Genomic DNA, 288,358 nt, shown 5'->3' with positions numbered 1-288,358 from the left:
GTTGTAATGAACATGTAATTTCTATTTTATTCAAACCAGCTGTGATAATCTACCAACTGAAATACAAGCTGCAGTTAAATGTTACAAATATTTTTATACCTACTCAGAGTAACTATGATTAAGCTGAAGTAGTATTTAAAAAAAAAACTTTGGCAACGTAGTATATGATTTTTTCTTTGCTGCAAGTCATTAAAGAGATTTTAGAAATGTTTGAGCTTTTGCAGAAGTACTTTGTAAATCAGCCCAACAGCTTTCTGATGATACCAAACTTTTTTTTTTTAGATTTTGGTTAAAAATCCATACATTTTGGTTAAAAATCATTTGGAAATATTTAATCAAAGTACTCAGTGGATGGAGCACTAAAATAAAACATCATATTTTAAAACTTTTAGCGCATTGCAAGGATTGAAAACAAAGCTTGCAAGAAGAAATGGAGACTTATCCCCCAAAAAGCAAGAAAGGAACTGGACAAATTCAAGGGTGAGAACATCCATAGTATAATCCACTATTGTGCTTTAGCAAATCATAACTTGAAAAGGTGCTCAACATCATTGATCATTAGAGAAATGCCAATCAAAACTACAATGAAGTATCATCTCACCCCAGTTAAAATGGCTTCTATCCAAAAGACAGGCAATAACAAATGCTGGTGAGGATGCAGAGAAAAGGGAACCCTCGTACACTGTTGGTGGGAATGTAAATTAGTGCAACCACTGTGGAGAGCAGTTTGGAGTTTCCTCAAAAAACTAAAAATAGAGCTACCATATAATCCAGCAACCCCACTGCTGTGTAGGTACCCAAAATAAAGGAAATCAGAATATTGAAGAGATATTTGCATTTCCATGTTTTTTCCCAGCACTATTTACAATAGCCAAGATTTGGAAGCAACCTAGGTGTCCATCAACAGATAAATGGAAAAAGAAAATGTGGAACGTATATTCAAGGGAGTATTATTCAGCCATGAAAAAGAATGAGATCTTGTCATTTGCAACAACATGAATGGAAGTGGAGATCATTATGTTAAGTGAAATAAGCCAAGCACAGAAAGACAAACATCACATCATGTTCCCACTTATATGTGGGATCTAAAAATCAAAACAATTAAACTCATGGAGATAGGGAGTGGAAGGATATAACTGAGGCTGAGAAGTGTAGTGGGGGAAGGGGGTGGGAAGAAGGTGGGGATGGTTAATGGGTACAAAAAAATAGAATGAATAAGACCTAGTATTTGATAGCACAATAGGACAACTATAGTCAATAAAAATTTATACGTGTTAAAATAACAAAAGAGCTGGCCAGGCATGGTGGCTCATGCCTGTAATCCCAGCACTTTGGGAAGCCCAGTTTTGTACCCATTTACTTGAGGTTAGGAGTTCATCTGAGGTTAGGAGTTCAGGACCAGCCTAGCCAACATGGTGAAACCCCATCTCTACCACAAATACAAAAATTAGCTGTGTGTGCCTGTAATCCTAGCTACCTGGGAGGCTGAGGCAGAGAATTGCTGGAACCCAGGAGGCGGAGGCTGCAGTGAGCCGAGATCGCACCACTGCACTCAAGCCTGGGTGACAGGGGGAGACTCTGTCTCAATAAATAAATAAATAAAGAGCATAATTGGATTGTCTGTAACACAGACATTCTCCATTATGTGATTATTACACATTGCATGCCTGTATCAAAACATCTCATGTACCCCATAAATATATATACCTCCTATGTACCCGTAGAAATTAAAAATGAAAAAAACACAAAATTGTAGATGTCAAATTAATAAAGGCAGAATAAGAAGTTTTTTAAAAAAGAAAATCTTAACTTGAGGGGAGAGGGGAGAATCTTTTAATAGAGCTTCTTCTTCTTCTTTTTTTTTTTTTTTTTTTTTTGAGACAGGATCTCACTGTCTCACCCAGGCTGGAGTGCAGTGGCACCATCTCAGCTCACTGCAGCTTCCACCTCCTGTGTTCAAACAATTCTCATGCCTCAGCCTCCTGAGTAGCTGGGATTATAGGTGTGTGCCACCATGCCCAGCCAATTTTTAGTAGAGACAGGGTTTCACCATGTTGGCCAGGCTGGTCTCAAACTCCTGGCCTCTAGCAATCCACCCACGTTGGCCTCCCAAAGTGCTGGGATTATAGGCATGAGCCTCTGCACCTGGCCAGAGCTTCTATTTTTAGTTGTATAAATTTATATTATGTACCAGAATGGAATAAAATTAAGAAAGGCCTACAATTTAAATTCGGCAAAACATTAAAATACTCATGAACAGAAATCTCTTATTTGATGCTTTTTAATCTTGTAACAATGTTTATCAAAGAAAGGTATTCTGAAAGAATGCAAAAAGACACTGAAAATATTTGGGCTGAAATACATATACATTTCAATATGAGATAAATAAGAAATGAGAATATCTTTCATTTAGCAGAATTTCCTTTAAGCTCACCAGGCACCTCAGCACCAGTAAATAATATTTTTTCTCAATTAAAAATATCGCAGGCCAGCTGTGGTGGCTCTCGCCTGTAATCCTAGCACTTTGGGAGGCTGAGGTGGGTGGATCATCTGAGGTCAGGAGTCCAAGACCAGCCTGGCCAACATGGTGAAACCCCATCTCTACTAAAAATAAAAAAATTAGCTTGGTGTGGTGGTGCACACCTGTAATCCCAGCTTCTCAGGAGGCTGAGGCAAGAGAATCACTTGAACCCAGGAGATGGAGGTTGTGGTGAGCCAAGACTGCACCACTGCACTCCACCCTGGGTGAACAAAGCGAGACTCCGTTGTCCAGGCTGGTCTTGAACTCCTGACCTCAAGTGATCCACCTGCCTTAGCCTCCCAAAGTGCTGAGGTTACAGGCATGACCACTGCACCTGGACCGAATTTTATTTTACTTTTTTTTGAGATGGAGTCTCGCTCTGTCACCCATGCTGGAGTGCAGTGGCACAATCTCAGCTCACTGCAACCTCCACCTCCTGGGTTCCAGTGATTCTCCTGCCTAAGCCTCCCAAGTAGCTGGGGAAAGGCGTGCACCACCATGCCTGGCTAATTTTTGTATTTTTAGTAGAGATGGGGTTTCACCATGTTGGCCAGGTTGGTCTCGAACTCCTGACCTCAAGTGATCTGGCTGCCTTGGCCTCCCAAAGTGCTGAGATTGTAGATGTGAGCCACCACGCCCAGCTGCATTTTATTTTCAAATACAGTTTTTTAATAGAATGATTTCATAGGTCCATTAATGTGATAAAACCAATTTGTCTCTAAATATTTCTATGTAATTTCAGTTATGTTTAGGGTCCCCTACTCCCATGGCAGAGCGATAAGTCTGTAGAGTTTTAAATCCTGCTCAAGAAGGCTATTTGGAGAGGCCATGGGATGTCCCGGAGACTGTGTGAAGTCCATGGGCAGCAGGAAAAAGGGGAAAATGCACTGCCCACCTCAAGATGTTTGCAACTGCAGGGCCGCAGTGGGAGTTGCCAAAGAACACGAGGCCGACGTTGGGGAAAGGTTGTCAAATTCCATCAGACTCAGAGAGCTTAGAGCCACTTTCCTACCGTACCAATCAAGTGGCAAATTTTCTTCCTCTTTCTCCCTGCTTTCCTTCCTCATACTCCATCCCAGAGGGGCCAGAAACCAGAAACAGAAGTGAGCAAACTAGAGAGGAGAAAGGAGGGAGAGAAGGACACTGTCTGCTGTCCCCGAGGGGGGTGGTCTTCCTGTAGCTGGCCGTGGCAAGAGCAGGGGCAGAAGGCTCATCTGTGAGTCAAGACTTAAGTGTGGATTGGACTGGAGATTCGATTTTCTGAATGGAGACCATGTTTGCAAACAAAGCTACCTTAAGGTGAGGTGCAGTGGCTCACACCCATATTCCCAGCACTTTGGGAGACTGAGGTGGGCAGATAACCTGAGGTCAGGATTTCGAGACCAGCCTGGCCAACATGGCAAAACCCTATGTCTACTGAAAATACAAAAATTACCCCAGCATGGTGGTGGGTGCCTGTAATCGCAGCTACTCGGGAGGCTGAGACAGGAGAATCACTTGAACCTGGGAGGTGGAGGTTGCAGTGAGCCTAGATTGCACCACTGCACTCCAGCCTGGGTGACAGAGGGAGACTCTGTCTCAAAAAAAAAAAAAAAAAAAAAAAAGGAAAGTTACTCTAGGACTTTTTAAAACCAAAGAGTAAACCAAAATCAAAGGGCTAATTAACAGGAATGAAGTTCTGATCCATGCTACAATGTGGATGGACCCTAATAATAATATTATCCTAAGTGAAAGAGGCCAGACACAAGGCCACATAGTGTATGGGTTCATTGATATGAAACATCGGAAGAAGTTAATTCATAGGGACAGAAAGCAGACTCATGGTTGCCAGGCCCTGGGGTACGGGGTAATGGGGACCACTAATGGGTACATAGTTTCCTTCCAGGATGATGTAAATGTCTTGGAACTAGACAGAGCTGGTGGTTGTATATCACTGGGAATGTCCTAACTGTCCCTGCATTGTATCCTTGCAATCGTCAATGTTTAATTTTATGTCATGTAAATTTTTTCCGAATTAAAAAAAGCAAAACCAAAGGCTGCCCCACATGTTCATCCAAGTACAGGAGAAGATGCTCCCTATAAGCAAGATTAAAGGACAGTGCCAGACAAAACGTTTGTAAGGAGAGTTCCCCATCCACTCTGCATCTAACACACATTACTACATAGAGCTACATGCATAAAACCACATAAACTGTACTCTCTGGAGATTTAAAGAATTTCCAAGGGCAAATCTGGACTCTGCTGGAATTTCATCTAATATGCTGACTTCAGAAAAGTAACTTTATATCCTCCGAGCAGCAGCGAGGCATTAGGCAGGCGGTGGCAAGACAGAAACTCCGAGAGTGTGTCTCCCTGTGAGCTTGATCTCATTAGTAGGAGAGTTCCAGACTGGGGTGAAGTTCTGCAAAACTGTTGCTGCGGACCCTGGGCCACTTTGGACCCAGAAGCAGCCAGCCCTCCCTGAAGTTCCTCCTGAGACCCAGCTCTTTGCTTTGTACTGAGTTCTCCTTCCTGTGAATCCTGGCCATAAATCTCCAAATTCCTACAGCGGTTCTGTGCCTAGCAACCAAAGTGGCTGGATGGCATAGTCTAAGAAGCCTGCTGATTTGGAAGAAAGCCCTTGCTCCAGAAGAGAAGTGACTGGCAGCTGGCAGGCATCCTGGGTATCTGCACTGGCTGTTGTATGCCCAAGAGAAGATATGCAGACTGTTTTAAAAACTGGCAGGCAGATGCTAAGTTTTAAGCTTACAAATGTGCATCAAAATAAGAAAGGATTAAACCAGAGAAGCAGGGAAATAATTAGGATCCAAACTCCACTACTAACTCAGGTGAAGAAATCACCTCTTCATGTCTCAGTTTTCCCTTCTGTAAAGTGGGAATCCTTTTGATTTCACCACATGGTTAGTGATGTAACATGTATAAAATGTGTAAAATGATCTATCATGTATCATGTATAAAATGATACACATACATATGGAATGGCACTGAAAAGTACAAAGTGTAAATATAAAATGCAAGAGTTTTACCCAGGTAGATTTATGCAGGAGCTTATTCAGAAATACACCTACCTTGGTCAGGCACAGTGGCTCATGCCTGTAATTCCAGCACTCTGGGAGGCTTAATCGGGTGGATCACCTGAAGTCAGGAGTTCAAGACCAGCCCGGCCAACATGGTGAAAATCCCATTTCTACTAAAAATACAAAAATTAGCTGGGGATGGTGGCGCATGCCTGTAATCCCAGCTACTCAGTTGGCTGAGGCTGGAGAGTTGCTTGAACCCGGGAGGCGGAGGTTGCAGTGAGCCAAGATTGTGCACTGCACTCCAGCCTGGGTGACAGAGCAAGACTCCATGTCAAAAAAAAACCCACAAAACAACAACAACAACAACAACAACAACAAGAAGCCTACCTGGTGGCAAGACAGGGCTCTCAGTGTTTTGGTACAAGGGGGCCAGCGGATGGAGCTGTAGTCAGTCTTGATTAATTCACACAGGGCTTGCACATCTGTCTGGGATGCATACAGATCCCATGTTCTGAATTTGTCAAGACCAAATTAGCTAGAATGGTAAGCCTAAATGAGAAAAATTATTATCAACCCCTCATTATGGTTGCTTTTGCTTTTCAGGATTAATAAACACTAGGATTACAAATAATACAACATATGCAATTTTTAAGTTGGGTATTAATTAGTGCAAAGAACAAGTTTGGGGGAATTTCTTCTTTCTTTATCAAGCTAGGAAGGTGAAGGATTTCTATGGCAGTTTGCTGATTTCGAATTGAGAGTTTGACCTTTATGTTCCATTCTGTATCACTCAAGATGACATTTAATTCAACTCAGTAGTGTTAAAGCAAACTAAATACGGCCTGAGAATGACTCAGTACTTCTATATTTGTGAATGAACTGCAACCTAGCTTAATAAGTCATACATAATTGAGAACCTAACTTAATAGTATGCATCTGTAACAATAGCCAAGTGTTAGCCAATCCCAGCGGCCATACTTCAACCACTCATAGACTGCTGAGTGTTCAAACTCCCTTCATATAAGGCAAATGCTGAGCTGTAACCAGTCTCGCTGTTTCTGTACCTCACTTCCGATTCTTGTAGGTCACTTTACCTTTTTTGTCTATAAATTTGTTCTGACCCCAAGGCAACCCTGGAGTCTCTGTGAATCTGCTGTGATTCTGGGGGATGCCCGATTCATGAATGATTCATTGCTCAATTACACTCCTTTAAATTTAATTCAGCTATCAGTAGATAGTGAGTTTCTATTTTGCACCAAGCCCTGGGGATCCCACACTGGGAACAGCGAGGTGAATGAGACCGTTTACCTGAACTTCAGGTTGCATGCAGGCTCTTGGAGATCATCCCAGACTTAGCCCTGGAGTTTGAAGAAGGTGGATAATCCAAACCTGCAACAGACATACTTACCATGCTCCACCACGTATTCCGGCCAAGGATTTCCATGGAATTAGCACCAACAGAGGTAGACACCCAAGCTGGAAACTGTTCCTTTGAGTAGCTACAGAACTCCTTGGGTCCCTTAAGGATATCCCAAATCGAGAGTCTGGTATTTAAACTGACAGCCACTCATCTCATTGAAGGGCAGACAACTGAAATTAGAATGCAGAAAGATCAGGAAAGCAGAAGATGACATTTTGCATGCTTTCAGGAGTCCAGGTGGTGTGTTTTAAGTCACTACACTCATCTGCATGATAGTTAAAGGAGTTTTGTTTGTTTTTTAAACAACCACCCAAACCCCAAACCAATTTTCAGCCTGAGTACTCCCCATGAGTTTGCACCAAATACTGAACAGATGGGCTCTGAGTTGAGTTTTCCTGAAGCTATGCCTTGTCCAGCTCAGAAATACAATAAGCAAGACTCACCCAAAAGTCTAAGAACATTGATTAAAAAAAATTTCCCCCAAGGACCACAAAATACCTGCCCTGATCTGCCTGCAAATTGCGGTGTTCTTCAGGCGCTTCCAGTTTCCTCTGGGCTAAATAAGAGACCAGCCAAACCACAGATTTTCAGGTGTTTGTTTCCCAAACAGTTTTGGTCAGCACAGGCTGAAAAAGGCTGAGGATTCAATTTTGCTATTTGGTGAAGGAAACGAGGGAATATCCTCTTATGTTGTGTTAAGTACTAAGAGGCATCAAATTTTAGAGCTGGATGACACCTTAGATGCGGTCCAATGACCCCTCTTTATTTTTTATTGCGGTAAAATATACATAACATACAATTTAGCATTTTAGCCATTTTAACTGCACAGTTCAGTGGCATTAAGTACATTCACATTGTTGCGTAACCATCACCACCATCCATCTCCAGAACTCTCTTCATCTTCCCAAACTAAAACTCTGTACCCATTAAACACTCACTCCCAACTCCCTCTGCCAGCCCCTAGTAACCACCTTTCTTTCCTTCCTTCTTTTTCTCTTTCGTCTTTCTTTCCTTCCTTCTTTCTTTCTTTTTCTTTCTTTCTTTTTTCTTTCTTTCTTTCCTTTCTCTTTCTCTTTCTTTCTTTCTCTTTCTTTGTCTCTTTCTTTTCTTTCTTTCTTTCATTCTTTCTGTTTCTTTCTTTCCTTCTCTTTCTTTCCTCTTTTCCTCTCTTTCTTTCCCTCCCTACTTCCTTCCTTTCTTCCTTCCTTCCTTTCTTTCTCTCTCTCTCTCTTTCCTTCTTTCTTTCTTCAGAAAGGGTCTCATTCTGTTGCCCAGTCTGGAGTGCACTGGCACAATCATGGCTCACTGTAGTCTTGACCTCCTGGGCTAAAGCGACTCTCACACCTCAGCCTCCTGAGTAGCTGGGACTACAGGTGTGCACTACCATGCCCAGCTAATTTTTACAGTTTTTGTAGACACGAAGTCTTGCTATGTTGCCCAGGCTGGTCTCAAACTACTGGGCTCAGGTGAACCTCTTGCCTCAGCCCCTCAAAGTGCTGGTATTGTAGGCATGAGCCACCATGCCTGGCCTATTCTACTTTCTGTCTCTATGAATTAGACTACTACTCACTTATATAGGTACCTTATATAAGTGAAATCATACAGTATTTCTCCTTTTGCGACTGGCTTATTTCAGTCAGCAAAATGTCCTCAAGATTCATTCGTGTTGTTGCATGTGTTAGAATTTCCTTCTTTTTTTTTTCTGACAGAATCTTACTCTGTCACCCAGGCTGGAGTACAATGGCACGATCTTGGCTCACTGCAAACTCTACCTCCTCGTTTCAAGAAATTCTTCTGTCTCAGCCTCCTGGGTAGATTACAGGCACACACCACCATGCCTAGCTAATTTTTGTATTTTTAGTAGATATGGGGTTTCACTGTATTGGTCAGGCTGGTCTCGACTCCTGACCTCAGGTGATCCACCCACTTCGGCACCCCAAAGTGTTGAGATTACAGCTGTGAGCCACTGAGCCCAACCAAATTTCCTTCCTTTTCTTTTTTTATTATACTTCAAGTTCCAGGGTACACGTGCACAACATGCAGGTTTGTTACATATGTATACATGTGCCATGTTGAGTGTGCTGCACCCATTAACTCGTCATTTACATTAGGTATATCTCCTAATGTTATCCCTCCCCCATCCCCCCACCCCACAACAGGCCCCGGTGTGTGATGTTCCCCACCCTGTGTCCAAGTGCTCTCATTGTTCAGTTCCCACCTATCAGTGAGAACATGCAGTGTTTGGTTTTCTGTCCTTGTGAAAGTTTGCTGAGAATGATGTTTCCAGCTTCATCCATGTCCCTACAAAGGACATGAACTCATCCTTTTTTATGGCTGCATAGTATTCCATGGTATATATGTGCCACATTTTCTTAATCCAGTCTATCATTGATGGACATTTGGGTTGGTTCCAAGTCTTTGCTATTGTGAATACTGCCATAATAAACATACGTGTGCATGTGTCTTTATAGCAGCGTGATTTATAATCCTTTGGGTACATACCCAGCAATGGGATGGCTGGGTCAAATGGTATTTCTAGTTCTAGATCCTTGAGGAATTGCCACACTGTCTTCCACAATGGTTGAACTAGTTTACAGTCCCACCAACAGTGTAAAAGTGTTTCTATTTCTCCACATCCTCTCCAGCACCATTGTTTCCTGACTTTTTAATGATCGCCATTCTAACTGGTGTGAGATGGTATCTCATTGTGGTTTTGATTTGCATTTCTCTGATGGCCAGTGATGATGAGCATTTCTTCATGTGTTTTTTGGCTGCATAAATGTCTTCTTTTGAGAAGTGTCTGTTCATATCCTTCGCCCACTTTTTGATGGGGTTGTTTGATTTTTTCTTGTAAATTTGTTTAAGTTCTTTGTAGATTCTGGATATTAGCCCTTTGTCAGATGGGTAGATCGTAAAAATTTTCTCCCATTCTGTAGCTTGCCTGTTCACTCTAATGGTAGTTTCTTTTGCTGTGCAGAAGCTCTTTAGTTTAATTAGATCCCATTTGTCAATTTTGGCTTTTGTTGCCATTGCTTTTGGTGTTTTAGTTATGAAGTCCTTGCCCATGCCTATGTCCTGGATGGTGTTGCCTACGTTTTCTTCTAGGGTTTTTATGGTTTTAGGTCTAACATTTAAGTCTTTAATCCATCTTGAATTAATTTTTGTATAAGGTATAAGGAAAGGATCCAGTTTCAGCTTTCTACATATGGCTAGCCAGTTTTCCCAGCACCATTTATTAAATAGGGAATCCTTTCCCCATTTTTTTGTTTTTGTCAGGTTTGTCAAAGATCAGATGGTTGTAGATATGCGGCATTATTTCTGGGGGCTCTGTTCTGTTCCATTGGTCTATATCTCTGTTTTGGTACCAGTACCATGCTGTTTTGGTTACTGTAGCCTTGTAGTATAGTTCGAAGTCAGGTAGCGTGATGCCTCTAGCTTTGTCCTTTTTGCTTAGGATTGTCTTGGCAATGCGGGCTCTTTTTTGGTTCCATATGAACTTTAAAGTAGTTTTTTTCCAATTCTGTGAAGAAAGTCATTGGTAGCTTGATGGGGATGGCATTGAATCTATAAATTACCTTGGGCAGTATGGCCATTTTCACGATATTGATTCTTCCTATCCATGAGCATGGAATGTTCTTCCATTTGTTTGTGTCCTCTTTTATTTTGTTGAGCAGTGGTTTGTAGTTCTCCTTGAAGAGGTCCTTCACATCCCTTGTAAGTTGGATTCCTAGGTATTTTATTCTCTTTGAAGCAATTGTGAACGGGAGTTCACTCAAGATTTGGCTCTCTGTTTGTCTGTTATTGGTGTATAGGAATGCTTGTAATTTTTGCACATTGATTTTATATCCTTAGACTTTGCTGAAGTTGCTAATCAGGTTAAGGAGATTTTGGGCTGAGATGACGGGGTTTTCTAGATATACAATCATGTCATCTGCAAACAGGGACAACTTGGCTTCCTCTTTTCCTAATTGAATACCCTTTATTTCTTTCTCCTGCCTGATTGCCCTGGCCAGAACTTCCAACATTATGTTGAATAGGAGTGGTGAGAGAGCACATCCTTGTCTTGTGCTAGTTTTCAAAGGGAATGCTTCCAGTTTTTGCCCATTCATTATGATATTGGCTGTGGGTTTGTCATAAATAGCTCTTATTATTTTGAGATATTTCCCATCAATACCCAGTTTATTGAGAGTTTTTAGCATGAAGGGCTGTTGAATTTTGTCGAAGGCCTTTTCTGCATCTATTGAGGTAATCATGTGGTCTTTGTCTTTGGTTCTGTTTATATACTGGATTACGTTTATTGATTTGCATATGTTGAACCAGCCTTGCATCCCAGGGATGAAGCCAACTTGATCGTGGTGGATAAGATTTTTGATGTGCTGCTGGATTCAGTTTGCCAGTATTTTACTGAGGATTTTTGCATTGATGTTCATCAGGGATATTGGTCTAAAATTCTCTTTTTTTGTTGTGTGTCTGCCAGGCTTTGGTATCAGGATGATGCTGGCTTTACAAAAAGAGTTAGGGAGGATTCCCTCTTTTTCTATTGATTGGAATAGTTTCAGAAGCAAGGGTACTAGTTCCTGTTTGTACCTCTGGTAGAATTTGGCTGTGAATCTGTCTGGTCCTGGACTTTTTTTGTTGGTAGGCTATTAATTATTGCCTCAATTTCAGAGCCTGTTATTGGTCTATTCAGGGATTCAACTTCTTCCTGGTTTAGTCTTGGGTGGGTGTATGCGTCCAGGAATTTATCCATTTCTTCTAGATTTTCTAGTTTATTTGCATAGAGGTGTTTATAGTATTCTCCGATGGTCGTTTGTATCTCTGTGGGATCGGTGGTGATATCCGCTTTATCATTTTTTATTGCATCTATTTGATTCTTCTCTCTTTTCTTCTTTATTAGTCTTGCTTTCAATCTATCAATTTTGTTGATCTTTTCAAAAAGCCAGCTCCTGGATTCATTGATTTTTTGAAGGTTTTTTTGTGTCTCTATCTCCTGCAGTTCTGCTCTGATCTTAGTTATTTCTTGCCTTCTGCTAGCTTTTGAATGTGTTTGGTCTTGCTTCTCTAGTTCTTTTAATTGTGATGTTAGGGTGTCAATTTTAGATCTTTCCTGCTTTCTCTTGTGGGCATTTAGTGCTATAAACTTCCCTCTACACACTGCTTTAAATGTGTCCCAGAGATTCTGGTATGTTGTGTCTTTGTTCTCACTGGTTTCAAAGAACATCTTTATTTCTACCTTCATTTCGTTATGTACCCAGTAGTCATTCAGGAGCAGGTTGTTCAGTTTCCATGTAGTTGAGTGGTTTTGAGTGAGTTTCTTAATCCTGAGTTCTAGTTTGATTGCACTGTGGTCTGAGAGACAGTTTGTTATAATTTCTGTTCTTTTACATTTGCTGAGGAGTGCTTTACTTCCAACTATATGGTCAATTTTAGAATAAGTGTGATGTGGTGCTGAGAAGAATGTATATTCTGTTGATTTGGGGTGGAGAGTTCTGTAGATGTCTGTTACATCTGCTTGGTGCAGAGCTGAGTTTAATTCCTGGATATCCTTGTTAACTTTCTGTTTCGTTGATCTGTCTAATGTTGACAGTGGGGTGTTAAAGTCTCCCATTATTATTGTGTGGGAGTCTAAGTCTCTTTGTAGGTCTCTAAGGACTTGCTTTATGAATCTGGGTGCTCCTGTATTGGGTGTATATATATTTAGGATAGTTAGCTCTTCTTGTTGAATTGATCCCATTACCATTATGTAATGGCCTTCTTTGTCTCTTTTGATCTCTGTTGGTTTAAAGTCTGTTTTATCAGAGACTAGGATTGCAACCCTTGCCTTTTTTTGTTTTCCATTTGCTTGGTAGATCTTCCTCCATCCCTTTATTTTGAGCCTATGTGTGTCTCTGCACATGAGATGGGTATCCTGAATACGGCACACTGATGGGTCTAGACTCTTTATCCAATTTGCCAGTCTGTGTCTTTTAATTGGAGCATCTAGCCCATTTACATTTAAGGTTGATATTGTTATGTGTGAATTTGATCCTGTCATTATGATGTTAGCTGGTTATTTTGCTCGTTAGTTGATGCAGTTTCTTCCTAGCATTGATGGTCTTTACAATTTGGCATGTTTATGCAGTGGCTGGTACTGATTGTTCCTTTCCATGTTTAGTGCTTCCTTCAGGAGCTCTTGTAAGGCAGGCCTGGTGGTGACAAAATCTCTCAGCATTTGCTTGTCTGTAAAGGATTTTATTTCTCGTTCACTTACGAAGCTTGGTTTGGGTGGATATGAAATTCTGGGTTGAAAATTCTTTTCTTTAAGAGTGTTGAATATTGGCCTCCACTCTCTTCTGGCTTGTAGAATTTCTACCAAGAGATCCACTGTTAGTCTGATGGGCTTCCCTTTGTGGGTAACCCGACCTTTCTCTCCGGCTGCCCTTAACATTTTTTCCTTCATTTCAACTTTGGTGAATCTGACAATTATGTGTCTTGGAGTTGCTCTCTCAAGGATTATCTTTGTGGCGTTCTCTGTATTTTCTGAATTTGAATGTTGGCCTGCCTCGCTAGGTTGGGGAAGTTCTCTTGGATAATATCCTGAAGAGTGTTTTCCAACTTGGTTCCATTCTCCCTGTCACTTTCAGGTACACCAATCAGACGTAGATTTGGTCTTTTCACATAGTCCCATATTTCTTGGAGGCTTTGTTTGTTTCTTTTTTTTTTTTCTTTTCAGGTTTTATATATATATTCTTTTATTTTAATTTTTTAAATTTTTTAATTTTATTATTATACTTTAGGTTTTAGGGTACATGTGCACAATGTGCAGGTTTGTTACATATGTATCCATGTGCCATGTTGGTTTGCTGCACCCGTTAACTCGTCATTTAGCATTAGGTATATCTCCTAATGCTGTCCCTCCCCCCTCCCCCACCCCACAACAGTCCACGGAGTGTGATGTTCCCCTTCCTGTGTCCATGAGTTCTCATTGTTCAATTCCCACCTATGAGTGAGAACATGCGATGTTTGGTTTTTTGTCCTTGCGATAGTTTACTGAGAATGTTTTCCAGTTTCATCCATGTCCCTACAAAGGACATGAACTCATCATTTTTTATGGCTGCATAGTATTCCATGGTGTATATGTGCCACATTTTCTTTTACTCTTTTTTCTCTATACTTCCCTTCTTGCTTCATTTCATTCATTTAATCTTCAATCACTGATACGCTTTCTTCCACTTGATCAAATCGGCTACTGAAGCTTGTGTATGTGTCACGTAGTTCTTGTGCCATGGTTTTCAGCTCCATCAGGTCATTTAAGGTCTTCTCTACACTGTTTATTATAGTTATCCATTCATCTAATCTTTTATCAAGGTTTTTAGCTTCTTCACGATGGGTTCGAACATCCTCCTTTAGCTTGGAGAAGTTTGTTATTACTGATCGTCTGAAGCCTTCTTCTCTCAGCTCGTCAAAGTCATTCTCTGTCCAGCTTTATTCCATTGCTGGCGAGGAGCTGCGTTCCTTTGGAGGAGAAGAGGGGCTCTGATTTTTAGAATTTTCAGCTTTTCTGGTATGGTTTCTCCCCACCTTTGTGGTTTTATCTACCTTTGGTCTTTGTTGATGGTGATGTACAGATGGGGTTTTGGTGTGGATGTCCTTTGTGTTTGTTAGTTTTCCTCATAACAGTCAGGACCCTCAGCTGCAGGTCTGTTGGAGTTTGCTGGAGGTCCACTCCAGTCCCTGTTTGCCTGAGTATCACCAGTGGAGGCTGCAGAACAGCAAATATTGCAGAACGGCAAATGTTGTTGCCTGATCCTTCCTCTGGAAGCTTCATCTCAGAGGAGCACCTGGATGTATGAGGTGTCAGTCAGCCCCTAGTGGGAGGTGTCTCCCAGTTAGGCTACTCGGGGGTCAGGGACCCACTTGAGGAAGCAGTCTGTCTGTTCTCAAATCTCAAACTCCACACTGGGAGAAACACTACTCTCTTCAAAGCTGTCATATAGGGAAGTTTAAGTCTGCAGAAGTTTCTGCTGCCTTTTGTTCAGCTATGCTCTGCCCCTAGAGGTGGAGTCTACAGAGGCAGGCAGGCCTCCTTGAGCTGTGGTGGGCTCCATCCAGTTCGAGCTTCCTGGCTGCTTTGTTTACCTACTCAAGCCTCAGCAATGGCGGGTGCCTCTCCCCCAGCTTTGCTGCTGTCTTGCAGTTCGATCTCAGACTTCTGTGTTAGCTGTGAGCGAGGCTCTGTGGGTGTGGGACCCTCCAAGCTGGGCACGGGATATAATCTCCTGGTATGCCGTTTGCTAAGACTATTGGAAAAGCACAGTATTAGGGTGGGAGTGTCTCGATTTTCCAGGTACTGTCTGTCATGGCTTCCCTTGGTTAGGAAAGGGAATTCCCCGACCCCTTGTGCTTCCCGGGTGAGGTGATGTCCCGCCGTACTTCAGCTCACACTCCATGGGCTGCACCCACTGTCCAACAAGCCTCAGTGAGATGAACCCGGTACCTCAATTGGAAATGCAGAAATCACCCGTCTTCTGCATTGCTCATGCTGGGAGTTGTAGACTGGAGCTGTTCCTATTTGGCCATCTTGGAACCTCCTCCCAATTTCCCTCCTTTTTAAGGCTGAATAATATTCACTCTACATATATACTACATTTTTTTTACGCATTTATTCTCTAATGGACACTTGGGTTGCTTCCATCTTTTGTTTATTGTGAATGATGCTGCTGTAAACATGGGTGTATCATATCTGTTGGAGTTCCTGATTTCAATTCTTTGGGTATATTCCCAGAAGAAAAATTGCTGGATCATATGGTAATTCTATATTTAACTTTTTCAGGAACTGGCATACCATTTTTCACACTGGCTGCACCATTTTCCATTCCCACTAGCCATGCACAAAGCTTCCAATTTCTCCACATCCTCTCCAACAATTGTTGTTTTCTGTTTTTTGGTAATAGCCATCCTAATGAGTGTGAAGTGGTATCTTAATATGGTTTTGATTTGCATTTCCCTAACAATGAGTAATGTTGAGCATCTTTTCACGTGCCTGTTGGCCATTTGTATATCTTTGGAGAAATGTTTATATTCAAGTCATTTGCCCATTGTTTAGTTGGGTTCTTTGTTTTTGTTGTTGTTGTTGAGTTGGTACCTTGTTTTATGTAGGAGAAAGATGGGTCATAGAAAGGTTACACTCAATCAACAACACTTCGCTGGATATTGTCAGAGCCAGGGCCAGAATCTAGGGGCCCCAGCACCCCAACAGGGCTCTTTGTCACCCTTTGTTCATTACAGGGGAGGAAATAAGTCCAGAGGGTGAGGAGACTTAGGGCTGTAGCCTTTAGGGCACAATTCACCGCATAACAAACTCTGTTTGCTGTATTTTGCCAAGGATTGCAGCCTGGTTTCTCATCCCTAGTGTTATGGACTGAATTGTTTCTCCTCAAAATTCATTTGTCAAAGCCCTAACCCTCAACATTACTGTATTTGGAGATGGGGCCTTTAAGGAGGTAATTAAGGTTAAATGAGGTCATAAGGATGGGGCCCTAATCAAATCAGACTGGTGTCCTTATAAGAAGAGGAAGAAACACCAGGAGTGCGCATGCGCAGAGGAAAGGTCATGTGAGGACACAGCAAGAAGGCAGCCATCTGCAAGCCAGGAAGACAGGCCTCCCTGGAAACCAACCTGCTGGCACCTTGATCATGGACTTCCAGCCTCCACAATTGTGAGAAAATAAATTGTTGTTCAAGTCAAACTGTGATATTCTGTTATGGCAGCCCTAGCAAACTAAGATGCTTGGATTAGAAAATCTACAGATGGAGGAGAACTCAGAGATAAACGCCGGGGTGCATGGATGGTCGTTTTGGCCAAGAAGATCCCATATAGGCCAGGGCCACGTTAAATTTTTCTGGAAGCTTATAGTCTTCAATCTGATGTCCAAATAATCCTCTTCTGGCAGAACACAACTTCCTGATATTGAAAATAAAGAGCTTAACAAAGCCTACTAAAATAATTCCAAAGGCTTCCTGGATATCAAGTGGCCCTCACTGAAAAGCATTTTGATGATTTAAAAGTCCCAGACATGTGCATATTAGAGATTTCCCTCAAAGTGCAGATGGTTTTGCCACTGGTATTGAAATCTTCCTCTTCTGTTCCTCTTCTCCTCATTCTCCTCATACTCAATTTGGGTGGTTTATCTTGGCCATTTCTGATGTCTGTATGTCAATCTTTCCCTCCTTGTCCTCCAGATTAGCTGCTTTTCTTTCTTGCATTCCTCCTAAGATTGCTTATTTCTGTAAGATCTAGTTAGTCTTCAGATGGTCTGGGCTGTAGGCAAATGGAATCTAGCAAGCAAGGGTCAATGGAAGGAGGAAGCTAAGAGCTACTGCCAAGGGCACATGGGTGGGGCAAACTGGGCATTGGCTGGCTCTTAAGGATGGGCCTAGGGTGGGAGCTGGCATTCCCAGTGGGAGACTGAGGCAGAACCCTAATCAAGGAGTAGGAATGGGTTCAATACCATGGAGGTTGCCCAGCATGGTGCAGTAGCCCATGTCTGCAGACTCCATTTTCTAAGCCACTGACTTCATCCCTCACCCTTTGCTCTATTTTCCCAGGTTATAGCCCCTGGCCTTGCTGCCAGCCTTCCTGTTCACCTCACTCACCCATCCGTTTTCTTTGAGTTTCATGCTAGGTAGTCTTTCATCTCTTTCTTGGCTTTCTCTTCTCACTGGAGACTCTCAAGGCAATTTCACCATCCCAGGACTTCTCTCAGGGTTGAGAGTAGGATCCCAATAGGAGGCAGGGGATGGCAGAGACTCACCCGTCTAAGCTTCTGAGAGTACGCTCTGGCATATGCCACATGAGCTGGTGGTGATGTTCCACACCCCAGGGTCTCTGAAGGTTTTACCTGTGGAGTTAGTAACTGGGTGGGATGGGAAGACCTAAGGAGGTAGTAAACTTGGAACCTGTATTCAGGAATGAGGACTCCAGACTTAGGGCTCACTCTACTATAGCACCTCTCAACCCTTTAAGGTGCACCAGAATCTTCTTAACACACACATTCTGATGTAGTAGGTCTGGGAAGGGGTCCTGAACTCTGCATTTCTAACAAATCCCCAGGTCTTGCTGACAAATTTCCAGCTGCTAAGAACAGCTCAAAGGTAGTTCATGCACTTTCAGGCCCCACTGCATCATGTTAAGGGATGGGTACCCATGCTGGAATTTCAGGTACCATGAAAGACTGGAATATTTTTGAGTACTGTGGGCCTCTAGTCAGACCTGGTAGGTATCTGGTACTCCTTCCCTGTGTCTCATCAGGCTTGCATCTGTAGACAGAGGTTTGCAAGCTCCAGCTGCATTAGAATCTCCTGGAGGGCTTGTAAAACACAGCTGGCTGGATCCCCCTCCCAGACTTTCGAATTCAGTAGTTCTGGGGTGGGGCCCAAGATTTTGCATTTCTAATAGCTTTCTAACCACTGCTGTAGAATAACTGAACCAGGGCATCACGTGGGCCCTACAAGAGAGGACCCGATAGTGCTGAACTTGAATCTGCTTTGCCCTTTACGAACAGCATGATCTCGACCAAGTCACTCCCATTCTCTGAGAACCCATTTTCCATCTACACAAGGGTGATAATGCACCTCACTCTGCAGGGTTACTGAGCAGATGAGAGTTAATGTTTGTGAGGGCTTTCCCAAATGTTTGTCCCTAAGGCTGATTTCCCAGTCTACACTTAAGGGTCCAGCTGCCGCTGTCACACCAATTAAAAAGCTGCTTTCAGTCCATCAGTTGTTTTACTTGCTTGACTTACCCTGTTATGGGATCAAGTGGATTCACCAAATGATTTGAATTTTTTTTTCAAGACACTGTTTGGAAATGTGGGGTCTAGAAGACCTGCATCCTAGTCATCTGGGGCAGGTCTCAAACTTTAGTGTGCACACATTGCCTGGGGATCTTGTTTAAATGTAGATTTCTACACAGTATGTCTGGGATGGGGCTTGAGAATTTGCACTTCTATTGATTGATTGAAACAGGGTCTTGTTCTCTCTCCCAGTCTGAGGTGTAGTGGCACAATAACTCACTGCAACCTTGACCTGTGGGGGCTCAAGCGATCCTTCCACCTCAGCCTCCTGAGTAGCTGGGATTACAGACATGAGCCACTGTGTCTGGCCAAGAATGTACATTTCTAACACACTCCCAGGTGGTGCTGATGCCGCTGGTCCCAGGACCACACTTAGATTAGTAAGAATTCTAGGACAAAAACAACACAAAAATTTCCTTTCTTTCTTTTTGAGACAGAGTCTCTGTTGCCCAGGCTGGAGTGCAGTGGCATGATCTCAACTCACTGTAATCTCTGCCTCCCAGGTTCAAGGGTTTCTCCTGCCTCAGCATCCCAAGTAGCTGGGATTACAAGTGCATACCACCATGCCCAACTAATTTTTGTATTTTTAGTAGAGATGGAGTTTCACCATGTTGGCCAGGCTGGTCTCAAACTCCTGATTTCAAGTGGTCTGCCTGCCTCAGCCTCCCAAAGTGCTGGGATTACAGGCGTGAGCCACCACGCTTGGCCCAATATTAACACAAAAATTTATTGGCGCTGCCTGGACCTATCCTGTAATTTCCTCAGGTAATCCTTTGGTGAACTAAAGTAGGAAAGCCATTCTCTCAGTGGTCACCTTACTCTTTTGCTTTTTAAATTTAAGCTACAGCCCAAACAATGGGAGACTTCAACATCACACAGCAATTCTACACCATTTCAGGAAGCAGAGGTGGCTCCGAGTCTCACTTCTATCACGTACCAGCTGTGTGATGATGCTGGCAAATCATTTCACTTTCATTTAATTCTTCTGAAATAATCTGCTCCTCTGTAGAGTGGGAAAAATACCTGTCCTTATAATGGGTCATTGTGAGTCTGGATGACCCACTGTCCAAAAGTACTTTGGAAATTGTTAATTTGCAAATGCGAAGGATTATCTTAAAAAATGGAAAAACTTAGGCAAAACTTCCTGTCTCAGCTTATGAAAAACTCATTTTATGCGGGCCCTTTGCCTACAGTGAATGAATGCAGAGAACAATGAAAACAGTAAAACATTTGGGTGTTGGTCCTAACTTAATCCAGGCATAAAGTTACAAGACTTGAATTTTGACCACCTTTAAAAACAGACAGTTGGGTGTGAATATATCTCACTTAAAGGTTGTTTAAATCGTTAAATGTACATTACGTTAACACGTGCAACAGCTAGAGAGTAACTGGTAACAGCAGAGGTCTTCTCCAGCTTAAGAGTTAGTATGGTTTCAAAAGCAAGTCTCAAACCCCTGACCTAAAGTGATTCACCTGCCTCGGCCTCCAAAGTGCTGGGATTACAGGTGTGAGCCACCGTGTCCAACCCAAAAGCAAATGAGTTGTTTGAAGCTTCAGAACTAATTTCACAACACAATTAATGTTGTAAAAGTTGTTTGAATTCCTAAGCTAGCTCACAAGCCCATTTGCCTATTACCATAGCTAAATTCAGCAATAAGAAAGTAATATTAATAGTAACAATGTGTAAAGAGCATCATGGTTTACAAAGCATTAATTTTTTTTAAAGAGATGAGGTCTTGCTATGTTGCCAAGGCTGGTCTCAAACTCCTGGCCTCAAGCGATCCTCCTCCCACCTCAGCTTCCAGAGTAGCTGGGATTATAGGCATGGGTCACCATGCCTGGCTACAAAGTATTTCTATATCCAGTAACTTGAAACCCTTAGCTATATTCTCTGATAGGTTTTTACTTCCTTTCCATTTCAAAGATGAGAAAACTGAGGCATAGAGAGGCCAAGACCTTGTGCCTCACCTGCCGATTTCAAGATGTACATCTTTACCGTCTTCTAGAACTAGTCCCAATCAGCAGCGTTCTAAGTGTTCCACCCTGGATCCCCACGGGCACACTTGTGCCTGCATCTGCAGGACCTGGGGATTCCCCTTCACCTGCACAGTCTCTCACCTGGGTCAGTGGGGGATTCGGCAGCACAGGGCCAAGGGCAGAAGTATTAGGAGAGAGAGAGGCGACCGTAGTATTACAGTTTTTGAGGGATGCCTGTTGCCCCTTGGGCTCCTAGTTACACTTTCTTTAATTCCAAGGAAACGGACTCATCTGTAATTAGAAGCAAAGTTACTGATTCTAATTTAAGCAAAAGAATGGGTGTATTGCTTAGGATTCATTCTGGCTGCTAATGACTGAGACCTGTAATCATATTGGCCTATGTAAGATAGAAGACTTTTTTGTTTCCTCTCTCCTAAAGCCAGAAGGCAGGCGGTATAGGGCTGGTATGGTAGTTTCATAAACTCCTTAGGAAGCAGGCTCCATCTACCTTTCTCTCCACCATCTTCAGGGCTGGTTTCCATCCTCAGGTTCACTTTATGGCTACAATAAAATCACCGTAGATCCAACCGTCACATCAGTATTCCAGGTAGAAAAAAGGAGAGAGAATAGACAAAGTGCATCTCCCAGAGGAGTTAGTGTCTTTAAAGCTGGGGGTACATTTACACACACAGTAAACTCCATCTTTTTTTTCTAAGGAAATAGGGAGACTAGGTACTGGCATCTCTGCCTTGTTGGGATTCTGGTGTCTCCTGGAACCGAAGGATAGGACGAGGGCGAATCTGAACATCTCAGGAACCCACAGAATGTCTCTTTAGGGGGCTGCTGTGGGATAACTCTGCCTTCACTCCCTGAGAATATCCACTCAAGACTCAAATTCCCAGGAGGAGAGCCTAAATTTAAGTTTAGCCTAGCTGCCTATTGGATGATCAGGGAAATGAGGCTCCACAGTTGACACGCCTCCAATTATATGGACTGGGGCAGGATCCTTCCCCAAAGAAAGGGATTTGGGAAGGAAAAAGTCACAAGTGTCTTCTGGCTTCATCTGTTGTTCCATTTCATTCTCCCTGTTGCAGCCCCAGACTCTTCTGAGCAGAGAGAAGGCTTGTGGCGGTGTGGCGTGAAAAGAACAGGGCTCTTGAGGTCTACGTAGTGGGTTAATCACGGTTCGGCCACTGACCAGCTCTGTGATGTTCCCATCACTTTGCTGGGCCTTAGTTTCCTCAGCTATTAGGATGAGAATAATCCTAGCCACCGCGCAGTGGGTTGTGAGGATTAATGTAGGAGTCATGGCGTTTTCCCAGTCTCATTAGTCTTGAGTATGAACGGGTCACTTTGACAGTGGCAACCTAAGTCCTGCAGATTGTCAGTGACGTGTGATCCCTCCTTCCCCTGCTTCAAGGACTAATGAGGGCATCTGGGGCACCATTCCTAGCACACAAGGCTCAAAGAAATTAGTCAGCTCTTTCTCCTTCCTTTATATGTGTTGGGAGTCACCTCCTTCTACCTGTTAGGTCTGGGCTGTAACCTAGGGGCTGAGCTAGGGGGTAGAGAAAATTCTAGATAAGCAGCTATGAACTGATTTGAGCTGATTTGTTCCCTAAAAGTCACTTTCTACTTTTGCTTCCCTTTAGGATGCCGCTGGGCCAGATCCCAAGCTCATCAACACTTCCTGTGTAGCTGTGGGAGTGGGAGTCCCAAAGGAAGTTGATAAAGCCTCTATCCTCAGTGGTGCTTTGCCAAATGGGGACTAATAACACCAAATGATTTGTGTTGGGACTGGGAAAGTCCCAGGAACACCATGTCAGCTCGAACCATCGCTCCAACAATCCACTATGACCCTCTGAGGTCTGACTTGTCCCAAATAGCCCATAGGTTTCCTGGGTTACCTACCCTGGACCTCAGGACTCAGAGAAACTCTCCACTTCCATTCCCCACCCCCTGCTGACCTGAATCTAGGCAACTGCTGAAGCAGAGGTGCCTCGTTGCTATTAGGCTCGTGGGTGGTTAGAGTGACTTTTGTTGTTTCAATGTATTATTTTTTTAAAGCAGGAAATCAGATCTCAGCCAATTGTAGAAACTCAGCTTGTTAAATGAACTTGAACTAAGGAAAAGGGGAATAAAAAACCATCCCAAACAAATGGAATGAACGGGGCCAAGTCAACAGATGGCTTCCTTCCATGTCTCAGCTAAATGCAGGAAGTATGCTTCTCCCGGCCCTGGATCCTGAGACTGGGGAGTCGCCGTTCCCCCCACCCTAGTCCCCATCTCCCTCTCACTACTCACCCCAGGCCTGGCTGAGGAGTCTGGGCTTTATCTTCCACCAAAGTCACCTGAGGAATCTGGGGACCAGGCTCAATCAGGGGACCCCAGTGAGTGGCTATCCTGAGGCCCTGCAGCCCTCCTTCCTTCCTGGAGTCTTAAGAGTTAAGGCCTGGGAAGGTCTTTGCTTTGCAGAGACTCTCAGACAACAGAAGGGGAGGCTGACGTGTGGAGGTCCAGAGGAGGCTCAGGCAAGGGGTCTCAAACCAGTGTTCCTAGGGAAAATGCTCCTAGAAGCATTCTTTGTTTTTCCCTTCACAAGGTGCTGGCTTAACTGTGGGGTCCCTTCACCAGTTCCACTGAAATAGACATAGTTCCCCTTACTCTGTAAGCACAAGCCTCATTCCTCCAAGGAAACAAGATTTCCTGGCAGCCACCCAGCTGTATTTCCTAAAGCTGGCCCTGGAAAGCTTTATGGACTAAGTGTTAGAAAGTCTTGGAAAATTCTAACATGCTATCATATTCTGCGCTATGCATACACACTCTATAAACGTAAAAATTAGCTAGTACCTTGGGAGACAGTGCCTTGGGGTGTCTTGCACCGCAGCCCAAGAGAGCTCACAGGTTTTCTTCATTATACATAGGACTCATCAGGCAAGATTTGTTTTTACGGCATCTAACTCTCCATTTGAAAGGTTAATGCAAATACAGTGACAAATTAAAATATCTCTTTAAAACTGTGATGGTGAGAGGATCTTGAGAATTTCTAATAGGTAAGGGATGGTAAATGGCATATAAAGGTATTCTTTATTACCAATTTATAATATGCAAACTATCACTGTCAGTCTATTTAATTTGTGTATTAGTTATTTATTGCTGCATGACAAATTATCTCCAAACACAGTGGCTTAAAACAGCATTGATTAGCTCATAGTTTTTGTGGGCCAGAATTTAGGAGTGTCTGGCTCAGAGCTTCTGGCACAAGGTCTCTCATGAGTTGCAGTCAAGCCATCGTTTGGGGTTGCCATCTCAGATGAAAGCTCAACCAAGGTTGGGATCTGCTTTCAAGCTTACTCCCATGCTAACTGGAAGTCCTTGTTCCCTCACCATGTGAACCTCTCCATAGCTGCCTCACAAAATGACATTTGGCCTCCCCCAGATTAAGTAATCCAAGAGAGACAGAGGCCCAAAACAGAAGCCACAGTCTTTTAATAACCTAATCTTGAAAGAAATATCCCTATTAATTTCAGCATATTCTATTTGTTAAAAATGATCATTTGATCCAGGCGACACTCAAGGGAAGAAGAGGAAATAAGGACATTGTCTTTGTGTGTTTTGTAATGCTATAAAGGAATACTGGAGACTAGGTAATTTATAAAGAAAAGAGATTTATTTGGCTTAGGATTTTGCAGGCTGTACGAGAAACACCATGAGAGCATCTACTTCTGGTGAGGCTTCAGGCTGCATCCACTCATGGTGGAAGGTGAGGGGAGCCAGCATGTGCAGAGATCACATGGTGAGAGAGGAAGCAAGTGAGAGTGGAGGGAGACACCAGGCTGTTTTTAACAACCAGCTCTCATGGGAAAGAATAGAGTGAGAACTCACCCCAGCCCACCCAACCCCCGGAAGGGGATTAATCTATTCATGAGGGATCTGCCCCCATGACCCAAACGCCTCCCATTAGTCCCCACCTCCAACACCCAGGATCAAATTTCAACATGAGGTTTTGGGGACATCCAAACTATAGCATGCCACCCCTGGCCCCCAAAACTTATGTCCAGCTCACATTACAAAATACAATAATTCCTTCTCAATAGTCTCCCAAAATCTTAACTTATTTCAGCATTAACTAAAAAGTTCAAAGTCTCTCCTGAGACTCAAGGCAATTTCCTTCTAGCTATGAGCATATAAAATAAAAAAGTTATTTCCAGGATACAATGATTTTACCAGCATTGGGTAAATATTTCCGTTCCAAAAGGGAGAACTCTGCCAAAAGAAAGGGGTAAGAGGCCCCACACAAGTCCGAAACCCTATAAGGCAGACAAAATATCGTATAGCTCCAAAATCTCCTGTGTATCCCTGCCATGTTTCCTGACACACTGGTGTGAGGGATGGGTTCCTAAAGCCTTGGGAAGTCCTACCCCCATGGCTGCTCTCATGGGTTGGAGTCTGGTGCCTGTAGTTTTTCCAGGCTGAGGGTGCATGCTGCTAGTGGTTCTGTAATTCTGGGGTCCCCAAGGCAGCCCCATTCCCTGGGGCCTCAGGCTTTCTGATGCATTCTCTGAAATCAAGGTGGAAGCTGTCACACCTCCATGGTTCTTGCATTCAAGGTGCGCAGACTTATCATGTTAAAACTGCCAAGGCTTACCACTTGTGCCCCTTGGAGTGGCAGCCCAAGCAGTACTTGGGGTGGTTTGGACCTTGGCTAAAGGTGGAGTTGCCAGTATTGTGGAGCAGCCTCTTGAAGTGGTGCAGGGCAACAGTGTGTGCTGGGAAGTCCCACAGAACCATTCTGTCCTCCTAGGCCTCTGGGCCTGTGATGGGAGGGGTAGCCCCAAAGACCTCTGAAATGCCTTTGGGGTCTTCCCTCCATTGTCTTGGCTATTAGCATCTGGCTCTCTTTTATTCATGCTAATCTCTCTATGGTTGTTCCATAGTACTCTTGGATTCCTCTCCTGAAAATGCTCTTTCTTTCTATAACACAGGGTCAGGCTGCAAATTTTCCACAATTTTATTATTAATTCTTAATTATAAATTCCACCTTTAGGTTATTCCTTTGCTGCTGTATCTGATTGTAAAGTTTTAAAAGTAGCCACACCATTTCTTGAATGCTTTGCTGCTTAGAAATTTCTTCTGCCAGACCCTAGGTCATCACTTTTAAGCTCAGTCTTCCACAAAGCCCTAGGGCATGGATACAGTGTAGTCAAGTTATTTGCTACAGTGTAACAAGGGTGACCTTTGCTCCAGTTCCCAATAAATTCCTCATTTCCATCTGAGCCCTCATCCCCATGGCATTTACTGTCTATATTTCTATCAGCATTTTGGTCACAACCACCTGACTAATCTCTAAGAAGTTCCAAACTTTCCCTTATCTTCTACATTTTTTTTTTTTTTTTGAGACAGAGTTCACACTGTCACCCAGGTGGAGCGCAGTGGTGCAATCTTGGCTCATTGCAACCTCTGCCTCCCAAGTTCAAATAATTCTTATGCCTCAGCCTCCCAAGTAGTTGGATCACAGGCATGTGCCACCACACCTGGCTAATTTTTGTATTTTAGTAGAGACAGGGTTTCACCATGTTAGCCAGGCTGGTCTTGAACTCCCGGCCTCAGGTGTTCTGCCCACCTAGGCCTCCCAAAGTGCTAGGATTACAGGTGTGAGCCACTGTGGCTGGCCTTCATGTATCTATAGCAATGTCCCACTTCTCAGTACCAATTTTCTTATTCCATTCAGTATTGCTATAAAGGAATACCTGAAGCTGGGTGATTTATAAGGAAAAGAGGTTTATTTGGATTACATGTTTCCAGGCTCTGCAAGGAGCATGGCACCAGCATCTGCTTCTAATAAGGCCTCAGGCTGCTTCCACTCATGGCAGATGGTGATGGGAGCCAGTGTGTGCAGAGACCACATGGTGAAACAGGAAGCAAGACAGAGAGAGGAAGGAGGTACCAGACTCTCTTTAACAACCAATAGGGATTCATCTATTCATGAGGGATCCACCCTCACGACCCAAACACCCCTCAAGAGGCCACCCCACCACCACTGGAGATCAAATTTCAACATGAGATTTTGGGAGACAAATATCCAAACTACAGCAGGCATGCAAACCAGGAGGCAGGAATCACTGGGGGTCATCTCAGAAGCTGCCTTCCACCCTTCCACCATTTCTATCTTTTCTTTCCTTCTTTTTTTGTAAACATCTCAAATACAGGATTTCTTTGGCTTAATCATCACCTTGATGTGCCTACTGTTTTTCTGAGGTTCTCAGGAACCTAAGTCTTGAGGTTAGAGAGAGAACTCTGTCCTGCAGTTATAGGGTCTTTAAAATTCCCCTGCTTTTGGGATAAATGTTCCACAGGTTGAATTTTCCAGACAACTGAAGGTTTTTCCTTTTATGCATCCAAATTCTTCCCATACTGTACAGGAGACCCAGGTTATTCTGGAACATAATTCTCCAAACCATGGAGATTCCCCAAACCATGGAGATCTCGACCTCAGTTGAGCTTTCATCTGAGACAGCAACCCCAACCTACAGCTTGACTGCAACTCATGAGACACCTTGTGCCAGAGCTGTGATTATGGAAGGAAAGGTATGTACCTGTGACTCAGCAATTGTAATCCCACAGTGCCCCTGTTTCCTGTTAACATCCTCACACATTAAGCTAAATGTAAGTTTTGCTAACATAGTCTCTCTTACTTGATTAATATTTATGCTGGTTGGAACAATTGCTGAAAGAGCTTCAAGAATCCATTTTTCTTGTTTCTAAAGGACTTCGTTATGTTCTAGCTATGAGCCAACATTGAATTAAGCATTTGTTTCTTTAAATTCCTCCAAGCATTTATTTCCTGTGAAAGAACCATCAATTTCTTAGTCATCCTCACTTTGTGTTCACTTCTATGATAGCTTTAGAAGTCAGCTTTCTTGGTGCTTTCTTGGCTGGGTGTGGTAGCTCATGCATGTAATCTCAGCACTTTGGGAGGCCGAGGCAGGCAGATCACTTGAGGTCAGGAATTCGAGACGAGCCTGGCCAACGTGGTGAAACCCTGTCTTTACTAAAAATACAAAAATTAGCCTGGCCTGGTGGCGCATAGCTGTAATCCCAGCTACTTGCGAGGCTGAGGCAGGAGAATCGCTCAAACCTGGGAGGTGGAGGTTGCAGTGACCTGAGATCGCGCCATTGCACTCCGGCCTGGGTGGCAAAAAGTGAAACTCTGTCTCAAAAAGAAAAAAAAAAAAAAAGAAGGCAGCTTTCTTTGTGCACTTTTCCATTTCCTATGAGGCAGTACCGTGGTTATAAGGGGAGGTTCTGGAGATGCACAGTTTTGGCTCTGTCACTTGTTGTGTCACTGCAAGCAAGTCTCTTAACCTCTCTGGGTTCAGTTTCCTTATCTGTAGAATGGGGCTTGTTGTGGTTTCTACTCATAGGGCTGTTGTGAGGAATAAATGGAAGGATCCACATACCTGGAACACAGCAGATGCTCAAAAATGTTAGATGCCGTGATCAATAGTCATGGGAATAACAGAAATCAACAATACCACACTAAAGGGCAGACCTGGTCATTGACAGGTGTACTCAAGGGCATCCTGGCATCCAAATTATTGCCCCAACTAATGGGCAAATCACTGCATGCCCAATCTTCAGGGTTGCTCGTGAGTAGAGAAGACAGCAAGGATGGACTCTACTGGGTACTTCCTGCTGCAGAGGGAGAGCGCCAGGAGCCCCAAGGGACCTTTCTCTAATGACTCAGGGTCCTCCTCAGAAATCGCCCAGGTGCCACTGCCCAGGACTGGGATACAGTGGAGCCCTCGTAGGTCTCCAAGGCGCGTGTTCAGAATGGGTGGAGCACTCGCATGTGATGAGTTCCTGTGCTGGCTTTCACAGCTTTCTGCCTTCTCTGTCCCTGCCAGATGTTGCTTGTTACTGTTAGTGTGCCTGCTTCCAGCCGCTGGCTTCCATGGGCTGGCAGACTGGAGAGCGGAGCTGCTTAGTTTTCTGTAAAAGATAAGCCTTAGAGGGAGGGCCTGAGGGCTATGCCATGAGCAAAGCCTTGAGCTGTTTTAGGCTGTGTACTGGGATGCAGACTGCTGTGGGCAAGGAGTTGACCTGGTCTCAAATCATTATTTAAAAATATTTTAAATATTGACTGGATGCAGTGGCTCACGCCTGTAATCCCAGCACTTTGGGAGGCAGAGGGGAGTGGATCACTTGAGGCCAGGAGTTTGTGACCAATCTGGCCAACTTGGCAAAACCCCATCTCTTCTAAAAATACCAAAAATTAGCCAGGTGTGGTGGCACGTGCCTGTAGTCACAACTGCTTGGGAGGCTGAGGCATGAGAATAGTTTGAACCCAGGAGGCGGAGGTTGCAGTGAGCCAAGATCACACCACTGCACTCCAGCCTGGGTGACACAGCGAGACTCCGTCTCAAAGAAATTTTTCAAAAAAATATATTGTATAGTAAAAATTGGCTTTTTTTCTTCCTTTGGTGTACAGTTCTATAAATTTTAACACATGTATAAATTTGTGGAACTACCACCACAATTAGGATACAGAACAGTTCCATCACCCCAGAAGGTTCCCCTTACAGACACACTCTCCCTCCACCCATAAGGCCTGGCAGGCACTGAGCTGCTGTCACTACTACAGTTTTGTCTTTTCGAGGATGTTACATAAATGAAATCATATGTTATGTAAGTTTTTGAGATTGGCTTCTCTTCCTCGGCTTAAAGCCTTTGAGATTCATCCAAACTGTTAGGTATTAATAGCTCATTCCTTTTTACTACTGAGTTGTATCCCTTTCTATTGTTTAACCATTCACCAGGTGAAGAATATTTGCTTTTTTTTTTGAGCTATTATTTGATCACAAATAAAGGTGCTATCAACATTTGTGTGCAAGTTTTTGTGTGAACATAAGTGTTCATTTTTCTAGGGTAAATATCCGGGCAAAGTGGTTCATGCCTGTAATCCCAGCACTTTGGGAGGCTGAAGCTGGTGGATTGCTTGAGCTTAGGATTTCAAGACCAGCTGGGGCAACATGGTGAAACCCTGTCTGTACCAAAAATACAGAAAATTAGCCAGGCGTGGTGGTATGCACCTGTAGTCCCAGCTACTCCGGAGGCTGAGGCATGAGAATTGCTTGAGCCCAGGAGGCAAAGGCTGCAGTGAACTGAGATCATGCCACTGCACTCCAGTTTGGGTGACAGAGCAAGACCCTGTACCCTGTGCTGGGATTACAGGCATGAGCCACTTCGCCCAGCCCAAACATATTTTCTATAGGCTCAAACAATGCCACTCCCAGATATTTACCCTAGAAAAATGAACATTTATGTTCATACAAAAACTTGCACACAAATACTGATAGCAGCTTTATTTGTAATCAAATGATAGTTCAAGAAATCCAAATATTCTTCACCTGGTGAATGGTTAAACAACACGGAGGGATACAACTCAGTAGTTAAAAGGAATGAGCTATTAATACCTAAAAAAAAAGAAAAAGAAAAGAAAATGTACATTTACCTTCATAAGAAACTACCAAACCACTTTCCAGGCTTTACCATTTTGCATTCCCACCAGGAATGAGGGTTCTAGTTGCCCTGCATCCTTGGTCAGCACTTGGTTTTGTCTGTCTTTTAAATTATAACCATCACAGTGGGTTTGAATTGTTATTCCACTGTGGTTTTGATTTGCATTTCCCAAATGGCTAATGATGTTAGATACCTTATTTTGCCATTCTTATATCCTCTTTGATGAAGTATCTAAGTCCCTTGTATTTTAAAAAATTGAATTGTTGATTTTCTTATTGTTGAATTTTCAGAGCTCTATGTATTTTGGATACAAGTCCTTTGTTGGATATGAAATTCAGCAATGCTTAAGCAAATTAAGCACTTATGCCTCCTACCTTATTAAATGGGGGACAATGCTATTTTCCTTACCCGTCTTGCTATGTTGCTGTAAGGATCAAATGGTAAAAGGAATGTGAAATTAGAAATCGGCAAGCGATTGTCATTGCTGTTTGGATTACTCGGGAGTGGGATTACATTTCATTTGCTTATTCGTTCTTAGCTATGTTTTTGATATAGGTTCTTATGATGAACGGTCTGTGGCTAATGGTGTTTTTTAAATTTGCATAATATTATGCCCCTTCCAAGCAGGTACTTGACAGATTTAAAAGGTTCATGATAAAGGGGAATTGTACAGAGAAATGGCCTTGGCTGACAGTTGTGCTCTGGAGCACAATTTCCTCATAAAGAGCCCTTGAAGACTTGGCCAGAAGGTGGTAGAGGTCGGAGGGTTGAACAGTTGGCATGAGGTGCTCCTCTTCACGCGCTCGGCCCAGACTTTAGAAAGCAGCTCCTGGCTGGGCGCGGTGGCTCATGCCTGTAATCCCAGCACTTTGAGAGGCCGAGTTGGGTGGATCACCTGAGGTCAGGAGTTTGAGACCAGCCTGGCCAACATGTGAAACCCCGTCCCTACTAAAAATACAAAAATTAGTTAGGCATGGTGGCAGGCGCCTGTAATCCCAGCTACTCAGGAGGCTGAGGCAGCACAATCGCTTGAACTGGGAGGTGGAGGTTGCAGTGAGTCATGATCACGGCACTGCACTCCAGCCTGGGCAACAAGAGTGAAACTCCGTCTCAGAATAGAAAGAAAGGAAGGAAGGAAGGAAGGAGGAAAGGAAGGAAGGAAGGAAGGAAGGAAGGAAGGAAGGAAGGAAGGAAGGAAGGAAGGAAAGAAAGAGAAAGAAAGAAAGCAAGCTCCTGCCACTGCCCAGGGGCAGAGCCCAGTGCTCCTGCCCAGAGAGGCTCACCCGTCATCTGTGATAATTAAAGAGCCGTGTTAAAGAGTGGATTTGCTGCTTCCCCATGGGAAAGGAGGATCACTGGACTCCATCCTCTGAAACTCCCACTGCTTTGTGGGCTCCCTTGTGAGTAAGCCCAAGCTTGAGCCTGACTAGCTGGAGGCAAGCGTGGTAGACTATATGTGCTCGTGTGGTGAACTCAGAATGGTCTCTCCACTGCCCAGTCCACTCCTGGCACAGGGGACAGTAGGACTTTAGTTTGAACAATTAACTTCAGTTCAAGGAGTGCTTCAGTGCCTAGGAGAATAATCCCATCTTCCTTGCTACTGACTAGTTCTGGTAAGTTTATTTATTTTTTATTTATTTATTTTTTGAGATGGAGTCTCGCTCTGTCGCCCAGGCTGGAGTGCAGTGGCGCAATCTCGGCTCACTGCAAGCTCCGCCTCCCGGGTTCACGCCATTCTCCTGCCTCAGCCTCTCCGAGTAGCTGGGACTACAGGCGCCAGCCACCACGCCCGGCTAATTTTTTGTATTTTTAGTAAAGGCGGGGTTTCACCGTGGTCTCGATCCCCTGACCTCGTGATCCGCCCGCCTTGGCCTCCCAAAGTGCTGGGATTACAAGCGTGAGCCACTGCGCCCGGCGCTACTGACTGGTTCTGAAATGTGCATGTGTGATCTGATTCTGCCAATGAGATGCAGGAAGAGGTTTGCTGAAGGTCTCTGGGAAAATATTCTTCCTTTTGCGGAGGGATGAGAAGCCAGATCCCTTCTCTCTCTGGCTCTCCTTATCTCTCTGTTTCTGTCCCTCTCCCTCTGTCTCTGTTTCTGTCTCCTCCTTTGCTGGGATGCTAGTAGCGGTGCTCATAGGGGCCCATTCTTCTGCCATCAGTACTGAGAATGGAAGAACAGAGACCTGGAAAACAGCCAAGCCCTTAGTTACATCCTCCAACTGTGCAGTCCGCTAGCCCGAAGCCCCCGTCTGGATGTCCTTGTAAGCAGCCAACACTCTTCTTTCCCGGTTAGCTCATTTGAGTTGGGATCTTTATCGTTTGCACCCCAAAGTGTAATAATGGTCATAAGCTGTTCACCTCCCCAAATTCAGGAGCCCTCCTTCATTGAGCAGTTAGGCTTCAGAGATGCATCAGAGAAGTTACGGGGGTGGAGGACCAAGGCAGACAACAATGATCTTTTTTCTGTTCAATGTCCTGACATCAAGATAGTTTTACGGATCAAGTCTTAGCTTTTCTTTTCTATTTTAGCATGGAGGCATTAAAAAATCACCTAAACCCTATTAACTTGGGTTACATGGTGGGGAGATTCTGCAATACAGCACCTAGTCAAAAGAATGCAGTTTTCTTCTATTTTAAAGTGCACAGAAACTGGACCAACCCCGGGTGGTGGTCCTGCTGGGCCTGCTTTAGGAAAGACACAATTAACATATTGTTGCTATGCCAACACTAATAATTTCTTTGGGGATTTTTTCTTCACATATATAGGCACTGTGGCTGAGTCAGTGGTGTAAACGAGGTAGCAGTGGCGGTGGAGGGGCGTTTAACCTATTTCAGGGAACAGACTGTTTTCAAGGACTTAAGTGCTGGCCATTGGCAGAAGCCCATGGTGTTAATTACGCATTCATTAAAGCAGGCTCTGCAACGCCAGCCCTGGCACTGCCCAAATGTTCACAACTTTTACATCTGAGGAATCCTGACGAACAATGCTCCAAGGCATACGCACAGGAAGGCGGTGGTGCAGGCGGCTGGACTCATGTTCACTGGCGACTGCACAGCAACGCATATGAGATGCTTTGGAAGAAACTTGTCATGCCCGTGTATTAGCAGAGGATTTCTCATTTGACGGAGTGTGGCTGTGGCTGAATTTGGGCTTTTTTTGTAACCACTAGTTACCAAGGCTCTCTCTCTCTGTGTGTGTGTGTGTGTGTGTGTGTGTGTGTGTGTGTGTGTGTGAGAGAGAGAGAGAGAGAGAGAGAAAACAGAAGAAGGAGGGCAAGAGGTACAAAGAGTGAAGTGGAGGGGAAAAGGGAGTAGGAGAGAGACAGAGACAGAGAGAGAGAAAGAGAGAGGGAGAGAGAAGGCATGCTCATCAGCCAGCCAGCCAGCAAGAGCCTGCTGGGTTTGTGGGGTTTCTCCCAAGCCCCCAAGCCCCTGAAGGAGACTATAAGTCCTTGGTCCTCTACCCCACTCCAGTTTTCCTCGCTGACCTCTGAGATTGTTACCAGAAATCTTGAGGACAGGAGCAAATCAGGCTATTGTTTTCCTTAGTGGGAAAGACTCCCATTTTAAGAAAAGCAGCCACCTAATATTTAAGGTGCTGCATGGAGCGGGAGACGGGGTAGGTCCCTTTTAATAAATAGGAAATGACAGGCAGGAGGGGGGATCCCTCAGACCATGCCAGGTGATGGAAGCATTTCCCTGAGCTACCTGAGATCCAGGTTTCCTTCTTTCTTCCTCCATCAAGTATGTCTTGAGTACCTGCTATGTGTCAGGCACTGTGCAGTGTGGATGCAAATGAATGAAGCGCAGAACCTGCCCTTGCGTGTGTACCCTGAGGGACACACACACACACACACACAGCTCTAATGTGTGTTGAGATGCACTAGGAGTCAGGAGCACAGAGGAGGCGGAGGACTCAGGCTGGAATTTGAAGGTCAAGTAGGCGTTCCAAGCACAGCAGGGGAGAGCCAACAGTGTGGGCAAAGGCTTGGCAGTGTGTGCGTAGGCGGCTCATTTGGGGACCAGGACGGCCCTCACCTGGCCATGTGGTGTGGTGGTTCAGAGCATGGGCTCTGCGGGTGGATTGGCCAGGTTTGGAGACTGCAGGACCTTAGGCACTTTAACCTGTAAGTCTTTTCTGTAAAGCAGGCATAATGATCCTTCTGGCAGGGGGCCGTGATGATTAGGTAACATAATGCAGATGAAGTGCTCAGAGCGGTGCCTGGCAGGTAATGAGCGTGTCATTCATTCCTGGGTTTCATCTGCATCACTTTGCAGAGGACCCTGCCTGTGCTTTTGTACTTCCTGAAGCCGATACTACCCTTGATTCTTCCTCAAGGCACCTTGGTCCTGTTGGGGAACCAAAAGTCTTGATCATGGAAATGATAACCTATATATATTTTTAAAGTGAGGTTCAGTGAGGCATTATGCTGAATTGGAACTATTTATATAAATTCATAATCTCAAAAAGAAATGTTCCAGCTTTGTCACTACCAAGAGTAAGTCCCATTGCAGCCGGATTTTGATTTTTTTTTGAGATGGAGTCTTGCTCTTGATGCCCAGGCTGGAGTGCAGTGACGCGACCTTGGCCCACTACAACCTCCGCCTCCCGGGTTCAAGCGATTCTCCTGGCTCAGCCTCCCGAGTAGCTGGGATTACAGGCTCCCGCCACCATGCCCATCTAATTTTTGTATTTTTAGTAGAGACAGGGTTTCATCATGTTGGCCAGGCTTGTCTCGAACTCCTGACCTCAGGTGACCTGCCCATCTCGGCCTCCCAAAGTTCTGGGATTACAGGCGTGAGCCACCGGACCCAGCCCGGATTTTGATCTTTAACACTTGTTCTCTATTAATGGAATCAGGACTCCACAGATTTTTTGTGTTGAGGCAGGAGGAAATCAGGACAGAAAGTTCTGGATCATCTTTACAGTCGCCAGAAAGGAAGAATGCTTTCAAGGATGCCAGGGGCATCCTAAAGGTGTTCACACGACAAGTCTGACAATTTGACCATCTAATAATGTGACTCGTTAGAACAAATACATGAAAGACCCTGAGCTCACGACAATCTGCAAACGAGAAAAATGACTGTACCGTTGTACAAAAGGATCCTTTGAGGGGAATGACGAGGAGGATATGCTTTTTTAGTTTAACAAGTAAGGGAGCGTTCATAGGTATGAGAATGTGGTCCCTTCTGTAAAGCGCATGACGGTTCATAATGAGTGGGGATGTGCGTGAGCCTCAGCTTCACCCCTGGCCTTTTTCCTCCGCGGTTCTGGCTCCTACACGCTGCAGTTCTCAGGCCTCTGGCTGGGCGTGGCCAAGTGGGAGGGAGGCTGGAGGGGAAGGAAAGGAAAAGCCAGGCTGAGTCTCTCCATCTGCTGGCTCCATCCCCAGCGGAGTCCCGGGGAACTGGCTGCATTCTCTCCTGGCATCCGCTCCATAGCTACGGCTGCTGTCCTGTGGGAGCCACCACCGCACCAGCTTATTCTGGGGGACCCCGGCCCAGGGGCTGCAGCAGCACTCCTTCCAAGGGTGTTAGCGGCCTCCTGCTGTTGCTGAAATCGGGGCCGCTTCACCGTCCCCTGTTTCGTTTTTCCGCTATGTAACCAACTGCCTTCGATACATTCCCTCCCGTGTAAATTATTGAAATGACCTCTATCTTCCTGTTTAGTATCTGATAGAATATGTCATCGTTTCTTCCTGCATAAGCGGGAAAGAATAAACGCCAGGGACTGTGAGTAAACCAAATAATCCTAGAATAAATAAACACAATAGCAAGGGCAGGAAGGGTCAGTGAGCACGGGGTGGGGGGTGGGGTCCAACATAAAATCCAGGCAGAGAAGGACCTCAAGCTGAACCGCACAGGCAAGTACGCAAAAAACAAGTAGAAAGAGGCTTCCACAGGACCCTCCCAGCGACAAATCAGCCAAACGTCCTGAGGAGAGCTCGCTTTGCAGATTTGATCCTTCCTCCAGGGGGAGATGGCGTTTTTACGTGATCTTATATTAATTGTCATGAAATTCTAATAAAGAATATGGAAGTATTAAATAATATTGTTGGACCAGGCCAATCTATCATAATGATAGGATAATGGGCTCAGTGCTATCAGCCAAGAGGCATTAGCAGGCGGGCTCAGTTCTGGGAATGACGTGGAGAGCGGTGGCACTGTCATGTCCCGTCCATCTCTCCTTGGGCCACATCATCCCCCTAGTCTGTTGCTGGACAGCTTCTAGCTGCAAGTCCTGCAGCTCCACCTGCGGCTGTCGCTGGCCACTGGAGCTTGCTTGGCCCGTGTGGGGTAGGTGGGACGTGTATTAGTCCCGGAGCAGCCTTCACCCAATATCTCATGTAAATGGCAGATAATATTCCAACACCTTTGTCTCTCCTTGGGATAACTCGGAGATGTTATTTCCTATATTTCCAGGCAGGCCTGAGCGCCGGTTACCCACAGCGGTCATCTGCTTGCCAGTCCACCCTCTGGCGATTCCTCCCTTTCCTGTCTCACATCCCCACTCCCTGCCAGGTGACTCCTAGAGTCACCTCTCAAAGGAACGACTTCAACTCATATCCTCGTCTCAGTGTCAGCCTCTGGGGGAGTCCAGCCTAAGAAACCATTGAAAAAAATAAACTCAATTTGGAATAATTTTAGATTTATAGAAAAGTTGCGAAGATAACAGCGTTCTAGTACACCCCTCTCCCAGTTTCTTCTACTGTTGACTTCTTACATTACCTTGGTATATCTGTCAAAACTGAGAGATTAACCTTCTCTTATGTTAACTATGAATTAAACTCCAGATGTTATTCAGGTTTTATCAGCTTTATCTATGAACGTCTTTTTCCTCTTCCAGAATCCTATCCCGCATACCACGTTGTATTTAATCAGTATGCCTCCTTAGTGTCTTCCGGTCTGTGACGGTTTCTCAGTCTTCCCTTGCTTTGCATGACTTTGACGACTTGGAGGAGGACTGCTCGGATACTCTGTAGAACGTCCCTCAGTGTGGATCTGTCTGATGTTTTCCTTAGACTAGAGGGATGAATTTGGGGGAAGAAGACCTTGCGGCAAAGTGCCCTTCTCTTTACATCATATCGGGAAAGACACAGAATTCTAAAACTTAAAAAAAATTTCACACAAAAAGACGGATGCTTAAAATTCCCAAGCCATCACAAGAAAAACTTTTATAAGGAGCGACCCAGCCTGGAGACCCAGGACTCGTGTTTGAATCACCTAACATTTTTTTAAATTTAGATTTAGGGGTACATGTACAGGTTTGTTACATGGGTATATCATGCGATGACGAGGCTTGGGCCGCTGATGATCTCATTGCCCAGGTAGTGAACATTGTACCCCATAGGTAGTTTTTCAGCTCTTGGTCCCCCCACTGCCACCCTTCCTCCCCATTTTGGAGCCCCCAGTATTTATTGTTTCCATCTTTGTGTCCATTTATACCCAATGTGTAGCTTCCGCTTATAAGTGAGAACATGTGGCATTTGGTTTTCTGTTCTGTGTTAATTTGCTTAGGATAATGGCCTCCAGCTGTATCCACACAGCTTCAGAGGACGTGATTTCATTCTTTTTTTAATGGGTGCATAGTATTCCATGGTGTATATGTACCATATTTAAAAAGATCCAATCCACTGTTGATCGGCACCTGAGTTATGAATCACCTTACGTTTTGCATCCAGGCCCCGTGCCCTAGTCAAGAATAAATTAGCCAATAACCCAATTCTAGGTCCTCAGCTTGTCTGAGAAAGTGTCCTCTGTCTTTGGGTCTGGTAAGACTAATGACCCTCTCCAGCCCCCTCACCCTGGAAGGACTAAAAGTGTTACTGAAACCCTAGGATGATATAAAAATAATGTAATAAATAATAATGTAATAAACAATGTATATTATTTCTTACATTGTCTCAGTGTTTGCCTCTGGGGGAGCCCAGCAGTCCTCCTCCAAGCTGTCAAGGTCATGCAAAGCAAGGAAAAGACTGAGAATTTAATAAATAATTATAATAAATAATAAGTGTAGCAGGAATCCTGGGAAGGCAATATATCAAGTGCAGAATAATGCACTTGATACTATGGCTATGATGTGGATGCTTTAGAGTGAGCATAAGCATGAGTTTATGTGTAGCTATGATGTTTCTGAGTGTTTTGTCTGCTGTTTGAGGTATGGAAGTATTCAAAAAAATCAAATGCACTATCTGTAATTGCATTTTAAATTGTTTAGCATATTTAGGCCAGGCATTGTGGCTCATGCCTGTAATCCCAGCACTTTAGGAGGCCGAAGAGGGCAGATCCCTTGAGCCCAAAAGTTTGAGACCAGCCTGGACAACTAGGAAGACCCTGTCTCTACTAAAAATACAAAAAATTAGCCAGGCGTGGTGGCACTTGCCTGCAGTCCCACACTCAGGAGACAGAGGTGGGAGAATCACCTGAGCCTGGGAGGTTGAGGCTGCAGTGAGCCGTGATCATGCCACTGCACTCCAGCCTGAGTGACAGGAGTGAGACTGTGTCTCACACATACACACAAGATAACATTTAATTCATCAAATTTATAATTGAGAAAAATTAGTTTTCTGGGTTGTTAGATACAAGTATAACAAATTAAGCAATAAGGAAAGTTCAGGCCAGGTGCAGTGGCTCACGCCTGTAATCTCAGCACTTTGGGAGGCTGAGGAGGGTGGATCACCTGAGATCAGGAGTTCGAGACTAGCATGGCCAACGTGGTGAAACCCTGTCTCTACTAAAAATACAAAAAAATTAGCCGGGTGTGGTGGCACATGCTTGTAATCCCAGCTACTTGGGAGGTTGAGGCATGAGAATCGCTTGAACCCAGAAGGCAGAGGTTGCAGTGAGCCAAGATCGCCCCACTACACTCCAGCCTGGGTGACAGAGTGAAACTCTGTCTCAAAACAAAACCAAAAAAAAAAAAAAGAAAAAAAAAAAGGAAAGTTCACATAACTGTGGGAGCTTCTTTCCCCAGTAGGAAAGCCTCTTGAGTGTTGAGTTGAGTCATCATCTATCAGTGGGTTACAATGGGACTGATGGCCTCCCCACAACACTTCCTCATCCTTAAAGCTGTCAGTTTTCAGGCTGCTGCAGTAATAAGGCACTGTCATGGATGCTTTAGCATCTGCAAATCTTTCATCTCATTTTATCCACACAAGATCCTGGTGATATTATCCTCACTGAACAAATGAGAAAGCTAAATATAATTTAGAATGCATTTGGCTGCAAGAAAGAGAATAATGAACCCAGAGTGACTTAAACAGCAAGGAATTGATCTCCTTGAAAAGTAGTCCTGCTGCTGCAGGGCTGGTTAACTCAGGAGCTCCATCACACCCAGCCCCAGCTCCTCATGATCATAAGGTGGCTGCAGCAGTTCTGGGCATCCAAGTGTCTTCTTGGAAGGCAGGTTCTTCTCCTGTGAGGCTGTGGTATCAAGGGAAGAAAACCTTTCTCAGCATCACAGTGATGTCTTCCCTTCATTGGCCAGGATTGAGTCCTGTACTCAGGTCTCAGCCAATCGCTGACAGAGGGGCAGAGTTACCATGGCAGACTTGGACTAGTCCTTCTCCATCCCCTGGGGCTGGGAAGGTGAACCTCCAGCCATATCAGCAAGGAGGACAGGCACAGCAGCACGGCCAATGAGGAGGTGGCCCAAGTGTCTGCAGAGAGAGGCCCAGAGAGGGACAGGGTTTGCCTAAGCTCACCCTGCCAAGCCTGGACTGGAATATTAGGTTCTGCCTCCCTCTTGATGTTTTCCAAAGACCCCCGCTGAGTCCTTAGAATGGAGTCATGCCTTCATATGGCCGTCAACTTGGAAGGAGCCTCCAGGGACTTCTGAGCCAGCCTCCCTCTGACTGGGAGGTGAAGTGGGTTGAAATTGCTCCCTACAAAGAATTGCCTTGCTTCTTCCTGAAGACTGTCACAGCTCCCAATGCCCTGAGGTCCAACTAGTCCATTCCTTTTATTGCACAGATGGGAATACTGGGGTGGGGCAGGAGCAAGGGCTCAAGGTCTCAAAACGAAGTGACAATAAATTGCCCTCGCTGCTATTCCTGGTTGTTTTGTGGGTGGACACAAACAAAAGTTGGTATAAATGGGAGGCACTTTAGCATTTGAAAGCGTCAAGTATAGAGCTGGACTCGGGGCTCAGCCACCCACCAGGTAGGTGACCTTGGGCAAGTTACATAACTTTTCTGTTCCTCAGTTTTGTCATCTGAAAAATGGGCGTGACAGTAGGACTGCTTCCTTGGCATGTTGTAAAGAATAAGCGTGTCCATGTAAACGGCTTGGCACACGTAGTGAGCGCTATAATTACTGCGCTCCTACTGGGCACCCAGCATCACGTTGGGTGTCCTGCAATCCATCTAATCTCTATGCCTTCTCTGTTATTAGCAGGCTTGTTTTACAGATGAAAAAATGAAACCACAGAAATGTCAAGTGACTTACATGAGTCCCTTGGCTGAGGCCACATTGAGTTTCAAACCCACACCTGGCTGCCTCCAGAAGCCCAAGCTCTTAACTGCCTTGCCATTCTGTCCCCACCACATGGCGTTCTGCTTCTTGGTTCCTCTGTGGCAAACAAAGAGACCTAGGCCCAGGGAGGTCAACCCATTGTTCACAGTCACCCAGCTAGTAAATGAAACAGGAATTAGGAGGCACGAGTCCTTCCATGACCCCACACTTCCTCTACAGGGACAGAAGCTCTGTAGCATCCTGCAGCAAGATTGGTCTCAGCCACCCTATCAGGCAGTTCCTCTTTGTGTCAAACCAAGGTCTGTCCTGCTTTAGTTTATGCTTATTTTCTTTTGCTGCATTCTCAAAAGAGGCCTTTCTCTGGTCTATTTGAATCTTTAGCTTGTGACCTACCTGCCTACTGCCCAGCTCTGACCTGTCTGTCCCCACATATCCACTTTGGCACCTCTCCTTGAGATGAGGCTAAGGCTTCATGAGCCACCTTCAGGGACAAGTGGACCAGGGGTCTCTAGGGAGTGTCACTCCTCCAGCAGTCTCTCCTGAGCCTCAGTGGGATCTAGTTTTTTTCTTAGGCCTGGCAGTGAAGTGCCTCCTTCCTGATGTCTTTTGTCCATACTTCTCTGGACTGCCACCTTCCTACCTTGCTGGAGATTCGTGTGCTCTTTCTGATATGTGATCTGGGGGTGGGAGAGAGTGTCCTCTAGACCTGCTCTGTCCAGTGAGGTAGCCACTAGTCATGTGTGGCTATTTAAATTTAAATTAATCAAAAGTAAATAAAATTTGAAATTCAGTTCTGTAGCCATACTAGCCACACTCAAGTGCTTGGCAGGTCTCTGAGACCAGGGGGCTATGGTATTGGACCTGGCAGATGCACAAAATTTCCATCGTTGCAGAAAGCTCTAGAGGACAGCCCTACCAGTGCTTCTCAAACTCAAAATCATTGAGTTTGCCCAAGGTCACCTACCGGTGGGTGGCTGAGCCCTGATTCTAGCTCCATAGTTAGTGCTTTCAAACTCTAAAGTGCCTCGCATACATACTAACTTTCGTTTGGATCCACTTACAAAACCTCCAGGAATGGCAGAGAGAAGACTTGTTAAAACACCTCATGCTGTGGGCCTCACCCTAGAGTTTGCGTCTCAGTAGGTCTTGGCAGAATTGGAGGATTATTTCTAACAATTTCCTAGGTGAGGCTGCAGCGGCCGGGCCAGGGACCCTGCTTTGAGAACAGCTGCTGTTCACCCAGCACTGGGGGAGTCTGCTGAAAAGGCTCCGTGTGCTGATCTTGATCTGAGGGTGGTGAAGAGTCACTGGGGACACAACTTTTTCAGCTGAGGTTAGAAAAGGAGCCTGAGACTAGCTTTCCAAAAAGCGAGCATTGGCTGGACAGTGGGGCACTTGGATGTGCCGGAAAAACCCCAGAACCCAAACAAACCCAAAAGAATAATCCTGGACCCCCAGGGATTGTCTGGGCTTCGTTTCCACTCGTCTGTAATTTCTGAGAGAAAATGACTTCAGTGTCAACCCTGATCACTGTCCTTCTCCAGTGACAAATACCAAGCGAGGACCACACCCCAGTGTCATCTCGGACATTAGTCCTTGGTTCCAGTTTTCCTTCCACCTTGAACTTTCTCAGAGCTGCTGATACCCAGCACCTTCTTTCTTGGAGAGATTGTGTTGGGGACAGGAGGCAGAGCACTGGATTTGGAGTTATAAGATTTGAATTCAAGTCACTGTGCGAGCTTTGGCATTACCCCTCTGAATTTCATTTCTATAGAGGCAATAATCTTATTTACTTTATAAAACCACATTATGTTATGCTCACATGATATCATATGTGAATTCTTGTTTGTAAACCACAGAGTACTTTCTAAACCTCAGATCCCATAGGTTGGTGTGTAACTTTTATAGCACAGGCTAAACACAGACAGACAGACACACACACACACACACACACATACACACATATTTTTGAGACGAAGTCTTGCTCCTTTGCCCAAGCTGGAATGCAGTGGTTCAATCATAGCTCACAGCAGCCTCAACCTCCCAAGCTCAAGTGATCCTCTTACCTTACCCCTTACCCTCCTGACTAGCTGGGACTACAGACACATGTCACCATACCCAGCTAGTTGTTTTTGATATTTTTATTTTTGTAGAGATGGGGTCTCACTATGTTGCCCAGGCTGGTCTTGAACTCCTGAGCTCAAGCAATCCTCCCACCTTGACCTCCCAAAGTGAACACAGGTTATATTAGATCAGAATTATTTGTTTCTATGCACATCTCTCGACAGCCTGGGAGCTCCTTGAGGCAGGGCTCTATTAATCTTTTTTTTTTTTCTTTTTTTTTTGAGATGGAGTCTCGCTCTGTTGCTCAGGCTGGAGTGCAGTGGTGTGATCTCAGCTCACTGCAAGCTCTGCCTCCTGGGTTCATGCCATTCTCCTGCCTCAGCCTCCTGAGTAGCTGGGACTACAGGCACCCACCACCAAGCCCAGCTAATCTTTTTGTGTTTTTAGTAGAGATGGGGTTTCACCGTGTTAGCCAGGATGGTTTTGATCTCCTGACCACATGATCCACCTGCCTCGGCCTCCCAAAGTGCTGGGATTACAGGTGTGAACCACCGCGCCCGGCTGGGTCTATTAATCATTGAACCCCTGAGTGCTTGATTTCAGGCCCAAGAAATATTTATAAAAATAATGATTATCATACTAAAACATCCTGCATTTATTGTATATCCATCACTGTTCTAATGTATTGATTCATTTAATTCTTACACCACCCCCAGAACATATTGCTATTGTTAAATTACATATAATAGGGTGCCCAGTAGACATCTATAAAATAGTGGAGGGCAGCACTTCTCCAACTTCAACATGCACAGGAACTATCTGGGAATCTTGATCTTGTTAAAATACACATCCTGGCTGGCAGCGGAGGTTCATGCCTATAATCCTAGCACTTTGGGAGACTGAGGCAGGAGGATTGCCTGAGCCCAGGAGTTGGAAACCAACCTGGGTAACATAGTGAGACCCTGTCTCTACAGAAAGGATGGTTAATTTTAAACTTTTTGTAAAGACAGGATCTCACTGTGTTACCCAGGCTGATCTATTAGCTAGATGTGGTGGCACGCATCTGTAGTCCCAGCTACTCTGGAAGCTTAGGTGGGAGGACTGCCTGAGTCTAGGAGGTAGAGGCTGCAGTGAGCTGTGATTGCACCACTGCACTCCAGCCTGGGTGACAGAGCAAGACCCTGTCTCCAAAAAAACCCCAAGGCCCCCAAAACAACACACCATGACAATGCAGGCCCTGAGTGGAGTCCTGTATTTTCAACAAGCTCTCAGGTGATGCTGTGGTCAGCAGACACTATCAAAGATCTAGATCATTTAACATTTTCTCAAATAGAAAAACCTCCAGTCCCCTGTGGGACAGAGGCAGGGGTGGGAAGCACACTGGGAAAAATAACTCACCTCTTACTTTGGAAGTGAGAGGATTACAGACCCTCAGGACTGACATTCTTTGAGGGGACAGGGAAGTCAGTCCACCAAAGGCAGCTTTTCAAGTCTCGTTGGAACAGCCTGTTCTCGCAGTCTGCAGGAAAGAAACAGGGCAAACATTTTCCAACATTACGAACAGAGCTTCGGACTGGGGCCACGTGCCTGGGCTTAACACGGTGCCTGGCAACAGCTGCCAAATCGCCTGGGGTCTCCCATCCAGCGGGGGCTAGGAGCCCTTCCTAAGGCAGCACCGGCACAGGTGGAACTGAGGCCAGCTCCCCTAGAGGGTGGATGGCTGCCCAAGGGCAGTGGAAGGGGGTGTGCAGATGAAACGTGGCCTTCGAGTCAGACAGAGCTGGCTTCAAATGCAGCTTTGCCACTTACTAGCGGTATAACCAGAGGCTAGTTACTTCTCCTTGCAGTTTTGTTTTCTCATTGCAGCCCGGAAATAATACCAACCACACGGGTTTGGCTAGGGAATGGAAACCCCTGGAGAACTTCAAACAGAGCTACTTTAATACAGGGAATTGGTTACACGAGTGAGGGCAGAGCTTGGAGGCCAAGTGGGGGAGGGCGAGGCAATCCAGAGACCAGCAGGAACACAACTGTGAGCTGGGGGGCTGCAGGGAGGAGGTGGTGTTACTGAAGCCCAGGGGTCAGGTCATCAGGTGGGGGCTCGACCCACAGGGGGCTGGTCCAGTGGCCACACACAGCTCTTGCCGGGCTGCTATCTGAGGCAGAGAGGGAGGAGGAGAAATAGCTCAGCTTCTCCCTGTCTCTCACCCTCCAGTCTCCCACCACTGCCTCCATTGGCCGGACCCACCCAGCAGGAAGCTGGGAAACGCGAGTGGCAGGGGAAGTGACTGACGGCCAGTAGGCTCAGGACCTGCACATGGCTCAAGGCCGCAGTGGGAAGGCTTGTGTAAGGCGTCTGTAGCACATTGCTGGGCTCATCGACAAAGCAGGTGCCCTTTCCTGTGCCCTGGAAACAGCCAGCCTCCCTGGGTTAACCGTGTCTTCTGTGATGACGTTTTGGCCATCAGTGGTTTCTCTCTCGACATCCCTGTGTGTTGGGAACTCCAGGCTCTGTAACTCAACTGACTTCTTTTCCTCTGGCCTTTTGGGATCCTGGGACGTGTAGGGGAGGGTTCTTCCAACCAAAAGACCACCAGGGGCCAGGGGAAGTGGCTGAGGCTGAATGCAGGGACACCGGCAAAGGGTGAGGGCCTGGACAGGCCAGACTGTGTTGTCTGTTCCTTGGTTTGTTTGTTCGTTCATTCGTTCGTTCATTCATTCATTCATTCATCTCTTAACAATCAGCTATTGATCAAGAACCACACTAGATGCTAGGACTGCAGATGGTGTCCCAGTCTGGTGGGTAAGACATGCTTGTAAATTTCAGTCAGGGCTATTTTGGTTGTAATAAATAGAAACCCATTCAAAAAATGCAAGTGAGAAGGAGTTTTCTTGAAAGGGATTAGGGAATCTGATGGAGTTAATTGAGGAAGTGCACGTAGGCCTCACGCGAACTGTCCTCGTCTTCTCTGCCTCTCTGAGCTCCACCCACCTCTGCAAACCAGATCACATGTTGTTTCTGCTCCCCTAATTTCTGCGTGACTTTTGACTGCACAGGTTGTCAACTGGGTCAGACCACGACTCCTTGAGACCATGTAAGTCCAGTGCATTCTTACCAATTCACTAAAATTGGTGGCCCTTTAGGTTAAATTATTGAGAGAACTTAACCCGATCAGCTCACTTGAGTCAGACTTCCTGTCCTATCAGGGTGGCCGGAACAGGCCAGGTAGTGGGGACAGGGGAAGGGTCTTACAGCTTGCCCTTTGGAGAAGCAGGATCTGAGAAGAGAGTTATGGGCAGGGCAGGCAATGAAACATGTTTCCTGCTGGAAATAATTGCAAATCTGGCCTAAGGGGAAAATTGTTTCAAAAAAGCATTTAAAATAATAATAGTGACCATTTATCAAGACTTTATGTGTCAGACACTGGAAAGTGCTTTTTATATATTTACCTCTTTTAGCCCTCAGAAGTCATTATTATTATTATCCCCATTTGCCGATTTTACAGATGAGGAAGCTGAGATGTAGAAGGTTAGATAAGGTTGCCTCGAGTCAGATGGTGGAGGTAGCAGCAGCGGCACAAAACTGTCACTTTGGCAATTTTGTTCCAAACTTGGAACAATACAGAGAAGCTTAGCATGGCCCTGTGCAAACATGACACACAAATTTGCGAAGCATTCCATATATTTTAAAAATTTTCTTAAAAAAATTTCTTGGCTGGGCGTGGTGGTTTATGCCTGTAAGCCCAGCACTTTGGGAGGCCAAGGCAGGTGAATCACGAGGTCAGGAGTTCAAGACCAGCCTGGCCAACACGATGAAATCCCATCTCTACAAAAAATACAAAATTTAGCCAGGCGTGGGCGCGCCTGTAATCCCAGCTACTCCGGAGGCTGAGGCAGGAGGAGAGTTGCTTGAATCCAGGAGGCCAAGGTTGCAGTGAGCCAAGATCATACCACTGCACTCCAGCTTGGGTGACAGAGCAAGACTCCCATCTCGAAAAAAAAAAAAAAAAAAATCTCGTCTCTGAGCCATGTGCCCTAGTCCTGTGCTTGGCAGCGTCCACGGAGAGCAGAAGTCGGCTTTCAGGCCGTTTTCTCCCCCACGACCTCCAGAAACGCTCTCCAGACAGACATTTTCCTTTCCTGTGGCTGCAGAGATCACCAGCCGCCTTTGGCAGGACCTCTCTCTCCCTTTCCCTCCTTTTGTTAAAGGATTTCAGGCGCACGGACTTGGGGGGCTGATGTCCCCCATTTGATGGCTCGCTGTCACCACCCATCTGGACTCGAATCCTCTTTTGAGATTATCGTGGTTGTGTCTTTCTCCTTTCTCCAGGTCTAATCCTAGTCCCCTCCCCCATAGGCATCCGCTCCAGGGTAAACAACACAGGTTCTTCCAATTTCCTTTGTGTGTTGCTCATTCGTATATGTCATGTTTGGAAAGTGTATGTGTTAGGGGTTTTTCAGGGGGGATGTTATTTTTAATTTTTTTAAGGTCATAAATAACTCTTTCTTTTCTTTTTTTTTTTTACTTTTAAATAAACTTTGTATTTTAGGATAGAATTGGAATTACAGAGATGTTGTAAAGATACTGCAGGGAGTTCCTAGATGCCTCGTTCTCACTGCTGCCTATTAACATGTCATAGGGTACATTTGTCAAAATTGATGAACCAATATTGATATATTATTAGTAACTCATCTATACTTTTTCAGATTTCCTTAGTTTTTTGTTGTTGTTGTCGTTGTTTTCTGAGACAGGGTCTCACTCCGTCACCCAGGCTGGAGTGCAGTGGCACAGTCATGGCTCACTGCAGCCTCCACCTCCCCGGACTCAGGTGATCCCCACCACCTCAGCCTCCCGAGTAGATGGGACTGCAGGTTTGAGCCACCACAAATGGCTATTTTTTTTTTTTTTTTTTTGGTAGAGATGGGGTTTTGCCATGTTGCCCAGGCTAGCCTGGAACTCCTGGGCTCAGGAGATCCCCCGCCTGCCTCGGCCTCCCACAGTGCTGGGATTACAGGTGTTGAGCCAGCACACCTGGCCTTATTTTCTTCGTTTTTACCTGGCGTCCTTGTTCTGTTCTAGGATCTCATCTAGGAGACATTACGTTTACTCCTGATGCGCCTCTGCTGGGACAGTTCTCAGGCTTTCCTTGTTTTTTGATGATCTTGACAGTTTTGCGGAGTACTGGTCAGGTGTTTTGTAGAATGTTTCTCAGCTGGGATTGGTCTGGTGATTCTTTCACGGTTAGACTGGGATTATGGGTTTGTGAACGGGAGACCACAGAGGTGCAGCACTATTTTCATTACATCATGTTGAGGCCCCCCTTGGCTGGCAGTTACATCACTCCTGTCTCTGCCTCTGTGGTCACACCCCTCCTCCTCTTCTCTCTGTCAAATCACCCTGTATCTCTCTTCTAAGGATACTTGCATTGGATTTACGGCCTACTCAGGTAATTCAGGATGATCTCATCTCAAGGTCTATTTTTTTTTTTTTTTTTAGTTTCTAAAAATTTTTATTAATACATAATGTTTGTACTTATTTATTGTATACATGTGATATTTTGATACATGCATAGAATGTGTAATGGTAAAATCAGGGTATTTAGGATATCTATTGCTTTGAAAATTTATCATTTCTTTGTACTGGGGACATTTCAAATCTTCTAGCTTTGTTTTTTTTTATTTTTTTTTTATTATACTTTAACTCAATCTTCTACAAAGACCCCTTTTTCCAAATAAGATCACATTGACAGAATCCAGGAATTTGGATGTGGATTTCCTTCTTTTTTGAGACAATGTCTCACTCTGTTGCCCATGCTGGAGTGCAGTGGTGCCATCTCTGCTTACTGTAGCCTCTGCCTCTGGGTTCAAATGATTCTTATGCTTCAGCCTCTGGAATAGCTGGGATTACAGGTGTGTGCCACTACGCCTGGCTAATTTTTGTATTTTTAGTAGAGACAGGGTTCTGCCATGTTGGCCTGGATGGTCTCAAACCCCTGGCCTCTAGCGATCTGCCCGCCTTGGCCTCCCAAAGTGCTGAGATTACAGGCATGAGCCACTGCCCCTGGCCTTGATTTACCTTTTTGAGGGCCACCATTCAACCCGCTATACCCACATGTCAATTTTGTCTTTCATGAATTGTGCTTTTGGTGTATCTTAAAACTCATCGCTAAACCTAAGGTCATGCATATTTTCTCCTAGGTTTTCGTCTAAAAGTTTCATAGTTTTGCATTTTACATTTAGATTTGTGATTCATTTTGAGTACATTTTGTGTAAGGTGTAAGGTCTGTGGCTAGGTTCATTTTTTTTTCATATGAATATCTCTTTGATCCAGCCCTTTTTGTTGGAAAGACAATTATCTCTTCATTGAATTGCCTTTGTGCCTTTGTAAAAAATCAGTTGAATACAGTTGTCTATTATCTGTGTTCTCTTCTGTTCCATGGATCTATGTTTCTATTCTTTCACCAATTTCAGCAATCTCGATTGTTGTAGTCTTATAGTAAGTCTTAAATTGGGTAATGTGAGTTCTTTGTTGTTCTTCAGTATTGTGTTGGCTATTCTAGGTTCTTTGCCTTTCTATATAGATTTGAGTCAGTTTGTTGATACCTACAAAATAGCTTGCTGAGCTTTTGATTGGGAATCTGTATCAAGTTGGGAAGAACTGACATTTTACCAATATTGAGTCATTCAATCTATGAACATTCCAATCCAATCTTCATTTATTTTTTATTTTTATTTTTTGAGACAGAGTCCCACTCTGTCACCCAGGCCAGAACGCAGTGGCATTATCTCACTGCAACCTCTGACTCCCAGGTTCAAACGATTCTCCTGCCTCAGCCACCGTGCCTGGCTGCTTTTACTTTCTTTACGTAAATCTAAGTTTCTGACTGATATCATCTTCCTTCTGCCTGAATAATTTCTTCTTTTTTTTTTTTTTTTTTGAGATGAAGTCTCACTCTATCATCCAGGCTGGAGTACAGTGGCACAATCTTGACTCACTGCAACTTTCGCTTCCCAGATTCAAGCGATTTTCCTGCCTCAGCCTCCCAAGTAGCTGGGACTACAGGTGCACGCTACCATGCCTGGCTAATTTTTGTATTTTTAGTAGAGACGGGGTTTCCCCATGTTGGCCAGGCTGGTCTGGAACTCCTGGCCTCAGGTGATCTGCCTGCCTCAGCCTCCCAAAGTGCTGGGATTACAGGTGTGAGCCACCATGCCTGGCTAATAATGTCTTTTAACATTTCTTGCAGGACAGATTGTGGGCAACAGAGTCTGACAATTTTTGTTTGAGAAAAATCTTTATTTCACCTTAACTTTTAAGGATAAATCTGCTGGATATATATAGAATTCTAGGTGGGTGGGTTTTGTTTTCAATCTCGCACCTTCAACTTTCGTGACACTGCTGGCATTCATTCACTTTAAATGTCTCTCTTCCTCTTTGCATAGTTTCATGTCAAAAAGTCAGCTGTAACTCTTAACTTTGTTTTTCTATGAGTTTGGTATTTCCTTAGTCCATCCTTCTCCAGCTTCTTTTAAGAATTTTTCTTTGTCTTTGGTTTTCTGTAGTTTATTTATTTATTTTTTGAGGGGCATGGCTTGGAGAGAGACAAGTAGCAGTTCCTTTTTACAGATTTTTATTTTATTTCAGTAGTTTTTGGGGAACAGGCGGTTTTTGGTTACATGGACAAGTAACCAAAATCTCAATTCAAATCTCTACCCAATGTGTAGTCTTTTATCCCTTACCCCCTCCCACCCTTCCCCTGAGTCCCCAAAGTTCATTATATCATTCTTATGCCTTTGCATCTTCATAGCTTAGCTTAACTTATGAGTGAGAACATAATGATGTTCGGTTTCCCACTCCTAAGTTACTTCACTTAGAATAATGGTCTCCAATGCCATCCAGGTTACTGTGAATGCCATTATTTTGTCCTTTTTTATGGCTGAGTAGTATTCCATCACACACACACACACACACACACACACACACACACACACACACACGTATCTCCCATGGAATATATGGAATATATATCCTACCCAGTAATGGGATTTCTGAATCAAACGGTAGTTCTACTTTCAGTTTTTTCTGTAGTTTAAATATGATGTACCTAGGTATTTTTTGTTTTGTGTTTGTTTTTTTGTGTACTTATTCTGCTCGGTGTTTTCTAAGCTTCCTGGATCTGCAATTTGGAAAACAGTAGCCACTATTAGCTCAAATACTTCTGCTCCATTTTCTCTTTCTTGTCCTGCATTTCAGTTATGCATATACTACACTTTTTGATATTGTCTCACAATTCTCAGATTCTCTGTTCTGTTTTTGTCATTCTTTTTCTTTCTCTTTGCATTTCAGTTTAGGAAGCTTCTACTGACTGATGCTCAAGGTCCTTGTTTCTTTCTTTGACCGTGTTTACTCTGTTGATGACCCCATCAGAGGCATTCTTCATTTCTGTTATAGTGTTCTTAACTTCTAGAATTTCTTTTTGATACTTAGAATTTCAACTCTGCTGACATTATCCATGTGTTCTTGTGTATTGCCTACTTTATTCACTAGGGATATTGCATTTTACTCATAATTATTTTAAATTATCTGTCTGATATCCAACACTTGTGTCATATCTGAGTCTGGTTCTGATGATTGATTTGCCTCTTCAGACTGTATTGTTTTTCTTACCTTTTGGCATGCCTTGTAATTTTCTGTTGAAAGCTGGATGTATTGTATTGGGTAATAGGAACTGAGGTAAAGAGGTTTTTAGTGTGGAGATTTGTGTTAATTCGTCTAGGAGTTGGGTTGTGTTTAATCTTTAATCTAGTTGTGTGATCCAGAGTCTTTAAATTCCTCTAGTGTCCTTGTTTTCATCTCCTCTTGACATTGGGCCTTCCTAAGTACTCCTCCTCAGAAAAAGTCTGTGCCTTGCAGCTCTTTCTGTTGTTATATTGGACTCTTCATGTGGTGGCTTTGCTATTCGTTAGCTTTGTGACTTTGAGCATGTTTCTTAAGTAAGTCTCTTTCCTCGCGTGTAAAATAAGAACAACATTCTCTTACAGAACTGTGCTGAGGATTAAGTGGAATACTAAATTAAAACACTGAGCACTGTGCCTGATATAGACTAGATTCTTGATTGAATCAATGGGCCTGTTTGGCTCAAAGTCACTAATTGCTACTTGTTTCATTGGCTAGTGACACAGAGTATTGCTTATCCCCCCTCAATCATGTAGTTAGAATTAGAACTCATTTCTCCTCATCCCAGTGGCTCAGCAGTATGGATGTTGCAATAGGCAAGTTGTTAATAATAAGTGAACGGTGCCTCCCAGGTACCCCAGATGCTTTAAGCAGCACCTAATGACATATTTAAGTGTAGGACTTGCCGAAACCATCTCCCTCTCTTGAGAAAATAGTGACCTCTCTAATTGCACACTGACCCAAGATACATTCTCCCAAGTAAATAATACACTGTTCAGAAGCATCCTAATTAGGTATTTACTGCAGAGATGGCAATGGCTTCATCTTGCTCCCCAGGGAAGTATTAAGCATCATATCAGGGCTGATAGAACTGAAAAACAAACTGGCCTCAAGAAAAACTGTGTCAATGATTTTCCATGAGAAGGTAGAGAGCTGGGGCTCCAGGAAGGAGAAACAATTGGCCAACGCTAGGGTTAGGCGGCCTCTCTACATGGATGGAGGCAGCTTCTCTCAAAGACAGCCACGAGTCAGACGGACAGGCAGGCCCCCTTGCTCCACCCTCCTAAATTAGGAGTTGAGGCTGTGTAGCGGATGCCTATTGCCCAGGCTCAGATTGCTGAAACAACAGCTGGCCTAGGAGGTGGGGCTCTAACCATTAGGAATCACTTGGTTGCTGGAGGTGGTGGTGGGGTGAAGGGTTCTCTCTGTGTTCTTCTTCCAGTTCTCACTGTCCCTTGGTCACCAGCAGCTCCTAGAGGGAAAGGGAGCTTCAGACAGCCTTGGCTGAAGAAGAGAAGGTGACCTGGTGGCCTCCTCCTCTTTCTTTCTTCTCTCCCTCCGTCTCTTCTCTTTTGCTTCTCACCGCCCCATTTCCCATTCTTCCTTCCTCTTCCCTTCTCTCACTTATCTCTTTCCTCTCCCACCTCAGTTCTCACCTCTCTTCTTCTGTCTTTCCCTGTGTCCTCCTTCTGCCTCTCTTCCTCCTCCAGAGGAAGACGGAGAATCCACTCCATCTTCTCACTAGAAGCTTGCAGGAGAGCTCAGTCCTGGAGCTTTGCTCTTTCACATTTGGGCATCATCCACTGAGCCTCAGGGTGGAAGTCATAGAGCCCTCCTGGTCGAAGACCTCTGTGGATACACTGTGAAGTACATGGGCTGCCCTTGGGATCTTCTTGCAGATTACACACTCAGATGGGGAGGACTCTTCTCAGTACAGAGGGGCAGCAGCAGATACAGTCAATGAAGCAGGCTGAGGAGCACCTGGATCTCCTTCTCATCTTTGCTAGTTCTGCGATGGCCCAAAGAATATGCCCTTTTATCTTCATCCACAAAGCCCTTCTTGTCTAGCACAGAAAGGTGCTATCTGCATGGACAGAGTCAAAGGGACCTCAAAGGTTGCCTAGTCCTGGAATTTTTGACGTGGGTTATATGGATTGAGGAGTTGTATTAGTCTATTGGGGCTGCCATCACAAAACCCCACAAGCTGGGGGACTTAAACAACAGAAATGTATTTTCTCACGGTTCTGAGGACTAGAAGTCCAAGATCAAGGTGTCAGCAGGATTGGTTCCTTCTGAGGCCTCTCTCTTCGGCTTGCAGGTGGCTGCCTTTTCTCTGTGTCTTCACATGGTCTTCCCTCTGTGCCTGTGTCCTAATCTCCTTTTCTTATAAGGATACCAGTTGTATTGGATTAGGGCCCATTAATGCCTCATTTTACCTGAATCATCTCTTTGAAGGCCCTAACTCCAAATACAGTCACATTCAGAGGTACTGAGGGTTAGAGCTTCAACACGTGAATTTTGGGGAGGACATAGTTCATGGATAAAATTGGGGGGTAATAGGCCAGGCACAGTGGCTCACACCTGTAATCCCAGGGCTTTGGGAGGCCAGAGAGGGCAGATCACTTGAAATCAGGAGTTCGAGACCAGCCTGACCAATGTGGTGAAACCCTGTCTCTACTAAAAATACAAAATTAGCCGGGCATGGTGGTGCACACCTGTAATCCCAGCTACTTGGGAGGCTGAGGCAGGAGAACTGCTTGAACCCAGGAGGCAGAGGTTGCAGTGAGCTGAGATTGTGCTATTGCATTCCAGCCTGGGTGACAAGAGGAAAACTCTGTCTCAAAAAAAAAAACAAAAAAACCAACCAACCAACCAAAGAAACAAAAAACACAAGAAAAGAAATCGAGGGGAAATGGAAAGGGAACAATTATATTTTTATTTTCACTAACTTCCAGCTGAAGTGTAGCATTTCCTTCCTACATTACGAATGTAGCCAGCAAGCCCTAGCAGCGTCAGGAGCTCTTGTGACATTGCTGTTAATAGAAACCACAAACATTTGACATCAGTTATGGTTGTCACAGACATCTTGAAATACTGTGTACTCTCACAAATACTTTAAAATTACAGTTATTATACCGATCACTCAGGCTTGTTTTTAATTGCATTTATTGAGGAGTACATATATTGCCACATAACAAATTTGTTTTTACATTATGTTTATAATTGTATTATAATTGGTTTCCCTTGTAAATCCTATTTCATCTCATGCATTTCAAAACACTGTTGGGAGAAGAAATCCGTAAGCCTCATCAAACTGTCAAAGGGATCCAACAGCACACAAAAGAACGCTAGACCTAGTTTCAACTGTCTTTTTTTTTTTTTTTTTTTTAAACAATGGAGGAGAATGGGGTCTAGAGAGGGCAACTTACTTATCTGTGGTCACACAGCTAGTTATGAAAGGTTTGGGACTAGAGTTTAGGTCTTAGGATTCCTTGTTCACAGCTTGGCCCACTGTATCACATTTGCTAGTTGTTCTTCTACAACGAAGACTGATATATAAAACTATTAGCTATGATATGAATTTTCTAAATACCTTCAGATTCCTAGATACGCTTATGTTCCCCAAAAGTCCACCCTTCTGGGTTAGCCTTCCATTTAACAGCCAACTAGCCCAGTCCTCCTGAGAGATGGAAGGAAGGCCAGCCTTTACCTCCACTCTCGACCTACCAGTGGCTATCTCGGAGGAAGGCTTACAGGGCCCAAAAGTGGGTCCTGGCTTTCCTTCATCAGCCCATCCAGTGCAGCGACCAACTCACCCTGGTTTGCCTGGAACTCTCCCCAGTGTTGGCCCTGAAAGTCCCATGTCCTGGGAAACCCCTCAGTTCTGGGCACACGGGTTGCTGGCCCCCTCCCGCTCGGCCTCGTGCTGACAGCTGCTCTGCGCAGGGGTACCCCTCACCATCTCATCCTGGCCTGGCTGGGCTGCTCCCTCCTGGCCCACCCTGTGGGGTTCTCACAGCCCGGCTGAAACCAGGCTGCCTCTTGCTTCGTAATCTCTCTGAAGACTTGGGAATTAGATTGTGAGAAACAGAACAAGGTCATGTCTGAGAGTGGATGTCCAGGCTCCTGGCTGCCTGGGACCATCATCCACAGGCTGGCTCTCTCTCCTCAGCTCCCACCTGCTACTTTTGGGTGTGGGTCAACCTCTGGGGTGGGGCCTGGCAATCTGTGCACTAACAAGCCCCCCATAGGGGTTTCAGAGGGGCAGTCAGTGTCCCTCCCCAGTGCCCTTTACAGATCACTGCAAGCACCCCCAGCCGCTGCAAGTGCCAGCTGTTTATCCCCCACAGCTACCCACTTCTGTGGAGAATCTCCCTGTCCCAGGAACCTGGCTCACCTGGGAGAGTATCTCCTACCAGCACCTCCATAGCTCTTGGCCAATGGCTGGCATTGATACAAAGAGTCCCCCGCTTTGCCCCGGGCACGGGGCTGGCTCTGGGACACAGTGCAGGAGCCCGAGCTCCTGGGGGCTTAGCCTGACACTCATCTCCAGCTGAGTCCATGCTCTCACTTAGCCTGTCCCTCCCCTCTCCTGCCCGCCTCACCTTCCTTCTCCTGAGACCGCCCCCGTAAACTGCTTGAACAAGAAACTCTGTTTCTGGCTCTGCTTCTAGGCACCAAAGTCAGAGGCCTTTCCGAGGAAAGAAAGCTTGAACGGGACTGCTGCGATTTCCTCCTAAATGGTCTCCCTGCCTCCTCTCTCTCTCCACTCCCCACTGTCCAGAGTAATTTGTACAAAATGAAAATCGGATCATGCTCCATCCTACCTTCATCTCTACGAGGCATCCCACTCAACCCTGCCCATGGCATACAAGACCCCTTTTATGGCTTGTAAAGTTTTTGGGCTCTGACCCCACCAGATTTTCCAGTCCCAGCTCCCCACACTTTCCCCAGGAACCTCACATCCCAGATGTACAAGACCACCAGTGTCCAACCTGACCGTGCTGGCACACACCCCCATGCCTGTACACATTTGATTTCCTCTGCCTTTTCTGACTGTGGGCTTGTATTGATCCCTATACCCAACTGTAGCAGGTGGGGGCTGAGGAGAGAGAGCCAGCCCGTGGATCAGGGCTCCAGCCTGGGCAACAGAGCGAGACTCCTCCGTTTCAAAAAAAAAAAAAAAAAAAAAGATTGTAGTCATCTGAAGGCTTTATTGCGGCTGGGAAAAATGCTTCTGAGTTGCTCAGCTCACATAGGTGGCAAAATGGGGCCCATTATTGGTGAAAGGACTTAGTTCTTCTCCACAGGGATTACTCTACATAGCTAATGGAGTGTCCTCATGATATGGTGACAGGCTTCACCTTTAACAAGTATTTCAAGAGAGAAAGCTAGAAACCATAGTGGTTTTTGCTTGTTTGTTTGTTTGTTTTTTGAGACAGGGTCTCTCTCTTGCACTCCACTTCAGGCTGGAGTGCAGTGGTGCGATCACAGTTCACTGTAGTCTCGATCCCCTTGGCTCAAGTGATCCTCTCACCTCAGCCTCCAGAGTAGCTGGGACTACAGGTGTGTGCCACCATACCCAGCTAATTTTTAAAATCTTTGTTTTTAGCGAGAAGAGGTCTTGCTATGTTGCCCATGCTGGTCTCGAACTCCTGAGCTTCTGCCTTGGCCTCCCAAAGTGCTAGGATTACAGGTGTGAACCACAGCACCCGGCCTAGTATCTTAAAGTTTTATCCTAGAGATGAGTGCCTGACCCTGGGCACCCAGCAGCCTGGACATCCACTGTCAGACATGACCTTGTTCTCTTTCCTACAATCTAACTCCCAAGTCTTCAGAGAGATTGTGAAGCAAGAGACAGGCTGGTTTCAGCCGGGCTCTGAGAACCCCGCAGGGTGGGCCAGGAGGGAGCAGTCCGGACCGGCCAGGGTGAGGAAAGGCAGAGGAAATCCCCCTGGGTGTGTTATCAGTGACTGGAGTCACTTTTCAGTGGCATGTGGAGTGAGATGTGGGGACACTAAACTGGCTGAGGAGTGAATGAAGGTGGAGGTGCTGTAGAAGGGAACATAGAAGCGATTCCACGAAGCTGGGCTATGGAAGACAGCCAGGCACTCCTCTGGTCCCCCACCCCACCACTCAAGGTCCTCATTGGGACCAGGAGCATGTCGTTGTCAGGCAGGACATCTGGCCACAGCTGGCTCCAGGCTGGTGCATCAACTGAAGCAGAACTACCTGGACCTAGGGAGACTCTAACAGTCACCTCCACCTCACGTGCCCCCAGCTTTAACCGCCTGAGCTACCTGTCAGCACAGATGGTGACGACACAGACACAGATGCGTGGATGAAACACATTCCTAACATTCTCAGCCTCACGCCTCGGTGGAGTATCAGCAGATCAATTTTTATACATACCTGGACAGAGGGTGATCATTTAATATGGCTGACATTGTTTGAACATGCATTTTTCACTTGCGGAGAGGCAAGTATGCTCTCTGAGGCAGTTTTTTGCAACACTCTAAAGAGATGGCCCAATCAATCACTTCTGATTCCTTGGCTGTTTATTGGAGCCATCAATCACGATGAACACTCTCGGCGTTAATGGGAATGTCACCAGCACTTCTGTAGGATTCTCCCTGCTACTCAGCTTTAAATAACAAGATTATTATTTTTGACATGTTATTCAAGCTGGGATTGTTTTCCCCTCTAATTGCTTCATATCTGGGAGACCCTCGCCTTGAAAGCACTTGTCCTTCTGGTCCAAGACAGGAGGGACAGTCGGCCTCAGATTTGGGAGGTGGAACTAGGCCAAGATGACTACCCAGACTAATTAGGGGTTGGGCTTAATTACAGGGGTTCTAAAATTTTTGCAGAGGCTGCAGAACACCTCTCCTGATGTGGAATAATGATCTTCTTCCCCAGGCCAGGGGTAGCTGTGGGCTTGGGCTTCCCTGGGGTTCTGACAAGTTGCGGGGTCTTCCGAGGAACAATATATGGGTGTAGTACTGGTAATCTTTGTGATCTGTAAACTGGGCCTTTTTAAATAATAAAAAGGATGTAAAAATATCACCGGGCATTTAGGACGTTTACTTCCCAGAGGTTATTCTCTTTGATCAGGAAAATCTATGAATCAAAAGAGCAAGTGTACGTGTCCCAGCCCAATCCCTGAATGGGCGTTCCAACGGAAAGGGCAGGAATGGATGAGTCGATGGCTGAGGGGTGGGTGGCTTTAGGAGTGGGTTGGCACGGGGAGCACGGAACAGGAGAGCACATGGGACCCTGGGCTGGGGTGTGGGACAGGGACCCTCAGCATGGCAGAGTCTGGTTTCAGTTTCCAGCATCATAATTTTGTCAAGTCAGCCTTGACTTTGACCTTTTGTTGAAGAACTCTTCCAAGGCAGCCATCCCTGTCAGCCCTCCGCCATTGCAGGCCTGTCTGGCCAGTTCCAGGATTCCTGCATCGCTGTTATGTTTCTCCTTTGGCTCACTCCCCTGGGAACCACTGGGTTAAGTGCATCTGTGCTGTGGGGAGGGCAGTGGGGCAAGGAGAATGATGGCCAGGATTCCGGCTGACGTCTTGTGGTCTCAGCTGCAAGATCCAGAGAGGGTGGGAGCCATGGTGTTGACGGTGTGGTTGGGATGACAGCATCTGCTGGGTCTTCCTCATTTGCGCCATCTCCCATCCTCATTGCCACTTCCAGGGAAGCCTTCTGGAACCACCTTCTCTAGCCCCTTGGTTCCTGACGCCCTTCGTTTATACCTGCAGCAGCACCGCCTCCATGAAGCCTTCCTGCTCCCCTGACTGTGTCCTCTGGCCTCCTCCCCCATTTTGTCTGGGCCTCTCTTTAGCCCAAATCACAGTGAGCAGAATTTCTCAAAACAAGGTCCACGGACAGCAACAGAACCACCTGAGTTGGTTGCTGGAAATGCAGATTACCAGGACCCAGCTCATACCTATCTAAATCTCAGGGGTGGGGCTCAGGGATCACCCAAGACAGGCGATTCTTATCTTTCTTAGGCTTACTCAAGTGTGCGAATTGCAGTACCAGGCTTAAGGCTACAATCAACTGTAGGCATAACCGTCTCTTGCCCCAATTTCCCCCACCCCTGGAACAAATCAATCTAACAACTGTCTCTCCAGTGCCCACTGTGTGCCAGGAGCTGTGGTAGATTCTGGAAGACAGTCTGGTGGCAGCGAGACCAGGATCGACTTGGGAAACCAGAAGCAGATGAGAGGTGAGGAGGCTGGGGAGGGTGGGGTCGGATCTGGAAGTGCTTGGATTTGAGGTCAAAGCCAAGCATGGCCCCCAAAGTGTCTGGGGAAGGGCTCCACAGAGCCTGGGGGTGGGGAGGGGCAGGGCAAAGGGCTGTTTCTTGGCTGGCAGCCCCAATGTGCAACAGCACTTCCCTCTCTCAAGCGTCTGGGCTCCTCCACTCCAGGGCCAGAGAACATTAGTGCGGGGCTAGGAAAGGGTGGTGGCCTGACCGGAGGAGGTGGTCAGGGACCCCCACCCCAAGCCCGGTCAGGTCAAGAAGGCTGGTCTCCAGCCTGGCAAAGGGAGGGGACAGGACAGGAGAGTTCAGATTCCTGAGAGCTGTCACAGGAGAGAACGTCCACCTTTCATCCACAAAGCAACACATTTTAGATTGTTATTCCAGGTTACAAGGGAGACAGCCTTCCATTCTGTCTAAGAATTAATTTAAAAATTTTTTTTTTATTTTTTAGATGGAGTCTTGCTCTGTTGCCCAGGCTGGAGTGCAGTGGCATGATCTCGGCTCACTGCAACCTCCGCCTCCTGGGTTCAAGTGATTCTCTTGCCTTAGCCGCCTGAGTAGATGGGATTACAGGCACCCACCACCATGCCTGGCTAATTTTTGTATTTTTAGTAGAGATGGGGTTTCACTATGTTGGCCAGGCTGGTCTCAAACTCCTGGCCTCAGGTGATCCACCTGCCTCAGCCTCCCGAAGTGTTGGGATTACAGGCGTGAGCCACTGCGTTCAGCCAAGAAATAATTTTTAAATAAGAGTTACGTAAAGATGGAACCAGAAATGTGGAATAGTTGTATGTTTTTGCATTTTATCCAACAAACATATAACACTTAGTCTGTGGTTGGCACTATTCCAAGCACTTTACAAATATTTATTCATTTAAGCCTCATAAAAACCCTGTGAGGTAGGAACTCTTGTTATCCCCACAGCATAGAGGAAACGTTTGAATCCTGAAGGCCTTTGATGAACAGATTCATTCATCCCCTCACTTGTTCTCTCACATATGGTTTATTCATTCATTCACATAAATTCCACACAGTCACTGGGATGTAAGGAGCATCGTTAAGGTAGTTGGGTAGAGCCTGCAGTTCAGGGCATGATGATCACATGATGGGGACATTTGAGAGGGGAGTGGGGAGGTGTTGGACTGGAAGATGCATGGGGTGGCGTCTGAACCTGAGGTTGTGCTCCTGAGAATCTGAGGTGCATGGTAGGACACCGCAGGGTACAGAGAGGGCTTGAGGAGAGCCTGGACCCTCTGCAGAGCAAGTTCCTGGTGTGGTGGGTGACAAGCTCTTCTTTTTCCCACGGCCCACCACTGACACCACCTGCCTCTTCCATGATGGCTAAAACCAGGGTTCAGGCCTGGCTCCTGGAGCAAAGCACTCTGAGTAAAGCCTAGGGTTGGCTGGCACCTTTTAAACCAAAAGCGTAAGAAGACGACATAGCTAACTTGTTGTGTGCGTTTTGGCATGCACTTTGCCTTCTCTAACTCCAGTTACCTCATCTGAAAATAAGGAGAGTAGACCAGAAGTCCCTTCAGCTCTAACAGTCGGGGCTGTGTGGAACTGCAGGCTGCTAAGGGTTTGCGGGGCCACACTGGGATCACCCAGGTGAGGGGTCTGGGGTCATAGGCTTACTCTAGGCTCTCCCCAGAGTCTCCTTCTTCTCCTTCCTGCTGTCTGATGGCAGATCAATGCTCCTATAGGGTGGACTCCCTCCCATCCCAAATTCTCTGCTAGTCCTGAGGTCATCCATGGCTCTATTAACTTGCCTACACATTTGTGGGCCACCTGCTGTGGTCCCCTTTGTTCTCTGTCTGTATTAGTCAGGGTTCTCCAGAGAAACAGAACCAATTGGATATATGTACATACAGAAGAGGAGATTTATGTGGAATTGGTTTACGTGATTATGGAGGCCAAGAAGTCTCACGATCTGCAGTTGGCAAGCTGAGAAACCAGGAAAGTAAACGATATCATTCAGCTCAAGTCCAAAGGCCTGAGAACTTGGGGCTATAACTTGATGGTGTAACTTCCAGCTTGAGGCTGTAGGCGTAAGAAATGGAGTGCAGGGAGGACCACTTTGGGACTTTATCAGTCCCAAAGTCCAAAGTCCCAAGAATGAGATGCTCTAATGCCTAGGACCAGAGAAGATAGATATCCCATCCCAAGGAGAGAGAGTGAATTCATCCTTCCTGCACCTTTTTGTTCTACTTAGGCCCTCAATGGATTCGATGATGCCTCCCACATTGGTGAGGGAGAATCTTCTTTACTCAGTCTACTGATTCAAATAATAATCTCTTCTGGAAACATCCTCACAGATACGCCCAGAAAGAACGTTTTACCAGCTATCTGGGCATCCCTTAGACCAGTCAGGTTGACACATGAAATTAACCATCACACAGTCCCAGGCCTGGTATACAGCAGGTGTTCAATGAGTGTTGGTTGAGTGAGTGAGTAAATGAATGAATGAATGAACATAGTCTAACTACTTATTGCTTATTTTCCCTGTTTGACCTTCATTCTTCTCTCTGGCTTGGAATGGCCTCCACCTGCCCTGTTTTCCAGTCCCTACTTCACCATCTTTTGAGATTCAACTCAAATGTTGCCGTATGTGTCTCTTTTCTGAACTTTCCGAGAGCCAAGCCTGACCCTGTCACTGTTTTAAAACCTTTAAATGCCCTTCCGTGGTTACCAGCCCATTCAACAAGTACTTACAGAGCTCCTTCTTGTGCAAAGGCTGTAGTGTGTCTCCCAGTGTCTGGGACTGATCCTGACACGGAGCTTACATTCTAGTGGGGGAGAGAGGCACTGCCCCAATCAAAGTAAAGCAGAACATTTCAGATGGTAGCCCTTGGAGCACATGGTCTTGGATTGGCCAAGAGAGGGCCCACAGCAAGTGTTTCTTCTAGACTGTAAATTCTCATCCCACCCACCTCTGCTGCCTCTGTTTCTTTCTGTGAACCTCTTTCTCTCCCTTTGACGTACACGGCTGTAGTTTTCTCAGAAGGTCACAGGAAGCTAGAAGCAGCATCCGAGTCAGTAGTTTACACCAACATGAGGAGAGCTCCCAAGGGCATGAGAGAGGTGCTGGTTTTGTGGTTAGTAAAGGCCTTGATCCAGTGTTCTTAGGTAGGCAATGCTTGACCAGGGCCTGATAGAGAAAGGCAACTGGGCTCCTGGGGCCCCTCTCAAGGGCCGCCTGCCCTGCTCTCCAGCCTCTGTCTTTTCTATTTCTTTCAGATCAGGGTGTGTGGTGAGCCCTAGGGGAATATTTTTTTTTAAGTCCTAGGATCCAGGAGAGCTGGGTTCTAGTCCTATCCCTGCCCAGGCGGACTCAGGAAAACCTCTTTGTGGGCTCCAGTTTCCTCATCCCTGAGATGAGGGTTATGTGAGATGACCTCTGAGGCCCCTTCCAGCTCCAAGATTCCACCAGGCATCTAAATGTCCCTGAAGTTTGGGGAGTCATTGTTCTTCAGCATCTCCTCAGGGGCAGCCTTGGCTGAACAATAGTTTTGTGACTTGAAAAATATTGGGAGTGGAGGTTATTCATTCAATCAAGACTTTTAGATCTGTTGTATCTTGCAACACCTGCCCTCTTGATCCATTTTCTGCTACTGATCATCAAGAGGAGGGTGGAATTCCTAGACAAGAAGAAGAAAGGCAGAACAAAGCTGCAGGTACCTACTGTGGTGGTCATTGGTGTGGATGCCAGATACATCCAACTCTCTGCCTTCTGTGTAGGTGGTAGTGTTGCATTTTTGGATCCCTATGTGTTTGGATTGGGCTGTGTTAATTGACAGTGGAAATTCTTCAGAGCTCTTGACAATGTTTGAGAAGGACTCTGCTCTGTCAGTCTGGGTCAGTGAGTAACCATATTAAGCAGAGCATCCAACTGACCCTAGACAGACATGCAACATGAGAGAAATGCCCTTTGTTTATTTGGGGTCACTAAGTTTAGGGGCTCTTTGTTATTGCAACATACCCTAGCATGTCCTGACTATTACACAAACCTAGATTCTGACTAGATCAGTGGAGAACGAGGTTACTTTTCACCGAGCAACTTTTCATTAATCCTTCATTGGCAAGAGCAGTAAACAAAAGATGGCTACTAGAAAGCCTAAATGGGTGTTTCCTTCCCATCTTCTAGCATGCGTGCCGAGGATAAAGAGGCCTGGGAAGTACACACCGAATGTGCAGACCTTTGCAAATTCCTACCGCACAGTTCAGACTCTTTAAGATGTAGGCCCTGTGTGTACTCCATCTCACCTCCCTCCAGCCTACTCCACACCTAGCACAAGGAGCTTCCTTCCCCTAGTAAGATTTTTCTGAGACAGATGGATGAAAAAGCAGTCAAAAAAAGAAAAATAAGACTGCTTGAATTTTCAGGGTTGAATTTGAAGGCTTTCCCTCCACTTATTATTCCACCTGTCAGAAAAAAAAAGAAAATATTCATTAGAAAAGTATCTTTAAGAGCTCTGCTGTTGTTTGAATGGTAAGTGTAATGGTATTAGGTATTAGTGTAATGGTAAAGGCCCCTAAAAGGTGGGGCCTTTAAGAAGTGATTAGGCCATTAAGGCTTCACCAGAGTGGGTGTAATTCTTTAATAAAAGGGCTTTTAAGAATGGGCTGTCTCTCTTGGCCCTTCCACCTTCTGCCATGTGATGCCTTCAGCTATGTCATGATGCAGCAAGAAAGCCCTCGCCAGATGCCAGCACCTGGATGTTGGACTTGTCAACTTTAAGAACTATGAGCCAATAAATATCTGCCCATTATAAGTTACCAATTATCAAGCCTGTGTGGTATTCTGGTAGAGCAGCACAAGAGGATTAAGATAAGCCCCATGTGAGGGACGAGAACCTTTCCCACTACTGGTAACATTGGTAGATGATGTCATTTATTATGCATCATATCAAGAGGGATTATTATTGCAGTCCAATCCTCTGTTTCTCTGAGATTTTTATTGCCAGGAAATGCTGATTACTTACACAAGAATTTTAATGCCTAACCAAGACCCTATAGTGAATGATTTCAGAAAAGCAATTGTATGGACTTAGGAAGAAATTTTAGCAGACATTTTTCTTTTAAGAAAACTTTACAAATATAAATCTTTCATATAACATTGTGTTGGCTCATTCTACCTAAAGTAGAGTTTGGGGCATGGCCATTATAGGTAGAACCAACTGTATTTCACTTGGTAAGAGGTGTCTGTGCAGTCGTAATTATCAATGATAGCATTTTTATAAATCCCCTGATCATGTCCCTGGCTGGCTCCCAGGTTTAGAGCTAGAAGACTTTGCTTCAAGACCCACTTCAGCTGCTTACTAGCTATGAAACTCTCAACAAGTCACTTTATTTTTCCAAGACTTGATTTCCTCATTAAGAAAATGGATATACATTTACTTACTTCTTGAGGTAGTTATGGGGCCACACTGCTTCTAAGGCATAGTTCTGCTCATGGTCTTCCATGTTCAAATCTTCCTTGGCTCCCAGTGCCTTGCTGTGCTGCCCCATACAATAGCCACTAGCCACATATGGTTTTTGAATTTTATTAATAATTTATATCAAATAAAATGAAGTAACATTAAAAACTAAGTTTCTTGGTCACACTGGTCACATTTCAAGTGCTCCTTTCCCACATATGACTAATGGCTACTGTATTTGTGCAGATATAGAACATTTCCCTAAGCACAGAAAGTTCTAGGAGTCAGCAGTGGATAGCACTCATTTTCAAAGGCTTTGTTAAAAGGAAGTCTTGTGAGAAGGTCATTTTTATAACATAGCTCGGAGGAGACGTTCTGATTGAAACCAAGTTGGGAGCTCAGAGTCCAGCCTGTCTCCTACCTCCCCTGGCGGCCCCTCAAGGAGGGGGTCAGGAACCCACAGAGGCCTGCAGAGCAAAGTTGCAAAATGGCTGGTTCCCAAAATAAAGTGCAGCCCCTCTTTTTTGTGGCCTGTTGTAGCCCCATGCAGCCTGTATCTGTATCGCTTTCCCTTACCCCGCCTCCCAGCACAACGAGAATGTGCTCTTCACCCAACTCGGCCTGTTAACATGAATTCATTTTCCAGGACACAGTTTGAATGCCACGAAGCAAGCCCAGCTCCACAAGTGGAGTTAGTCACTCTGTGTGCATCTTTTGCTGGAGCATTACTTGCCCTGCAATGAGCCTGTCTCCCTGACTAGACTGTGAGCTCCTGGGGCTAGAGATGGCATCTTCTTGTCTACATATGCTGGGCACACAGGCAGGACCCAGGAAACGCTAGTGGAATGAATGAGTGAAGTTATGTGGGTCTGGGATTTTGTCCTGTTCTCTCAAGAGAGCAAACTCATATGGGCCCCCTGCATAAGCACAATCCAGTCGCCGTGCTGTATGGCAAGGGTGTCTGTCATCTCAGATCTGTCCCTGTGCTGGTGGGAAAGGACACTGTGGCTGACTGAGCAAGGCCTGCAGTTCAGCAGCTCCTCATTTCCCCTCCCACAAATATTTGTTAGGCGCCTACTGTGTGCAAGACACTGTGCTAGTTAGTATGGCTGGGGGCAGAGCCTGACAAAGCAACACAATCCCTTGCCCTTGCAGACTTTACGTTTTAAGTAAAATAAAACAATAATAAATAAGTAAAACACATATTGTGTCAGATGGTGCCATGGAAAAAATTGAGCCTGGAAGAAGGAGAGAGGAAGGAAAGTTGAGGTCAGGTAGCAGTGCTAAAGGGGTCACAGTTTTAAGTAGGGTAGGCAGGTAGATCTCATGAAAATATCGGCTGAGTGTGGTGGCTCACGCCTGTAATCCCAACACTTTGGGAGGCCAAGGCGGGCAGATCACGAGGTCAGGAGTTCAAGACCATCCTGGCTAACACTGTGAAACCCTGTCTCTACTAAAAATACAAAAAATTAGCAGGGCATGGTGGCGGGTGCCTGTAATCCCAGCTACTCGAGAGGCTGAGACAGGAGAATGGTGTGAACCCAGGAGGCGGAGCTTGCAGTGAGCCGAGATGGAGCCACTGCACTCCAGCCTGGGCGACAGAGCAAGACTCTGTCTCAAAAAAAAAAAAAAAAAAGAAAATATCCAGTGGGAACCAACCATAGGGGAATGAGGACCTTGAACCTGCCAGTGATCTTGACAGGGTTGGAGGGGAGGGTTGGCTCTGGGGTCAGCAAAGCAGCTGACCAAAGAGCCCATCTTGAGGCCACTCCTGAACGGCCCATGTGCTCTGGGAAGACATGTCCATGGGGATGTGGGCAGGAAGGGAGCTGGAACATTTGGAGGCTCAGGTTGCTTTGCTGTGGGAACCCCTTGCCTAAGCATAAAATAGAAGGTGTTTTACGTAGAAAGGAAACTCAGCTATCTCAGCATGGCAGGCTCTAGAGAGTGGGGCCAGAGCCCTCTGTAGCTGTGCACGGAACACCAGAAGTGGCAGTGAATTACATGTGGGGAGTCTGGCCATCACGGGGCACCTGGTTTTCTGCCCCACCCTCCCGACAAGAAAGATGTGAGCACAAAAATACTAGTTTCCAGACATGAGTCAGCACACTGGGTGAGTCTATGAACTCCAGGCCACAAGTTTCCCTTTGGCCAAGCAGATGAGGCCCTAACCCAGAGATGTGGGTAATTAACATAATTTGGGTAATTAATTGGCCTGATCTGGTCTCATCTAGACCATGCAGGTCTGGCTAACATTTGAGATATCATTAGAGGTTATTACATGTTTCCCTATTGATTTTGCTTGTAGGATACTCTTTTTGAGTTTACCTGGTGGGGTGAGAATTACTTCATCTGGCTTACAGAGTGAAATGCAGTGTCTGTATTTTCAGCTCAGTGGTATGTGGAGGAGACAGGAGGCTGCGAGATTGGCTTGTGGTAATCCCAAGGCAACTTATGGAGGGGCAGACAGTCAGGCTAGACAATCTTCAAAATCCCATTTGTATTAGTCTGCTGGGGTGGCCATAACAAAATGCCACAGGCTGGGGGCTTAAACAAGAGAAATGTATTTTCTCATAGTCTGGAGGCTGAAAGGCCAAGATCAAGTTGTTGGCAGGGTTAGTTTCTTTTGAGGCCTTTCTCTTTGGCTTGGAGATGGCTGCCTTCTCCCTCTGTCTTTGTGTGGTCTTCCTTCTGTGCCTGTCTCTGTCCTAATCTTCTCTCTGTTTTTTTTTTTTTTTTCATTTTATTTTATTTTTTGAGACAGGGTCTTGCTCTGTCACACAGGCTGCAGTGCCATGGCGTGTTCATGGCTCAATGCAACCTCGACCTCCCAGGCTTAAGCGATTCTCCCACCTCAGCCTCCCAAAGTGCTGCAATCCCAGTCATGAATGAGCCACCATGCCCGGCCAATCTTCCCTTCTTATAAGGACATCAGTCCTGTTGGATTAGGTCCCACCAGTATGACCTCACTTGACCTTAATTACCTCTTTAAAGACTCTATATCCAAATACAGTCACATTGCGTGGTGCGGGCATTTAGGACTTCAACATGTAAGTTTTGGGGGACACAATCCAGCCCATAACATCATGCAATCCCAAGATGTAGAGAGTCTGGGTTCCCTTCTGCTGCCAACTCCCCACAAACCCAGGCGTGACATATCCTTTCTGGACCTCAATTTTTCCATCTGCTCTGCCTCCTTCAATTGAAAGGCTCAAGTTACTTAATGTACAAGCAAGGACTTTGTAAACCTTATAGCAGTGGACCCCAGAGGTGCAGCACCATCCCTAAGGAGCATTTTGGAAATCTGTGGGTGCATGTGTTGGGTTGTCACAATATTTAGGGGGCCTCATGGCATTGAGTGAGCAGGAGCCGGGGAGATGTCCAGTGGTGTGAGGGACGGTCACACAGGATGAACTGTCCTGTGTTACTCACCACTTTCTAATATCTTCCGTGCATTTATATAGCCGAAAGAAAACCGCACAATCACTGGAACCTAGTACCTAATTCTGTTTTACATATAAACACAAAGAATTTCTTTTTGCAAAATTTAAATGTATCCTTTTTACAGAAAAGCACAGTCGACCAAATAGAGGGGAGATTGTACCTTGTTTTGTTTGAAACTTTACAGAGTATTCAGCAGTTCAGAAAACGCATGTTGATATGGTTTGGCTGTGTCCCACCCAAATCTCATCTTGAATTCCCACGTGTTGTGGGAGGGACCCGGTGGGAGATACTTTAATCATGGGGGCAGTTTCCCCCATACTGTTCTCATGGTAGTGAATAAGTCTCATGAGATCTGATGGTTTTATAAGGGGAAACCCCTTTTGCTTGGCTCTCGGATTCTCTCTTGCTGCTACCATGTAGGAAGTGCCTTTCACCTTCCGCCATGATTGTGAGGCCTCCCCAGCCACGTGGAACTGAGTCCATGAAACCTCTTTTTCTTCCCGGTCTCAGGTATGTCTTTATCAGCAGCATGAACACGGACTAATATACCTGTCTTCTACAACGCACATTTAGAAAATGTGTCTCCGATGGCAATGCTGTTTGGTGCTTGACTCACAACGCAACACTGTCCCGCTGCTCTGTGTGTGTAGCTATCTCATCCACCACAGTCCTACATGCACGTGTCTACCTCACTATGTTTTCTACTATAGCTGTGACATATAGAATCATGATTTGCTTTTCTTCTGTCCTTTCTCTGATAGTCAGGGCAGTACATATTTTTGTTGAAATTATGAATTGGGTTGTTACATTATCCATGAATTTCATTCAAAGATAGTTAAAGTGAGTGCTAAATATACATTTAAATAGGGGCGATTACATAGGGGTTGAGAAGCCCTGCTCTAAGGCACCACTGGGTGCCCTCTTTTGCTGGGTGGTTCAACAGTGGCTGTCTTGGGGATTGGCTTTTCGTCAGCTTCCTGGCATAGCTGCACCCCACACAGCCCAGCATGAGTGCATGGCAGCAAAGCCCTCTCCAAAGGAAGTCATCTTCTTTGCTTTTGTCATTTCTCCTGCCTCTAACACCAGTGAGGTGCTGGCATCTGCACTGGTCACTTATCATGAGTTTGGATGACAAGGTTGGTCACCGTGGAGGCCTCTGGACCTCTGTCCCCCTGCTTGCTGGCACAGGAGAGCCTGTGGGTGAGGGCCCATGGTAGAAAGAACATTTCCCCTGAGCCGGGTTACCTGGGCCAAGTAGCTGGCTACAGCCTGAGAAGCCGGGTCCCCTGGAGGCTGGGCTGGGGCGGAGCCGTGGGGACTGGCGTAGTCATCACGACATCACTGGGTGGGGCAGGGCGTTGGCAGGAGTCCACACCAGAGCAGGCCAGCTTGCCTCCCTGGCCACTTGTTTGTGTTCCAGCTTTGCTCCAAGCCTGGGTCCAGCCCCTGCCCTGCTTTGGGGCTTCGGGGTTAACTAGGGGCACATTTAAGTGAGGTCTGGCTCCCCAGAGACAGTCGCCCTTTCCTGGGCGCTGCCTCTGAGCAGGCAGATCCTGCCCCAACCTCTCTCCCTGGTCCAGGTTACCTTACCTGGGCTCATTGCTCCAGGAGGACATGGAACACCCACCAGAGAGAGGCCTCCTTGGTGTCTGTCAGATCCTGTCCTCGCGGATCCCTTGGGGGGCCAATGGCCACGCTCTGTTGTTTCTGCACCCCCTACTGGGAAATGCCAGGAGGATCCTTCCTCCACTCCCTCCTCCTCCAGGCCTCCATCTGAGAAGTCCCAGACACAAAGCCATGCTCCTTCCTTGCCTACACACTGCCTCACCCCCACAGCAGCCCCGCAGCTCCAATGGAGAGCGTCCTCCCTGATCTGCGGCAGTGCTTGTCAAAATGCAGATTTCAGGTCCTACTCATAACTTCTGAGGGTGCAGCCCTGGAATCAGAATTTTGATATAAGCTCTGAAGATGATTCTATAGCTTTGGGAGCCCCTGGCTACAGTATAAAGCTCAAAAGTCTGGATGGCACCTGTGACCTACTCAGTTGGGTTCTCATCTATCTATCCAGCCTCCTTTGTTGGAACCCTACTCACATTGAGCTTGTCATTGTTCCCCAACATCATGGGCTCTACCCTTCTCCAATTCCTCTACACATGCTCTTCCTTTTGCCTGGAGGACCCTCTTTCCTGTTCCCACTTTGCAAATGCCTACCTATCTTTTAGGACAAGATCAAACAGCACCTCCTCTGGAAGCCTTCTTGCCTCCCTCCTGATGAGCGTTTGCTTCTGCAGGATGATGTTATGCCGTGATTACAGCACTTCCCACCCTGCTCTGTCTTCGTCCCTTTACCCCCACACAGCAATCGCCCCCCCTCCAATGTCAGCCCCTGGAAAGCAGGGCGGGTGTCTTATTTATCTTTAAAATTCCAGCAACTACCACCATTCCTGATATAGAGTGGATAGTTGTAAATATTTATGTAAGTTTAAGTGGTCTCTGGGACCCTGATTTTCCATCTCTTCTTAATTGGGATTCTGCCTTAGGCTGCTGGGCTTCATTTAAACCTCAGTCATTAAAAAAGCAGTTCCTTTGTTTCCTCTGCATGGTTCATATTTAGCCAAAGAGATTTATTTCTCCAATAAACCCCACTCTCCAAACAGCCACATTCATCTGTTCCTCCTACTGAGAAATGAAAGGGAGTCACAGGCTGCACCTAGAACTCCTGTGTTGGTGAATGCAGAAAAGAGGACCAGGAAAATTCATTTAAATCTGACTGCCAGCTGGTGATCAAGTGGCTTCCCCGGCGTTTGTCTCCTGTGTTTGTAGGGTTAAGTGAGACTCTTGGGGAGGTGGGGAAAAATTCAAAACTCCTTTTTTGTTCTATCAACTGTTTTTAATTTAATTTAATTTAATTTAATTTAATTTAATTTTTAACAGGATTTCACTCTGTTGCCCAGGCTGCAGTGTAGTGACTTGATCTTGCTCACTGCAGCCTTGACCTCCTGGATTCAAGGGATCCTTCAGCTTCAGCCTCCTGAGTAGCTGTGACTACAGGCACATGCCACCATGCCCAGCTATTTTTATTTTTTGTAGGGTTAGAGTCTTGCTATGTTGCCCAGGCTGGTCTTGAATTTCTGACCTCAAGCGATCCTCCCGCCTTAGCTTCCCAAAAGTGCTGGGATTACAGGCGTCAACCACTGTTCCTGCACTTTCTTTAATGTTTAATATGAAAACAGGCAATCTCAGGTTTGTGTTCTAAGCAGGTGGCTAACCCATCAGGGATTTTAGAGATGACAAGGATGGTTGTTAGCAAACCCATAACTCCGTAAGAGACCAAGCTGGGGATATTTCCCAGCTCCTGGTGACCCAAGACTGCTGGAAAATTTCTGCCTCGCATTGTGAATTCAGGTACAAATTCAGTCTGGAGAGGTGAGTGGGGTTGAAAGTCATCTGATTTCTTTCAGGACAGATCTCTTCCCTTTTGTTTTTCCTAGTCGAGAATTTTATAGCTCTAAGGTTTCCTGCTGCTAAACTGTTTTCATAGATGCAAACCAACTGATCTGGTAGAGAGGCTATTGTATTCTCTGCCAACTGATTTCCAGCAGAATTAAGGGGCCTCAGGGAAGGGAAGTATGGCGAACACTAATTGGACTGGCTGTGCACTGAGTTGGACACGAACAATATAGTCTTGCTCCTAGAATTTTGAAACTTCAGAGTGTGAAAGAAACTTTGAAGGTCACCTTGTCCAACCACCTCCCCACTCCATGTTTGAATTCCCTTTGTGACGTCCCCAGCAAATGAGGATTATCTGGCCCTTGTTCAATCTCTTTCAGTGACAGAGAACTCATTACCCTTGGAGGCAGCCCATTCCATTTTCATATTGCTCTACTAGCCAGCTTTTTCATATGCTAGGCTGACATCTGCTTCTTGCCTCTCTGTAACTTCCAGGGACTGGACTTGCTTGTGCCTGCTTATGTACATAGAGAAAGTCTCCAAAGATTTGTGGTTCTCTCCTGTCTAGGGTCATCATGTCTGGTTCCCACACACTACTTCTGTGGATGATGGGAATCTACGTTATTTTTATCCTTTTTCCACGTTATGGAGGTATCTGACAAAGAACCACTTGGGGTGAACTATCAGTGCATAGTTCGCTTCTCCCCAAGATGGGCATGTGACTTCCGTGCAGCCATCCACACCAGAATGGTGGCTGCCACTATTTCAGTACTTGGCATAGTGCTAGGCACATAGGGATACTCAAATAGTTATTGGATATATATGAGGATGGATGGATGGTTGGATGGATGGATGGATGGGTGATTGAATAAATAGATAAATGGATGAATGAATAAAAGAATGACTCAGTACATGGAGAAAGCAAACTTGGAAATATTTAGATCAATCAATCAATATCTATGGAAGCTCCTCCATACCAATATTGTGCTGTGTAAAGGAAGGGAGTGCTGGGAGAAAAATGAGGTGTTTACAAAGAAGTACAGACATAATCTTTCTCCTAATGTTGGAAACAAGCTAGACCCAAACCTGTGAAAACTTCTTCCAAACCCGCTCCAGTTCTGATGTTTATGGACATGTTGCATAACAGCTCACCAGGCCAGGCATGGTGGTTCCTGCCTGTAATCCCAGCTACTCAGGAGGCTGAGGTGGGAGGATCACTTGAGCCTGAGAGGTGGAGGCTGCAGTGAGCTGTGATCGCACCACTGCATCCAGCTGGGGCAACAGAGTGAGACCCTGTCTCAAAACAAAAACCAAAACAAAACCCAAAAGCCAGAAACCAAAACCAAACAAACAAAAAATAACTCACTAGCAGCATAGTAATTTGGGATTGAAGTTAGAGCTAGAAGGGATATTATTGACGAATGGGTCACATCTACTATTTTGCAGTAAAGAGCTGGAGAGGGAAATGACTTACCCAAAGTCAGGACCAATTCTGGAATCCCTGTCTCTTGGCTCCTACACCTCTTTCCAGTATGCTTTCTTTGTTTGGAGATTATTTTGTTTTCATCCAAATTTCTGTGTATTTGCTCCAAAATCGGCTTTGCATTGACTGTGTAGACCTGGCTTTGGATTCCATAGACAACATTTATACATTCACTTACTCATTCTCCATCCAGCCACACTTGGGGAATATCTGTTATGTATTAAGCCCTGTGCTAGGCTTTGGGAATAGAAGAACAAGACATGGCCCTTTCCATGAAAGAATCTAGCAGAGAGAAAGACCCATAAATAAGCAAAAGGCAATGTACTCAGGCTACAGAAGAGGTGTAGGTGCCCAGAAGAAGGAACAGCTATCTCTGCTTGGGGACACAGAGAGGACCTTCCAGGCTTGATAACAACTAAAGGGGTCTTGAAGGATCAATAGGAGTTTGCTGATGGATAAGTAGGGGAAGGCATTTAAGCAGAGAAAAGGCATTTGCTGTGGCAAGAGGCTTGAAAAGACCTAGCACCTGCTACAGCCCAGGGGAGGGAAGGAGCGTGGAATGTAAGTTCACAAGCAGACCAGGCCCATACTCTGAAAGGGTCTCCCGAGGCCCACCAAAGGGCAGTGTAGGATGGCCTTAGACATTCCACAATGATTTGTTCTTGTGTCCTGATGAAATTTTGGACAGCAAGAGCCTCAGAAAATGAGTCCATTTGAAGTAGGATTCTTTCAAAGACTTCAGTATAACTTAGGAGTTAAAGAGTAAGCTACAAGTCATAACTAGTTGTGCGAAGTGCAATGTCTTGCAGAAATTATTTAGATTTTTTGGCTTTCCCTTTGATCATTAGTATCAAGGTGAAACAATTCTCCGCGTGTGTATATTATAAATAACTTTGAAGTTAGTCTTCTTGGGTTTTTATGTAAGGTTCGCAACAACCTCTATGTGGAAGCCAGCATGAAGTTGAAGAAAGCTTCATGTGATTTAAATTTAAATATGGGCCAGATATGACCTGTGATCAATTTTCAGCGGCTGTTGTGCACTTGGGTTGCAGAGACATTAAGGAAAGCTTGTAAACTACCTAAGAGAGCACTTAAAAATCTAATAAATAAGAAATACAATGCCACTGTCAGAAGCCTTGATGGAGGTCAGAGGGAGCCAGAGAAGTAATTTGTGCAATAAATCCTGTGAATTCCCATTACTTCTTCTTTTTTTTTTTTTCCTTCAGACAGGCTAAAAATAGAAGCCCCAAATAAATATATATCAGAGGTAGAAAAGAGAAACTGGTGATTTTGAGTGAATTGCTGCTTTATGGCTTAAGCCAACTTATAGAAATTGGAATCAGAGTGGTACCACCATGTTTTCTAGGGAGCCATATTTAATTTGCTAAAACTTCCAAAGGGTAGCCAGAGAGAAAATGTTACCATATCCCCTAGAAACAAATCAAAGTGAATAAGGTAAGACCCGGGACTTGTGAATCTAGTCCCCACTTGACTGTTCTCTCCTGGACATCCCATGGTCTGAGTTCTCCTTTACGATCATTAATGACCATGACCGAAGGCATCTCGGTTCTGATGTCTGTATATCACCACCTGACTTCTCCTACCATGATGCAATGACTCTTCCCAAGACCACCAATGGCCTGCTTTTTGGTGAGGAGGTCTTATTTTTTCCCCTGCTTAGTTCACCCCTCCTTCTTGAAATGTGCCTCTCTTAGCTTTTAAGATACCCATAGCTCATGTTTTTCTTCCTACTTTTTGTCCTCACCTTCTCAGTCTCCTTTGCTGGTTCCTTTTCTTCCACTCACATTTGAATGTGAAAGGCCCCAAGGGCTGTCCTCCACCCTCCTCTCACTCCACACACTCCGAGTACCTTTGAGATGCTCACATTTCTGTCTTTACCCAATCTATGTCTCAGCTCAATGTTTTCAAATTCCTTCTGGATCTGTGTTTCTCATAATGGCAGCCGCCAGCCTCATGTTGCTACTTAAATTCAAATTCTTAAAGTAAAATAAAATGAAATAAATGTTGAGTTCTTCATTCACATAAGCCACGTGTTAAGGACTTGATAGCTGCATGTGGCTACTGGGTTAGGCAGTGCAGCCATAGAACGTTTTTACCATCGCAGAATGGGCAGCACTGTTCTACTTATTACCACCTGAATAGTCCACAAACACCTCAAACTCATTGTGCTGCAAACATATCATCAGCAGAATGTTGGTGTATGTGGAAAAGTGTGGCAAAGAGAAATAAGGGAAGGAGGAAAAGGATCCTTTCAGTTAGTAAGTCCTATAACATTCATCTCAAACAGACTTCAATAATAAAGGGGGTTTGGCTGGGCATGGTGGCTTACACCCGTAATTCCAGCACTTTGGGAGGCTGAGGTCAGCGGATCACTTAAGGTTAGGAGTTCGAGACCAGCCTGGCCAACATGATGAAACCCCATCTCTACTAAAAATAGAAAACAAATAGCTGAGTGTGGTGGTAGGCACCAGCTACTTGGGAGGCTTAGGCAGAAGAACCGCTTGAACCTGGGAGGCGGAGATTTCAGTGAGCTGAGATCGTGCCACTGCACTCCGGCCTGGGCAACTCTGTCTCAAATAATAATAATAATAACAATAATGGGGATTTATTGAGCCACATAACTAAATGGTCCAAAGGAAGTGTGGGTTTTGCAGGAGACACGATCCAGCTACTCAGCAATGTTATCCAAGACCACCTCTCTATGCTACGCTCCATGGATAGTATTGACTTCATCCAAAGGCTAGTGCCACTTGTGGATACAAAGTGGCTGCCAGCATCTCCGAAAGTAGTAACATTCCTTACTCTTGTCCAAATAAGGATAGAGGCTCTTCCTCTTAGCATCTAAAGTCTTAGATCCTCTCTGATTGGACCAGCCCAAGCCACATGACTATGTCTGAGCCAATCACGATGGCCATGGCCAGGGCCGTCGAAAGCCTCGTGTTCCATCCCTGGAGCTGAAGTCATTTGGAATAAACTTTCCCTGACTCAGAAGGATCCTCAGAAATTAGGAGCTGTTGGGAGAATGAGGAATAACCTGGATGCTGAAGAGGCACTCACAGATACTAAGAGAGAGGGGGAAGGTATGATTTTAAAAGGAGATGGAAGTGTGTTAATGTTGAATGTCCTTTCTTTTCACATTTTACAATTGGTACTTTGGTACTTTGAATTGACTGGAAGAAGACCAAGCAGCAGCCACCACAGAGCCAGGCGTCTTTTGGTCTGGGACCGGGTTCCTTCTGTCTCGTGTATTTTGTAAGGAAAGCTTTGCTTCCTAGCTGCAGAAATGATGTTTTCCAGGGGGACTAGAGGACCAGAATGTGCGGTATTTCTTTCAAAGCTCAAATAGAGTGAGTGGAGAGCATATGTATCAAACATTTACTGTGATACGGTTTTTTTTTTCTCAAAATGGGGAAAGAAATACAAAAAATTGACAGAGGGAATGAAAGCAGAAAGAGATAGCCCAAGGGAATACAGTACCATACATCTCCAGTTTAGACTGGGAAAAAGCAAAACTGCTTCTATAACGGCACAGGAAATTGTGTGACAAAATTAGAATAGGCAGCTTTCCTATTAATTTTTACATTGCTTTATTTGTTTGCCAGTAATTCATATCACCTATAACAAAAGCACCATCTTCCTGAAAGTTCTGGTAAAAATACACATCAGTTCACGGGGCAGAGGTTGGTAAAGCCATGTCTTTTCAGAAAGTGTGAATTAAGACAAGTATTCAAATGCATTAGACCAAGGCTACTATCTTTCATAGCTACACATAATGAACATCTTCAGTGTAGGATGAGTGGCCTCGCAAACTCCATGAACAAATACTCACTTTATTTACAGAAACTTATAAACCTCCTCTAGCTTTAAGTAGATTGTCACACCTGGAGGGTCTGTACTGGAGGAGCTTTAATTTTCTTATAAGAAATGTGCTGAGAAGAATTACCCAGAGGATATTAAAATTCCCTTCTTGCACAAATGCAGAAAAGTATTTTTCTTTGAAGTTCCTTGAGATTATGTTTTTCAAAGCCAAAGCATTTGAAATGTGTCCATCAGGGGAAGCCTTTCTGACAATTATTTATGAGACTCTGAGAAGCGGCGGAATAGGGGACAGCCACTTTTAGAGGTAAAACTGTGTTCCTTAAAAAGATATGTTGAAGGCTGGGCACAGTAGCTCACGCTTATAACCCCAGCACTTTGGGCGGCTGAGGTAGACAGATCACTCAAGATCAGGAGTTCGAGACCAACCTGGCCAACTTGGTGAAACCTCATCTCTACTAAAAGTACAAAAAATTAGCTTGATGTAGTGGCATGTGCCTGTAGTCCCAGCTACTCGGGAGGCTGAGGTGGGAGAATCACTTGAGCCTGGGGGGGTACGGGTTGCAGTAAGCCGAGATCACGCCACTGCACTCCAGCCTGGGTGACAGAGACTCTGTCTCAAAAAAAAAAAAAAAAAAAAGGTGTGTCGAAGTCTGATCCCTGCCACCTGTGCATGGGACTTTATTTGGAAATAAGGTCTTTGCAGATATAATCAAATTAAGATGAAGTCATACCAAATTGGTGTGGGCCCTAATCTAATGACTGTTGTCTTTATAAGAAGAGATCATTTGGACACAGAGACGTGGACATAGAGAGGAGAGCAACCTGTGATGATGGGAGCAGAGATTGCAGTGGTGCACCTGCAACCAAGGAACACCATGGACTGCCCACAACTACCAGAAGCTTGGAAGAGGCAAAGGAGGATTCTTCCCCAGAGCCTTCAGGTGGTGCACAGTCCTGCTGACACCTTGATCTTGGACTTCCAGCCTCCAGAACTGTGAGAGAATGAATTTCTGTTGTTTAAGCCGCCCAGTTTGTGGTCATTTGTCATGGCGGCCCTACGGAACTAATACAGCCTGGACAAGCTCTAAGGTCTTCCAGGCAGAGCAAGACCTGCCCTCTCCTGCCTTGACTCTGCAGAGAAACACATGTCCTCAGCCAACCAGATGGACTTAAGGTGACCTCACAAGTGCCTCCCTCTCCTGCTAAGGCCACCTGTCAGGGTCATTGTGTCACTCCAATTCCCAACCTCAAAGAACCCCAACCTTTGGAGTCAACTCTCATCAACTGGACACCATAATTTAATTAGAAAAAGGGAGATTTAAGACAGAAAAACAATACAGGACGTGGGTTTTCTGGGCATGAAATAGCTCCTGAACCCAAGAAAAATTTCATATTCCAGTAGAAGAGCATTGATGACAAAACCTGCTTCTGCCGTTTACTTGCTGGGGCTTTGGATAAGACACTTGAGCGCTATGAATATCAAGCTGCTCATCTTTAAAATGGGTCTATCATTCCTGCCTGGCCAATTGCTTAGGGTTGTTTGGGGAACAATTGAGAGAGAATGTGAGTGAAGCAGGTTGAAATGGAAATTGCATATGAATCTGAGGCATTGATTTTTATCAGGGAGGCTACAAAACCCAGTTTTTTAGTGAGAGAGGGAGAAAGTATGAGAGGGAGATGCTACTGGAATTTAATACCAGTGGGTTTCTCAGGCAGAGCTCAGGACGAAGAAATTTATTTGCTCAAGGTCAACCAGCAAAAACTGGAAAAGACCTACAACTGGAATTTGGGGGTATAAAATTGTATACTTGCTCCTGTTTCTACCTTCTCACTGACCCCTTCCCTCCAACCTGCCCTATGTATTTTCTTTTGGAGACAGAGTCTTGCTTTGTCACCAAGGCTGGAATGCAGTGGCACAATCTTGGCTCACTGCAACCACTGCCTCCCAGGTTCAAGTGTATCTCCTGCCTCAGCCTCCCAAGTAGCTGGGGTTACAGGCGCGTGCCACCACGCCCAGCGAATTTTTTTTTTTTTTTTTAGTAGAGTTGGGATTTCACCATGTTGGCCAGGCTGGTCTCAAACTCCTGACCTCAAATGATCCACCTGCCTCGGTCTCCCAACGTGCTGGGGTTACAGGCATGAGTCACTGTGCCTGGCCCATATTTTCTTTTCTAAATTGTTTTTTGTAATTGAGGAAGCTTCTGTCCCTCCTCCTCCCCTCTCAATTCCTGTCCCTCTCTCTGTCCTTCCTTTTCCCTCATCCTCTTTCTCTCCCTCTCAAACCCCATTTTTTCTTTGAAAAGTTTCAAGTAGAATGAATTCAGTGTTCTCAGCCGAGCTCCAGCATAAAGAGCTCACTATGCACTTCAACAGAATTATCTCCTTTGAAGAATCCCCACTTTAATCTCCTCTAAGACAGGTTTTTGTGGTGTTAGAACAAAATGACACAATACTCTTCAAGCTAAAAGCCTTATTAAGTAGCATTCAGAAAATCCTGCAACTTCCTCGTAATTGGAGGCTTAATTGGGTGGGTTTAGTAGCATTTGGTTATTAGGGCTAATCAAATATTCCAGAATAATTGACTCAACTTTTTTGGGGGGGAGCAATTATCATCTCTAATATTGTTGTGATTAAAAAGATACATCTTGGCTGAGTGAAGACATTGTTCTACATAATGCATGTCTTGGTAGGGTTGGAACCAACATAACCCTGGGCCAGCAGCTTCATGGCAGATTTAGTCACAGCACATGATCACAGCCCAGGAGAGCATCTCTTTCATCTGAGGTCGCTTGTGATGCAATGAAAGCTTGATTGTTTCCAGGGAACCTGTTTCAAGACCTGATTATGGGTATGGGGGAGAGACAGTTGGGTTAGACCATGTCATATCATTTCTTTTTTTTTTTTTTTTTTTTAAGAAAATAACATAAAAAAAAAAAAAAAAAAGAAAATAACATTATTTTATTAGGTTCTGTTGGTCAATCACAATGCTCATGACCAAAAGGCAAAAAAGACATTAGTTGTAGAAAGACTCTGCTATTGATTGTGAGCCCTTCAGAATACAACCTGTTAAATTTGAGGCCTTTTTCCCCCTCTTATGATTATTATTATTATTATTATTTTTTTATACTTTAGGGTTTTAGGGTACATGTGCACAATGTGCAGGTTTGTTACATATGTATCCATGTGCCATGTTGATTTCCTGCACCCATTAACTCGTCATTTAGCATTAGGTGTATCTCCTAATGCTGTCCCTCCCCCCTCCCCCCACCCCACAACAGTCCCCGGAGCGTGATGTTCCCCTTCCTGTGTTCATGAGTTCTCATTGTTCAATTCCCACCTATGAGTGAGAACATGCGGTGTTTGGTTTTTTGTCCTTGCGATAGTTTACTGAGAATGATGTTTTCCAGTTTCATCCATGTCCCTACAAAGGACACGAACTCATCATTTTTTATGGCTGCATAGTATTCCATGGTGTATATGTGCCACATTTTCTTAATCCAGTCGATCGTTGTTGGATATTTGGGTTGGTTCCAACTCTTTGCTATTGTGAATAGTGCCGCAATAAACATATGTGTGCATGTGTCTTTATAGCAGCATGATTTATAGTCCTTTGGGTATATACCCAGTAATGGGATGGCTGGGTCAAATGGTATTTCTAGTTCTAGATCCCTGAGGAATCGCCACACTGACTTCCACAATGGTTGAACTAGTTTACAGTCCCACCAACAGTGTAAAAGTGTTCCTATTTCTCCACATCCTCTCCAGCACCTGTTGTTTCCTGATTTTTTAATGATGGCCATTCTAACTGGTGTGAGATGGTATCTCACTGTGGTTTTGATTTGCATTTCTCTGATGGCCAGTGATGAGGAGCATTTCTTCATGTGTTTTTTGGCTGCATAAATGTCTTCTTTTGAGAAGTGTCTGTTCATGTCCTCTGCCCACTTTTTGATGGGGTTGTTTGTTTTTTTCTTGTAAATTTGTTTGAGTTCATTGTAGATTCTGGATATTAGCCCTTTGTCAGATGAGTAGGTTGCAAAAATTTTCTCCCATTGTGTAGGTTGCCTGTTCACTCTGATGATAGTTTCTTTTGCTGTGCAGAAGCTCTTTAGTTTAATGAGATCCCATTTGTCGATTTTGGCTTTTGTTGCCATTGCTTTTGGTGTTTTAGGACATTGCCCACGCCTATGTCCTGAATGGTATTGCCTAGGTTTTCTTGTAGGATTTTAATGGTTTTAGGTCTAACATATAAGTCTTTAATCCATCTTGAATTAATTTTTGTATAAGGTGTAAGGAAGGGATCCAGTTGCAGCTTTCTACATATGGCTAGCCAGTTTTCCCAGCACCATTTATTAAATAGGGAATCCTTTCCCCATTTCTTGTTTTTGTCAGGTTTGTCAAAGATCAGATAGTTGTAGCTATGCGGCATCATTTCTGAGGGCTCTGTTCTGTTCCATTGATCTATGTCTCTGTTGTGGTACCAGTACCATGCTGTTTTGGTTACTGTAGCCTTGTAGTATAGTTTAAAGTCAGGTAGCGTGATGCCTCCAGCTTTGTTCTTTTGGCTTAGGATTGACTTGGCGATGCGGGCTCTTTTTTGGTTCCATATGAACTTTAAAGTAGTTTTTTCCAATTCTGTGAAGAAAGTCATTGGTAGCTTGATGGGGATGGCATTGAATCTATAAATTACCTTGGGCAGTATGGCCATTTTCACGATATTGATTCTTCCAACCCATGAGCATGGAATGTTCTTCCATTTGTTTGTATCCTCTTTTATTTCATTGAGCAGTGGTTTGTAGTTCTCCTTGAAGAGGTCCTTCACATCCCTTGTAAGTTGGATTCCTAGGTATTTTATTCTCTTTGAAGCAACTGTGAATGGGAGTTCACTCATGATTTGGCTCTCTGTTTGTCTGTTATTGGTGTACAAGAATGCTTGTGATTTTTGTACATTAATTTTGTATCCTGAGACTTTGCTGAAGTTGCTAATCAGCTTAAGGAGATTTTGGGCTGAGACAATGGGGTTTTCTAGGTATACAATCATGTCATCTGCAAACAGGGACAATTTGACTTCCTCTTTTCCTAATTGAACACCCTTTATTTCCTTCTCCTGCCTGATTGCTCTGGCCAGAACTTCCAGCACTATGTTGAATAGGAGCGGTGAGAGAGGGCATCCCTGTCTTGTGCCAGTTTTCAGAGGGAATGCTTCCAGTTTTTGCCCATTCAGTATGATATTGGCTGTGGGTTTGTTGTAGATAGCTCTTATGATTTTGAGATACGTCCCATCAATACCTAATTTATTGAGAGTTTTTAGCATGAAGGGCTGTTGAATTTTGTCAAAGGCCTTTTCTGCATCTATTGAGATAATCATGTGGTTTTTGTCTTTGGTTCTGTTTATATGCTGGATTACATTTATTGATTTGCGTATGTTGAACCAGCCTTGCATCCCAGGGATGAAGCCCACTTGATCATGGTGGATAAGCTTTTTGATGTGCTGCTGGATTCGGTTTGCCAGTATTTTATTGAGGATTTTTGCATCAATGTTCATCAAGGATATTGGTCTGAAATTCTCTTTTTTGGTTATGTCTCTGCCAGCTTTTGGTATCAGGACGATGCTGGCTTCATAAAATGTGTTAGGGAGGATTCCCTCTTTTTCTATCGATTGGAATAGTTTCAGAAGGAATGGTACCAGTTCCTCCTTGTACCTCTGGTAGAATTCAGCTGTGAATCCATCAGGTCCTGGACTCTTTTTGGTTGGTAAGCTATTGATTATTGCCACAATTTCAGAGCCTGTTATTGGTCTATTCAGAGATTCAACTTCTTCCTGGTTTAGTCTTGGGAGGGTGTATTTGTCGAGGAATTTATCCATTTCTTCTAGATTTTCTAGTTTATTTGCATAGAGGTGTTTGTAGTATTCTCTGATGGTAGATTGTATTTCTGTGGGATCGGTGGTGATATCCCCTTTTTCGTTTTTTATTGCATCTATTTGATTCTTCTCTCTTTTCTTCTTTATTAGTCTTGCTAGCGGTCCATCAATTTTGTTGATCTTTTCAAAAAACCAGCTCCTGGATTCATTAATTTTTTGAAGGTTTTTTTGTGTCTCTATTTCCTTCAGTTCTGCTCTGATTTTAGTTATTTCTAGCCTTCTGCTAGCTTTTGAATGTGTTTGCTCTTGCTTTTCTAGTTCTTTTAATTGTGATGTTAGGGTGTCAATTTTGGATCTTTCCTGCTTTCTCTTGTGGGCATTTAGTGCTATAAATTTCCCTCTACACACTGCTTTGAACGTGTCCCAGAGATTCTGGTATGTTGTGTCTTTGTTCTCGTTGGTTTCAAAGAACATCTTTATTTCTGCCTTCATTTCATTATGTACCCAATAGTCATTCAGGAGCAGGTTGTTCAGTTTCCATATATTTGAGCGGTTTTGACTGAGTTTCTTAATCCTGAGTTCTAGTTTGATTGCACTGTGGTCTGAGAGACAGTTTGTTATAATCTCTGTTCTTTTACATTTGCTGAGAAGAGCTTTACTTCCAACTATGTGGTCAATTTTGGAATAGGTGTGGTGTGGTGCTGAAAAAAATGTATATTCTGTTGATTTGGGGTGGAGAGTTCTGTAGATGTCTATTAGGTCCCCTTTATGTAGAGCTGAGTTCAATTCCTGGATATCCTTGTTAACTTTCTGTCTCATTAATCTGTCTAATGCTGACAGTGGGGTGTTAAAATCTCGCATTATTATTGTGTGGGAGTTTAAGTCCCTTTGTAGGTCACTGAGGACTTGCTTTATGAATCTGGGTGCTCCTGTGTTGGGTGCATATATATTTAGGATAGTTAGCTCTTCTTGTTGAATTGATCCCTTTACCATTATGTAATGGCCTTCTTTGTCTCTTTTGATCTTTGTTGGTTTAAGGTCTATTTTATCAGAGACTAGGATTGCAACCCCTGCCTTTTTTTGTTTTCCAGTTGCTTGATAGATCTTCCTCCATCCCTTTATTTTGAGTCTATGTGTGTCTCTGCACGTGAGATGGGTTTCCTGAATACAGCACACTGATGGGTCCTGACTCCTTATCCAGTTTGCCAGTCTGTGTCTTTTGATTGGAGCATTTAGCCCATTTACATTTAACGTGAATATTGTTATGTGTGAATCTGATCCTGTCATTATGATGTTAGTTGGTTATTTTGCTCGTTAGTTGCTATAGTTTCTTCCTAGCCTCGATGGTCTTTACAATTTGGCATGTTTTTGCAGGGGCTGGTACCGGTTGTTCCTTTCCATGTTTAGTGCTTCCTTCAGGAGCTCTTTTAGGGCAGGCCTGGTGGTGACAAAATCACTCAGCGTTTGCTTGTCTGTAAAGTATTTTATTTCTCCTTCACTTATGAAGCTTAGTTTGGCAGGATAGGAAATTCTGGGTTGAAAATTCTTTTCTTTAAGAATGTTGAATATCAGCCCCCACTCTCTTCTGGCTTGTAGAGTTTCTGCTGAGAGATCAGCCGTTAGTCTGATGGGCTTCCCTTTGTGGGTAACCCGACCTTTCTCTCTGGCTGCCCTTAACATTTTTTCCTTCATTTCCACTTTGGTGAATCTGACAATTATGTGTCTTGGAGTTGCCCTTCTCGAGGAGTATCTTTGTGGCGTTCTCTGTATTTCCTGAATCTGAATGCTGGCCTGCCTTGCTAGATTGGGGAAGTTCTCCTGGATAATATCTTGCAGAGTGTTTTCCAACTTGGTTCCATTCTCCCCATCATTTTCAGGTACACCAATCAGACGTAGGTTTGGTCTTTTCACATAGTCCCAAATTTCTTGGAGGCTTTGTTCATTTCTTTTTATTCTTTTTTCTCTAAACTTCCCTTCTCTCTTCATTTCATTCATTTCATCTTCTATCAGCGATACCCTTTCTTCCAGTTGATCGCATCTGCTACTGAGGCTTCTGCATTCTTCGCGTAGTTCTCGAAACTTGGCTTTCAGCTCCATCATCTCCTTTAAGCCCTTCTCTCCATTGGTTATTCTAGTTATCCATTCTTCTAATTTTTTTTCAAAGTTTTTAACTTCTTTGCTATTGTTTTGAATTTCCTCTCGTAGCTCAGAGTAGTTTGATCGTCTGAAGCCTTCTTCTCTCAACTCATCAAAGTCATCCTCCATCCAGCTTTGTTCCGTTGCTGGTGAGGAACTGCGTTCCTTTGGAGGAGGAGAGGTGCTCTGTTTTTTAGAGTTTCCAGTTTTTTTGGTCTGTTTTTTCCCCATCTTTGTGGTTTTGTCTACTTTTTGTCTTCGATGATGGTGATGTACAGATGGGTTTTTGGTGTGGATGTCCTTTCTGTTTGTTAATTTTCCTTCTACCAGACAAGACCCTCAGCTGCAGGTCTGTTGGAGTTTACTAGAGGTCCACTCCAGACCCTGTTTGGCTGGGTGTCAGCACCGGTGGCTGCAGAACAGCGGATTTTCGTGATTCCACAAATTCAGCTGTCTGATAGTTCCTCTGAAAGTTTTGTCTCAGAAGAGTACCCGGTTGAATGAGGTGTCAGTCTGTCCCTACTGGGGGGATGCCTCCCAGTTAGGCTGCTCAGGGGTGAGGGACCCACTTTAGGAGGCAGTCTGTCCGTTCTCAGATCTCCAGCTGCGTGCTGGGAGAACCACTGCTCTCTTCAAAGATGTCAGTCAGACAGGGACATTTAAGGCTGTGGAGGTTCTCGCTGAGTTTTTGGTTGTCTGTGCCCTGCCCCCAGAGGTGGAGCCTACAGAGGCAGGCAGGCCTCCTTGAGCTGTGGTGGGCTCCACCCAGTTCGAGCTTCCTGGCTGCTTTGTTTACCTAAGCAAGCCTGGGCAATGGCGGGCGCCCCTCCCCCAGCCTCGTTGCCGCCTTGCAGCGTGATCTCAGACTGCTGTGCTAGCAATCAGCAAGACTCTGTGGGCATAGGACCCTCCGAGCCAGGTGCGGGACACAATCTCCTAGTGTGCCGTTTTCCAGGCCCGTTGGAAAAGCGCAGTATTAGGACGGGACTGACCCGATATTCCAGGTGCCGTCTGTTTCCCCTTTCTTTGACTAGGAAAGGGAACTCCCTGACCCCTTGCGCTTCCCGAGTGAGGCAATGCCTCGCCCTGCTTCGGCTCGCGCACAGTGCGCTTCACCGACTGTCCTGAACCCACTGTTAGGCACTCCCTTGTGAGATGAAACCGGTACCTCAAGCAGAAATGCAGAAATCACCCGTCTTCTGTGTCGCTGGGGCTGGGAGCTGGAGACTGGAGCTGTTCCTATTCGGCCATCTTGGCTCCACCCAGAAGATCGTCATATCATTTCTTCAGGGAGATAATAACCACCATTCTAGGCTGGAAACTCCTCCGCCCCTTAATAACCATGGGACTTCAGGAAAGGGTGGGGGTCCCTGGGTTCTCAGCAGGGGAAGGAAGGATAATAATTCCCACCTGTACCTCTCACATGAGGAAAGGAGTATGAACAGCCTTGAAATTAAATTGCAAAGCCCTATGGAAATAGGAAGGGCTCCTGTCAGTGCGGTAACTCGTCTTGGAGAGATTCGAATGGGGTTGGGAGAGGTTCCCTGTACTATCGCTTTCTTTGACTTGAACTCCAAATGCGTCCTCCAACTTAGTCCCTTCTCAGGAGCTGGCCTGGACATTCCCATCCAAATAGGACACTCTGGTCCTCCTGACATGCCCTCCTTCATTGATTTTGCACCAGAGAAAGTGCTGTACCGCAAGGTCTCCCTTAGCAAACCTAGTTTGTCCGTGCTTGTCTCTCTGGCCCCCTTTGGTTTGCCTGCCCATGTGGCTACCCAGGTCTTGCTCCCCGAAGGTGAAGCCTTAGGGGACCAGGTGAGGGATATGGGGTCCTGACTGCAGCACTTGGAGCACCTCAGGACTCTGCTGTCACCAATTTAAACTCTCACCTGCTTTCCAAGCCACTGCCACCCCCGTGCTGTGATTTCTCAGGGATGGTGGGGACCACGCTTGCGTTTCTGCCTTTGACCAGAACCAGGCCACACACCTTACTCCTGTCAAATCGCTCTTCCTTCCCAGGAGCTGAGGAAACGTAGGGGGTGAGAGGAAGGTGGCCCTTAGGTTCCAGAGCATCTGTCCCCGCAGCTGTGAGGTCCCTCCTGTGGTTCTCTGACGTGACCTTCCCCTGTGGGGGTGGGAGGGAGGAGCATTCCTCAAAGGTGCCCTTGGCCGTGGCTGGAGCCCCCACTTCCCTGTGTTTTCACCTGTTCTTTGGAGTTGGTAAGGGGAAAAGCAGCAAGGACATAGCAACCCAGGAAGATCTGGGGACTATTCTGCTGGCAGTCCTTCACGAGGAGAGCTGGGTGTCTTCACTCCTGCCAACTCCTGCCTCCACTCGTACCCCCCAGTGTCAACCTCCAGCAGAAAGGAAAACCTCTTCGCTCTAAGAGCAGCTCTGGGTCAGCCTCCTAGGGCAATGAAAATCACCCATGGCCACCCCTTCCCCAGTGCAGCTCTAGACTGTGGGGAAATGTGTTAAATCAAGAAGGGGCACATTGCTGGGTGTGACGGCTTACACTTGTAATCCCAGCACTGCAGGAGGTGGAGGTGGTGGTGGGAGAATCGCTTAAGGACAGGAGTTGGAGACCAGCCTGGGCAACATACCGAGACTCTATCTCTACAGATAATTAGCTGGGGGAGTGGCACATGCCTTTAGTCCCAGCTACTTGGGAGGCTGAAGTGGGAGGATCACTTGAGCCCAGGAGTTCAAGGTTACAGTGAGATGTGATTGTGTACCACTGCACGCACTCCAGGCTGGACAAGAGTGAGACCAACTCAAAAAAAAAAAAAAAAAAAAAAAAAAAAAAGAACAGGCACATCCGTCACACTGGAGCCTGTTCAAGGGGCAAGAATTGAACCTGGGCTTAAGAATCTGGGAAACATAAGATTTCCTGTGAGCCGCTCAGTCACAACACATATCCGGTTCTTCGGATTCTCAAGACAGAAGCCTGGAAGCCATTCCAGTTCCTCCGTCTTCTGCTGCCCTAAGCCCTCTTCCAATCAGCCAGTGACTCCAGTCAATTCCATCTCCTACACTTCCTCCAGGTCTGTGTCCTGATGTCTGGCCCCAGCGTCAGGTCTGAGTCTGCACCTGGTGTCACTCCTCTGATTTGCTTCTCTGTCATTTGCCCTCTGTCTTCAGTCCACCCTCCCACACTGGCTGCATCTGACCATGTCACTCACTTAGTCAGAACACCTGGGGAGACCGTCTTGTCCCCAGACTCCACTGCCCGATCCCCACGGCCCTGTAGGGCCTGGCCTTGATGGCAGGGGTTCTCCTGGAGCAGCCCTGGCCCTTACCCCTCACATTCTCCTCTGCCATGTCACTGTACTGCCTCGGCTCAGAAGCGTGTCTGCTTTTTTCTACGTTGTGACATTTCTGAAACTTCAGAAAATACATCTGGCACGGACACATGCATCTGAAAATGGACATATATCCTCAGTTTTTCGGTTCCTCTCCACGCTGAGAAGTTGTTAAGAAATCACTATAATCACTGGTGTGGCCGGAGTGACAATCACTTTGGCAACGAGGCAGGAAGCAGAGAGAGACGCTGTCCTCCGAGATTTGGACTTCAACTAGTGGAGTCCCTGACCGAGAATGAGAAGGGTCACATTTGTGTTTTGGCAAGATCTGTCTGGAAGTCCTGTGAAGAATGGATTGGAAAATAATGACAGTGGAAAGAAGACAGGGGTGAGAACCAGATCTTAGAAGCAGAAATCCCTAGAAGGCACGTTGTAGATGGACATTAAAGCAATGACCTGTTTGTGCTCAGTGAGTGCACGGCAGGGATGGGCACGCTTTTTCTGTGAATGCCTGGATAGTACGTATTTTAGGCTTTGCATGCCATACCGTCTCTGTCACAGCTGCACACCTCTGCCAGCGGAGTCGCTCAGAGCAGCTGTAGAGAGTTTGTAAAAGAAGAGGTATGGCTGTGCTCCAGTAAAACCTATTTATACAAATAAGTGGTTTGCTGACCCCCAGTGCAAGGTGACACTCAGGATTTTCTTGACCAGAATTCTGTATTAACCAGAGTCTAGGAGTGGTACAGATACAGCAGGGGTATTAGTCAGGGACCTCAATGGAAAGCATCAAGGTAAAGGGCCTATTAATGAAGATATGAGTGCAATAAGGGAAGCAACAAGAGGTGCTGAGGTCCCCGGGGACCCACGGCAGCAGGAAGCATGACCATCCTGAGGCCAGAGGCGCAGGGAGAGGGAGTGGCGCTCGTAGAACCCAGGTGAGAGCTACGTCTTGGGAGAGGAGCCACCTGGCAGGAGCCGAAGCTGTGGTGGGACGCAGGTACCGTAAGGACTGTGCCCAAGCCAGGAAGAGAGGGAGGAGAGGAACAAATGGCCTGACCTCCCTCTCTGCTGTTTGTTTTTTCCAGGGTTGTTATTTGCCGCATTGCCCAACCTGATCCCCATTTTACTCGTGGTTCATCGTCCTGCCTCTAAGCCGTTACGTATCTCAAACTAATGAACGTTGTCAGGAAAGAAAAGAAAAAAAAATCCAAAGAACTTAAAATCTAGTAGAAGAGACAGGCCTGCTGACGAACCAGGGCAGGGACTCAAACATGTTATAGGAGAGGCATGAGCCAGGAGCCACGTGAATGTGAGAGGGCTTTCCATAATCCTGCTTTATTAACTGAGCACAATATCCAAGTGTCCTGTCCTTTCTACCCAGCCTGCATTTCTCCCCAATCTAAACTTCACTTTTTTGTGGTTTATTTGAGGTAGAGCATTTCTCTGTTGCCCAGGCTGGAGTGCAGTGGTGTGATCTCGGCTCACTGCAGCCTCTACCTCCCAGGCTCAAGCAATCCTCCCACCTCAGCCTCTTGAGTAGCTGGGACTACAGGCACATGCCACCCTGCTTGGCTATAAACTTCACATTTAATTTGTATTTATATCCTCTTGCTGTAATGTTCACGGGTGCCAGGCACAGTTTTAGGTAATGCAGATCATTTGTAGGTAATTAAGATTCAAGAGAGTCAGGCCAGGCACGGTGGCTCGTGCCTGTAACCCCAGCACTTTGGGAAGCTGAGGTGGACAGATCTCTCGAGCCCAAGAGTTCGAGACCAGCCTGGGCAACATAGTGAAACCTGTCTGTACAAAACAACAAAAAAGTCAGGTGTGGTGGCATGTGTCTGTAGTCCCAGCTACTCTGGAGGCTGAGGTGGAGGATGGCTCGAGCCTGGGAGGCAGAGGTTGCAGTGAGCTGAGATGGCGCCACTGTGCTCCAGCCTGGAGGACAGAGTCACACTTTGTCTCAAAGAAAAAAAAAAAAGAAATCCAAGAACTTAAAATCTAGTAGAAGAGACAGGCCTCCTGACGAACCAGACAGAGCAGGGACTCAAACACGTTATAGGAGCAGCATGAGCCAAGAGCCACACATGCAGAGGGCTAAATTCGGACTGGTCTGAGGGAAGGCTTTGCAGAGAGGGTGACATCTGAACTTGACCTTGATGGGTGAACTACGGTTTTTGCAGCCAGAGGAAACAGCTTGAGCAGAGGCACAGGGTTGAGAGGGATGTATTCTTGGAGGGCCAGGGGCTGGGGAGAGACAGCTGGAGTAGGCTGCATGGGTGTGGTGCAAGGTGGAGAGTTGCTGACATGAGATTAGAAAGGCAGGCAGGGGCTAGGTCACAAAGGGCTGTGAATAGCCTGCCCAGATAATTCGGTCTGATTCTGTAGGGCACTGGGGACTGAACAGAGGCAAATAACAATTGAGCCCATACCTTGAATACTAAACTCTCATATTAACATTTAAAAAAACATTCTCTCTAAAATTCTGTCCTCTTCCCTCTTTGCTATGACTTTTAGCTCAGCTTCATCTACGTCTCAGATCCTGTCCTCACCGGCCCCCTGTTCTGTTCAACTGTTTCTTTTTTCAACCACAACTGTCCTTCCAAACAGTTAAATATGAATTTTGGATCTCATTTATCTATTTCTACTTATTGCCAACTGTGGTTGGAAGATTTGCATGATGAAAAGTGGGAGGACAAAATTGTCTTCTCCTTGGAGAAATAATCTGTGCACCTGCCATTTGGAAATTATTCATGCTTTGTGAGAAAAGTTACAAATTGCTCCTTGGAATGGAGCTAATGTACCCATCCACAAGCGACCTCACCTTCATCTGGGTGCTTTATTAGCTGGAACGCCCCATTAACATGGCCTTGGGGAGTCATAGATCAAGGTCACTGTTAGGGCATTCGCTCATTCACTTATTAAATATTTATTAACAACTGATTATGTGCCCAGCACCATACAAGATGTACTAGGAGGCACACTCATGTGCATCAGAAAATACAAGTCTTCCCTCACTAGAATATAAGCTCCATGGAGCAGGGACTTCGTCCGATTCACTGCCTTATTGCCGGTCCCTGTAGGAGTATCCAGCACACAGTAGGGTCTCAATCAGTATTTACTAAATGAAAGAAAGCTGTTATATTGTACTGGAAAGAATATTGGAAATCCAGGTTTGAATCCTAGAATCTGATTATGAGCAAGCTAGTTTCTTTATCTGGAAACTGACTTGCTTAATCAACCTTTAAAAGTTAAAGGTTTGCTCCTAATAATATTGACTGCATACAGCTCCCTATCCGATCCCCTACTTATATCTTTATTCTTCTGAATGGGAGAAGCCAATCTAACAAAATATTTTAAACATCATGGTTTCTAAAATATCACTGTCTACTCTATGGGCCCCAGATAATACGAATTAAAACCTTAAACAGGGCAAAGTAAGAATCCAACTGAATACAGGCAGTAGAATATAGGATGAGTAATGCTTTTCCCTTTTTCTTTGTTGGCATAGCTATCAGGAGGCAGAGGAGGGATAGAAGCCCCACCAATTCTCACTCTGCCACAGCTGAATGATGCCAGTTGATGGAACTTTCTGAGCCCCCTAGTTATACAATCCGAGAACTGGAGCGCTCAGCTTGGCCCGCCACTGCCACGCCACTCTGCTTTTTGGTCAAGTGAACCCTCACAATGGCGGTCAGTGAGCCCGCTCTTCCTGGGTCGTTGTAGCAGTTCAGATAATAGGCCCACAGACATCAGCCCTGCATTGATCCCCTTGACGATGGCTCAGTTCTGCACTGCGGCATTATTCAAAGCCCACTCTGAAACAAAGTCGCCTTGAAACACGTACAGATGTGCCCCCAACCCCCACCGCTGCTGGAAACATTGAAAGACATCTCAGCAAAACCAAGCTGGGCTATAACGAGAGGGGGGTTTTCCTGAGCATGAGCCAGAGGCTAGCAGAATCTCAATCAATATTCAAATGCCAGGTGAGTTTTATATGCAGGGGCAGCATGCGGACGCCATGTCCTGCCTGGTTTGCAGACTTCCAGCTAACATGGCTTCAGCTAGACTTGTCATAACTGTAGGCAGAGGAGATGGTGCAACCTGAGATGCTTCCCGATGTCCTGTTTAAAGAAAAATATCATCCTCCTTGCCCCTGACAATCTTCCTTCATGCCCAAAGTGTCCAACATCAGTCCTCTCTTTTCTGGGTCTCTAAAAGTTCTCTTTAAATAATAGAAGCATAGACGTGCTTGTTGTCACTGTCACCATTATTGTCGTCATCATCAGATGTGCTGTGTACACTTAAAAGGGGTTTTGCTGTTTTGTCATTTGACTCTCGAAATATTCTTATTGAACAATGCAAGATGGGGACTCCCACGTGTATAGATGAGGAAACTCAGACTCAGATGGATCAAATGACTTACTTAGGGGCAGTAGCAAATATGCGTTAGAACCAAAGACTCCTCTGGTTTGGACTGACTCAACTCTCATCTAGTCCGAGTCATCTCTTCTATACTATTCCAGACCTAACTTCTGCTTGGATGCTTCCAGCAATGAGGAACTTACTTCCTCTTAAGAAAACTGCTCCCTTCCACTGCTGGTTAAACCTTATTGTTAGTTCATCTTTAGACTGGGGAACACAGGTCTGCCTTCATGTATCTTACACCCAACACCCTTAGTTCTGTCCTCTTTGGCTACACGGAATCAGTGGAGCTCTCCTCTATGGCCGCCTTTGTATGTTTCACGATAATTCCCTGGCCTTTCACTCCCAGGTCTTCCTCTTCAAGCCAAATGATTCCCTAAAGTTTTGAGATAACCCTCACCATCATTTTCACTCTCCTTTAAATGTGTTCTAAATTGTTAATATTCCTTTAAACATGGGACATCAGAACTTAACATGAGAGTCTACCTGGGACCTGAAAAACAAAGTAGAACGGTTACCATCACCTCTTTGGGTTTTTTGTTTGTTCATTTTCTGTTTTTTTTGAGACAGGGTCTCACTCTGTTGCCCAGGCTGGAGTACAGTGGTGCAATCACGACTCTCTGCAGCCTCAACTTCCTGGGCTCAGGTGATCCTCCCACCTCAGCCTCCCAAGTAGCTGGGACCATAGGGACATGCCACTGTGCCTGGCTAATTTGTGTGTGTATGTGTGTGTGAATTTTTTGTGGAGACATGGTTTCATCATGTTGCCCAGGCTGTTCTCGAACTACTGGGCTCAAGTAATCTGCCCGCCTCGGCCTCCCAAAGTGCTGGGATTACAGGCCTGAGCCACCACGCCTGGCACCATCATCTCTTTGAATAGGACATTGCGCTTCTATGAATGCCATAGAGCCTGCATCCATTATTTTTATCTAGGTTGCATCTGGAATCATGTGATAGAGAGAAGGTAAGATTTGATAGGAAGAAATCAAGAAAGCCTGAAGTGTTGCAGTAGAGAGGCCCTGGGGACATTACAGTGGGGGTGTCGGGAGTGCTGCAGGCTGCTGAAAAGAAGAGTTGGACACTAAATAAAGAAGGCCCTGGTCATCCCCCCAGGCCATATGCCCCTTTCCCCTTGCTCTCCTGTTCTGTGCAGATGGGTCCACCAATGCCCCGACTTCCTCCTCCTCTTCTTATCCTTCTTCTAAATAGAGACACGTTCTCCCTCTGTCACTCAGGCTAGAGAGCAATGGTGCAATCATTGTTCACTGCAGCCTTGAGTTTCTGGGCTCAAGCAGTCCTCCCACCTTAGCCTCTTGGGTAGCTGGGACTATAGGCACATGCCACCATGCCTGGCATATATATATATATATATATATATAGTAGCTACTAGATCTTACCATGTTACCCAGGCTGGTCTCAAACTCCCGGGCCCAAGTGATCCTCCCACCTCAGCTTCCCAAAGCATGGGTATTACAGACATGAGCCACTATGCCTGGCCTAATGCCCCTACTGCAGGGAACCTCATTTGCTGACTAGGCTGCTTCAATCCCCCATATTGTGATGGCCAGGGTGACCAGAGGACATGTTCAGCAGAAATAGCTAGTGGTCCAACAAAATCTATTCTCTCCTTCCATTATTTATAGAGTTGTAGTTAGGCTCTATCTAACTAGAGATGACATTTTCCAGTCTTCCTTGTGGGTGGATATGGCCATGTGACTAGCCTTCAGTGGAATGTGAGCCAATTCCTAGATTGGCTGTTAAAAGACTGGTCAGCCTCCTCCATTTTCTCTTCTCCCTTTCCCTATCCCCTCTAGGTAGAAGACAGGATGTGGGAAGGACCCAGCTGCAACCATACCAAAGAGGATAGCACAGTAGGGCAGTGTTTCTCAAGCTTGAGCTCATCCGAGTCACCCAGAAGGCCCAGATTCCTGGGCCCACCCCAGTGTTTCTGGAGTGTGGCCCAAGAATTGCATTTCTGTGAAGTTCCCAGGTGATGCTGCTGCTGCTGGTTGGCAAGCCACACCTTGAGAACCTCTGCCTCAAGGGATGGGGAAGCAGTACAATGAACCTGGGTCCCTGAATGACTTTGTGGAGCTGGGCTGGTCTACCAGTCTAGACCAAACTCTTAAGTAAGAGAGAAATACTCCTTTGTTTTAGGGTTGCCAGTTCTAGCAAATTGAAATGTAGGATTCCCAATTAAATTAGAATTTCAGATAAAAAATGAATGAATTCAAATATTGCATAGGGCATATTTAAGCTAAAAGTTGTTATTTATCTGAAATTCAAATGTAATTGAGTATCCTATATTTTATCTGGCCATCCAATCCTTTGTTCTTTAGGCCAGTATATTTTGGGGTCTCTTTGTCACAGCAGATTAACCTTCCTCATCAATACAACATCAAGACCCAGGGCTAAGTACTGGGTCTCACACAGGGTCCTGAGCATCTTGCCTACTTCGGTGTCCCCATAGTGATCATGAGGATCCTACCTGCTCTTTCCTCTTGTCTTCTCTGGACTCTAGTTCTCTTAACTGGATTTGTGCTTTTCTCTCCGTACCATTGTCTTGCCCCAGTAACTGCCTGGAAGCTCAGTCTCCGATAGAATCAGAGCCATGATTGTTACTCGGCACCATTCCTGGGTGTTGGGATCCTGGCCCAACTCCCAACTCTCTTTCCATGTTATTATTTATACCTGAGTCTCTCTTCTTAGACTGTGAACATCCAGAGGGCAGAGGCTGTGTCTTTTAAGTCTCTGTCTCTGCAGCCTTGAGCTCCTGGGCTCAAGCAATCCTCCCTTGCTGTGTTCTAGGCATAATGCCTAGAACAGAGGAAGTCACCAATACCTGATTGTTAAGTAAAAAAATGCTGCCTTGTGCCCAGCTGGTCTCCTGGTGGCATGCCGGGAGCTCCAAGCTTACCAGCATGGTTGACTTAACAGGGGCTTGTGTTCAGGCTCCATGGGTGTGTGGAATTGCATTACCATGCCCTTATGCAGTCATTGGTGTGCTGAGCTTGGAGGTTGCTGGAGAAGAACTGGGCAAGGAGCAGAGGAGTTTCCTTTGAGGAAAAGGACCAAGACCCCAGCCCCACCCCTTTGAGGTGACTTTGATCAGGTGGCAGGAAATGGCAATGCAGCCCCTGAGATAGAATTCTCCAGGAGGCAGGAAATGGTAGAGACAGTATCAAAGGGTTGACCCGCAGCAAAGGCCAGAGGTAAGAGTAATAGAAGGCGAAGCTCTACCAGACAACTCTCCCAGGCAGGCTCTACAGGGTTTGTGTACAGGGTTTGTGCCCCAGGAAAGTAGTTGGAGAAATGGCTTTGAAGGATCCAAATGCTGGGAGGCCACACCAGCTCTGCACGGGACTCTACAGTCAGGGGTGGCCTGCCTTACTCCCTGAGGAGCCACCATGGGCTGGGCAGGACCCACCCTTGCCAGGCAGCAGGATCCAGAGCATTATGTGTCCCCAGCAGTATCACGGGCTCTGCTTGTCACGAGGGGCTGCCCAAATGTATATGGAGTACAACGTGAGGACAGACAGGACTGGCCCCTCCGGACAGAACATATAAATCTCACTGAATGCCTGGGTACATAGAGGCACCTCTGAGAGATTCTTGAGCCTGTCAAGGTGGGGGGTCAAGAGAAAGCCTGATCATCTTGTAAAATTGGTGAGGAAAAGCATGAGCTGATCCCTGGCCCCTGCTGTGGAGTTATTATATTTGCATTCCTGAGCTCTGGAATCAAGACAATGCCAGTGACTCCAGATTTTGTTCCTTTCAATTCTCTGAAGCTGGACTCTGCTCAGATCACCTGATAGGACTCTCCCCTTGGACTTGGGGTGCTGGCCACCCCGACCTGAGAAGGAGCTGTGATTCCTCTGTTTACCCAGCAGAAGCTCAGCTGTCAGCCCCTATTCTGTCCAGCTGGGATGTCTGTCCAGTTCTCGTCTGGCCACGAGCCCCCATGCTGGCCTCGCGGGGAGGATCCAGGAGGCAGGGCCCCCACTCACGGAATGTCTCCCCTGCCCAAGGCACTGTGCCAAGCACGCCATGTACTCGCTCGTGTTTTTATCCATTCATTTACTTTATTCATACAGTTATATCTGGATTCGTCTCAAAAAAATTTTAAGGTAAATTTGTTTTTCAACCTTCACAAAAATGCTGAGAGGTAAGGATTATTATTTCCATTTTAAAGACCATGAACTGCTGCTTAGAGAGGGGCGGTCACACAGTTAGTGGGCACAGCTACTGGCAGAACTGGAATTTGAACTTGGTTGCTTTGACTCCAAATCATATTCTCTTTTTTTCCTGAATAGACTTAAAAAAATATGGAGCATTTGATACATACAAAAGAACACATGTAATGTATATGTAGGTTATAAAGCCCAACAGTAACATGCCTCCCCTGGAGGCCCGCCCCCTCGGGTTTTCTATGGGCCACACGACCTCCAAAGGAACATTGCTGGGGACTTGCCAGGAAGCAAGCAGAGCCAAGTGTTCTCCAGCCATTTTGTCCTGGGACCCTCCCCTCTCCCTGAGAGGCAGGCATTTCATCTTCAACATACAGATGGGGAAACTGAGGCACCGAGGCTCTCCCACTCAGGCCAAGTTTCCAGGAGGGAGGATGTGGTAGATAGAAGTTCAGCCCGGTCTGTTTGACACCCGCCAAAGCCCGGGGCATCCACATCTGGCTGCCCCTCACACACTGTGGACATTTTTTAGAATGTAGATCCTTGAGTTCCATCCCTGATCTTGTAGATCAGAATTTTCAGAGCTATGGCCCAGGGAGGTATCATGATCAAAACTCCCCCGGTGACTCTATGCAGCTGCCCACAGGCAGAAGGGGGTGATGAATGTTCTCAGTGAAGTGCTACAAGTGGCTGGGAGAGGTGAGGATGGAGCTTTGGGCAAGACTACCTACCTGATTCTGCTACTCACGATCCTCAGTGACCTGCAGCCCAGAAGAGGGCCTCGGAGACCCTCTGGACAGGAACACACAAACCCTTCCCCCAGGCAAAGCGTGCAGCACCTCAAAGGCTGTCATCGTCACATATGATCAAGGTCACTTAATAAATGAGTATTGAGGGTTTCCAATATTTGGTGTTTTTAAGGGTAAAAGGAGCCAACATTGGAATTTACTGAGGACTCGAACTCAGTGTTCTACTAAGAAGCCTGGCTGCCATCCAACTCTTGGCAACAGAGGTGGCTGGGAATCCTGCAATTTGGGGGAAGGCTACGCATTGCTGGCATCCCGTTAGTGCTGTCTCGAGTCGGCTGTTCTTTTCAGTCGTTGCTCTTCTTGCTCCTTGGCTGTATGTTACAGTGAATTCAGCTTCATCCATCTCCATGGTGTTTGTCGGGGGTTGTTTGGTTAACTCTGCGTGTGTAGTGATGCCCATTTTGCATCAACCATCTGGGGAGTCTATAATTTTCCAATGACTAGACTCTACTGTCATAGATACTATGATTCCCATGGGAACCTCCACGTGCCTGCTGCAAAGGCAGATAGATGTGTGCATGCACCTCTGGCTTCCCCAAATTTGCTTTATGGCAGCATTTGCTATTATCACACAGTATCTTTTCCATGGAAAGTTGGGACTGGATGAGGCAGTGGACCATGAGGTCTTTTGTCCTGCTCCAGTGGGTCACCCATCAACAAAGTTTGAGAGCCATCGGCTTACAGGCAGCAACTCTTAGAGCTGGGAGAGGTCCCGGACCCAAAGTCAAGGAGCCTCTGAATGTGCTACAGTTTCTTTAATCAGCTGGACCCAAGAGGTAGTTTCCTCCAGTTTTTAAGACTATGGCCCAGTACATGCGCAGTGGCTGCCTTGAGGGGCTGTCCAATAATGTGATATTTCATTTACAGCAGTAAAGGAGCATAGCTTGTGAATGTTAATATTGGATTATTTCCCCTCATAGTTAGCTGCCTCCTCACTTCACTGTTTCCATGGCAACACTTCTCAAACACCACTTCATACTCTGAATACACAATGTAAACAATCTGCAGTTGAACATTTCCCAATTTAGGGGTTTGGAGCCCAAGTCAGCAGGCCTGCCGTTCGGAAGCTGCTGAGAAGCGGGAGGCTGGCGGAACTCACAGCAAGGACTGCCAGAGCCAGGCTGGGCTGGAGGGCAAAAGGTCACTCCCTGAGTATTCTGCTCTTTCTTTAGGAGGCATTTAGTACAGGAGGGGCTTTGGAGTGACTTATAGAACTGAGAGGGGCTCCCTGATCACTTAGAGATGAGGAGCTTCAAGCTCCAAGAAGTGAAGTGACTTTCCCATTGTCACACAGGTTTGTGATGGAGCCAAGACCAGAATGAGGGCTTGTCCAGGCACTACAAATGCTTACCCAGTGTGTGCTCCTGAGCATCCCCACCCAGAACCCCCACCCCCCACCCCATGGTCATGGGTATTCCTTCCCATTGAGTCTAGAGACTGAATCATACTTCTCAATTTCAACACAACATCTGTCAGCCCATATGGACACCACTGACTGGCTGCAAGGGCCTCAACTGGGCCTGCATGCAGGTAGCTCCATGGGCCCTGGTCTCTCTACTAAGGAAAGCAGGGACTCAGCTTACTGTCCTGGGAGCAGCTCCAGACCCCCGCTAAAGGCATCATTATTTTCTTTTTATGAAAGGAACTATTTTTATTTCCAGTGTCTCCCCACACAGAGTAATGCATGCAATTTCCACATGGTTATAAGCAAAGCAAGGAGATTGTTGCTTTTTTTTTTTTTAATAGGAAAACCTCAGACCATTTCCTTTTAACTTCTTAGCAATCCTTAGCATCCTTTGACTTCTGAGCAAACAATCACATGATTGCTGTGTCTTTAGCAATGAGCCAAAGGACACTCATGACCTTGGGAAGTTAAAAAGAGGCTCAGAGAGTGTTTGAGAAAATGCGACCAGCAGGTGCCCTATGGGGATAGGCTGTTGGGAGGTGCTGGGGAGAGGATCCCCATTTAGCTGCTGACTGGGCTTTGGAGTGAGGGAGGATGGAGTCCATCATTTGAAGATTTTAAACAGACAGCTCGTGAGCACAGTGTATCCCTAATACAACGGGGACAGAGCTTCTACCTCTCTGTCAATATCTTGGGGACCCAGTGTGTATTGCACTCACACCCATCAGAGCCCTTTCTGCTCCTATTCATTTGGTTTGGGTTGGTCACAAAGGTGTGTGCCTACTGTGTGTCCTCCTAGGCATGGCCCATTTGGTCTCCCCATTGATGCCAGGTAAGATCACCAGAAACGTAAGAGTGTCCCTGAGAGCCAGGCCTGGACTCCAGCTCCCATTCTATAACCCATGCTGGGCTGGTCCTGCTGGGCCTTCATCATGAGCACCCCAGGCCCTCAGAGTATCAGCCATGGGACAAAATCCACAAGCACATCAGGGCTCTGATGAGCTGATGAGGGTGTTGAGTATTAAACTGGGACCACTGACAATGCCCCTGCCCTAAGTGAATCAGACATAGCTATTTCTGTCTTCTGTTCTCCAGATTGCCCCCCATCCCCAAAGAAGACCCTTTTACTGAGGCAATTTTGCCAGATAGAGCTATGAGCCAGAAGACCAGGCTTTCAGGTCTGGCTCTATCACTAACTCACTGGGACTATGGGAAAGTCAAGCTCCTTTTCTGGGCCTCTGTTTCCCCATATGCAAAATGCAGGGATTAGGCTATATCAATATTTCTCAAAACACTAGTTCTATGGGGATATTAACTGGTGATGGGAGCAAAAAGTATTCCAGGGTTAAATAAGTTCCAGAAATGCTGAATTCCACAAAATAATAGATGTTGCATTGTGGATCTTCCCAGAGCCAATAATATGCCTTGCAGGCCTCTGAAAGGGGATTATAGCATACAATATTTCCAAAATGTATTTAACCACAGGGCCTCTAAACTCTTCCAGTATCAGCATTGGAATTCTCTTGCTTTCCTTGGAGAAGCAACAAGAAATTGGCCTTTGCTTATTTAAGTGTCTGAGGCTATTTGGTCTTTTAGTTTATTTCTAAAATATAGTCCTGAGTGACGTCTCACAGGTATAGTAAAGATCCACCTTAAACCAGAGTGTCTTGAAAGTCCTTAGAAGATGGCTTTGGGGAAAGGGTTCTACTCCAGAAATTATATTCAGGGTCTTGTGTGTATGGTTTGTACACTTCCCTAAAGTGTACAAACCGTATATGATAATATAGACAAAGGTCTATAGGATTAATTGGATTTTCAAAGGCCTCCATGATCTTCAAAATGGTGGGCCACTGCATTTAAATTCTTACCAGCTAATACCTCTGAAATGAAGTTTGATTTTATAGAAATTTGGATGTGAAACCATATGAGATGAGATTTTGGTATCTTGATAGGAGGTAGGGGAATGTGGGACAGAAACTATGGAAAAGAGGGCAGACAATGGGAAAACGAGAGGGACCAGTAGCAGCTCCATCTTGGGCAGGCCATGGCATCCCCAGTTTCTTCCTTGGTTCCAGTGTGAATGCTTCTAAAAATCATCATACGGTTCTTCGTTATAAAACTCAGCTACTGAATATTAATGCTCTGTGGCAAGGAGAAAATTATTGCTGTATCAGAAAGGCTTCTTCTCTTACGGGTCACTGGGGCGCCACATATTAAGTTTTGCTCAAGGGCACAAATGTCCCAAATGTATGTGTCTCAAGGCCAGACACTTTCTTGTTCAAAGACACCAGGGTTTCCACTTCAGGCTCTCTTCTGGTGGAGCAAGGCTGAGACGCTGAGAAATGGTTTCAGGAAACCCCTCCTGCCTCCCATTATAAAGCGCAGCCTGCACATACAGACATGTCCCAAAGCAGTGGGGGCATTTGTGAGAGGACTGAGAGAAGGTTCTAGAAGGTTTTCGCAGAGCCAAGAATGCAAGATGGGAAGTCCGGATCCACAGAGGGCCATTGTGAAGTGTGAATTCAAAAGCAGTTCAATTTGAGTTCTAAAGCTCACCGTTCTGGCCATCTGCTAACTGTCTTTTGATCACTGGCCTTTGAAACAGAATACTAATAATAAGTTTATACATTATTATTTACCAGCAGCCTGAGGGATTAGAATTCTCTCGGCTTGAATGACCCTATGACTGCTCACATGCATGACCCAGAGGAGGATGGTTTTAGCCTTTGGCAGAGGGGAAAACGTAATTGTGTGTTTTGATGACAAAAGAGCTCCTTTCTCTCCTTTGATAATCTTCTAAAATATCTGCATTTTCTACCTGAAATATCTTCATCCTATAGTAAGAATTTGCTAGCGAATTTGCTTTCAGAACCTGGTTAAAAAAGGGTTGGGGGTGGGGAGGAGAGTCCCCCAAACCTAACTAACAATGTTCATCAGAATTCCCTTAAATTAATTTAGAACACTGAGTCATACAGGCCCATCAACATTGCATAACAGCCATTAAAGTATTAGTATTACTTTGGGGGCACTTGATTATGCAACCCAGTAGTAAATCTCCTCTGGGCCTTTTTTCAAAATTCCCAACAAGAGTTGCAGTTTGCTCATTTATTTTTGAATGAGCTGAGTCTGTGTTCATCCCAGCCTCCTATTCAGCTTTTTGCCTCCGTGCAAGGATGGTGAGCCACGCAAAAGCTGGCATCTAGCATTAAAGAGGTGCTTTATATTTCACTTCCAATCATATGCAAAGGCAGAACCACCAGTTCACTCATTTAACAAGTGTTTACTGACAGCTTATATGTGCAGGAGAGTGAGGCTGAACCTAGAAGAGATCTGAGTTTCCATCTGGTTTTGTCTTTCTGGGTATCAATTTCCCCATCTATAAAAGGAGGACTTGGGCAGGAAGGCTCATTCTTGAGGCAGGATGGTTAAGAGCAGGCATTTGGGACCCAGACCACCTGGCTTTGAATCCCAGCTTGGTCACCTACTCGCTGTGTGTTGAGTTTGGGCAAGTTCCTTAAAGATTCAGAGGCTTGGGCTCTTACATTTGTGAACTGGCGATCACAATGGTAGTTACCTTGCAGAGGTGTCGGAAGGATGAAATGGGTCAGCGAAAGAAAGTTCTTTGAGTGCTGCCTGGCCCAGAGCAGGGATAGAGAAATAGAATCTATTATGATTGTTCTTGCTGAGGCCCCAGCAAGATGACTGCTCACTAAGCCGTTTCCTCTCCTCTTTCACCCCGTGTCCCAGCCTTCCTGGAGGCCATGGCCACGTGGCTGAGTTCTAACCTGTGAAATGTGGGTGGATACAAAGTCACCACGTCCAGGTTTGACCCATAAAAACCTTCCACGTGGGATTCTCCATGTCCTCACCCTTCTGTTGTTTCAGTGCAGATGAGCTTGGCACCCCCAGAGGCCATGTGTGGAAGATGGCACAGCCACAAGATGCAAGGGACCAGGAGCTCTGAACAAGCACTTGGAGAAGAGCCACCTGCCAATACATCCATTTTTGGACTTCATGTGAGTGAGAAATAAACCTCAAAAGTGCTAAGCTCATGAGATTTGGGGACAGCTAGAGTTACTACAGCAAAGTGCTAGCTAGGTACTGAGTCTGATGGGGACTAAGACATTTTCCCAGAGGAAAACCTGTTTGCAATGGCCCAAACTGAACCTGTTTGCAATGGCCCAATTGCTTGACTCGCAGTTTCTGATGTTATCTGGGTAACGACCAAAGGACACCGAGTTCTCCAGCTGGGGACAAGAGCTCGTATGTGCAGCAAGCGCTGGCCTGGTCTCTGGCAAGCTTCCTGCAGACAGCTGCCTGAGCTGGCCGCCTGGGCTTACTGCCCCTGCATTCTGGACAATGGGGCAGCATTTCCACCCAGATGCCACAGGGAGCTACTCAGGTTACCCAGGCAGTAGCCCATGTTCAAAATATATGATCTCAGTCCTTAGAGCTTTGCCCATCTCTGTCTTCCCAGCCTTGGCCATCTTTTGAGTGGGAATTAGCAGGAATGTTCGTACGGGAGCCTCCAAAGTGGGCAGAGTAAAAATTTTCCTCATTAAAACTCAAAGCAGGCCGGGCACGGTGGCTCACACCTGTAATCCCAGCACTTTGGGAGGCCAAGGCAGGCAGATCACGAGGTCAGGAGTTCGAGACCAGCTTGACCGACATGGTGAAACCCTGTCTCTACTAAGAACACACAAAAAAATTAGCCGGGCATGGTAGTGCGTGCCTGTAATCCCAGCTACTCAGGAGGCTGAGGCAGGAGAATCGCTTGAACCCGGGAGGTGGAGGTTGCGGTGAGCCGAGATTGTGCCATTGCACTCCAGCCTGGGTGACAGAGCAAGACTCCGTCTCAAAAAAACAAAACAAAACAAAACAAAAACTCAAAGCAAAATACACTTCCTGACGAAACACAGGACTGAAAGGTACTCATCACGTGCACTGGTTTCCCTTGGGGATTGATTTGGCAAACGTGCACCTGAGTTGGAGATGTGTCTGTCCCAGCAGTCCTAGCTGCATTTAGCAACTCCCCTTGTGGCAGAATCTCCCTTTGACGAAAATCTCCTCCAGCGCTGTCTGTTCCACTCTCCTAGCACTTGTCATTTTTCTCCTGGCTCAATTGTCATTTATCCCCATGTATGTAAGGCCTTTCCAGAGATGCAGAGGCCAGAGCTTTTGAGGCCTGAGCCATTAGCAAGAAATGAAGAAATGCAAAAGCAAGAGAGAGCATGGTCACAGAAACACAAAAACCCAAGCTGTTCTAGCCTTGGGCTGTGCAGTGCACTGGTCATAAAGGGAAATCTGGCTTTTGTGTAATGCCACAGCTTATACGGAGCAAGGAGAGGCCAATCCAACAGCAGAAAATTAGGAAGGGTCTGAATTGGAGGCCCCTTTTGAGCCCTTGCCAAATAGCTCTTCCTATTGTCCCCTGTGGCTGTCCCAACCTGACTTATTTCCACTCTCAGACTGACAAGAGCCAAGTGAGCAGAGGGCAGTGGGTAGGGGGTGCTCTCTGGTTTGCAGCTCGAGGTGAAGGCTCGAGGTGAAGGCTTGGATCTGTGACTTATTACCTGGGAGAGCTTGGACTAGTCACTTAGTGACACTTCTACTACTCTGGTGGAGGCTGATCATTGTCCACTTACGTCCCTTCTGGCTCCCACAGTAACAGAATTCTCACTGGGCACATACTGCTCAAACATTTCCCAGACTTCCTTGTTTAGGTGTGGTCATGTGACTAAGTTTCCATCAATGGAATACAAGGAGAAGTGACGCTGGCCATCTCCAGGTCTACGACTTGTGACATTGAGCACGCCTCCTCCATGCTCTCCTCCCCCTTCCTGTTGGCTGCAGCCCAGGTGTGGTGGTGAATCGGCTTTGACCACAGGGATGACGATAATGCCCCAGGGGATGGCAGAGCCACAAGGTGGAAGAAACCTGGGTCCCTAAGTGATGATGAGAAGCAGAGCTGCCTTCCACACCTGGACTGCTCTATAAGGCTATTGCATACAAAAAAGAAATTGCTTTGTTCTTCAAGTCGTTCCAGTGCTGGGTTTCTTTGATAGGGTATGTTAGCCTTCTCTAACTCATGTGTTCCTATAGGGTTATGCTGTGGTAAGATAGAGAACTGTAAAGAGCTATATAGTTAGGTGCTCCATAAATGCCTTCTGAATGAGTGGTGAGCAAAGGGACTGGTTATTTCCATGTTTAAATGCCGAGAATCTGCTGGGCATGGTTGCTCATGCCTGTAATCCCAGCTACTCAACAGATGGAGGTGAGATGATCGTTTGAGCCCAAGCCTGAGCACAAACAGTAAATCCCAAGAATCTGAGAAGCAGCCTTACAACACATGTAGCAGCTACACATGATGACTGCAGGGAACCCCAGGACTTGTCTGTTTAAGCATCTTTCCCCCTTGGCTGGATGTTCCCACCATGAGTCAGTGACCATGAGATGACCCAGGCAGGAGGCAGCTGTGGCACACAGCCTTCTGTCTCTACAAGAACTAACTTATCCCACAAGCTAATCAGCTTGCCTGTCAGGGTGAGTGTCTGTGGCATGGGGTAGTAGGTGGAGGGTGTTTAAAGGGCAGAAGACTGGGTTCAAATCCAGCTGTCTCTCTGACTCTTCATGCAAATTGGAGCAGGCCACTTAATTGTGAAGGACCTTGGCTTCCTGAGTGTCTGTAAAATGGGGATGCTAATTCTAGCTCTGCCTACTCCCTAGGGCTACGAGACATGCTCAAGGGATCCAACAATGGTAAAAACACTGCATGTGGCAGATGCCAATGGGAGAAACATGACAAGTCAAGTCACATTTGCTGAGTGTGTGCTGGGTGTGCTTGTCTCTTTCTTCCATGAATATTTATTGAGCACCTACTAAGTCACATAGGGAGCATGGTAGTTCCTGTCCTCACAGAGCTTAGAGTCTGGTGGAAACTATATATTATACAAGGAAGTAGGCAGTTACCATACAGCATGAGGAATTATTGATAGAAATGCAAGGCACCATAAATATACAGAAGAGGGCTCCTAACTCAGGCTTCAGGGCTCCTGGAATGCTTTTCAGAGGAAATGATCTCTCCTCTGAGATTGGAAGCAAAGGAAGAGTTTTCCAGGGTAAGGGGGCTTTGGAGGTGGGAAGCATGTTCTAGGCAAATGAGACAAGGGTCACCCTTGAAGAACAAGAAAGAGCCACAAAGAGGCTTAGAATGGCTGGAGCTTGGAGTTGAAGAAGGGGAATGATGACAGATTGGGCTGGAGGGGCCAGAAGGGTCTGGAGCAGGGGTTCTCCACCCCGGCTGCAGCTTGGAGAAAATACTGATGCTCAAGTCACCTCCACCTCTGGTGGTTGAGAAGCTCCCCAGGTGATTCAAATGTGCAGCCAGTGTTGGAAGTACTGCTTAGAACATGCGGGATCTTAAAAGCCAAGTGAAAGAGATGGAAGTTTATCCAGAAAGCTTCTGATGGTTTTATGGAAGGAAGGGTTGTAATCAGATTTTTCTTTCTCCAGATGCTGGGTGAAGAAGGGAATGAGACAGAAAGACTGGGGTTAGAGAAGCTGGTTAAGGAGGCTGCTGCAGTGATCCAGGTGGGAAATGGACCCAGAGCTGTCAACAGGGATGGTAAGAAGTGGACAGATCCGAGGCCTGGTTGATGATGGGCTGCGAGGAAAGATGTGGGAGATGTGGGGAGACAAAGGTCATCCCTTGAACATGCAGGTTGAAATGACCAAGAAGTTTCCAGCTAGAGATACAGACTTGTGAGTCAGCAGCAGAGAGAACCAATGCACTTTCCCAGAAAGAGGGGTAAACGGTGAGAAGAAAAGAGGGACTGAAACAGAACCCTAGAGGACCAGGGAGAGCTGTGCCCCAAAAGGACCAAGAAGAGCTGGTCAGAGAAGGAAGAGAAAAACCAGAAGCGCACATCGTCAAGAATGTAAAGAATGGTGGCTAGTAAGAGTCAACATGTGTAAGAGGGTCAAATTCTGGGAGATGTATTCACAGGCCACTGGTAACCTTGGCAGGGAAGATGGGGTCAGTGCCTGGGGTGGGGCTGAAGTGGTGGTAAGAGCAGATACCATCTAACAGGGACAACTATTCTTTATCTATTTGTTTGCTCATTCAGTAAATACTTTATACATGAAACAGGGTGCTGGGTTCAGAGCTGTGGATAAGATGGCAACTCCAGAGGACTTCACCCACTAAAAGGAGACAGATAATCTCGCTCACATCACAAAACGATGAGATATAAATGCTAGAATGAGGCTGGGTGCGGTGGCTCATGCCTGTAATCCCAGCACTTTGGGAGGCCGAGGCAGGTGTATTGCCTGAGCTCAGGAGTTTGAGATCAGTCTGGGCAAGATGGTGAAACCCTGTCTCTACTAAAATGCAAACAATTAGCAGGCATGGTGGCACGTGCCTGTAGTCCCAGCTACTCGGGAGGCTGAGGCATGAGAATTGCTTGAGCTCGGGAGGCGGAGATTGCAGTGAGCTGAGATCGCACCACTGCACTCCAGCCTGGGTGACAGAGCAAGACTCTGTCTCCAAAAAAAAGAAATGCCAGAATGGATGTAGTTCAGGGGCTTTAGGACATAGCAGAATCAACTCTACTAGAGAAGAGGAAGGGGCAGGCAAGGAAGGTCTTAGAAAGCAAGGAAGAGGGACAAGGTTTGCACTGATGTGGTCATCATAAAGGCCGCCCATTGTAGAGTTCAGATCTTAGCCTGCAGTGGAAGAACGGTACTTCTGGACCTCCTCATGGATTGGTGGGGCCATGTGACCAGCCTGGGGCCATGAGTGGTGAGTAGAGGTGAGAGCAGTCACGTTCCAGCCAGAGCATCTAACGGTCAGCACAGGGGGTGCCAGAGGTCCTTCGGGCACTGCAAACAACCATGTTGAGACTGTGGCTGCTTCCAGGTACCTGACTGACCCCTCCTCAAGAAACACACCTCTTGGTAGACCAAAAGCCCGAGCTGGAAACAAATTTCTGCAGTTTTAGTGCTGTGACTGTCATCATACCATCCCTTGGCCCAGTGCTCCTCAAAGTGTGGCCCCTGGACCAGGAGCCATCAGCTTCACTTGGGAACTTGTTGTAAATGCACATTCTCAGGCCCTACTCTGAATCTGAATTTACTGAAGCAGAAACTCTGTGGGGTTGGGGAGGGGGCGGTCCAGCAACCTGAGTTTTAACAAACTCCAGGGGATTCTGAAGCATGTTGAAGTTTGAGAACCGTTGCCTATCCAGGGTTGATGGACAGTCATCTTCAAGGCAAAGTGGACATTAGAAGTCATGGAGAAGGTCATTCTAGCAAAGAAAACTTTTTAAAATGAAGTAAGATACAAATTAAATGGTGAGGCTCATCATGTCACAGGAAAGGATTGTTAAGGAAAAATATCATGGTACCCACCTCCCCTGGACTGAGACTTCCGAACAAAATGGCCTAAACTCTGGCCATGTAGACAATTCCCTGCAGTGCCATATCAGAAGACACAATTGCAGAGGAGATATTCTAAATCCAAAGGCATTGAAGCCAGGACCAGGATAAACCCAGCAATGCATTTTCCCTTTGTCCCATGGCCTTTGCTGATTTAGAAAATGCTCCTGAATGCTTTGAATCCAAAAGGTACAGAAAACCCAATTCTCTCTTCTGCAGAATGAGTCATTAGAGCTGGAGCTGAGGCTATTTGGTAATGGGCACTATTTAAATAAAGTGAAAAGTACAATTTCAAATGAATTGCTTTTTAAACTGTCAAATAAAAGGAATCCATTTGTGCATGAGAAATTATTCCAACGGTTCTATTAACTGAAGGCAGGTGAAAAATGTCAAAGAAAACGTCCTACTAAAGAGCGGACTAAATGTCTAAAGACAGACACCTAATGACTCCTTTGACCTGTTTTGGATTCAAAAACATGTATTTTCACCAGCCCTAGGTGAGCTCCATGGACAAAAGTTTTAAGAAAATATTAAATGCTAGTGACAAGATGCCATTTTGTTCATCAGCATTGCTTTAACCAACGTGACCCTAACACTGTTTTATGGACAGGACAACAGCATATAATCACTTTAACTTCTTCCTTTGGCTTAAATTTGATGCCAAGGGCCCTTGGCTGGCTCTCTAAGTGTCATAGTTAACAATGTTTCATAGTCTTCTATTTGCTACTGCTGAATGCATCCTTGTACAGTCTAGTCAATGAGAAGAAAATTCTGCAAACGTATGAAAAGTGTCTCTTCTGTCACAGGCAGGCATGCTTGGTTGAGGTCACCAGTACGGAGAGTGAGCCTCAGTGTTAAGGTATCTCTGCAGACAAAAACAGAACCCTGGCCTTTTCCATTTCATTTCCTCTAGGGGTTTCCACTGCAATTAGTTTTGTGTTCATGCCTTCACTATCTTTGTTGGTATTGAAACAGAGCTGCTGAAAATAATCAGTGGGCCTTCTCCCTTCCCAGCCCTCTGGCATCTCTAACCTGTGTCACTATTCCAGGCTAACACAAGCAAAATGATCCCTGCTTACTCAGTCCAGAGGGAACCGTGTGGGTGGTGACTGGCTAGAGGCATTGGAGCAGGCTTGAAAAGGGAGCACTTCTCACACGTGAAGGTGCACACAAATTTCCAAGGGATCTCGTTAAAAATGTACATTCTGACTCAGTAGGTCTGGGGTAGAATCTTAAAAGTCTGTGCGTCGCATATCTTAGGCAATTCTCATGCTGCTGAGGACCACACAGTAGTGTAGTGAGCTGTGAGGAAACAACGTACATTCTGCACAATAGTGACTTTTAGGACCCTCCTTAATGGGGCATTTGTCTAAGGGCCTTGCTCCCTTTTGATTTAGAGTTCCTTGAAAGCAGAGACTGGGTCTCATACATTTGTTATTGTTTTGTTCTCCGGTTGGCATAGGGCCTGCACACGGTGGGTATGTATTTATTTAATTAAAGAGTTGGCCTTGTTCCAAGAAGGACTTTAACCCCTAGCGGCACTAAACAGGTGGCGATGAATTGGCCGGGAAGGAAGTCGGTCCTAGGGGTAGTCACAGACCCCCTGGGCTGGGGTCCCCTCCACCTGCCTGCACCTGTATCACCCCTCAGCTGCTGTCCTGAAATTTTCCCTCCTGCCCCATTTTTAAAGCGGTTTATACCAGAGAGCCGACCAGAAAGGAGAGCTACAAAACCAAACCAGAAAGCCCTGGGAAGCGGTAGGCTTAGGAACATGGAAAGCTCAACCGTCGGTGGTGGGGCCCGCAGATCTCTCTGGTTCCCCTCCCTGCCCCATCTCCAGCTTTTTTGCAGGTCGGTGTCGCGGACTCGCAGATCCCCAACAGCCCCGAGAGCCGTGAAGGAGCTGGTCCCAGCGGGTCCAGGCTCCTGTTGGCTTGGTGCAAGCCTGTTTGTTAGCTCTGCACGACCAGTTAATTTTCTCCTGCATCTTCCGCCCTTGGCGGGTGGCGGGGTGCGGACGGGGTGTGTGGCGGGGCCTCGGGTCGCCTCGGGGGTCGGAGAGCCCGGACAGGAGCGACCAGTCTGCAGAAACCCTTGTTCTAAGAGTCCCCAGCGGTGCCATAACCTGTTTCTCTCTGCAGCAGCCTCAGAGGGTAAAGGAAGGGCTCGTTGCAGCTCCATATGGAAGAAAGGAGAGAAAAAGGGAGAAGAAAGGGGATTATACTGGTCAGTAATTGGACCTCACGGGGGAAGAGAAGAGTGCACGGGGGAGTGCGCCCTACGGGAGGAGTACACGTGCTGGGAAGGGCGGGGGGTGAGAGGCGGGCAGGAGGGGAGGAGTAGGGAGGCGAGAGCAGCGGGCGGGAGGCGCCACGGCCTCGCAGACGCAGGCGCCCGCAGCCGAGAAGCCAGAGAGAAAGTTCCGGCGAGAGCTCGCCCCTGGGAGGGCCGACGTCGAGCCTGCTCGCCGCGAGGGTCTCAGGTCCCGCGCGTCCAGTCAGCCTTCCCGCTGCGCGCACTCGGCCGCCCGGGCTCGGCTCGCCGGGAGCAGGGGAGCATCGCCGGCTGGCAGCCGGGGCGGCCACCGCCAAACTTGGAGGAGGAGGATGCTGCGAGTGGGCGCGGCGGCGCGGGGCGCGGGGGCGCACTGAGTGCTCTCACGGCGCTGCTGCCAGACCTGTGGCCGGGCGAGCCGGCCGAAGCGGAGCGGGCAGGTAGCGGCTCTAGCGCCCGGACTGCGCCAGCCCTGCGAGCCCGGGCCGCCAGCGCCACCGTGCCGGCGTCGCCTCCTCACCACGGAGCCATGGTGCGCGGAGCGCGCACGCCGCGCGCGGGACTCTGAGCTCCGGCCGCGTCGCGCGTCCCCACCTTCCCAAGGGGCTCCCCCGCTGACCTCGCCCTCGGGCCATGAGGCTTTGACCCGGAGCTCCTCGCCTCTGAGCCGCGCACCGCCTACTTCAGCCCCAGCGCCGCTCGGTCACTGATTGCACTCTGGCCGCGGAAGCTCCCCATCCTCTCCCAGGGACGGCACCCAGGCGCTCCGGGATGGCGCTCCGCAGGACCCTCCGGCCGCTCAAAGTTCGCAGGAGGCGAGAGATGCTGCCGCAGCAAGTCGGCTTCGTGTGCGCGGTGCTGGCCCTGGTGTGCTGTGCGTCCGGCCTCTTCGGCAGCTTGGGTGGGTGCTGGTACGGGTACCCTCTTCCTGGGGAGTTGGGGGCTTTGGCTGGGGAGTCTCGGGGCGGCTCCGAGATGTTTCCCCCTGCTTCCTCGTCAGGTTGGTCCCAAGGGTTCATCCAGTCCCCTCCCCGCCGGGCAGGTAGAGCGCGCCCAGAAGGGCTGATGGACGCTCTGGGCTGTGGCGCGGGTTCCCCTGAGCTACGCGCGGCCCCTGGGGGGCTCAGGACGCGGCTGCAGGTGTGTGTTACTAAGACGAAAGCAAGAACCGCTTCCGTCCCGGGAGTGCGCCTGCAGGCAGGCAGCATTCTCTTGGTCTGGGGTGGACGAAACTGAGTGGCCCGCTTTCCTATTCTGCAGAGCCGCAGGAACTGCCACTGCGTCTCGCCCCTGCCCTGGTTCAAAGGGGTCCCCTGGGTGCCCTGAGGTGTTCTTCCCAAACCCCAAAGGCGTTGGGGCAGTCTGCCGCGGGGGGTTGCTGCCATGTTTCAGCATCGCGTCTCTCAACTCCCCTTAACTCCCACGGAGGGAGAAGGCGGGTGTGTGGAGCCTCGACCCATGCCCCCTCCTCCAAGAAGAGGGATTTGGGAGTAGCTTAGGCTATGCAAATTTCAGGTGGAGCGGGAAGAGAGAAGGAACTAACCAAAGAAATCTGTTTAGGGGGATGTGACCCCATGTGTAACCTTCAGGAGACATTCACTTCCCTAATTCAGGAGACATTCACTTCCCTAATCGTCTCATTCTGAGTTGGATGCTGTGAACCTTTTAGTTTCATTTTTTTTAAATGTAAAAAGACAAAAGAAATGCTGGTGATTTAAACACCAAGACATGGAGGTGAAGCGGGTGGTACCTTCTTGGGCAGTTTAGAAAGGCCATCAACATCCAGAGACCATTTAGAGAGGTGTACACTGATAGGTAAAAATCAAGTGGAACCTGATTAAAGTTTTCAAAATAACTGCCTTTCAAAACCTAAACTTTGTGATTTGAGGATGCAGGGTTAAAAAGTGGCTCTTTCCAATGAGACCCAGGAAGGTTATTTTGAATATCTTAGTACCTGGTGCTTTGCAATTGGGCAAGTCAGTGTTTGGTTTTTTTCCCCCTCAATTACACACCAGAAATAACAACATACCTAGAGGCTCTTAGTTGTCAGCATTATAGAAGAGGTATTATTACCCAGCTGAAGCAGTGTGCATCAGGAGAGGTAAATGAATACTCTGAAGGTCTTAAAGTGAGAATCATTTTTATTTGCTGGATCAGGAATTGTCTTTAGGAGTTTAAGTGTGTTTGGTTGCGGGCATCCACAAATTCTCTCTTGCCCCGTATGGCCCCTGCACCAGCAGAATCAGCACCACCTGGGAGCTTGTTAGTGCAGAATCCCAGGTCCCACCCCAGACCTGCTGAATCAGAATCTGAATTCTAACAAGATCCCCAGGTGATCTGTGTGCACATTCAAGTGTGAGGAGCACTGGGCGAGACCGTATCAGCCAAGCCCAACTTCCTGCTGACTTGCTATTCATTCGTAGTTCCTCCAGGGCAGGGACTCTCTGAGAGTGTCTTTTACTGGAAGAACACTTAAAAGGTCACCTATCTAAACCGTTTGTTGCACCTATGAGGTGCTGAGACCACCTCAGTCTTGGCCAAGGTCAGGTCACATGCTGACCCATCTGGGACTAGAAACAGTGAACTAGATCCAGGAAACAGGCCATTGTATGTAAGCAGGTGATATTATACTTCCAATCATCCTATCAGCCCCTAAAGATGGCTCCGAATAGGCAAACAGGGCTGTTGCTGACATAGATACACAAATGTAAGGTCATTTTGGAAACGCAGCCATCACACTGACCTAATGGTATCTGTGACTTATTTTCCAATCCAGGGCACAAAACAGCTTCTGCTAGCAAACGTGTCCTGCCAGACACGTGGAGAAATAGAAAGTTGATGGCCCCAGTGAATGGGACACAGACAGCCAAGAACTGCACAGATCCTGGTAAGAAATCGATTCTTCTCCACCCAGTCTACTAAGACGTTTGGCCTGACCCGGAGATGGTGCTTATGTGGGTGGTTACAGCCAGAGCTGAGAAAGGCAGTTTATGGACCTGAGTGGGAAAGGGTGGCCATGAGGTGTTGAAAGGTAACAAAGACATTCGTCAATGGTGCTGCTAAGCAACTCAAGTGCTTTCTTTATCCAGCAACTGAAAAGGTCACATTCAAGAGTTTAAAAATGTTACTTTTTGTTCTCACAATGTTCCTGAAGGCTAAGTATTTTCCCTGCTCTCTTGATTTTGTTTGTGGCTCGAGATGTCTTTGTTTTCTTTCCCTTTTGCTCACTGTATCCACTACTGGAGCTCTCGCAGTGGCAGATCCAGCTGCTGTGGCAATGGTGCTTTGAGATGGCCCGCCAGGGTCTTAGCATGCCCGGGCAGCTGCAGGGGTGGGACGCTCTGGGGTGCTGCAGCTATTTCTCTCAAATGGGAGTCCACAGGGTGTCATTCAGCCCTGGAGACTGATTCTGCTTGCTCTGTTTTGATGTTCTTCTTCAGATTTTTTTGGGGGGTCCGAGGCAGTAGAGACCCAGAGGTGACATCTCGTCTGTTCTCCTGCCACAGACAGGCTTTGCTTAAATGAGTGAAGAAGATTCTCAGGAGAAGACAGCATATTGGCAGAGAGCAGAACTCACAGCCACTGCCCAGACGGCAGGCTGGGCACTTCTATGCGTGAGCTCTGGCTCCAACCCTTAAGGTCTTTGTGAGGAGGATCTGGGGGGATGATACAGCCCTTAGGGAACTGTGAGGTTCTAATATAGATGGCTTTGCCACTGAGTTGCTGGGCAGATCACATCACCTTTTTGGATCTCTGTTTTCTCACCTATAAATGGGCAGAATGGTTGCCTGTTGTAGGGTTGTTGGGAGAAACTGGGAAGGCTGTGTTGGGGACTGGGTATAAAAGGAGACGGAGCTCCAGGGCAGAGGAGCAGGGTTGGATGGCAGTCCCCATGTGTTTAATTGTCATACTCTGTGAGGCAAGTCTCATCCCCATTTTACAGGTCAGGAAAGATCTAGGGAGAAGGCACAAGTTGCTCAAAATCACAGAACTCGTAAGTGGTGAAGCTGGTTTGAGAACCTCGGCCTGTGAAACGAAAACCTTTGGTTGGTTCCCTGTGCTTAGGAAGGGGTGACCTCTGTCAAAGTTTTCATACTGTTTTTTATGCCATCAGCTTCCCTGCCTTCAGATGCCTTCTGAGAAGTCCACCGGGAGGGACGTGGTGGTGGACAAGCTCAGGCTTGCTGAGAAGTGCTGGGATTCGCTTGCCACCTGGGTGGTTCCTCCTGTCCTGGTGGCCCAGCAGGCAGGGGTGCTCGTCCTGTCATTCCCTCCCCCACGGTGTCTCCTCTCATCAGCCAGGCTGGTGGACGTGTGGGCCGACTGACATATGGCAAGGGTCATTGGCTCCACACTGAAAAACATGCGTGAGGCCAAGGATAGTTAATGCTGGGGGCCATTCCCACCCACTCCAGGGACCAGAAATGCTGGAATTTGCACCATCCCCATGGGAACACTTTGCTACTCTGGATAAAGAATCAGGGTTCAGGAATGTTTGGGTGGTTTCAAGCTTTCTGGTGCCCTCATCTTGGGCTGGCCATGCCCTCCTCCGTGACTTCTGTCATACATAGCCTGAGGATGTTGGTTTAGACAGGGATCCCTTTCTTATGATAGAGTTCTCCTTTGCCCCACTGTGAGCTCTGTGTCTGTCTTCAGCTGTCTGATTAAAAATCATTCAATTAACATATAAAGCGTCTGTTCTATTCAACAGGAAGGCCTTACCTTGTCCCTTTTGTGGAAAGGGAAGTGGAAGGAACTTGATAATATCTTTAAAAATAGTTAACTTTTGCATTATGCTTTGTATTGACTGTTTCCAGAATACAGCCTGGCCCACAGAAAGGACTCCATAGATATGGGTCGAATGATGGAAGGAAAGTGCATTTTGATCCTTACCACGTTTTTGCCAAGACAAGATACACGAAGTTCAGAAGTTTAGTGGCTTCCTAAGATCTCTTGGGCAGCTGGAACATACTGGGGTCACCTGGATCCAGGTGCCAGGCCTCTCCCTTGTACTGCACAGCCCCTGGCTCTCCTCTCAGGCCAGGTGGGGGCTGTGGCCGGCCTTCCCTTCCAGCATCTTCCTCCCTGGCCTATGAGAATCTCTGCCCCCTTTTCATTTCACAAGTCTGTGTAGCAAGCACCTGTTCGTGTGTTTCCAGCTCTATTGTGGACATATAGTGGGGAGTATAAGATGCAAGCCCCTGTCATTGAGTAGCTTATACTAGAGTGGAGAGGACAAGATCTCAACACAGGGAAAGCTAGGTGACATTGAGGGACTCCAGAGGCTCCCCAGTGAGCAGCCCTGCAGGAGGCATTGCAGGTACACAGAGGAGGATGCGCTGGCCCCGTGTCCTTCTGTGTAGCCTGGGGGACTAGATGAGGCAAGGCCATTTAGAGTTGCCATGACAGAACTGGGTTTAGCAGAAGTAGAAATTTAGTGGCTCAGTAACTAGCAGTGTGAGATCAAAGGTTACAAGGTGTCCATGGCTGTGTTTCTCCATCTCTGGGCTCACTTATCTTCTAGCACAGGAAGGTGGTTACCACCGGCCCAACCTTGTGTCCTCCCAGACTCAAATATGCTGAGGCTGAGCAGCTTCTGCAGAAGCCAGGAAGTTCTGTTGGGTTGGGTTGGCTTGGGCCGCATGACCACCCTTGCAGATTGATCTGGCCAAGGGAGTGCTGGGCCCAGGACTGGCTTAGACCTCGGTCATAGGTTCCGCCTCCGGAAGGAGGGGACTGAAGCTGCCACACCCACCACCAGAACTCTACCTGGGAGTCGGTGAGGTTGGGCACCTGGAGAGCAAACACTCAATTCTTACACCTCTTCACCCTGGGCTCCCATCCTGGGGCTTGCTGTGATAAGGAAGGCTGGATTAGAGCTTCAAGTGAGAGTTTCAGGGGTGTGACAGATGCTGCCATCTGATGGCTGCCTCCCTTCTGCACAGCTGGTGGGGTTTCCTCATAAAGAATTGCAGGGTATCTTGCCTCCTCTTCAGGCTTCTGCTTTAAGCTCGCCCCCGAGTTGGAGGGCACCTTGTCCAGCTCTGCTGGATGAGGCCTTTCAGGGATGTCAGAAGATGGAGCTTTAAGAGCTCCCTCCTGTGCTAAGGCATCGCTTGGAGTGGGTGTCCCACAAACATGAGTCCACGTCTCCTTAAGAACCTCCGGTGTGTGTCTTTATTGCCTGTGCCTTCTCATGCTCATCTTTACCTGTGAGAGGAAGAACTTTGTTTTCCAAAAACATGAATGGGACCCTGCTCTAGTCTTTCCTGAAGATTCTGCATGGAAAATGGGCTCTGCCTGGGTTGTATCCCCAGATCTTGGTGTTAGCATTTTGATCTCATTATCTGAGTTTCAGCCTAAGTACCGGCCACCACCCCTCCCTTCCCTTCCCCCTTTATTACTCTGTGTTTTCTGTTTGTTTGTATTTGTTTTGTTGTCACTCTGTCACCCAGGCTGGAATGCAGTGGTGTGATTATGTCTCATGGCAGCCTCTACCACCCTGGCTCAAGTGATTCTCCTGCCTCAGCCTCCCAAGTAGCTGGGACCACAGGCTATTTTTTCTATTTGTTTTGTAGAGGCAGGGTTTTGCCATGTGGCCCAGGGTGGTCTCAAACTCCTAGGCTCAAGCAATCCTTCTGCCTCGGCCTCCCAAAGTGCCAGGATTACAGGCGTGGGCCACCGTGCCTTCCTCCCTATGTTGTTTTTATGTTTTTATGACATATGTCACTAACATAACTCACTTCACTGCTGGGTGTCTACCCTTGAGGGCTACCTCTTTTGTGGCCAGAAGAGCTGTTCTTAATCCTGGCCGCATATTAAGATCACCTCAAGAGCTTTATAGGAATATTTTGAAATGCCCAGGCCCCACTCCCAGAGTGTCTGATTTCACTGGTTTGGGGTAGGGCCCCGGAGTCAATACTTTTTAAGAGCTCCCAGGCAATTTCAGGATGAAGTCAGAGGTGATGCTCGCTGGGCTGGAGACCTAGTGCTCAGCATGGGAGCATCACCTGGGAGCATGTCAGGAATGCAGAGTCTCAGGCCCCCCAAATCAGAATTGGCATCCTGAAGAGATGCCCAGGTGGCTGTCTGGGCTAGAGCACTGCTGGACACTTGGCACTGGGCTAGAGCACTGCTGGACACTTGGTAGGCATTCAATAAATATTTGAATGTTGAATGAAAGCAATTCAAACAAAAATTTGAATGTTAACACATTTAATGGAGCCATTTTCCTAAAAACCATTTTTTTAATGTAGGAAAGCTTTTAAAAAATCTGCTTTATTTTTGCTCAATGATGTCTATGGAAAATTTATAATTAATTTTTCCCTAGAGATCTGAAGGCAAAACATGGGCCTCCAGGCCTTAGATGTTTATTTTCATGGCCTGTACAGAGCAAGCACTGAAAAAGGGAAGTAGGTCTCTCCATGCCACATGTATGATGTAGGAACGAGTGGCAGTGACTCTGAGTCCCTAGAGGACTATCTGAGCTCAGGCTGCTTTAGCAAAATATCATAGACAGTATAGCTCAAACAACAGACATTTCTTTCTCGTGGTTGTGGAGGCTGGCAAATCCAAGGTCAAGGTGACTGGTGAGGGCTCTCTGCTTGGCTTGCAGATGGCCACCTTCTTGCCGTGTGCTCGGAGTGGCAGAGAGAGACAGCACACAGTCTCTCTTTCTCCTCTTATAAGGGTGCTCATCCCATCATGGGGGTCATACCCTCATGAACTTGTCTAACCTTGATTACCTCCCAAATTCTGCCTCCAAATACCATCATATTGTGAGTTCAGGCTTCAAACTGTGAATTTGCGGGGGACTCAAACATTCAGTCTATATAAGGAACCAATGAGTTTCCACACATCTCCTGGAGTATTTGAAGACAGCTGAGAATGGAACCTGGTGCTTCTCAACCTTGGCCTGTAAATGAGAGACACCAGGGGGACTTGAAAAACACAGATTCCTGGGCCCAGCCCCGACCTGTGAAACCAGAAGCAGTGGCAGTTGCATTCTGTGACTGACTTTTGGCGTGTCTGGGAACCATACTGTTTCTGTCCAGATCTTCCAGGATGGGCTCCTGCTTGTCATCACCGCCTTCACAGGCTTTCCCTGATCACCCAGTTCAAGTAGCCCTCTGAGTCCCTGGCTGTCATGGCATCTTGTTTTTAGCTCCTTGCAGGTGCTAATTCTTAATTTTATTTATTTATTTTTAAAAAATGAGACAAGGTCTCACTGTGTCACCCAGGCTGGAGTGCAGTGGTATGATCTCAGCTTACTGCAGCCTCGACCTCCCAGGCTCAAGCCATCTGCCCACCTCAGCTTCCTGAATAACTGGGACTATAGGCACACACCACCATGTCTGGCTAATTTTTGTATTTTTAGTAGAGACGGGGTTTCACCATGTTACCCAGGCTGGTTTCAAACTCCTAAGCTCCAGCGATCTGTCTGCCTTGGCCTCCCAAAGTGCTGGGATTACAGGCATGAGCCACCACAGCTGGCCTGCAGGCACTAATTCTATCCATTATTGTATTACCTGCCTCCCCTAACTAGACTATAACAGGTGAAAGCCTTGTTTGCATTTTAAAACCATAGTATGTGCTTCACTTTTTCCATTTGTAAAATGAAGGTGATAATTACAGTTAACTCTTGAACGAACCTGCATGGGTCACTTATATGTGGATTTTTTTCTGCTTCTGCCAGTTCTGAGACAGAAAGATCAACCCCTTCTCTTTCTCCTCTCAATGTGAAGATCATGAGGATGAAGACCATTAGATGATCTGCTTTCACTTACTGAATAAATATATTTTCTCTTCCTTATGATTTTCTTAAGAAAATTTTTCCTCTAGCTTAATCTATGTAAGAATACAGTGATACAGTGTATAATACATGTGACATATATAATATGTGTTTAAACAGGCCGGGTGTGGCGGCTCACGCTTGTAATCCTAGCACTTTGAGAGGCTAAGGCAGGCAGATCACTTGAGGTCAGGAGTTCAAGAACAGCCTGGCCAACATGCTGAAACCCCCTCTCTACTAAAAATACAAAAAAATTAGGCATCATGGGGCACACCTGTAATCCCAGCTACTCAGGAGGCTGAGGCAGGTGAATCGCTTGAACCCAGGAAGTTGAGGTTGCAGTGAGCTCAGATAGCACCACTGCACTCCAGCTTGGGTGACAGAGTGAGACTCCATCTCAAAAAAACAAAAAACCAATATGTGTTAATCGACAGTTTATGTTATCAGTAAGGCTTCCGGTCAACAGTAGGCTATTGGTAGTGAAGTTATTGGGGAATGAAAAGTTATATGCAGGCCAGGCACAGTGACTCATGCCTGTGATCCCAGCACTTTGGGAGGCTAAGACAGGAGGATTGCTTCAGCCCAGAGCAACAGAGGGAGACCTTGTCTCTCAAATAATCAAAAAATTAGCTGGGCATTGTGGGGAGCACTTGAGATCCTGAGCAACAGAGTGAGATCCTGTCTAAAAGTTATACATATTAATAGATTTTCAACTGAGAGGGGGATTGGCACCACTAATGCCTGATTTATTCAAGGGTCAAATGTACCTCCACCTCAGAGGATTGTTGGAATGAAACGAATCTAAATACCCATCAGCACTTAAAACAGTGTTTGGCCCAGAATACATACATGCTCAGACACTAGCTTCTGTCTTTATTATCACTTTTTAATATGCTCACCCCAAAGATGATATAATGCCTGTGTGTGGTAAGTTCTGAAAAATGATTTGTCAGTTGAATTTTCTGAGGGCAAGTTAACAAGTAAACCTCTTGCCACACATTTATTCTTTTCTCTTCTGGAAACAAATTTGTTTTATTTTATTCATCTTTGAAGGATTTAGGATGCTGGAGGATGGCCTACCTTGTTGCTTCTAAATAGAAGAACTTTCTTGTGTCTTGACAGGCGTTATTTTACATTTGCCTGGATAACTGGGATGGGCATGATTTCCCCCCTCTAACACTGCCTTTATCCCCAACTTCTGGGTTTTTAAAAATTTTTTTGGACAGAGTCTCACCCCCTCACCCAGGCTAGAGTGCACTGGTGCGATCTCGGCTCACCGCAACCTCTGCCTCCCAGGTTCAAGCGATTTTCCTGCCTTAGCCTCCCAAGTAGCTGGGATTACAGGCGCCCACCACCACACCTGGCTAATTTTTGTATTTTTAGTAGAGACGGGGGTTTCGCCATGTTGGCCAGGCTGGTCTCGAACTCCTGGCCTCAAGCGATCCACCTGCCTCTGCCTCCCAAAGTGCTGGGATTACAGGCGTGAGCCACTGCGTCCGGCCCCCTTCTGAGATTGAATGTTTTTTTTCATTCTCCACTATGTGACCCCTGTTGGTTTGGGTTTCCAATGTCCTATGCCCCATGTTAAAAAAGGACGGAGCGGGACTTGATTTCCCCTTGTTGTTGTGGGAGGGATTTAAATCCTCCTTTAGAATTTGGTTTATTGTGTGTGGTTTTCCTTCTTCCAAATACATCTTCTGAGATGCCTGAGCTGTGTGTCCACAGAAGAAAGGCTGGGAGAAGTGGGCTGATGCAGGGTGCTAAGGAGGGTCTGAAGAGAAAGGTGCTTCATAGCACTTCGGGGGAGCAGAGGAGATGGATGCAGGCACTAGATGGAGAATCTTCTGTGATCAGCTTGCTTCTGATCCACCCTTACTTTTTATTCTGTACCATGCCGGTGTAAGGGCGGTTGTGGGAGGGGAGATGGTGGTAGAGTCTGGTGGGGGTGGGACCCTGGGCACGGGAGCTGGCACCATGGCTGGGCTAGGAGGAGATGAGATCACCAAGCAGGTGCCCTCAGGGGTGGGCCTCTGTAGACTCCCCTGTGAGGGGAGCAGAGGTGGAGAAAGCACAAGAAATCAAGAGAAGGACGAGGGGCCTAGGGCTGCGAAAAGGACATCAGGACAAGTGGGTGAGGAGGTGCAATGGCACTGGCGGCAAGAAGTGTCTGGATTCTGAACAAACGTCTGTTGGAATGATGCCTCAGTGGGCTTGGGAGACAAGTCACACGTCCAAATTATAAAGTCATTATGTAAAAGCAAATTTTGAGTTAGAAAAACAAGAATTGGATTTACTATTGTGGGCAGGGAAATCACAGTTCTGTTCCTTTCCCAGACAGCAGGGGCAGGATGTCCAGCCTGGAGAGGGCCTTTCCTGAGAAGGGCAGCCTCCGGAGGGCCAGGGAGCTTCTTGGGGAAACTGTCACCAACCATACTGGACAGCCATAGGCTGGCACAGCCACCAATCTGATTACAAACAAAGGCTGAGGAAGACGGCACCCGGCATCACTGTGCCCACTCATGCCTGTTTCAGGGGTGGAGTGGGATGTTATATAGTGGATCAGTGGATTGGGAGCTGAAGGTCTGCGTTCTAGTATCAGTTGTGCCCAGATCCTGCCTGCTGGCATTTAGTGGCTGTTCTCCCTCCCTCTCTCTCTTTCTTAACAAAAGGAAGATTTTCAGCAGCCAGAAAAGGCTCCTTCCTGTCTGTCTGTCTGTCTTGGAGATGATAGTTGGACATGGTGAAGGCAGACGTGAGGGTTTGAGTCCCAGGTCACCCCTTACTGGCCATGCGACCCTGGACAAGTTACATAATCTTGTGAAGCATCGGGATTTCTCTTTTGTAAAATGAGGATAGCAGCTCTTCTTACCTGTCTCACAGTGCTGCTGTGTGACACCATATGGTGTATGGAAGTATTGGAACCATACGGAGCCCGTGGTAGCTGCCATCATCATCAAGGCAAAGTCCAGGGTACTCTGTGTTGGGTGCTATTCTAAGCACTTTTCAGGTGTTACTTGCTTCTCGTAACAACTCTGAAGGCAGGTGCTGTCCTCAGTTTGCCAATGAAGTAAAAGAAACCCAAACTAGTCCAAGTCACGCAGCCAACAAAAAGCAGAGTCAGTGGTTTATGTGTTTTTAATTCATAGCTTTATTTTTTGAGCAGTTGCAGGTTTACAGAAAAACTGAGTAGAAAATACAGAGTTCTTCTGTTACCCCTCTATCCTCACAGGTTCCCCTATTATTGATACTTTGTATTAGTGGGTATATTTGTTACAATGATGGGTCAATATTGATACATTGTTATTAACTAATGTCCACCTTTTACATTAGGGCTTCCTCCTTGTGTGGTACATGCCATGTTTTCTTGTTTTTGTTTTTGAGACAAAGTTTCACTCCTGTTGCCCAGGTTGGAGTGCAATGGCAGGATCTCAGCTCACTGCAACCTCTGCCTCCTGGGTTCAAGCAATTCTCCTCCCTCAGCCTCCCAAGTAGCTGGGATTACAGGCATGCAGCTAATTTTTTTTTTTTTTTTTTTTTTTTTTTAAGTAGAGATGAGGTTTCACCATGTTAGTCAGGCTGGTCTCAAACTCCTGACCTCAGGTGATCCACCTGCCTTGGCCTCCCAAAATGCTGGGATTACAGGTGTGAGCCACTGCGCCCAGCCCTCATGCCATGGGTTTTGATAGATGTGTAATGTCCCCTTTCTACCATTATGGTATCGTACAGAATAGTTTCACTGCCCCCAAAATCCTCTGTGAAGCAAGACTTTTAATTCAGGTGGTCTGAATTGTGATTGCTATATTCCTTACTCATAATTATTAATAAGTGGGGTAGAAAAAGACAAACTAGAGATGGGAACTTCTGTAGCAGATTCCAGCCTGTCACTGTCTGTGTGCCCCTCTGAGAAAATGGGAGCAGCAAACACCTATGTGGGCTGTGCTTCTTGGTAGGTTTCTAATACCAATTTGTTTGCAATCAGAAGTTTTTTTGGCCTCATCCAAATGATCGGGGCTATCTGCTCGCCATCGCTCCTCTTTGCTGGGCCATCTGCTACCCCCGATTTGTAGATTCTCCGCTCTTGATGCAGCGTAGCCTACCACAATCCAGAGAGCGCCCACTCGGCTTCCTCTTGAACCCTGAGGAACATTCCTTCCTGAGTTAAAAATGGAAATTATAAAGCATTGCCATTTATTGCCTTGGGTGAAAGAGATCCAGCCGTTGGATGTAACAGAAAAGTTGAATACTTGAAAATGAATTTTTTAAATTTAACATTGTCCATTATTGAAGGGGCCTTTGGAACATGGCATTTTACTAAAAAGGAATAAAAATAAATGTGCCGGAATAATTTACTGCTCCTTCTGAAAAAGCAGTGGATGTCCTCCTTGGGAAAGGAACAGAGGTCACTGTGTGGCTGAGAAACAAAAGCACTCCCTGCCCAGGGGGTCTTCCCATCGGAGGTGGGAACGCATGGCTGCCTGGTTTCTGGACCTACAGCTTCCTTTGCTAATTCAGCACAGTGCATGGCTCCAGCCCTGAGTCTCCTAGTAATTGCCCAAGAAATTAAATTCAATGTATACTTCTTAAATGTCCACACACCCTGTACTGTACTAGGCTCTGAAGCTGGAAGGGACCCAGTCCCTGCTATCAGTGAGCATGAGGAAGACAGGCCAGGGCTCAAAAACCAGACCAAGCCACCTGCCGCAAATACCACGGTGGGGGATCTCCCTAGGGAGGGTGCCACAGAGGAAAGAGTGTGGTGTTTCAGGGCAAGGGTGCCCTCCCTGGAGCAGACCGTATCTGAGCCTGGCCTCAAAGGGTAGGTGGAGGCTGTGGAAGGGCATTTAGGCAGACAGCAGTGTGCACCTGAAACTGCTCCCTGAGAAATCGCAGCATCACCTCCCGTACCTGGAGGAACGCTTGCTAGCAACCACTGTATCTTGCTCATTGGCTGTCCGAGGGGAAAGAGAAAACAAACACCTCCGAAGATTACCAGGCACAATAGTAAGTAATTAGGCTTTGGGGATTTATCTAGGAGTCAGTGCTCAACTAGGGCTAGGGCTGGATCAGATTACTTGGATTTTTTTTTAAAGCATGGGGAGGGGGTGGCAGTGATGCCTGGGAGATGCCAGCTACCTGCATTGGCCCAGGGGGAAGTTGGCAAACTGGTTCTCAGTAATCCACAGTTGGGGCGGTCTCCCCAATTAACAGGCTGTGCTTGGCTCAGTATTAGCTCATGGCAGATTGCGATGATAAGAATGTAGGTATTTGCCATTCTTTCCCTTCTTGCCTTTGAGGGCAGGGACTATGTCCTCTTTGTCCTTGGCTCTAGAGGTGAGACCAGAGTCAGGCATAGACTCGGCTTACAGCAAATGGTGACTGGATGGACAGAGTCCCTCATCGTACCCATTGGGAAGCTGTGCTCCCACAAAAGTGACACCTCTCTCCCTGGCTGACCCCTCTAGCCTGTCGGTGCCTTGGGGAAGATCAGGACGCTCAGAAGGAGTTAAATGTTAGAGCTCAAAGAACATGGATCCTGGAGGCTAACCATCTGGTTTCCAATCCTGCCGCTGCCCTTGCTATATTTCTGTGACCTTGAACTAGTGATCTTGTCTTTTAACCCAAGGAAAGGGGCAGGGTGTGTTTCATTCACTGATGTATCTGCCTGCCACTCAATAAAAGTGTGTGTGCACGTGAGTGCTTGTACACGCGTATGTGCTCCTGGAAATCAGATAGCACCATTATCTCAGGGTTCTGAGCACTGATTTGTGTTAATCTCCGTAAGGTGCTTACAGGAGTGCCTGGCATGAGAGTGAGCAGTATACAAGTATGACCTCTTAAAGAGAACTTAAGTTGAAGTATAACTTCACAGTATAAATTTTCGGAGCTGCCCTCTGATAAAGGCTGGAGGCTGAATTTTATAAGTGCAGCACTTGCTTCATTTTGAGTTAAAGTTAAAAATGAATATCAGAGCTTATATTTGCTTGTTATTAATTCTTTGAGGATAAGAAGCTGTTGACCCTTCGCATGGCTGACACCAAGAGATGACCCAGATCACATGGGGTACAGAGGTACTCACTGTGATTGTTCCAGATAAAGTTCTTTCTGTTAGTGATGTGGGACCTGATGAATGAGAGCTGGAATTTGGAGAGCTTGCATTCTGGCCCTGACACAACCTGATTTTGTCCAAGTTATTCTGCCTATCTGAACCTTAATTCCTGTCTGTGAAATGGGTGTAATGATGATGTGGTTTGCCCTACAGGCTTTTAAGGTTTAAGTGCAAAGTGCTGTGCAAATACGATTACTATTGTTTGCCTGACTGTAATAGATGCTTAACCCTTTGAATACATCTCACCTTTGTGAAATAGAAGACATCAGTTATTTGGGCTTTTCAGAATTGATCTATAAAATCATGAATAGGATGTGGTGAAAGCATGGTGCTTGGCTAATGTGGTTGATGCAGTGCCTGCCTAGAATAGAAAGAGAAAGACCATTCACATCACCCCGCCAACATACCAGCTTGTATGACCCCGCCATTGGTTTATCTCATTTCACACTACAAATGTCTGACTTTGGATTCCATTGTACATGCCAAGTTCAGGGATGGCTGGGCAGATCCCACTGCAGCTTGTTCAGCTCTGTACCTAAGATATCTGTTTATTAAAATAAATGCATTTATGAAAAAAATGACCCTACTTAGGAGGCCTATTGGGGGCAGTCTCCCTGACCTCAGGTGGAAAGCCATCCTTGGGTTTAGCTCATGGCAGATTGCGGTGATAAGAATGTAGGTATTTGCCATTCTTTCCCTTCTTGCTTTTGAGCTCATTGAGGGCAGGGACTATGTCCTCTTTGTCCTTGGCTTGGAAGTGAGACAGGAGTCAGACATAGACTCTGCTTATAGCGAATGATGACTGGATGGACGGAGTCTCTCATTGTACCCCTCAGGGAGCTCTGCCCCCACAAAAGCAGCTACTCTCTCCCTGGCTGGCCCCTCTAGCCTGTTGGTGCCTTGGGGAAGATCAGGACACCCAGAAGGAGTTAAGTGTTAGAGCTCAAAGATCGAGGTGCTAGATGCATGTTGATGGAGCAACCCTATCTGCTGGTCCCATGGGGAAATAAAAACTGTCCTAGATGCGGACCCGGCCTCCAGGGAGCTTCCGTTTGAGTTGACAGGATAGGAATCCACAGCGCTAACCTGTAATACGAGGGGGAGTACACAGGGCTGCGGTCCTGGTGGTAAGTAGAGGAGGGACGAGTTAAGTCTCCGATGTCAAAATCAAAGAGGGCATCCCAGCAAAGGTGGCACTGAAGATGGGAAAGTGTGGCTGCTGAAGGCTAACAATGGAGTAGACACTTGGGTAGCAGCGTTCTAAGTGCTTTGCACACATCACTTCCTTGATCCTTGTGACAGTCCTGAGGGTAGATGGTAGTGGTGTGTTATTATTATCATCCCCATTATACAAAAGATATGAGTAAGGCACAGAGAGGTTCAATAACTTGCCCAAGGTCTCCCAGCTCGGAATTGGCAGCGTGAGGATCTGAACTTGGGCAGCCTGGCTCCGGGGCCTGTGCCCTTTGCCGGGGTAGGCAGAGGGTCCCGCTGGCTGAGGGAACGGTGGGCGCGGGTGGATATGGGTGGCGAGTCATCCTGTAATGTACGTTGGAACCAACCAGTCTTAAAAACCCAAAGACCTTCATGCTCTTTTGTAGGCTTTGGGAGCCAGGGACGGTTTTTGAGCAGTTGTGGGTTTTAGGAAGTTAGATCTGCTGGCAACGTGGAGAATAACTGAAATTGAAATAATATGTGAAAGTCCTTAGCATTATGCTTAATTAGCTTTTTAGAGCAAAAGAAAATGAAGTTAGGGAGAATAATGAGAAGTTATTGCAAAGAGACTTAGGCAGAAGTGATAGTCTTACTTAGGGTGTCAAGGAATAGGTTGAGAGAGGCAGGATCTGCAGGTCTTAGCAGATGCCGGAGGTGCAAGATGGCAGGTGGGGGTCATCAACCCTGATTGCAGACTCAGATAAATGGCATCCCCATTTTCCAAGATGCGAGGATGAAAAGCACTTTTCCTTCCTTTGATTTAGACCTCTTTACAGGATACTAGTTCAAGAAGAGCCATGCAGTGTAAATACAGTGGCTGGCTTGTATTGTATATTCTGTGTTCCAAAGTATGCACCCAGCAGGCACTTACTGGGTACCCGTGGGTGGGGCACTAATGAGGCTGGGACAAAGGAGAGAAATCCCTGTCCTCAGTGAGCCCACAGGTTAGAGGACAAGGTAAACTCGTAATCACTGCATGTGACCTGGGGTGACACACTCGCATGCCTGGCATGGCTAGAAGCCTTCACAGAGCATGCAGCATTTGAGCTGTGCTTTGACGCAAGAGGGTATTTGCTGGACAGATGGGGAGGGTGGGACGTTGCTGGCAGTGGACTTGGTGATTGCAGAAATAGGGTGGTGAGAGAGAACTTGGCCAAATCAGGGGCAAGGGATGTTTTCAGCTGGCCTTGCAGGGTTCAGGTCCTTGGGTGTGGTGGCTCCCGAGGCTGCATCATGCCAAGCCCTGCAGGGGGCTGGGCTTTCCTCTGTCTCATGTGAGGGTTTAAGAGTGGGAAAGATTCCTCTCCCCACCCTAGGAACTGTTTACCTTTTCACCTCTGGGCACCTGGAGCCAAGGGATGGCAAGAGTGTGATATTCACCATCAGAAGCACAACCGAGAGGGGGCACGGATCCCCCTGATTCTGTGCTCCCTCCACACACGGCCTCACATGTCAGGACGCCCAGTTTATTACGTTTTTCAGATCAGTAGGGCTTAATCCCAGCAGGATTTTGCTGAGGCCCCAAAGCAGATGCATTTGTTCCAAGCAACATTGAAGGCATATAAACAAAATGATAGGGGAGAGCTGATGAAATGTAGGATACTGCATGTAACATGCAAAAGGAAGAGTTGAGGCCTTTCTCAGGCGGACAACCCATTCTTAGAGTCATCCTGGTTTCCTTTTCTGTCTCTCCGCGCCTCCTCAGATGAGTATGCAGGGAGGCCGGCTAGTGCTTATCCCGAAAGAGGATGCATCACACCGCACAGGCAGCAGGCAAAGTGGCAGCGGCCCGGCCTTCTTTGGTGGGCTGGTGGCCTTTGTTTCTTGCTTCATTTGTAGATGAACACCTGGGAGGGAGGGGCCACTGGCGCCTTCTGTGAAATGCCCTCTGGTTGCTGAATAAGCTGTCCTCATGAAGGTTGCTGACCTTGCCTGACCCTGGGGACGTGAACAACACTCTGAGAGGATGCTCAGGGAAGGCAGGACATGCCGATTGGCCCGCGGTGATTGAGAACAGGACATGAGGGTCACTGCCCCGAAAGGCCTTCAGCCTGGAGAAGCCTGGTGCCCAGAAAGAGGTGGAAACTCCCCAGAGACCTGCAGGAGTGTCGATAAAGGCGATTAATGGAGTAGATAGAATGACTTATAAACAAAGATCGGAGCAGCTAAGTGGTTCTGGCTTATTAGCTAAGTGTGGGCAAAGAGAGCTGTGTGAACAAGAGCACTTGAGATGGTGTTGCAGCAACTCACCTGGCTGCAGGGGCTCCACCTGGGGAATTGTCAGACCCGGGAGAAGAACCGTCGACGGGCAGCTTGCCTCCCCTAAAGTGCTTCTTAAAGGAAACCTTTGCCTCAAACAGTCTTCCTAGGAAAATGGGGGGGGGGGGAATTCCATCCCCTGGGATGTTTCAATTAGATGGGGCCACGTGCTGGAGGGTTTATTAGAGATGATTCCGTGCTGGCAGCAGAACAGAATAGCTGTGTGGTTGCATCTTTTCATTCTCTAATTTCTGAGTGATTCTTCTCTGGGCCTCAGAGGGCCAAGCCCTTGAAAGAATTGCTTTGAAATCCCTTTGATCATTTAAACCTTGCTTGTTTTTCTCTTAGCCAGCAAAGATTCCAATATAGCCCTGTGTGAAAAGTGACTCAGTGACTTGTGGGCTTTGGGTGACCCATATGCGTAGGAGGAAGAAAGGAAAGGTGGGGAAGCTGGTACCTAATTTGCAGACCACATACACTGGGAGGATGTTGCTGCCTCTTCCACAGCCCCCGAGCCCCAAGCTCATCACCAATACTGAGAATCACACAATGAAGTCAGAGGGGTTTCAGAAGGGATCCAAGAGATCACAGAGGAGATCCTGGAGGAAAGCAGTGTATATTGTAGCTCAGAGCTGTGCCTCCCCATCTTTTATGTGCATGTGGTCACCTGGGGACCTAGTTAAAATGCAGATGCAGGAGGTCTGGGGTGGGGCTGGGGGGGGGTCTCCATTTCTGACATGTTCCCAGATTCTTCTTTTTTTTCCCCCCCATTTATTTATTTATTTATTTTGAGATGGACTTTTGCTCTTGTCGCCCAGGCTGGAGTGCAGTGGCACGATTCCAGCTCACTGCAACCTCCGCCCCCCGGGCTCAAGCGATTCTCCTACCTCAGCCTCCCGAGTAGCTGGGATTACAGGCATGTGCCACCATGCCCGGCTAATTTTGTATTTTTAGTAGAGATGGGGTTTCGCCATGTTGGCCAGGCTGGTCTCAAACTCCTGACCTTGTGATCCACCTGCCTCGGCCTCCCAAGTACTGAGATTATAGGCGTGAGCCACTGCATGCCCGGGCCCGGAGGTAATGATTAAACAACAGCAAGGATAACAACTTTGATTCTTGATCACATCCCCCATTTGAAGAGTTTCCATGGCTTTTTAGTGCCCTTGGACTCCACCTGCTATGCAGGCAGAGGATAAAAGCTGCTCCTCCCTCTTTTTGGATCAGGCTTCTCGGTGCCCATCTTCTTGGAGGCATTCCCTTGAATTGGGTGTAAAAATCTGTCATAAAGAGTGGGCCATGAAGCAGGGGTGTTTTCCAGTCTGGATCTGGGTGAGTCAGTTCAGGGTCCCACAAGGGCGAATGGGCCGCTGGCCTGTGTAGAGCTGTAGGCACTGGAGATGGATCTCTGCAAGCTGTTGCTCAATCACACACGTCCCTGCGCAGCTTGCACCTTTGGCTGTGCAGCCGCCTGTCCGAGACAGCTGTCTGCCTGGGAACTCTGCAGCTGCCTCTTCCACTTCTTCCCTGTTTTTATATATGACAATGTCAATATTAGCAACAAGTGACAGATGCAACCCTGAAACGACATAGTAGACCCACTTCCCCATTGTTTGCTTGATAGGGTTTTGCTGCAGCTCATCTGTTCATTCACCTTCTTTTCCTCTTCTGTAATCATATCCTAAGAGTTGCCTTTTGGATGTAACCTGTGTTGTAAAATTATAGTACCCCGATGTCTCTTTCAGGAGTACCTGGCAGACAAAGGAAGAAGCAGTTTGCAGACGTACCAGAGATTCCCCATCACCCTCCACATGACTCAGTCATGGTTACTTTTGAGTTTAGCCAATCCTTAAAGCCAGATTTTTCCAGCCAGCTTCTCTCTGCCTCCCAGACTGATTGGGTTCTCCATTTGTTCCTTTTCTGCTGCCTCTGGGGTTGAAGTCTGCTCAGGCAAGCTGCTCACTCATTTATTTACTCATTTCTTTTTCTTTTTTTTTTTTTTTTTTTTTGAGACAAAGTCTCACACTGTCACCCAGGCTGGAGTGCAGTGGTGCGATCTTGGCTCACTGCATCCTCCGCCTCCCAGGTTCAAGGGATTCTCCTGCCTCAGTCTCCTGAGTAGCTGGGACTACAGGTGTGCACCACTACGCCCAGCTAATTTTTGTATTTTTAGTGCAGGTGAGGTTTCATCATGTTGGCCAGGCTGGTCTTGAACTCCTGACTTCAAATGATCCACCTGCTTCGGCTTCCCAAAGTGCTGGTATTACAGGTGTGAGCCACCACGCCCAACCAAGGCAGGACTTTTTTGTGATGGCTTATGTTATTGTTTGCATTTACTTACTTCCAGATCTTCCTGTATAGATGGGGATGTGACTTGCATTATAGGGTATTCAATCCATTGACTTCAGACATGGACATGTGACTTGTTTTGGCCAATGGATGTGAGCAGACACCACTTACGTGATGTCTGAGCAGAAGCTTTAAAGCTGTGTGTTTCTGCCAGCTCTTGCCCTTTTCCTTTTCCCATGAGGATGGTGTGTTCTAGATGGCACTTCTCCTTCTGCCTGGATTCTAGAATGGAAGACAAGAGAAGCCGTCCCTTCATTGCCAACTAGTGATGCAAATGAGAAACAATGTGTGTTACATGCCACTGATATTTGGGGGATTGTTTGTTAGGCAACATAACCTAGTGAAAGCTGACTGATACAGTTTCTCAGTAGTGGGTTAATGTGTAGTGTTAAGTGAGGGGGACATTTAAAAGGGAGGACATCTTGAATCAGATGATAGCTAGGGAGTTTGCATTTTTTTATCGAGGCAGTTGGAGTTGGGGAGAGTTTCTGAGCCAAGGATTGATATGCTGAGGAGTGTGCTTTGGGAATATGACTCCAATCTTAGGGCAGAGAATGGAACTAGGCCTGGGGAGGTGTTTGAGGCTATTTAGGATGTCCAGGCATGAGGGAGGAGGGCCGAGACAGTGAAAGTGGAGAGAGGGTTTGATTTCAGAGACTGGGTTTTGATCAGATTTATGGACATGGCAACTGCCTAAAGATGAGTGAGGGAGAGGGGCCATTTTCTTTCCAGGAAGGGAGCTTTGTTCTGTTGGGCCCTCCGCAAACAGGGAGAGCGGGATGGAGCCAGTGTGCTTCATCCAGCCAGCTTGCCAAGTGTCTAAGCACTACCTGTTTCCAAAATGCTGCATTTTACTGTGTAAATGTAAGATGTCTGGAGAGACGCACCAGGTTTGGGTAGACTTCAGATTCTCTCTCTGCTTTGAAACCTCCTGAAATTCTGCCACTGTACAAATTGTTGAAGTGTGAAGGTATCGGGGGCCTGGCTGAGGGGCAGATAGAGTGCAGGGTGGGCCCAGTTAGGGTGCTTTGTGCCCTAATGTAAAATTCAGGACAACCCCTGAGATGCAGGATCTTTAGTTGGGTGAGGGCTAGATTTGGCCTGCCTTGCTCATCAACCAGGGGAGTGGCATCCACCATTCATTCATCACTCATTCAACAAAGTGGTTAAGAGCATAAGCTCTGAAGTTGGACTGTGGAGCTTGAATCCTGGCTTTGCTGCTTAGTGGCAGCAACCTGGGGCAAGTTACTTATGAACCCTTCTGCGCCTCTGTTTCACTGTCTGTAGCATGGTGATGACAGCACTGAGGTAGGTTGTCTTAGGGTTAAATGCATTAACAAAAGCATAGCACTTACAGGCCAGGTGTAGTGGCTCGTGCCTGTAATCCTAGCACTTTGGGAGGCCAAGGTGGATGGATCACTTGAGGTCAGGAGTTTGAGACCAGCCTGGTCAACATGGTGAAACTATATCTCTACTAAAAATACAAAAAATTAGCCAAGCGTGGTGGCATGTACCTTTTATCCCAGCTACTCAGGAGGCTGAGGCAGGAGAATCAATTGAACCAGGGAGGCAGAGGTTGCAGTGAGCCGAGATGGTGCCACTGCACTGCAGCCTGGGTGACAGAGCAAGCCTCCATCTAAAAAAAAAAAAAAAAAAAAAAAAATGCATAGCACTTACAGCAGGATTTGCTGCAGAATGAGGGCTGGTGTTCTGAGAGGGTGAAACGGGCATGTTCATAGGGCATCCACCTCCTGTATGCCAGGCACTGGGAGACAGCAGTGAACAGAAGGGCCCTGCCCTGGTGGAGCTTACGGTTTGGTGGAGCAGACAGGAAGTAAATTTGTAAATGAGCAGATATATAATGTCAGGTGATAAGTATTGTGAGGAAAATAAATAGTGATCAGGAGATAGTGACTGGGATGGGCTTGGGACCTAAAATCAGGTGTTTGGGGAGGCCTCTGAGTGGACAGGACCACTCAGGGGAAAGGTAAGGGAAAGGGGATGTGGAAGGAGCATTTCCAGCTAAGGGGGCAGGAAGCGCCGAGGCCCTGAGGAGGGCACATGTTTATCTGTCCTGTGAACAGCGAGGAGGCTGGTGTGACTGGGACAGACCGAACTCATTGAAACATTTCCTTTCCTTTTTAAGGAAATTGACCCACTCTGCTTTCATGACAAGTTCAGATTTGATAGCAGATGCAGTGCTATAGGAAGCTGTGCAGGAACGTGAAAGCCTGTCACTCTCAGACTCTGCATTGTTTTGGAGCCTCAGTTTTTCTGTCTGTAAACTGGAAGTGCTCTTCCCTACCTCTCAGGATGGCTGTGGAGAAGGCATGAGGTCACCTGTCCTCAGTCTCTTACACAGGAGGCATTCAGTAAACACTAATTACCATAAGTCTTGGGAGAGAGTGACCTGAGGTCAAGGATGGAAGCATCTCTCCAATATAACACGTTGGGATGAGATCTGAGGTCATAAGCGAGGGATAGATCATTGTTGTAACCATCTACTTAAACAAATTAAAAAGGCCTTATGTTCAAGCTGTTATTTATATTGCAGTAATAGCTGCTTGCAGTGGTAGTTTTACTTGTGAAAAGGGAAAATGATGATGATGTCTGCAAATCAGTGTTTTCAACTAGGGCTGTGGTTCTCAACTTTGGCTGCTCATTAGGGTGACCTGGGCAACTTTAAAAAATGCTGATGCTGGGGCCGTGACCCAGACAGATTAAATTGTAATCTCTGGGTGTGGACCCGGTCTGCGGTGGTTTTTAAATTTCCCCCGGTGATCAAATGTGTGGCCATGGTTAAAAAGCACTGAGCTGGGTTGGGTGGGGATGTGGCCTCTTGTTCTCGAAGATTCTGTGTGTGCCAGGGTCCATAATCACTACCCCTGTGCTGTGGGGCTGGGGTAAGAATGACCCCAAGAGTCAGGGTTCGGCTGAGCTACCTCCTTCATAGCCCCCGCTTCTAGTATGGCTCATTTATGCCGCCAAACATAACTTTATCTTTAACCTTCTAAAAAAGTGTCATAAAACACAGGAATGCCTTACAATTGACCCTATATTCTTATTTTAAAAGTAGAGGCTTTTCAGTGGGTTCTGATATCAATCTCCTATTTCTTCCTCCTGGGGAGTTAGTGATGTGCCTTAGTCAGTGAGGTAAAAGGAATTGATGTAATACAATCTTGATCCCATTCAGTGTCCCACATTGGCTTATTTCACTTTGTACTAGGATGTGCTGAACCTTTCAAGGAGCCAAAGGCATTAGGAGACTGGTGTGTCAATTCGTGATATAAGACCTTACTAATGACCAAAGGCAGAGTCAAAGACACTGAAGATTCAAGGCAAAATAACAATGAGGAAGGGATGATGCATTTTATTAGGTAGTGAGATTCTCATTTTCACATTGTTTCCCTTATTGCTTTGGCTGCCAGGAAGCTCAAACGTGTTTTATGCTCAATTGCTTTAGATTCCCTTAAAATGTTTGCAAAATCCATTCCCATCTTACTGTTACTTCCCAACATTGTTACTTGGCTTTCAACCTTTTACTCTGATCTCAAGCCTATTTGGAAGTATTTGGGTTATAAAAATACTTTCAAGGCCTGGTGCGGTGGCTCATGCCTGTAATCCCAGCACTTTGGGAGGACAAGGTGGGTGAATCACGAGGTCAGGAGTTCAAGACCAGCCTGGCCAAGATGGTGAAACCTCATCTCTACTAAAAATACAAAAATTAGCCAGGCTTGGTGGTGGGTTCCTGTAATTCCAGCTACTCAGGAGGCTGAGGCAGAGAATTGCTTGAACCCTGGAAGGAGAGGTTGCAGTGAGCCGAGATCGTGCCACTGCACTCCAGCCTGGGTGACAGAGTGAGACTCCATCTAAAAAAAACAAAAACAAACAAACAAAAAACTTTTAAAGAAAATACTTGTGCCTTATGCCTAGATATTTGATTGGAAAAAGGTTGTTCTCATCATATTCAAAAGAACAGTTGAGATGTTAGAGCTTCTTTTGCAACCCTGACATCCCCACAGATGATGACCCAGGCCCAGGGAGAAGAAGGACGTTCTCAGGAGGTGAGAGAATTCCTAAGGTGCTCCATTTACTAAGTGTGTGAACTCAGCAGGTTTTAACTTCCTTAAATCTCATTTCCCTGTTTATGAGATGGTGATGATCTGAGCTTTGCAGATTCATTGTGTGGATTGGATGAGCGAAGGCATCTAAAGCACTTGGCATGGTGCCTAGTACTTAAACATTGACACAGTAGTATTTTTATCATGACAGTTGTTCTAAGTCAGAGGTCAACAGACTCTTTGTGTAAAGAGCCAGATAGTAAATATTTTAGGCTTTGTGGGCCATACAGTTTCTATAGCAACTGCTCCACTCTGCCGATACAGGGTGACTCCACCAGTGAATGTGTTGCAATAAAACTTTATCAACCCTGGGCCATAGTCTGCCGATCCTGTTCTAGGTCACAAAGTTGGTTGGTGATTTCCCGATTCCCGGCCCCTTCCGCTGAATCCACACTGTCCACCGTCAGAAATGGAGACGCACAGTAATTACTCTTACTCTGTCCATTGATTCATTTTCTGGGATAATTTTTTTTTCTAAGATTCATACTAAGACAAGATTTCCACTTGAGAAATCTGAAACAGAATCAGTATGCTCATGGTTTTTCTCTGTGCCTAATCTTCTGATGTGCATGGGGAAAATCCTTTTGAAGCAAAGCGATCTAAGGAGTCCCCTTCGGTGAAGGTTTTTTGGCGCCCATGGCCACCAAGGGGTAGAGCCAGGCTCTCTTAAATGTTGGAGCACTGATTACTCAGAATGTTAACAGGAGAGAAAGCCTAAACTCAGGAGGGAAACTCCAATTTGCCTAAGGTTTAGCCACTGAGCATGGCTTGTAATCTGGAGTTACCAGCTCACAGGGAGGCACCAAGTCACGCTGCAGGCTCTGGGAATCTCATAAGATAAACCTTCACAAACAAAAAGGGGAAAATGGGATAACCCCCCTCTTCCAGGTAAAAAAAAAAAGGCCTGTGTAAGGATTGCTGCTGAATTTCTCCCCAGATTTCCAATGTCTTCAATGTCTTAAATAATAAAAGTGACAAAAGTGACTGGAAGATTTTTTTTTCTTTTTTTTTTTTGAGACAGAGTCTTGCTCAGTGGCCAAGGCTGGAGTGCAGTGGCGCGATCTCGGCTCACTGCAAACTCCACCTCCTGAGTTCAATCAATTCCCCTGCCTCAGCCTTCTGAGTAGCTGGGATTACAGGTGCGTACCACCACGCCCAGGTAATTTTTGTATTTTCAATAGAGACAGGGTTTCGCCATGTTCACCAGGCTGGTCTCAAACTCCTGAGCTCAAGTGATGCGCCCGCCTTGGCCTCCCAAAGTGCTGGGATTACAGGCGTGAGCCACTGTGCCCAGCCTAGAAGATGTTTCTTAAGTGTTAGGACATTTCTGATTTTAGACTACAGTTTTTGAGATGATTGTAGGTTGGCATGAAGTTGTCAGAAATAACACAGACAGATTTTATATGCCCTTCACCTTGTTTTCTTTCCCCAGTCATAGTATTTGAGAAACTATAGTGCAATATCACAACAAGGATACTGACATTGATACAGTCAAGATACACAAGATTCCCAACACCTCCAGGACCCCTCACGTTGCTGTAGGCATTTTAAAATATAAGCTCTTTATAATATAAGCTCTGAATTTTGGGGGATTCCAATAGGAGGGCATGCCAGCAGTGTGGTTCAGTTGTTTCAATGACTTGCTTTTTCAAACCCTGTCTGTGGCTGAGAATCTTGATTCCAATAGCAGATGTCTCCTTTTTGAAGTATGAATAAAGGAGCTTTGTGGTTCTTTGTTTTCCTAAGAGGCCGTTCCTGTGGGTTTGAGGATGTGCCGCCTCACTGGCACTGTGGGGCAGACACTCACCACCTACCTGGCAGATATTTTACCAGAAGGAATCATTTGAGGCTAACCATGGAAGTCTTGTTACTTTGGGCAAACTTGCCAAAGCCCAGAAGAATGCCCTTGTGCTCAATAGCTGCAGGGTTATAAATGTGTTGAGCCCTGTTGAAGTCTGTCTGTCTAGAAAGACAATGCAGGGTACTTCTTGTTGCAAACTGACCTATGCCAATTGGGTCATGTGCAGTTAAGTTCTTTTTTTGGGAGCTGCTAAGCGTGGTGGGTTAGAGCCAGCTGCCCCTCAGCAACCTTGCCACCAGGTTATAAAGAAAGTAAGTTGCCAGTCAAATCCTGCTGTATACAGATGTACAACCCTCAGTAAGATAGATGATAACCTAACACTCTGTCCTTTCAGGTATTTCTGACCACATTTGCAGGAAAGAGTGACTCCAGGTAGAATCAATAATATTCAAGTGTCAGGATTCAGTTAAACTTATAGTCAAGATCAAACAAACAGGACCCTCCCAAATCGGTGGCCTGACTGAGGACCATTTGGGATCAGGCCTTGGGTACCATCCCTAAGGACCCCAGGTTACAGGATCTCCTCCCTAATCATCTGAGGGTGGGGATAATCTCCAAACTCTCTCAGTCTATCCACACATCTCAAATGCCATTGATTTCATCCATGAGAGTCCATTTCTAACATCCAGCATGTTAATGACCAAGTCACTAAGTTACCAGTAAACTCAATTCATTATGGAGATTAGCAGAGTACCTGATGTTAATGGGAAATAGATATAGCTGCAGGACTTTGGAGCTTGGCCAGATATGCTCACTTGCCACCTGCAATGGACTGAGTGCTTGTGTTCCCCCAAAATTCATGTGTTGAAATCCTAAGCCCCCATTTGATGGTGTTAGGAGGCAGGAGGTGATTGGGTCATGGAAGTGAGAGACCTCATGATGGGATTAGTGCCCTTATTAAAAGAGGCCCGGGAGCTAGCTTCCTCTCTTTCTGCCTTGTGAGGATACAGTAAGAAGTTAGCAGTCTGCAACCTGGAAGAGGGTCCTTACCAGAATCCAACTATATTGGCATGTTGACCTTGGACTTCCAAGCCTCCAGAATTGTGGAAAATAAATTTCTGTTGTTCATAAGCCATTCAGTCTATGGTAATTTGTTATAGCAGCCCAAACTAAGACATAACCCTTGGGTACAGATTCCTAATTAGGGCAACCAGTGGTCACCTGGGCTTAGCTGAAATCTCCCTCTCTCACTCTCTCTCTCTCACACACACACACACACACACAAAAAAAAAAAAAAAAAAAAAAAAAAAAACACCCCACCCTGCCTATGCTGAAAACTCAGAATAAATTATAGGCGTCCTAAAGATGGTTAGCAGGACAGGCTGGGCTTCAGAATGCCATCTCTAACACAAGCTATGGGACCCTGGGATTGTTTTTTAAAACTGCTATTTTCACACCCATAAAATGAGGATAATAAGATCTACCTCAAGGCTTGTGAATAGAACTCAACAAAAATTAGCAGCTATTGTTACATGAAAAAAATATTTCTAAACTTTCTTCTGCCTCCACTAAATGAGCAAGACACGTGCCTTTTAGAGCTATTCTAAAGTGTTTCTTCTCTTACTTGAAAGGTGCAGGCAGGCTGGGCGCTGTGGCTCATGCCTGTAATCCCAGAACTTTGGGAGGCCAAGGCGGGTGGATCACTTGAAGCCAGGAGTTTGAGACCAGCCTGGCCAACATGGTGAAACCCCATCTCTACTAAAAATACTGAAAAAAAAAATTACCCAGGTGTGGTGGCGCCCACCTGTAATCCCAGCTACTCAGGAGGCTGAGGCATGAGAATTGCTTTAACCCAGGAAGCAGAGGTTGCAGTGAGCTGAGACTGCACCACTGTACTCCAGCCTGGGTGACAGAGTGAGATCTTGTCTAAAAAAGAAAGAAAAAAGAAAGAAGGAAGGAAGGAAAGGAAGGAAGGAAAGGAAAGGAAGGAAAGGAAAGAAAAGGAAGGAAAGGAAAGGAAAAAAAGGAAGGAGAAAGAGTAAGAGAGAAAGAAAGGTAGGTGTAGGCTTAGTTTTAGTGAGGGAGATGGGAGTAGTAATGGGAGCTGTTGGCAGTAAACAGAAAGAAGGAAGGGAACTCCCGTTTGAGCCGCTGCTGTTCCATCAATACTGTTGTAGGTGGCAATGAAAAAGAGTCCTGACCACTAGGGAAAAGTAGGGGGTTTGCCAGGGAAGAGAGATCTTGGACAAGGAGCTATGAATGAGAGTCACCATAAACAAGTGTGGGAGGCAATCGGCATAGAATGGAGGTTTGACCTAGTGAGAGAGAGCTACCCCAAAGGAAGGATGTTTAACTTGAGATACATTAGACAAGTAGGGGCTACCTAAGCAGAGAGAGAGTTGGATGAGGGGAATGGCAGGTGCAAAGGCCCTGAGGCAGGGAAGGTTATGAATATGCTATAGCCATACAGGTGAATTTAGAATGTTTGGACTAAAATGACAGGAGGAATGAGCTGGGAGAGGAGGCCATAAGGTTGCAGGGGCCGTGCTCAGAAGGACCCTACAGGCAAAGGGTTGGAATATGGGCTTTGATAGTGGGTACTCCCCTTCTGTAGTTTTGCACTGCCATTAGATTAGGTTCTGTTTTCAGACTGTGGTTGTTAGATGTGTGGCATCCTCCTCATTTTGCTGCTGAGGAGTCAAAGCCCAGGGCCCCGAAATACATCGGAAGCCAGAGGTGGCCCCAAGACTCATTTATTCTCTGGCCCTTGTTTCTCCATCTGCCAAAAGCAAAGGTGGTGGCTGATGTCTGAGGTTTGATCCAGCTTAAATTAGAGCAAGTTAGAGTTGCAAGGGGACTTATATCGGGGTGAGAGCAGGGTGCCCCCTTGAGGACATTCAGGAAAAGAATTGAGGTTGTTTCTGAGTTAATGAAATAGGAAATGCCATCACCCACCTGTGGAGTAAGTCCAGTTGTCCGAGAATGTCATTCTAGTTGGGAACCCCCAATATTCTGCTTTTAAGAAGATGTCCCTGGAGAGTAACTGTACGGTTCAGTACAGGGCATTTAAAAACTTAAAGTCTTTGAATAGGTAATGTTTTCATATGATTCAAAATTCAAAAAGCACTGGAGATGATAAAATAAAACGTCTGTCTCCCATCTCTGTCCCGCAGCTGCCCAAACCCCCTCCTCAAAGGCAACCCTTTAGCAGTTTGTGCATGCATAGATTATGGGTCTATGTGATGACTTAAATATTTCAAGCTATCATCAGGAGCATGACGTACTCTTTGATCCGTACCTATCTTTCCTCAATATTGAAGACTAACCCAGGTCATTAATAATTAAATGTTTCTTTTCCCATCCTTTAATCATCTACATAATATTCTATTGTGTGGATGGGCTATTATCTATTTAACTCATTCCCTAATGACGTATATACATTTAGTTTATTGTTGTAGCGCAAGAGGGCAAAAGACATTGTTGTGATGAGTGGCTTAGAAGTGGAATTGCTTGGTCAGAGGGTGGGTGAATTTGTCATTTTGACAGATGGTGCCAGAGGGCCCTCCATCAAGTCTGTACCCACTGGCAGCCTTTGTCCCACCAGACATGGATGAGAGGGCCGGTTCTTCCCACCCCATGGTGTTATCAGACTTGTTGAGTTTGCCAGTCTGGAGGGTGAATCATGGTATCTCAGTTTCTGTTTCAGTTATGAGTGAGGTTGAGCATTTTTCTTATTAGAGTCATTTGTGTTCCGTCTCTGCTTGCTCTTCATGTCCTTTTATATGTAGGCATTTAATCAGTTGCACCCTACTTGGGCTGCGTTGTCAGAAAAGGGACTGTCGTGGTCAGGTTCCCCAAAGATAAATCTAGCATGGCCAGGGGAGGCACCTTGAGAGTTCAGTTCCCTGAAGCAGCTGTAAACCTGTAGCAGAGCATAGCTTCGGCTCCCCCGTCCCGCCTGCCTGGGCCACAGTCCCAAGTGAGCTTCCCACACAGCCGGCCCAGAGAGCAGGAGAGCTGATGGGCTGACCCTGTGCTGGAGTCACCCCACAGTCACCTGCTAAGAGAAATTAAGCTAAATTGCCTCCTGGTTTTGTGTCCCTCCCATGAATTTGGCCAAAGAGAACTGCCTGTGGAAACCTGGAGCCAGGTCTGGGCCCTTGGTGAGCTCACCTGCCCCTGAGGAAGGCGTGTTTAGCCTCCTGGCAAGGCTTGCCAAGTGATCGTACCCCATATTATTTTACCCGACTACTTTTTTTTTTTTTTTTTTTGAGACAGAGTCTCGCTCTGTTGCCCAGGCTGGAGTGCAGTGCCGCGATCTGGGCTCACTGCAAGCTCTGCCTCCCAGGTTCATGCCATTCTCCTGCCTCAGCCTCCCGAATAGCTGGGACTACAGGCACCTGCCACCATGCCCGGCTATTTTTTTTTATATTTTCAGTGGAGACGGGGTTTCACTGTATTAATCAGGATGGTCTCAATCTCCTGACCTCGTGATCTGCCCGCCTCAGCCTCCCAAAGTGCTGGGATTACAGGCGTGAGCCACCGCGCCTGGCCTGTAGCAGCTACTTTTATAGTTTTGGGACCACGGTGAAGATTAGAATGGACAAATGCCTGCCGTTATGTAGTTTACAGTCTCATGGAGAGGAAACAGCAAGTAGGCAAAGTATCTGATGTGCTAGAATAGAATTTCTGGCTCATTATTTACATTTTTAATAGAATAGAATTAATGCGCACACAAATCACTTGGGGAATCTTGCAAAAATGCAGATTCTGATTCAGTAGATCTGGGGTGGGGCCTGAGATTCTGCATTTCTAACCAGCGCCCAGGTGAGACTGATGATTTTGGCTCCCAGAGCACACTTGGAGTACCAGGGCCCTAAAAAATGTTAGATGCTGGCTAGGTGTGGTGCCTCATGCCTGTAATCCCAGCACTTTGGGAAGCCGAGGTGGGCGGATCGAATGAGGCCAAGAGTTCGAGACCAGCCCGGCCAACATGGCGAAACCCCATCTCTACTAAAAATACAAAAATTGGCCACGGATGGTGGTGCACCTCTGTGATCTCAGCTACTCAAGAGGCTGAGGCAGGAGAATCGCTTGAACCCAGGAGGCGGAGGTTGGAGTGAGCTGAGATGGGGCCACTGCACTCCAACCTGTGTGACAGAGAAAGACTCTGTCTCAACAAAACAAAACAAACAACAACACAATGTTAGATGCAATGGAGCCAGGGGCCCTAGAGTACTTGTTGGGGTGGGGTGGTTGAACTATCATCTAGGCTGTCTTGCAGAGGCCTCAATTCGCTGAGAAGTGATATGTGAGCCAAGATGTGGAGGAGGTGACAAGGTGGGCCTGTAGATGTGGGGACAAGGAGGTGAGTGTGGCTGGAGTGGGGTGGGGGCAGTAGGAGAGTAGCCTATAGAGATTGGGAAGAGGGCAGATGGTGGCACAGGGTCTGCAGGTCATGGAGACACACATGGACACTGTATGGATACTGACAACAGCCCAGTGAGGTCTCACTCTCAGGTAGACGCCAAGGCTAGAAAGACGAGCTGACTTACCCAAAAGCTCAAAAGCTAGCTCTCAAATCCAGGTCCTTGGACCCTAGGTTTTTACTTGAAGATTCTGGGTGTAGGAACTTTTTCAGTTCATGCAGACATGGATCTGGTGTTTCGAAATACCTCTTTGCCTAAATACTAGAAGCCAAGACTTGTCTGGGGACGAGCAAAGGATGGAAAGGCAAAGCTTGGGTTTGCCAGGCCTGGGGTGCTGCCTGCTCCAGTTTCAGGAGAATCTGGCTGACACCCTGTTATCGTACCTTGGAGGATCTGCCTGCATTCTGTAGCTGGAGATGACATAAAGCTGTCATGAGTGACACTGGCCCTGAGAGTCAGCCAGGCGAGGTACCCTGAGTATGGTAGCTCGGCAAGTGGGTTCCTGTTAGAGCTCGTGCTCTCCCTCGTTGCTTTCTGACGTCGTGTGTTTATTTGCTTATGGGTGTGTTTATACCACTGGAAGGTCTGAGGGCTGAGCTGCACAGAATACAGACAGTTCCTGACTTACAATGGTTTGACTTAGGATTTTTTTGACTTTACGATGGCATGAAAGCAATTTGCATTCAGTAGAAACCATACTTTGAGAACCCATCAACTATTCTGTTTTTCACTTTCAGTATAGTATTATTCAATGAATCGCATGAGAGAGTCAACATTTTATGATAGAATAGACTTTGTGTAAGAGGATTTTGTCCAATCATAGGGTAGTGTAGGTGTTCTGAGCATGCTTAAGATGGGCAAGGCTAAGCTAGGATGTTCCGTAGGTTAGGTAGATTCAATGCATTGTTGATTTACAGTAGTTTCCATTTACAGTGTGTTGATCAAGATGGGACCCCATCGTAAGTTGAAGAGCATCTATACTTGGCTTCCACATCTCTAGTCCAGACAGGAAACATGGCATTCTGATTAAATTAATGTGACGTTTTCCTTGTGAAATGTTCTTCTTTCTTGAAAACTAGAATGAGCGTGCCACCATGAGGACTGTTGCAAGGTGGTACCACTTTGCGGTATGACCTTAAGCTCTGAAGCCAGAACTCCTGAATTTGAACCCCGGATCCATCAGTCATTAGCTGTGTGACCTTGGGCAAGTCATTTGACCTTTCTGTGCCTTAGTTTCTCCACCTGTAAAATGGAGATGGTGATGGCAATGCCTAAGTTGTCGTAAGGGTTAGAGGAATTAACACGTGTGAGTCACACGGCACAGTGCCTGGAACAGAGAACGTGCTCGATACATTGGCGTGGTATAGACCTTGTCTTTCTCCTGGACAAAGCTTCAGTGGGCCCCTGTGGACACATAATGACGTCCAGATTCTGCAGTAGGACACCATTCAGTTCTCTCTGGGATCTGGCCCCTGTTATCCATGTGCTGGTCACCCTCACACACGTGACAGCTTCCTGTCCCTGAGGATCTAACACTAAGCCAGACCCCCCTCATGGCACGTGCAGGACAGAGGGTGTGCTTTAAACGCTAAATGAATCTTATGCAAATGATCTCAGTATAGCAGATTTCTCAGAGTTACAGGTGGGGCATTGGCTTATGTTGGGACTGAGTGGAGTAGCTTCCCCTGTGTTTGACTTAATCACATTTCTAGCTTTAATGAGTATCAGTTGGATTATTACATTATTCCCCCAAGGATTGGAACCTGATTTCCCTGTTTCTTGAGACTTACTCAAGCTGTGTCACCAACGAGGAGCAACTTGATGTTTCAGCCTTCCTTGGAGGACTAGGATTAGGATCATCTGTGGCCAATTGGCACAATTCAGATTCAGGGAGAACAACTTCTAAAGTCAGTACAGACCCAGACAGAAAGGCTGGTTGCAAGAAACAATCAGATCTCCTGGTGTAAAAACAGAAATTGATCAGCTTGATTAAATTTAACTCAGGAAACGTAACGAGGAAGAATATATGTTGCATTTTGGGACTTGAGGTATTTGTACACCCATGCACATGGCACCATTATTCACAATAGCCAAGAGGTAGAAACAGCCTATGTGTCTATCAATGGATGAATGGCTACACAAAATGTGGAACATACATGCAGTGGAATGTTATTCAGCCTTAAAAAGGAAGGAAATTCTGACACATGCTACAATGTGGATGAACCTTGAAGACATTATGTTAAGTGAACTAAGCCAGTCACAAAAGGACAAATGGTGTATGACTCCACTGATATCAGGTATCTAGAGCAGTCAAATTCTGAGAGTCAGAAAGTAGAATGGTGGTTGCCAGGGACTGGGGCGATGGGGGAGTTATCGTTTAATGGGCACAGAGTTTCGGTCTGGGAAGATGGTCAGAGTTCTGGCGCTGGACGGGGGTGATGGTTGCACAACAATGTGAATGCACTTACAGCCTCTGAACTGTATACTTAAAAACGGTTACAATGGTAAATCCTATGTGTATTTTACCACAATGTCTGCAACTTAAAATATATTGCATTTCAAAATTGTGACAAGTGAAGGAAGTTTGTCTTAGACTGCCTTTGGTGGGACAAAAAAGATGGAAGTCTTGCAGACAGAACTCCTTGAAGCACAAAACTTGGTCTGAGTGAATGTTTGTTTTCAATAAGTTAACTTCTGAGAAAGTGCTCCTGGCAGGCTCACTGTTTGAGGCTGCTTTCATAAAGTATGGAGCAGACAGGGAAATTAAAGTTGGTTCTTTTCTACTCCAAAATTCTTTTCTTCCTAAAATTGCTTGCTTCAGTTCTACCTAGAGGGGACACAAAGTGGAAATACTGTGTAGGGAATTGGAAAAGAAAAAGCTGGGCTGTTCAGATAGGCCAGTTAAATGCATGCAACTGGGATAGATCCTTCTTCTCCATCCATCTAAAGAGCAAATGGTGACCCATTTTGAAACATGTTTATTTTAATTACGTCGACCCTGGGCAGTGATAGATGTCATGCATGTGGGTTTGGCTGTTTGAGAGCACAAGTGGAAATCGCATTACATCGAATAATCTATTATTTGTTGAACTACACACCATCTGTAGGTGCTGGGATGCTGGCAGAGCTACTGGGTGATGACCGCTCACTCCACTTATCTGTACTCATCATAATGTGGTGAACTCCAGGCTCAAATATCCGCTGGCCTCCCAGACATCTCCTCCTGGGAATCCAGTAGGCACCCCCAACTTAACATGATCAATGAGGAACCCTCGATGTCTTCCTGCACCCCTCTCCATGCCTGCCATCTTCTTTCCTTCACCACCTATCTGACTCATCTACTGCTGGAACAGATCCCACATCTACTCTTTTTTTTTTTTCGAGATGGAGTCTCGCTCTGTCACCTAGGCTGGAGTGCAGTGCTCACTGCAACCTCTGCCTCCCAGGTTCAAGTGATTCCACTGCCTCAGCCTCCCAAGTGGCTGGGATTACAGGAGCTCACCACCACGTCATTTAATTTTTGTGTTTTTTAGTAGAGATGGGATTTCACCATGTTAGCCAGGCTGGTCTTGAATTCCTGACCTCAAGTGATCCACCCACCTTGGCCTCCCAAAGTACTGGGATTACAGGTGTGAGCCACCGCACCCGGCCAAATCGACTGTTGTCTATCTCCATTATCAGGTCTCCAGGCCCAGCCACCATCATTTCTAATGGATTCTAGGGTGATCATCTAGTCAAGGTGGCTAAAATCTAGTTTAGGAGGCCGGTCTAGTCTAAGGAAGTTCTGTATCTAGCCTAGCCCAGGGGGCTTGTCTGGTCTTCTCCAGCCTAGCCTAGCAGGCTTACCTAGTCTAGTTGAAGAACATCTTTGTGAGCTCCCTGTTTTCCTCTCCCCCAACCCCAATCCACTCTTAACACAGCCAGGATGACTTGTTAAGACCTTTTAAAAACGATCAAGGCTGGGCATGGTGGCTCACGCCTATAATCCCAGCACTTTGGGAGGCCAAGGCAGGCAGATCACGAGGTCAGGAGTTCGAGACCAGTCTGGCCAACATAGTGAAACCCTATCTCTACTAAAAATAAAAAATAGAAATAAAAATAATAAAAAAAGAATTAACCGGGTGTAGTGGTGTGCGCCTGTAATCCCAGCTACTCGGGAGGCTGAGGCAGGAGAATCGAGTGAACCTGAGAGGCAGAGGTTGCAGTGAGCTGAGATCACACCATTGCACTCCCACTGGGGGGACTGTGAGACTTCATCTCAAAAGAAAAAAAAAGATCAAGCATTACCACACATGCAGAAACATACATAAAACATAAACGTTAAGTATAACAAGTAATTATAAAGTAAAAACTCATGTTATGATCACTCAAGTCAAGAAGCAGAGCATTGCCAGGCTTGAGCCCCCAGGAGCTTTCCTGCAGGCATCCTGCCAACCATACCCCTCCGCTTCCCCCGGTAATACCATCCTGACCTAGATGTCATCTCTGCCTTGCATTTCCTAAACTAGGTGTAACCATTTTAATTTTGCCTTAAGAAAAACTCTTTATGTAAATAGAGTTATAGTAACACACACACATACACACACACTTACGTTTTTGTGTTTTACTTATTTTTTGAGACGGAGTCTCACTGTGTCACCAGGCTGGAGTGCAGTGGTGCGATCTTGGCTCACTGCAACCTCCGCCTCCCAGGTTCAAGCGATTCTCCTGCCTCAGCCTCCCAAGTAGCTAGGATTATAGGCGTGCACCACCATGCCTGGCTAATTTTTGTATTTTTAGTGGAGGCTATTTATCAGTTCACCATATTGGCCATGATGGTCTTGATCTCTTAACCTCATAATCTGCCCACCTTGGCCTTCCAGAGTGCTGAGATTACAGGCATGAGCCACTGCGCCTCGCCTGTGTTTTAGTTTTTAAAATCATTATTATTTTAGGGACAGGGTCTCATTCTGTCACCCAGGGTCTCTTTCTGTCACCCAGGCTGAAGTGCAGTGCACCATCATAGCTCACTGCAGCCTCCAACTCCTAGGCTCAAGCAATCCTCCCTCCTCAGCCTCCCAAAGTGCTGGGATTACAGGCATGTGCCACTGTGCTTAGCCCTGTGTGTTTTCTCTACTCAGCACTATTAGTTTTGTCCAGTTTTCATTGTAGCTATAGTTCATATGCACTGTGATTATTTCATACAGTGGGATACTGTACTGTTTATCCATTTGCAGTTAGATATTTGGGTTATGTCCTCTCTGGGGCTGATACCAATAATGCTCTTACAAACATCCTGTGTGCATGTTGCCTGTAAACATGCGTCCATTTCTGTTGGGTAATGCCTAGAAATAGAATTGCCCGATCATACTGCCAACCAGTTTTCCAAGCATTTGTATCAATTTACATTCCCTCTTAATTGCACAAAGAAGAGAGGCTTAATGACGCACTGCACATCCTCCATCTGGTTGGAGTCATTTGCCAGGTTGGCCCAGTTAGTAAGTGACAAACGCAGTCCCTGGATCTGCTGTCTCCCTTTCTACCCACCACACAGCCACGTTACCACGGAGGCTCCTCTCAGGGTTTCTGTGAAACCAAAATCTTGAATGCCTAATTCGGCTGCACAGCGTTTATCCTTGCATTTCAGAGGACAAGACACTCCATGTGCAGAAGTAATTAGAATAAGCAGTCAAGCCTTTTAAATGCACGTTTGAAATGAAAGGGAACAGTTGAATCTTTAAAAAGGAGAGGGTGTTGCCATGCTCTCAGCGAGCACCCGGGGTAGACAACAGGAGGATGTTCAGGGCTAAACTGTGCCGCCTGTGTCCGTGGCTGTGGAGCATTGCAGAAGGCTTTCCTGCAGTTGGCATCATTCCTCACACGTTTCCCATCTCGAGGATGTTGACCGATTATGTAACAGAACTTTTTTTTTCTTTTTTTTTTTGCTGAAGATAGCATTTGAAAGTGCAAAAATGTTCCCTGTCCTAGCTAACAACTTTTTTTTTTTTTGTTTTGGAATAATCTTGGATTCAGGTATTCTCCTTGGAAAGTGTTCTGGGGGTAGAGAAGCAAGGTCGGGAAGGGAGGGGCTTGGGAAAGTTCAAAGGAGGGGGCAGCTTGATGAGCTACTTTGAACCATAAGGTCTCAGTGACATGAGTTTCTGGTTGCCACCTAAGTCACCTTGTGAAGATAAAGCAACTGAAGGTTAAAACGGAAAGGAAAAAACATGAAGAGATTGAGGGCAAGGAGAGCCTGACTAGATTTGTTCCACCAACACATTAAAATTTGACTTTTGCTAGGTGCTGGAGACAGCAATAACGTAAAACAGAGTCCTTGCCCTCGTGGTGTTACAGGAGAGAAATAGTGCACAAGCGTACGGTTCGGTGGGACAAACAAAGCAGGGTGATAATTACAGAGTGTCGGGAACAGAGAGGTGTGATGCCTCGACTTTGAGTGGGGGTGTTTGGGTGTGGCAGGATGGTGGGCACTGGTGTGGGGTCCGATGATGCACTTGGCTTGAATGGTGTTGATTTTGAGGTCTCCATGAATCCTCCAGAGAGGAACATGTGTCCAGCTGGTGGTTGGAAATGGAGCTGAGGACATCAGAGGAACAGAGCCTGGATATGGCATCTCGAAGGGGAGGCAAAGACAGCACTTTGGGAAACACCCTATTCTGGTGCCCAGAGGAGGACCCTTGAGCGATTCCTGGCTCCCAGGTGGTGCTTGAGAAGTATTTGTTGAAATAATGAATGCTGATGGTGGTCTGGAGCACAGGGAGGTCAGAATAGGTGTGGTCCCCTCACTGAGTGTCTTGGGGATGAGTACTGGAATTTTCCTTTCTTGCTTGGTTGCATAAAATGTAAACCCCGGACCCCAGCTTCTCTGTCTAACCCCGGCCTGAATCCTTGCTGACCTCAGGGGCCTCTCAGATCCCTAGACTCTGTACTACTGTCCAGCCTTTTCCTCCCCGGCTCTTTGGGGTCTCCGGAGAGAGCCTCGGAACTCCATTTCCAAGATGCCTGAATGGAGGAACCTTGGCACCTGCGGCCTTCTGGCCCTTTCTTGTTGCTCTAACCTCTGTGCTGCTCCCTCTCTCACCCGCCCTTCCCCTCTCTCCAGTTCCTCTCCTGTTAGTCCCCGCAATGTTCACCTCTTGCCACTCTCCAGTAGGCTGGGAGCTGGGTAGATGGACCAGTTGGGCAGGTGTAGGTTGAACTGAACCCTGAGATTCATATCAAGCCATTGAGCTAATACGTCTGCTTGGCAGCTGACACAGATGGGCATCCATAGAAAGGATTTGGAGAGTCATGGAAGAGATGGCTTCTAGCTTAGGAGCTGCCAGGGGGATGGACATTTTGGTTAAAAACAAGGGATGTGTTTTCTGAAGTCCACTCACCCTGTCACAGTGATCCCCCCGAGGCGGCACCAGTGTGCCGCGTCCCAAGTCTCCTGTGTCACCATGCGCTCCTCCTCTCTGAATGTCTATAGTGCTTTTCTGGTGCCTGGGCTTGTGCTGGGTCAACACATTTTGCTCAAAAACGTTTTGCAGAATGAATACGCAGAGAGACGCGGCAGCTCCGGGCGGGATCAGGCATGCTCTTCAAACTCAGTCAGCCAGCGCTGGATGCCTGCTGGATGCAGGCGCCGTGCCAGCAGGTGGCATGCTGCAGGGAGCACCTGAGAAGAAGAAGCGCTCAGCCTGCCCGACTTCTCTCAGCTTGCCTCCTCCCTGCTTGTGCCAAGCCCTAGTTAATGAAGCTTGGAGCATGCCAGTGGGTTTTAAAAACTAATGACCAAGAAGAAGGGAAAATTCCTTACACTTTCCAGTCATTTGACTGCTTCCCTCTTGGGTGGGTGCCACACTGTGACATGGAGAGCATGACTCAGACCGACTGCTTGGTTCCAGCCTGTGCCTCGAGGACCAGCCTTTCCCACCAAGTCACAGAGGTCACGCTTTTAGGACATGAAGACCAACCAGGTCAGCTTGGGGCTGGACATGGAATCGGGTTACAGTTGGGGCTAATACTGTGTGGGGTGCCCAGACACCTGCAGCCAGAAGTGAATTCACCCCCATGCTGTCCCAGGCCAGCCTGTGTGCCATGGTCCACTGGCTACCAGCAGATGGCCAATGGCTGCCCCTTGCCTGGCACGCCTCAGACCTTTAAGGCACTTGACAATTTCACATCGTGTTAACAGTCCAGGTGAACAGCAGCCAGGGGTTTGCCAGGCATTGCATGTAGCCGCCAGATTGACCTTCTGAAAGGTCTGGCTTTCCATGTCCCTCCTTTTACAGACTAACACCTGTAATCCTAGCACTTTGGGAGGCTGAGGCCGGCGGATCACAAGGTCAAGAGATCAAGACCATCCTGGCCAACATGGTGAAACCTCGTCTCTACTAAAAATACAAAAATTAGTGGGGCATGGTGGCACGCATCTGTGGTCTCAGCTGTTTGGGAGGCTGAGGCAGGAGAATCACTTGAACCCAGGAGGTGGAGGTTGCAATGAGCTGAGATCGCGCCACTGTACTCCAGCCTGGCGACAGAGCAAGACTCTGTCTAAAAAAAAAAAAAAAAGAAAGAAAAGAAAAAGAAAACAATCTCAGCCTGGCATCTGTACTGCCCCTCGCCCTGGTCCCTGCCGCCTGGCCCCCATCACTCTGCCCTCGGACGTCCCGGCCACGCTGACCCACACAATGCCTCCTGACTGTGGCACCTCTGGATGCTTGCAGGGTTGGCCATCTCGTCTGTCCCGGCATCCTCTGCAGGTGACTCTTGCGCCTTCTTCTGCTCGCAGGGTACATGGCAGCTCCCCTCCAGAAGCATTCCCCCCGCTCTCAGGCAGTTAGTTATTCTGTTTTTCTACTACTGCTTTCATGACATAATTAGATTATCATTATTAGTGTGTTGTATAATTAACTTATCATAATTAGCTGTTTTTCCAGACACACCGTGAGTGCCTCAGCTCACCACCCAGCCAGTAGCTGGCATGAGATGGTTGCAAACCTTTAAGAATGGTTCGAATGGGATCATGGTTACCTCTTTGGGTGACCCCCATCCTCTCTGCTAGACTCCTGGGGGCAGAGCAGGGTGGGAAAGACAGGAGGAAGCAAGGCAGCTGAAAGCCACAGAGGGAAGGGAGATGGGATGGCTGTCCTTGAGGGCCATGAAAAGGAAGAGGCAGATAAGGTACAAATAGTTATTCATAAACACGCCGGATGAAAACAGGTGTATTCACAGTCAGCAGCAGCTGTGCAGGGTGGAGGGAGGAGACAGGAGGATGGTGACTGTGGGGACCAGGGGTGACTTTGCAACACAGCCCAGAGGAAAATGGCCTTTCCTTCACCCTGAGAGCCTCCTGGTGGGTGGGAGGGAGGCACAGCCTCTGTCCCTCTGCCTGCTGCACTCATCCCTCGTCTGTGCCTGGCTGGCTCCTCTTCTTCCTTCAGGCCTCACCTCTCTGATCACCCAGAGGATCTCAGAGCCTCTCTATCAGTCACTTCTGGGCGACAAACTGCATAGGTGACCAGGGCAGGTGGCTCCTGCTCCAGTGTGGCCAACAGAATCTCAAGCAGGTCCAGCACGGACTGGGTGCCTCATTAGTGTTTGCTAAAGGAAGCTTGTCACTTGCCCTCCTCCCTGCACCCCAGCAGCCTGCTTGTGGTCCCAAAGGTGCCGTGGGAGCCCCTTCCTCCTGTCTTGCCCCTGCCCTTTCCACTGCCCAGGCCTTCTCCCTCCCTATCCTTCGAGCCGAGCTTATATGGTGCCCCCCCCACCCTTGAAGCCCTCCTGGCTACCCCTGGTCTGAAGCGGGCTCTCCTCCCTTGGCACATTCAGGCCACTGGCACTGCCATCCTTAAAGTCTGCCCAGCTCCCACTGCCCGGCTGCCTTAGCCCTGTCTCCAGAGCTCCCGGAGGGCAAGGACTGTGTGCCATCATTAGCTTATATTGCCTGGCACACATTGGCATTCACTGGAGAAGAGTTTGAGTTAAACCTGAATTCACCTCACCAGGCGATTGGAGAATTGGTGAGACTGGGTCTGCAGGGCACCTGAGGCTCTCAAAACATGGCCATTCCAAGCCTTGCCGTGGTCCTGGTCCTTGTTTTAGAGCAGAGCCTGCTGGATGGGCCTTTTGGGTCACATACAGGCCTTTATATCTGGTGGGGCCAGCCCAGGAGGGCTTAGGTGGACACCCCAATCCCCGGGGACCGACCTCAAAGTCTCTGTTGCCTGAGCCCTTGCATTTACAAGGAAGACCAGGAGGAGCCCCGGGTGCTGGTCTGTGCCGCCTTCCCTCAGACCCTCCCCCTCTGTGGGGACCCATGGTGGCTTATCTTACAGTGTGACATGTTGGTGACAACCAGCCAGCCTTTTCCCCAGAGCCTGAGAGTCACTTGGGGTGTGTGTGCTGGGACACCGAGGTCCCCAAGCAGGTAACTATATTGGCCACTCATGTTCATTTCTGACCTACTGTGTGTGTCGGCTACAGTTCTTGGAATTTCCTGTATGCTAACTATGAATTCTTACAAGACTTGAGAAGACCAAGGCAGAGAGTGAGAGAGTAATGCAGTTGCCCAAAGTTGCACGGTGTAAGTAGCAGAGGCAAGATTTGAACTAGGCTGTCTGGCCCCAGAGCCCGCCTTCAAACACCACTCCATGCTGCATGTACTAAGCATCTGCCGTATTCCAGGTGATGAGAGCAATATCTTAGAGTTGAGAGCTTACCGTGTGGCAGGCACAGTTACAGATCCTTCATGCATGTAAGATGGGTTAGTCTGCACAGCCTTTTGTGCGATAGGCACCATTATATTTCCATTTTTCAGATGAGAAAATTGTGGCGCCGGGAAGCCAAGTCATTGTGACACAAAGCCTGGCTGGAGTGGGAAGGGATGCTTGCCTTTCCTGCTGGATGTGCTGCCTGGGTGCCGGACACCCTGGCCTTCCCCTGGGAGCACCCCAACCAAAGGCCAAGCCTCTGGGAAAATGGTGAGGCAGCGTTCTCAGGGGACATGGTCCTGCTGGTGTACCAAGACCCCTCTGGTGGGCAGATGGTCCTGAGGTGATGGGGTTGGAGTCCATCCCCTTGGGCAGAGGAATTTGACAGCCAGATGCTTGGGATAAACAGCTCTGGTCCCCGGCCAGAGGGACAAGGTCACGGTAGCCTCGTTCAGCCAGGCGGGTTTGCAGGTGGCTGAGTGGTTGTTGGAAATAGGGATGAGCTTGCGTCCTGCAGCAGAAGAGAAGATATTGATTGGTGTCAGATTTTACTGGAGTGTCATGCACAGGGCTACCCTGCCAGTTCATTGCTGAGGGTGGAATCTCCCTGCCCTGAAATAATACCCTTTGCTTTGAATATCCTCCGCTGAGGTTTGGAGCTCAGAAATAAAACAAGGGGGCCAGAACCACTTTGGAATGTCTTCAGGAATTGCTTGGATGACACAATCCACACCGATATGGGCTAACCTTCTGACGGCTGGATAATGAGGAGCATGGGGATAATTCTCACTTCATGTTTTTCTGTGGGTTTTCGCAAGTGTTTTCTTTTTAGATTTTTAAAATAACCCTGGAATAGGCAGGGAAGGGATGATTATGTCAATTTCTTTTCAGCTCACGGCTCAGAGAGCTCGAGTGACTTGCCCAAGGTCATACCACTAGTAAGGGCATGCCAGGACTAGAACGGGGTGTCTTGTTCTGGGGTAAGTGCCTTCCTGGCCCTCCTGGCTCTGGTTGAGGAGGTGCTTTCTGCACAGCTTTGGGGTGGGACGTTCCAGAAGCAGAGTGAGGGAGCAGGTGGACGCCCCAGGTACCATCCAGCAATTCTTGGAGTCCTCATTTATCACTTTACCACCTTCTGGTGCAGCAGGAAGACAGGAAAAAGTGCCTTGCCTGTTCAGAGGTTGGGAAATGTCCTTTAATATTGATCACCTAAAACCAGAGTGTGTCCAACATGCCGGCCTGAGCTCTATGCTGTTCGAGGCTAGAGACTGGGGCTTATGCATCCAGTAGTACTTGAGCACTGGGTGCCAGCTTCTATCCTAACTGTGTGTATAACTGTGCATTAACTCACTTAACTCATGCTAAGTTGACCGATATGAAATGACATGACAAGCAAACCAAGGCAGAGGGAGGCCAAGGTTGCCCGGTTAGTAAGCTGCAGAACTTGTTCCAACTCACATACCTTATCCCACACAGTTGGCAGAGCCATGGAGTCAAGTTTTGTTTATCCCAAGGTTGGTCCCCGGCCTAGCTGGGAAGATGACATTTGAGGTTGTGAGCTGATATGCTCTGCCTGAGAAGTGAAGGGGTATCAAGAGGGAGAAGTTGGCCCTCTATAGGAGAAACAGAGCTGGAAAAAGAGGGTAGCAAGCCTCTCAAGGAGAGGGGCTGCCCTTCCTGCAGGAAAGGATTGGGGTGGCTCAGCGTGGCTGGTTTATGTCTGGATTCAGGTGGTGCCCATACGCCGTAACGACTCCAAACCTTCAGTCACTGTCTGCCCGTGAGGGGCTTTGTGGGTTGGAGTGCTTTGGAGGGATGAAAAACAGAGGAGGCAACATCACAGCATGGAGGACATAGTAGAGAAAGGGAGAAGCCAGTATTTGCTGCCTGTGAGTTGCAGAGTGGAGAATGAGCATTCAACAGAGGCAACGTGGAGAAACAGAAGCACTTGGAGAATTGTCAAAGCATATTTTTTAAAAAGTTAAACACATAATTCTTATACAAATAGTGAGCATGTGTCAAAGGCTTATTTAACTCATTAATGAGGGAAGCAGCAGGATGACAAAGCTGGTTCTAGGAAAGATAGGGGAAGCAGATATATCTTATTAGTGAAAAAATGTTGGAGTGAGATTGCTGCGTTTGATACAAAACCGCTAAGATCCTCACATCCTAGGGCAATGAAACCACAACCTTTGGGATTATCTTTTATCCCTCCAGACAGAAACAATGGGCAATTCATTAATTTCCTACAAGTTAATGCCTGACTGTACACAATCTGAGTCCCTATCAGGAAAAGATCATCACAGCTACGTTCCCAGGAAAGCTTCATAACCCTTCACTGGGTTCATAAGACTGGGGCTCCAGTATGACGTTGAAAGGACAGGAGACATCCATCTGCCTCGTTTAGGAGATTTGGATAATTTTTTTTTTCCTCTCAGTCTTTGGAGACATCTGGATGGAGCGGTCCCTCTGAATTTCCTATAGTAAATGGGATTGGGGCCCTAGCTGTTATTTAAACATCGAAGAATACAGGCTCACCGCTGAAGGTAATGGATTGAAATTCACCCTCATCTTGATTCCTTCTTAGAGGCCCATTACAGGAACAGTGAAAGGATTTTTTTTGAAAAGCTAAAATCCAGAAACACAAGAAAGATAAAACATCAAGAATTTTGGAAGCTGGAAAGCAGAAGTATGGGCAGTAAGTCACCCCGAGACAGCTGCTGCAGGGGCTCTGAGGGTGGGGCAGGGGTGGCCAAAAACAGGAGGGCTGGTAGAAGGTCAACGTTGAGGTCTCCCTCCCCTCGTCTAGGCAGCACAACCAGAATACCCTGCCTCACCCAACTTTGGCAGAAAAAGACGGTTTACCCTGGAGAGAAAGAAACTGAGGGTCTGTGGAAGAGGTGATTAACGGCAAGTGCACCCCTTCCAGCTCCTTCTTTCTGCTCAGCTCCCTACCCACTCCTAAGGCAGAAGAGCTGGCAGCCAGTACTGGACCCACATACAAGGAGACCAGAATGTTCTTCTCTAGGGAGCCCCATCATCCTGAGGGAGGGCTCTAAAGACCCTGCCTCCAGAGCTGCCCCCTGAAACAGCCTGATCACTCCACAGTGAGGCCGTTAGCCCCAGGCCCACCCACATGCCCACAGTGCCCAGGTAGCTCTTCCTGCTTCTTATTTGAAACCAGGTGGTCAAGACTCCCCAGGCAGACAGGCAGACATCCCAGGAAAGGTCTGACTTGGTGAGTCCAAGACAATCTGAAGGAAAGCAACTGGGAGGCAACTGACTATACAGGGAGGGAGGTGAAAGGTAGGGGGCAGTCATGATTCCCAGCATGAAAGTAGAATTTGCATTATTTATGTAGTATTCATGCCAGGGTGTCAGCGTGGATGTAACCATGAGGACATCAGCAGATGAATCCATATGTGGGGCGATCTACAAGAAACTGGCCTGGAGACTTCAAAGATGTCAACGAGAAGAAGAAAAAGGTTGGATTGACTCTAGAAGAAGGAGACTATGGAGACAGGACCACCAAATGTAATGGTTAGATCCAGAACTGGAAAAAATAATGTGTTTGTAAAACGTATTTTTGGAATAATTGGAGAAATCTTAATATGTGCTGTACGTTAGATAATGTTGAATCAAGAATAAATTCCTCGACAGTCATAATAGTGTGACTATAAGGTACAAGCACAGTTTCTTGATTTGGGCGCCATTGACAGTTTAGGCTGGGTCATTCTTCGTGGTGGGGGCTGTCGTGTACATTATAGGATGTTTAGCAGCGTTCCTGGCTCCTACCTGCTAGATGCCAATAGCATACTCATCCCGAAGTCTTGAATAAAAATATCTCCACACATTGTCAAATGTCTCCTTTGGGAGAAGGGGTTGCATATTTGTCCTCGGTTGACTCGTTGGTACAGAGGAGAATATTCTTGTCCTAAGGAGGAAAAGATACTGAAGGATTTAGGGTTGAATTACATAATGTCAGCAATTTACTTTCAAAATGGTTTCGCAAAAGAAATGTGTAATGTAGGGAAAGTAACTATGGTAAGTATTAATTGATGAGCCTAGGCAAAGGGTATTCATTGTATTCTTTAAACTCTTCTTTAGGATTGAGAAGTCTCAAAATAAGTTGATACTAAAAAATTGCATCCTTCTGGTAAGAGATAGCTTTTAAAAAATTGCAAAAGAGAACCCATAGAATTTAAACACAGTTGAAGAACCCAAAAAAGGATTGAGATAAAATTGAGAAAGTCTTCCAGAACACAGAGCAAAAAGACAAAGATTTAGGAACAGGAGATGCCTGAACCTGCCACACATGAACTGTGTGACTTTCGAGTCTGGCCTCTGTGGATTTCAGTTTCTTTGTTGGGAAGATGGAGATCATAATTTCTGTTCTGCTTCCCAAAGAAATGTAGAAGGCATTGCTATTACTATTATTATTGCATTTCACTGACTCTTGGGAGATACCTGCTTTCTGTGAATGGTGTTCATGTACTTGTCAACTAACTGCATTTATTCACTCACTCATTCATTTACTCATTTGAGAAACATTATTTAAAATATATATATAAATTAAACATGCTTTTATTAAAACAAAAGAAGGAGAGAAAGGATGAGAAAATTTGAGGGTGAGATAGGAAGGTTCAACATAAGCATAATAAGAATATTCTAGAAAGAGAAGACAGGAAAAACTGGAGGGGGCAGTCATAAAAAAAATTCAAGAACACTTCTTAGAACTGGATTTCCAAGTGACAAGCCCATTAAGTCCCCAGCAAATTGGATGAAAATAGGCCTCATTAAGGCCTCTTGTGAGAGTGTCCCCAATGTTTAGAAAAGTGTCTAGAAGTTTTCTGAGTGGGTAGAAAGAGGTCACATACAAACGATCTAGAACCAGAGTGGCACCAGACTTCTCAGCAGCAGTGCTGGATGCTAAGAGGCTGTAGTGACTCCCTGGAATGCCTCAAAAATAGGTGTTCCAGCCTGGAATTCCCTGTCCAGCTGAACCTCCGATCAAGTATTGATACAAGAGATAGAAAGAAATTATTTAGACAGATAGTAAGGACAAAAAGTTCCTGGCAAAACTTTCCTTCTAATAAAAAGCAGCTTGAGAAATTACTTCCTTTCTGACCACAAGCAACTCAAAGAAATCACTTCTCTTCTGAATAAGAACAGCCTAAAAAAATTGGACTGTAAACATAAACAGCTCCGACACAGAAAGAGAGCTTCCTGGACAACCAAATTCCACATACATACAGTGGGTCCCAATAAAAACAGTGGGCCTTAATAAACACATCCCTTTCCTTTTATAAACACAGTAAAATAAAGAAACTAAATACACAGAGCAGTGGGGATACCTACAACTACAAAAAGATACTAGACACGTCCATCGTGGAAACTCCTCCTCCCCTTTTTAACACATACATGGCAGGAGAGAGATAAACAACATAAAATAACTCAGACTAACACCCACCTACATAATAAAAAAGTGGAGTAGAGATGGCCAGAAATTCCACTCTATACAGATGACATACCTGGTCCTAATCAGTTTTTCACACTGTATATAAATAAGATATCCCCTCTCCACTAACTCATTTATAAAAACCCTTACATTTTGCTACATTTTGCCACCCCATTCGGGACCCCTCTCTACAACACAGAACTGTTTCTTTTCTTTCACCTATTAAACTTCTACTCTGACCTCACCCGTTGTGTGTCCACATCCTTGATCTCCATGGCCGTGAGACAAAGAACCTTAAATGTCACCCCAGACAATGAAACCACTTCAGTGTGATGGCAGAATGAAGACATTTTGAGCATAGCAAACACTCATTAGGTCTGATCAATGGGTGGCCTTGGGGCTAAGCTTCTGTGACAGTGCTGGCCCTTTCTCAAGCACCAAGGCAGGGGCCGTGGCTGGGAGCCTGGGCGCAGCCTCACATCTTCTCTCCCAATGGCCTCTCTCTTGTCTGTGCCATTCGTCAGACACTTACTCACCACCACCCTGTGCTGGGCTCTGGTTCCTCCCCTTGGGGGACTCCTGATCTAGTATGGATGTGGGATAGAAGGAAACACAGGTGATGATGTGATTCCAGCCAGCTGCAGCAAGGAAAAACTCTTGGATCTCTGGCCTGCATTTTGAAGGGGTTGTTGCGAGAGGAGCCAGCCTGCTGAAATGCAGGGAGGCATGAACCAGACTGAGGTCAGAGTTGGGGGTTCCAATGTGTTTAGGTTTTCTCCCAGCCCTTGGGACCTGGGTCTCAGAGCACTTGAGTCTCACCAGACAGACTCAACTTCCACACCACCTCCCTGCCCCAGACTGAATAAATGGGAACAGGAGAGTGTGGGAGTCCATGGCGTGGCCAGCTCTGATGTTGACCAGCTGCTGCCCACAGACATTTGCAGCTGGTGGCCTGAGCCCGACCCAGGAGAGAGGAGCATGCATGAGCAGTCCCTGGGCTGGGTGTGGTGGGTGTGTGCTCAGCCCCTGGGGTGTCTGAGAGGCAGGCAGAGAATGGGCAGGGACTTCTCCCATCAATCATCCTGTATGTGCTGGTGTGTTAGGGCCTGAGCACACACCTGACTCTCTCAGAGAGTATGGGTTGCAGAGCTGGGATGGAACAGCATCACATAATCCAGGTCCATGTTTTCTAGCAAAATGTGCCTGTGTTTCCAGAATCGGATGATCTAGCTTGAGTTTGGGCCCTCGGCTCCCTCCCCTGGGCCTTCATCAAGCCTCTCAGCCTTGCTGAACTTGTCCCTCATGTGTCAAGTGGAGATGATGTTGACCTCCAGGTTTTGAAGACATGGGTAGGACATTGTATGTCACATTACATTTGCACCTTGCTAGGCTTCTAGAACAGAAAGGGTCACTGTTCCTTCCTTCCCTCCTTCCTTCCTTCCTTCCTTCCTTCCTTCCTTCCTTCCTTCCTTCCTTCCTTCCTTCTTTCCCTCCTTCCTTTCGAGATGGAGTCTTGCTTTGTCGCCCAGGCTAGAGTGCAGTGGTGCAATCTCGGCTCACTGCAACCTCCACCTCCTGGGTCAAGCAATTCCTGCCTCAGCCTCCAGAGTGGCTGGGATTACAGGTGCCCGCCACCATGCCCAGCTAGTTTATACACACACACACACACACACACACATATTTTTTTTTTAGTAGAAACGGGGTTTCACCATGTTGGCCAGGCTGGTCTCGAACTCTTGGCCTCAAGTGATCCACCCACCTTGGCCTCCCAAAGTGCTGGGATTACAGGCGTAAGCCACCATGCCTGGCCTGTTGCTGTCATTTCTAAGAAAAATGGAGGCCCCGGAGGAGAATAGCTTTGGCCAGGTCCAGCCCGAGTTAGAGTGAGCTGAGACAGGCACCTGAGGCATCAGGCTCCAGCCAGTGTCTGACCCCCTCCTCGTGATGGGCTACGGCCCCTACTGTGCCTCATTCACCCAGAAGAGTTTTATGAAATGTCCTCTGAGTGTGAGCATTTTTAGACTCTGAGATAATGATTTTCCTTTCTTTTACACATCCGAACAACTCAGGACTGAGGGTAAATTTTGGAAATGATCTGTCTCCATACCCAGTGGACTCTGAGGATGGGGGACGGTGAACCCTGTAGGTTTGGACGACCGCACATCAGACTTTCCTAATTTGAAAGAACACTCTTCACTTAGTTGTGTGTGTGCTTGATCATTTTAGCCTTTTCTTCCTTTTTGTTAAAAAAACACATTTTATTATGGATAATTTCAAACAAGTATAAAATTAGAGGTAATAATGTAATACCTCTCCCCACAGTCTATCAATCACCCAGTTTTGACAATTGTCAACTTGTGGCCAGTCTTCTTTCATGAATGCCCCATCTACTCACCCCCTTCTCATATTATTATTTTGAAGCAAATATCATATATCATATTTTATTCATAAATATGTCAGCCAGTGCATATCTCTAAGAGACTCTTTTTCAAATGATACGACCACCATATTGCATACTATTATTGCACCCGTTTACCTTGGCAAGGGAGGTCCCAGCCAAAATGCAGAAAACCCCAGAAAGTTCTTTGCTTTTGTGCTTCTCTGTTTCCAGGTCCTAGAGATCGAAGCATGGTTCTGGGGACCATTAGGAATGATTTTGGCACTGCATGATTTTTGTGACTGTTACCTCACCGTTCCTGAGGCAGGCCCCCATGGTGCCTTTCTCCATCAGCTAGAGGAGGTGGTGTGGTTCCCACTCAGTCGAGAATACCAAGGCTCAGACCAAGAAGCGACTTGTCCCTAGGCCCCCCAGGCAGTGAGGGACAAGGCCAGATCCAACCCAACGTCGTCTTGAAGGACCCAGCTGTCTGGTCAAGGGTATGCAAACAGTCAGTCCCTTGGAAGGCGGAGTAAAGTCACAAAGATGATTGTAAATGGAAGCTTCTCTGCGGTTGCTCTTCCGTGTCCACGTTACTCCCAGACCTGGGTGTCTGTCAGACAGGCGCTGAGCACGTCTTCCACGATTTGCAGAGGGCTCAGGGATTCCAGAAAACTCTTGCAACCACTCCCACTCCACATTCCCTCCCTGAACTCTCAGTACCACCAGCTCTTGCTGCATTTTCTCATGATGCTCCGCATTGGAGATTGGAGTCTGAATTTTGTATTTGTGCCCTTGGTATATTAAGGCTTAAAAAATAGAACGTTTCAGCATCCTATTATACAACTATAAAGTTAAGGGACCTTTAAATGTTGGGTGCAATGTTTTGCAGTTTGCTCACTTGACCTATTTTTGTTAATAGATCTTTAATTCTCTTTAAACATTTACTCCTGTCTCTTGGTTTTATTAAATTTTGAAATGCATATGTGTTTTTAAGTCCTCTGGGTAACAAAATGTCAACAGATTAAAGAGGCCATTTTTTCATTGCCTGGCGGCCTGCAAAATTATAACAATAACCTAGATCTGATTAGAAACGAGGCTATGCCCTCTGTCTTCACTCCGGAACTTCTGAGAGCAAGACCAGGGAAACATGATAAATTAAACCAAAGACTAGATTCCCCTCAAACAGTTCCAACTTTTTACCCAGTTCTCTGGGGATTGAGCCTGCTAGGATGAAGTAGTTCAACCCTTTACTCCCATGAGTAAGCTAAGGACCTCTTAGAATGAAGTTCATTGAGTGTTTTATTAAGAGACAGTTTGGAAGATACCATTCATATCCACTAGAACGGCCTTGACTTAAAAAATAGCAACAACAACAAAGGAAAATAACAAGTGTTGGGAAGGATGTGGAGAAATTAAGACCCTCGGACAGTGCTGGTGAGAATGTAAAATGGCGCAGCTCCTGTGGAGAACAGTTTGGAGGTTCCTTAATAAGCTAAACATGGAATTACCATATGACCCAGCAATTCCACTCTTAAGTATCTACCCCAAAGAATTGAAAACAGGTGCTTAAACAAAAACTTGTAAACAAATATTCATTGCAGGATTATTCCTAAAACCAAAAGGTAGAAACAGTGTCCAAATGTCTATCAGCTGATGAATGGATAAATAAAATGTGCTATGTCCATATAATGGAATATTATTCAGCCTTAAAAGGAAGGAAGTACTGCTACATGCCACAACATGGATGAACTTGGAACACATTACACCAAGTGAAAGAAGCCAGAGGAGAAAGGCCGCGTACTGTATGATTTAATTTCTATGAAATGCCCAGAATAGGCAAATGCATGCTGACAGAAAGCAAATTGGTGGTTGCCAAGGGCTATGGGGGAAGGGTGCGGGGCTATAGTTGGGGAGTAACTGGTTAATGGGTACAGAGTTTTATTTTGTGATGAGGAAAATATTTGCCACAAGATGGTTCTTCCCAAAGATGATGCGTGCTTAAAAAAAAAATGGTGCTGCTGGTTGCACAACATTGTGAATGTAGAAAATGCGACTGAATTGGACACTATAAAATGACTAATTTCATGTTATATAAATTTCACCTCAATCAAAAAGAGACCATTTGGAATCTCATAACACACTATTTCTTCTGTTTGCTGTTAGGCCAAATAAGTGAGTTGGGGAGGATCTGCAAGTGGGTGTTCCAGCAGGGCCATATGGTGCAGTGGCAGAATGAGCTCTGGAGCAAGGCAGACGAGGGTTCAAATCCCGGCAAGCTTTGTGACGCTGAGCAAGTTACTTGGCCTCTCTGAGCCTCGTTTTCCTTATCTGTAAAATGGAGCTGCCAATAGAACCTACCTCACAGGGTTGGTGAGGAGACAAAGCTCTTAAGGTCAGCCATGAATGGATTCAGGCTGTCAGCCTGGGTCAACTCTAGTTGCCTCTTCTGCAAAAGGAAGAGTGGAGCCCCTGCCTGGCACCCCCTTGTCACGTGGGTGCAGGAGCTAATGGGCAGGAATGTACTCCAAGCCCACGCTTGTTCCCAGGCCATGTGGAGGCAGCTGGGGGCAGCGTGGGAGACGACTGGCCTTTCTTTCCTCTGTGATCCGTCCATGGTATTTTGCATACAGAAGTCTGGGCTGGGGCTGGCCAGGGCCCCTGAGGGCCTTCACCAGCTGGCTGGCTGGTCCATACCTGTCCAGCCCCTGCTGAGAGGCAGCAGGTGTGCTCTGAGCCCAGCTGGGGCAGACAGGTTTTTCCATGCAGGGATTATCCTCCCAGCTCCAAGGTCAGCTGGTTAAACCTCCGTTAGCGCAGGTGCCTGGGGTTTTTAGGTTCCTGGAATCAAACTCCAAGGCAGTGATTGGTTCTCAGTCACCTCACTGGGAACAATTGGCAATGTCTGGAGACATTTTTGGTTGTCACAACCTGGGGCAAGGCAGGGGGGTTGCTAGTAGGTAGGTTATCTAGTGGGTAGAGGCCGAGGAGTCTTAAACATCCCACAATGCACAGCCCACACCCCAGGACCAAGAACTCTCTGGCCCAAAATATCAGCAGTGCTGAGGCTGGGAACACTCGTCTGAGTGAACCTGTTGCCCTGGAAGCTCCTCGTGAGGGGATCATTGCTGCCGGTGCCATATGCATCTCACCAGTTATCCCAGTAGCCTGGTGGGTGTCTCCCCACCTCATGGATGAGAAAGGTGAGACCCAGGAGGGATGAGTAACCTGTCCAGGGACCCCCAGTGGGATTCGAACTTGGATCTGCCTCACTGGAGAGCCTGTTTCCTTAACTACCAATCAGTAAAACAGGGAGAATTATACATGTCAAGGCCACCTTACGAAGACCAAATGGTAGAAGATATGTTTTATTTAGATGAACCCACATTTACCCAGTTCCAGTGTTGCCTGAGAGCTGCATGGCGTGGTCCTTGCTCATAAAGTGCCTAGAGCATGAGGGAGGCAGACCTTGAGCAGGTAGATGAAATATGCTATGCCAAAGACTAAAGGCTGGAGGGAGAACTGTTTGCCCAAACTAAGGAGATGACACCTGAGCTGAGTGTTGAAGATGAGATGCAGTACCCATGTAGGAGAGAGGTGGGAAGGGTTTTCTAAGAACATGGAACAGCAGGAACAGGAGGCAGGAGGAGACAGGCGTGGCTCCAATGCCAGAGTGGGTCCACTCAGAGGGATCTCATATGCTGTGCAGAAGGTCTTGGGCCTTATCTTGAGGGTGAGATGGAGAGCGACACGGTCAGGGTACGTTCTAGATTGGACATGCTGGCTGCTGTTTGGAAGACAGATCTGAATGTGCCAGTGGGCTAGGCTGTCAGGAGGCCTTGGGCAAAAGTGAGATGATGAGGGTCCAATGGCTGAAGCAACAGGGTTGGAGAAAGGGATAGATCTGTGGAAGAGGCAGCAGATGAAACAGGCAGAACTCAGTGACTGGTTTGCTGAATGAAGGTGAGGAAGAAGGGTGGGGGCTGACTCTGGCCACCAGCTTGGGGAAGCAAGGTGTTGATACCTAACAGAAAGGGGGGACACTGAAGGTCTGGGGGTGGGAGGGGAGATGAGGTGTGGAGTCTGAGCTGCCTGTGGGACAAGCAGGAGGGTCTGTCTCACACGGGGTTGGTTCTGACCTCAGGAAATGGGTCTGCTTGCAGCCAGCTGCCTTCTCTCGTCATGGGAGTCATCTATGTTGTTGCGGGTGGTAGTAGTTCACTCTTTTCTATTGCTCTGTAGAATTCCATGGCACAAATACAGATGTGATTGGCTTGTCCGCTCAACTATTGAACATTGAGGTTGTTTGCAGCTATTATGAATAATGCTGCTGTGAGCATCCTTGTCCGTGCCTTCTGAGGGCCATGTGCATTATTTTTGTTGGGTTCATGAGAATAGAATTGCTGGACTGTGGACACATGCCTGCCATATTTCATAGACAGGGCCAAATGGTTTTCCAAAGTGGACCACTTTACACTCGCACCAGAATGTATGGGGTTCTCATCACTTTGCATCCTGACCAACATTTCTGTTGTTGTCTCTTGTGGTTTTAATAGGCATTTCCTTGGAGAATAATGGCTCCGAGCATCTTTGTGTCGTTTTGGGCTGCGTAGACATCTTCTCCACCCCTGTAATGTGTCCAAGTCTTTGTCCAGCTTTCTGTTAGATTGTCTTTTTCTGATTGATTGTATTTCTGATTGATTTGTATCTAAGTCCTTTGTCAGATATGTGGACTGCCAGTGTCTCCTTATCCACTGTGCGTTTCATTTTCACTCTCTTACTGATATCTTTTGAGTGAAAGTTTTCAATCGGTATATTAAAGTTAATGATAACAGCAATGAAGCAAATGTTTTTATTAAAAGTGAAATAAAATGAGCCAGGCACGGTGGCACGCACCTGTAGTCCTAGCTACTCAGGAGACTGAGGTAGGAGGATCACTTGAGGCCAGGAGTTTGAGGCCAGCCTGGGCAACATAGTGAGACCCTGACTCTAAATAAAAATAAAAGTAGAAGTAAAAGATTAGCTGAGTGTGGTGGTGCATACCTGTAGTCTCAGCTACTTGGGAGGCTGAGATTGGAGGATCGCTTGAGCCCAGGAGTTCAAGGCTGCAATGAGCTGTGGTAGAACCACTGCATTCCAGTCTGGACAACAGCGGGAGATCCTGTCTCTAAAATCAATAAATAGCTAGCTAGCTAGATAGATAGCAAAATGATACCTTGGAATGCAAGAGAGGTGTCTTGGAAGCTCAGTGCTATGGCTAGTGTGCTTTTTAAGGGAATGAAGAAAATCTCTCTGGTTTAGTGAGAGGTGGGGGATGACCTGGAAATGGATCATGAGTCTTGGGTCTTCTGTTTATTGGACAGGTCCCCAGTTCTCTGTCTGTGAAAGGAAGGTGCTTTCTGCCCAAATTCTCAGGGTGTCCACAGGATCCCCTGAGTTCACCAAGGTGAGAAGGCGCTGAAGAGGGATGTTGGCATTCTCAGTGGTTCTGCTCAGAACTCAAAGGCCCCAGTCCCTGCTCCTCCCTGGTTGCAGGGGCGGGTCTGAGACAGGTCTGGCAGGGGCTGCTGGAATAATCTAGGAGGGAAAGGACCTGGCTTTGGCCTGAGCTGGGCGGGGAGAACCATAGCACCAGGGGCATGGCAGGAAGCGCCCCTGCCCTCTCCTCCTCTCTGGCATCTCCCCTTTCCTATCCCTCCCCATTCAAGGCCTGGTGAGCCCTTGCCTGAAGGGCGTGGGAGCGCTGGAGAGAGGTGACTTCCAGGACACTGACTGGCCTGGATTCCATCTGTGCCATCTTGAATGGTGCCCAGTCTGATGGAGCTCGGAGCTCGTTCCCATGAGGGCCAGAAGTCATGCTTGAAACTCACATGCCTCCTGCTCACCCTGCTCTCCCACTGCCTCTGCATCACACACTGACCTTTCTGCCCCGCCAGCACACCCATACTTCCTACCACGCCCGGGGCTGAAGAGTCTTCCCCAGACTTTCCATCATCCAGGTCTCTCCACCCTCACCTGCCGTGTTGTCTTCGTGGCACTCAATACTCCCGATGTTGGGTCACATGGTATCATTGGGGTACTGGGGTAGTGTCCCCCTCACTCCCACCAGCACAGCCCATCCGCCAGGGCAGGATTTCACTCATCCACTGCCTGTGTGCCTGTGCCTGCCGCACCTGGCACGGGGGAGGGCCACAGACACTGAAGGCAGGAGGACATGGCACTCGAAGCAAAAACGGGGTGCTCTGCATCTGAAGGCAGAACAGGCTGGCAGTGACCGAGGGCAGATCCAAGGGCCAGAGGTAGAGCATCCATGTTCCCTTGGAGCCCTCTGTCCTCATTAAAAAGAGAACCACGAGGGGAATGTTAAGCTCTAAAGGAGCAGGTTGAGTCTCCTGGGAGGTGGCCAGCCTTCCTTCCTGATCCCTCCTAATCCTTGGGGTTTGGTCAGTTAGGAAGGAGGGGCTGGCACGTGGCCGCATTCCTGGCTTCAGGCAGGACAGGATCCTGCTTGGAGAAGGCCACTTTTTGCCCCCTCGGAGCCGTACTGAGTTCAGTAGCACAAGATGGCTGATCATCTAGTGAGAATCTGTGATTTGGTTTCAGTGCCTTAGCCCACACTAAATGGGACATCTCTCAATGGCCAGAGAAAGAGGTGGTGCATTCCTGAAAACCTAGACCTTCCCAGCAACAACTGTGGCATCACTGCCTTCATGGGACCCTGCTTTTGAGGCAGATGTAATTTATCGACTCCAGGAAGGAACTTGCAGCTCCTGCCCAGGGTCACACAACACTGGGCCAGCCAGCACCAGGACTCTCGGTGTGCAAGCAAGGGCTGTTCCTCTGTGCCCCATGGCAGGGAGGGTGCCAGGCTGCGTGGGGAGGCCCAGGGGGCAGGGCAGAGGCTCTGGAGGTGCAAGCGGCTCAGGCTGGACTCAAGGTGCTGCCGCTCATGAGCTGAGTGACTGCTGTGAGCCTCAGTGGCATCTTGTGTAGAAGGGAATGTACTCTTCCTTTTGGGCCTGCTGTGAGGGTTCAGGAGTGCACAGCCCTGGGAGGGTGTGCACATCATGAGAGGTGGGATAGCAAAAATGCCCACTGGGGACCAGAAATACCATCTGACCCAGCAATCCTATTACTAGGTATATGCAAAAAGGATTATAAATCATTCTGCTGTAAAGACACATGCACACATATGTTTATTGCAGCACTATTTACAATAGCAAAGACTTGGAACCAACCCAAATGCCCATCAATTATAGGCTGGATAAAGAAAATGTGGCACATATACACCATGGAATACTATGCAGCCATAAAAAGGAGTGAGTTCATGTCCTTTGCAAGGACATGGATGAAGCTGGAAGCCATCATCCTCAGCAAACTAACACAGGAACAGAAAACCAAACACTGCATGTTCTCACTTATAAGTGGGAGCTGAACAATGAGAACACATGGACACAGGGAGGGGAACATCACACGCTGGGGCCTGTCAGGACAGTGGGGAAAGGGGAGGGAGAACATTAGGACAAATACCTAATGCACGCGGGGCTTAAAGCCTAGATGATAGGTTGATAGGTGCAGCAAACCACCATGGCACATGTATACCTATGTAACAAACCTGCACATTCAGCACATTCAGTTCTATGTATCCTAGAACTTAAAGTAAAATTTAAAAAAAAAAACTAAGGAAAAAAAGAATTTTCAATTGCCTTTGCACAGCAGTTTTAAGTTCTTCAGTTATTGAGTGCTATCTTGCTTTGTTTGTATCCTTTTAGGCTGGTTATTCCCAGCCATGCCTGCACATTGGAATCACCTGCCTAGCTTTAAAAAAAAAATACGGTAAAAGCTATCAGGTCCCCCTCCTCTCCCATTAATGACAGAGTCCCTTGACACCCACACTTGGGGTGTGGCCTAGACACCAGGATTGTTTAAAGCTCCCCCATGTGATTGTAAGGTGGAGAGCCCTGTTTTAGGCAGTCATGTATGTTCTTTAATTCACCACCTTTCAGAAATCTGTAGGAAACCCAAGGTAGGGTATTTTAAAAATGGATGGAAGTTCTTAAAATAAATTTTGCCTTATTGTAATGATTCAAACCCATCATCTTTCCTGCTATTTAAAGTGTTGGTCAACTCCCTAGTGACAATCTGCATTCCTGTATATATATAATATAAACATACACACACATACATATAAATATATACATAAGTGTGTGTATATACATATATACACATATATATCTATACATATATACACATATCTATCTATACATCTATACACATATCTATCTATACATCTATACATATGTATACATGTGCCTGGGTTAATATTGGCCTTTGGGGAAAAGAAGTGTTGGAAATGATCATTATCATTTGATAATTATCAATTATCAAACATATATATATGTTTCTCTGGCTCTGAAGTGAGAACAGCCTTGCTCCACCACTTCCATCTCTGCCTTAGGCAAATCAGTTCACCTCTGTGAGCCTCAGTTTTCCCATCTGTTCCATGGGAACAGTGGTAGTCTCTCTTAGTTATTGTGAGGATTAAATGCGTTTAGTAGGCATAAGGTGCTTAGAACCATGCCTTACACATAGTAAGTGCTCAGTTCGTGTCAGCTGATCTTTTTAGTACTAACAAAAGTACCAGGTTAGGCTCTTTTGGTTACTGTATCTTCCTTAATCATTTAATGCCCCCACCCTATGAGGTCGGTGGAAGCAGAAATGAAGGGAAGAAAGGTCACTGGCCATTGGTGGTCATCAGAGCAGGAACTGGAACCTATGTCCAAGCTGCCCCCTCCGCAGGTCATGTCTTGACCACCTAACCCTACCTGGAAACAAAGGAATTGATCAGTCCTGGAAATCCATGCTAGAGAAATTCTTGGAGAAAACTGCCAGGAAAAGTGGACCAGGACTGTTTTTTGATACTGGGGTTCTGCCAGGTCCTGCCCTGGGCACCCTGCCCTCCAGTGGCAGGCACAGGAATATAGCTCTTCTAGGCCATGGAGTTTCTTATTGTGGTATAAAGAGACCTGGATTTACAGTCAGAAAACCTGCACCACGGGACCTGCCTCTTCCCTCTCCAGCAGTGAGGCTGTTGGCTAGCTAGTATCTCTCAGCTTCACTTCCTGATGCCCCTGCCTTGGACCAAGCCCCCACTGGCCACGTGTGGACCCCTGAGTAGCTGGCCGACTGCCTGCTCACCCGACTCCCCAGCTCATTATTTATATGGCTTCACATTCGTCTTCATAAGAGCAGATGTGTTCTTCTCACAGTCACGTCTAAAGACCCCGGGGTCCTCATGGCAGAGAAGGAGACCTGATGTTTATTAAAGTCTAGCCACAGCTGGAAGTGAGATACGGGGCGCCCCCCACTCTGCTCTCTGTCTTCATTCTGTGCCCTTCCCTCCTGCACACCCCTCAGTGGACCCTGGAGGGGACCGGGAGGCAGGAGGTTCAAATGTGGAATTGACAGGCCACACAAGCGCCACAGATGGAAGACAAAACACCTGAATGTCACAGAGGCTTTGCATGTGCTGCGCCCCTGCCTGGAGTGCCCTTCCTGTCTCTGCCTCAGGATGCACACCTGCCTAGCCTGTGAGGTGCAACGGAACCTCCCCTCCTTTGGAATATTGCCTGTCTGCACACCAGGCAGCATTGTGACCACTGCACTGAAATCCCCCCTGGCTGCAGCTCAAGCTAGTGCCAACGTGCTTGCTTCCCCTGCGGCCTCTCTTGCTAGACCGGGAACTTGCTGAGGGCAGAGAGAGACTGTATCAACCCTCTGAGTGGCCCTCCCTACCCCAGCAAGGTGACCGGCACGGAATGGGCTTGACCGTGAGCGTACGAATGTTCATGCAGAAGATGAGAGATGCTTCCCAGACATCTATCTACACGCCCTTGTCAGCCTCCTCTTCTGAGCCCCTGTGCACCCCCTGGGGCCTCTAGCTACAGTTGCACCTTCTTATCCACCCCAAGGACCCAGCATTTCCTTGGGAAGATCTTTAGTGAGTCCCGAGCCGTGCCCGGCTGGACCGCACTCGCCGTGGCAAGACAGCATGCTTTCAGCCGAGCAGAGCGGCTCTGAAATGTAAGCCAGAATTAGTCTGGAGCAAACCACTTAATGACTCCAGCTTGACTCAAATGAGATATGAACCGACTAAACACTGAAGCAAAATGAATTTTTGATTACCACTTGGGCATTGTGAATATTTCTGTCTGCCTTGCCCAGTGGTATTTTTCCCCCCCAACTCAAGCATGAAATACACTCCACAGCTCCTCAGAAGAGCGCAGCGAACGGGGTCTTTGGGGTAAAGTAATGTTGGAAATTATCAGCATAAGAAAGGAAAATGACAGGCCTCCTCGGGCAGAGGTTTTAGCCTCTCTTCTGTAATTAAAATTTACTTTAAATTTCAGGCTGCATTGATCAAGACTGAAGGGGAGGGGGTGTTGTACATTACAGCATAAATCATATTTTATGATTTATGTAATGCCCTAATGTTTTTTTCAGGGATGTTTAATGGAGCAGGGGTTTAAGATCAATTCTGATTTCTAGAAACATTATCAGTGTGTGCACGGGGTTGTGCTCTGGGCCTATGCTTGAGATGGGGGGTGAGGTGGGGGATTTGAAGTTGAATTGGCTAAGAAGGCTGCCCTCAAGCAGGTAGCTATACATTCAGTGTAAAGACAGGTAGAAATGTCTCGCGGCTCTAGGAAAAGGCAGCAAGTTCAGAGCCCCAACAGGTCAATCCTGGCTGGCTTTATGGAGGTGGCATTTTAAGCAGGCCTTGGAAGATACTGAGGCTTTAAATGAGCATTACAGTGGAGCTGTCAGAAGGCTGTTTGTAAGGGTTTCTAAGTGACCCACTGGCAGGATGCAAAGAAAGGAGGGATCTGGCTTCTCTCTACTGCCCTCCTCCTCTTCCCCTGACTTAAAGCCTTGCTCAGGCTGGCCGCTGCTAAGCAGAGCATAAGATTTAAGAAATGGAGCTCGGTGCCGGGCGCAGTGGCTCACGCTTGTAATCCCAGCACTTTGGGAGGCCGAGGCGGGTGGATCACGAGGTCAGGTGATCGAGACCACGGTGAAACCCCGTCTCTACTAACAATACAAAAAATTAGCTGGGCGCGGTGGCGGGCACCTATAGTCCCAGCTACTCGGAGAGGCTGAGGCAGGAGAATGGCGTGAACCCAGGAGGCGGAGCTTGCAGTGAGCCGAGATTGCGCCACTGCACTCCAGCCTGGGCGACAGAGTGAGACTCCGTCTCAAAAAAAAAAAAAAAAAATGGAGCTCGGTGAGGCTTACTACCTGAATCTGAATTCTGGCCCTTGCTCACACTAGCTGTGTGATTTCAAATGAGTGACTTAACCTCTCTGAGCCCCCATTCCCCTATTTGTAATGAAATGGGATAAGGTTACCTAAGAGATAAGGGAGTTCTGAGGAATAAATGGAGCAACATATAAGAACTAGAACTATGCCTGACAAACAGCAAGCGCTTAATAAGCATCTGTTGCTGCTACAGTTGCCGCAGTTACCAGCTGATTGATCTTGCCCAGTTTGGATCTCGCCTTAACTCTTAGCACTGCTGCTAAGACACAGTGCCTACCCATGCCTTCTGTAGATTATCTTTTTGCAAAAATCATGCCGGCCAGGCACGGTGGCTCATGCCTGTAATCCCAGCACTTTGGGAGGCCGAGGTGGGCGGATCACGAGGTCAGGAGATCGATACCATCCTGGCCAACATGGTGAAACCCTGTCTCTACTAAAAATACAAAAATTAACTGGGTGTGGTGGCGTGTGCCTGTAATCTCAGCTGCTCGGGAGGCTGAGGCAGGAGAATCGCTTGAACCAGGGAAGTGGAGGTTGCAGTGAGCCCAGACTGTACCACTGCACTCCAGCCTGGCGACAGAGCGAGACTCCGTCTTTTAAAAAAAAAAAAAAAAAAAAATCATGCAATGTCATTTTTAATTACGTACAAAGATCTAACATGTCACCCAGAGACCATTTCACCCATTATTATTCATAACATACCCGGGAGAGGGGCTGCCAGATAGTTCCTGTTGCTGAAGAGGAGAGGCAGGCTCAGCAGGAGGTGGCATGGTCAAGATGGCACAGCTGCGGGCCCCATTTAGATGCACACCGGGGCTTCTGAGCACCGGCTATCTCCCTCAGCTGCCTGGGAAGAGTGATGAGCCCTTGTCCCATGAGGCTGAGTTGGGTGTCACAAGGACAGCATCTGCTCCTTCCAGGATCCTTCCTCCCAGCCACCCATCTCGGACCTTAATGCTCTTCTTGAATTTGATGTCGCACCTCCTGGGATGCGAGGGGGGAGGTAAGGTGAGTGGGCGGCACCATGTCTGCCTCTGCGTCAGGCCAGGCCAGCAGTTATGGAAGAGGAAGAGTTTCTGGATGGATGGCTCGATCGCAGGTTCTGGGGGCTTCAAGGCAGCTTGCCCCTGGCAGGGAGCTGGGTCCTATCCCTGTTTGGAGGGCCATCCAAAGCAACTGTGAGATCCCTCAGAGGCACGATTTTCAGACTCCAAGACCTCATTCTTAGGAGTTAATTGGGTTGTTTCCCTTCACGGTTTAGTTTTTTTCCCCTTTTGATAGGTGGTTCTAGCTCGGTGGGAGGGGATGCTTTGGGAGGGAAGTTTGTGGCGTAGAATGTTGTGACAAGCATGGGAGTGATGTTGGTAAGAGGGGGGCTTGGGCTTTTGACTCCTGCAACCCTGAGCAAGTCACGCACATTCTCTGTGCCTCAGTTTTCTCAGCTGTAAAATGGGACCATAACAGACCTACCTTCTGAGGTCACAGTACAGACCAACTTATTAGAATGCACATAAAGTGCTTGACATTCCTGCACTCTCCAATTTCCCTGGAGTGCCTACAATCTGTGGGGTACGGGGGATCCAGCAAGGAGCAAGAAAGACCCTGCCCCATGGAGTCTCCTTTCTTCTGGGTGATGGGGTGTTATCACAGTGCCTGACACATGATAAGTTCTCAAATGATAAATTGTACCTGCTATTAACCAGAATTATTATTTAAAGCCAACCTCGTTCTCTCCTCTCACCCTAAAAGGCAGTTAAACCAGCAAAAATCAGAGAAGCATGTAGTTCACGAAGTGAGCCCATCCTGCTAAAGGAGTTTGTTTGACGTTTCTGCTAATCCGTGTTTAATGTGTAAGCAGATTATCTGAGCAGAACTAGGATTTTGTGCAGGATGATTTGCCCGGCTGTGGCCTGGGCTGCTGGCCTGTGACGCTAACCTTGAGGCGGGGTTCATTCTTTGTGTTGAAATTGCAGGTGGTGAAATTTCAGGTCAAGGGAGGAGGTTCCTATAGCTGTGGAAATGTGTTCTTGAGGCCGGTTCATGCGCAAGGTGCACTTCAACCTTGACCTTCCAGAGGCCCCAGCAGGGTACCCTGCTCTCACCCCCACCCCTTGTAGCTTTGCACCCTGGCTTCCGTGAGAATCTGTCTTCAGTCCTGTAGACCCACCTCTGCCAGCCCTCCACTCCCCTAAAGAAAGGAAACAGTACAGTAGGGGTGGGGTGGGGGTGCCAAGGGGGCAACTGGGCAGGGAGTACAGTGGGGGTTGCCTGACCCTGGAGAGAAGTTTTTTTTTTTTTTTTTTTTTTTTTGAGATGGAGTCTCGCTGTGTCACCCAGGCTGGAGAGCAGTGGTGTGATCTCAGCTCACTGCAGCCTCCGCCTCCTAGGTTCAAACGATTCTCCTGTCTCAGCCTCCCAAGTAGCTGGGATTACGGGCACCCACCACCACCATGCCTGGCTAATTTAATATTTTTAGTAGAGACAGGGTTTTGCCATGTTGGCTAGGCTGGCCTCGAACTCTTGGCTTCCTGTGATTTGCCCACCTCAGCCTTCCCAAATGCTGGGATTACAGGCATGAGCCACCACGCCCAGCCAGGAGTATTTTTATCACTGATGTTTAAAATTGCTGGCCAGTGGTGACCATAAGTCATCTACTTTTATTGTGGTAAGATACATAAAACATAAAATGCATCATTTTAATCATTGTAAATGTGCAGTTCAGCAGCATTAAGCACATTCACGTGGTTGTGCAACCGTCACCACCATTGGTCTCCAGAACTTTCTCACCATCCCAAGCTGAACCTCTGTACTCATGAACACTAACTCCACATCCCCTCCTCAGTCCAGCCCCTGGCAATCCCCAGTCTACTTTCTGTCTGTATGAACTTGGCTGCTCCAGGTACCTCAAAGAAGTGAACTCAGACAATATTTGCTCTTTTGTGACCAGCGTATTTCACTTAGCATGAATCACCCATGTTGTAGCCTGTGTTAGAATGTCCTACCTTTTAAAGGCTGAATAATTCCACTGTATGTGTGTGCCACATTCTGTTGATCCATTCATCCATCCATGGACATTCACACTGTTTCCACCTTTTGGCAACTGTGAATAATTGCTATGAATGTGAGTGTGCAAATATCTGTTCCGGTCGTTGCTTGTGGTTCTTTGGGGCATATGCTCAGAAATAAAATTGCTAGATGGCATGGTAATTCTGTATTTAATTTTTTGTGGAACCTCTATACTGTTTTTAAACTCTTGAAACACAGCGTACCCCTTTATTGTCTGAACCTGGGGTGGACACTCCCAGCTTCCCCTTGGTATCTGCCTTGTACTGTTTTCCTCTCTTAGGGCCCATTAAAGCCTGAGAGACCACACAAGGAACTGTGTGTGAGACTTAAGGTGTGACTTATGAAGGAGATGCCTGAGGGGTGTCCCTTGGCACCTCAAGTCGGATTCCCGGTGGTGGGACTCAGGGTGGGTCTTCCCCAGGACCCAGGAGTGAGGTCTGTGGTTCCTGTGGCTGTCGGTGCTCAGGCTGGGTTCCTTGCCACGTCTTCTGTGGTTCTCCAAAGCTCCCAGTGGCCGACGCTCGGTCTTCTTTTTGGTTAATGAAGACCCACAGGCGTTGACAGCCTCCTTGGGTCTGGACTTAGCTGCCCATGGCCTGGTTCGCTGCTCCCTCCTGGCTCTCACTGTCTCTGTTGGAATGGACTCTGCAGCTGTGCACTTGTGTAGTTGTGGGGCAGGAGGCCATGCCTGCTGTTCCCCTCTGAGTACCAAATGAGTAGGAGGGAAGGGGACGTCAGAGATGTCCTCACCCATCTGTCTGTTCGGGGCGGGTGGTACCAGTTCTAGGTGATGACTGCGGGACTTGCGTTGTCAACTCTGAGGGATGTTGAGACTAGCAGGTATGCAGGTATTTGGGCTAAGGGCTTCAGACCCCAGAGTGGCCCCCAGACCAAAACTGGGGCCCAGGAGACATCTTGCTCCTGCCTCTGGGCAGCCTGCATGCAGAGCAGAGAGGGCCTCTGGGGCCCTAGAACCCCAGTCCAGACTTTGCGTTGAGTTTGCTCTAAAAACAAAAAAACAAACAAACAAACAAACTCACTTTGGGTATGTGCACTAGACCATTTAAGGCAGAACTAATATGACAGCTGGGATTTTCTTCAGAGTAAACTGGGTGGGGAGGCAGCAGAGCTGGCAGGTGAGTGAGTGAGGATGAACCCTGTCAGCCTAGGGCTGATCATTGTTGAACTTGGATGATGCATGCATGGAAGTTCAATGTGTGCTGTGTCTATTCCTATGTATGTTTGACATTCTCCATTTTAAAAGCCTTCCTCTCCACCCCACTCTTGGAAGGAAGTGAATCTTTCCTGAATCTACCTCTTGTGTGTGGGTGCCTCCCCTCTGTTTTCTTACTAAGTGCTCACAACACACATGCAGTGGGTGTTGTGATCCCCATTTCACAGGTGAGTAAACTGAGGCCCATTGACATTTCTGCTAGAAATTGGCTTAGCTGGAAAATGAACCAAATCTAATTCCCAAACCACTGTTCTTCCCCATGAACAGATTCTCCCAGCCCTGCCTTGTCAGCCAGGGGTCTGTGCAGCCTGGGCCAGGGCTCAGCCCCTGGAAACCCAGCCCTTTCTGAGGAATGGAGGGAGGTCCTGAACCTCTCCCTGGGGCTTTGCTGTTCTCTCTTTCCTGTCCCCCATTAAGTCCTGCCTGCAAGGACCTAGCAATCATTATATGGAAGGGGACACAGGCCTAGGGTGAAGGGTCTGATACTTGGCCCAGGTCACCTGGCTCCTCGGTGGCAAAGCCACATCCCCTGTGCTAAGCCAGTGCACTTGCCCCCATTCTCCACCTTTTCTGTCTCCCCAGAAGCCTGGCCTTGTCCCTGCCCCCAGGCCCTGGGGGCCCGCCTGGCCTCATTAGCAGGTCTCGGTTCCTGTGTCTTCTCTGGGCTCCTACACTTTGCAGCTCAGACCTTCTGCCACCCCGGGTGCCTGCGTTCCCTGCCGAGTCTTATTCCCAAGCATCCTCTGCAGCTTGTTCTCTTCCGTCTTGTTTGGTTTCTTGACTTGAGCCTCTTCTGCTCAGTTCTGATGCCAGCCAGTCCCTCTGCAGGGCAGCGGTGTTTTCTCTTCCCCCATCTGCTTTGTAGAAACCTGGCCTCACATCACTCCTGCCCCTTCTCTCCTTCCTTATCTCAAGTCTTCCCAGCTACCCCTGGGCCCGGCTTCCCAGGCCGGGTCAACCCTGCAGTCCCCAGGCCTATGTTCCCTCCAGAGCCCAGTCGTCCCTGCTGCTGCTGTCTCCTAGTGTCTCCCTGCCAGGGCTGACGGTTTTCTTTCTCCCTCGCAAAGGGAGAACATTTCTCTCCATCACGATGAGGCATGCCCACGCCATCTCGCCCGCATCGAGCCTTCCCCCAAGCACAGGGCACAGCTACTCCCTAACAGGACCCAAATTCCCTGCCTCCCACTTGGTTTCATCAGCCTGTCAGCCCTTGTTATATTTAAGATATTTTTAAACACTCTGAACACTTTTGCCACAATTTTAACCCCTCCCCTAGTTAAAGCGTGGCTCTCCTTCCACTTAATTTTTCCCCGAGTTAAGATCTGACAATATATTTTATTAAAATGCTTTCTGAAATTTTATTCCTTCAAAGCCCTAAATTTGAAATGAGAGTAGTCACAAGAATGGGAAAACATCCTCTGTGACTGTACTCTGTCCCCTGCCCCAAGATGGGCTGGGGGCTCCTCCACCGACCCTGTAAGCCTTCTGGGGCCTTTCTATGCTGTTGCACTTGTCACCAAACAGGCCGACTGGCAGCTCTTTACCAAAGTGGCATGGGCACCAGGCCTACCAGGGAACATTACGATTCCTATTTTAGGAATCTTGAGTTGAATGTGACCAGGAAGGTGGTGTAGTATTGAACAGGTTAATGCCAGCTGGTGCAGTAGGCCCTCGTGGTTCAGGGTCTTAGCACAATAAAGGTTTACGCCTCATTTATGCAACACTGCAGCATGTGCTCCTGGTCTTCCATGTGGTCATTCAGGGATCCAGGCTCCTTCCATCTTGCAGCTTGTCTCCTCTCAGGCCCAGGGTCTTGGACGTGCGTCCAGTGGATGGAAAGAGGTGGAATAAAGGCACCTGCTGCTGGGCTCCCTGGGTCTGCAAGGGAACATGTTACTTCCACCGGTGAGAGCTGGTCACGGGCCCCGCCTATATGCAAGGGGGCCTGGGAAATGCCCCTGGCTGGACAGTAATTCCTCAGCCACCACTCTCCATGGGAAGAGAAAGCCACAGATCTTGGAGGGCAGCTAGCCACACCTGCCATCTGTAGGCATAGAGCGCAGGGAAGGTGCGAATGGAAGAGATACTGGCCATTTCATTGAGCTCTGACCTTCCGCTCGGCATCTTCCCTTGGATTGGATCTCTAGGTTTTGTGTGTCCCAGCCCAACCCTTGTGCCAACCCCATGGTCTCCGGGGTGGGTTGTTACCACGCTAAACACTAGGTTTCCCTAAAGTCTGCCCCAGCATTGCTACTGGGAGGTAAGCTCCAGGAAAACAACCTGTCTTACTTGCCACCGTCCACACTCCCTTGCCCCATGTGCCTAAAATAGTGTTCGCTGCAGGGTAGGTGCAGTTGATTGCAGTGGTCATGCCTGGAAAACACAGTATGTCCCATCCCACATGCTCTTCTGCAGTGTGATCTTGCGACTCCCCCATTGAGTCCCTGCCTGGGCTGCTCTTAGTGACTTTCTTGGTTAGTAGAATGTGGCAGAAGAGACATTCTGGACTTTTGCGAATAGATCATGAGAGGCCTTGCAGCTCTCATCTGTGTCTTGGGGACTCTCCCCCTGGGAACCCAGCGGCCATGCTCTGAGCAGCCCAGGTCATGTGGAGGTTTCCTGGTCTGCAGCCCCAGTTGGGTTCCCAGCCCACTGCCAGCACCAGCTGCCGGCCATGTGAGTGTGCCATGGTGGGCATTCAGATAATGGCGACCTCAGCCAGCACCTGACTGCAGCTGCGTGAGAGACTCCAAGTGAGAACCATGCTTCCTCACCCCAGCTCCACGTTCTCCCTCCTCCCCCCACCACTTCCCTTGGAGCCCCCAGCCCAGGCAGCAACATCACCACCAGCCCTGGTTGCTTAAGGACACTCCGGGAGGCACCTTTCTCAAACAACTCCTTCCTCCTTCCCGGGGCCCTATTGATGTTATTGACCCATGTCTTTCCACATTATCGGAAACTCGTTGTAGACTGTAGGTGTCTGGGGTAAGGCAAGACTTCTGGATTTAAAGGTTAGTGTGGAGAAACCTAATATGTCCTGAGCTGAAAAACATATTGGGTGGTTATCTTCTCATTTGTCATTTCAGAATCATTGAAAGAAAAGCGATAGCAAAAAATGTGTTTTCTTTTCTCCTGGGTCCCCGGATTTTGTCAGCCTTACTTGGTTTCAGCCTGGTGGGAGCCTCAGGGTTTTTATCTGGTGTCCGCTCTACCTGTCACTTGCCTCATGGAGGTCCAGGCCCTGATTGCTTTGTTGTATTCTGGGGCTGTTCTCCTCGAGGTATGTATCGGGGTGACAGCTTCTCATCTCTGCTTCGTGGAGGCCAGAATCAGCCTTGTTTCTGATGAGGGCTGTAGTGTCCAGTCAATTGCTATGCATGTTTATTTTAAGAAATGCTCTGCCAAGGGGGTCTTGGAATGTGGGGCAGGCGTCCAGATGCCTTGCTGTGGTCTGAATATTGGTGTCCCCCAAATCCAAATGTTGAATCTTCATCTCCAGTGTGACAGTGTTGAGAGTGGGGCCTTTGGGGAAGTGAGGGATTAGTGCCCTTATAAAAGAAGCCCCCAGGAAGCCTGTTTGCCTCTTCCACTGTGTGAGGTCACATAGGAGGTGCCATCTATGAGGAACACCTGTTCCACTATGTGAGGTCACATGGGAGGTGCCATCTATGAGGGACACCTCTTCCACTGTGTGAGGTCACATGGGAGGCGCCATCTATGAGGAACACCTCTTCCACTGTGTGAGGTCACATGGGAGGCGCCATCTATGAGGAACACCTGTTCCACTGTATGAGGTCACATGGGAGGCGCCATCTATGAGGGACACCTGTTCCACTATGTGAGGTCACATGGGAGGCGCCATCTATGAGGGACACCTGTTCCACTGTGTGAGGTCACATGGGAGGCGCCATCTATGAGGAACACCTGTTCCACTGTGTGAGGTCACATGGGAGGCGTCATCTATGAGGAACACCTCTTCCACTGTGTGAGGTCACATGGGAGGCGCCATCTATAAGGAACACCTCTTCCACTGTGTGAGGTCACATGGGAGGCGTCATCTATGAGGAACACCTGTTCCACTGTGTGAGGTCACATGGGAGGTGCCATCTATGAGGAACACCTGTTCCACTGTGTGAGGTCACATAGGAGGCGTCATCTATGAGGAACACACTCTCACCAGCCACCGAATCTGCTGGGGCTTCGATCTTAGACTTCCCCAGCTCCAGAACCGTGAACAACAAATTTCTGTTTGTAAATCACCCGGCCTAAGGTATTTGGTTAAAGCAGCGGGAACAGACCAGACACGCCTCAGTTGATGGAATCACGAAACGGGCAGGTCGGGTTGACTTCCCTTTTCCATCATTTGTAGAATCCAAGCTATCAGTGAGCAGCTCCTCTTCTGGAGGTTTCTAAGGCACAGTTGCTGCCTGGAGGTCCTGGGAGTTCCCTTCATTGTCCTTAGCATGGTTATCAGCTGTCTCCCTCAGCATGAACGGTGCAGGGGAGCTGGCCGTGAGTGGATGGCAGCCACCTGAACAGGCCTGGTCACACATCCAGGGAAATGGCCATGGTTTCCAGTTCCATCCAAGAAGACACACTCTTTTTTTTTTTTTTTTTTTTTTTTTTTTTTTTGATGGAGTCTCGCTTTGTCACCTAGGATGGAGTACAGTGGTGATCACGGCTTACTGCAGCCTCAATCTCCCAGACTCAAGTGATCCTTCCACCTCTGCCCTCTGAGTAGCTGGGACTATAGGCACATGCCATCACGTACAGCTAATTGGAAAGAATTTTTTTTAGGCTGGGCGTGGTGGCTCACACCTGTAATCCCAGCACTTTAGGATGCCAAGGTGGGCAGATCAGCTGAGGTCAGGGGTACGAGACCAGCCTGGCCAGCCCGGTGAAATCCCATCTCTACTAAAAATACAAAAATTAGCCAGGTGTGGTGGCAGGCACCTGTAATCCCAGCTACTTGGGAGGCTGAGGCAGGAGAATCACTTGAACCCAGGAGGTGGAGGTTGCAGTGAGCTGAGATTGCACCACTGCATTCCAGCCTGTGTGACAGAGCAAGATTTGGTCTCAAAAGAAAAAAAAAATTATTGAATAAGGTTTTGCTATGTTGCCCAGGCTGGTCTTGAACTCCTGGGCTCAAGTGATCCTCCCACCTCTGCCTCCCAAAATGCTGGGATTACAGATGTGACCCACCATTCCAGATGACATACTGTTAATAGGAAGAGTGTTGTGACCTCTGATTTTTCCCTCATCTTTTATTCTCACAGTTTTGTTTTTATCATTTTTTTCTCTCTCCTTATAAATTAGAATGCTTTTCTTGGTTTGGGGAAATCACATTCATTTGTAATGTTTTTAAAATGCAGAAGAAATACAGGCCAGGCATGATGGCTCATGCCTACAATCCTAGTGCTTTGGGAGGCTGAGGCAGGAGGATTACTTGAGGCCAAGAGTTGAAGACCAGCCTGGGCAACATAGCAAGACCCCATCTCTAAAAAAAAAAAATTAAAAGTTAAAAAAATTAGCTGGGTGTGGTGGTATCCACCTGTAGTCCCAGCCACCCAGGAGAGTTTGAGACTGCAATGAGCTATGGTTATAGCCTGGACAACAGAGTGAGACCCCCAACTCAAAAAATATAGATAGACTTCTGTCAGCTGTTGAATGGCCATCCAGATGGGAAATTTCTGAAATTGTCATATTACTGTTTGTACTGTAATACTTAATCTTACATAAAATTTTGTCCAAAACAACCATAAAGGAGCCTAGGACTAGGTTGTATTATTTCAGCAGAAACTCAGGTTATTCTCCAAATAACTTTGGAAACTGCTGTGAAATGACTTTTAAAACTACACATCGTATGGGATGTCAGCAGTACCATTTATGCGTTCTCTGTCAACGTTAAATTCTTAATGGTGGGTAGAGTAGGAGAGGAAGTAAATGATATTTAATTGGCCCTGGCTCTTCTGCCTCCCAGCATGTTTCCCACCTTCCTCCAACCAAAGGACACCAGTTAAGGATGCAGTGAGACCCCAGCTGTTGGATAACTCACCAGCCAGAGTGGAATGTGACTGGACAGCGTGAGTGGCATGGGAGCAGGAAAACAAGGGGATTCAGGGAGATGGGAAAGGGTCGGAGTGGCCTCTGGACGGATAAGGGACTTGGCTCGGAGTGTGACCCCAGAGAGGTTTGTAAATTGTCATCTTATTTTCTTTAGAAGTGGTAAGTCAGCCTGGGCCCATCTTTTTGCCTTTTACATCCAGCCTTTCTGTCCGACCCACAATAGGGGCTCAGGTGCCTCGGGTTAAGAGTTAATCTGGGATGCACCCACACTTGGTGTGTGGAAGCCAAGCTCCCTAGCCCCATTGCCTGGAGCACTGCAGTGTTACAGAAAGCCTCTCTAGCAGCCATTCTCAGAGCAGTGTCTGGGGCTTAATCAGAAGCCTTAAGGAGCCTCCGTACAGAACAGGGATGATTCAAAACAAAACACACACACACACACACACACACACACACACACACACACAAAACTATCCCCCAAGCCCCTCTAGTTTTATGGGCAAATTATGTACCTAAGGCTGGCTCCAAAAACTTCATTTGCAAAAACAATCAAGAGTTCCTAAAGACTAAGTAATAAGAGCTGCTTTGCTAAAACTTTTTACTTGTAAACTAAAATCAGGGAGTTTCTAGAGTGTGAGGGCCCTAATTCAGGATTCCATAAGAAGCCTGGCCTGCACTCAGTCAAGGATAACAATGCCCAGTTCCAACCGCACATGTGTCCATGCAGAGAGCTGGAATTTGCTTGACTTGGAGGAAGTATGCTTTAGGGGTGTACCTTCTGGTTTTTGTCATGAGATGGTCATGGTTTTTATATTTATTTATTTATTTATTTATTATCTATTTATTTTTGAGACAGAGTCTTGCTTTGTCACCCAAACTGGAGTGCAGTGGCACAATCTCAGCTCACTGCAACCTCCGCCTCCTGGGTTCAAGCGATTCTCCTGCCTCAGCCTCCCGAGTAGCTGGGATTACAGACGCGTGCCAGCACGCTCAGCTAATTTTTGTATTTTTAGTAGAAACAGGGTTTCACCATGTTGGCCAGGCTGGTCTTGAACTCCTGACCTTGTGATCCACCCACCTAGGCCTTCCAAAGTGCTGGGATTATAGGCATGAGCCACCGCGCCTCACCAGTCATGGTTTTTAATTGCTGCTCTTCTTGCCTTTCACTTACAAGCAAATCACGAATAGTTTAGCTGCATTGCCAGTCTAGTTTGGTGTGGGTTGTTTGCATCACAGGGTAAAGCAAGCCATATTTGCATATTTAGGCTTATCATTTTGCTAGAAAATAGACTGAGGCTTGTGTATATTTTAATTTAAGTAAATCGCAGTCCTGTCCTGCCCCTACTCCCTGCAATTTGCTGCTAAGTGATGCTTCTTTTCATCATGGACTCGTTTGATACCTGGGAAGTAGAAACAGATGAGGTTGGGTGAGCCCAAGGTGCTTTTGTGCCTCCTTTGTGGACCACAGTGTAAAAAAGATAAATTTAAAAAATATATTAAAGGTTTGGGAACCCTTGTTTCTGATCAAAGACCAGAGTGTGGGAATCAGCGTGAAAGGGAATGGGGATGGAACGTACGAATGTGTCTTTCTGCATCACCCACAATTTCATACCATATTTCAAAATACACCTGCTGCTGCTTTGCTGCAACAGTTTACTTCTAGAGCATCTGTAGCTCTATTATCTGGGATTGGGTAGGTTTGATGCCCAGCGTGCCCAATTTTATATTCTACTTTTCCATTTATCTACTTTATTCTTTTCTATATCTCTTTGGTAGTCCACATTCGTTTTGTGTTTGTGTGGCGGTCTGTTGAGTGGCAATGTCATGTTGACAGAGCTAATTGAAGCTCCTTATCACCTGCTCTGCACGCTGCACTCCGTCCCACAAGACTTGCTATACATATGGGATTATAGGGCACCACCTCTATGCTGGACACAGTGCTGCCCCGGAGATTCTGATATGGACAACACTTTGGTTCCTGCCTTCAAAGCACTGACAGCATTTTCTCTTAATCTGGCAAGCAACTTTGTAAGATAGAAAGTGTACATTTTCTTCTATTTATTTCTGGGTTTTGACTGCTTATAAAGTCTTAGTATAAAGAAGCATTGTGTAGAAGAGAAAAAGCTTCACCCCTTTGGCTGTGGTAATTCATGCAATTGGTTCTCAGTTGCTCTGACGTTGGAGGGTGGTGTGAAATCTATCACGGTGGATAATCCGAAATTTGCATTTGGAATGCAGAAGTATCTGTTCTCAGGATCCCACGGAAAATTAGCCTCCTTCTGTCTCCAGCTCCTTCTGCTCCGGCTTGGCATCTGGCTGGGCAGCACTGGGAGGAGTCCCTGAGTCACCATGTGGAGCGACCATCTGTGACTAATTGAATGATCACGGCCTTGAGTTATTTGAGTTTATGTCTTTGGCTTGAAAATGAATCTGTGATGAGCCAAGTGCAGCTTTCTTAACTCCTAGCCCAGTGCTCTTTCCCCTGTTACAGAAGGAAGAAGGAGCTTTTTGCATGAAAATAGTTGCCAAAGCGTCCTGGAGGAGGGGCATCCTGTCCGGGTTCCAGGGAGATTTAAATTGGCGCACAGCGGGAGGGGCAGTGGGTGCAACTGTGTAGAGGTCAGAGTGGACAGGGATGGTGTGTAGGCTGGTGATGTGGCCAGTGTGAGGGCAGCTCTGGAGGAGAGTGACAGACAAGTCTGGAATTGCCGGCTGTAGCCAAGTTCTGGAAGGAACGAATAAGAGTTCTGCAAGTTCTGTTTGTCATTATCTAGTGCTGCAAGTTGGGAATTAATAAAAGTAAAGTAAAAGCTCACCTGGCAGAGGGGCTTTTCCTACCTATATTATTTTTCTCACTCTAAAAATAGAAGCAAATGACATACTGATATTTAGCATTCATAGAATAAGCAGGATTTGGCTTCAAATCAGTCCTGAATTACACGGGTCAGCAGGAGCCTAGCCTGACCCCTCCCAGTGTCCTCACTGAGCACAAGCCAAGCAACCAATAACGAGACTCTCCCCTATGCCAGGCCCTGCGCACATGTGACCTTCTCTGTCATAGCCCTTCATCCTCCGCCTGGCCATTGGGCAGTGAGGATCTGGGGCCATGGCTGCCATCCCTTTAGGTCCACACACCGAAAGAGGCTTTGTTTTCATTTTTAAGGTATGCCTGGTGTGTGCATGCCTAAGTTGCTTGAAACATGCCCTCATGGTTGGTAAATTGGTAGTCAGAAGCCGTTTAGCAACAGGACAGTTGAGTGCTAGACTAAGGATGCCCTTATCTTTGGAGCAGTAGAGGTCACCGAGGGCTTCCGAGGGATGGCCTGGCAGAACTGCAGCAGGGTTAGGAAGGGAGGAGGCTGGCAGCAAGCTGGTGGGCGGAGCAAGCATCCACAGAGTGTTGGAGAAGTGGGCATGGGAGAACCGTTTAAGAGGAAGAATGGGTAAGACTATTGGAGCTGGGAAAGAGAAGGGAAAGAGTACAGAACAGGTCAGCCTCCAACGTCTGATGTTATTGACATCTCCTTCTCTTTCCTGAAGTTTTCCGTGCCCTAAGAAAAAGCCTGTTAGCCTCAGCCACTTGCTCCCAGGACCACACCTGGCCAGGGCTGCTGGGACAGGTTCCTTCACATCTGTCCCACCTGGCATGGCTCAGAACATACCCCTTCCTGGTGTTAGCCAAAGCGAGAAGGGGGGTTACTGTAGTTGCTTGGGTACACTGGGCTGCACAGGTCAGGGAATTACCAGCATGTCCTCTCAAACACCTCCTGCCCTCGGTGGAAACCCCGGAGAGGTGGCTGCACTAGATGGTGTCTCTACAGAAGGGACATTCGTCTTCCCTTTGGGGTGGCACCCTTCCTTAAATCATCAACTCAATGCCTGCTTCTTTCCCAGGATTGGATCTTCAAGGACAAGGACCGTGTTGGTTTAAATCTGATGACACACTCTGTGACTCTCCAGTATTTGAGGATGATCAAGTATCCTACTTCAGGGGGATTCTAGCAAGATTTAGGATCTTAATTAACAATCGTAACAGCTTAATCCTATTAAGCCTTGTTAGACAACATTTAAATGCCAGCACTCTCAAGCAGTACCTGGGGAGAGCCCTGCTAATTTATTCAGGCCTCAATTGATCTTAAAATGCATTTTCAGTAGCATATAGAGTTCTCTGGACCCTGGGTTCTCAGAAATTAACATGTTGTTAATTTCATGCACACCGAGTTAAAAATGTCACTCTGTGGGGTCTAAATTGCCATAAACTTGCTTATGCGGCAGAGTCTCACCTTGATTTTGGCACCTACTACATGGGGGTAAAGATTTTCCACTTGGCATGATGAATGGAAACAGTTCAGATTAGCAGCTCCACGATCAGATTTTTCTTTTTTTCCAATAAGGGGTGAGTCAAACACATCTAGAAGAAATAAGGAAAAGCTGTTGGATTTTCACCAAACTTGGATAGGAAATAACTTCATATCACTGTTACTTTCCATATGCAAGGTGTTACCTAAGGGAGAAATCCATATTTCCTGGTGTTGACTTCTAAATTAAATGTTGTCCCATGGTTTGATAAAAAGCTACTTTATTGCTTTCTGGTTATGGCTGTGAAATCTTGAAGTGTCTTATATCTACCTTCACATTGGTGACTTATTGGGGCTGAGTTTCAGCTGGCTTTGCGATATGAAGGGGCTGATCATTTACTTCTCTGGTAACCCAGCGCATTGTCCCAATGAGAGTTTTTGTCAGATTGGATAATTGAGACAATTGCAGTGAAATTTATTAATTGCAAAGGTAGTTAGAGAAGAGAGTTGAATATGACCTTTGCAGAGAAGGAGAACTTACCTTTTTTGAGCATTGGAGGGTGGGGTTAGGGAGGAGTGGATGGCAGGCGGGATACAGTTTTTGTTTCTTGGGGGCGGTTTTGAGACAGAGTTTTACTCTGTCATCCAGGCTAGAATGCTCACAGCTCACAGCAGCCTCGACTTTCTGGACTCAGGCAATCCTCCCATCTCAGCCTCCCAAAGTGCCGAGATTACAGGCGTGAGCAACCATGCCTAGCTAGAGCACAGTTTTAAATAAAGTACCAGTATGTTAGAATTGGTGGTGTTCTGTTAATCATCTGTAATTACGGTACCTTGATAAACTGGAAAAAATCAGAGTTGGAGGCCGAGCGCGGTGGCTCACGCCTGTAATCCCAGCACTTTGGGAGGCCGAGGTGGGCAGATCACGAGGTCAGGAGATCGAGACCATCCTGGCCAACGTGGTGAAACCCTGTCTCTACTAAAAATACAAAAACTAGCTGGGCGTGGTGGCATGTGCCTGTAGTCCCAGCTCCTCGGGAGGCTGAGGCAGGAGAATTGTTTGAACATGGGAGGCAGAGGTTGCAGTGAGCCGAGATTGTGCCACTGCACTCCAGCCTGGCGACAGAGCGAGACTGCATCTCAAAAAAAAAAAAAAAAAAAAGAGTTGGGGGAAAATACATATACACAGCCAGAGTGCAGTGAAATGAGGGAGAGAAGATCTATAAGGGATTGACTAAGAAGCTCTGGACACAGTCGCCTTCTTTGGGGCATGCAGGACTACGGTTCTTTTTACCCTTGACTTTGAACCCCAGTTAGGCATGCCCATCCCTCTCTGGGAAAGTATTGAGTAATTATAACTGAGAATGTAATCCTCTTTCAGATGAGACCACGTTGTAATTAGCTGCAATGATTGGAAGTTAATTCATTTGGTTCCCTCTGACAGGTCTGAAACTAGCCTAAGCACGTGGGTCCCCTGTTATCTTTGCCTTTTCTTGTTTATTTCTGTGAGCATTGGTGTTTTGTGGGAGATGCATACTTTGCATATGCAAGATAGAAAGAGCTTTTGTCAACACTGTTGATGCCTGGTGTAAACAAGCATGTTTGAAGAGTTACTGACGAAAGGCAGAAGATAAATTTCAACATGTGCTTTTGCTTGAGAGGAAAAATCAGGAAATGAGAATGAAAGCTGAAGTGAAAGAGATTCTTTTGACAGTGTCTTCATTTCATGGAGAGAGGGGAATACACACAAGGCACCCAGTATCTGGCAGTCCTTGCTTCTCCACCAGCAAGGCAGGAGGACACAAAAAAGAGAAAAGACTACAGCTCATCCCCCTGTCACATAAGGAAGAGTCTGAAAACCCCTGCCTCTTAGAGTTGACTTAGCCAGCAACACTTGCAAATCAAGTCGATAACAATTTTTTGCACCCCATTGTGTGCCTGCTGCTGTGCTGGGAGATAGGGGAGGGTACCAAATGGAAAAATTGTGCAGGTTGTGCACTGCACAATCCTAGAAGGTGCTGTTCAAACCATAGACATTGTTTGTCTCTTTAGTATGATAATATTCCAGCAAAATGGAAGCAAAATGTCTTGAGGAAGACTTTCTAATTCTTGGCACCCTGTGGGCTAGTATGGCCTACACGTGGAGATGAACAGAGAAACAACCATAGTACAACATGATAATGGCCAGAGTGCACGTGTGTGCAAAGCACAGAAGGACTTAGAAGGAGCCCTCCGTGTGCCTAAGAGTCATGCAGTGGTTCACAAAGGGCCACTCTTTGGAAGACCATTCCCCTAAGCAGAGAGAGGCAGTGTTGTGGAGTGGCAATGAGATTGTGTTTTACACCCAGACTGCCTGGGTTCAAATCGCGAATGTGCTCCTTCATATGTGACCTTGGGCGAGTTATCAAACCTCTCTGTGCCCTACATGAGTTGCTGCTGTTTCCGCAATACCCTGAGGTGTGTCTGCCCAGCCAGGCTGTAGTTTAGGAATGTAGCGTGGGGGGCAGGGCGGCATCTCAGTCCCAATACACTCACTCCCCTCCCCTACCAAATGCTCCAGCCTTTTCTTGGTGTCCAGACCAGACAAAGACCAAATAAACCCACCAATAGCAAAATTCATTCTTTGTTTTCCTCTCAACATCAATGTCTGTAAGAGTAAAAGAAATATGAGACAAACATATTCAAATGTATCTAAGCCTGTTACCTGATTTCCTTGATGAAGGGCTCATAAAAGTGATGGAATATATTAGTTTGCACTTTCGAGCTTGCTGATTGCAGTCCTCAGATAACATTTATCAACTTCTACTCTTGTTTCAAGTACAAGGGCAAAGCTGAACAATATTAATATTTGCTGGAAGAAGTAAGCCTCATGTCAAAAGCAAGACATAAACTTGGTTCCCGTGGCTTCTAAAAATACCTCCATGAGGCAGGCAGGATTATTGAGTGCTAAGTGGGATTAAAACTTAATTTAGGGAAGCCATCCACTTTCTAATTGTGATTGTCCTGAAATACATTGATTTATGTATCAATAGCCTAAAGTTTTTCCTCTTCTTGGGTATATATTTTTGGTGACAGCCATGGAGATTGTCCCAGCTCTTTCAAGTGACCTAGAGTGGTCCACATGCTATGATCAAAACTTCCAGCCAAGTAATACAGGCAGCTGCTTCAAGACCATTCTGAGAGCTTGAAAAATCAGAAAATGTTATTCCTTTGGAGATGAGTTAGAATAACCCTCCTATATTAGTCAATTTTCATGGTGCTGATAAAGATATACCCAAGACTGGGCAATTTACAAAGAAAAGAGGTTTAATTTGACTTACGGTTCCACATGGCTGGGGAAGCCTCACAATCATGGTGGAAGACAAGGAGGAGCAAGGCACTTCTTACATGGATGGCAGCAGGCAAATACAGAGCTTGTGGAGGGAAACTCCACCTTATAAAGCCATCAGATCTTGTGAGAATTATTCACAATCATGAGAACAGTGCAGGAAAGACCCACCCCAGTAATTCAGTCACCTCGCACCAGGTCCCTCCTACAACACATGGGAATTCAAGATGAGATTTGGGTGGAGACACAGCCAAACCATATCACATCCAAACAGAAGCAGAGAAACCCTGAAATCTCAGTAGCTTCACCCAGTAGGAGTTTATTTTTCACTCCCACAGCCATCCAGCTTGCATGTTTAGCAGAGATCCTCCCAGGTGGGGACCAGGGACCCAGGGACCCATGCTTCTTATGTCTTGGGGCTCTGCCATCTTCAACAGGTGGCTTCCAGGTCCTGCAGAAGGGTATGGGGAGTTGAGAAGACACGCCTGCTTCTGAAGCACTGAGGCAGAGGTGATGCATGGCACTTGTGATCTGGTTGACAAAGTCCTCTGGGTGAGCAGCCTCTTCTCAGCAGTAAGTGAGGAAGGGCAGCGTGAATCTTTGGGGAACAGCCTACCTTCTTGGCCATGATACAGTCATGCATCCCCGCACACAGAATTAGTTCAAGATGACAGACTTAAAGCTCTGAGAGGACTGGCCAGGCGTGGTGGCTCAGTAATCCCAGCACTTTGGGAGGCCGAGGTGGGTGGATCCCAAGGTCAGAAGATCGAGACCATCCTGGCTAACATGGTGAGACCCCGTCTCTACTAAAAATACAAAAAAATCAGTTGGGCGTGGTGGTGGGCGCCTGTAATCCCAGCTACTCAGGAGGCTGAGGCAGGAGAATTGCGTGAACCCAGGAGGTGGAGGTTGCAGTGAGCCGAGATTGCGCCACTGCACTCCAGCCTGGGCGACAGAGCGAGACTCCATCTAAAAAAAAAAAAAAAAGCTCTGAGAGGACTGGCTGAGGCTTGAGGTCTGTAACCTGGACCTCAGAAATCAGGGAGAATTGCCTTCCCGCCTTCTAGATACAGTTAGGGCCAGCCTTTAACCATATTTCAAAGTAGGCATCTCTCATCTATTTATTCTTTCTTCTACATCTTTCTAATGCCCTTCCCTACAGATTCTGCTAAAAACCTCTCCTTGGGCACTGCCCCTCCCCCGCACCCCGGCACATATGCTGTGTTCCTACATTACATATTTTACACCTCTTCTGCCCAGTCACTCACTTCAGTGCTGCTGATGCCCAGTGTTAAGAGGTAAAGCTGATGGGGCTAGTTTATACTCATATGTAATTGATTGACAGCTCTTTTTCTCTGAGAAAAATTTCATTTTTAAAAGAAGATTTTTGAACAGGCTTCACCCTGGGCTTGCCAGAGCCTCAATTTACAGACTGTGTTAGAAAAGAGTAAGTCTTACTGAATTAACAGTGGCATACGTAACCTCACCTCCCTACTGGTAAGAAGCTACAGCTCTGACTCCAAATCTACCCTAAATCTCGCTGGCATCTGTCGCTATGATCTAATGCTACCATCGTCTCTGGCTGGACTGTTGCAGAGCCCAGCTGGTCTTGCTCTCTTTTGCTCTTCCCTCACTATAGCCTCTTCTTATGACAGCCAGAGTGATCTTTCTAAAAGAGGAATCAAATCACACAACTTTTTTTGCTTAAACTGTCCAGACCTTTTATAGTGCAAATAGAACAAAATTTCAAGCTCCTCTTCGTGACCAACCATCCCCCATGCATGAAGGCCCAGCAGTCTACCTCTCCTGCCTCCCTGAGCCCACAGTCCCCATCCATCACAGCGCTGCAGCACACTGGCAGGAGTGTGTGCATGTAGACTGCTGGGCCTCTTCCTTTTCTCCAACACAGCAGCATGTCAGCCCTGGCTGTTCCTTGTCCCTGACATCCTCCACCTACAGACTTCTGCATGGATTTCTTTTTCTGGTCATTCAGGTCCCTGTGCAAATAACACCTCCTAGTGAGGCGTTTCCTAACCACCCCCATCTAAAGCATGCATCCCTTCACTCCCCTTCACTCTCCTGCCACACATATGTATCTCAATGCCAACTTTACTTTTTTCATAAGCTCTGGAAACTATCAGAATGGATCTTAAATATTTGTATGTTCTCTCCACTCCCACCCCTTACTTCATTATGTAATTTTTGTAGCAGCAGGGATCACATCTCTCTTGTCCTCTCCTTTATTCCTATCATCTAGTCCTGGCACATAATAGGTCCTCAGTAAATACCTACTAAATGAAAATGAAAAGAAAATAGTAAGTCTTATACATTTAAATGTAAATCAAAAAGAAATAGATTTTAAAAAGATACCATTCATGGTGTTATAGGCGGGTACATATCTGCCTCCCTGAAAAGAGAGGCCACACAGTGTAGTGATGAAGTACTTGCTGACTGCCTGGGTACAAACCCCAACTTTGCTACTTGCTGTGCAACTTTGGGTAAGTTACCTAACCTCTCTGTGCCCTTGACTCATCTGTTGCAGACCTTTCTTCACTGTCCCAGGAGTGGTGTCTGCCCAGCCAGGTAGACCAGGTTGATCAGTTAGCCCTCCAACTGGGAGTCTATCTCCACCAGAGAAATGATGGGTAAATTTAAGAACAGGCCATAGGAGCTGTTTGTGTTTGTAAAAAAGAGGTAAAACTGAACAATCAAGTAGAAACTTTTCCATTAGCTCCTGACTCTGAGTCATTAGGATAGCAAGGCAGGGGTTACCTGGTACGAGCCTCACTCCAGTAGTGGCATACAGTAGCAAAGGTTGATTATAGCATTAGAACTAGTTTGCAGGGTGTATTAGTCTATTCTCACACTGCTGTAATGAACCACCTGAGTCTGGGTAATTTATGAAGAAAAGAGGTTTAGTTGACACACAGTTCCACAGGCATAACAGGAAGCATGACTGGGAGGCCTAAGGAAACTTACAATCGAGGCAGAAGGTGAAGGAGAAGGAAGCACATCTCACCATGGTAAAGCAGGAGAGAGAGAGAGAAGGGGGAGCTTCCACACAGTTTTAAACGATCAGATCTCATGAGAACAGTAAGGGGGAAATCTGCCTCCATGATGTAATCACCTCCTACCAGGCCCCTCCTCCAATTTGACATGAGATTTGGGCATGGACACAAATCCAAACCATATCATCCCACCCTTAACCGCTCCCAAATCTCATGTCTTTCTCACATTTCAAAACCAGTCATGCCTTCCCAACAGTCCCCCAAAGTCTTAACTCATTTCAATATTAACTGAAAAGTCCAAGTCCAAAGTCTCATCTGAAACAAGGTAAGTCCCTTCTGCCTATGAGCCTGTGAAATAAAAAACAAGTTAGTTATTTCCAAGATACAATGGGGGTACAGGCATTGGGTAAATGTTCCCATTCCAAAAGGGAGGAATTGGCCAAAACAAAGGGGCTATAGACTCCATGCATGTCCAAAACTCAGCAGAGCAGTCATTAAATCTTAAAGCTCCAAAATAATCTCCTTTGACTCGATGTCTCACATCTAGGGCACACTAATGCAAGGGGTGGGCTCCCATGGCCTTGGGCAGCTCTGTCCCTCTGGCTTTGCAGGGTACAGCCCCTGTGGCAGTTTTCATGGCTGGTGTTGAATGCCTGTGGTTTTTCCAGGTGCACAGTGCGCACTCTCTGTGAATCTGCCATTCTGGGGTCTGGAGGATGGTGACCCTCTTCTCACAGCTCCACTAGGTGGTGCTCCAGTTTGGACTGTGTATGGAGGCTCCAACCCAATGTTTCTCTTCTGCATGGCCCTAGTAGAGGTTCTCCATAAGGGCTCTACCCCTGCAGCAGACTTCTGCCTGGACATGCAGGCATTTCCATACATCCTCTAAAATCTAGGCGGAGGCTCCAAAAGCTCAACTCTTGTCTTCTGCACATCTACAGGCCCAACACCATGTGGAAGCTGCCAAGGCTTGGGGATTGCATCCTCTGAAACAGGGGCTTGAGCTGTGCCTTGGCCCCTTTTAGCCACAGCTGGAGCTGGAGCTGCTGGGACTCTGGGTGCCATGTCCTGAGGCTGCGCAGAGCAGTGGGAGCCCTGGGCCCTGCCCATGAGACCATTTTTTCCCTCCTAGGCCTCCAGGCTTGTGATGGGGGGTCTCTGAAATGCCCTGGAGACATTTTCCCCATTGTCTTGGCTATTAACATTCAGCAACTCTTTACTATGCAGATTTCCGCAGCTGGCTTAAACTTCTCCTGAGAAAATGGGTTTTTCTTTTCTACCACATGGTCAGGCTGCAAATTTTCCAAACTTTTATGCTCTGCTTCCCTTTTAAACGTAAGTTCCAGTTTCAGATAATCTCTTTGTGAACACATATGGCTGTATGCTGTTTGGGGCAGCCAGGCCACATCTTGAACACTTTGCTCTTAGGACTTTCTTTTGCTAGATACCCTAAATCATCTATCTTAAGTTCAAAGTTCCACAGATCCCTAGAGTAAGGGCAAAATGCTGCCAGTCTCTTTACTAAAGCATAGCAAGAGTGAATTTTACTCCAGTTCCCAGTAAGTTCCTCATCTCCATCTGAGACCACCTCAGCCTGAACTTCACTGTGCATGTCACTATCAGCATTTTGGTCAAAACCATTCAACAAATCTCTTGGAAGTTCCAAACTTTCCCACATCTTCTTGTCTTTTTCTAAGCCCTCCAAACTGTTCCAACGTCTGCCCGTTACCCAATTCCAAACTTGCTTCCACATTTTCAGGTATCTTTATAGCAGTACCCCACTCTCGGTGCCAATTTTCTGTATTAGTCCATCCTTATACTGCTATAAAGAACCACCTGAGACTGGGTAATTTATGAAGAAAAGAGGTTTAATTGACTCACAGTTCTGTGGCTTAAGAGGAAGCATGACTAGGGGGCCTGAAGAAACTTACAATCACGGCAGAAGGCGAAGGGGAAGCAAGTACCTCTTACCATGGTGGAGCAGGAGAGAGAGAGAGAGAAGGGGGAGCTTCCACAGACTTTCAAATGATCAGATTTCATGAGAACTCACTATCATGAGAACAGCAAGGGGGAAATCCGCCCCTGTGATCCAGTCACTTCCCACCAAGCCCCTTCCTCCAATTCGGCATGAGATTTGGGCAGGGACATAAATCCAAACCATATCACAGGGTGATCAGATACACTGCCTACAGAATGATTGTGTGTGTGTGTGTGTGTGTGTGTGTGTGTGTGTGTGTGTGTATTTATTTTTTGGCCAGGTGTGTTTCCAGTGTGGATTCAGATAGAAATTATTTCTAATAACCCAAAGTGTTGGATTGTCATGGGATGCTCATATGGTTATATGTATGCTTGTTGCTATAGCAGTGTGTGTGTGTGTGTGTGTGTGTGTGTGTGTGTGTGTATTTATTTTTTGGCCAGGTGTGTTTCCAGTGTGGATTCAGATAGAAATTATTTCCAATAACCCAAAGTGTTGAATTGTCATGGGATGCTCATATGGTTATATGTATGCTTGTTGCTACAGCAGTGTGTGTGTGTGTGTGTGTGTGTGTATTTCACATCCACAAGGGGGAATAAGTCAGGATAGCAGGGAAAAAAGGGGGTGACTAAATTGACCTGGAATTTGAATCTGTTATTGTGTTTGTTGTGGCTAAATTGAGTCTTCTGGGCCTATCTGTTTAAGGAAATAGCTTACTTCATTATTTACTTGACCATCCCAGAATAGCAAGCAATAAGTGCCTGTGTGTTGGCAACTGCAGCTAAAGCTCTCCTATCTCTGCAAGCATGTGAGTTTATTTTACCTTGGAAGCCTTCATAGGTGGGCTGATTGTTTTAATGATGGCTGTGAGGAGTGAGCCAACGTAGAAAACCTCCCGTGGATTGGAGCCAGGTCTGTGTGGCTTGGGAATGGGTTCTGGCTGTCCTGTTTACAGGCTGAATAGCCTCAGGCAAGTCACTTAGCTTTTTGCAGCCTCAGTTTTCTCATTTGCAAAATAGACATAATGAGATCTACCCTCTAGGTAGTAATTAGGATTAAATAAGATAATGACTTACAAATGTGGATTTTTTTTTTTATTTCTCTACTGGAGTTCACCAGTATTTGTTTTACTTTCTCCGTTGTTCTGAAGCAGATTAATCTATACTTGTTCCCCCAACAGGAAGTTTCCCTGCTGGAAAATTGAGGTAGGGCGGATTTATTTATGAATATCCTTTCCTCAGTGGTCATGGGGAACTTTCATTTCAGTATCTGTGAATTACAAGTTATGATTGTCCAGACTACATAGATCATCCTAGAGGCTGGAGTTTTCTGAAAGAGAAAAGGTGTGGGAAAGGAAATCTGGCCTGAGGACTGCCTGGCTGAGTCTGCAGGATGAGGGGAGGGAGCCATACATGTTGAGCTGGGCTTTGGCTGGGGTTTCTATAGACAGAGGTGGGACTGGATCAGGACAGCCTGTGGAAAATAGCTCCTCAGCCAACATGGAGTCAAGTTCAGTCTCCTCAAACCTTTCCAAGCTCAGTCATTCCAGTTGCTCTGGGTCTCTGAGGCCAGGAAGGGGTCCAGGAAGTTGATGTCACAACTCCAGACAGGAAGAGATGTTGAGCAACTGGATGGAGAACGGACCTAGGGATGGGGGTGCGGAGGGGAGGGTCAGGGCCAAGTTCCAGTGACCCAGTGCTTTGCAAGGCCAAGGTGAGAGGATCGCCTGAAGCCAGAAAATTGAGACCAACCTGGGCAACATAATAAGACTCCATCTCTACAAAAAATTTAAAAATTAGTCAGGCATGGTGGCACACCTGTAGTCCCAGTTACTCAGGAGGCTGAGGATCACTTGAGCCCAGGAGTTTGAAGCTGCAGTGAGCTATGATTGTACCACTGCACTCCAGCCTGGGTGACAGAGTGAGACCTCATCTCTCTTTTTTTAAACATTTATTTTAGGTTCGGGGGTACGTGTGAAGCTTTGTTACACAGATAAACTTGCGTCACAGGGATTTGTTGTACAGACTATTTCATCACCCAGGTATTAAGCCCAGTACCCAATAGTTACCTTTTCTGCTCCTGCAATAGTTACCTTTTCTGCTCCAGGCTTCCTGCAAAGCTGAGCAAAGCTGGAGGCTGTCTGAGTCTCTGAAGCACAGTGATGGTGGAGCTGCCTGGGAGCGAGGGATGGAAAAGGCAGCGCATTCAGTGTTATTTCCATTTGGAGCTATGCAGCTGCTGATGATGTTCTGTCTTTTGTGTTCAAGAGTTCCTTTGTTCTTAGAGCTTTTTATTGAAGGATAACATACCTACAGGAAAGAACACAGTACATTTTCACAAAGTGGACGTGCCCATGTCACCAGCATCCAGGTCAAGAAACAAAATATTACCAGACTGGGAGTATCCCCAGTCTTCCCTAACATGCTCCCCAGGATAGGGCAACCACTCTCCTGACTGGTGACAACACAGACTAGTTTTGGGATTGTTTGTTTTTTTTAAGAGACGAGGTCTCACATGCACACAAGTCTTCATTGCAGCGCTATTCACAATAGCAAAGACATGGAATCAACCTAAATGTCCATCAGCGACAGACTGGATAAAGAAAATGTGGAACACATACACCATGGAATACTATGCAGCCATGTCTATGAAAAAATAAAGAGATCATGTCTTTTGTGGGAACATGGATGGAGCTGGAGGCCATTATCCTTAATAAACTAACACAGGAACAGAAAACCAAATACCACGTTTTCACTTATAAATGAGAGCTAAATGATGAGAACTCATGAACACAAAGAAAGGAACAGACACTGGAGTCTACTTGAGGGGGGAAGGTGGGAGGAGCAGAAAAGGTAACTATTGGGTACTGGGCTTGATATCTGGGTGATGAAATAGTCTGTACAACAAATCCCTGTGACGCAAGTTTACCTGTGTAACAAAGCTTCACACGTACCCCCGAACCTAAAATAAATGTTTAAGAAAAGAGAGATGAGGTCTCACTCTGTCACCCAGGCTGGAGTGCAGTGGTACAATCATAGCTCACTGCAGCTTCAAACTCCTGGGCTCAAGTGATCCTGCTGCCTCAGCCTCCTGAGTAACTGGGACTACAGGTGTGCCACCATGCCTGACTAATTTTTAAATTTTTTGTAGAGATGGAGTCTTACTATGTTGCCCAGGTTGGTCTCAATTTTCTGGCTTCAGGCGATCCTCTCACCTTGGCCTTCCAAAGCACTGGGTTTACAGGCATGAACCACCATACTTTGCCAGAGCCTAGTTTTATAAGGTAACTTTTAAAAGCAAAAATTACCATGGATGCCCATGAGAGAGTGTCATAGTTTTGGTATCATGGATCACATGGAATAGCAAACCTGTACTGAGCCCTCACTGTGTGCCAAGCCCTCTCGAGACCACGCCCTTTACATAATCCGCTCACCTCATCTTCTGAACGATTCTAAGAGGTAGATACTAATACAATGCCTGTTTTACAAAGAGAAAACAGACATGGCACAGTGAAAAACCTTGCCCAAGGCCACACCACTAGTAAGTGTAGAGCAAGAATTTGAACCCAGGCAGGGAAGGTCTGCCTTGCCTCTGAGGTCTCTGGATGGAGGTGTGGAGTGCCTCTCATCTGGACGTGGTGAATTGTACACAGATAAAGCAGAATAACCAAGTGTTGTTGCAAGTTTAGTATTTGATTGATAACATAGAAATTCATCCAAAGACAAGTTTCTACACCTGCCTGATGCTTATACCCGTGGGAAGTGTGTTCATGTCATGTTCTTTCCATTAGCATGGATTTGAGCACCTCTTGGATACACTCTGAGCTCTCCCCTCAGACTGACAATCACGCCTCTGGCCCAGCCCTCTCAGTTACAAATGAGGACTATCAGGTCCCAGAGAGGGAGTACAGGCATTTGGTGAGGATGGGGGCTGGGACTCACATCCCCTGTGTTGACTTCCCATGCAGTGCTCCCTTCACTCTGCCAGCAAGCCCCCCATTAATCAGCGTCTCTGTGCTCATAGTGCATGGAGACTCACCGTTGAGTTGAATATCGTGGAGCCTCTGCTGAGGACACTGGCCTGGAATCCAGGCTGTCCATCTACTTCCCCAGATCCTCCCACCCACCCCATGATCAGGGTCGAGAAGCCCAGCCAGAGCTCCAGTGCTCATTTTCTCTCTCTCCCAGTGAGCTGCCGCTAATAGCAAACATTTTTCCACGCCCAGCGTGAGACCTGCCCCTTTCCTAACCATCTCTGAGACCAGGTAATTCCCTTCTTTCGTTTAGGTTCTTACTGAAACGCATCTATAGTTGGTGGCCCCAAGAGCCCGCTGTCTCTCGGCCAGAGCTGTCTTGGTTGTTTGTATAAGACAGAACCAAGTCCCTGTAGCTCATGGTTTCCCTGACCCTTCGGCTGGTGGAGGAGGAAGAGAAATCCATATTGTCTCCCGAAGTTTCTTTTTAGAGTTTCCTGTAGTTCAGTGTGTGAGGTTCCCTAGGATTATGTGCCTTTCTTCCCACACCAACAATGATTGAGCACCTACTCTACATAAGGGGCACTGTCTGGAGCTAAATAAGGCAGATGCAAATGCTTTGGACAAGACTGTCAAATAATCTTCTAAGATAGGAACTGGGTCACACATGATTCCCAGGTTAAGACCTCTGCCTTCTGGGGCACTTTCTAACAGTGGCTGAGTATGTTTGGACTTCTGGTTGCAAGTGACAAAAAAAATAAAAAATAAAAACCTGGACTGAGCAAAAGATGAGAGGTGATTAGCTTCTGAACTGAGAAGTCCGGGGCCAGCTGTGGGCATGGCCGGATCAGGATCGGCTCATCTCTCTTCCACGCTGGCTTCCTCCCCAGCCAGTCTTCCTGCAGATGTACAAGGCTGCAGTTTACCACTTTGGGGTTTGGCAGAAAGAGAGCCTCACCTGTTCAAAAAGGTCTAGCAAAATTCCTGGGATTGACTCACATTGGACCATTTGTTTGTGGCTGAACCTGGGGCCAGGCACCCAGGCTCTTACCCGAAACGCATCTATAGTTGGTGGCCCCGAGAGCCTGCTGTCTCTCAGTTGGAGCTGACTTGGTTGTTTGTGCGGGACCAGCCCCACTCAAATCATATGGATGAGAACAGGGCAAGGGCAATTCCCCCCAGGAGAACCAGGGTTTTAGGGTGCCGGACAGGCAAAAACAGCAGGTATTGATGTTAACCCTGTCAACGCCCCGCACTCTGAGTAGCCAACTGGTGTGATCTGGCTCTGATCTGCATTTGGTGGGACGCTTCTGTCCTCTTGGGCACAGGGTGTGTGGGCACAGCCCACAGCCCTCCTGTCCCCTCTAATGTCCTGTCCCCATCTCAGTTCATGGTGTCACCATGCCCTCATCCCCCCTCGCCGGAGACCACAGGTTTCTCCCTCCACACCACACCCATCCTCCATCCCGCGGGTCAGGGGGCCATAGCATCTCTACATCGTCCCCTCCTCTCTATTGCCATGTTACTTCAACAGCTTCTACCTGAAGCTTCTGTCCTGCTCCTTCCCACGACCTCACCACCCTGCCTGATGTTTCTAAAATAAGGGCCAACCAACTACAGCCTGCGGGCCAAATTCAGCTCCCCACCTGTTTGGAATACATCCCGCAAGCCAAAAATGATCTCTACGTTTTTCAATGGTTGGACCAAGTTAAAAAGGAATACTATTTTATGACACATGAGAATGACAGGGAATTCAGATTTTAGTGAACATAAATAAAGTTTTATTGGAACACAGCCATGCCGATTTGTTTATGTCTCATCTGCGGCTGCTTTCATGCTACAGCGGCAGCGTTGAATAGTTGCGGCAGAGACCATATGGCCCGCAAAGCCTGAAATATTTACTGTCTGTCTGGTTCTTTCCAGGAAGACGTTTGCCAACTGTTGGTTTAAGATACTCTCATCCTGTCGTTCCTGTGCTCAGCGATCTGCTGCTGTTCTCCAATAAGGAGAGTCCTTATCCTGAACTTGGTGTCCTCCAATCCTTCGAATCCTATGTTCTAGTCTTCCCATTGCAGCCTTCCCACCTCCCAGAACACCTGCCCAGAATTCCCAGTCTCCTGGGCTCCCTCCCACCTCCCTGCCTTAGCATCCAGTTCATTCCTTTGCCTAGAAAGTGTCTCTCTTTCCACCTGGATGTCTCCCAGGAAATCCTGAGCCCAGCTCTCCCATCTCCCAGCTCTTGCCTGAGTCATCTTTGCTGAGTTAGAAATTAATTGTTCCCTCTTCTGCGTTCCACTAAAGCTCCATTTAAACCTCCCCACAGCATGTGTCTTGTTACAGTCACCATTAGCTGCACATCTGTTTCCCCCTCCTCCATAGGTTGCAAACGTTGCCTGATTTATCCATATTCCCTTGCAGCCCTCAGCACAAATCCTCCCAGTAGATGCCACATGCTCAGTGCTTGTTGGAAAGATTGAAAGTCAAAATCTGGGCTGGGAGCAGCTTCCGTTCCAGGGACAGACCTGCTGGTTGTGTGGGAATGTATAAGAACACAGCACTGCAGAACCACAGCTGGTGGAAGACAAATATTAAACTAAGGCAGAACGAACAGGGATTTGCTGTCATCCTGTAGTTTGTGGTAGAGATAGGCAAAAGATGTGTCATTGTTGGAAGTGGTGTATTTGAATCGACTGAATGAGACTTTAAGGAGAGGTAGGGACAGAGGAGAAGGGGTGAGAATCACAGAATTTTCTTGCATGTTCCCAGCCACCCAGTTTTGATAGAGAGTCCTTTGAGAGAGGAGAACATGCGCTTTGACAGCATATGGACCAGTAGATAAATTGTGTGTGAAGGGAGAGTGTGAATGGCTTCATTACAAGCAGGCAGGCATCAGTGTTCAGTGGGCAAAGACAGCAGCCATCATTTTAACCATAGATCACAGTTTCTCACCTGGACACTATTGGCATTGGGGGCTGGACAATTCTCTGCTGTAGGGGGCTGTCCTGTGCTTTGAAGGATGTTTAGCCACATCTCTGGCTCTACCCACTAAATGCCAATAGCACCCCTCCCCCGGTTGTGACAACCAAAAATGTCACCAGTGTCATAGGCAGGGGCAGGGGGTGAGGGGGATAATCACCTCTGGCTGAGAACTGCTTCCCCACATGAGGGTTTCTCACACTACCTGTGGTGAAAGACTTGTTAACTTTATTTGACCAATATGCTTGTCAAATACTAGAAAAAGAAATCCCTAGAAAAAACTGGCATGGTGGCTCACTCCTGTAATCCCAGTATACTGGGAGGCAAAAGTGGGAGGATCCCTTAAGTCCAGGAGTATGAGACCAGCCTGGGTGACACAGTGAGACCCCAGCTTTACAAAAACGAACAAACAAAATTAGCTGGGCAGAAGATGCATGCCTGTAGTCCCAGCTTCTTGGGAGGCTGAGGTGGGAGGATTGCTTGATCCCGGGAGGTTGAGACTGCAGTGAGCTGTGATCGCACTACCACGCTCCAGCTTGGGTGACAGAGCAAGAATCTGTCTCAAAAACAAAAAAATGGAAGACAATCACATGGTTGCTACAATCTCAAATTGCTCCACAAGTGTTTGGATGCCCGTTCTCACTCTCTGTTCCTGTTCGGTCGTGAGTGGGTGACAGAGAGTTCACAGGCCACACTTTATCACAGCCCTAGACCCAGAATCATGTTAGGGAACGTTCTCTGCATGGGTGGAGGTCACCATGTGCTCTGGAATTGTGTCGCTGTGAGGCGCTTGCCACGATGCATGGTGCATCGTCTTGGTCCAGTGGCCTTTCTTTTGGGTGTGCACCTGCAGGTGGGGGTGTGGTGTTGGACGCATGGTTGAAAGGTGACGGTTCACCTCGTGCTGGCAGGTGTTTAATGGCCACTGCTTGACACTCCTCCATGGAGGCCTGGCCTTGTTGAGAATTCTCCTGTGGAAGGGCTGGACTTGTTCTTTTCCATTGATCTTCTCATGAGTTGTGTCACTCCCTAATCATTTTCCAAAGCTGGGTCCCTTGAAACTGGAGGTCAGGCCTCCTGCCAGTGCATTCTTCTGCCAGGCTCTCCCGGGAAACAGGGTGGATAATGTTCTGAGGCTTCTCCATGGTGAGTGGTCAGCGTGGGAAGTTTGACCTCTTGCCTTTGGTCCTGGGGCCTTGCCTTTGGTCATGAGCCAAATGGTGGGAGATGCACTGGGAAAAATGCATGGATTTTATTTTTTATGTTTTTATTTTTATTTATTATTTATTTTTGAGACGGAGTTGCACTCTCGTCACCCAGGCTGGAGTGAAATGGCGCGATCTCGGCTCACTGCAACCTCTGCCTCCTGTGTTCAAGTGATTCTCCTGCCTCAGCCTCCAGAGTAGCTGGGATTATAAGCGCCCACCACCACATCCAGCTAATTTTTGTATTTTTAGTGGAGATGGGGTTTCACCATATTGGCCAGGCTGGTCTCTAACTCCTGACCTCAGGTGATCCGTCCACCTTGGCCTCCCAAAGTGCTGGGAATACAGGCATGAACCACTGCGCCCGGCCTCTATGTTTTTATTTTTTTTTAATTTTTTTTAATTTCCATAGGGTTTGGGGGAACAGGTGGTATTTGGTTACGCAAGTAAGTTCTTTCTTGGTGATTTGTGAGTTTTGGGTGCACCCATCACCCAAGCAGTATACACTGAACCCAATTTGTAACCTTTTATCCCTCACTCCTTTCCCACTTTTTCCCCGAGTCCCCAAAGTCATCCCTATGCCTTTACATCCTCATAGTTTAACTCCCACTTATACGTGAAAACATACTATGTTTGGTTTTCCAGTGCACGGGTTTTAAATTCTAAGCTGGAAACTCTGTGGAGATGTAGAGACATGCCCACCACCCATTCCAGGAAAGGAAAGTATGTGTGTGTGTGTGTGTGTGTGTGTATGTGTGTGTGTGTGTGTGTGTGTTTGTCGGCCAGTGACTTTTGTGGTGTCAGCGTTTCTAGCCTTTCAGATTAGATGTGAGGCCTAACGTGCTGGGTGAAGAATCCACTACAGGTAAGCAGGGTGAGGGAGAGGCTGGTGGGAAGCAGAGACGCGTTTCTCTGTGTTGGCGATCAGGGTCTTTCCTGCCACGCTGTGTGTGCTCTACCCCAAGGGGACTCGGTGCAAAGGAAATTGAGCTGAGATACCATGGTGACCAGGTGGCTTTGGGTCACTTTATGCTGTCCTCTTCCTGAGGAGGAAACTGAGGCCAGCACTGCCAAAATAACAGTGGCAGAACTGAACTTTCCAGACTTTTAATCCAGTGCACATTGTCAGATTCTTTACTCATTAATTTTGTTGGTGTTTTTGAAGAGAGGTGATTGGTCCAAAGAGATGTCTAAGGAAGGAAAAGGCCACAGGCTGGAGGTTCAGTGAACTCATCTGGCTCAGCTCCTATTTTGTTCTGTGATCCTGATGAAGCTCTGGTTTGTAACAGGCTAAGAACCTCCTTAAACCTCACGGTGCTTTTGTGGAACGAAAGTAATTTTCCACAAGCTCACAAAGGAAAGCCAAGGATAAAATCCAGACCCTGGTGACTCTTCAGTGGAAATGTTTCTGACAGAGCCAAGGATAAGAATAAGCACCAAGCCTAGAAGGAATGAGGCAGACTTTTCTTGTTCTGAGATTTGAGGAAAAAGAGGTCATATGTCCAAGTTACAACTGTCAGTCATTCTACACATATTAAGCACTTATTATATGTAAGACAGACCTGGAAATACATTAAGCCTGTCAGTTTCTTCTTTTCTACCTACAGTCTTTCTTCATCCTATTGCTTGAACTATAGTGCTTGGATGGGCTTGTTAGAATTGTAAATATTTACAAGGACCATGTACAGTCATGCAGCATATCACAACATTCATGTCGACAACAAACTGCATATGTGACATGGCCCCATAAGATTATACAGATAGGGAGCTGAAGAGTCCCTGTCACCTAGTGATGTCTTGCTAGTCCTGACCCTCTGCAGGTCTAGGCTAATGTGTGTGCTCATGTCTTTATTTTTGATTTAAAAGTTTAAAAAGTTAAAAAAATTAAAAATAGGAAAATAGCTTATAGAATAAAAACATAAAATATTTTTGCAGGGCTGTAGAATGGTCTTGTGTTTTAAACTAAGTGTTATTAAAAGAGTCAAAAAGCTTAAAAAATTTAAAAGTTTAGAAAGAAAAAAAGTTACAGTAAGCGAAGGTTATTATTGATGAAGCATATTTTTAAAATTAGTGTAGCCTAAGTGTCCAGTGTTGATCGACTTTTGTCTACAGTAGTGAACAGTAACATCCTGGGCCTTCCCATTCACTAACCACGCACTCACTCGCTCACCCAGAGCAATGTCCAGTCCTGCAAGCTCCATTCATGGTAGGTGCCCTAAACAAGTACCATTTTTTATCTTTTAAACCGTATTTTTTCTGTAGCTTTTCTATGTTTAGATACACAAATGCTTACCACTGTGTTACAGCTGCCTGCGGTATTCAGTACAGTTAAATGCTGCACAGGTGTGTGGCTTTGAGCAGCAGGCTTTATGGGATAGCTTAGGTGTGTCGTAGGCTAGACCATCTAGGACTGTGTAAGTGCACTCTAGGAGGCTCGTGCAGCAGTGAAACTGCCTAACACCACATTTCTCAGAATGTATACCCATCATTAAGTAACACAGGACTGTAGTTGCTCAACCAGCATCCACTGAGGAACCGTCTGCTGTGTGCAAGCAACTTTACAGAAGGAGAAGCTGTTGCTTCCTTTCCAGGGAGATTTCCCTGGGTCCTCCCAAATATAATGAATGGACTCAGGCCCTATCACTAAATCCTGGCCTGAGACGTTTTTGACTTGAGGCTACTCGGGGAACAGCAGGGATTTTGTCTAGGAAGAGAGGAAGGATTATGCCAAGGAGAAGACTGCTCAACAGACAGGGAAGCCTGGGAGCAGGGATGGGAGATAGGGCAGGAGCCAAGAGTGCTGAGGGAGTCCCTGGCCCATGGCTGTCAGGCTCCTTGAATTCTATGCACTCCTCCTGCTGCCAGCCTGGCTTCCTGGTTCTGCCCATCTGGGGGCAGCTGTGGCTCCTCAGTCTTCCCATCTCAACCCCAATCCACCATAGTCCAGTGCCACCGGTCGGGGTTCTCCAGAGAAGCAGAACCCACGGAGGTGCACACATACACAAACACGCCCTGTATCTATCCTATATGTGTGTGTGTTGTGTGTGTTCATAAAGAGATTTATTTTGAATAGTTAATTCTTATGATTATAGGGGCTGGCAAACCCAAAATCTGTAGGCCAGGCCAGCAGATTCGAAACTCCCAGGCAAGAGCTAATGCTCTTGAGGACAAATTTCTTCTTCCCCAAGAAACCTCAGTTTTATGTTCTTTTTTTTTTTTCTTTTTGGAGACAGTCTCACTCTATCCCCCAGGCTGGACTACAATGGTATGATCTCAGCTCACCGCAACCTCCACCTCCTGCCTTCAAGTAATTCTCCTGCCTCAGCCTCCTGAGTAGCTGGGATTACAGGCACCTGCCACCACGCCTGGCTAATTTTTGTGTTTTTAGTAGAGGCGAGGTTTTGCTGTGTTGGCCAGGCTGCTCTCAAACTCCTGACTTCGGGTGATCCACCCACCTTGGCCTCCCAAAGTGCTGGGATTACAGGCGTGAGCCACCACACCTGGCCAATTTTTGTGTTGTTTAGGCCTTCAGCTGATTGGGGTGGAGTTGAATTCACACCCATGTTATTGAGGGTAATCATCACTTAAAGTCCATTGATTGCAGATGTTAACCACATCTATAAAATACCTTCACAGCAACCCCTAGATTTATATTTGATTAAATAACTGGGTATGACTACGACTGCCCAGCCAAGTTGGCACATAGAACTCACCATCACACGTGATTGGCAACCCGACCTGACCTCAGAACTAGAGCATGCCAGAGGTGAAGGGAGGTGTCATTCCAGCCTTCCTCCAGGTTCCTTCCCAGTTAGTGGCAAGCACCGACCACTCGCTCTGGCAAATCATCCACCCTCCTTTGGCTTTGGGTGGAGGTGCTTCTGAATCCAGGCACCATGCTGTAGCAGTTACCTTCCCGCAGATGTTCTCTCTTGTTGAACTTGAGGCTGTCTAGAACGAGGAAGAACCTGGTGTCCATGTTGGCAGTGATGGAAGTCCCTCCTGGCATGTTGCCGTGGGCTACTTTGACATCTCCTGGCTAATTGGTCTTCATTTTTATTCCAGGTCCTTGTACTCCTAATGAGGAGAATGAACATGAAATTTATCATCCAAACTGTGACACTTTTGAGAGAGGGGGATACTATTCATTATACTGGACAGCAGATGTGAATCAGGACTGTCCTAGAGAAATCAGAGGATATAAAAGATCCAATAATGACAACTGCTGTTATTCATAAGAGTTCGTTCATACAGGAGTTGTTTTCATGCTTGTGTTTCATGAATAAAAGGTCAATCAAGTCAACAAATATGAGGGCTGAGTTGTTTTTCCCCAAAAGATATGGTGAAGTCCTAACCTGGTATTTGTAAATGTGACCTTCATTGGAAATAGGGTCTCTGCAGATGTACTTGGTCAAGAAGAGGTTATGCTGGATGAAGGTGGGCCCTAAATTCAGTCACTGGTGTCCTTATAAAAAGTCCATGTGAAGACACAGGGACAAAGAGGGGAAGGCCAGATAAAGACAGGGGCAGACATTGGGGTGATCTGGGCCCACAAGCCAAGGAATGCCAGGGACTGCCAGCTGTCACAGACGCCGGGAGGAAGACATGGAGCTGATTGCCCCTACGTCTCCAGAAGGAACCAACCCTGTCGACACTTTGATATCGAATTTCCAGCCTACAGAACTGTGGTAAAATACATTTCTGGGCTGGGCGCAGTGGCTCACACCTGTAATCCTAGCACTTTGGGAGGCCAAGGCAGGCGGATCATGAGGTCAGGAGCTAGAGACCAGCCTGGCCAATGTGGTAAAACCCCGTCTCTACTAAAAATACAAAAATCAGCCAGGTGTAGTGGCATGTGCCTGTAGTCCCAGCTACTCGGGAGGCTGAGGCAGAAGAATTCTTGAACCTGGGGGGCGGAGGTTGCAGTGAGCCAAGATCACACCACTGCACTCCAGCCTGGCGACAGAGCGAGACTCTGTCTCAAAAAAAAAAAATTCTGTTGTTTTAAGTATATACTACTTTGTTAAGACAGTCCTAAGAAACTCTATTGTAAAAGCTTCAGTATAAGTGCCTACTATGTGCCAGGCTCTGATCTGAGTGTTGGAGATACATCATGATCAACAGCAGTAGCAGCTCATTCTCACAATGTCAAGGTGCGTCCCTGGGACCTTTCCCAGGCTACTGGCCACATGGTCTAGTTAGACAACAAAGAATTGTTTCTGCAGATGGATCGAACAACTCAAATGTACTTGCAGCTCAAATTAAGTCTAGAGTCCACCTCTACCAGCTGAGAATACCCACAGTGGGTGTGGGCATTTTTTCACGGGGTAGCCTGTCCCTGAGTAAATTGGTTTCTGTTCTTGTCATCAGCAACAGCGAGCTGGCTCAGGTCTTGTTTCCTGGGACGCCGAGTGCCTGTTGTCATGAACCTACCTGGGAATGGGTCCTGGCATCAGAGTCCTCACTGCTCCTCAGGCTTCTGTGGTTGAACTCCAGCCTCTGGAGATGAGCTCACCTTCAAGCAGTGGCAGGAACCAGATCCAGCCTCGTCCCAAAGTTTCCTCCAGGGGAGGCACGGTGATGGCTGATGTGTGCTGTGTTCAGGTGCATGAATCGAGGGGCTTGTTACTTGTTCATCCTTGCCATGAACAGTGCAACAACGAGAAAAACAGTGGGGAGCTCTTAAAGTTTTTCAGTGGTAATATGCTTTCCTTTTCCTAGAGTGTGTCAGACGTTCAGTAGGTCTCTCTTCAATGAAGTATAACTTGAGTACAATAAAATACACAGCTTTTTAAGTGTAACTACCACTCCAATCAAGATCTAGGGCATTTTCATCACCCTAGAAAGTTCCTTGTGCCGTTAAACCCTCCCCTACCCCCAGTGGTTCTGATTTCTATCACTGACCTTGGTTTTGACTGTGCTTGGACACCCTATAAATGGGATCATACCATTGGTACTCTTTTGTGCTGGATTCGTTCATACACCACAGTTTTTTTGTTTTTGTTTTTTTGAGACACAGTTTTACTCTGTTGCCCAGGCTGGAGTGCAGTGGCGTGATCTCGGCTCACTGAAACCTCCACCTCCCAAGTTCAAGCGATTCTCATGCTTCAGCCTCCCAAGTAGCTAGGACTGCAGGCACCCACCACCACGCCCGGCTAATTTTTATATTTTTAGTAGAGATGAGGTTTCACCATGTTGGCCAGAGTGGTCTCGAACTCCTGACCTAGGTGACCTGCCTGCCTCTGCCTCCCAAAGTGCTAGAATTACAGACAAGAGTCACCGTGCCAGGCCCATACACCATGTTTTTAAACTTCATTCTTTTTTAAAAAAAGTAAATAATAGCAAATTGACTAAAACATTTTTATGATAAAGCATTTGGAAAGGGACCCTGGAAAGGGACACCGTTTAGAATTCCTCCACCCGCCATAACCACTATAATGGTTTTGGTATACTTCCATCCAGTTCTTTTCATTTGCTGATTTGTGTATAGCTGCAAACAAACCACGAGTGATTTCGTGTGTTGCTTTTTTCATTTATGATAAAATTTTTTCCACATCCAGTGTCTTTAATTATCCTTCTGGGTAGTACTCAATCTAAAATGCCCCGTGAGGGCAGGCACTTTTGCCTGTCTTGTTCACAGATGTATTTCCAGAATCTAGAACAGTGCTGGGACCTGACAGGTAACAGTAAATATTTGTGGGAAGACTAGAGGAAAGTGTCCAACTCCATAACCATTATCCTATTCCTGGGCCATCAGTGGCTTCCAGTGCCTGGCTAGTGGAGGTAACAAGCATCTTCACACATATGACTTTCACCCTGATATTTTGAATGTCACCCTTAGAAGAAATTTCACATGAGAAACTGCTATGTCAAAGGAAGAAACATATTTTTGGCTTTTGATAGACCGTCAAGTGCTGTTGAGAGCTGGATTATCCAGATTTGAGTTTTGGCTCTGCCACTTACTGGCTGCACCTTGGGCAAATTACTTAACCTTTCTGTGCTCTAGTTTGCCCATGTTTGAAATAGGGCTAATGACAGTATTTCCTAGGCTTATTGTGACCTTGAAATGTAGAAAGTACTTGATATGTAGTAAGCATTGTATATGTATTGCTATGTATGTTTCATATGTAGAACATTATATCATGTTAAAAAAATTGAACCTATTTTTCCAGGAAGAAATGGTTTCCCTTAATGATGCCTGTCCTTTTGATAAACTCGGTGGTACTTGTGTTGCCGACTGGAGACTAGCTCAGAGTTTGGTTGTGCGGTACGTAGGAACCTAGGTTCCAAATTTACTTTTATTTTATGTATTCATTTATTGAGACAGGGTCTCACTGTCATCCAGGCTGGAGTGCATTGGTGCCATCACTGCTCACTGCAGCCTTGACTTCCTGGGCTCAAGTGATCCTCCCACCTCAGCCTCCTGAGTTTAGCTCACAGGCATGCACCACCATGCCCAGATAATTTTTGTATTTTTTTAAGAGACAGGGTTTTGCCATGTTGTCCAGTCCAGTCTTGAACTCCTGGACTCAAGCAATCCTCCTACCTCAGCCTCCCAAAGTGCTAGGCTTACAGGTGTGAGCTGCCGTACCCAGCCCCTAATTTACTTCATTTAATTTAATTTAATTTAATATAATTTTTTTTGAGACAGAGTCTCACTTGCTCTGTTGCCCAGGCTGGAGTGCAGTGGCACCATCTTGGCTCACTGCAATCTCTGCCTTCCGGGTTCAAGCAATTCTCCTGTCTCAGCCTCCTGAGTAGCTGGGATTACAGGCACGCGCGACCATGCCTGGCTAATTTTTGTATTTTTAGTAGAGACGGGGTTTTGCCGTGTTGGCCAGGCTGGTCTTGAACTCCTGGACTCAAGCAATCTGCCTGCCTCGGCCTCTCAAAGTGCAGCCTCCTAAAGTGTTGGGATTACAGGTGTGAGCTACCATGCCCAGCCTAATTTACTTTAGGTATTAAGTATATGCCTTGTCTAGTAGAGGTAAAGACAATACAGGAACAAATTGTCACCACAGCACTCTGAGAACACTTAACCTAGTGCAGGAGAAAGACAGTGTAGACATAACTAAAGATTGCTGCTAATTGTGGAAATAAACAAAGACCACACAAATGAAAACAACCCAAGATATTTACTCAGAGTTTACTATAGCAAGGGAGTCAGCTGTCATCACTTGCATTTGGTAAAGACTCAAAGTCAGGCAAGGGAGCGGGGAGGCTTCACAGCAGGAAAGAAAGGGCAGGCTTCAGGCATGCCCTGGGTGGAAGCTGTTGGCGTGAGGCAGCTAACTGGAAGCAGGGCATTGTGTGCATTGGTTTAGGGAATGTTTTGCCTTCCCAGGGCTGCCATAACAAAGTAGAACACACTGGGTGACCTAAAACAACAGAAATTTATTCTCCCACAGTTCAGGAGGCCAAAAGTCTGATATCAAGGTATCAGCAGGATTGATTCCTCCTGGAGTCTCTGAGAAAATCTGTTCCAGGCCTCTCTCCTGGCTGCCAGCACTCCTTGGCTTGTAGACATACCACTCCAACCTCTGCCTTCGTCATCCCATGCCTTGTTCTCGGTATCTCTGTGTGTCTCCTCCTCTTCTTCTAAGACCACCAATCATTGGATTTGGGGTCCCCTGTAATGCAGTGCGACCACATTTCAACTTAACTACCTACCTCTGCAAAGACCTTATGTTAAAGACTGAATTGTGTCTCTCTAAGTTCGTGTGAAGTGATGGTATTTGGAGATAGTGCCTTTAGAGAGGTAATAAAGGTTAAATAGGGTCATAAGAGTAGGGCCCTAGTCAAATAGGACTGGAGTCTTAGTCCTTTTAGTGTTGCTATAAATTAACACCTGAGGCTGCATAATGTATGAAGAAAAAAGGTTTCTTTAGCTAATGATTCTGATGTCTGGGAAAGTTCAAGAGTGGGCATCTGAGTCTGGTGAGGACTTCAGGCTGTTCTCACTGATGGCAGAAGGTGAAGGGGAGCCAACCTGTGCAGAGATCACATGGTGAAAGAGGAAGCAAGAGACAGGGAGAGGAGAGATGCTCTGTTTAACAACCAGCTCTGGACGGGCATGGTGGCTGATGTTTATAATCCTAGCACTTCGGAAGGCCAAGGTGGGAGAGTTGCTTGAGGCCAGGAGTTCGAGACCAGCCTGGGCAACATAGTGAGACCCCATCTCTACCAAAAAAAAATACCAAAAATAAATATAAGCTGGATGTGGGTATGGCGGCACATGCTTGTAGTTCCAGTTACTCAGGAAGATTAGGCGGGAGGATCGTTTGAGCCCAGCAGGTCAAGGCTGCAGAGAGCTATGATTATGTCACTGCACTCCAGCCTGGGCGACAAAGCGAGACTCTGTCTCAAAACAAAAACAAAACCCAGCTCTTGCGGGAACTAGTAGAATGGGAAGTCACTCACCACTTGCGCCCAGGGCATTAATCTATTCATGAGGGACCTGCCCCCATGATCCAAACACCTCCCATTAGGCACTGCCTCCAACATTGGGGATCACATTTCAACATGAGATTCGGAGGGAACAAACATCAAACTATAGCAATTGATGTTCTTATAAGAGGAGGAAGAGACACCAGCAGTGTGTGTGCAGAGAAGAGGCCGTGTGAGGACACAGGGAGAAGGTGGCTATCTACAAGCTAGGAAGGGAATCTTCACCAGAAACCAACCCCGCAGGCACTTTGATCTTCCAGCCTCCAGAACTGGGAGAAAGTAAATTTCCATTGTTGATGACATCTAGGCCATGCTATTTTGTTATGACAGCCCCTGCTGACTAATACATCTTATTTCCAAATAAGGTCAATGCTAAGGATTCCGGTGGACATGAGTTATTGGAGGGACACTATTCAACTCACTACAGGGAGCCTATTTGTTTTTCTCTGGTTGGTCTTGAGTTGGAAGCAGGAGAAAACAGTAGAGAAGGTGGTTGTCACTGGCAAAACATGACCATTTTGGGCCAATTGCTGCAAAGGCTGTGGTCTGACATCCCAGGCTAGTTGCTTTGGAGCTGTGGGTCAGAGTCCTGTTGTCCTGTATGGACCAGCCATTGTCTGTTCATATTAATTCGGACTCTGGCAATTCTGTTGTTAACTAGCTGTGATGCTGAACAAAGCACTTGACCTCTCTGGACTTCAGGGTTCTCCTCTCTAAAGTGGGGGGTTACACCTCTATGCAGTGGCTCACACCTGTAATCCCAGCACCTTTGGGAGGCTGAGGCAGGCAGATCACTTGAACCCAGGAGTTCAAGACCAGCTTGGGAAACATAGTGATACCAGTCTCTACCAAAAAAATACAATAATTAGCTGGGTATGATAGTGCACACCTGTAGTCCCAGCTGCTTGGGAGGATGTGATGTGGGGGATCACCTGAGCCTGGGAGGTTGAGGCTGCAGTGAGCTGTGATTGCACCACTGCACTCCAGCCTGGGTGACAGAGCGAGACCCTGTTTCAATCAATCAATCAATCAATCAGTCAATAAAAATGGAGGGTTAAGTGACTCTCAGTGAGGTGGGACAGGATCTTCAGCATCAGGGCAGGGAGAGAGGTGGGGTTGGCAAGGATGAGGTCATAAGTGTGGGGCCCTAAATCAAACAGGATTTGTGTCTCAGTCTGTTTAGTGTTACTATAAAGGAATACCTGAGGCTGGGTAATAAATAAAGAAGGTTTATATGGCTCATGATTCTGATGTCTGGAAAAGTTCAGGAGTAGATATTTGCATCTGATGAGACCTCAGGCTGCTTCCTCTCATGGTGGAAGGTGAAGAGGAGCCAGCGTGTGTGGAGATCACATGGTGAGAGAGGAAGCAAGAGAGACAGGGAGAGAAGTACCAGGCGCTTTTGAAAACCACCTGAGGAAACATTGCCCTGTGACATTAACAAGTCCACTTCCCTTCCTGGGTGGAGAACAGCTGAACCACATAGTACCTGGGCCCTTGTCCAGCTGTAGAAATTCTATAGTGGTTCCTCCTGGAAAGAGCATTCCTGTTGCTGAGTCTTCCAGGCATATTTTCTTTTTCACGGCACTGAATCTCTTTTGGAATGTACTGAAAGAAAGATAGGATTTTAAACTCCTTCTCATGCTAGTTAAGTCAGTGACTTAATCTAATTATTTTTACTCCTGTTTGGGACACGAGGGTGATGGTAGAAAATCCTAGATGTTCCAACTGTTGCCCATGAAAGGCATAAAATTCTTAGCAAAGTTATTTTAAACTGTACAATTGGGGGGGAAATCACAATTTTTTTCTTTTGGTTTCTGGCACTGGGATGGTTTCTAAAACATATACCTTATATAAGTTGAAACAATAAAAACTTGAGGCTATTTAAATTACTTCCCAGCCTTCCAGTCTGGTTTTCATCGTTTCAGAATAAACGTCAAGGCTTAGAAGGTGGGGTTATTTTGTAACAAGGGTAGAAAGCAAAGAGAGAGTGGCATGTTTTGAGGCAGTTTTTTTTTCCTTTAAAAAAATTCAATTCACAGTTTACATTCCCTAAAGAGAATTGACTAATTGAAAGGCTTAAGAAAAATGAGCAGCTCACAGAAAGCACATCTCTGTCAAAAATGTTCTGCCTGGTAAGACTTGGTGTGCAGCATCCAAGAAGCAGTTTGGGAAGACAGGGGCTGAGGAGGCAGGGCCAGAGCACTGTCTCCTGGGGAGCCATCTGGGCAGAGGTCACACTGGGGGCTCCTGAGTTTGTGTCAGAAGGGAGGGGCCCGAAGTACATTCACTCCATAAGCATTTCATGAACACCTACTTCGTGCCAGGTTTGTGCCAGGACCTGGCAGCACAGGCATGACCGGTGTGGCCGAAGTAGAGTGGGCACGATGGGGAAGGTGGCATGAGTGAGGCCGGAAGGGTTGGCAGGGCCAGACCGTGCAGGGCCTTGAAGGCCAAAATGCAGTCTTTGGCATTTATCCTAAATGCTTGTTGAAAAGCTTTTCTGGCTGCCCTGTGGAAAACAGGAAGGAGCAGATTGAGGGAGGACCTGGGGACACCAGTTAGGGGGCAGTGCAGTGGTCCAGCAAGAGAGGATGGGGGCAGAGGGACTCAAGAGCAGATCAGGAGTAGGGTTGCCAGGGCTTGTGCAGGATTGGCTGAAAAGGAGGTGGGTGTATCAGTGAGTGTTCCCTGCAGGAAATAGAAGCCATGTTTAATATTTTCAACAGAAAGGAATTTAATTCAGGGAATGAGATGCTTACAAAATTACAGGGAAGGCTGAAGGAGCAGTGCTACGGTCTGCATGTTTGTATGTCCCCAGCATTACGTGGAAGCCTAATTTCCAAGGTGATGTATTAGGAGACAGGGCCTTTGGAGGTGACTGGTTCATAGGGGTGGAGTCTTCTTGGTTGGGCTTGGTGCCCTTATAAAAGCGACCCCAGAGAGCTACCTGCTCCCTTCCACTATGTGAGGATGCAGAGATAAGGCACCATGTACGAACCAGGACACTGGCCCTCACCAGACGCCGAATCTGCTACTGCCTTTGTCTTGGACCCCCCGGTCTCCAGAACTGTGAGAAATAAATTTCTGTTGTTTTTAAGCTACCCCAGTTTATAATATTTTGTTATAGCAGCCTGAATGAACTGAGACAACTGGGAAACGGAATGATCAAGTGTTCAGTAACATCCTGTGCAGGAATAAGGAAGGGGACGTGATTGCCAGGAGAGCCTCTTGACACTTAGGTCTCTGTAACCTTGGTTGCCAGTGGAAATGGCAGCAGGAAGAACACACTGCCTCTTTTCTGCCCTCTGAGTCCCCTAGGTTGGCAGAACCTACTTCACATTGCAGAACCCTAGCTGCAAGGGAGCCAGGCTCCTCAGAACGGGAAGTAGGACTGGGCTGTATGATCCTGCAGTGCACAGCCTGTGCATCCATACCTAGGGTCCCTGAAGGGAAGGTTCATGGAAGGAAATAGAAAAGGACATTGAGTGCCTATTGGCCTGTCTACCTGTCACAACATATGAAGAAGGAGGTGTGGTATCAAGGACAATGTCAGGATTTGTTTTATGCAGACCCGGATGGATGGGAGGCCATGCACTGAGGGCAAGTTGAAGGTGCTTATAGGATGGCCGAGGAGTGATGTTCAATTGTCTGCTGGGCATGTTAGGTCTTGAGCTCAGGGAAGATTGAAATTTGGGAGCTGGGTGTGGAGATTAAAAAGTCAAAGCCAGGGAATGGTCACATGGGCAGAAGAGGGCCCAGGGTGAAGCCCCAAGACCACCAGCATTTAGTTCAGAGTCCCTCAGGGGAAGGGGACCCTCTAGAGGAGACTGAGGTGAGTGAGGAGAGGGGAGGCCAAAGAAGCTAAGCAAGAATGTTTCCAAAAGGTGGGATCACCCAACGGTATGGATGAATCTTAAACCATTTTGTTAAGTGAAACAAGCCAGACTAAGAAGGCTACATATTACATGATTCCATTGATATGGTGCTCTGGAAAAGGCAAACTATGGGGAAAGGAAATGTCAGTGGTATGGTGCACCAGATAGGGACGTGTTTCCACTGACAGTCGAGGTTATAGAGACCTAAGTGTCGAGAGGCTGTCCTGGCAATCGTGCCCGCTTTCTTATTTCTGCACAAGATGTTATTGGATTTGGTTATTCCATTTCCCATGTGTCTCAGTCCATTCAGGCTCCTATAACAAAATATGGTAAACTGGGGAGCTTAAACAATCAGGAGTGGGGGTGCAGGGAGGGGTGATTACAAAAAGGCAGCACAAGGGAATTTTAGGGGTGATGGAACTATTCTGTCTGATGTATGGTGGTAGATACACAACTGTAGGCATTTCTCAAAACCCATTGAACTTCAAACCACAAAGAATAAGTTTTAGTGTATGTGAGATCGATAAATAGATTGATCTGCTCATTTATATACACATACGTTCATTCATATACAAATAGGAAGCGGTCACTTGTATTAAATGTTTCAAGATCAAGGAATGTAAGTGACAGGTTTTCTCTGGATGCATTTAATAATGGCCTAGACCTCTGTATGGGTGAATTCTGGGCTGCAGGCAGAATTGACCTACAAAATCCAATGTATGTTTCAGAGCATGGCCTCTTGGCATGGCCCTTAGAGCTGACAAGAACAGAGGGCCTGCTCCTGGGATGGAGGAGACCTTAGTCCTGAGATGTGCATCTGTTGGGGGTAAAATGCTCCAATAAAGAGAGCCTGGTATTAGTTGGGCTCCCAAGCTGGGTTCTCCTCTTATCTGTGCCAGACTGTGTTGGTGTGACTGCAGGTGACTTTAGTCTCTCAGAGCCTCCGCTTCCTCTCGATAAAATGAGAATAATGAGTTTCTCAGAATTGACTGGGAACAGGCTTCAAGGCTTGATGTGGGCACCACCCTCTCCTGGGGCTGGCTGCACGTTCCCCAACAACTCTCCCAGGTCAGTGACCCCTAACTTATTCTACTCCACACCATCGCAATAAGCTTCTCACTGTCTCTCGGTCATTTGTTTACTTGTCCTACAGACCAGGCACGTCCGTGACGCTCTGTGCCTAATCCAGTACCTGGCACATAGTAAACGCTCAAGAAACATGCATCGATTTACATTCTTTCTGGATCAGGGGTTTTCCCACCTCAATAACCTTCCACCTTCTGAGTAACTTTGCCTTTCCCCGAAAGTCAAGCCACCCTCTGAGAGGAAGAGCTGCCATGTCTGAGGGCGCTCAGGGTCCGTCCGGGTCTCATCCAGCCATTCCTAGACAGTCCAGTGGCTACCAAGTGAGTGCTCTGTACATGCTGTTGAATAAATCCATCCATTTTGAGAAGCAGGAGCAATGTTGGTGAAAGTTTGGATCCCGGAACAGGCAGCACTAATTCAGAGCATCACCCGTGGAGCTTTTTGTGTGTAAAGAAAACAGCTTAGGTGTGCCTGGAGGCCTCCGAATGGCGGATTGTAGGGTGCTGAGGGCACTGGAGGTGCTTCTGTCCCCAAGGATTTTGGAGTTTCCCATCCAATGTTCAGGAAGGCAACTGGCAGGAAGGACCTCCTCCAGCTTCCCTGGGCCCTGCTGACAGTCGAGGATGGGTGCACGGGAGGGAGGCAGATGCCTGGGGTGTGAGGACACCTGGGTGTGTCCAGGACCAAGAGTGATGGAAGCCACTTCTGGGCACCGAGGTCCAAAGGGGAGTGGGGAGCATCTGCCTTCCCTCTTGTCCCCTCTCTCCCTTCACCCCATGTCCCCAGGGCAGGGGGGTGCTGGGATCATCCCTGGTTCCTTGAGCCCAGCTCCACCTGCAGATACATCTCTCCCTTCCCTCCTCCCTCCACCTTCAGATTTCTGCAGCTTAAAGGCTTAGGCATGACCTCAAAAGCCATGTGTATGTTCCCTGCTGATCCCTCCCTCCTCCCTGGTGGGGATTTGAGCAGACAGAGCAGGCTCAGCCCCCTCAAACACGCGAGCGTTCCGCCCTTGAACGTGGCCCAGTGGCTCCTGATCCCAGGAAGCCCATGGGAGGAGAAGGCAGGCTTTCTCAGGAACCTGGGATTACACTGCTCCGGTCTTCAGATTCTCATGTAGCCCAAATCATCTCTTACTTTCTCATTCTCTTGCTCTTTCTTTCTTTCTCCAAGAAGCGTTTTTCTTCTCTTTAGCTTTCATACACCAAGGCTGTGTGTTCTGTAGAGTCGTGGGGACAGAATGGATGTCAAGGAATGAGTCTGTAAGTTAATGATGGTGAGTGACAGGCAGCCTGGGTGAGCTCAGTAGTATCATTTCTTATGGCCCAGGTTCTGCTGTGATCTCCATTCGTAGGTGAGGGAACAGCCCCCGAGGTGTTAGCCAACTTACCCAGGTCCCACAGGTCATCAGGAGCAGAGGCACTTCCTGAAACCTAAGTCCATCAGCTACTAGAGATAGTGCACGGAACAGCTGTGTGGGACATCTGCAGTTCCAAGTTGTTGCTGTCAGTGACAAGGGTGGGAAGCCACAGAGTCCTGGTCTATACCCACCCCCTTCACCATGCCAGTGTCTAGAGGATTTTAATCCTGAACTGTGGAGCAGACTGATCTCGGCTATCAGCAGCCAACTGGGGAAGGTGGGGTGGATATCGGCCTGCTCACAGCCTTTGATGTCCATGCCAGGGCATGCTGCACATAATAAGGATGACTGATTCATCACCATAGAAGCCATTTGTTCTCCTCCACAGCCCGCCCCCGCCCCAGCATGCACACAGGGGTGTAAAGCAAGGCATGAGGCTGAACAAGTAGAAGCAGCGGCAGATTGCCACTGAAGAGACAGAGGATCAGAGAGGTTTCATGATGTGACCGGGGTCACATGAGCTCATGCGTAGTCGAGCTAGGACTCCAGTCGACAGTGTGGCATGATTTCCACCTGGCCAGACCATCTCAGTGTTAGAGGTGGGGCTTAACCTTGGACGAGGAACACCAGGTCCCACTGTGAGTGCTGGTGTAGATGCCTGGGTGCTCTGAGCTGCTTGCTTCCCTCTCTGAGCCTCATCTGAAAACAGGAACGTTGATGGCTCTAGTGCCTGCCTTGTGGGTTCAAGATGTGCCAGGAAGATGTGGATGGGTACAGAGGATGGTGGGGCACAGGCAGCCGGGAACTCTGCCAGTGACCACCGTCTTTGCTGGCAAAATTAAGGCCATAGATGCCATTCATTCTCCTCCACAGCCCTCCAGGATACACTTGGATGTGCAGAGCAAGGTGTGAGGCTGAGTAGAAGTCTGTTCCTACCAAGGGAAAAGCCATTTAGAACCAACGTCCCCTCCCTGCTGAAGGTCAGGTGATATGTCCCCAGCAGCAGAAAGATGACATGACATTATTCTAATTTTCAAAACTTCTTATTTTTCAAAAAATTTTAAAGATGTTATTCTAATTCCCAGGATTGGATAAATCAATCAGCTCTCAAAACCCTGATTTGGAGAATCAGGAAATGTCTCGAATTTTCGTGGCAGAAATGTTTATTGATCTGCACTGAAATATCCCAGCATTTGCATTTCTCCTGGAAGTAAGATCTTGGCCTCAACAATGCCAAGTCTCTCCCTATGTAATTCTCCATCTCTGAGCTGACAAACCTTGAAGCCAATCCATGCCCTTGAACCGACAGCAGCAACTCTATTAAAGAAGTTTGATTACAAAAAAAGAGAGAGATGTGAGGGAAGCGGAATAATCTATTTTTCGTTAAATACTGCTTGTTTCAAAGTGGGAACATTTTCTGGGTGTCTGGGGAGCTGATGTTTTCTGTGGCTTGCCGAGAGAATCAGATCTGAAAAATCAGAAAAATTTCCATATAAGGGAGAAAGCATCATTTTCAGAGCTTAGGGCCAAATTATATTTGCAGAGAAGGGATTTCTGTCCTGGAAGTTTATTTAACAAGCATTTATCAAGCAACCACAATGAACTAGGTGTCATTCCACGTATTTAAGGGGTTTACAAGGGTAATAAAAGTATTCTAATAAGATGAGATGATACATATTGTTGTTTTTGTTAATATTTTAACCTTTGTTTGTTCAGTTGATTGCTAAGGTTGATTGAGAACCTACTGTGTAGCAGGCCTGGCCTAGGTACTGAGGGTGCAGTGGTGACCAGGGAAGTGTGGATCCCTGACTTCCAGAAGCTTCCAGTTTAGCTGGTGTGGTGAGGGTGGGTGGAGATCTGAGAGTGGCCTAAACAGGATCTGTGACAATGGAATTCATTCGTGTATACCTCCATTCATGAGCGTGCTTATCCACTGATGATTTTGAATGTGGCAGTGGCAGGTGAGAAGGGATTATTCCTCTATTACTGAGCAGATGAGTTTCTCAGAGCTGCCTGGGGATGCAGGAATGATACTCAAACCCCAAGCATTTGATTTAGATTGTTTCCACATCTTGGCTGTTATGAGCAATATGGCCATGAACATTGATGTGTAAGTTTTAGTGTGGACATATGCTTGCATTTCTCTTGGGTCTATACTTGCAAGTGGAATTGCTGGGTCATATGATGTATGCTTAATCTTTTGAGGAACTGCCAGACTGCCTCCCAGGGCTGTACCATTTTACATTTCCACCAGCAGTGTTTGAAATTCCAGTACCTCCATATCCTTGTCAACACTTACTACTATCTGTTCTGGGTTCTAGCCATCCTATTACGTGTGAAGTGTTTCATACTGTTTTTTAAAATGCAAGACATATCTAAAACATGATCACTCTAAGGGGCTGGAATATCTTTGCATAATCCAGTATCCAGCAACTATTTCCTGAGAGCTGGTCTGCCCCCGGACTGAGAAATGGCTGGCCTTCTCTCTGATCAGTCCAAAGCCAGATGGCTCTGCAGTTCCTTAGTGAACTCTCAGATGTCAAGTGAGGTTTGTTGGGAGGCCCATAGATAACTAACACTCTGCCATCTCTTCCTGTCTTCCAGCAATTCACGAGTTCCCCACAGACCTGTTCTCCAATAAGGAGCGACAGCATGGAGCCGTCCTGCTGCACATCCTTGGTGTAAGTCGTCCTCCCAGAGTGGTCACAAAACTTATGGCACATGAAGCCTCTCTGCACAGTGGGGCAGAGCCGTGGCGTGTCTGAGATCTTTTATTCTTGTAACACAGCCCGGTGAGGAGAGCAGAGACTGGGCACATTTTACCCACAAAGAAATGGTGTCTTACATGTGTTAGGTGACTTACCTGGTGTCACACAGCTAGTGGCCCCAGGACCAACACAGGAATGCAAGTCTTTCCTGTATCCCTTTTTCTGCTTTTGTAAAACAGGGATGATGGTACCTATTACAGAGTGTGAATATGAGTGAATATGGGTCAAGGGCATCAGTGTTGCATGGCACATGATAACTCCTACAAATGCTTGCTGTCCTGATTCCCATGACTACCCCTAAATTTTAATACCTTTATGTCACTACGTAGATGGTCCCCGAGTTAGGATGGTTCCACTTACTATTTTTCAGTGTTATGATGTTACAAAAGTGAGACACATTCAGTATCACTGTTCTGGAAGTATAAAGAAACTATACTGTGAATTTTGAAGTTTTATCTTTTTCTGGGCCAGTGATACTCTCTCCTCATGCTGGGCAGTAGCACCAATTGCAGCTCCCAGTAAGTCACGTGGGCATGAGCATAAACAAACAACCAATACTTTACAGGGTGCTGTGTTGCCAGATGAATTTGCCTAGCTGTAGGCTAATTAAGTATTCTGAAGCACGTTTAAGGTAGGCCAGGCTAAGCAATGATGTTCAGTAGGTTAACTGGGTTAAATGCATTTTCCACTTAAAGTATTTTATTTATTTATTTATCTATTTATTTTTGAGATGGAGTCTCGCTCTGTCGCCCAGGCTGGAGTACAGTGGCACGATCTTGGCTCACTGCAACCTCTGCCTCCTGGGTTCAAACGATTCTCCTGCCTCAGCCTCCCAAGTAGCTGGTATTACAGGCATGTGCTGCCACACCCGGTTAATTTTTGTATTTCTAGTAGAGACGGGGTTTAACCATGTTGGCCAGGCTGGTCTCGAACTCCTGATCTCAGGTGATCCACCTGCCTCGGCCTCCCAAAGTGCTGGGACTATAGGTGTGAGCCACCACCCCCGGCCCACTTAAAGTATTTTAAACTTAAAATGGGCTTATCAAGTTATAACCTCATTGTAAGTCTAGGAGCATCTGTAGTTTAAAACTTTGTTGTACTTCTCAAACTTCCCTCCCTATTCAGATGGACCTTGATGACAAATGGTGGAAGGGGGGTCAAGTAGTAATTCAAAAAGAAATAGGGGTTCAAACCTAAGTTACAAGTCACTCTCTGTGCTGGAATAGGCAAACTACAACCCTAGCCAAGTCTGGCTCAATGCCTATTTTTGTAAATAAAGTTTTGTTGGAACACAGACACTCCTATTCATTTCTATAGTATCTGTGGCTATTTTTGCACTTCAGAGGCAGAGCTGAGTCCATGCATCAGAGACTGCCTGGCCCACAAAGCCAAACATATTTATTATCTGCCCCTTTACAGAAAAGGTTTGCTGACTCTATTGTGTGGTGTGGAGAAACGTAATTGGTTAAGGTTTGCTTCTCTGCTTTGGATCAACCACAGCAAATTTTCCTCCTGATCAGCTTCCCTGACCATCCAGCACCATCTGCTTGTATATTTAAACCCAACCCAGTATCACTCTTTGCAAGAGATCATTAAGAAAGTGAAATCTGGAATTCCCACATAGGTAGTAACAACCAGAAAATAAAGAATGGGTGAAGTTTTAATTAACAGGGTAAGCCATTAATGAAAATGAAGACTAGAATGAGGGTTGTTGGCACATTTTGAACGACAGACCTGTTTATTATTTCTATAATAGAGTTATTATCTTTGTTGTTTCTCTGGCTTTACACTCCCTCACCTTTCACTAAGGGGCTGTGGGTGTGGCTAATTGGTCCCATAGTTCTGTGGTCCTGCCTCGTGAAAGTCTTGGCATAGCTGAAATAAAACCTCAGGTTTCTGCTGAACCTGAGTGACCGTGGGAATTTCACAGGAACCCTTTAGAGGAGGGGGGTTACAAGCTATGGCTGGAGAGCCAAATCCAGCTCACCAACTGTTTGTTTTTTTTTTTAATAAAGAAAAGAGGTTTAACTGACTCACAGTTCGGCATGGATGGGGATGGGGAGGCCTCAGGAAACTTACAATTATGGTGGAAGGGGAGGAGGCACATTTTACACGGTGGCAGGGAAGAGAGATCATGCAAGAGCAGGGAAAACTGCCTTATAAAACCATCAGATCTCGTGAGAATTCACTCACTATCACGAGAACAGCATGGGAAAATTACCCCTATACCACCAATGGTTTTTATAAATAAAGTTTTATTGGAGCACTGCCACACCCGTTCTATGGCTCGTTTTTGTTTCACAACAACAGAGTAGTTGTGGAAGTGACTATTTGGCCAGCAAAGCCTAAAATATTATCACCCCCATACCACCAACTGTTTTTATAAATAAAGTTTTATTGGAACACTGCCACACCCATTCTATGGCTCGTTTTTGTTTCACAACAGCAGAATAGTTGTGGAAGTGACTATTTGGCCAGCAAAGCCTAAAATACTACTATCTGACCCTTTACAGAAAAAATTTGCTGACCTCTCGTCTTTTCTTTTTTTGATTTGAATGGGTAGATGAATGCTGACCTCTTCTTTAGAGCACAGAAAGAACCTAGCTTAGGGGCCAGTTTTGCCTGCAGTGTTCCGTGACCCAAGAGATGGAAATCGGGGCGCCATCTTGGCTCATCTTCTCTCCTCATTGTTTTTCAGGGCTCAGAAGAGAGAGAGGCCTTTTGGCCTCTCGGGAGGTGATGTTGGTGGGGATTGCTGTGAGTGTGAATTCAAGTCAGAATCCTAAGCTTTGTATCAGGGTCTCCCCCACCTGCCTTCTCCCCTTTACCCACACCCCTGCTATTTGTTTCTTTTTACTCCTTTTCCCCAAAATGTTGACAATGAGTCAAATCCAGTAGATACCTGCCTCAGATGCCCTGGATGCAGCTAATATATCTTCTACTTTATTAATCCCAATGAATGAATGGTGAACTTGATGAGTATCACTGTTTTAGCTGAAGTAGCCCAGCCTTTCTCTTTTGCAACCAGGACATCCATAGCACTTTTTCTTTGAAGAAAGACATGGCTTCCCCCAGTGCTTAGAGCAAAACCCATCTCTTTTCTGTGGGTCCTGGTCCTTGCCTCTCCCTCCAACCTCACATTCTCCGTTTTCCACTCTCTCTATTTTACCTGTTGTTCCTCAAGTGCATCGAACACACTCCTACCTCAGGGCCTTTGCACTGCTGTTTCCTGGTAGATATTTTACTGGCCAATTTGCTTCTTTGTTCCCCACTAAGGTAAGTTATAGGAGAGGGTTTTCCTGGCTTCCTCACCACCGTATCTCTGATCCCCTCAGTAGTTCCTGGCACATAGGATGAGCTCAGTGAAGCCGTGCTGGCTGCTGAACGGAGGGATGGGCCAGAGAGAGGCTCCAGATATAAAACCATTTTAAAACTGCTGATCTGTTTTACTTCATCATGAGACAGATGCTGAAACCAAAACCTAGAAAAGTTTCTTATCCAAAGTCACATGGCAAGTCAGTTCCAGAACCAGCCTTAGAATCTGGGTCCTTTGCTCCATGAACCTCTGAATGTCAATGGCCTGTGAGTTTTAATGGTGCCAACATTATTAAGTAGCATCCCAGGAAATGCTGGATCTCAAGTTGCCGTTTGTTTTGGCAGTGGATGGGCAGTTCGTCACTTTAATGCCTTCCCTAAAAATAAAGGGAGCAAATCAGTATTGTTATTATTATGTTAAATTCTTAAAATGACGGTTCTGAGTGCTTTCCTTCTTGGCTATTAGGGTTAGATCTTGCCTGTTGAGGGCAGACTCTGGTGCTAGGAGAGAGAGCTGCTGCTTTAAGAAGAGATGCTTGAGAGAGTAGAAAAAAAAGTGTTTTTCCTGCTCTCAAATTTGCTCACCACATTCTGCTTCAACAAACACACAACAAAATGCGTGTGGGTTTTTTCCCCACATGCCAAGAATTCAGCAGACACCAGCTGGGTGTCCTCTAACTCAATTCAGTTCTGACACCGTACCTAGAGACAGCGGCAGCTCCCACCCACCAAGGGCTCAGTCCCACAAGACTGCTTCTTCTTTAGACGGCAGTTGCAAACCTCAAGTTGTTTTACCTGTGCTTCTGAACGACCTGCTATAAATCAGCGTTCCCATGACCCCCTCTTTGCGCTCAATTAATTTGCTAGAGCGGCTCACAGAATTCAGGGAAACACTTTGACTTCCATTTGCCAATTTATTATAAAGGATATTACCAAGGATACAGGGCCAGGTGCCTTGGCTCACTCCTGTAATCCCAGCACTTTGGGAGGCTGAGGTCAGAGGAGCACTTGAGTCCAGGAGTTCAAAACCAGCCTGGAAAACATAGTGAGACCCCCATCTCTACAAAAAATCATAATAATAATAAACAGAATTAGCTGGGTGTGGTGGTGTGCACCTGTAGTCCCAGCTACTTGGGAGGCTGAGGTGGAAGGATGATGAACCCACAAGGTAGAGGCCGCAATGATCCAAGATGGCACCACTGCACTCCAGCCTGGGTGGCAGTGAGACCCCGTCTCAAACAAAAAGGGATACAGATGAAGGGATGCGTAGGGCGAGGTATCGGGGGAAGGGGTGCTTCCATGCCCTCCCTAAGCATACGACCCTCAAGGAGCCTCCACATGTTCAGCTATCAGGGAAACTCCTTAAGCCCTATCCTTTAGGGTTTCTATGGAGGCTTCATTACATAGGCGTGACTGATTACATCATTGGCCACTGGTGATCAATTCAACCTCCAGCCCCTCTCTCCTCCCTGGAGGTTGGGGGCTGGGGCTTAAAGTCCCAACCCGCTCATCCTGCCTTGGTCTTTCTGGTGACCTGCCCCCATCCTGAAGCTACCTAGGTGCCCCCAGCCACCAGTCACCTCACTGACCTGCAGAAGACATTCCTATTATGCCCGAAGTTCCATAGGTTTCGGGAATTGCGTGCCAGAAACCAACGGCAGAGACCAAATATATGTTTCTTATTAGATCACAAGAGGAATGAGCCCCAGTGGCCTGAGTTTTCATCCCCTCTACTGCTCAGCATGTTATCGCCGCTCCGGGCCTCAGTTTCCCCATTTGCCAGTAAGGGGATTGAGGGAATGAAATCTATGGTGCTGGAGTTTTCCTGTGTGCCCCACTCCGTCCGCCTGGCCTCTGCCCTGGCAGCCCGGTTTGGGGCGCGGTGGGCCCTTCGCAGCTGCGGCAAGGACCCTCACCAGCCCTGCCTGTCTCCTCTCTCCTTTGCAGGCTCTGTATATGTTCTATGCCTTGGCCATAGTGTGCGATGACTTCTTTGTTCCGTCTCTAGAGAAGATCTGTGAGGTACGTGGAAGGGACTTGGGACACCTTGGTGAAGCCTTGAAGATATGTGGGACATAAATGCCAGGCCGAGAAGGCCAGGGATGGCGTGGGGAGCATGCTGGTGGTAAAGACTGTCACACCGAGCACTTAGTGTCTGCCCCATGGTGAAGCCTCGCCGGAAACCCTAAAATTAGCCTTGGTGGATGGCAGCCTATCCCAGAACTTGGCAGAAGAAAATGCTCCCGGTGTGAGATCACTACCGAGAACCACTGGGTCCACAGCAGGCTGTTGGCATGTGTGTCCAACCTGGCTAAGTACAAAGCCCAGGCAGGCCTGCCAGCTGCAGTGGAGCATTGCCTGTCACCAGCTGCGAGTGGCAGGTGACAGGTGGGCCCACCCCCACCCCGCCAGGGAGACGCCAAGCTGCAGCAGCAGGGAATTCCCCTGTCCTGACCTTTGCAGGCTGGTGTTTTCTCCCCACAATTATTTTGTTAGTTTTTTACTTTCTTTCCTTATTTCTCCTCATACACAAGATCCCAGTGTATCTCATTGCTCCATCTTACTCTTGCCTTCTAGTCAAGGAAGGAAATTGACTTCCATTTGCAGCACCTCCTGTGTGAGGAATGCCCAGGGCTTTGCCACCCTTCATCCCTGTGAAATCTCCCACGTGTTTGAGGCCATGTCTTCATGGTGACATTTGCAGCTGGGAAGGCGGGTTGTTCAGGGCAGGTGCTTCCCTGTGACTTTCCCCCTGCTGGGCCCAGCTTGGGGAGCTCAGTGTCCTTGCAGAGTTGGGACTGGCTGCTTTGGACCTGGGCCCGCCAAGCAGTGACCTGGCAAACGTGTGCAAAGGCCTCCCCTTACCCCACATCCACTCAGATGGAGCCATGTGCTTGCCTCCATCCAGACGCTTGTCAGTGAGGGAATGGAGCCAGGAGAGGAGGGTGAGGAACAGAGTCCGGAAATGCCCACTGGGATGATCGTGCGGGAGGGTCCACCCAGGGCCCCTGTGGAGTGTGCGCTGCAGCAATGGCGGTTATTAAAAGTGTTGTTGCTTCTGCCTTCCAGAGGGGGCCCTTGGGAAGGATACAGTCAGCTGATCCTTACTGAATACACACCTAGGACCCACTCACTAGGCAGAGAGCTTGGGGAGACCATAGCAATGGGGTTGATGGGAGCCTATGGAAGGTGAAAGGTGGATGACTACAGTGTAGGGCCACATACAGTGGAGGTGCATGCACCCCATAGGGTTACCTGTATCCCTAAGGATGGAGGTGAGCAAGGGTGGTGGTCTTAGCCCTGTAGGTAAGACCGATGTCAAGGGCTCAGTGAGAGACATTAAAGGACAGGGGAGCCAAAGGGAGAGGCGGAGCATCTCTCTTGGGGGAGATATCTGGGAAGGCTTCATAGAGGAGGTGGCATTGGGTCCAGGTTTCAGAAGTGGGAAGGAGTTTAGCAAGCAGAGAGGGAAGGGAAGGGCATTCCAGGCGGAAGGAATGGCCTGGGCAAAGGCAGGGAGGAAGGAGGACAGGAGGCAGCATGGTTTGGGTTCTGCTGAGAGTTTTGGAGATCCTTTGGGAGCAGAGCCTCTTCTGTGGAACCCTGCTTTTTGGCAGGGTTAAGGTGGCCGGCTTCTGCCCTGGAGATCAGTGCTGTGCCCCCACCCCAGACTCCGTCAAGCCCAGAGCTCTAACCCTTCTGAGGACTCCTCTAAGGTTAGCTGACCAGTGGGTTCCTTGGTGGCCCCAGAACCCAGGGCTGCTCAGGGATACTTTGGGAGTTGGGGCTGGTGGAGGTGAGCCCTGTCCTGAGGGGCCTTCTGAGAACCACAGAGTGGGCACCTCCAGATTGGTTTTCAGGCAGACGCTAGGTCTCCATGGTTTCTCCAAACATTCAAAGCCTCCAGCACTGCATTTCAGATCAGAGGATGGGCTCTGTGGCCAGATATGACCTGGACAGGCAGAACGGGCCCCAACCATGAGTTCCCACCCTTTCCCGTGCCAGCTTAACCCTGGAACCAGCACCTCTGGGTCTTTGTGAGCCACTGGATTACAGGCCTGCCGTAGAGAAGGACTTCCAGAATGCAAGGCCCAGCTGCGGGCCAGAGGCCTCCAGATCCACAATGCTGACATTCTCACTGAGGCCCCCAGTACCCAAAACCAGCACGGAAGGGGATGGTCACTAGACTAGTGTGCTCCTGTGGAGCACCACTGTGTGCCAGATGCTGTTCTAGGCACCAGGGATGCAAAGATAGGAAAGACCAGCTGCTGCCCTCATCATCCGGTGAGGGAAGGCAAGCGTGTGGACCACAAACCCTCGTGTGAAATTCACGTTTCAATAACAGCAGATAAAACACATCATGTATCTGAGGGAAGTCGCTAGCTGAGTGGATGCATAGGAAGACTTCATCAGGGAGACATTATTTGGTCACAGGCTTGGAGGACAAACCAGAGATAGTTAGGGGAGGAGGAAAGGGGTTCTGAGTGGAATGCCTGGTAGAGGCTGGAGGGCAGATGGCAGAGGGCAGACAGCATGTGTCCAGGGATGAGAGGCTGCAGACAGACAAGTTTGGCTCAGGCTGCAGCACTGCCCTCCTGCATGCCCCGTGGCTGTGGAGCGTCCAGTGATGTCCAGTGCCCCCACGTCACACCCTGAGGGTCTGTGGTCACTTCTGTTTCAGAGACTCCATCTGAGCGAAGATGTGGCTGGAGCCACCTTCATGGCTGCAGGAAGCTCAACGCCAGAGCTGTTTGCATCTGTTATTGGTAAGAAATCCCCTCCAGCCTGAGACACAGGATCTAGAGAGTCCGTTTGGTGCCAGAGCAGTGGGGGCATTTGTCAGCTCTGAGCCTCACTTTTCTCATCTGTAAAATGGAAGAATTGAAGAGGCAGTAAGTAGACTGGTGGTTTCTTGGAGGCATGTGGTAGAGTAGGGTGCTGAGGGGTGATAAAAATGTTCTTTTTAAGGTGATAAAAATATTCTAAAATTAGATTGTGGTTTTGGTTGCACAGTTCTGTGAATATACTAAAACCACCAAATTGTATGTTTAAATGGGTAAATTTTGTAGCATGCACATTATATCTGAATAAAGCTGCTCAGAGAAAAAGGGAAGATTGGAGTAGCTGGTCCCTGGTGGCATTTTCACCTCCCTGGTTCTGCCACTGCTTCTGCCATTCTCTTCCGCTTCACAGGTGCTCTGTTTGATAGTAAAGCAACCCACTTTCCTGTGAAAGGGGGACACTGAGGAAGGGGCAGGCTGGGGACGCGTGGCTGAGGCCCAGGGTCTGTGTGTTTCCTTTCCAGGGGTGTTCATCACCCACGGGGACGTCGGGGTGGGCACCATCGTGGGCTCCGCTGTGTTCAACATCCTGTGCATAATTGGAGTGTGCGGACTGTTTGCTGGCCAGGTCAGTGGTTTCTCCCCGGGCCTGGCAGATGCATGCCCTGAAGTGTGGGGGATGGGCCTCTATGACGAGAGGCTGGGGTAGCAGTGGGGACACCCACAGGACAGCTGAGCTGGATTCTGGATACATTTGGGGCCTGGTTTTGGCCTCCCCAACAGGGAGCATGAAGCTGGATTGTCGTTGATTCCCCATTAGATATCCTCAGAGCCCCGGGGGAAATGTTGGACTTGACCTCAGAGAGGCGGGCTCATGAGTGAGGCCCTGCCTTGCAGAGGGAGATGGAAGTGGGCAGCCGACTGTGCGTGAACGTGCCAGGATCGGGTGGAGAGCGAGAGCCTCTGGCCTCTGCTGTGAAACACACACTGTTCTGACCGCAGAGGAATAGAGGGCAGCTTTGCCATGGCTTGAGAACATTACTTGGTTTCATTCTGTTCCCTAAATATAACAAAGAACAAGTGTGGCCTGGAGTTAGGAGGAGGAGCTCTGTGGGCGTGCCCTGCACTGTCGGGGGAGGAGGCCTGGGCAGCTGCACCCCCTCCCCGCTTCCGCGCTTATAGCAGCAACGTCGGGGCTCTGCCGGCAGGTGGTCCGTCTAACGTGGTGGGCTGTGTGCCGAGACTCCGTGTACTACACCATCTCTGTCATCGTGCTCATCGTGGTGAGTTGCCCCTCCGCCCCCAAGGTCAGGTTGGCTGGGACCCTGCGAAGGCACAGGACCCCTGCCCATCTCTGCCCCTGGCACTGTGACCAGAGAGGACTCACAGCACCCAATAGTGGGGTGTGCCAGCCACTCACTGTGGTCACAGTGACCAGCCCCCCACCCCCAGCACTGTGCCTCCCTTTCCCCAAAACTGCCGACCTAAAACCTCTCCCACAGGAAGCGGGAGATAATAAATCTTTGTCTTAAACTGCTGAGAAACCGGTCAGAAATGGTACAGCTGGGTCCTGTAGGCCAGGTCCTCTGCTGGGCTGCAGTTAAGGCGTTAGCCAGGGTAGAATCATCGCAGAGCTTGGTGGGCAGGGCTGCGCTTGCAGGGTCACTCACGTGGCTGTGGGCAGGACTTGGGCCACTGGCTGTTCCACAGGGCAGCTCTTAGCTGGGTGGCGGGCTTCCCTCAGAGCGAGGGCCAGAGGCACCAAGATGAAAGCCACAGCCTTTCCTAACCTGCTCTCCGGAGTGATCCCTGCCACGTATGCCATATTCTGTTTGTTAGAAGCAAGTCACCAGGTGCAGCCCACATGCTAGGGAAGCATGAATGTCAGGCAGTGGGAGCATGGGGACTCCCCTACAGGCTGCCTACCACACCCCCCAAAAAATAGATGTCTGTGATGATTCTACAGATAAAACAATCTACGGATACATGATTTCAAAAAGGTCAACATATGCCCTAACTATAATATAAAGGAGAAATGTAATCTATAATAAAATAATACATATTTCAGTATGTAAATGTTTTGGCACGGAGATGCCAGGAGATCCAATGAAGGGATTGGTTCCCTCCCACACAAAAACAATCTCTGAGACCGTCTAGTACAAATGCAGACTGATGCCCAAGTGATGGGCTGGCACCTAAGCCCCGTGGGTGGTGCCGATGTTGATGATGTGATTTTCCACAATAATGAATGACTCCTGATAAAATTCCAAACAGAGCAAAGTATAATCATTCCTTAATTTGCATGACAGTTACCTTACTAGAAAATTAAGGATTCACTAAAACAATGTAAAAACTCTTTGATTTATAAAATGAAGTGAAGGCTGGCACGGTGGCTCACGCCTGTAATCCTAGCACTTTGGAAGGCCGAGGCGGGCTGATTGCTTAAGGTCAAGAGTTTGAGACCAGCCTGGCCGACATGGTGAAACCTCGTCGCTACTAAAAGTACAAAAATTAGCCGGGTTTGGTGGTGCATGCGTGTAATTCCAGCTACTTGGGAGCCTGAGGCAGGAGAATTGCTTGAACCTGGGAGACGGAGGTTGCGGTGAGCCAAAATCACACCACTGCACTTCAGCCTGGGTGACAGAGCAAGACTACATCTCAAAAACAAAAAAAGATACACCCTCCAACACACACTTGCACACCATATATACACACACACCCCATACACACACACATACACACACGCACACACACTTAGCTATCTTTCAGTCTTTGAGATTTCTTGATTATAGCAACTCTATTCCATGAATAAGGGGAGGCTTCTGCCAGGTTAGCCCCCAGCAGCTACTTGGACTGTTATAAAGCACAGGACATATCTCTGGGGGTGGCCATGCTAAGCTGGGGCCATGTAATACAGTACACTGCTGGCCTAGGCTATACTAAGGAAAGGCCTGTAGGTGAGCAGCTCAGAAATGGACCCATAAAACATACAACAAGGCCAGTATAAATTGGCTCTGGGTGCCTGGGTGTCTGTGCTTGTTCTTGTTTGGAAATAAATATGTCCCACCCACCTCAACGCTGTTTCTTTTGCCTTACAGTTCATATATGATGAACAAATTGTGTGGTAAGTTTTTCAAGTGTATTTTTCATTGTTCTTTTTTGTTGTTGTTTCCAGTATCCTTATTTGTTGGGTTCCCTGAATCTTTTTAAAAATTATTTTTATAAACTTAAGCATATTAACTTGTGAAAGTAAAAAAAAAGATATCATTCTAAGCAATCATGCCTTTCTTTATCCTATCAAAGTGAGAAAAGTTGTTTCCCTTAATAGTCCCATCCTGCTAGGTATCACGATATATTATAAAGCAAAAATTCTGAAAACAGTATGGTATTTTGGAAAGGGATAAGCATAGGCCAATATGGAATGCAGTAATGGGCCTATTTCTGGAATGGGGGACATTGCAGAAATGTCATGATAAGGCAGTGAGTTAGGAATAGAGTCTTGAATGCTGCAGGCACAACTGGGAACCCACACAGAACAACACAACATCAGATCCCTACCTCACACCTTATACAAGGGTAAACTCCAGGTGATTTAAAGATATTACTGTAAAACTGAGACTTTTTAGAAAATGTCAAAGAAAATATAGGGACTCATCTTTAAGAAACTGAGGTAGGAATTGGTTTCTTAATGAAGATACATAGCTGGGCATGGTGGCTCACACCGGTACTTTCAGCTACTAAGGAGGCTGAGGTGGGAGGATGGCTTGAGCCCAGGGGTTTGAGACCAGCCTGAGGAACATAGTGAGACCCCATCCCCCAAAACAGATACATAAATCACAAACTTCTGAGGAACAGGTTGATGTTTCCACTCTATTTGATAGCATGGGAATGCATCTTACATTTGTAACTCATAAAAATTTTCTTTTGATTGCCAACGATTCAGAATCTGCGTGCATTCTGTATTTTTTTTTTTTTCGAGACCCAGTCTTACTCTGTCACCCAGGCTAGAGTGCAGTGGTGCCATCTCACCTCACTGCAACCTCCTGGGTTCAAGCGATTCATGTGCCTCAGCCTCCCAAGTAGCTGGGACTACAGGTGCATGCCACCACACCTGTCTAATTTTTTAATTTTTTGTAGAGATGGGGTTTCACCATGTTGGCCAGGCTGGTCTCGAACTCCTGGGCTCAAGTGATCCACCTGCCTTGGCCTCCCAAAGTGTTTGGATTACAGGCTGCGTCCTGTATGATTATTTTTGGAAATAGAGTCAGACAATCAGGCCGAGGGCATCAGCCACCTGCCCTGAGCAGCTGTGTGCTGTAGGCCCCCAGAAACCTGGTTCTGGTCCTCTCCTGGCCCCCAACCTGCTGTGTGACCCCAGGAAAGCCTCTGAACTCCTAGGTCTCATTTTCGTCATCTGTAGACAGGGCCGGGATGGCAGTGGTTCCATGATCTGGAGGTCAGCAAAGGAAGAGCTCCCAAAACAACTGTAGCCCATGCTGGGCACGTAGGGGGCTTTGGTTTATACGTGTCAAGTGAATGAACAAACTAAAGCTTGTGTGCTCCCCCAGGGGCTTGTGGTCAGAGCTACAAAAATCCCCACTGCTAATGGGATTGGGTGGGGTGCACCGGAGGGTAGTAATGGTTGCATCCCAGGAAGACCCCAACCCTTCCATGCACAGCATAAGGCCTGGGAGGCTCCTGTGCCACCTGCCGCATATTCAGTCAGCTCTTAGGCCCTACTTCCGGGACTTGGACCCCTTTCCTCCCACACCCACAGCTTCTCTGGCTCCTGTCCAGAATCTTGGGTGACCACAGGGTCTCTCAGGGTCGAGTTTGTGTGACTTCAGGCCACTAGCCTCCATGAATCCTGGGACATGGTGGCCCTAGTCCCTCCTTTTTCTAGGAAGCTGGGGGAACCCCACCTCTGTCCTGCAGACCTCTATAGTTGAGAAGAGACCCCTCAGCTTTTCTCGCTTGATCATCAAGAGGGCTGCTGGTGGCAAGATGGCCACAGGCTGGGGGATCTCTCTCACATGCCCGGGTTCTGGGCCCGGCACTAGGGGCGGGGGAGGTAAAGACTTCCCGCCCTCCCCCACTCCTGGACCCCTCAGTCCCAGCCTTCACCTGCCCCGGGCCCCGAGCTCTAACCACAATCTCCTTTCTCTCTTTGAGGTGGGAAGGCCTGGTGCTCATCATCTTGTATGTGTTTTATATTCTGATCATGAAGTAAGTGCCCTTTCTCCTCCCCGGGGCTGCCGACGCCTTGCCCCACTGCCTGCTATAGCCTTTTGTGACAGCAGGGAGAAAAACATCTGTCAGATCTTTGTCCTTTTAGGCCAGCCCCAGCTCTCTAGTAGACACCCTGCTGGGGGACAGCTGGAGTAGGGGAGGGGTGTCAGATGCTGTTCCGGGGGTGCCATCCACACTGAGGCCAGGGAGTCATGCTGGTGGCTGATGTGTGGGGGATGAGCCTCTATGATAAGAGGTTGGGGTAGCAGTGGAGATGCCCACAGGACAGCTGAGCTGGATTCTGGATACATTTGGGGCCTGGTTTTGGCCTCCCCAACAGGGAGCCAAAGGGACCCAACAGGGACCACAAGGCTGCTCTCCAAAGAAGTAGCATGCAAGGACCTCCTTCCTGCCCTGCTCTGGGCAGCTTCTCCATGCCCCAGGGTAACCACTCGCTTGTGCTGTCTCTAGAAGCCTTCTGATAATTTAATACCACTCTTTTCAAAAAGCCAGGCAGGTCTGCCCCAGGCTTCATAAAATGCCACTTCTCAGGGCCAGTGCTTTGCACAACTGCAGCACCACTGATGGTACTGAGGATGCAAACTCAGGCTATGCCACCTTGAGCCCCTCGAGAAGCTACCCAGGTCAGAACCATCTCAAAACTACCCACGAGGAATACTATGCAGCCAGAAAAAGGAATAACGTTCTGACAGGCTACAGCATGGATGAACCTGGAAAACATTATGCTAAGTGGAAGAAGCCAGTCACAAAAGGACAAATATTGTCTGATTGCACTTACATGAGGGATCTAGAAGAGCCAGATTCATAGAGGTGGATCAGAGGTCAGTGCAGGCTGGGGAGCAAAGAAGGAGGAATTAATGAATAGTGGGAATAGTGTTGTTTGGGATGATACAAATGTTTTGGGAACCTTGCTGATGGTTGTAGAACAATGTGAATGTAATTAATGCCACTGTATTGTGCACTTAAAAAGGGAAAGTAGTTAGAATGGTCAATGTTGTGACATATTTTTCTCCCACTACACACACACACACACACACACACACACACACACACACACACACATCCCTACTCATGAGCTGAGCCACGTTCAGGTTTATCTTCCTCCTCATACCTCGATACGTAATTAAAAAGAAAGACAACACTCTGGGTTTTATGAGGACATAAATCCCACATTTATATAAACCATTTATAATGTTTTATAAAGATGGGTGATAAACTGTCAGACTGCAAGAACATTGTCCTTAAATGATCTCCACTCTGAGTGCCTTTCAGCGAGAGCCCGCCTGAGCTTCTTTGAGATGGAGAGACTCTTCCCTCAGGGGTGATGGCAGTGCTGACTGTGAGTGGTGCAGGGGGTGCCCGTGAGCATCCCGGGAGCAAGATCTGCTGCTGGGGGAGAGAGGACTGGTAATGCCTGCTGCGAGCCTGCCCAGAGGCGAGGCCGAGCTTCCTTTATTAGGACAGGCTCCAGTAAGTAGGCCTCAGTCATTTTCTTAGGTGAAAGTTCTCTCATGCCTCCAGGAAGCCCACCACCAGCTCAGTAGGAGCAGGTGCCACCAGACAGCACAATGTTCCCAGGTCCCTGTCAGGAAACTGTCAGCCCAGTTGAAAAGCGGAGGCTCCACACCTCCCCTGCCACCCACCACTCCTGCTGCCCACCACTCCTGGGCTGTGCTGACTGCGTGCAGGGATGGGGTGTGATCCGCCCCCTGCCCAGTTGGTGGGACTCCTTTCCATTGCCCTGACCTCCTGCCTCCCCTCACTTCCAGGTACAACATGAAGATGCAAGCCTTTTTCACAGTCAAACAAAAGAGCATTGCAAACGGCAACCCAGTCAACAGTGAGCTGGAGGCTGGTAATGATTTCTATGACAGTAGCTATGATGACCCTTCCGTGCCATTGCTGGGGCAAGGTAAGGCTGAGCAGACAGGAGTGGGCAGAAATGTGTCCTGGAAGCCACTCTCTCCTTCTCTTTTGTGTACACACACACAGACACACACACACACACACACACATACACACACATCCTCTCACAATGTCCCCCCTCTAAATTGTCACTCTCTTACCTTTGACCACAGGTGCCCTAAGTGAGGAGGGACAGTCAGTATGGGAGATGGGGTTTGCTTAGGTGGGGCAGAGGTGGAGGGAAGTACACCAGGAAAGAGAAAAACCACAGCCACGTTTCTGGGCGCTTTCCCACGCCTTCTGGGGAAGACGTACAGCTTGTTTGGCTCTTCAGAATGCAGTGGTGTCCCTGACCCATGTAAGGGCCCACCACAGGCAGCTGAGGAGCTGGGGCAGCAGAGCCAGCCTGTGCCTCCCTGCAGTTTCTCAAATGCCAGACCCAGTCCTGGATGGAGAATGGCTCTGGACAAAGCACCAGTTCTCGGGCTGGGAACTGTTGCCCGGAGGAAGAACAAGGCCAGGAAAGGCAGACACGAAGCTGAGCAGGCATCCCCAGGCCAGCCTCAGACAGCCCCACCGGGGAGCCCCTTCCCCTGGGGCAGCAGCCTCGTTCCCCCACGGCTCTTTGGCCCCCTTGTCCGGGAACTGGGGGTCTGGGCCTCCAGAGCCATCTCCTGTCGTGTCTTACCGAATTCTCTGAATCATCTGGGCCTGACTGATGGCTTCCTTGGAAACCTGAATAATCCAAGGCCAATGACCAGGCGGCTCCCTTTGTTGGGGCAGCTGCCAGGAAGGAGAGAGCGTTCACTCTAGCCCAGACCAGTGGGAGAGCAGGGGCTGGTTCTTGCAATCGGTATGGAAAAACAGGTCTGACCTCCACCCACAGTGTTGGGCAAGGCCTTCACCAGGTGAGCGCCTTGCACTGGTGTCTGGGGGCTCTTTCCACCCCATTCTCCATGGCCTGGGGCTAATCACCTCCTCTTTTAGGCGAACTCTTTTGTGATGTTAGTGGTGGGATGGAGTGGTCTCAGATGTGTCTGGGACATCTGGGGGGGCAGAATCTGTATTTCTGGGCCCCTTCTCCAGTCATCATCCTGGAGCGATGAGGGCAGGGGCTTCCTCCCATGTGCATTTTGGGAGTCTGTTCTGCCCTGTCTCAGGTAACCCCCAAGAGGGAGGAGTCTCTCCGTATAGAAGGAGGAAACCTGCTAGGGTGGCGGGGTGGGGTCCAGGCCACAGCCTGGCTGCTGAGGCCCACCCACAAAGGACAGAGCTGAGGAGCTGATGAGCATGGAGTTTGGTTCATGTGTCGTGTTTCATAAATGCTGAGCAGGCTACCCCAGGGGAAGCCCGTTTCCAGGACAGCCTCAGAAGGGGAAGGAGCCATGAGGGCTGCTGTGTCGGATTTTAGTTCTATGGACGCAGCGGCCCCGAGACGGTCCCCACACACAGCCTGGTCCTCACACACAGGCTGGCAGGACAGAGGCTGGTTGCTGCCCTGTCGTATACGTGGTGCTTCTGGGTTCTCTGGGCCTTCATGGTGAAGAAGAGAAGTACTGTGTACTGAGTCACTCAGGCCAGAGGGAGATGCCCATCCAAGAGCCACCCACCACCCTGTGGCCGACCCAGGAGACCTCCCAGGACCCTGCAGGAAATGTTCCTCACTCACAGCATGGGGGCCTCAGCTCCTCACCTTCCCGGGGCAACCCAGGCTCCCAGAGGCCGCCGCCTACATAGTGCCTTTTCTGGCACTGCTGTGACTGTCTCCATCACTCTGTGCCTGTGACAGTAGCACTTCCTTGCAAGTTTATTTTCTCCCAAATCTCTTTAAGTCCAGGACATTTCCTGGCAAACTGGAAGATTAGACACGGGACTGCCCTCAAGCACTGGGGAAGGAGGGAGAATCCCGTCTTCCTGCAGCTTTTATCAGATGGAATGCATTTAGATAAGGGCCAAGGGAGAAAACAGTCCTCAGAGAGTGTGGAGGGAAGTGGGGTACAGGCCTGGATGCCTGGAATTGGAGAAAAGGGAGACCTGGAGAGGCAGATGTGGGGATTTCTTCACCCCACTTTTACTGCCCCATCATAAGAGGCTCCCGGAGGGCCATGTGTGAGTCACTGTTCTGCACTGTCCCCTGCGTAGACTTGACTGAAGCAGGAGGAAGGAGCCCCCGGTAACACCCTGGGCGGGACTGCGGATGCCAGGGCTTTGGGGCTTTTCCTTTCCTAAGGGCGGTGCCATGGAATCTTTTGGCTGGAGATGACATTGGGGTTTCCCCGTGCCCAGCTCCAAGCAGGTCGCTGTGTGGTCACCCCACCCAAAGGAATGCACGGGTTGCTGGCTGGGAGATCCTTCAAGAGCACACACTCTCTCTCAGGCCCCATCGAGCTGTTCTCAGTTTTTGTGTTTCCTGTAGAAAACCCAAAGTTTTATATTCCAGCTTCTTGACGGGGAAAGTGGGGATAAAGCCTTTTCCCCACCACACTGATAAAAGGCGTTTGAGTACTGAGACGTTCTTAAAGGCTGTTTGGCTCAGCTTGCCAAAGCAGCCTCCTGGTGCTTCTCAGGTGGCCTTGAACAACACAGCCTGGGCCACCTGCCTGCCGGCCTCACCCTGGAGGCACACTGTGGGCCCTTCCAGGCTGCCCTGGCCCTGGGCACAGCCTTGGTTTGGAGTGGGGAGAGTTGGGGGTGATGCGTGCCCTTGGGCTGAACTGCTGGGAGAATGTGCTGTCATTGAGTTCTTTTCTGGGCAGCCACTCCGGGCATGGGCACACCCCCTTGTTCTGTCGTTGGTCAGGGGACACCAGGACGAGGTGTCCGGGGAGCCAGGCATCCTGGAGAAGGAAGGAGAATCCCATCTTCCTATAGCTTTTATCAGAGTGAATGCATTTAGATAAGGGCCAAGGGAGAAAACTACCTAGAGAGTGCGGAAGAAACTGGGACTCCTGGAATTGGAGAAGGGGGAGGCCTGGCTCTTGTCTCACAGGCTCCAGGCTCCCTCCTTCTGAGCCCAGTTGTTCCTCCAGCAGTACCTGGCATGGGGCTGGTTCTGTAGGATGGAGCCTGAAGCTGCGGTTTCTGTGGGTTCCACCTCCCTCTGGGATGGAGGCTTCTGAGCAGGGAGGGATTTGAGCTTTTATGCAGCAGTGAAGGGCTGAGGGCACGAGCTGTGGGGGGGCTCCTGCTCCTCAGAGTGGAAGCAGAGCCATCGAATCAGCCAGGACAGGAGTCGTCCCAAAGGCCAGAGGCCCCGAGGGTTGAAGCTCCCCATAGAAGGAGCCCGCTACTAACACTCTCCAGCACATAACCCCTGGTGTCTTCGCCACCACCAAGAGTGCTGCCTCAGACTCTCGGCACCCACCGCACGCTAATCGTCTCTGGCAGTCTCTGTTGGCCTTTGTCTCCTTAACTCTCCTCCTCTTCTAAATTGTAAGTAGTCAGCTTTCATCCACTCGATAACACATGCATTTCAAGCAAAACAACCAACCATAAGCCCAGCCCACCGACGCGCTGTGCGCCTCGTTAGAGGTTAGCGTCCGTCTCTGATGAATGCATGTTCTCCTGGCTTTGTTTTCTAACCCACATGCCTCCTGTCTGCTGAGCCTTGCTGCCTGTTTGGTGAGGAGTGTGTGTGTCTGGTGTGCATTTGTGCATTTTTGTGCTATTAACTCTTGCACGGGTTTGCTCTCCGGACCTATTCCGTGGTTACCCTATAACCCATAAAGGACACACCAGGAACTGGTAACCAGTGCAGAGGGACAGTCATATCCATTTTTATAGCCCTTTGGAGGGGAACACTCTGCCTGCTTCTGCATGCTGTGTTCATGAGCGGTTTTGTAAGTAGACCCTCCTAGGGATCTGGAGTCAAATGTCAAATTCCCAAGGATACCGGCACAGTTCAGGTTTATGAAGATGGCAAGAAAGAGAGGTCTGGGGATAGGAAGTTTTATTCCTCCCCATTGTGAGGGGAAGGAAAGGGTCAGAGAGACCAGCCTCCCTCCGGAGGGTGTCAGAGTTTATAGTCACTGGGCTCAGCCAGCGGCTCACCGTGCACCCTCAAACAAGCAGGCTCCTCTCGTGGGTCTCAGTTGCCTGTCTAGGTCCCATGATGTAAATCTTTGACCTCACTACTTGCCCACTATAAAGAACAAAGTTACAAGCATTCTCTCCTGCAGACAGAGCAGGTGGCCTCATAGGAAGTTCAGAGCCAGTGCCCGCTGCTCTGCAACATTTTCCACCCCAGGGACCCCTTGTCAATTTGCAAAATTTCATCTGAGCCTCTGTAAATGGGGGAAAGAAGGGTCCCCTCATAGTCATGGATGAAAAGTGGTAGGCCCCTGTCTGTATTGTAGGTTGGCTGCCCTGGTAAGGCTTAGATAAGGAACTGAAAGACCCTTGTAATTAGCCAAGACTGGGCCCCAGAAGAGAGGGGAGAAGAGCATCAATTGCCCGTGAGTGGTCCTGGAGCAAGGGGACCCACTGGGCTTCACATGCTAGGTCAGCAGGTGTTTCAAAGCCAGTGACCCACTTTGCCTGGCATGAGGAGTTGAAGCCAGGCATCCAGACTTCCCGGTGGCTGCCAGCTGCCAGGACCACAGCCTAGGGCAGCTCACAAGGCGAGGGGAAGGCAGTGGCCCCGGCACTTGGGTGTTGTCCTCAGAGAGATCAGCACTAATCACGGTATTGCGCTCAATAGTGAAGGAGAAGCCTCAGTATGGCAAGAACCCCGTGGTGATGGTGGATGAGATCATGAGCTCCAGCCCTCCCAAGTTCACCTTCCCTGAAGCAGGCTTACGAATCATGATCACCAATAAGTTTGGACCCAGGACCCGACTACGGATGGCCAGCAGGATCATCATTAATGAGGTGAGTTTGCTTGAAGGACCATAAAAGTGAGCAGCCTTGGATGCAGGAGGCCTTGGCTTGTTAGGGCTCTTCCTGGTGCCATTGATCACTGCACCTGTTTAAGGAAGGATGCCCTGGGGCCTCCAGAAGCCCGTCCATCAGCCACAGGCAGCAAATTATCCTTTGAAGAGATATTTTAAAGCCTGCAGCAATGGAATACCTTGCCTGAGATATTTCACTAAGTATTTTGTCAGGCACTAGAGTAGAACTAATTGGAGAAAGGCCAGCCTGAAGTATGGATTATTTCTTTAAAATGTTATTTAGGGCAAAACAAAAAAGATGAATTCACACCTGTTCTCTGTGGACAGAACAACTCCAGAAGGAAATCTAAGACACTAATGAGCAGCAGTGACCTCTGGGGCTTCCTTTTCACTTTTGCTGTGTTTAAATGGGGTGCTTTTATTTCTCATTTGCAGAGATAATGATTTTAATATTATTTAATGTATAAACAGTATAGCAAAGATGGGGTCGTTGCTCACCAACTTTTCCAGTCTTTGTTGCACGTGTGCATTTTGGAATTTTAAGTCCTTACTCTGAGAAGCAGATGGGTTGGTAGACTTCAAACTGTGATCGCTGATAATTAGTAGTTAATACATAGATTGTATGCAAGAACGATATTTCACAGTGCCTACGGGTTCTATATTGTAAACATTTCTCTTTGATTTAATGTGTACTGTGCCCTCTCTGTAGAAAGTATATTAAGAAAAGGAAACACCTTTCCAAAGCTTTGACTCATTGTGAATCATTTTGGTCCAATTCAGTGAAATTTGAATCAGTGAAATTTGACTGAATCCAGGCCGTCTTTCATGCATGCATTAATTGTACCCACTGGATGCTAAAGATGGGGAGGGTTGAATAACTTTGAAGGATTTAGAGATTGGGTGTTATAGTATATTTTTCATGGCATATATAGCCGGGAAAGGAATAGGTTTTGGTAAGTTGCTGAGATACTGGTTATTATGCCCTAAATGTTCTAAGCTACTGGGAAGACTTTATCTTCCACCATGTTGTGATTGAACTCCCTGGTAGGCAGCATGGAGAGCTGGAGAAGCTGGGTCCAGAAGGAAGGAATTCTGAGCTTCAATCTCACATCAGCCACTGGCCCGCTTAATGTGAGGGTATTGAACAGGATGCTTTCAGCTCTAAAAATTTCAGTGACACACACTGAAAGGCTGTATGTCCACAAAAGACATGTACACAAATGTGCATAGCTGCAGTCTTCATAACAACCAAAAAGGGGAAACTATCTGAATGCCCATCAATAGGCAAAGCCATGTCGTGAGTTATTCAATATAATAGAATACTACACAGCCATGAAAAATAACAAACTGCTGACTCATGCAACAAGCTGGGTGAATCTCATGGCTATTGGTTGTCTGAAAAAAGCCAGTCATAAAATATACATTAATACTTGGATCCATTTATATGAAGTTCAAGTTCAGGAAAAACTAATCAATGTTTACAAAAGTCAGCATAGTGGTTGCCTTGGTTACCTCTGGAGTGGGGGTATGTAGACTAGGAAAGTGCCTGAGGGGAGTCTTTGAAGGGGCTGGAAATGTTGTACATCTTGATGTAAAACATCATTAATCTGTGCACTTAGTATAAGTGTACTTTTTTTTTTTTTTTTTTTTTTTTTTTTTTTTTTTTTTTGTAGGATAGAGTCTTGCTCTTATTGCCCAGGCTGGAGTACGGTGGCATGATCTCAGCTCACTGCAACCTCTGCCTCCCGGGTTCGAGCGATTCTCCTGCCTCAGCCTCCTGAGTAGCTGGGATTACAGGGGCCTACCACCACGCCCGGCTAGTTTTTGTATTTTTAGTAGAGACAGGGTTTCACCATGTTGGCCAGGTTGATCTTGAACTCCTGACCTCAAGTGATCCGCCCACCTCAGCCTCCCAAAGTGCTGGGATTACAAGCATGAGCCACCACACCCAGCAGTGAGTGTACATTTTGTATAATGCACCTAAAAAATTAAAAATTACAAAATGCATGCAAGGCCTTTCCTGTGGCTGTCTTCAGGCAGCTCTGAACATCACCAGGGAGGGCCCCCGAACGATGGCTGTCACCAGGGCCATGGGCTGGGTTGTCCAGCTGGCACTAGGAAGGGGTGGGCCCAGGCCCTCTGATAAATCCTCAAAGGCTTCCTGGTAACCATGCAAATGGAAGTGACCAAACATAGAAGGATTCCAAGGTCCTGGGGCTGATTCTCAGGCAGACCTGTCCCCAGGGATGTTGTTCTAGGCACCTGTAAGAGCAGGATGCGTGTGAGGAACCCAGCGTATAGCAATAGCGTGATGCTTTATCACACGCCTTGGCGTCCGTCTTGCCTCCTGTCCACACAGCGGCAGAGACTGATCAACTCGGCCAACGGTGTGGGCAGCAAGCCGCTTCAAAACGGGAGACACGAGAACATTGAGAATGGGAATGTTCCTGTGGAAAACGCCGAAGACCCTCAGCAGAATCAGGAGCAGCAGCCGCCGCCACAGCCACCACCGCCGGAGCCAGAGCCGGTGGAGGCTGCCTTCCTGTCCCCCTTCTCCATGCCGGGTGAGTTCTGGGGGTGCTGGACTCTCGGGCTATGTTTTTGGGGGCTCCATTAGGACCAAGCCCAGGTCTTCAGGATGGAGGCATGGACCTGTAAGGGTGGCAGAGGGCTGGTGCAAAGGGTCGATATTAGGTCACTGGAATGCTCAGGAGGTGAATCTGGCCTCAGTACTGAACTGTGGGTTGAGCTGCAGTGGGGTGCGGGCACTGCCGAGTGCAGCAAGAGCCCCGGGCCAGAGAGCGGGTGGCTGGAGGCCTGGGGAGCACCAGTGACCCCTAGTGACCACACTTAAATGTTCAGGGCAGTCGATCTTTTGTGCTGAGGAAAAGCAGTCCACAGTGTTATTTTTAGGGACATTCTTGCACTCTCTTGGCCCTTGCAGCAGGCCATTTTGCCTGTGCATCTCTTTATTTGCTGGGATAGAAGATTCTAAGGTCACAAATGATCCTTAGACAGTCATACCTTGTGTATTTGAAGATATCTCCTACCTATAAATAAGTCCAATCAGACTGAGGCTCTGCAGCAAGCCCTCCAGGGTCCTCCCATCTCACTTGGAGTCTGACCTCCGAGGCCCCGTGTCATCTGACTGCCGACTCCTGCTGACCTCAGCTCCTCTTCTTCTCCCTCTCCTGGCCCCTGCTCCAGCCACAGCGGCCTCCTCACTGTCATTCCTAGAACACACCAGGTGCGCACCTGCCCCAGAACCTTTGCACCTGCCTTTTGCTGGAATGCAGTTTCCCCAGGTATCCACATGCCCACTTCCTCACCTTCTTCAGGTCTCTGCTTAAATGTCACCTTTTCACTGTGACCTTCCCTGACTACCGCATTTAAAATATTTTCTCTTTTTCTTGTGTCTCTTGCCCTGCTTAAACTGTCAGCTCCACAAAGCAGGTACTTTTGTCTACTGCATTTATCTGCATCCCCAGTACCCAGGACTGGCCACATAGTAGGGGCTTAGTAGGTATCTGTCAAATGAATCCAGGCGTTCGTGTGTGAGAGGATCCTAGGACCCACCCCGCCTGCCTTCATCTTTAACTAAGCCTTCCGTGAGGTCCTCTGGAGTCCTCAGTGGGAAACAAAGGCCTGAGCTAAGCTGTTTGGCCCCATTCTTGGAGGCATTTTTCCTGGTGTCCACCATCCTGAAAGGAGGCAAGATTCCAGAACTTTCAAGTCCAGAACTTGATGTTTTCTGAAAAGAATTCTGTGTTTAACATCAGGCTCACTGAGGTGACTCTGGAGGGCCAGAGGCTGTCCTGCCTCTTGTCCCATCTTGATGGGAATACCTGCCTGCAGTAGGTGGCGTGGGCCTGGCAGGCTGGGGTGCCCTGCCCCCTGATTTCATGGTTTGGCATGAACATGCAGGATTCATTTAGGATCACGGAGCTTCCCTGGAGTTTCTGGGTTAGAGAGATTCCAGGGCATGCTCATCACAGCTATCCAGGGGCTCTTCCCAAAATGACAGGCCTGGTTCTGAACCTGAACATTCCAGAGCCTGGAGCAGGGCCTGGGGATCTGCATTTTCAAACCCTCTCCCTTTGCTTCTTGGGAGCTGGCTGCGTTCAGAATTGCTGGCCAACACCTCCTAGGCTTTCTTCACATTAAGGGCAGACTCAGAAAATGAAATGTGTTCCCTGACTGGGGTCACAGAGGAGCCCAGCCCAGGGGTTCAGGCCTCCCAGGCCTCCTCTGCTGACCAGAAGGCCGAGGGGATTGGTGTCTCAGCCCGTCTCAAAGGCTTCCCTGGCATGCCCGCACACCTGCCCACATGCTCTGTAGGGAAGACGGGCCCTACTCGGCCAGTCTGGCTGGTGGGGAGAGAGGTCACGCCATGCTTGGAACTCAGCCACCAGGGCTGTGTGTGGGACATGAAGAGCAGGAGGGGTGGTCTCCAGATCCCAGGTCCCCTTCTCCCAGATTACGTGTTTGGATGCACCAAGTGAGGGAAGATTTCTACATGGCAGGGCGCTGGGAGGGCAGTGTGTCCACCCAGAGAACCAGCTCACAGTGATGATCCAGGACAGGCCCTGTATTCACAGAAGGTCCAGGCACAGGCCATGATTCGAGCCCTGGCCACCCCTTACAGCCCCAAGTTACCGCACCCCCAGCTCACTTTCCCTCCTGTGTCCACGTGGGGCTGGAGAAAGGTCAGAGCTGCAGTCACTGAAGGAATTTCGGTTCTTTGGGGCCTGGAGACCAGATGCCAGGGAGGGCCAGAGTGCCGGAGCAGGCTGCATTGAGGGAGATGCAACCACAGTCCAGGAAACAGCCGAGCTTATGAGGGGTGGGGCGAGGAGGAGCGACTTGCCATCTGGAGAGTTCTATGTGCCCCTTCTCCACCCCATGAAGTGGGTGGCAGAATACCCATTTTGCAGATGTGGGGCCTAAGGGGGCCACAGCTACCACTGCCCTGCACTGACCACTTCACCTGAATCCTGGTATCGAGGCTGTCCACTGTCCAGGCGCTGCAGGAAAACCAGGGGAAGGGATGTGCCGTTTTTGGTCATCCTCACCTAAGCAAGTCAGCCATAGGTGAGGATGCCTCATCTTCCCATTCCTTAAGCCCAGAGTTTGACAGGACTGTGCAGGGAGGACCCTGGACCAGCCACGCCTTCGCCTTGTCCTTGTACTGGGAGCTGCTGTTCCATAGAGAAGTGGCTGTGCGGCCTCTGGACAGGTCACTTCCCAGGGTCAGGGGCTTAGCATGCAGCTGTATTGCAAGGGCTGGAACCAGATGGCTCCTGGGTCCTCCCGGCTCCCAGGTTCTCTGCACCCGAGTCCTCCTCTGAGGGGCTCTGCCCTTGCTTGGGGGCAGGACTTCCTGCTATATAGGGGCCCGCCTTCTTCCTCAAGCCAGAGGCTCCAGGCTGTTCCCCTGGGCTCAGTGCATCCCTAAACCAAGTTCCGCATGCTTCCTCTGGGCGAGTGTCCTCCCTGCCCTCAGGAACAGGCCTCAGCTTCCTGCATCCCAGGGGAAACCTCCTTTGTGCATCTGCGGATGTGTTTCCAGGTGTTGTCCCTGGAAACCACAAATGGCTTCCTTTTCTCCTTCCTCCCTTTCACCCATGAGGAGCAGGCGGTGGGAACGGAGTTGTACAGCTGCTGCTCGTTTAGGTGTGTACAGCTGCCTAGGAAAATTGAGGCCCGGGGTAGGCAGAGGTTAACAGGAAATTGGAGCAAGTCAGTGAGACTCCGCCCCCGACAGAAATGCCCTGTATCCAGCTCTTGGCCCTGCCGACACCCACCTCACCCCACCCCACCCATCCCTTGTTCAGGTTTCACAGTGGCCTGGGGCTGCGGGATGGCTTTGAGGGTATTGCCTAGGGGTGGATGCAGCTAGCATTTTCCAAAGCTGGGGCGCTGGAAGGAATCACAGGACCAGGGGAGGAATCACAGGGCCAGGGGCCGCGGGAAGAGGGAGAAGCCACCCTGCTGGTGAGCTCGGAACCAGCACAGCTTCGGGTGTCAAGGAATGAGTCTAGCCCCGTGCCGATGTGCAGCTGTTGTGTGGTGTGAAGGACAAGCTGGGAGGCCGGCTCTGGAGTCCAGAAGTCCTGGGTTCAAATCTCAGTTCTGCCACTCACCAGCAGGGTGAGTCTGGGCAAGCTCCTTCACCTCCCTAAACCTCCATTCCTCATCCACAAAGTGGCGGGTGATGGCACCTACCTCCCAGGATTGATCTGAGTAGCAAATCAGATACTTTAGTCAAGGTCTGTGCACTGTGTCTGACACACAGTAGGTGCTCAGCAAATGTTAGTGTGAATCCTAGTGTGCTTTAACCATGTGGCTTCTGTTACCCTCTCCTTTTGGGACTACAGTGTTCTAAAACGATCCTAGGTTCCAGAATCCTGGGGGCCTGGGACGATCAGTCATTCCAGGGCTCAAGGAGAGGGAATGACCATGTACCAGGCACCTGTTCTGTGCCAGGTCTGGGCTTCAGGCACTTTGCAGACAAGATGATCCCTTCAGTCAGTAAACAGTTAGGGTCCAGGCTCTGTTCTGGGCTTTGGGGATCAGGTAGGAACAGGACAGCCATGGTCCCTGCCCTCTGGGAGCTTCCGGGCTTACAGAGCAAATCTGAGCAGATGACCACATGATGTGCTTTATACATTGTCTCACACCCCTAGCATACAGCTGATAAGTGGGGAGGTGGGAGGCCACAGCCTGCTCCCTCCGCGCTGACCCCATGTGAGGGGTTGCTGGGATTGCTGGGGTGGAGCCCAGCAGCATCAGCAGGACCCAGCTTCGGTGCCCACCTGGCCTGATGGTGGATTTACAGGTGGACACCCAATACAGGCAAACTCTTCCTACTTTAGACCGCAGAGGCTGGTAATTAGGCCTCCCAGGAGTGGGTGTGGGTGGGGGGAAAAAGAGGAAGAGGCGCTTTCTCCCATGGAAACCATGGTCTGCAGTGCTGGCACTGCCCTGAAACAGTCGGCAATGACCCTGAGCCACAGCCCAGCTGGGAAAGTCTCCTGGTGCAGCTTGTTTGCTTGTTCTGGCACATAGTCTGGAGGATCTTGCGAGCCTGCTGAGGCTGCTCCCTGGCCCGCCAACAGGACTCTCTCCTGCCCCCATAATGGTAAGGAATCACATTGTCCTTACCAGGACGCTGGCGTTCATGGCCATTTTTATTATAGCAGCCAACAAACAGCTACTGGGGACTCGCCATACGTCAGGCACTAAGCAGGAAATGGGGAATTCTTTTATTGCTCTGTAATTCTTTTATTATTATTATTATTATACTTTAGGGTTTTAGGGTACATGTGCACAATGTGCAGGTTTGTTACATATGTATCCATGTGCCATGTTGGTGTGCTGCACCCATTAACTCGTCGTTTAGCATTAGGTATATCTTCCTAAAGCTGTCCCTCCCACCTCCCCCACCCCACAACAGTCCCCGGAGTGTGATGTTCCCCTTCCTGTGTCCATGTGTTCTCATTGTTCAGTTCCCACCTATGAGTGAGAACATGTGGTGTTTGGTTTTTTGTCCTTGCGATAGTTTACTGAGAATGATGGTTTCCAGTTTCATCCATGTTCCCACAAAGGACATGAGCTCATCATTTTTTATGGCTGCATAGTATTCCATGGTGTAATTCTTTTTTTTTTTTTTTTTTTGAGATGGAGTCTTGCTCTGTCACCCAGGCTGGAGTGCAGTGGCGCAATCTCGGCTCACTGCAAGCTCCGCCTCCCGGGTTCACGCCATTCTCCTGCCTCAGCCTCTCCGAGTAGCTGGGACTACAGGCGCCCGCCACCACGCCCGGCTAATTTTTTGTATTTTTAGTAGAGACGGGGTTTCACCGTGGTCTCGATCTCCTGACCTCGCGATCCGCCCGCCTCGGCCTCCCAAAGTGCTGGGATTACAAGCGTGAGCCACCGCGCCCGGCTTCCATGGTGTAATTCTTATATTAGTCGGCTAGGGCTATCCTAACAGAATGTCACTGATGAAGCAGCTTAAACAACGGAAATGTATTTTCTCACATTTCTAGAGGTTGCAAGTCCGAGATCAGGGTGCCAGCATGGTCGGGTTCTGTGTCCCTCTTCGTGACTTGTAGACTGCTGCCTTTTTGTTCACGTGGCCTTGTTTGTTTGTTTGTTTGGTGCATGCATGTGGAGAGAGATCTCACTCTTCTTCTGAGGCCACTTTTGAATTAGGACCCCACTCTTAGGACCTTCATTACCTCCTAAAAGCTCTAGCTCCAAATACAGTCACATTGGGGGTTAGGACTGCAACATACGAATTTAGAGGCGGGTAGGGGGAGGAATGATTCAGTTCATGGCAGGATCTCACGGGGCATCTGTGTGCCATGCCCTTTTCCAAGAGTTTTACATGTATCCCCTCATTCATGCCTTGCCACAGAATGAGGTAGGGATGCTTATTATCTCTACTTTACAGAGAAGGAAGGGGAAGCACAGAGAGGTAAGTGATTGCCCATGGTCACCCAGCAGTTCTGCAGGTGCAATGAGCCGGGTTTCTACCCCGAGCACCAGACACTATCCACTGAGTACTGCCTCTTCATTCCAGGCACTTTCATTTAATCTTCACAGCTGCTTTGTGAGGGAGGAATATTATCCTCATTTATAGAGGCGGAAACAGGCTCAGAGAGGCTGTGAGGCTTCCCGAGTCACACAGCCATTGTGTAGGGGGCCACTTTTCCACTCTGTGCTTCCCAAGCTGCGAATACCCTCAAGATCTGGTCCAGCCAGGAGCAGAGTCCCAAACCACCAGCCCAGAGCTGTCATGAAGCCAGCACATGGCCTTAGGTATGTACCCTCGGCCTGCGATGCAATTTGGCTCCTCTCAGTGAAGAAACCACGGGATAAGTGTGTGTTTCACGAAAGTCCAGGCCCTTGGAAGTTCTTAGAACAGTAACAGAAGGTAAAACGCACTAAGTACTTACTCTGGGCCAGACAGGGTGCTTTATTTTATTTTCATTTATTTATTTATTTTTCGAGACAGACTGTCACCCTGTCTTCCAGGCTGGAGTGCAGTGGCGCGATCTTGGCTCACTGCAACCTCCACTTCCCGGGTTCAAGCGATTCTCCTGCCTCAGCCTCCCGAGTAGCTGGGATTACAGATGCATACCACCATGCCCGGCTAATTTTTGTATTTTTAGTAGAGACAAGGTTTCACCATGTTGGCCAGGCTGGTCTCGAACTCCTGACCTCAAGTGATCCGCCCGCCTCGGCCTCCCAAAGTGCTGGGATTATAGGTGTGAGCCACCTCTTTTTCTTGGGAGCTCGTAAGGGAATTGGTTTCCTCTGGGATGCTAGTGTCTTCTAGTGTGTGTGCAGGGTGCCAAATAATTTGTGTGTGTGTTGAGTAAACTGTGTTGAATTGGGTTGAATTCAGGGCCTTTGGAATCTCACATGCTGTCTTCAGGGCTTGGATGGTACCACCAACCTTCTCTTCTGTTATTATAGCAAAACCCAGAACAGGTAATTGGAAGATTTCGGGAAGCTTTTAGAGCTTTTCTCCCCATCCACCCCCATCTTCTTCAGTTGTAAATAGCTCTTGAGAGGGCTCTACTGGTTGGGAGGAGAGAGGTCTTTGTGGTCCTTTTAAGCTCAGAAGGTGGCACTGTAGAAATGGAACTCTCTAACACTCCACCCTCCTGTCCTTTCCTCTTAGCATCTCGGCACGTTGGTGACAGCAGTGCAGGAACTGGAGATGCTGTGGGCTCATTTACATGTGCAGTTCCACACACAGTTCTCGTCTGTTCTGGGCCCCCAGAGACACACGGCACTTTATAGTGAAAATGATTTTGTTCTTACCTTGGTCTCGGAAGCCACCAGAGAAATTGCACATTCGGCTGACTGTCTCATAAGTCAAGGTCAGAATTTTAAAGGAGCTTCCTTCTCAATCACTCTGTGCACGCAGAGGTATCAGTTCTCAGACAAATTAGAACAAAACCTGGCTGAGTGTCCTTATTTTTTCATATAACAGGTCTTTTTCACTTACCATAATATTCATAGCTTTAAAGTGTACAATTCAGTGGCTTTTAGTGTACTCACAAAATTGTGGAATCATCATCAACATCAGTTTCTGAACATTTCCAACACCCCAAAAGGCACCCTTTACCCATAACTGCTCTTCCCACCTTCCCCGACCCCCTAGCAACCACTAACCGACTTCTTATGTCTTTGGACTTATCGATTCTGAATATTTCATATCAAGAGCATCATGCAATATGTGGCCTTTTGTGACTGGCTTCCTTCACCTAACATGATGTTTTCAAGGTCCGTCCACGTTGTACTATGTGTTGGTACTTTATTCCTTTTTATGGCTGAATATTCCATTGTATGGATCATGAATGCCACATTTTATCCATTCATCAGTTGATAGGCATTTGAGTGGTTTCTACTTTTTGGCTATGAGTGGGTTTTTTAAAAGACCAAATAGAGCACCATAGAAAAGAAAGCTCAGTATTTTTTATTAAAATGAGAGCAATATTCTTTTAAGTTTTCTATGGTTAGCAGTAAACAGTCTCTGAATACTAGAGGGATCTTGGGAACTTTTAGACTGGCCTTCTTATATTCCAAAGTGGGAAACTGAGAACCAGAGAGGACCAGCAGCTTGCCCAAGGGACAGTCTTGACCAGACAGAACCAGGCATCCAGGCCACCTGCCCTGGAAATCCACTCCGTGCCACCCCTCCAGCTGGGCCAATATACTACATGCTGGGAGTGGGGAGATAAAGACCTGCCCAGGACCACGTGTCAGGGTCCTGAACAAGAATGCCAGCAACAGAAGCCCACCTAGCAGATCTGCACATGCCAGCAACAGAAGCCCACACAAGCCTCCTTATGCTAAAAGGGGGACTTTTAAAAATAACTTTACAGGGGTGTGCTGATGCTGTAGCAAAACCCGGCATCCCCCAGCCCTGCTGGACAGTAGCAGGAAGGTGGTTGGTCCAGCCTCACCACAATTCTGCTTTTCAAATCAGAGACCTAATTTGAATCCAGAACTTCAACTTCTGGGAGATGTCACCTTTAGCTTTCCAGCCTCTGCAGATACACTGGAAGGAGGCTGGAATATGGGAGCTGCCGAGGATGTCACGCTCCACACGTCCCCTTAAACAGGTATTGTAGTGAAGCTGAAGAAAAGCAGTGAAGCCATCTTAACGATGTCTTCACATGGACCAGACCCAAGAGCCGCCAAGAAACCTGTGCAGTTTTTAGAGCCTTCTGCGGGAGGTGAAGGAGGGCAAGGCCCCAGCCAACAGCTACACAGCAGGGTGTCCCCCAGCAAGCACCTGCTCTGGCCCCAGCACCATGCCTGGCATCTTCTATTCAGTACTTAGAGTGTCCATGGTAGCCCTGCTGGGTAGCTGGTATTTATAGTATCCCCATTTCCCAGATGAGAAAACTGGGGCTCAGGAAGCCTCCCAAAGGTGAATAGGTACCACAATCAGGGCTGGCACCCCAGGTCTGCCAAACCCCAAGGAGCTGTCCTCTGACTGCTTCCTCTGTTGACTTTGGCCAGGAGGGCCCAGTCCTGAGTTGGAGCATCTGCACTGGAATGCACGGGGCAGCTGGAAGGAAAGGAAGGGAGGAGGCTGGCTGCTGGGCCGTGTGGTGTGCAAATACAGGGAACCCGGACGGCTTCACCCTGTCATTGGTGGTTTTCCTGAAGGCTTAGCAGAGAAGGCTCGCCAGCAGGGTGGGGCACCAACAACGTGTTCCCTGATTCTGTTGGTGTCTCTCTGATGCGTCCTCAATTTAATGCTCCCCAGGGCCTCCAAATTCAAGGTGAGGCCTTCAGAGGCAGGGCAATATGCTTGGTGCTTTTTGTGTTTCTTTCATCTGCCCAGGGGTCCTTGAAGTGAGTCGGCAGGGACAGTTATCACTGTCTCACAGGTGAGGACATGGAGGCGCAGAGAGATTAATGTCCCCCCCGCCCAGTGCCACACCATCAAGAGTGATGGGACAGGACAACTTTGTCAGAAGCCTTGAGATCCCTGCGCTGAGATGCAAAGCGGGCCGTAACTTCAGGTCATCTTTAGAATGAGGGAGCTGGTGCACCAACCCTGACATCCTTCCAGCTCTGGGACCCATTTACATCCAGTTGCAAAGCAGCCACAGAGCCTCAGGGTGGGGGCTGTGGGAGTGTCTGCAGTGCTGGGCCGACGGTCCCTGGAATGGGGTCCCTGGGATCGGCACCAGCCGAGGGAACTCTGGGCCCGGCTTCTCCCTTGACGGACAGAGCCTGGTCTGCAGCTCTGCTCCTTCCCTCGCCATGAGGGCAGCTGCTTCGGTGAGGAAGCATTCACAGAGTCCCCGTGTCACTTGACTGTGCCTGTGTGAGAGGGAGACCAAGTCAAGGCTGCTTCCCCTGGGAAGTCCCCCCCCGCCCCCGCCCGAGCCCTGAGAGCTCTCCAGGCCTTTATGCAGTGCTGCCAGGGAGGTGTCTCTTCCTGGGCCTTCGGTGTCTCTCTTCACCACCCCCAGCCCAGACAACCTGCACCTGTGTGTGGCACTCAGCTGGGCCTGCCTCTGACTTTGCTGATACCTGATGTTTTTCCTCACATTATCCCTTTCATTCTTCCCCTTCCCCACAAACCTCAGTATGACAGCTCAGTTCAACAGCAGGTCTTGACCTCTTCTGCTTTCTACTGGGCTTCTCTTTGCCCCTCTAATGCCCTGAGGGTCATCAAGCCCACCCTGCAGGAGGTAGGACAGTGTCGCTAAGAGGCCTTAGCATTGGACACCCATGGAATTGAGTCCTGAGTCTGCCACTTCTAGCTGTGTGACCTTGGACAAGTTACCTGACCTCTCTGAGCTTGTTCTAGGCTCTGTAAAACAACCCAACCCCGTGCTGACAATAGTAGGTACTCAGCAAGTGGAAGTTAACATGGTTAATATCAGCAGTAGCTGGAATTAGAGTGCTCACTCTGCACCAAGCACTGTTCTAAACACGTCCTGTTTGTTGGCTCATTTTCAGTCTCACAGTAGCACAGTGGGGTGGAGATTCTTGTTATCCCTATTTTATAGATGAGAAAACTGAGATACAGAGAGGCTAAATGCTTTCCTAAGCATCCTAATGCTGGCATATGTCAGAGCTGGGATTTGAACCTGGGTACCTAGCTTATTGTTTACCACAAAGCTGCAGTACCCTTCAGGCAATCAATTTAATAAGTCTAAATTTAATGGTACAAAAAAATAATAAAAATACCAAAAATTAGATTCTAAAGCTTATTCACCCCAGGGAAGAAGAGACTGGAAAAACTTCAGTGCTTCACATAAACATAGGAGGATTTTTCTGTTTAGATCAAATCTATGAGCTAAAAGTATGGGGCTGTAATCTGCAAGTTGACACCTGCCCACTGGTAAGTAGCAGAGGGACTTCCATGGGCCCTGAAATAATAGGATTCAGAGGGCAGGCAAGCTGTACAGTACATAGGACCAGGATTTAGACTCTGAAGACCTGCATTCGAGACCTGGTACTATCTCCCATTGTCTATGATGCTTCAGTCAGTCACTGAATTTCACCAAACTTCAGTTTATTTACCTGTGAAATAGGAAAAATACTCCCCAATGCTCATATGAGGAACAAAGAGAGTATTTGTGAAAACAACCTCTGAGGTGTAAGGCACAACACAAATGTTGGTCAATGGTGAGGTGGTCATTCATAATCCAGCCTTGATGGTACTCCAGTATCCACCTGCATCTCTGTCCCTCCCCACAAAGGCCAGCACAGAGGCCACTGACTGAGGAAGCAGGGTCGGTTTGTGGCTCTGCACTAATCTTATGTGAGATTTTGGGTAGTTCATTAACCTTCATGGGACTTGGTTTTCCTCTTTATAAAATGGAGTTCACCAAGTGGGATTTATTCCAAGAATGCAAGGTTGGTTCAACATACAAAGACCAATCAGTGTGATATATACCACATTATTAAAGGATAAAACCAGATGATCATCCCAATAGACACAGAAAAAGCACTTGACAAAATCCAACACATTTTCTTGATGAAAAAACACTCACAAATTTAGGAACAGAAGGAAACTTCATCAACCTGACTAATGGCCTCAAAAAAAACCCCAAAGCTAACGTCATACTTAATGGTGAAAGACTAAAAGCTTTTCCCTAAGATCAGGAGCAAAACAAGAGTTAAAAGTGGGTCTTGGGAATTTTTAGACTAATTTTCTTATATTCCAGGGTGGGAAGCTGAGGGACAGAGAGGGGAGGTGGCTTGCCCAAGGGACAGTGTTGACCAAACAGAACCATACAGGCCTCTTGCCCTAGAAATTCACTCCATGTTGCCCTCCAGCCAGGCCAGTGCAGCATGTGCTGGGAGGAAAAGTAGGAGGTAAAGGCCTGCCCAGGACCACGTATCAGGGTCCTGAACAGAATACCAGTGACAGAAGCCCACCCAACAGATCTTCATAGGCCAGCACAGAAGCCCACACAAGCTTCCTTATGCTACAAGGAGGGCTTTTAAGAATAAGTTTACAGGAGTGTGCTGATGCTGCAGCAAAACTCAGCATCCCCCAGCCCTGCTGTATGTAGTGCCTCACCACTTCTATTCAACATTATGCTCAGGGCTCTAGCCAGGGCAAATAGGCAGGAAAAACAAACAGGCACCCAGATGAGAAAGGAAGCAGTAAAACTTTCTGGATTCATGGATGACATAGTCTTGTGTGTAGAAAATCCTAAGGAACCCACACAAAAATAACACTATTAGGTTTAATAAACATGCAGGATACAAGATCAATATATACAATTCAGTTGTATTTTAACACCTTAGTCATTAACAATCTGAAAATGATATTAAACAATCCCATTTACAATAGGATTTAAAAGAATAAAATACTTAGGAGTAAATTTAGCAAAAGCAGTACAAGACTTGTATGCTGAATTACAAAACATCGTAGAAAGAAATTAAAGACAATCAAATAAATGGAAAGATGTCCTGCGTTCAAGGGTTAGAAGACTTAACGTTTTAAAAATGATAGTGTCCTCAGATTGATCAGATTTAATGCAATCCTTATCAAAACCCCAGCTGACTTTTTTGCAGAAACCGACAAGCTGATCCTAAAATTCATATGGAAATGCAGGGGACCCAGAATAGCCAAAACAGGCTTTAAAAAGAACAAAGTTGGAGAACTCAAACTTCTGCCTTCAAAACTTACTACAAAGACAGAGTAATCAAGATTGTCTGGCACTGGCATGAGGATAGACATATAGATTAATGAAATACAAATGGAAGTCCTGAAATGCACCTTTACATTTCAGGCCAATTAGCTTTTGACAAGGGTAATGACAACTCACTAGGGGAAATAATACTCTTTTCAACAAATGGTGCTAGGACAACTGGATAACCACACTGAAAAGAAGTCTGATCACTACCGCTCACTGTATACAAAAGTTAACTCAATATGAAACAAAAACCTAAATATAATAGCTAAACATATAAAACTCTTAGAGGAAAACATAGGTATATATATTTGTGACCTTGTGTTAGCCAACAGTTTCTAACCACAGAATGGGAGAAAACATTTGCAAATCATGTATCTGTGTGTGTGTGTGTGTGTGTGTGTGTGTGTGTGTGTGTGTGTGTGTGACTTAAAACTCAACAATAAAAGACAATCCAATTTGAAAATGGACAAAAGATTTGAATAGACATTTCTCCAAAGCAGATTATACAAATGGCTAATAAGAGTATGCAAAGATGCTCACATCATTAGTCATTAGAGAAATGCAAATCTAAATGAGATATCATGATGAGATGCCATTTCACACCCACTAGAATGGGTATAATCCAGAAAAGGTAGACAATAACAAGTATTGGTGAGGAGATGGGAAAATTGGAGCCCTCATACATTTCTGGTGGAACTGTAAATAGTGCTGCTGCTTTGGAAAACAGCTTGCAGTTCCTCAAAAAGTTAAACATAGGCCAGGTGCGGTGGCTCACGCCTGTAATCCCAGCACTTTGGGAGACCAAGGCAGGCAGATCATGAGGTCAGGAGATGGAGACCATCCTGGCTAACACGGTGAAACCCTGTCTTAACTAAAAATACAAAAGAATTAGCCAGGTGTGGTGGTGGGCACCTGTAGTCCCAGCTACTCAGGAGGCTGAAGCAGGAGAATGGCGTGAACCTGGGAGGCGGAGCTCGCAGTGAGCCGAGGTCACGCCACTGCACTCCAGCCTGGGCGACAGAGTGAGACTCCATCTCAAAAAAAAAAAAAAGTTAAACATAGAGTCACCATATGACCCAACAATTCCCCTCTTAGTTCTGTATTTAAGAGGGATGAAAATATATGTACACACACAAACTTGTACACAAGAGTTCATAGCAGCATTATTCATAATTGCCAAAAAGTAGAACAATTCAAATATCCATAAAGTGAAGAATGTATAAACGAAATGTGGTATATCCATATAATAGAATATTATTCAGCCCTAAAAAGGAATGGCATACTGATAGATGCTACAATATGGATGAGCCTAGGAAATATATGCTCAGTGAAAGCCAGACACAAAAGCCCCCGTGTTACAATTCCATTTGTATGGAACGCCCAGAATAGTCAAATCTATAGAGACAGAAAATTAATTAGTGGTAACCAGAGGCTGGAGGAAATGAGGAATGGGAATGACCGCTAATAGCTAGGGGTTTCCACTGGGGTGATGAAAATCTTCTGGAATTATATAGTGGTCATAGTTACACAACTTTCGAATATGCTAAAACCTGCCTGCTTGCACATTCTAAATGGGTGAATTTTATGATATGTTAGTTATATCTCAATTGCTTTTAACTGGAGTTATTCTAGAGTGGTGGTCCTCAAAGTGTGGTCCTAGGACTGTCAGCATCAGCAGCACCTGGGAACTTGTTAGAAACACAAATTCTTGGAACTCCCTTCTCCTCTAGTCCTGCCAAATCATTGTGAGTGTGGTGATCTAACAGGCTTTCCGGGGATTCTGACTTACACTCAAATTTGAGAACCATTGCTTCAGAATCTATGCTCTCCAGGTCATATAAGTGCTCTGAGCTCCCAGGTCCATGCAAATCTACTCTACATCATCCAGCGATGCATGCATCCCTGCAAACCACAGGTTAACCACTCCCTTAATTGGAATGTGGAATCCATTCACTGTCCACATTAATTTGTTTGAGGATTTTCGTCAGCAACTGCATCTGTTCTTAATTTTTTTCTCCAGTCTGATTAGCCATCTGTTTTGTTACAGTTCATTTTCAAGACTTTTTTTTCACATAATGAAATTGTAATTTTCTACTTCAAAAGAGAAATCTGAGAGCTTAGTGAAAGGAATGACGGCAGCCCTCCTTTCTCTTGTTGATGTTTGTGTGTCAGTCGGAGTCCGTGATGAACATTCCACTCCAATATTGCACCCAACGAGATGGAAGTGAGGGGCCAGGAGGGGTTCCCAATAGTGTAGGGGGAAATGTCCATCGGTATAGGCATTGTCCCATCACCTCTGCGGCCCCCAAAACTCTATTATTTCACACATGAATTAGTCCAGACTCCTAATGTTAAAGAACCCCTATTCAGGCTGGTTTAAGCCAAAAAGTTCACATGGTGGCAGGTTGCCTGAGAAAGTCTGCCTTCTGGCAAGGCTGGACCCAGGGTTCATAGGAAACGACAAGACACCATCCATCTCTCAGCATTGCTTTCCTCTGGGTTGGCTTTATCCCTGTGTTGGCTTTCCTCCACCTAAGCTTACATCCCATTGGGTTAGCCCCGTGCACAGATGGTGTCTCTGTCTCTTAAGTTAAGGATTGCATTCAGCTGCATGTAACAGAAAACTCAAGTGACAGAGCCTTAAACTCAAGGATTTTATTTTTCTCATGTAACAAGAAGTCCTGGGAGTAGGGAATCCTGAAGCTCTAGCATCAGTATCCCATTACTGTTGTCCATACTCAGCTGGTGGCTTTTGTTCTTAAGGTTGCCCACTGGCCTCTGCAACTCCAGTGACTCCCTACTCCTAGCAGGGAGAAGGAGGACAAAGGGCAGGAGGCTCATACTACAGGGCCTCCTCCTCCTTATCCAGAAGAGAATGACTTTCCTGGAAGCTCCACCAAATGGACTTTAATTTGTATGTTGTGGTCCAGACCTGTCCATAGCCACCCCTACCTGCAAGGAAGCCTAGGAAATTAAGATTTTTAGCTGGGAACCTCCTGTCTCAAGGAAAAGAGAGTTCTGTTAGTAAGGAGGAAAGGGCAGTGGGTATTAGAGGCAGTGATTCTTGGCAGAATTCCCAAGGTTGACCCTTGTTATATTACACACCCAACCCAGGGCCTATGTAACCCCATAATACCGGGAGGTCTAGAAGTCCTGTGTTGGATTCCCAGTACCTAGAATAGTTCCTAGCATGGGGAATGAACACACTAAATATTATGGAATACATGATTAGCCAAGCTTGACTCTCATACCCACCCGGATATCAAGGAGAGGAGTCAGCCCCTGTCTAAACTACATGAATTTAATGTGGAATAGAGGGTTTGTTCCCTAAAGGAAAATTGGCATGCTGTTACCATTAAAGGGGAATGGATGCTAGCCAGATGAGAACAATGAATGCCCTCTACAACCTAGAATTGCCCAAAATCTTGAGAGACCAATTCACATTAGCAAACAGTGAAAGTCACTTTATGAAGTTAACAGTATGTATTAAGTCTATGTTCTTATTTTCTATATTCTTGATGCTCTGACATCTGAGGCCTCCCTGCCTGGGGAGAAACTGCCCTTCCCAGGGCCCTTCAGTTCTTATAGATAGCAAACAGCTGCCTGCTGGGAGCATGACTTTCATGTGCAAACCAGTCAATCCAAAGCCTTGCTCTGAACTGCCTCCTCCATCTGGCTCTTCTACTCTAGGAGGCAACATTCCTCTCTGCCTTAGTCATCCCAGGGCAAGGTACAGATAATCAGGTTCAGCCCCAGAGCTCCCTGAAGTTATTCAGTTCTCTTTTTTAAAATTGTTCATTTCCATAAGTTTTGGGGGAACAGGTGGTATTTGGTTACATGAGAAAGTTCTTTAGTGGTGATTTGTGAGATTTTGGTGCACCCATCACCCAAGCAGTATATACTGAACCCAATTTGTCATCTTTTATCCCTCACCACTTCCCACCCTTTCCCCCGAGTCCCCAAAGTCCACTGTATCTTTCTTATGCCTTTGGATCCTCATAGCTTAGCTCCCACTTATGAGTGAGAACATACGATGTTTGGTTTTCCATTCCTGAGTTACTTCACTTAGAATAATAGTCCCCAATCCCATCCAGGTTGCTGTGAATGCCATTAATGCATTCCTTTTTATAGCTGAGTAGTATTCCATCATATATATATATATGTGTGTGTGCGTATATGTGCATATATATATATATATCACAGTTTATCCACTCATTGATTGATGAGCATTTGGGCTGGTTCCACATTTTTGCAGTTGCAAATTGTGCTGCCATAAACATGTGTATGCAAGTAGCTTTTTCATATAATGACTTCTTTTCCTCTGGGTAGATACCCAGGAGTGGGATTGCTGGATGAAATGGTAGATCTACCTTTAGTTCTTTAAGGAATCTCCACACTGTTTTCCATAGTGGTTGTCCTAGTTGACATTCCCACCAGCCTGTAGAAGTTACTCAGTTCTAAGGCTGCATACTCACCCTCCCTTGCCCCATGGAAGCCACAATAAAGGCTTTCGCCCACGCTTGCCTCTCACTCCTTGTTCCTCCTCACCAGCATTGGTGCTTCCTCATGTGGCCCTATGCGGCACACCCTGCCTCCTGTTTCTAGTTTTTGTGAGTACAAGAAGTTTTTTTTCGTGACCATCATTTCTATACCTCTGTGTCTTACCACACCTGATTAAAACAAATTCTGGCTACATTTAAAAACACATTCGATGTGGGTTTGGCAAACAGTGTGCATTTGAGCATGAACTTAGGACTCAAGGACTTGAAAGCAGAACCTTCAGGATATGGCTAGGACTCAGAAATCTATGTGTGAACAAACCCCCCAGGTAATGTGGCTGTTCAGTCGGTTTTGAGAACAATTGGTTTAGTCTCAGTCTCTCATTTGGAGGATGAGGAGGCCAAGGCCCAGCCTGGTGAGCAAGTCTGCTCAGGAGACCAAATCCTGGGGCAGGAGATTGCATGATGAGCCCAGAATTAAACCAAGGAGCGAGATGCTCTTGGCTAGCGTGGATTGAAAAGCTGCTCCCTGCTGTTTCTGTCTTCGTAACTCTATTGCTTAGGATTCTGTGGTTACAAGTATCAAAACTGGCTAGATCTTGGTTTCAGCAGGAAAGGGGACTTTATGAGAAAGATACAGAGGTGTTTCCTGGAGCCAGGGCAGAGGTGCAGATGAGTCTCAGGACAGCTGGAACCAGGAAACATGATCAGGCAGCCCCTATCTCCCCGTGCTTGTCTCTGTCCCTGATTCATCTCCTGACCTTCAGACCTGCTGCTTCTGCCTCTCCTCTCCTGATTTCACAGTTTTAGCCACATGCACACTGAAATTGGTTCCAATTTCAGCATCCTCAGGGAGAGGCTCTGATTGACTCCATCTGATTAGAACTACCCCTGGGCTAGTCACAGGCAGGAGCACAGACGTGCCTGGGAGAAATGATCCCATCTCATCAGGGGAGCTGGGCTGGTTCTGCCAGAGGTGTCCCAGGATTCTTACTGAATCAGAGCTCTTGTACCCAGGCACCTCTGTAGGCACCATCAAAGCCTGGGACAGTTTTCAAGTCTGTCCAAGCCTCTTTACCTTGATCAAATGCAACTGGGTTCTCTAACGTTTCCATGCCGGTAATGTTTCCTGGTGATCTGGTCTCTTGGCATAAGTTCAGGAAATATCTAACTTTATCAGCATAATATGTGGGGCTTCTTTGCTGCTAATGAGCTTTCAAATGGTGATGATCACATTCATTATGTGGGATTTTAAAAACATGTTATGTTCAGATTATCTTGTCCTGATTCTGAGGGGGCCCTTGTAGCCTCCCATACATTTAATATGTGTTGAGTTCTGCCATGAGTCAGGGGCTGGGCTGGGGGCTCTGCTCTCTTCCACAGCCATGCAAGAATCCAGCAGGCCCCTGCCTGCAAGGGGCTTCCAGTCTAGCTTCAGAACTCATACAAGTGACTTTCTTCCAAGCCAGACATTGAGAGCTTTGGGCTGACAGCTCCATGCCACTTTTATTTTGTTGTTGTTGTTTTCTTTTGAGATGGAGTCTCGCTCTGTTGCCCAGGCTGGAGTGCAATGGTGTGATCTCTGCTCACTGCAACCTCCACCTCCTGGGTTCAAGCGATTCTCCTGCCTCAGCCTCCCAAGTAGCTGGGTTTACAGGCACCCACCACAACGCCCGGCTAATTTTTGTGTGTGTGTATATATATATATATATATATACACACACACACACATATATATATACACACACATATATATACACACACACATATATATACACATATATATATACACATATATATACACATATATATATACACATATATATATACACACACATATATATATATATACACATATATATATATTTTTTAGTAGAGATGGGGTTTCACCATGTTGGCCAGGCTGGTCTCGAACTCCTGACCTCAAGTGATCCACCCACCTCAGCCTCCCAAAGCACTGGGATCACAGCTGCAATAATGCTGCTGTGAACATTTGAGTAAAAGTTTTTGTGTGGGCATATGTTTTCATTCCTTTTGGGTAGAACTAGGAGTAGAATTTCTGGGTCAAACTCTTTGAGAAACTGTCAGACTGTTTTCCAAAGCAGCTGTACCACTTTACATTCCTATCAGCAATGTATGAAGGTTCCTATTTTCCCACACTCTCACCAATACTTGTTATTTATCTTTTTTATTCTAGTAATACTTGTGGCTGTGAAATCGTCTTGAATTACATTTTCCTAATGACCATTTTCTTTGGAGAACTGTCTATTCAAACATTTGCCTTTTTTAAGAAAATTGGGTTTTTTAAATTGTTGAGTGGTAAGAGTTCTTTATATATTTTGGACAATAGACCCTTATCAGATATATTATTTGCAAAATAATTTTTTTCCATTCAATAGGTAGTATTTTCACAGTCTATCTTTTCCTTTTTTGTTGTTGTTGTTGTTGTTTTTCCAGACAAGACCTCACTCTGTTGCCCAGCACAGTGGCAATCATAGCTCACTGCAGCCTCTAACTCCTAGGCTAGAGCAATCCTCCCACCTCAACCTCTCAAGCAGTTGACACTAAAAGGCCATCATGCCCAGCTAGTTTTTGTATTTTTTGTAGATATGAGGTCTCACTATGTTGCCCAGGCTGGTCTTGAACTCCTGGCCTCAACCAGTCCTCCAGCCTTGGCCTCCCAAAGTGCAGAATTATAGGCATGAGCCACTGTGTCCAGCCTTTCTTTCTTTTTTCTTTTCTTTTCTTTTCTTTTTTTTTTTTTAGACAGAGCCTTGCTCTGTCTCCCGGGCTGGAGTGCAGTGGTGTGATTTCAGCTCACTGCAACCTCTGCCTTCTGGTTCAAGTGATCTCCTGCCTCTGCCTCCCAAGTAGCTGGGATTACAGGTGCATGCCACCATGCCTGTCTAATTTTTGTATTTTTAGTAGAGACAGGGTTTCACCATGTTGGCCAGGCTGGTCTTGAACTCCCAACCTCAGGTGATCTGCCCATCTTGGCCTTCCAAAGTGCTGAGATTACAGGCATGAGCCGCTATGCCCAGCCCAAGCCTCACTTTCTTAATAGTATTATATGAATCACAAAAGTTTTTAATTTTGATAAAATATAATTTACTTATTCTTTTGTTGCTTGTGATTTTGGTGTCATTTAAGAAATCATTGCTCAATCCAAGGTCATTGTGCTCATGTTATTTTATAGTTGTAGCTCTTATATTTAGGTCTTAATCATTTTTTAATTGAACTTTTGTATATGGTGTAAGATAGAGCACCAGTTTCATTCTTTTGCCTATGGGTATCCAGCTGTCTCTGCACCATTTGTTGAAAAGATTATTGTTTTCCTATTGAATTGTCTTGATACTCTTGTCAAATATCAAGATATTAAATGCCTGGGTTTATTTCTGGACTCAAAATTTTATTCCATTCTTATACCAGTAAATGTCAAGTCCATAAATAAACCCTTAAATATCCGAGTTTATTTCTGGACTCAGAATTTTATTCCATTCTTCCAGTAGCAGTCTCTCCTGATTACTGTAGCTTTGTACTAAGTTTTAAAATCACAGTGTGTCAATGTCCCAGCTTTGTTTTTTTTTTTTTTCCAAGATTGTTTTGGCTCTTTGGGGGCTCCTTATATTTTCATATGAATTTTAGGCTCAGCTTGTCAATTTCTGCTCAGCTACCTGGGATTTTGATAGGGATTGCATTGAATGTATACATAAGTTTGGGGAATATTACTGCCTTAACCATTTTAAGCCTTCCAATTCATAAACAGGATTTCTTCTCATTTATTTAGGTCTTCTTTAATTTCTTCCAATGATGTTTGGTAGTTTTCAGCACACAAATCCTCTACTACTTTTGTTGCATAAATGTTAGGTTTTAAAACTTTTTGATGGCATTGTACATGGAATTGTTTTCTTAATTTTATTTTTGAATTGTTAATGTATAAAAACACAACTGAATTTTGTAAATTTATTACATATCTTACAAATTGGCTGAACTTGTTTATGAGTTCTAATAGTTTTTTATGGGTTCCTTAGAGTTTTCTATATACAAGAGCATGTCATCTACAAATGGGGATAGTTTTACTTCTTCCTTTCCAATCTGAATCACTTTTATTTATTTTTCTTGCCTAATTTTCTTGGCTATAATCTCTAGTTCAGTGTTGAAGGAGTAAGAGCAGACATCTTCATCTTGTTTCTGATTTTGCAGTGAGGTGGGGAGGGGAGGGTTGTAATAGCTTTCAATCTTAATCGTTAAGTATAAGTGCTAGCTATGGGTTTTCCATAGATGCCCTTTATCCAGTTGAGAAGGTTCCCTCAGTTCCTCGTTTGTTGAGTGTTCTCATCATGAAAGAGTGTTGAATTTTGTCAAATGTCTTTTCTGTGGCAGTTTAGAGGATTGTGTAGTTTTATCCTTTATTCTATTAATGTAATGTTTTACATTGATTGAATTGTATATGTTAAATCAAGCTTTCATTCCTGGGATAAATCCCACTTGGTGGTGGTGTATAATCCTATCTATATGTTACTGGATTCCAGTTTGCTAGAATTTTGTTAAGGATTTTTGCATCAATATTCATAAGGGATATTGGTCTGTAGTTTTCTTTACTCTTGATGTCTTTGTCTGCTTTTGGTATCCAAGTAATACTGGCTTCATAGAACAAATTGGAAAGTGTTCCCTACTGTTCTATTTTTTGAAAGAGTTTGTGAAGGAGTCATGTTAATTCTTCTTTAAACATTTGGTAGAAGTCACCATGAAGCCATCTGGTCCTGGCTTTACTTTAAGGGAAAATTTTAAATTGCTGTTTCAATCTTGTTTTAAATCTATTCAGATTTTCTATTCCTTTCTGAGTCAGTTTTGGTAGTTTGTACCTTTGTAGAATTTTGTCTGTTAGGATTGTTCGTAGTATTCCCTAATAGTTTGTTTTATTTTTGTAATGTTCATAGTGATGTCCCTGTTTTATTCCTGATTTTAGTAATTTGAATCTTCTCTCTTTTTTTCTTGGTCAGTCTAGCTAAAGGTTTGTCAATTTTATTGATCTTTTCAAAGAGTCAACTTTCAATTTCTTTGATTCTTTGTATTTTTTTTATTTTCTGTTTCATTTATTTTCACTCTAACCTTGATTCTTTTCCTTCCCTCTGCTTTCTTTGGACTTCATTTTCACTTCTTTTATTTTTCTTAAGGAGAAAGGTTTGGTCATTGATTTGAGATCTTTCCCTTTTTTAATATAGGTATTTTACAGCTATACATTCCTCTCTAAGTACTGTTTTCACTATATCCCAGAAGTTTTAGTATGTTCCATTTTTTTGATTCATCTCAAAGTATTCTCTAATTTTTTTGTGCTTTCTTCTTTGACCCTTTATTTAGGAGTACATTATTTCATTTCCCATGTATTGGTGAATTTTCCAGTTTTCCTTCTGTTATTGGTTTCTAATTCTGTTCCATTGTGGTTGGAGAACAGGAGATTATCTCCTGTTCTAGGGTTTGTGGTTGTTACTCTTTATTATTGTTGCTCGTTTAGTGACTTTTCTAAACTAATTCTGTAAAATTCATATTCTTTGTTGTGTGTGGCCACTGAAGTCTCTGCTAGGTTAGCCTAGAGGTCAACTAATGATTAGACAGAGAATTCCTTAGGTTCCTGGATCCAATCGTTCTTCCAATCTTTGCCAAGGGACTCTGTATGTGTTTTGGGGCATGCCTCCAACACTCAGGCGGGTAGTTCACAACTCTACAGTAGCCTTTCCTTCTTATTTGCACAGAGCCTCAAAGTTAGGCAGAGGTGAAAGCTTACAGTAGTCTCGAGTCTTTCCTGAGCATGTGAAGAACCCTGGGCACAGCCCTGTGCATGCTCATGGTCTGTTAGATTCCCAGAGATATCTAGGAGCTTTTCAAAGCCCACTGTGGATGTCTCATTCCCCAGCTTTTCCTTTTATGCTTTTTGGTTAACCTATTGTTTGTCCCAGCTGTCATCTGCCACTTCCAGCAACATGCTTTAATAATTGCCTCTAATTGTTTTTGACGAACACCTCCAAGAAAAAAGCTATTCACACTGGGTAAGCTCAGATTCTGGTAAAATAAAGACAGTCTTGAAAGTGGAGTCTTCTAAGAAACCACCAGACAGGTCAAATAATAACAATTCTATGGGAATGAACTTGGGAGGTCCTCCAACCTTGTTCTGCCCCCTCTTGTGGCTGCTAGACTGCTGTTTTTTAATGTGGTTGCATGCTGCTAGATTTCAAGGCTACTCCAGACCCGGCAAGAGGGAATAAAAATAGGGAAAGTTAAAACTCCACAGAGTTCACTGTTCTTACTAAGGTCTAACTGATTTTTTTAAATAGATATTCCCTGGATTGCTGCAAACCTTAGATTAATTCCAGAGCTCTGAAAATGTTGATTCTGACAATTTTTTGCTGTTGTTCTCAATGCTTCTACAAAAAATAAAAATTGCAGAAGTCCTTCCTCCACCATTTCATTGACGAGCAGGCCAGTTTTTAACCTGCCTTGTGCACACCTATATTCAGTGGCTTATTAAGGAAACTATGCTTACACTCAATGGCTTATGAGGCCTCTTTTCCTCCATTGAATTGTTTCTGGATTCCCTTGGTAGGGGCCAGTGAGATCTGGACTGCCAGCCAGGGCACACATTTAGTCTTGCACCAGTCTTGACTACATGACCTTGGGACAAAGGAGCTGAGATTTCCAAAGCACCTGCTGTGTGCCAGGCCCCATGTGCTACGTGTTTTTTGTACACTCTGTCACATCATTCTTGCAACAACCAAGAAGGAGATAACTTTCTCATTTAACAGATGAGGAAACCAATAAGATGCAAACCACTTAGCACTGTGCCTGCAGCACATGGCAAATGCTGGATGTGTTGATTATTGCTGCCCTGTTGTTGTTACATCTAAGCTATTATTGTCAGAGGAGGAAGTAGAGTTGGGATTCTCAAGGTCCTTTGGCTTCCAGCCCAGGGCTGTCTGATTCTAAAGCCCAACCATAGCTCGCATCCCCATTCCAGCTCCTCTGGGTGAGTCTGTTCCCACTCGGCCTCACTTTCCTTATCCTGTCAAATGAAGGATTTGGAATGACTTAAGTTATTCAAGCAACAAACACTTACTGAATTGTCTTGCCACTTCCAGGGTGACATTATGGAGTTCTGTGATTCTGCAAGGTCAGTTGCCTAGAGTCACATCAGTGGCATTCTCTTATTTAGCTTGAAGACTAAACCGACAGGTAGACTGGCAGGTGTGTTACCCAGTGTCTTTCTCTCCCCCTCCTTTCTCACTCTGCCTCTTCACCCTGCAGAGGCCAGAGGGGACAAGGTCAAGTGGGTGTTCACCTGGCCCCTCATCTTCCTCCTGTGCGTCACCATTCCCAACTGCAGCAAGCCCCGCTGGGAGAAGTTCTTCATGGTCACCTTCATCACCGCCACGCTGTGGATCGCTGTGTTCTCCTACATCATGGTGTGGTTGGTGAGTGGGGGGAGCAGGGGGTGGACTGTGTGCACAGCCAGGGAGAGGTGGGGAGCTGGGTTCAAGGCTAACCGCAGGTACTGCTGTGCCACCTTTGGGCAAGCCACTGGCCGCACTGACCACAGCATGTTTCTCGGTAGAAAAGGGTTTGAATGAGGTGCATGACTTTGTGCCAGGTACCCGGACTGCAGAGACAGCGCACAGTGCCTGCCTTCGAGTGTGAGGGAAGGAGACCAACCTTTGCACAGGCAGCCTAAATCACACTGTTCTGGTGTTATAGGCAGAGCAATATGACAGGTGGATGATCACCAAGCCCCCTTGGTTTCCAGTGTCCCAAGGGAACGCGAAGGAAGGAGACTGGAGTCAAGGGAGATGAGGTTGAACACAAGGCAGCTTGTTCCATGCTCCTGCCCAGGAAGGCTCCTCCCCCCACCGATGTGCTGGATGCTGGTTTAAGCACTTCATATAAACTCTTTCTTATCCTCATAACAACCCCATGGGATGGGTGCTATTATCCCCATCTAACAAATGGGGGAAATCGAGGCATAGAGAAATTGAGTAATTTCCCCAAGCTTACACAATCAGTGAGTGCTAGATTTAGGATTAGGACCCAGGTTTTGATCTCCTAAGCCCATGATCTCAACTACTACCATAAGCTGCCTCTCTGTTTGCTACTGGACTTTTCAGATTTCGTTGGATGGGAGTTTTGCAGGCCGAGAGGCATTGGTGTAGCTCCTCATAAGCTCCTATAGCCATACAGGACAAGTCCCCATATAAACCTTTCATCGGCTGGGCTGGGCTGGGTCAGGCCACACAGGAGCCTCCTTCCCCACTCTCTGTGTACCACCTAATGGGGTCCCCGCTTCTCCTCCTCATTCCCAGGAGTGAAGAGAGGGGAAGCCGTTCCAGCATGGCTGCAGTTCTGTTGATTGTGAAACTCACTCTCAGCCCCTTACACCCTAGTGGTTAGCATCGAGTCCCTTTATTCTCCTAATGCCTGACACCAGCAGCAGAGAAGGCAAGTGATCTTGACATGAGAGACAGCAGGGCCAGTAAACGTTCCATGCTGGCCCAGGGGCCACTTTTCCCTTAACTCCAGAGAAACCGAAACCATGTCGTTTGGTGGGGAACAAAGGATCCTGGATCACATGAGAACAGCGCTGAATCCTAGTCCTACCTCTTGCAAACCACGGAAGCTGGTGACTCCCTCTATGAAGTGGGGTGATCGTCGCTCTCTTACAAGGCCATTGGGAGAATGAAAAGAGAGCCCAGCACATTCTAGGCACTTGGCCAATCCTGTCTCTTCCCTCCCCCCAACCCAATCACGACTTCCCCCATCCCTCCCAGAGTATTACTGGGATTCTAAACAGTGTATGGGAGCCATTTTGCCTGTGCTTTCCTGAAATCCCACCCTTTGGCCTGCTCCCTCTCCTCAGATGCTTCCTCAGGCTGATCAGAGACCTGCCCCAGCCTCTGCGGGTGTCCTTACTCGTGCAGCAGCCCTCCTGTCCCTGTGGCAGAGCCTCCCCAAGACACCAGCTGGTGGAAGGTGCTGCCCCCAGCCTGCTCCCTTTCTCCCTTTCTCCTGGTACCTGCTTAGAGCTCTGTATCCCAAAAGGAAGCTCAGGACGGACTCTGTGACTCTTGGTACCCGCTTAGAGCTCTGTATCCCAAAAGGAAGCTCAGGATGGACTCTGTGATTGCGTTTTAGTGAATGAAACAAGTCATGTAACTCAGGAGGGGCAGAACCACTCCAAGCCTCCAGGACCCCAGAATCTGCCCCAGCCCCAGTCACGCACACTTGGAACACCCTGGCCTTGATACAGCTGAATGGGGGACATTGGGACACTTGAACATTCAAGTCCCCCAGGACCTCATTCATGTCCCTCCTGACCACTCCCTTTCATACTCTACTCCCAGCCCAAAACAGTTTGGTTAGACCGTGTCAGAAGCATCCAGTAATTAGCCACTTATTGAAACCAACAGCCAATTAAGGGTGATTGCCTAGTAACAGTCAGGTGATCATAAGCATTGCTGAGTAATACACAGTTTGGCCACTGAGTAGTGTGATTTCTTATAGTGCCCTTCTTGTGTTGAATTAGCGTTGTGTACATTATACCCAATTTCAACCTAATCTTACTTCATCTTGTTCAGGCATTGTGATTTGAGTTTGCAGCATGGCTGTTGCTCATAACAGTAAATATTAGCCATTTTCACCATGAGATGCAGCAATGCTGTTTCCATGCTTCCATGATGAAGATTAAAGTCCCCATAGCCCACTCCATATGGGGGATGGGGAAGAAGATTTGGAATTAGTTACTATCTAAACTCCCTAGAGACTGGGTGTGGTGGCTTACACCTGTAATCCCAGCACTTTGGGAGGCCAAGGCAGGAGGATCACTTGAGCCCAGGAGTTCAAGACCAGCCTGGGCAACGTGGCAAAACTCCATCTCTACAAAAAATACAAAAATTAGCCAGGCAGGGTGGCATGCACCTGTAGTTGCAGCTACTCAGGAGGCTGAAGTGGGAGGATTGCTTAAACCTGAGAGGTTGAGGCCACAGTGAGCCATGATCAATCCATGGCACTCCAGCCTGGGCTATGGAGCAGAGCAAGATTCTGTCTCACAAAAAAAAAAAAAAAAACAAAAAAACTCCCTAGAAAAAGATGACAATCAGAGATAATGAAAACTGTGCCTTAAGTGAATTGGATTTGCAATTTTTAATTTTTCTGAATAGAATTAAAGGCCAGTTCATCTTTACATTTTAAAGAAAGGATCCAGTGATTTCTCTTACTGAAGTGTATTCCCAAAACAACATTACAAGTAAAAAAAAAAATAGTATTTCATGACATTTGAGTGGGTGTGAGAATCAGGAAGATCAAATTAATGAGTATGTGAAATTCTTCTCTAGTTATAGAAAATAACCATATGATTAAATCAGTTCTACTAATTACCAGTGAGACAGGACATTCCAACCCCCACCATCTTGATGTATAAACCCCACCCTTGTTTCTTAAACCAGGGTCATGGGGTCACAGGAACCACTTTACTGGGGCACTCTTACCTACGGGTTTGAACTTCAGATAGCCTCAGTTTGGGGGAGTAGAATGGCCTTGACAGTAAAAGTCTGTAAAGAAGGCAGTGCCCATGGGCCCATGGTAGCCTTGATCTCTGCCTATGCAAGGTGTGCCCACCTGAGCACCCTGCGCTTACTTTCAGTATGTCCTAGTGAGGCTCCAGCAAGCAGTGAAGCCCCACCTGTCCATCCCCTACACCCCCACCTTTTATTAATACATCTCTCACCCCCAAGGCTTTGGAAGAATGATTCTTGAATAGCAGTGTCAAAAGAGAGAGGCCTTGGAAATGGGTTGTCCATTTCCCCAGAACACTTGTGCAGTTGGGGAAACTGAGGACCAAAGAGAAGAAATGACTTCTGTAAAGTCATGCAGATAGTCAGGGCAGAGCCAAGACCAGCCGCCAGGGTCCTGGACTTGAATCTGCTTCCCTGTCTGAAGCCTGAGTGTCAGAGGGCTCAGAGGGCCTGGGCATGGAGTCCAGGGTAAAGCAGGGTTCATGTGGCATCCCTGGTCCTGAGCACGCTGGATGGTATGTGCACACTCAAGACCTTCCTTCCTTCCATCCTTCCATCCTTTGGCTTCTTAGCCTCATAGTTCAGTGGGTTTTATTTGTTTTGTTTTGTTTTGCTTTAAAAGAGGCAGCCCCAGTAATTCTAAAATAACTGTTTCCTATGTTTACAGTGTCTCTAATACTAGGAATATTTCTTTAGTCCACACACTGTTGGTTGAGAGTTCATGTCTCCACCCCGCATTCTGCAGGTGACTATTATCGGATACACACTTGGGATCCCGGATGTCATCATGGGCATTACTTTCCTGGCAGCAGGGACAAGTGTTCCAGACTGCATGGCCAGCTTAATTGTGGCAAGACAAGGTATGGATCATGCCCCAGCCCTCATAGTCATGCAGTGCAGGCCGCTGTGTCCTCATCCCTGCCTGACTTACAGTTGACCAAGTTGTGGCTCTTATGACTGGCAGTTGTCAAGTCTTGCTATGGAGAAAAACTGCGACATCTAGAAAGCATCATTTGTTAGATTCCATCCATGGAGAGAATGCTACCAAGATGAACTCCTCCAGACCTCTATCTAGAAGCTTTTACTAGTGTGGTTGTATAAAAACAAAAATGTTCTGAGGACAGCAGTCAATATGAGATTGAACAGAGGCCAAGCCCAGACTTTATACAGCAAATGAGCTAATAACAAGAAACATTCTGGTCCCAGAAAGGCAAAGCACTGGCATCCTATACGTCCAACTCCCCCATTCTTCTTCTGACCTCTAGAACATGTGTAATGTTTTGGTTTGTTTGGTGGTTTTTGTTTTGGTCTTACTACGTGGCGTGGGCTGAGCAACACAAGGAGTGAGTGTATGAGCTTTGATGGTGGAACGAAAGAGCTGTAACAAGTGCAGGTTTTACTGACTTCTCCTTTTCTGCTAACAAGGTAGCATCCCAGCATGGACATCCACAGATCTTCCTCGCAGCGCAGAGTTTGAAAGTATAGGGATGGGGATGGGTGAATAATGGCGTAAAATCTCACAGGAGACAGGAGAAGAGAACAGTGCCCAAAGAGAAAGGTTGGCTTTGGGAAGAGGGACAGGACGTGTTATTCCTCCAAGATAAAGGGTTGATTGGTTGGTTAGTGAGTTGTGCCTGAGAAACCATGAGATGAGGGGAAAGGAAGAGTGGGAGTACGTTTGCTGGTCGGCAGGGCCCTGACAGAGAATGGGGACAGTTAGGGACAGCAGCTGAGGGAGGAATGGAATTTAACTGAGTGACTTTTGTTGGGAGCGTGTTAGTTTCCTAGGAGAGTCATAACAAAGTGCCACAGCGGGGTGCCTTAAAATGACAGAAGTTTATTGTCTCACAGCTCTGGCAGCTAGAAGTCTGAAAGTCAAGTGTCAGCAGTGCCATGGTCCCTTGAAGGCTCTAGGAGAGACCCTTCCTTGCCCCTTCCTAGCTTCCAGTGGTCACGCAGTCCTTGGGTCTCCCTGGCTTGTAGCTGCATCACTCCAATCTGTGCCTCTGCCTTCACACCACATTCTTCCCTTGGTATGTCTGTGTCGACTTCCTCCTCCTGCTCCTCCTCCTCCTCTCCCTCCTCCTCCTCTCCCTCCTCCTCCTCTCCCTCCTCCTCCTCTCCCTCCTCCTCCTCTTCTTCCTCCTCCCCTTCCTTCCTTCCCTCTTTCCTTCCTTCTTCTCCTCCTCTTCCTCCTTCTTCTTCCTCTTTTTTTTTTTTTTGTGATGGAGTCTCACTCTGTCACCCAGGCTGGAGTACAGTGACGTGATCTCGGCTTACTGCAGCCTCTGCCTCCTGGGTTCAAGAGGTTCTCCTGCCTCACCCTTCCAAGTAGCCAGGACTACAGGCACATGCCACCACACCCAGCTAATTTTTGTATTTTTAGTAGAGACAAGGTTTCACCATGTTGGCCAGGCTGGTCTCAAACTCCTGGCCTCAACTGATCCACCTGTCTCAGCCTCCCAAAGTGCTGGGATTACAAGCGTGAGCCACTGTACCCAGCAGACTTCTTCCTTCTTATAAGGAGACCAGTCATCAGATTAGAACCCACCCTAATTCAGTATGACCTTACCTTAATTTGAGTACATCCTCAGAGACCCTATTTCCAAATAAAGTCACATTCACAGGTTCCAGATGGACATGAATGGGGGCAGGGTACTCAGCCCAGTACAGTGAGTACAAGGAAAGCTGGTGAGCACCGGGGGGCCCGGCCGATGTTCAGCGACATGAACTTGGTGGGATTCAGTCATGCCGACTCCAGCGGTGCACAGATGACAAGTTCATCCCTAGCCAGAGTCAGCTGGGTGGACACAGTGGAAGGTCAACAGACAAGGGAATGTGCAGTTTAAACAACTGGCCCTGGAGTTCAGGCTAGGGAGGGGTGTTAGGATGCTGGAAGTTTAAGGGCTTGCAGGAGTGGGGAGTGTCCCAATAAAATCAACAAAGGGTCTCTTTTAGGACCAAGGGACAGATGGAGCTCTGAAGCAGCACATCATCTCAGAGTGGCTACAGTGAAATGTGGAAGTACAGAAACTGAGGAAGGGTGAGGCCAGGGGTGGGGGTTGCATAATTGTCCTCAGGGTAACATTGATATGACTGACAAGGACTCCAACAAATGTGGTTAAATAGCTTCCTGGCTGGGCGCGGTGGCTCATGCCTGTAACCCAGAACTTTGGGAGGCCGAGGTGGGCGGATCACCTGAGGTCAGGAGATCAAGACCAGTCCGGCCAACATGGTGAAACCCCATCTCTACTAAAAATAAAAAAAATTAGCCAGGTGTGGTGGCGCACACCTGTAATCCCAGCTACTCAGGAGGCTGAGGCAGGAGAATCGCTTTAACCCAGGAGGCAGATGTTGCAGTGAACCACTGCACTCCAGCCTAGGCGACAGAGGGAGACTTCGTCTCAAAGAGAAAAAAAAAATAGCTTCCTGATGACAAAAGATCCAGGAACCCCTGTTCAGAGCCTGCTGCACAAACCAGGAGGCTGTGCAGCATGTGCTCTAACCAGAGGCACCGTATCCTGGCCTCCCTCCAGGCCCCCAGCACAAAGCATGGTCCTAGCCCCGAGCATCAGCTTGACCTGGCAGCTAATGAGAAATGCAGACTCCAAAGCCCTGCCTCAGACCCACTGAATCAGAATCTGCATTTTCACAAGACCCCCAGGTGATTCCTGTTCTCACTAAAATTTGAGTTGCACTGCCCTAGAAGTCCTCAAAGGCTCACACAGCTGCCAGCAGCCCTGTTTGTGCAGAGCAGGAAGTCCACCAAACCTAAGACCCGCTCATCCCCTCCTCTGCAAACTCAGGCACCTTCCTACCCTCTTGACCTGCCAGAGTGCCTGCCTCTTCACCAGGTGCAACTAACTGGGCCACAATAGTTGCTGCATGTTCCCACATCTTACCAGACACTAAGAGACCAGAAGGCCGAGTTCCCAGAGACACCACCCCTAACAGGACTAAGCTAAGAGATTTTGAAGTCACTCAGAAAAGTGCCTGGGGCAGGATGGGAGGAGGAGTGTAAGGGGTCAACAGATGACAGCAACAAGCAGGGGAGGAAGAGGTGACCTATGCAACATAGGCGGGCTGGTAGTCAAACAGAGATGGGCCACCTGTGTGGGTGCCAATCTGAGTTGGCTGCCATATGTGCCAGCTACCAAAGCAATGTTGTGGTTTTAGGCATTTGCGTTTCAGGTTTGTTCATTCCAAAAACATGCGTATGTGTGCCAGGTTAGGACACTGGGGTGGAAGTATGGCTAAGTGGCCAGGTTAGGGCAGATTCCAGCCAGTACAAGTCTTACTCATAAAAGTTTGCTTTCTTAATTATGTGCCTCTCCAGTTACTAACTTCCTGATTGTGTGGCTAGCTGGATACTGGACAGCTGGACAGGAAGGGGAAGGATGAGGACATGGGCCCCAGCCTCTGATGTGCTTCTAGTCTGGTTGGGGAAGGAGAGCTCACCCTTCAGAAACTACCAGGGCATAAAATCTGATATCCTATGATTCCCAGGCAGGGTCGTGGGTGCTGTTGCCTGGGTCCCAAATATGCTTCGAGGCTTGGTAAAAAGGATGCTGTACCAGGGGACCTTGGACCACCTGCAAACTGTGCCCTTGGGCACATCCCAAGCCTCAGTTTCATTTTCTGTCACGTGAGGTGATGCCCCACTCCGATCTCCAGCCCAGGGTAGCTGGGAGCATGAAGTGAGGCGCGGTGGCCGGAAATCCTCAGAGAACATCAGCTGGCGAGCCTGGCAGGAGAGATCATGAAGGGCCCGCATGCATCTGCTAGGCTGTCGTTCCCACAAATGGGGTGCCGTAAACAACGGAAATGTATTGTCTCACAGTTCCGGAGGCCAGAAGCCTGAAGGAGAATCTGTCCCAGGCCCCTCTTGCCTCTCTGTCCCTGGCTGTGTTCATCTTTGCCCAGGTTCTCCCTGTGTGTCCAAATTTCTCCTTTTTATAAGGACACCAGTCATATTGGATTAAGATCCTAAAGACCTCATTTTAACCTGTTGCTTCTATAAAGACCCTATCTCCAAATAAAGCCACATTCTTAGGTACTGAGGGTTAGAACTTCCACATATGAATTTGGAGGGTCACAGTCAACCCATAATAGTCCCCTTTAGGCTTCAGGAAGGGCATGGATCTGAGGCCTTATGAAAAGGTTTAGAAATGTAAGGTCCTTGCAGAAGGAATTCCTTTCCAAGGAATGGCACTGATAGAACAGTTAGGAAAAAGAATACAGGCTTCTGGTGACCTGCTCTTATAAATGTGTTGTTGTCCCCTGCAGGCCTTGGGGACATGGCAGTCTCCAACACCATAGGAAGCAACGTGTTTGACATCCTGGTAGGACTTGGCGTACCGTGGGGCCTGCAGACCATGGTTGTTAATTATGGATCAACAGTAAGTTCCTCTCACCATGAACAGATGTGTTTTACCCAGAAGGATAGTGGTGTTGGCCCAGTTCCAGCCAGAGACTCTGGGAGACGACCGCCTCCTCTCCTTGGCACTCAGACACCCATTTTCCATGGCGGCTACTAGAGCACCTTAGGGATGTCTGCACTTCCACTCCTCACCTCAGCCCGCTGGTGTGCCTGTCCCCATCCCAGGCCGTCTCCTCAGATGAGCAGGGTCGTGACTTGAATCCGTATTTTCCTGACCCTCCACGACCGTGTGGTCACCTGTAAACACCTGTGTTTTCCTGATGAGGGAATGCATTGGCCCAGGCACACTGGGATTTCTGGATGGATTGGCTCTGAGCAGTCAAGAGACTCAGGGCACGTGTGTTTGATTTTCCAGGTGAAGATCAACAGCCGAGGGCTGGTCTATTCCGTGGTCCTGTTGCTGGGCTCTGTCGCTCTCACCGTGAGTCTTTACAATCCAAAACAGATGCCTTATGCATACTTGATTTCATCTGATTCCGCCTCGTCACTTATGTGACTCTGAACACCCCTGTCACTTCCCTTGGTAATGAAGGATAAAGGCAAGAAAATGTAGACGTTCATAGACACACCCAAGTCCAGTCTTTGCCAAGAGCATTGGCACCCTCGCTGTGCTTTTCCTGAGTACGTAAGAAGTCCCCAGAGGAAGCGAACTGCATTTCCTTTCTTGCTGCCTGGTCCAGTTCCTCTCTAGTGCCAGTAGGAGAGAGATCCTCCCCTGCGCATCTGAGCTGACAAATGGGAGGCATGACATCCCTCAGGATGGCACGTCGGAATAATCGAGGCCTCCCTACCCCACGTGCCCAGGTCTGTGTTGAGCACTTGACTTCAGCGTCACTGTATTCAATCCTGACAACCACCCGATGAGGGAGGTGCTATCATTCCCATTGCAGAAGAAATCAGGGCTCAGGGGTTAACTTTCCCAAGGTCACGGAATTGGGCAATGGCAAAGCTAAGATTTGAACCCAGGTTGGTCTGTCCTTAGGGAACTCTGACTTTTTACCCACAATGCTCCAGTGAAGTTCCTGGGATCCAGCCCCAGGAAGCCTTGATTGAGGGACAAGGAGGAAGGCAGTGGAAGGAAAGGTAGAAGGATCAGGGAGGAATGTAAGATAATTCTGTGCTTTAACCCTCTACCCCAAACACACACACACACACGTGCACACACACACACATGCACACACACACACACAGAGAAAGATGGCTCAAGCAGACATTTGCCCAGCCAGGGATCCATAGGAGCCTTGGAAATTGTGCTGAGACAAGGGAAGAGGCCATGGTGCCACGCTCTGAAGCCCAGGGGTCATCCAGCTAGAGCCCCCGTTTGTCTCTAGAGAAGGCCTGGGCAAGGAGGACCACATGCCTACGACCAGCCGGGAGGAAGTGACGTGCCTGCCTGGGGAGGGCCGGTCCCATGAGGGTGGCTGCTGTGTGTCCCTGAGTCAGTGCGGCTAGGACAGAGACTCGCCCTTTCATGGGGCAAGTCTAAGCCCTCTAGGGCTTATTCTGGTCAAACTGAGGATCATCCTGCAGCACCCCGCTACACTTGCTCACATTCTGGAGAATGTTCTAGGCTTCCCCACATGGGTGTCGCTTTCCAGTAGAAATGCCTCTTGTATTTCTTTGCCCTGCAAGCCCAGTTCCCGCACTCTGTCCTCCCAGGTCCTCGGCATCCACCTAAACAAGTGGCGACTGGACCGGAAGCTGGGTGTCTACGTGCTGGTTCTCTACGCCATCTTCTTGTGCTTCTCCATAATGATAGAGTTTAACGTCTTTACCTTCGTCAACTTGCCGATGTGCCGGGAAGACGATTAGCGCTGGGTCGCGGCCCCTGGGAGCTGATCTGGACACCCTGTGACACTGGCGTCCTCCTCTCCCCTCCTTCCCCCACCACAGGTCTCTCCTGCATAGGCAGCCACTGTCCGTTCTTTCACACACTGGAAGGAAGAGCCATCGTGGTCTTTGTCTAGTCACAGGCCAGGCTGCTGGGCGTCCTCCTCCTCCTTGGAGTTCCGCCCCTGCAAGGCTGGATTCGGGGGCCATTATCTGAGCAGCTTCGAAGACCCCTGAGCTGCCAACCATGGAGATGTGCCGAGCATCTCATCTCTCCTGCACACTTTAGTCAGAAGGACTTCTGCATGCAGTTTGTCTTTCTGTTCTGCAGGCAGCCTCAGAAATGAGGTCATTTGTGAGCACGAGATCTCATAGGGCAGGTGCAAAATAGGAATGTTGTTCTCAAGTGTCACCTCCAGCCCAGAGGTGGTTCCTTAGGCAGCATGTGCTCCTGGGAGCCTCTGACTTTTGCTGGAAGCACCCACAGTTTGGAAGGGGCAAGACCTCAACCTGTTGGGGTTTAGGGCCCATGATGGCAGACATTCTACCCCTTTTCCTGGAAAAACTGGAAGAATGAAAATAATTTTTTTCTGTGGAAGAGAGAAAATGAGTGAATATTCTTCTCACTTTTATTGATGCATTCAGAGAATAAGCAATGAAATATTAAAAAATGAAACATCATATAGGTCATCATACTTGAAAACTATCATTCCATATGAAAGGATCGTGATACACACCAAAAAAGTAATGATCGTAAAGACACAAATCCTCTGTACGCCATCTTGCATTGGCACTGAGGTGTTTGGTTTGGAATAGGGAAAAAGGTAAGAGACTAACGTGGAAAGGTGCTAACTCAGAGACTGGAGATTATAGTTTACAGCTGTACTTTCCAGATCTTCTATGTGACACAATACACCGTCCTTGTGGGTTTGTCATTTATTCGTTAATGCTCTAGTTTCAAAACCACCCTGTTGAAAGTTCCAGTTATTTATATGCCCAACAAATTTCATAGCCTGCTGAACTGGACTGAGTGTGTCAGAAGTGCTGGTTAATGACAAGAAGAGAGATTGCCTGAAAAACAACAAACTGCTTTCTGGTTAGCCGAAGGCAAGTGTGAAAATCATAATTTAGAATATTTAGAGCTAAGCTTCTGGAACCACGTAGTTTACTACACGTGACAGGCCAAGAATGGGAGGCTGACTCAAAACTAGATAGAAAAATATAAAATAATTTTCGACCACTTCATAGCTCTCAAATGTATATTTAAAAGATTTATGAATACAAACCATTTATGGTTTATGGTTTCTAAACAAGAAAGCACAATTAATTTTATAGAGAGGTTTTTTATTTTTTTAATATTTCTATTGCAAAAGTCTATCCGATTTGATGCACTTTGAATATTGAGATATTTTGCACGGATGAATGTGTGGGAATTACCCATGATGAGGTAAGAGGAAAGAACATTTTTTTGTGATTCACCAGACATCACTTTAAACTTGGTGATGAGTTTAAATCCAGTAGCTAATCCTTTCCTGAGACTCAAAGATCGTGACCCTGGTTGGAATTTCTGACTGTGCTCTTTAGGGCCTCCTGCGTTTCAAAAGGAGGAAGTGTTCGTGCTTGTGTCCCTTAAGTTCCCTGTTGCATGAGCCTGCGACAGGACCTCACCCCCACCACCAGGCTTCTATTTGGGATTCACATCAGTATTAGTATCACGGCTACACCAAGTTCAGGCTTCTCTTTTTGATTTTTTACCTAGAAATTGGGCTCAGTGGTCTTCAACTTGAGGACGAGGGTGATTTTCCTAAGAAATCAGCAAAGAGGGAAGGCAGGGACCCTGTTGATTCACCAGTATAAACTTTAGCTGCAGGGATTCCAGAGCCCTCGGGACCACTCTGTCCCCTAAATAGCTAAGTTCTCCTGGTTCCTCTGATCTTACAGGCTCATCCAGGTTCCAAAGTGCTTCTGTCTCTGTTTTGATTCTCCAAACTGCCCTATGATGTACCTAGGGATTATCCTCCCCACTTAACAGAAAGTAGTGTCTTGGAGAGGTCAAGGGTCTCTAGTTCAATGGCCAGTCATAGCAGAAGGGAGGCCAAGCCCCAGTCCATCACCTCTCCCAGGCCAGCCTCTGTAAGTTGGCCACACTTGGGGAGTGAGTGTGGGTATGACTTTACCCTCCTGCTTGGTTTTTACTGTTTGAGGCAAAACCTCATCAATACATCATTGACTCCTAGGTTCCTCAGGTCATTTCCTAATATCCATCCCTATCCAATGCCTCTATTTTTTCTTGAAAAAAAGACCAAAAATTACTTTTAGCTATGACAAGGCACAGGCCACGTGGCCCCGATGGCGTCCCTGCTGGTTTTCAATTCTCTGAAGCCTTGTGTAGCTTTCAGAGCACACGTATCCTAATTACCCTCCTCTTCCTCAGCAGAACCCATTTGAGATTCTAAATGGATACTCTTAGTCTCTAAAGTTGCAGTTAGAAACTAAAATAATGTTTTTTAATATGTAATATGCTCCTGTTGGCTAATTTTCTTTTGACTTTAATGTGCCAATGTAACTTCCTTTAAAGGATCTATGCATTTATTAAATCTAGAAAACTATATGTACACTGTAGGTGGAAAATTCTCTTTTTTAACTAAATATTTTTCCATCACGAGTTTAAAGAATTGCATGATTAATTAGGCTTTCATTTTTAAATTACGCTTTCATCACTACGCAGGATTATTTTATTCCCAAAGCTCATTAGCATGGGATAATTACTCTGCTACAGAAATAGGCAATTTAAAAAAAATGAATTTAGCTCTTCTCATTGGGGGCAGAAAAGAAAAAAAAAAAAAAACATTGCACTCAGATGGAAAATCCCTATAGACACAGGAGCAGGTGGTTCCTGTGGACTTCTGGTTTGGAATTTTGCCTCACCAGGTCAAGCGTGGTTAGAGTGGAAGGTGTCCAGTATCTTGAGAACCTGGCCCTGGAGGAAGGTTCTGGGTCAGATGCAATGAGAGACTGGTGATTAAGGGCACTGTGGGCAGGACACAGTCCTCGCCTTACCCACCCCATCCTTCCTATTACCCACAGTCTGCTGGCCTTCATGCCTCTTCCCCTTGTCACCTGTGTCTCCTCCTTATGCACAGAGCTGGCTGCCTTTATGAATTTTCTTTTCTTTTCTTTTCTTTTTTTTTTTGAGATAGCATCTCGCTCTGTCACCCAGGCTGGAGTGCAGTGGCGCCATCTTGGCTCACTGCAACCTCCACCTCCCAGGTTCAAGCAGTTCTCATGCCTCAGCCTCCCGAGGCTGTAGCTAGGATTACAGGCGTGCGCTGCCACACCCAGCTGATTTTTGTATTTTTAGTAGAGACAGGTTTTCACCATGTTGGCCAGGCTGGTCTCAAATTCCTGACCTCAGGTGATCCACCTGCCTCAGTTTCCCAAAGTGCTGGGATTACAGGTGTGAGCCACCACGCCCAGCCTGCCCTTGTGAATTTTCACCTGCTCCTTACCCCTCACCTGTTAGGACTGTTTCTTGCTTTTGCCCTTGTCGGTCCCCTGCCTTAACAGACCCAAGCAGCTGATAATGCACCAAGCTTCCCTGACCAGGTGGGGTGTGTGTATCACCCAAGGGCAGTCCTGCAGACCCTGACCAAAGCCCGTTCCTGGGTGGCCCAGGGTCCAGGTTTCTTCCACCTGCTCTTCCCTGTTAATGGGGATTTGCAAGCCTAATCGCATCAGCAGGAGCCCATCTCAGAGAATCCTGACTCCCCAGGCAGACCGGGATTTCGGGAAGGGTGTGCGTGGTGTGGTTGCTGGATACCCGTCTTTCTGCCTGTCCTTTCTCCTCTCTGAATCCTGGGGCCCCTCTCCCTCCTTAAAGCTGGGGTGGACAGAGGGACAGGAGAGGGACAGGAGAGGATCAGAGTTTATCCCCCCTGGGAAAAAGCAAGAGCGAATGAATCCCAGTGCCAGCGGCTGAGGCTGCCTTCCGTGCCTTCCCTCCATGGGAGACGGGCGAGTGGGGCTTGGGAAACTGGAACTGGGAAGGTTCTGGTGCCACACTTTGGAACTTTCCCCCTGGGATTCAGCAGTTGAGAAGCAGACCTTTCTGCCTTGGGCGAATGGGTCCTTGGGGGAGGGGTTGGTCTTTTGTCTTGCATCCCCATCTTTCTTTTCCTTCCGGGCCGTGCTCCTCCCTGGCTGGAAAAAGGTGGCTGTGCTGTCGCTGTGATCCACTCTCAGCAGATGCGTGTGGCTCGAATAAACAAAGAACTTACCTGTTAGAGTGAAAATCCTCAGAAGATTGTACCCAAATGCCATGCTTTAAATATTCATGGTCTCTCTAATGCCCTCCAGACATGATTTCCATGGGAACCATCCTCCCCTGGGGGCAGTTAGCAGGAGTACGTGGGGCACATGAGGTGGTCCTCCTCTCAGCAGCTTTATTGCCACACCCTGCCCATAGAAACTTCTAGAAATTTCTGAAAATGCTCTGTGGGCAGGCAGCTCTTGGGTGGCAGTAAGTCCGTCAACCCCCACCTACCCCTGGGCCTGAAGTGCTGCCCTTGCTCTCTCTTTATGTGTGTGCACCCAAAGGATTTCCTGGTCTCTGTAGCTCATCCTGTGAGCCCCTCAAGCATGAAGCCTCCCTCGGGGCTTCTCAAAGCATGGAGAAGGGCCCTTCCTGTCCTTTGGGAAAATCTTCCCCACTGTGTCAGTTATATGGGAACAAGAGTGAGGGAGTCATTCTCTAGGCCTGTGCCACAGGACAGAGAACGTGGGATTCTGCTGTTCGCTTTGAGCCACAGCCTTTACTAGCCCGGCTTGTGTGGGGGGCCCCTTCGCCTTGCTGCAAAGAGCTGTTCCCCAAAGGGCATATCCACAGGGTACAGGTTTTAAAAAGGCTTTTTTTTTTTTTTTTTTTTTTTGAGACAGGGTCTCGCTCTATCGCCTAGGCTTGAGTGCAGTGGCGCCATCTTGGCTCGTTGCAACCTCCACCTCCCGGGTTCAAGTGATTCTCCCACCTCAGCCTCTCTGGTAGCTGGGACTACAGGCATGCGCCACCATGCCCAGCTAATTTTTGGATTTTTAGTAGAGAAGGAGTTTCACCATGCTGGCCAGGCTGGTTTCGAACTCCTGACCTCAAGTGATCCGCCCACCTGGGCCTCGCAGAGTGCTGAGATTAAAGGTGTGAGCCACCGTGCCTGGCCAGAAAAAGGCATTTTGATTTAGGTTGCTGTATTTGCTTCTTGATAAAGAAAACTAAATTGGGACACTAGTTTTGTGCTCAGCTTTAGGCCGGGTAGCTAATGGCAGGATGTCCAGCCTGTCACTGTGCTCCCAACGCAAGGAAATGGGTGCCCACCCGGAATCAGGAGAAGAGGCTTTTCTCTCCCATTCTGCAACCAGGGTGGAGCTATCTTTCCAGAGAAGCCAGCTGAGAGGTTTTAGGGCTTTGGTTATTTTATGGGAGTTTTAAAACTCCTAACTTTTCAATGACAAATGGCTCCCAGGTGCCATCGTTTCTGTTAAATCTTCAAACATGCACAAGCACACACTGCCGGGGGCACGGGTTGTCTTTCACCTGCATGTTTCTAAGGCTCTTTATTCAATCTCACGGTGTCAGTGTCCAGTTGTCAAAGTTATGAATCTTCCTCTTGCTTCTTAACAGGGCTGACAGTATACTCTCGTCTAGTCTAGGATCATGTCTGCTGCTGGGATTCCCTGGTACCAGGATTTGAGGGCCACGGGCGGCATCTCTGAGAGCTGAAAATCCACACTGTGCCTGTGGGAAAGTCAAGCCCTTGGCTGTGTGGCTTTTCTATCCCTTGGATTTACAGGTCTGAGAATTGGCTGCTCCTTAGTTATAACCCCAGTGACAAATGCCGGCTTAAGCTACACCTATTCCCACTGTTGCTAGAATTCAAACAGTTGCTTTTTTTTTTTTTCTTTTTGAGAAAGGGCCTCACTCTGTTGCCCAGGCTGGAGTGCAGTGGCACGATCTCAGCTCACTGCAAGCTCCGCCTCCCGGGTTCATGCCATTCTCCTGCCTCAGCCTCCCGCGTAGCTGGGACTACAGGCACCCGCCACCACGCCCGGCTAATTTTTTGTATTTTTGGTAGAGACGGGGTTTCACCGTGTTAGCCAGGATGGTCTCCATCTCCTGACCTTGTGATCCACCCACCTCGGCCTCCGAAGTGCTGGATTACAAGCGTGAGCCACCGTGCCTGGCCAAGCAGTTGCTTCTTATGCAACATGTTGGTTGGGACTTGTCCGTGGACCAGGCCAATAAAATTCTTAATCCTGCAGAGAGTCAGTACCCTCATCACCCCATCACTGGAAAACAAATGTTTTAAGCTATCAAGAGAGGGAATGTGCAGCTTTTAGTTTCTAGATGCGTGGTTTGGTGTGATCTGGCTTTGTGCCTAAAGGGAATGTCCCAAACAACAGAGCCTTCTTTGCTGTCACTCCAGAATTCTCTACACAGAATTTCCCAAGTCCATTCAGGACAGACGCGCAGTCCTCTTTCAATGGAAGAAGAGAGGACTTTCCCCCTCCTGAAAAATGACTGGAGTGGGAACAAGGCAGCTCTGTTTTTCCAAATAAGTTGTTCTTGTGAGTTTTTTTCTGGCCTCTGGGCATCTCCGCCCTCACCTTCATCCCTGCCCTCTAAGCTGCAGACCCCATGACCACACTGTCTGCTTCCTTGAGCTTCCTGCACGAAGCTTGGACCTGGGGGCCCTGGAGACCCTGCGGACAGAACTGTGACTGAGCCACTGTGGCCACTCTTGGGGAGCTCCACAGTGGGGGTTGCTGCTCTGTGAGGCTGGGTCTCCCTTTCAGAGCACACACTGCCTGGCAGGGCGCCTCTGCCTGTGTCTCCTGCCCAGCAGCCGCCAGCAGGGAATAGTTGCTGGTGTCTGAGCACAAAGAGAGCTTTGATTACCTAGAGGGGAAAAAGGCTGTCAGCCAGATGCAGCCAGGCCCAGGGGTAGATGCAGGAGTTGCTAAGGAAGGGTCCAAGCCAGGAGAGGCCAGGCGGATCCACAAAGCCCAAGGGGATGCAGGCTGGGTGTGGTTTCTGAGGGAACCTACCAAATAGTAGGTAGATGGAATCAGAGGACTCTTGTGTCCTGAAAGAACCTCCTTAAAAACAACTAAAACCAAGAACTTCTGGGACTGTTCACACATTGTTCGAGTCACCCCAAGATCGTTCTGGCACGCTGAGCTGAACACCACCATCTTTGTTCATTCTCTCTCTAACGGGCAAAGCAGGATCATCGAGGTGAAAAGTTGTAAATAATGAGTATATTTATCCCGCTATTTATTTTTTCAATAACTGTGACCTCCTGCACTGTGAATGCTCTGTGACATGAGATTCTTAGTTTAATAAAACTGTCATTAAATTTGAATGAATTGATATTATTGGTTACTAAACACTGGCATGAGTTTATTTTTATTGTGAAGAAAAAAATCTACAGCAAATCTAAACCTTTCTAAGAAATCTAGCAGTCAGTATTGTAATGCAATATATCAAAATCTGTACACTGTCAATAAAATAAATGAGCACAACTTGTCTTTCCCTAAACAGAGCTTCTATTCACGTTTTAATAGACACACACATATTTGCATTTTTGAAAGAATTCTATACACTGGAATAACAGCCATTTGAAGCCATTTCTATTTGCATATTAAGAAAAAATAAACTTCAAAAAGGATAAGGGGTCGCAGCTTTTTAATGACAATGGCCGGTAATAGATGGAAACAGAGCAGAATTCTCATCACTTATCTTGGCTAGCATGAGTGGCTCCAGAATGACCCAGTCTTACCTCAGCAGCTTCCTAGGGTGGGACCTGTAGGTGGCCCCACATTGGAAGGACCCAGCTTGGTTGTCACCACTTTAGAAATCCTCAATGATTTTTTTAAAAGGAGCCCCCACCTTTTCCTTTTGCAGTGGGCTCTGCAAATTACATAGCTGGTCCTGCTCATCAGAAAGAAGGTCTGTGTCACCAGCTCTTACGTCATGGGAAATTGAGGTTCAGGAGTAGAGGTTTTGGTTAACTCCTTCATTCTGCAAAAC

The 288,358-nt window shown here is 47.1% G+C and overlaps 1 protein-coding gene, 1 long non-coding RNA gene and 1 other non-coding gene across 6 annotated transcripts; 2 read left to right on the top strand and 1 right to left on the bottom strand.

Moving 5' to 3' along the window:
* The first annotated feature begins 46,416 nt into the window (after positions 1-46,416).
* LOC129488928 (U6 spliceosomal RNA) lies at positions 46,417-46,522 on the top strand. Its single transcript, XR_008659772.1, has one exon. It is a non-coding gene; the product is annotated as a U6 spliceosomal RNA (small nuclear RNA).
* Positions 46,523-110,196: 63,674 nt separating this feature from the next.
* Positions 110,197-287,866, top strand: SLC24A4 (solute carrier family 24 member 4). 3 transcript variants are annotated; one of them, XM_055288363.2, is made up of 17 exons: positions 110,197-111,936; positions 113,812-113,922; positions 222,453-222,529; positions 227,879-227,953; positions 230,613-230,697; positions 231,237-231,340; positions 231,921-231,995; positions 233,811-233,836; positions 235,885-235,938; positions 237,732-237,817; positions 242,567-242,736; positions 245,116-245,320; positions 269,752-269,918; positions 273,754-273,868; positions 278,295-278,407; positions 278,804-278,869; positions 280,108-287,866. In XM_055288363.2, exons 1-17 carry the CDS (start codon positions 111,807-111,809, stop codon positions 280,258-280,260), a joined length of 1,812 nt encoding a protein of 603 aa, XP_055144338.1. In that variant the 5' UTR covers positions 110,197-111,806; the 3' UTR covers positions 280,261-287,866. The 3 variants fall into 3 exon arrangements, with proteins under 3 accessions (XP_055144338.1, XP_063500049.1, XP_055144337.1); XM_055288362.2 differs by having other exon boundaries at positions 110,198-111,936; positions 237,732-237,874; XM_063643979.1 differs by lacking the exon at positions 235,885-235,938 and having other exon boundaries at positions 237,732-237,874.
* On the bottom strand, positions 185,358-191,413 carry LOC129487516 (uncharacterized). 2 transcript variants are annotated; one of them, XR_010122018.1, is made up of 3 exons: positions 190,933-191,413; positions 187,598-187,725; positions 185,358-186,039 (listed from the first exon to the last, which is right to left on the bottom strand). It is a non-coding gene; the product is annotated as an uncharacterized lncRNA (long non-coding RNA). The 2 variants fall into 2 exon arrangements; XR_008659350.2 differs by having other exon boundaries at positions 185,358-185,796.
* Positions 287,867-288,358: the final 492 nt, after the last annotated feature.

This window comes from Symphalangus syndactylus, chromosome 8 (genome assembly GCF_028878055.3).
Source record: "Symphalangus syndactylus isolate Jambi chromosome 8, NHGRI_mSymSyn1-v2.1_pri, whole genome shotgun sequence".
In the NCBI taxonomy this organism is placed as follows: Eukaryota; Metazoa; Chordata; class Mammalia; order Primates; family Hylobatidae; genus Symphalangus; species Symphalangus syndactylus.
The sequence above is the reverse complement of the archived record's forward strand: the minus strand, read 5'-3'. Positions and strand labels throughout refer to the sequence as shown.

What these genes read in the sequence shown, in the direction of transcription:
- SLC24A4 (XM_055288362.2), top strand. Translation starts at nt 111,807, where the DNA reads ATGGCGCTCCGCAGGACCCTCCGGCCGCTCAAAGTTCGCAGGAGGCGA. An exon ending in CTCTAGAGAAGATCTGTGAG is followed by an intron (nt 227,954 to 230,612) that starts GTACGTGGAAGG and finishes CTTCTGTTTCAG; the next exon opens with AGACTCCATCTGAGCGAAGA. An exon ending in GCGGACTGTTTGCTGGCCAG is followed by an intron (nt 231,341 to 231,920) that starts GTCAGTGGTTTC and finishes CTCTGCCGGCAG; the next exon opens with GTGGTCCGTCTAACGTGGTG.